The sequence below is a fragment of the Scyliorhinus torazame genome, chromosome 5 (genome assembly GCF_047496885.1).
Source record: "Scyliorhinus torazame isolate Kashiwa2021f chromosome 5, sScyTor2.1, whole genome shotgun sequence".
Lineage (NCBI taxonomy): Eukaryota > Metazoa > Chordata > Chondrichthyes > Carcharhiniformes > Scyliorhinidae > Scyliorhinus > Scyliorhinus torazame.
Genome location: NC_092711.1, coordinates 302,329,229 through 302,617,586, shown reverse-complemented (window position 1 = coordinate 302,617,586; position 288,358 = coordinate 302,329,229). Strand labels below are relative to the sequence as shown.

General features: G+C 47.0%; 5 protein-coding genes and 1 long non-coding RNA gene across 9 annotated transcripts; 3 read left to right on the top strand and 3 right to left on the bottom strand.

Moving 5' to 3' along the window:
- Positions 1-62,336: 62,336 nt before the first annotated feature.
- Positions 62,337-159,567, bottom strand: LOC140421261 (septin-6). 4 transcript variants are annotated; one of them, XM_072505847.1, is made up of 11 exons: positions 159,476-159,567; positions 131,285-131,399; positions 103,001-103,196; positions 98,395-98,581; positions 92,994-93,155; positions 82,708-82,804; positions 77,706-77,874; positions 76,709-76,841; positions 76,274-76,464; positions 70,126-70,168; positions 65,703-67,588 (listed from the first exon to the last, which is right to left on the bottom strand). In XM_072505847.1, exons 1-10 carry the CDS (start codon positions 159,560-159,562, stop codon positions 70,165-70,167), a joined length of 1,341 nt encoding a protein of 446 aa, XP_072361948.1. In that variant the 5' UTR covers positions 159,563-159,567; the 3' UTR covers positions 65,703-67,588; positions 70,126-70,164. The 4 variants fall into 4 exon arrangements, with proteins under 4 accessions (XP_072361947.1, XP_072361948.1, XP_072361946.1 ...); XM_072505846.1 differs by lacking the exons at positions 65,703-67,588; positions 70,126-70,168 and adding an exon at positions 62,337-65,474; XM_072505845.1 differs by lacking the exon at positions 70,126-70,168.
- A 12,400-nt stretch (positions 159,568-171,967) lies between these two features.
- sowahd (sosondowah ankyrin repeat domain family d) lies at positions 171,968-173,983 on the top strand. Its single transcript, XM_072505843.1, has one exon. The coding sequence runs from the start codon at positions 172,198-172,200 to the stop codon at positions 173,182-173,184; it is 987 nt and encodes a 328-aa protein (XP_072361944.1). The 5' UTR covers positions 171,968-172,197; the 3' UTR covers positions 173,185-173,983.
- A 5,025-nt stretch (positions 173,984-179,008) lies between these two features.
- Positions 179,009-179,693, bottom strand: LOC140421259 (small ribosomal subunit protein eS7-like). Its single transcript, XM_072505841.1, is given in 2 exon segments — positions 179,009-179,369; positions 179,371-179,693. Coding segments are annotated over 2 exon segments (570 nt in total). The 5' UTR covers positions 179,631-179,693; the 3' UTR covers positions 179,009-179,059.
- Positions 179,694-227,102: 47,409 nt separating this feature from the next.
- On the bottom strand, positions 227,103-247,586 carry upf3b (UPF3B regulator of nonsense mediated mRNA decay). Its single transcript, XM_072505839.1, has 10 exons — positions 247,376-247,586; positions 245,976-246,082; positions 240,136-240,242; positions 237,778-237,903; positions 234,384-234,497; positions 232,681-232,724; positions 232,359-232,550; positions 232,118-232,272; positions 229,661-229,964; positions 227,103-228,923 (listed from the first exon to the last, which is right to left on the bottom strand). The coding sequence occupies exons 1-10, from the start codon at positions 247,484-247,486 to the stop codon at positions 228,756-228,758; spliced, it is 1,428 nt and encodes a 475-aa protein (XP_072361940.1). The 5' UTR covers positions 247,487-247,586; the 3' UTR covers positions 227,103-228,755.
- Positions 247,587-247,807: 221 nt separating this feature from the next.
- On the top strand, positions 247,808-258,459 carry ndufa1 (NADH:ubiquinone oxidoreductase subunit A1). The gene is made up of 3 exons (XM_072505840.1): positions 247,808-247,968; positions 258,030-258,119; positions 258,302-258,459. Exons 1-3 carry the CDS (start codon positions 247,867-247,869, stop codon positions 258,320-258,322), a joined length of 213 nt encoding a protein of 70 aa, XP_072361941.1. The 5' UTR covers positions 247,808-247,866; the 3' UTR covers positions 258,323-258,459.
- A 19,331-nt stretch (positions 258,460-277,790) lies between these two features.
- LOC140421255 (uncharacterized) lies at positions 277,791-288,118 on the top strand. The gene is made up of 2 exons (XR_011946705.1): positions 277,791-278,147; positions 284,072-288,118. It is a non-coding gene; the product is annotated as an uncharacterized lncRNA (long non-coding RNA).
- The last annotated feature ends 240 nt before the right edge of the window (positions 288,119-288,358 follow it).

Genomic DNA, 288,358 nt, shown 5'->3' with positions numbered 1-288,358 from the left:
TAACTTTCCAAATATTGACTGGAAAAGATATAGTTCGAGTACATTAGATGGGTCGTTTTTTGTACAGTATGTGCAGGAGGGTTTCCTGAAACAATATGTTGACAGGCCAACAAGAGGCGAGGCCACGTTGGATTTGGTTTTGGGTAATGAACCAGGCCAGGTGTTGGATTTGGAGGTAGGAGAGCACTTTGGGGACAGTGACCACAATTCGGTGACGTTTACGTTAATGATGGAAAGGGATAAGTATACACCGCAGGGCAAGAGTTATAGCTGGGGGAAGGGCAATTATGATGCCATTAGACGTGACTTAGGGGGGATAAGGTGGAGAAGTAGGCTGCAAGTGTTGGGCACACTGGATAAGTGGGGCTTGTTCAAGGATCAGCTACTGCGTGTTCTTGATAAGTATGTACTGGTCAGACAGGGAGGAAGGCATCGAGCGAGGGAACCGTGGTTTACCAAGGAAGTGGAATCTCTTGTTAAGAGGAAGAAGGAGGCCTATGTGAAGATGAGGTGTGAAGTTTCGGTTGGGGCGATGGATAGTTACAAGGTAGCGAGGAAGGATCTAAAGAGAGAGCTAAGACGAGCAAGGAGGGGACATGAGAAGTATTTGGCAGGAAGGATCAAGGAAAACCCAAAAGCTTTCTATAGGTATGTCAGGAATAAGCGAATGACGAGGGAAAGAGTAGGACCAGTCAAGGACAGGGATGGGAAATTGTGTGCGGAGTCTGAGGAGATAGGCAAGATACTAAATGAATATTTTTCGTCAGTATTCACTCAGGAAAAAGATAATGTTGTGGAGGAGAATGCTGAGCCCCAGGCTAATAGAATAGATGGCATTGAGGTACGTAGGGAAGAGGTGTTGGCAATTCTGGACAGGCTGAAAATAGATAAGTCCCCGGGACCTGATGGGATTTATCCTAGGATTCTCTGGGAGGCCAGGGAAGAGATTGCTGGACCTTTGGCTTTGATTTTTATGTCATCATTGGCTACAGGAATAGTGCCAGAGGACTGGAGGACAGCAAATGTGGTCCCTTTGTTCAAAAAGGGGAGCAGAGACAACCCCGGCAACTATAGACCGGTGAGCCTCACGTCTGTAGTGGGTAAAGTCTTGGAGGGGATTATAAGAGACAAGATTTATAATCATCTAGATAGGAATAATATGATCAGGGATAGTCAGCATGGTTTTGTGATGGGTAGGTCATGCCTCACAAACCTTATTGAGTTCTTTGAGAAGGTGACTGAACAGGTAGACGAGGGTAGAGCAGTTGATGTGGTGTATATGGATTTCAGCAAAGCGTTTGATAAGGTTCCCCACGGTAGGCTATTGCAAAAAATACGGAGGCTGGGGATTGAGGGTGATTTAGAGATGTGGATCAGAAATTGGCTAGCTGAAAGAAGACAGAGGGTGGTGGTTGATGGGAAATGTTCAGAATGGAGTACAGTCACAAGTGGAGTACCACAAGGATCTGTTCTGGGGCCGTTGCTGTTTGTCATTTTTATCAATGACCTAGAGGAAGGGGTAGAAGGGTGGGTGAGTAAATTTGCAGACGATAATAAAGTCGGTGGTGTTGTCGATAGTGTGGAAGGATGTAGCAGGTTACAGAGGGATATAGATAAGCTGCAGAGCTGGGCTGAGAGGTGGCAAATGGAGTTTAATGTAGAGAAGTGTGAGGTGATTCACTTTGGAAGGAATAACAGGAATGTGGAATATTTGGCTAATGGTAAAGTTCTTGAAAGTGTGGATGAGCAGAGGGATCTAGGTGTCCATGTACATAGATCCCTGAAAGTTGCCACCCAGGTTGATAGGGTTGTGAAGAAGGCCTATGGAGTGTTGGCCTTTATTGGTAGAGGGATTGAGTTCCGGAGTCGGGAGGTCATGTTGCAGCTGTACAGAACTCTGGTACGGCCGCATTTGGAGTATTGCGTACAGTTCTGGTCACCGCATTATAGGAAGGACGTGGAGGCTTTGGAGCGGGTGCAGAGGAGATTTACCAGGATGTTGCCTGGTATGGAGGGAAAATCTTATGAGGAAAGGCTGATGGACTTGAGGTTGTTTTCGTTGGAGAGAAGAAGGTTAAGAGGAGACTTAATAGAGGCATACAAAATGATCAGGGGGTTGGATAGGGTGGACAGTGAGAGCCTTCTCCCGCGGATGGATATGGCTGGCACGAGGGGACATAACTTTAAACTGAGGGGTAATAGATATAGGACAGAGGTCAGAGGTAGGTTCTTTACGCAAAGAGTAGTGAGGCCGTGGAATGCCCTACCTGCTACAGTAGTGAACTCGCCAGCATTGAGGGCATTTAAAAGTTTATTGGATAAACATATGGATGATAATGGCATAGTGTAGGTTAGATAGCTTTTGTTTTGGTGCAACATCGTGGGCCGAAGGGCCTGTACTGCGCTGTATTGTTCTATGTTCTATGTTCTAATTGTTGTTTAACTTTATTGAAAGCCTCCACCTATGGTACATCCCAAGACCATCTTTAGTACTTCTGAGGTAAGGTATGCAAGGGAATATGGAACCGGTCTTGCGCTAAAATATTTAGGCATAGCATCAGGGCAGACATAAATCTTGGCTTTGACTCCTCTTATTTTCCCAAGTCCTTCCTGGAAAACCTCAGGGTGTTTGCTGATGACTTCATACAGTTCTCCCAGTCCATACACACACACAGCCTGAGGATCTCCACCCAGTTCAGCCTAATCCGCTGGAACCAATCTCTCCCCATTAGGTTTGGTCCTTGTCCTCACACAATGATAAGTGGAGTTGGGCTGATTGCTGCCTACAAGTTACTGAGGCCATTGTGGTGTCCTTTATTTGTAATGGTTCTCTTGTGTAGGTGGCTAATCTGGTCTTTGTGACTTCTGAACTAAAGGGCTGGATTTCAGTTTGGAGGTGATCATATTTCTGCTCCCCGATAACGGAGACTGCAGCACCTGTGACCACCTCCAATTTCAATGATGACCGTTTACCAGCAGTCCCGCCATTATTGGGCCAACCTTGGTTGTAATGATGCGGTTCAGTTGCATTGTCCCTGATTCTCGAAGTGGGTATACCTGCATGTTGCGGGCTAGTACAGGCCTTGGCTTCATCCCTGAACAGCACGCGTTTTGCCTATTCCTATAACTTTGTCTTGGCTGTGTCCTTTGGCAATGATTGCAATAGAACATCATCTGGCATCTGCAACCTTCCGGAGCAAGTTTCCTAGCATACTTGGGGCCGACATTTACTGCCAGGTGATGGGAGTTGAGCTTCGATATTGTAAGGGTCTACCTGACACCTTACTTACACAACTGCACTCAGTTGAGAAATGTTCACTGTTAGTCTGTTCACTGCTCCTAACCGGAGGAAATTGCTGTCTGCCACCCACCACCCCACGCCTCCCGCCCCCTTGTAACTCCTGAGCCTCTTTTTTTGCATTTCCCAGTGACAGAGCTATTGCAATGGCTTTTTTAAAATCCAGGTTGAGTTCTGCCAATCATTATTTTGGGGATGTCAAGTTGTTTATTCCACATACCAATCTGTCAGGGGGGTAGATCTGGATAGGTCGGACTTTTTGTCACGCTGAATGTCAGAGCCCCGCGTGTGCCAGTATGATCACTTGCTGTCTTTCACCTCCCTCAATATTATTTGCCCGGAAGTCATAATGCCTGCACTCTGTGTATTTGGCCCAAACTTCTCCGCTTACATCATAGGGTTCAAGTTAACTGAAGAGAGGCATTTTGTTTTCTTACCGGAGAAGCTGCTTGTTCTCAACAATGAAGGCTACTAGTAGAAAAAAAAACTGTTTACTTCTCGTCACCAATGTAATAATCTTGCCAAGGCCAGTCTTCCAACGCCAAACTCTTTTATTTCCATTACGGAAAAGGCTGCAGCTTACAGCGCACAAGTCCAAACCCGGGGACTGACAGAATACTATCCCAGGTTGAAGCAGCAGGTTTAAAACTTCTGCTTCTCGTTTCCCATTGGGTGAGCTCCCACCCGCTCATTAAGGAAATTCATACGACCCAACTTTTACAGATGCACCACAGAAAGCATCCTATCTGGCAGCATGACAGCCTGGTATGGCAACTGCTCGGCCCAAGACTGCAAGAAACTTCAGAGAGTCGAGAACACCGCCCAGTCCGTCACACAAACCCGCCTCCCATACATTGACTCTGTCTACACCTCCCGCTGCCTGGGGAAAGCGGGCAGTATAATCAAAGACCACTCCCACTGGCTTACCCACTCTTCCAACTTCTTCCATCGGGCAGGAGATACAAAAGTCTGAGAACACTCACAAACAGACTCAAAAACAGCTTCTTCCCCACTGTCACCAGACTCCTAAATGACCCTCTTATGGACTGATCTGACTAATACTACACTCCTGTATGCTTTACCCAGTGTCCCTGTCGAGGTATTTACATTATGTACCCTGTGCTGCCCTATTACGTTGTTTTTTTCATGTACTAAATGATCTGTTAGAGCTGCATGCAGAAAAATACTTTTCACTGTATCCCGGTACATGTGACAATAAACAAATCCAATCCAAGAGATGTTCCGAAGGTCATTGTTGAGAGGGACGGTGGTTAGAATTATCAATGTAGGATCGACAGCCGCAGCCATTATATCAAACCATTTTGAAAAAAAGAATTTAAACAAGAGAATATGGAAGAGGGACAGATTTTAAGAATTTTCTTGCTTCATCCCTTGTTGTCATGGCAATTTAGGTAGTGTTTTTTTCTGCACTTTTTCTTTACAAATTATAAATCACATCATCCTGGGTAAAACCTTGTAAAGATGCACTTTCCATCATCAATATTGTTGAACTTGTCAAATGTTCCTGACTCATTATACTTCGCAAATCATTTTTAACTCTTTTCTACACGGAATAAGAACGTTCACCAGAAGCGTTTGCGATAAGTATTGTTAAAAATGTTTTCAGCGCACAAACAACATCAGCTTGAGATACGTTTCTCTCCACCGTGGGACGAGGCAGGGATGTCCTATGTCCCCCCTGCTGTTTGCACTCGCGATTGAGCCGTTGGCCATCGCATTAAGAAGTTCGGGGGTATGGAAAGGAATAGTGCGGGTGGGGGGGGGGGGGGGGAGGGGCCCGGGGGGGATAGAGCATAGGGTGTCCTTGTATGCCGATGACTTGCTGTTATACTTGTCGGAACCGAGTGTGTCAACAGGGGGAATATTGAAGCTGCTTCGAGTGTTTGGGTCTTTCTCGGGGTACAAGCTGAACCTGGAAATGAAATGAAATGAAAATCGCTTATTGTCACAAGTAGGCTTCAAATCAAGTTACTGTGAAAAGCCCCTAGTCACCACATTCCGGCGCCTGTTGGGGGAGGCTGTTACGGGAATCGAACCGTGCTGCTGGCCTGCCTTGGTCTGCTTTCAAAGCCAGCGATTTAGCCCAGTGTGCTAAACTTTTGTGGTATCTTGGCCGGGGGTGGGGGCAGGGGTGGGAGGGCTGCCATTCCGTAGGGCAGGGACTCACTTTAGGTACCTGGGGGTGCAGGTTGCCCGGGAGTGGGGGGTGGGGCTCTGCAGGTACAACATTTCTAGTTTGGTGGGGAGAGTGAAAGGTGGCAAGGTGGGATTGTCTCCCTCTGTCACTGGCGGGTCGGGTACAGGCGGTTAAAATGAACTTGTTGCCGCGATTTCTGTTTATTTTTCAATGCCTGCCGATTTTCCTGCCAAAGGCTTTTTTCAGAGAGATTGAGAGAAGGATTACATCGTTCATATGGGGAGGGAAGGTGGCCAGAGTTAGAAAGGTGCTACTACAGAGGGGAAGGCAGGCAGGGGGTTTGGGTCTTCCGAACCTGATGTATTACTACTGGGCGGCGAATGTGAAGAAGGTGTGGAGCTGGGTCAGAGGGGTTGATTCCCAGTGGGTCAGAATAAAGGAGTGTTTGTGCAGGGGGTCAGGATTGAAAGCACTAGCAACAGCGCCACTCCCGATGGCCCGGGGAAATACTCAGGGAGTCCGGTAATAATAGCTTCATTGAGAATTTGGAGGCAGTTTCGGCAACACTTCGGGTTGGGGGCAGGGTCAAGGGAAATGCCGATTCGGGGGAACCACAGATTTGAGCCAGGGAGGTGGGATGGAAATTTTCAGAAATGGGAGGAGAAGGGGATTAAGACACTGAAAGATTTGTTTCTTCGGGGTCGGTTTGCAGGATTGAAGGAGCTGGAAGCGAAGTACGGGCTGGAGCAGGGGGAAATGTTTAGATACATGCAGGTTCGAGATTTCGCCAGAAAGGAGATACAGAGTTTACGGAGATACAGAGTTTTGTGTCAGCGGTTTACGGAGTTATTTTGGAAGAGGAGAAGGCACCACTGGAAATGATCAAAACTAAGTTGGAGTGAGAGTTGGGCGAGGATATGGAGGAGGGGTTCTGGTGTGAGGTGCTCCGGAGAGTGAATGCCTCCACCTCGTGCGCGAGGTTGGGGCTGATACAGCTGAAGGTGGTATACAGATCACACCTCACGAGGACGAGGATGAGCCGATTCTTTGAAGGAGTGGAAGATGTGAGCGGTGGGGGGGGGGGGGGGGGGGCTAATCATGTTCATAGGTTTTGGTCCTGTCCATAGCTGGAGGATTACTGGAAGGAGGATTTTAGGGTAATTTCTAAAGTGGTGCGTGTGAAACTGGACCCGGGCCCCCGGGAGGCCGTATTCGGGGCGTCGGACCAACCAGGGTTGGAAAGGGGCGCGGAGGCAGGTGTTGTCGCCTTTGCCTCATTGATCGCCCGAAGGCGGATCCTGATAGGTTGGAGAACAACCTCTCCACCCTATGCCCTGGCGTGGCGGGGGGACCTGTTGGAATTCTTGACTCTTGAGAAGGTTAAGTTTGAACTGAGGGGAAGGATGGAGGGGTTCTACAATTCATGGGCATTATTCATCATGCATTTTCAATAACTGGATAACATCGAACATTAGTTGAGGCGTGTGGGTGGGAGGGTTGTGGGGAGGGGGGCAGTGTGTGTTAATGGTGACTATGGGTGATTCCTGATTCCTTTTTGTCATTTGTTTGTGTCAACATGCGGGCTAATGTTTGGGGTTTTGGTGGGAGGATGGGATCGTTGTTATTGATATGGGGATTGACATATTTGTTACTGATTATTGTTTATTGTTGGTGGGTGTAAATTTGGGAGAAAATGTGAAAAAGGAGGAGAATAAGTAAATATTTATATTTTTAAAAATGTTTTCAGAATGGTTTCCACATTTGGAAAGGCTGCCTGTAAATAATCGCCAAACCGTCATGTACAAGACTATACAAGTCAGCTGGTGATCTCGAAGAACAGAGCTCATCATTACCGATGAAATAAATGAATTATTCCACTTCATCTTCAAAAAGTTTTGTGTCCATGTCCCGATGGTAGAAACCACTTATTTCTTACTGCAGTGGCTTTCAGCATTTTCACCCAAACTTCCGTCAAAAAGCACGCAGCATAAATCAACGGTTTTCTTCAGCGCTTGAATTCATCTTTTAATTATGAAGCTGTGATTCTGGATTTCAAACAACGCTCCTCCTGCCCACTCCCCCCTCACAAACTCACAAACTCTCCTGCCCCGTGGACCCCCAACCCCATCACAAACTCTCCTTCCCTCCAAAATGGAACCCAGCCCTCACACGCTCTCCTTCCTTGCAAGTCTGCAACCCTGGCTCACCCCCCTCATCCATTCTCCTCTCCCCAAACCGCACACTTTTCCTCCCCACCCCTATCCCCTCACAGTCTCCCCCCCCCCCCCCCCCCCCCACACTACACTCTCCCATTCTCACAATCTCAGTCAGGTCACTTGCCTGGAGTCTTCAAGGCAGCCTCTTGCCTCACTTGTCATCTCCCCGTGGCTACGGTTTGATGCGGGGCATCGTGTCTCGCTATTTCTGGCCTGCCCTGGGTCGAGTCACAACCCTGCTCGCCTCGCCTGCTTCGCGGCTGAACTCACGTCATGGTGACTTTAGGCGCCTTGCTGTTGCTGATCTGCCCTCAGCTCTGAACCGAGCCGCCTGCTCCCCTCGCTCAACTGCTGACCTCACCCTGTGGTGGCTTTCTTCACTCCTCGCAGGTGCACTCCTGATGTTAACTGTTCGTGACATTCAGACCAGTGTTTTCCCGCTCTCCATTGTCTGCTGATGGGCTCGAGAAATACAAATCAGCCTACCAGCAAATTCAGAGTAATCAGGCTCTGATTGGATGACCAGTGCACTGGCTGGCGAGGCCCTCCTTCCCTCCCCCCTCCCCCTGTTGTTTGGGGCCCACCATCTGCCTAGGCACAATAATAATAATATTAATAATCTTTATTGTCACAAGTAGGCTTACATTAACACTGCAATGAATTAATGTGAAAAGTTCCTAGTCGGCACATTCCGGCGCCTGTTCGGGTACACTGAGGGCGAATTCAGAATGTCTAAATTACCTTATAGGCACGTCCTGCGGGATTTGTGGGAGGAAACTGGAGCACCTGGAGGAAACCCACGCAGACACGGGGAGAACGTGCAGACTCCGCACAGACAGTGACCCAAGCCGGGAATCGAACCTGGGATCCGGGAGCTGTGAAGCAACAATGCTAACCGCTGTGCTACTGCGCATGGTGTGTTTCAGTGTAAATCCGCCTCTGCTTTGCTCACTTTACATGTTCCTTCAAACTTATCTCCTTGGCAAAAATTGTTTATGAGACCTGGACCAGTGCAAGAATATTCACCACCAGGCCCTTTAGCCTTGGGGTCCCCCTCCTCTACAATTAACTTGAATATTGTGCATTAGTATGATACAAGTTCTACATTTACAATTACAGATTTATTTTACATGAAAAAGGAAAATATTACGACACTGATTGTACATTCTCATTGCTCTACACTTTTCACAGGATATGCCCTGGAAGAAATGCACATTGTAATGTGTAATATGGCCAACACAATGCAATAATGATTTGATGCACAATTTACACCAACCAATAATCATTATAATAGAGTGAGCTGGATTAAATTACATTCTTTGATATTGTTTTACTGATTCACAGTTTTGTAATAGTCATGTAGATGTACAAATCTGTAAAACGGTGGCTGAAGTGGAATGAGAAATATATTAAATTTTGGGAAGGCTGCAATGTAAATACATAGAAATCTCTAAGTATATCAGTATGTATGGATGTATATCAGTAGGTCTAGACCTTTCATTCCCACTGCCTATTTATTGCTGAAGTTTCATGAATAGATCATTCATTTTCTTTGCCATCCCCTCTAACATTGCCGCTCTAAGTAGTTGCCTAGTTGCCAGTCGATTGCACCGGCCTCTTCATGTGACTCATGTCCAATTTTGGTTGATAACGCTCCTGTGAAGTACATTCGGATATTTTACCACATTTAAGGTGTTACATAAATGCAAGTTGTTGCTCCAAGAAAGTAATGGTGGCTGGCATTGTTGCTTCACAGCACCAGGGGTCCCAGTTTCGATTCCTGGCGTGGGTCACTGTCTGTTTGGAGTCTGCACATTCTCCCCGTGTCTGCGTCAGTTTCCTCCGGGTGCTCCAGTTTCCTCCCACAAGTCCCGAAAGACGCTGTTAAGTGAATTGTGCATTCTGAATTCTCCCTCTGCGTACCTGAACAGGCGACCAGGGGCTTTTCACAGTAACTTCATTGCAGTGAATGTAAGCCTACTTGTGACAATAAAGATTATTATTATTATTGCCAGTGCAAAAAGCAAAGATTTACTTATTTATTTATTTTTAAAATTTAGAGTACCCCAATTTTTTTTTCCCAATTAAAGGGCAATTTAGCGTCGCCAATCCATCTAACCCGCACATCTTTGGGTTGTGGGGGTGAAACGCACGCAGACCTGGGGAGAATGTGCAAATTCCACACGGATATTGACCCAGGGCCGGGATTCGGAACCCCGGGTCCTCAGGCGGTGTGTGGGAGGGTGAGGGGGAGCATTGAAAGGCACTTGGAGGCCAACGACAACCGGGGAGGTGCAGGTGGGGGTGGTATGGGGAGGCACTGAAGGTGGTGATCAGGGGAGAGCTAATCTCCATCAGGGCTCATAGGGAGAAGATAGAGGGCATGGAAAGGGAGAGGTTAGTGGGGGAGATTTTAAGAGTGGACAGGAGATACGCAGAGGCCCCTGAAGAGGGACTACTTAGGGAAAGGCGACGTCTCCAGACGGAGTTTGACCTGTTGACCACAGGGAAGGCAGAGGCACAGTGGAGGAAAGCACAGGGGGCGACGTATGAGTATGGGGAGAAGGCGAGCCGGATGCTGGCACACCAGCTCCGTAAGAGGATGGCAGCTAGGGAAATAGGTGGAGTCAAGGATGGAAGGGGAGCTACGGTGCAGAGTGCGACGAAAGTAAATGAGGCATTTTAAGGCCTTCTATGAGGAGCTGTACAGATCCCAGCTCCCAGCGGGGGAAGAGGGGATTGCGACGATTCTTGGACCAACTGAGGTTCCCGAGGGTGGAGGAGCAGGAGGTGGCTGGTTTGGGGGCACCAATTGGGTTGGAGGAGCTGATCAAAGGTCTGGAGAGTATGCCGGCAGGGAAGGCCCCGGGACCGGACGGGGTTCCCGGATGAGTTCTATAGGAAGTACGTAGACCTGTTGGCCCCGTTGCTAGTGAGGACTTTTAATGAGGCAAGGGAGGGAGGGACCCTGCCCCCGACAATGTCGGAGGCGACGATCTCTTTGATCCTGAAGCGGGACAAGGACCCCACTGCAATGTGGGTCGTACAGGCAGATCTCGCTCCTCAACGTGGATGCTAAGTTGCTGGCAAAAGTGCTGGCTACGAGGATCGAGGACTGTGTCCCGGGGGTGATTCACAAGGACCAGACGGGATTTGTAAAGGGTAGGCAGCTAAACACCAATGTGCGGCGGCTCTTAAACGTGATAATGATGCCAACGGTGGAGGGAGAGGCGGAGATAGTGGCGGCTATGGACGCGGAGAAGGCCTTTGATTGAGTAGAGTGGGGAGTACCTCTGGGAAGTGCTGCGTAGATTTGTGTTCGGGGGAGGGGTTTATTAGTTGGGTTAAGCTCCTATACAGAGCCCCGGTGGCGAGTGTGGTTACGAATCGGCGGAGGTCAGAGTATTTTCGGCTGTATCGTGGGACGAGGCAGGGGTGCCCCCTGTCCCCCCTGTTGTTTGCATTAGCAATGAACCCTTGGCCATGTCATTAAGGGGAGTCTAGGAAATGGAGGGGGGTGGTCCGAGGGGGAGAGGAGCATCGAGTGTTGCTTTATGCAGACGACCGGTTGCTGTATGTGGCGGATCCAGTGGAGGGGATGGTGAGGTCATGCAGACTCTAAGGGAGTTTGGGGATTTTTCGGGCTATAAGCTTAATGTAGGGAAGAGCGAGCTCTTTGTAATACAGTCAGGAGACCAGGAAAGGGGGATAGACGATCTACCGCTGAGGACGGCGGAAAGGAGCTTTCGGGTCCTGGATGATCCAAATAGCTAGGAGTTGGGGGGCCCTACATAAACTTAATCTGGACGAGGCTGGTGGAGCAGATGGAGGAGGACTTCAAACGATGGGACAAGTCGGTCAAAATGGTGTCTCCCGAGGTTTCTTTTTGTGTTTCAGTGCCTTCCAATTGTAATCACCAAGGCCTTTTTTAAGAGGGTAGGCAGGAGTATGATGGGTTTTGTGTGGGCGAATAAGACCCCGAGGTAAGGAGAGGGTTTCTGAAGCGCAGTAGGGACCGAGGAGGGTTAGCGCTGCCGAATCTGGGTGGCTACTACTGGGCAGCAAATGTGGCGATGATCCGTAAGTGGGTGATGGAGGGAGAGGGGGCGGCATGGAAGAGGTTGGAGATGGCGTCCTGCAAGGAAACGAGCCTGGGGGCCCTGGTGACGGCACCCTGCCGCTCTCGCCGACAAGGTACACCACGAGTCCGGGGGTGGCGGCAACGCTAAAGATCTGGGGCCAGTGGAGACGGCACCGGGGTGCAATGGGAGCCTCGGTGTGGTCCCCGATCAGGGGTAACCACCAGTTTGTCCCAGGGAGGATGGATGGGGGGTTTCAGAGCTGGCATCGGCGGGGATTAGAAGAATGGGGGACCTGTTCATTGATGGGACTTTGCGAGCCTAAGGGCACTGGAGGAGAAGTTTGGGCTACCCCCGGGAAATGCTTTCAGATACATGCAGGTGAGGGCGTTTGTGAGGCGACAGGTGAGGGAATTCCCGTTGCTCCAGCACAGGAGATTAAAGACAGGGTGATTTCGGGTGTATGGGTCGGAGAGGGCAAGGTGTCGGCGATATACCAGGAGATGAAAGAAGAGGGGGAGGCGTTGGCAGAGGAGCTGAAGGTAAATGGGAGGAGGAGCTGGGGAGGAGATTGAGGAGGGGCTATGGGCTGATGCCCTAAGTAGGGTTAATTCCTCTTCTTCGTGTGCCAGGCTTAGCCTGATACAATTTAAGGTGGTTCATAGAGCGCACATGACGGGGGCGAGACTGAGTAAGTTCTTTGGGGTAGAGGACAGATGTGGGAGGTGCTCAGGGAGCCCGGAAAACCATGTCCATATGTTTTGGTCATGCCCGGCACTGGAGGGGTTCTGGAGGGGAGTGGCGGAACAGTATCTAAGGTGGTGAAAGTCCGGGTCAAGCCAAGCTGGGGGCTAGCACTATTTGGAGTAGTGGACGAGCCGGGAGTGCAGGAGGCGAAAGAGGCCGGCATTCTGGCCTTTGCGTCCCTAGTAACCAGCAAAGGATCTTGCTAATGTGGAAGGAGGCGAAGCCCCCCTGTGTGGAGGTCTGGATAAATGCTATGGCAGGGTTTATCAAGTTGGAGAGGATAAAGTTTGCCTGAGAGGGTCTACGCAGGGGTTCTACAGGCGGTGGCAACCGTTTCCTAGACTATCTCGCGGAGCGTTAGGTGAAGGCCGGTCAGCAGCAGCAACCCAGGGGGGAGGGGGGGGGGATGTCTTGCGTGGGGGGGGTGGGGGGGGCGGGAGGAGGGAGGGAGGGGGAAGGGGGGTTCTGTCTGGGGGGTATTTGAGCAAGAAAATACATGAAGGATCTGGAAAACTGACATGTACGGGAGGAATCCAATGTACAAAGCTCTGTAACATATCGTTTTACCATGTTCATGTCTTGCTATGTGCGCTTTCTTTTTGTTACGTGGGGGGGGGGGGGGGGGGCGGGGGGGGGGGGGGGGGGAGGGTTTGTTTGTAAGGGTGAAAAATTGTGTTAAAATTCTGACTAAATATATTTTATAAAAACAAAAAAACATCCCTAACAATAGAGGGGCCAATAGGTCAATGTATTTTTTAATAAAATTGCACCGGGAACCCGTCAAGTCCTGGTGCCTTACCTGACTGCCCCAATTTCATCGCCTGCTTGATTTCATCCAATCAAGCGGAGTATCAAGGTCCTCTCGTAACTCCTCCTGCACCTTGGAAACTCAATTCCCAACTCATGGTCCGACCTGTATGCATTTTGGTAAAGGATCTTAAATACTCATTTACCTTTCCCGATCCGAGACTAACCCCCCATGCCTTGTCCTAATCTGGGCAATCTCCCTCTCAACCTCCTGTTTCCTCAGTTGATATGCCAGAAACTCACTTGCCTCCACCCCGCTAATAGTTCTTGGGACGTCAATCACGGACCCGGCGAATCCCACACCCCATTTCCCATTGGAATTGATTGTGTTCCACATGGCGCCGATGCGAGCCCCTCCACATTTGCTGAATTGATACAGTTTTACAGTCATCAAAGTCCACGAATTCTGCATCAGCGTAAACACTTGTCTCAGAAACGTAGAACCTCGCCCATAATTTCTCCTCTAATCATGACCTTCAATGCTTCCCATCGTGTTGAGGAAGAGTCCTCCCCATTGTCATTAATATATTATCATGGAATCATCAATCATATAATTTACAGTGCAGAAGGAGGCCATTAGGCCCATCGAGTCTACACCGACCCCTGAAAGAGCACCCTATCTCCACCCTATCCCTGTAACCCATAATCCTATATAGTCCTGAGATCCTTGCACAGAACCCAATGTCCGCTAGCAGAGCCACATTTAGCACTGCCCTTTCAATGCCCCTTACCTACCCCAACTCAATGTCCATCTAATGTGGGGCAAGGTCAGAAATGACTACTGCCGAGTACTCAGATTTTTTCACCCTGCTTATGAGCGATCGCCGAATGACAAAATAGTCAATTGTGGAATAAACATTGTGTTCTGAGGAGAAGAACGAGAACTCTTTTTCCCCGGGTGACAGAACCGCCAACGTCTGTCCCCTCCATTTCTTTCATAAAATGCAATTAATGCTTTTGCCATAAGCCTCGGGGGACCAGTAATCTTGGCCTAGGACGATCTACACTTGGGTCTAGCACACAATTCACGTCTCCTCCCATAATAAGCTGATGGGTGTCTTGATCCAGTATCCTTGCCAGCAGCCGTTTCATGAATGTTGCATCATCCCAATTTGGGGCGTAAACATTCACCAACATTACTGGTATCCCTTCTATCACCCCCGTTACTAGAACATACCTCCCTCCCTCATCTGCTAATATCTTCTCCGAATGAAGCCAGACCTTTTTATTAATAAGGATACCCCCCCCCCCCCCCCCCCGCCCCCCCCCCCCCCCCCACCCCGGGTCCTGCTATCAAATTCCAATGGAAAACTTGGCTCACCCAAGACTTCCAAAGCCGTGCCTGACCTTGCATGCCCATGTGTGGAATGTCACATCAGCTCCCAAGTTCTTTAAAATGAGCAAAAATCCATTCTCTATTGACTGGGCCCGCCAGGACTTGCACAATCCAGGTGACCACCCTTGTAAGAGGTCCTTACCCCACCCCCCCAGCCTCGAGTCAGTCATTACCTCCGGGAAATGTCATAGCTTCATCGATGATACCCAGACCCAAGGCCCACCTATGATGGCAACCCATTCCACCTAAATGGTGGAGCAGAAGAAAATAACTGTTCATTGTCAGTTTCCCTCCCTTTCCCTAGTCAACAGATAGCCTATCGTCTCTTCTAAGTCCCTCCCCATCCCGCTGATGCAACCATCCTGGCTTGGAACTATATCGCTGTTCCCTCACTGTTGCTGGGGCAAAATCCTGAACACCCTTCCGAACAGCACTGTAGGTGCATCTACAACCAATGGACTGCAGCGGTTCAACAAGATGGCTCATCACCACCTTTCCAATGGTAATTAGGATGGACCATAAATGCTGGTCTAGCCAGCGATGACTACATCCCAAGAACAAATGAATTCATGTTGCCATGGTCCTAGAGGATGAGAGACTACTCTCCTCTTTAAGAGAGAGAGCTGGCTAGTGTGATTAACCTGAGGGTCACACACACCTCAGGCAAGGGACAAGTTTGAGAAGGTGGGGTCTTCATGAATAACCTCAGCTGGTACAGGGATTGAACCCATGCTGTTGGCATCATTTTCATCACAAACTAGCCGTCCAGCCAACTGAGCTAAATACTCCTTGCCTGTGGCAACATTAGTGGCAATTAGGCATGTCTTATAACAATCATATAACAAAAATCGCAACAGTGACTTGCAGGCTAGTCAACATATTTTTTAAACGGTGGAAAATAAATATTTGGGAAAAATAGAGGATTGTATAAATAACAATACGATTAGTATTTACAGTAACAAATAATCATGTAACATGAAGATGGATTAATAACATAACAATGTATCAAAAGTACAACCAATGGATGAATATAGTCCTTGAGTGGAAATTGATCAATCAGGCTGAAAAAGCCATAGTGATAATAGAATTTGTTTTGCTTGCAGTTTGGATCTGTGTCTTAACTAACTGTATTTAATTCTTAATTGGACTACAAAGAAAATTATTTGAATTTTTATTGTTTCTCCCGAAAATGTACGACAAATAGTCTGGTGAAGATTTTCATCCTGCAAGTTTGATCATTCAGACGAATCCTTCCAAGCTGACTGTACCCTCACGTTGGATGGTGGATGAATGCTTCCCTTGACCTTCTGATACTGAGGCACCAATGCTACCACTGGGCCTTTGGATAAAGAGATAACAATGTTTACACAAAAATAGAAAACAAATGATGGAAGGAAACCACTATCTTCCCTAATGGGTGTAGGGTTTGAGAGACTTATTAACCCTCGCCCCTTCATTTTATTCTGGGATGGTGTTTATTAAAAATTGAAACTTTCCACAGCACAGATAACGTTGATTGGGAGGTTCCTGCCCATTCATTGCCACACCACTAGTTCACCCAAAGTGAATCTCCCACCGCTCTATCAGTATTCTTCCAGATATCGAGAGGCTTTAGAAGAGAGACTAAAACATAATGATATAGCCAACTTAAAACTTAGTCTCTTCTTTCCTGGCAATTTGCTGTCAAATTGAGAATGAAATAGAAAAGCATTATAGTTGGGCACATTATAAAGGCGGATCTTTATAGCTTTATATATAGGTTCATATTTCAATCTCTCCAATAAAATTAATCTTAATATTTAAAAAGACTATTTTTAATGGTTTGCATTTTATAGTTACATTGCAGAGGACATTAAGCAGTAATATAGAAGTTTTTACAAACTGTCTGTATCTTTATATATGTACAAGAAGAGAATATAATAGCTATGTACAAGTCCAAGAGGGAACAAAACAGCGGGTGTAATGGTATTATTGACGAGGCCCTGGATTTTGGGTCGCCCGACCTTGGCCACTCCCTCTGTGCCATTCCTATGCTGTGCGCGTTGCCTCCTGGTATTAGAACATGCCAGCGACGTTTTTGGTGCCACCTGGACGTACTTCTGGTCAGGTTGTACCTGCGTGCTTCACTGACGTTTGTTCCCTCTGGTTCCCTGCATTGTTTGCATTGCGTCCTGGTTGTTAACCCCTCCCTCCCCTCCCCTTCTCCTACCCCGCCCTCATGTGGTGAGTTTTACTTTTTTCCCATTCAAGAATTCTGCTAAGTCGGACAGCCAATCTGCGACCGTGGGTGGTGCTGCTGATCCCCAGCGGAGCAGGAGTCCCCCCCCCCCCTCGCTGCTTGTCAAAGGTACAGCTTCATTTTGTATTATTTATCTCTACTCCATTCCCAATAAGGATGTCAATTTTGCCGATGATTTCCTATTTCGGCTATTCCATCGACTGACGGTAAAACTGTCAGCTAACACAGGAGATGTGACTGCTCCCTGGAATATTCTGTTTTGCTCTCTCCCCCAGACAGAAAGCATGTTCAGCTAATCAGTCCTAAACTGCTGCACCACCAAACAATCACAACCGAAATACTGTTCACATGGTGACAATTCCAGTTTCTGGGAATTTTCTGTCAGATTAATTCCTGTAAGAGTGAAGAGGGGCCAACTCAGAAAACAATATTGCTTGCAACGCAACAGACCCCTGAATAAAATTATAAACGGTCTATCTTATTTTTATATTTAACTGAAAGTAAATCTCATTGCAAATATGTAACACTGGAATCAGCGTGTTGTTAATTTTGTCACTGGCCGGGTGTAGATACTATAAAATGTCTTTACAAGGCTACATTTGCTCCAATGTTGCTCTGTGGTTTATTTTTATCACTGGTCTATTATCTGTTTATTTCTCTGCACGCCTTTCTCTTCTCAAAGTGGTGAGTTCTCGAAGAGGTACGGTTCCACAGCAGTAAGCTGTTTACCATCAACATTCTCATTGCCCGTGAATTTAAATAGCCCGAGGGCTGGCTAGCTCCGGAGTCAGTAAAATTCCCAGCCCGGCCCATCCGCCTCAAGAGAAAGTGCCAGGAAAGACAGGGAGCGGGATTCCCCTTTTCTGAGACAAAGTGTTGACACCAACGGACAATCCGTGGACTTTTACGACAGAAAGATTGGCGGAGCACCTGGACCGATTCCGTTATCATTGAAGGGCTAGCACCGGTGCCACATGGAACACAATCGATTCCAATGAATCACCGGGTCCGTGATTGACACTCAGGAGGCTGACAAGCTGCAGCTGCATAGGGCTAGCACTGTGGCTTCACAGCGCCAGGGTCCCAGGTTCGATACCCCGCTGGGACACTGTCTTTGCGGAGCCTGCGTGGGTTTCCTCCGGGTGCTCCAGTTTCCTCCTGACGTCCAAAGACGTGCAGGTTAGGTGGATTGGCCATGGTAAATTGCCCTTAGTGTCCAAACAGGTTAGGAGGGGTTATTGAGTTACGGGGATAGGGTGGAAGTGAGGGCTTAAGTGGGTGGGTGCAGACTTGATGGGCCGAATGGCCTCCTTCTGCATTGTATGTTCTATGTTCTATGTACACACCACTCCCACACACGCTCATCCCAGCCAACAAGATGGCACTGGTTGCACTGGTGCGTGCCCATACAGCTGATTGGTCGGCTGGGGCCCTGGCGGACACCTATACGACACGTGGCACTAGGTTCAAAGTGGGCTGTTAGCGGTGTGTGCAGCTGCATGGCTGCCTTGCTGGCTGCGGCAATGGTGTTCCTTGCCCACCCAACCAGACCCCATAGCCCACCTCCTGGCCACCCCCCACTACTCCACCCGGCCCTGGCAGACGCCCCCACTGGCCAGTGGCACAACTGTCAGCAAACAATGGCGATGTTGGACACCTTCCGTACGCCCTCTCGCTGCCATTGGAGGTGGAGAATCGGGTGGCCCCGGAGAATGCCAGGTTGGGCCCGCTAATGATATGCAAATGGTGTCTACTGTACGTGCGTTCTGAAATGCATCGATGCCGCTGTCGAGGTGCTGGAGCATTGCGATTGGGCCTCAAATCAGCGAAAATAAAGGTGTTTGTGAAAAGGAGCAGAACTCTAGACTCCTTACTCAACAGCAGCCAGAAGCTAACAATGGCCTCCCTCGCTCTCTATGCTCAGTTATGGTACATCCATAGCCATTCATCCACAATACAGCTTAAGCAGTCCGACCTGACAGCTCTGATGAGGAACAAGATGAGCAGCATAACCAACAGCAACCACTGCCTTCTCTACAGTCACTCGTCATCCACAGGATAGAGGAATCGAAGGAGGTAAATCCTCTGAAGAGTCCATAGACAAATGATCAACTCTCTTGACACGTATGAGCACCAGTGCCTCAAGAGGCTCAGCTTTTTACCGCAGGTCATTGTGACATCTAGAGCCTCCTGGAACAAGGCCTTCTTCACAATGGACCATTTGGGGCTTGTCAGCGCTCTAAAGGTGCATGTCACTGCAGGGCCATCCTCTCGGGTGTTGGGGCTCCCTGTCACTATATGGGGAGAAAGCAGAGAGTGATGATTGTCCTCAGGGTTTGTATGATAGGAGGGAATTTGGGGATGGCGACTGTAATGCCTGGGTGCAAGAGAGCAATCGAATGAGGGTCAGTGTGAGTGGCTGCTCATGTGGGGCTGTGAGGTGTTAGACATTTAGCTGTTGTATAAAGAGTCAAAGGTTCTGCTCCTTTTCCACAAACACCTTTATTTCACTTTAACAGACTCTGCACAGAACTCCATCATCACATCACCTGACACAAAGGCCACATGAAGCCTCTTTACGTATCAGTGTCAATTATTGGATACTTAACATAAATGAGACAACTAATTGGAATGTCTCTTAACCCATTACTTAACAATCTCCCCTTCCTTGGAGAAAAAAATAATTAGGTGAAAACGAAATTTCAAGAAACTCAAAAACACACACGCAATTTCCCCCCTTCTTTTTTTCATTTTTTTTAGAAGAAAAAAGACCAAAAGTCACAGAAACAGGCGCCCTTCATTAACAATATCCAAACGTTTATGTGAACTAGCCCCTCTTTTTGTAAAACAGTCTGACAATTGATAGCTACTGTCGATCCATTTAATTTTTGTTATTTCCCCTCTGTCCAACATCTGCTTCAAACTTGCCATGTCTATCCTTAACCTTTTTTCATTGACACTTTTTGCAGAGTGCACATTTTCCCACAGGGATTTATTGTCAATATGACAGTCAATAGGTATATTACCCAAATCCCCTAATCCCAAAATTTCTGTCAATATCCGAGATATATAAAAGGCCTCTACAAAGCTTAATGTCTCAGCAGCCAAAGTGCTTTTGACCACTCTCCTTATTTTCTTTGTTTCCCACACAAGAGGGCAACATTTACCATTGTTCCCCAAAAGGAAAATTATAAAACCTCCTGCGCTTGAACCCCATCACATAAATTTGCACAGGACGCATCACTATAAACTATGAGTTTCAAGTGCCTAAGGTCACCTAAAACCGGGAACTTCAAAACACACTCCTGCATTTTTAGTTTGGCCAACGCTTTATTTGCTCTTATTATGTCTTCCACTTTGGGATCATTCATTTTTGTACTCAACTCTAAGACATCAAAACTCACGACCGTTCTAGTCTGTCGACCTAACCAATTCAGTTGCCCAATCAAACTTTGCAGTTGCTCTTTTTCCATCTTTGAAACCATTGTGACTTTTTGTGAAACCCAGCCACAACTAATTGCTATTGGACTGATGGTTTCCAAATAAGATTGCTGACGTAAAGTTGCCCCTAACTTAGTCTGTCTGATTTCCAGTCCAATATATTTAAATGCACCGGAAGCCTGACTTCCAACCCTGAATTCTTTCCTCAAACCAGAGATTACAATAGCTTCAAAATCAACCCACAAAAAATCATCGACATGTATCATAAAGATGTCAGAAAGATTTCCTTTATAGTGCCAGTAAAACATTGCAGGATCTGCTTTCAACTGGCAACAGCCTAACTTTGACAAAACTGACCTTACCGAAAAATACCAGACTCTAGACACCATTGTATCCATATACACATTTGTTCAACTTCCAGAGTACCCCTTCTGTGTTAGCTGCTTCTTTAGGAGGACGGAGAAAAATGTCTCTCTGGAGCTGATGTCCCTGCAAAAAGGCAGCTTTTATATCTATAGATTTGCATTCCCATGCCGTTGTGGCTAATAGAGCCAAGAAGATCTTGAAATTAACCTTTACTGCCGTAGGTGAATCTACCCTTAAATCCTGATCTTCTAAGTTTTCTTCAAATCCCCTTGCCACAAGCCTGGCCTTTGTCTTATAAATTCCATCCGGAAGAACCTTTTCCGTGCAAATCCATCTGTGGGTTAGAGCTCTTTGTCCCCTATCCGGTACTTCCGTGTGTATCCCAAATTCACTCTAACTATGCAGGTCTTGTTGTTTGGCATCTTTGATAACTTTTTCATCTAATTTATTAGAAGCCACCAAAATCTCACGTGCATGTGGGCATCTACTCCTATTGGTATTCGTAGTCTTACTCATGTTCCGAGACCTTGATTAACTACGTCCCCTCTCCCACCTGGTTTCTCATTCTGTACTGCTACTGCTTGATCTTTCCCTTCTGCTGTGGGATGTCCTTTCAATAGTTCTTGACCTTTTCCTGCGAACCTGTTCACTATCCGATGTACTATCTGAACTGGCACTGCGTTTCTGTGCCCTCTATGTTTGAACTTTGTGTTCCCAATCCATTGTCTTGACTCTCTCCCATGAATGCTGTACATTCAACCAATGTTTATACTTTCCAGTGGCCTTCCCTGCTCTACTAATAACAGTTGCATCCTTCCATTGACTAGGCCCTTCAGGCAAGTATGTCACTTTTGTACCAACTTTTGGCAGTTGTCCTATCAGAAAAATGGCCGGTTCTAATTCATCAGAATTGTTGTGATCCTCTACAGAAACCCTATCTATCAGTTAACCGGTCCTCATAGTTCTGTAACATGTGCGTACCAGATGACCCTGGTCCCTCGTCATGTCTGTCTGCTCTGTCTAAATTCAAAAATTTGTAATCTGTACCCATTATCCATGATGAATGTACCCTAACAGTTTGACTGCCCTGTTGCAAAATAATTGTTTTGCCATCTATGCCTATGATCTTCTCTGGGTCTTTCCACTCATTAAAATTGTCTCTCTTAGTATACTATGTCTCCTTGCTGAAAAACGGTATTTGATGGCCGTACATTATGCCGTAATACTCTGCGAATTCTTTCAGAGACTTCTGCTTCCAAAAAAGCTTTACTACTGCTATGTAATGCATTTAAATGCTCAGCAAAAGCAGAGCTAATTGTAGTCCTTTCCCAAGCTGGAGGCTGGTCATCCCAAATGGACGGAATTTTAGGATTTCTACCAAACACTAATTGATAAGGACTATAGTCCCCAACATATGTGATGAATTCTTTGCATGTACCGCCCATGCTAAAGCTGAATTTAGCTTGCAATTCGGTCGATCTGCCAAAATTTTCCGGAGCATGTCATCGATTACAGCATGGTTTCTTTCACACATGCCATTACTAAATGGGCTTTCCGCAGCCATATTCATAACTGTGATATTCACGTTTTCACACATATCCCGAAACTCATCATTTGCAAATTCTCCCCCATTGTCCGTGAGGAATTTTGCCGGTGGACCCATTCCTGTCCCTCTCCATTTTTCCACAATTTGATCCAGAATTACTCTCATTTCTTTACTTCGTACAATCGTTGATTGATTAAATCTGGTTGCTAAATCTACAAAATGCAAAATAAATATATCATTGGCTTTATCCCAGATCTTAAGGTCCATGGCCACAATGTTGTTAAAATCCCTGGCTAAAGGTAGGGTTACTATCGGTCGTGCTGGTGTCCTTCTGTACTTCCTACAAACTTCACAGCGATCACTGACCTGTTCTATTCGCTTAATATAGTCCTCCATCCCTTACCCCTGTATCCTTTAATAAATTTTTCAGTCTCCGAGGAGACGGATGCGCAAATTGCCTATGCAGTTTTAATACAACAAGCTTTTTATCAGCTAAAGTCCCATTTTCAACTGCCATTAACACATCCTTGACAACTGTACTTGAAATATTATTTGTCAGTAATGGAATACAATAGTGTCCCGACTGTGTAAATTGTAAGTCTACCATCTTTCCAAAAACTGTTACCATATCCTGTTCCATATCCAGTTTCATGTGTGCTTTCTTCATCGACGGTCTGCTCAGAAGCAAAGCGACTTCAGAGTATTATCATCTCCAAACCTGAAACTTGTGGAACTTTCAAATTCCTTAACCTTGTTACGATTTTCAGCATTCAAGGAGTCCAGGTAACATTTTAACCAATCAATTCCATACACAGTAGATATGCAGCCACTGTCCAATACAGCACAATTGAAGGATTCTGCAACCAACACCCTCATTACTGTCATGATATCCACATCAGCATATCATGGTGCAATGACACACACACTGATGGACAGGCAGTTGGACCAACTAGCACACACATAACATCGCAGCCAATCACCAGTGAGAGCACATGCACTATAAAACAGGGAACACCACAGTTCCCGCTCATTCTACCAGGAGATAGCTCAGAGCACAGAGCTCACAGCGCGCCACTCAGACATAGACCATGTGCGGAGTGCCTCAATAATAGGGCTGGGTCCACAGGTTAGCTGGTGAAGCACGTACCCAAGTCAGCAGTTAGTTGTTACCGTTGTTTAGACAATAAAACAGAGTTGTACCATCTACAGCCGTGTTGGATCATTTGTGCAGCAGAACACCCATCACGACATGATACCAGTAGTGGAAGCTAACCAGCGACTGTGAGACCTACCTGCATCCTTTCAGAAATCCGCCGTCCTGCTCCATGGAAAGCATCAGCCCTCCGCAGCCGTTCCGAATTGCTGGCAATCTCGGCGTAAACTGGAAGCTGTTTAAACAGCGCTTCCAGCTCTTCCTCGAAGCCACAGACAGGGAGAATGCATCGGACACCAGGAAGATCGCCCTCCTCCTCTCCACGGCGGGGCAACACGCCATCCACATCTACAACTCCCTGGCATTCGCGGAAGGCGAGGACAAAACAAAATATAAGACGGTGCTTCTGAAGTTCGATGAACACTTCAGCGTGGAAGTCAATGAGAGCTTTGAGAGGTGCCTATTCCAGCAGCACCTGCAGGGTAAGGATGAGCCTTTCCAATCTTACTTGACACACCTCCGTATCCTCGCGCAGTCCTGCGGCTATGGGGCCACCTCCGACTCCATGATACGGGATCAGATAGTTTTTGAGGTCATCTCGGACACCCTACGCCAGCAGCTCCTTAAACTAAAGCGACTCACCCTAGCGACTGCCACTGAGACCTGTGTCCTCCATGAGAATGCGACCAGCCGGTACTCCCAAATCCAGGCAGCTGAAACGGCACGGGTCCTACGAGGCGGAGCGGGTCCAGTCGATCGAGTTCCTCCTGGCCTGCGGCCCGGACGAGGGCGGCCATTTCGCGCGCTTTCCGAGGCCTCCCGCGCTTGTACGCGCCAAAAGAGGGGACATTGACGCAGAGGGACGTGATGCGCAGGCACGCTCTACGCAGGACCGCACCGCGCATGCGCGGTGGCACAACGAACGCAATGAACGCCATGACGTAACGACGTGTGGCAACTGTGGCTCCGCCCACTTAAAGCGGCAATGTCCGACCAAAGCGTGGCAATGCCTCCGCTGTGGCAGGATGGGCCACCACGCTGCCTGCTGTCGAGCAGCTCAACCTGCCAACGCTCCGCAATTCCGCCAGCCTCGCAGGGACATGTGGGCCATTCAGCCTCCATACACTGAGTCATATCCAGATAGTATGCAGACAAGAGATACCGAAGACAGGGAGCCCTTCCGCGTTGCGGTAATGCACAAGAACCGGATATCCCCAAGTCGGAACCACCAGCCGCTGCCAGTGCGCAGCATTGATTCGGGCGATGAGTGGTGTGCCACCCTAATGGTCAACCGATCCCAGGTCACATTTCGCCGGGACACTGGTGCCTCCGCCAATCTCCTCGCATGGTCAGCCTTCCAGACCTTGAAGGTTAAACCACCGATTCTGCCATCCCACTGTCAGCTGGTTGACTACAATGGAAACGTCATCCCGGCCACGGGGTCCTGCCAGCTCGATGTTACACACAACTCACACAAAGCCACATTATCATTTGAAATCGTAGGATCCTCAAAGGACTCTCTCTTCGGCGCACAGGCGTGCAAGATCCTCCACCTCGTTCAGCGGGTACACACTGTCTCCAGAAGGCACGTCCGATTTCCCAGATGCAGACTTTAGGGCACAGCTCCACTCACTCCTCGTGCACAACCAGGAGGTTTTCGAGGGCATGGGCACACTGCCCTACACATACAAAATACGGTTCAAACCCGACGCCACCCCGGTCATTCAAGCACCTCGTAGAGTCCCGGCACCACTCAAGGACCACCTCAAGCAGCAGCTGCAGGACCTGCAGGACCAAGGGGTGCTATCCCGGGTCACGGAGCCAACGCCATGGGTCAGCTCCATGGTGTGCGTAAAGAAGCCCTCCGGCGAGCTCCGGATCGGTATCGACCCGAAAGATTTGAATCACAACATTATGAGGGAACACTACCCCATACACAAACGAGAAGAAATGACAAGCGAAATGGCTCGGGCAAAAATATTCACCAAGCCTGATGCCTCCAAGGGCTTTTGGCAGATTCAGCTGGATCAGTCCAGCAGGAAGCTGTGCACTTTCAACACTCCATTTGGCAGATACTGCTACAATAGGATGCCGTTTGGCATCATCTCGGCCTCCGAGGTGTTCCATCGCATCATGGAACAGATGATGGAGGGCATCGAAGGGCTTCGCGTCTACGTAGACGACGTTATCATCTGGTCCACCACACCACAGGAGCTCATCAGTCGTCTCCAGCGTGTCTTTGCACGGATACGGGATCAGGGCCTGCGCCTCAACCGAGCCAAGTGCTCTTTTGGCCAGACTGAGCTCACGCTTTTGGGGGACCACATCATCCGGTCGGGTGTGCGGCCGGATGCCGACAAAGTGGCAGCCATCGCAGCCATGCAGCAGCCGTCAGACAAGAAGGCAGTGCTGCGCTTTCTCGGGATGGTCAACTTCCTGGGGAAGTTCATTCCTAACCTTGCTTCGCACACGACAGCTCTTTGCCACCTGGTCAAAAAGACAACGGAGTTTCAGTGGCTGCCCGCACACCAGAGTGAATGGGAGGAGCTCAAGGTCAAGCTCACCACCGCCCCTGTACTGGCGTTTTTCAATACCACACGGGAAACAAAGATCTCAACTGACGCCAGCCAGTCCGGCATTGGGGCGGTACTCCTGCAACGGGACGACACCGCATCATGGGGCCCGGTCGCCTATGCTTCGCGGGCCATGACCCCCACTGAACAGCGCAATGCGCAGATTGAGAAGGAGTGCCTAGGCCTGTTGACTGGCATCAACAAGTTTCACGATTATGTCTATGGTCTTCCGCAGTTCACTGTGGAGAACGACCATCACATCCTGGTCGGCATCATTCAGAAGCACCTCAACGATATGACCCCTCGCCTCCAGCGCATTCTGCTCATGCTCCAGAGGCACGACTTCCAACTTGTCTACACACCGGGGAAGGATCTCATCATCGCAGATGCTCTGTCCAGGGCGGTCAACACATCCCGACTCGGAGGGGTTCATTTGTCAGGTCGACGCACAAGTGGCCTTCACATCGGCCAATCTGCCGGCCACTGATGCACGTCTGGCCCACATTCGCTGTGAGACTGCGGCTGACCCCCTTCTACAGCGTGTGATGCGCCACATGACGGAAGGGTGGCTCAAGGGGCAGTGCCCACAATTTTACAACGTCCGGGACGACTTGGCCGTCATTGATGGTGTCCTCTTGAAGTTGGACCGGATCGTGATCCCACACAGCATGCACCGGCTTGTCCTTGAACAACTGCAAGAAGGCCATCTCGGAGTTGAAAAGTGCAGGCGGAGGTCCCGAGAAGCTGTGTACTGGCCGGGCATCAGCGACGACATCGCCAACATGGTGCTCAACTGCCCCACCTGCCAAAGATTTCAGCTGGCGCAACCCCCTGAGATCCTTCAGCCCCATGAGTTGGTCACGTCCCCCTGGTCGAAGGTGGGCGTGGACCTCTTTCATGCGCTCGGCAGGTGCTACATTATTCTGATTGACTACTTCTCAAATTATCCGGAGGTCATACGCCTGCACGACACGCATCATCAGCTGTCATCCGGGCATGCAAAGAAACCTTTGCTCGCCATGGAATTCCGCTCACCGTCATGTCTGACAACGGGCCTTGCTTTGTGAGCCAAGAATGGTCTTCCTTTACCACTTCATACAACTTCACACACGTGACGTCCAGTCCCTTGCATCCTCAGTCGAATGGCAAGGCGGAAAAGGGCGTCCACATTGTGAAGCGGCTGCTCTGCAAGGCTGCTGATGCCGGATCTAACTTCTGTTTAGCCCTGCTGGCCTATCGCTCGGCCCCACTGTCCACGGGCCTCTCGCCAGCCCAGCTGTTAATGGGTCGCACCCTCAGAACCACTGTGGCGTCCATTCATGTTCCTGACCCCGACCGTGCTCCAGTATTGCGAAGGATGCAACAACAGCGTGCTCAGCAGAAGGTGGCACATGACGCTCGGGCGACTGATCTTCCTGCCCTGGCGCCTGGAGACAACGTCCGCATACACCTACCGGAGGGTGGCTGGTCGGCACTGATCGCCTTGATCCTGAAGCGGGACAAGGATCCCCTGCAATGTGGGTCTTACAGACCGATTTCCTTGCTAAATGTAGATGTCAAGGTGCTGGCGAAGGTCTTAGCCACGAGGATTGAGGATTGCGTGCCGCAGATCATCCATGAAGACCAGACGGGGTTTATGAAGGGGAGACAGTTGAACGCGAATGTGCGGAGGCTTTTGAACATTATCATGATGCCGGCGAGGGAGGAGGAGGCAGAGATAGTGGTGGCGATGGATGCTGAGAAAGCCTTCGATAGGGTAGAGTGGGGGTACATGTGGGAGGTGCTGAAGAGGTTTGGGTTTGGGGAGGGGTTTGTCAGGTGGGTTAGGCTGTTGTATGAGGTCCCGATGGCGAGTGTGGCCACAAATAGGAGGCGGTCCGAGTACTTTCGATTGCACCGAGAGATGAGGCAGGGGTGTCCCCTGTCCCCCCTGCTCTTCGCACTGGCGATTGAACCCCTGGCTATGGCACTGAGAGAGTCGAGGAACTGGAGGGGGTTGGTGCAGGGTGGGGAGGAGCATAGGGTGTTGCTTTATGCGGACGACCTGCTGCTGTATGTGGCGGACCCGGTGGGAGGAATGCCAGAGGTAATGAGGATCCTTGGGGAATTCGGGGACTTTTTGGGGTACAAGCTCAATATGGGGAAGAGCGAGCTGTTCGTAGTTCAGCTAGGGGACCAGGAGGGGGATTGGCGAGCTCCCACTAAAAAGGGCAGAGAGGAGCTTCAGATATTTGGGGGTCCAGGTGGCCAGGAGCTGGGGGGCCCTTCACAGGCTTAACTTTACAAGGCTGGTGGAGCAAATGGAGGAGGAGTTCAAGAGGTGGGACGCGTTGCCGCTGTCCTTGGCGGGTAGGGTGCAGTCAATCAAAATGACGGTGATCCCAAGGTTTTTGTGCCTGTTCCACGCCTCCCCGTGTTTATCCCGAAGGCTTTTTTCAGGCGGGTTAACAGGAGTATAATGGGGTTTGTGTGGGCGCGAGGGACTCCGAGGGTGAGAAGGGTGTTCCTGGAGCAGAGTAGAGATAGGGGGGGGCTGGCGCTGCCCAACCTCTGTGGGTACTACTGGGCCGCCAATGCGACGATGGTATGCAAGTGGGTGATGGATGGGGAGGGGGCTGCATGGAAGAGGCTGGAGAGGGCGTCCTGTGTGGGTACGAGTCTGGGGGCGCTGGCAACGGCGCCGCTGTCAATCCCTCCAAGGTGGTATACCACGAGCCCGGTGGTGGTGGCGGCCCTCAAAATCTGGGGGCAGTGGAGGCGGCATAGGGGGGAAGTTGAGGTCTCGGCGTGGACCCCATTACGGGGGAACCACCAGTTCACCCCAGGAAGAACAGGTGGAGGGTTTTCGGGGTGGCACAGGGCAGGGGTATGAAAGTTGGGAGACCTGTTTGTGGACGGGAAGTTCGCGAGCTTGGGTAAGCTGGAGGAGAAGTACGGGCTCACCCCCGGGGAACACCTTCAGGTACTTATAGGTAAGGGCGTTTGCCAGACGGCAGGAGGTGGAATTCCCGCGGCTACTGCCACACACTGTACAGGACAGGGTGCTCTCGGGGGTTGGGTGGGGGTGGGGAAGATCTCGGCCACATAGCAGGTGATGCAGGAGGAGGAGGAGGCCTCGGTGGTGGAGTTGAAAGGTAAGTGGGAGGAGGAGTTCATAGATCATAGAATGTACACTGCAGAAGGAGGCCATTCGGCCCATCGAGTCTGCACCGGCTCTTGGAAAGAGCACCCTACCCAAGATCAACACCTCCACCCTATCCCCACAACCCAGCAACCCCACCCAACACCAAGGACAATCTTGGACACTAAGGGCAATTTATCATGGCCAATCCACCTAACCTGCACATCTTTGGACTGTGGGAGGAAACCGGAGCACCCAGAGGAAACCCACGCACACACGGGTAGGATGTGCAGACTCCGCACAGACAGTGATCCAAGTCGGAATCGAACCCGGGACCCTGGAGCTGTGAAGCAATTGTGCTATCCACAATGCTACCGTGCTGCCCGTGTTGGGAGAGGAGATCAAGGAGGGGACGTGGGCAGATGCCCTAGGGAGGGTGAACTCTTCCTCATAATGCGCGAGGTTCAGCCTCATACAGTTTAAGGTGCGGCACAGGGCACACATGACCGGGACAAGGATGAGCCGGTTCTTTGGGGGTGAGGACAGGTGTATTAGGTGCTCAGGGAGCCCAGCAAATCACACCCATATGTTCTGGGCATGCCCAGCGCTGGAGGAATTTTGGAAGGGAGTAGCGAGGACGGTGTCGAGGCTGGTAGGATCCAGGGTCAAACCGGGCTGGGGGCTCGCAATATTTGGGGTGGCAGAGGAGCCGGGAGTGCAGGAGGCAAAAGAGGCCGGAATTCTGGCCTTTGCGTCCACGATAGCCCGGCGAAGGACTCTCCTTCAGTGGAAAGATGCGAGGCCCCCAAACGTGGAATCCTGGATCAGCGATATGGCAGGGTTCATTAAATTGGAGATGGTGAAATTCACCTTGAGAGGGTCGGTACAAGGGTTCTTTAGGTGGTGGCAACCGTTCTTAGACTTTCTGGCAGAACGATAGACATTGGTCAATGGCAGCAGCTACAGTACATATTTTTGTTTATGTTATTTACACTGGAGGGTCTGAGGGGGTGTATATACCTGTTGTGTTAAGTCGGGGTGTTAATGTTAATTTATTATTTATGTACAGGGGGGGAGGGGTTTGGGGGTTGCTTTTTTTTAGATTGTGTTTTGTACTTAACCCTGTTGGGTTCTTTTTTCTTTCTCATTTTGTTATTGATATTTTATGAAAACCTTTAATAAAAATTTTTTTTTCTTTTTTTTAAACCTTAAGAGAATCTTAAACAAGGGCCCCCAAGTCCCTTTGTGCTTCTGATTTCCTAAGCATTTCCCCATTTAAAAAATAGTCTATGCCTTCATTCCTCCTTCCAAAGTAAAAATGGGTAAAGCCCAGCTCTGCCTGGGGCCAGTTATAGTTATCCAGTTATAGACAATCAAGTCCCATTGGGTCTGGAGGCGACGGCCCTTCGGTAATTACACCAGTGTGAAGTCAATGGGGACAAAGGGGGGGGGGGGGGGTCATGTTATAAGTTAGAAGGAAATTGGCCAACCTAAGATGTAGTGGTCAGCTGGACTGCTTCATCAGGGCTATTTTGAATGTCTGCACAGCTCTCTCCACTAACCTATTGAGGCAGGGTGATAGGGTAGTGTACTAGTTTGGCGAATGCCATTTGATCGGAGAAAGTGCTGCAACTCTTCTCCAGTGAAATCAGTCCCGTCAGACAGTGTTACTTCAGGAAGGCCCCCGGGAGCTAAAATCCACCTCAGGGGACACTATTGTGGCCCCATCTCTGGTACAGCCAATCACTTTGAGTGGTCGTCAACCAAGATGAGCTTCTGCCAAAGAAAGAGTCCGTGAAGTCCCCATGCACCTTCGCCCATGGGTGGAGATTGGTTGTGGATGGCAACACCTGCTGTCTCTGGCAGGGGTCGCATCAAGGCCCACCATTGAACCCTGGCAGAGGCGATTAGAGGTATTGGCTTGTCTTAACGGAGGGGCCCCAGCAGAGGTTTGCTGTCGGTTATTATTGTCACCCATATACATACCGGTGAAATTTCTTAATGCCGTAGATTACGATCTGTTTATATTTTCACTCGACATTGGAAAGAGTTCAGGACGAGAAGGCCTCTCTGAACCATATTCCATTTTATGGATAGGACCGCCCCTATTCCATATGACGATGCATTGCAAGTCAAGATGATTGGCTTACCCAGGTCAAAGTGAACCAATAGACTCGATGACTGTAAGGCCTGCTTGATGTGTTGGAAGGCTTCTCCTGTGGTTCCTTCCAATGTCAATGCCGGAGTTTCCTTAGGGGCAAATGTAGTGGTGCCAATATCGTTGCTAGGTTAGGGATAAAGCAACCATAATAGTTTGCTGTGGTAGCGTGGCCCCTTAAAGGGGCGAGCCCCTGCGGTCCACATGACTGGCTAAGGGCCTATCTATGGGAGCACACAAACCCTATCCGGGATAAATGAGAAGGCGTGGGACCCTTGGAGCAGGGACATGGGCAGAGTGGACCCTGGAGCCAGAGAGTAAAGATCTGGGGCGGGATTCTGTGCCTGTGGATAGTTTACCGTTACTTGGCACCAATAAATCCTTGTTCCGTTACACTGGAAGACTCCCGAGGATTGTCCCGAGCCACCAAATTGGCAATGAGTGTAAACCAGATCGACATCAAGCTCTTGACAGCCGGTTTAAACTTGTATCGCTGTAGTATGATCGAAGGTCTGGGGTTGAGGACCCGGTTGCGACTATGCCTAGATAGGTCGCACGTTCGGCAGCTCCCACCGGGAACGGACTTTTGGGCTCTTCAGAGGGGCCCCAACGGCAATTGTTCGACGGCTTCCAGTGTGGGAAGGTGACAGCAAGGTCCCCCCAACATTATTTGGATTGGACCAGGAGTGGAGCGGTTAAAAAAGTGATCCTGGTGCAGCGAAAAGTGCAAGGGAGGAAAAGCAAGATGGCGGCGGGTGGAGACCAAGCAGTGTGGGCACAGTGGTCGCAGGAGCAGCAGGAGTTTCTTAAACGCTGCTTTGAGGAGCTGAGGACAGAAATGCTGGCGCCAATGAAGGCGGCGATTGAGAAGCTTGTGGAGACCAAGAAGGCCCAAGGGGCGGCGATCCAGAAGGTGCGGCAAAAAGCCTTGGAGAACAAGATCTTGGGCCTGGCGGTGAAGGTGGAGGCGCACGAGGCGCTGCACAAGAGGTGGGCAGAAAAATTTGAGGACCTGGAGAATAGGTCGAGGAGGAAGAATCTTCGGATTCTGGGTCTCCCTGAAGGAGTGGAGGGACCCGATGCCGGGGCATATATGAGCATGATGCTCAATTCGCTGGTGGGCGCGGGAGCTTTCCCGAGGCCCCTGGAGCTGGATACGGCTCATCGGGTCCTGGCAAGGAGACCCAAAGCCAATGAGCCGCCAAGGGCTGTAGTGGTGAGGTTCCACCGCTTTGTGGACAGAGAGTGTGTCCTGAGATGGGCCAAAAAAGAGCGGAGCAGCAGGTGGGAGAACACGGAGATCCGAATCTACCAGGACTGGAGTGCGGAGGTGGCTAAGAAGAGGGCTGGTTTCAATCGGGCTAAGGCGGTGCTCCATCGGAAGGGGGTGAAGTTCAGGATGCTGCAGCCAGCGCGATTGTGGGTCACGTTCCAAGATCGGCACCACTTTTTCAAAACGCCTGATGAGGCATGGAACTTTATACAGACTGAAAAGTTGGACTCAAATTGAGGGTTTGTCATGGGGGGGATGTTTACTGTGTTTACTGCGTTTGGGGAATGTTCTTTTTGTTTGAGTGCTGGGTGGGGATGGGTGAATGGATTTGATGTGGGGGCTGGGGGAGAGTGTGGGCGTCGGTGCTGGAGGGGCAGGGCCCCACGGAGGAAGTGGGGGGGGGGGTGGAGGCCCGGGGTAAGGCCGCAAAAAGGAGCTGCGCCAGAGGGGCGGGGCCGGCTCAGGAAAGCGCGGGCTTTTTCCCGCGTTAGGGAAGGATGGGGGCGGGGCCGGGGAAGGAAGGACGGTGCTGGAGAGGAGCGCACACTGACTGCCATGGGGTGGGGGGATTCTCACACTGGGGGGTCGATGGAATGGCGGGAGAGGCCGGGGTCAGCAGGAGTCAGCTGACTTACGGGAGTATCATGCGGGGAGCAAAATGGCTAGATGAGGATCTAGCGGGGGGGAGGGGGAGGGGGGAGAGAGGAGGGGGGGAACAGGGTTGCTGCTGCATGGGCCAAAGGGGAGCTGGAAGTAGGAAACGTAGTCGGGGCGGGGGTCCGCCGCCTGGGGGACTGGAGGGTGTGGGAGGCGCGGGCACATTGCTGGCCTAGAAAAGGTGATGGCTAGTCGGCGGGGGGGGGCGAGCGAGTAGCCCCCCGATCCGGCTGATAACCTGGAATGTGAGGGGCCTGAACGGGCCGGTCAAGAGGGCTCGGGTGTTCGCGCACTTAAAGGGACTGAAGGCAGACGTGGTTATGCTCCAGGAGACACATCTGAAGGTGGCAGATCAGGTTAGGCTGAGAAAGGGATGGGTAGGACAGGTATTCCATTCCGGGCTGGATGCGAAGAACAGAGGGGTTGCAATACTGGTGGGGAAGCGGGTGTCGTTCGAGGCACTGAATATTGTAGCGGATAATGGAGGTTGATATGTGATGGTGAGCAGTAGGTTGCAGGGGGTGCGGGTGGTACTGGTGAACGTATATGCCCCGAATTTGGATGATGCCGGATTTATGAAAAGCATGCTGGGTCGGATTCCGGATCTGGAGGTAGGAAGCTTGATAATGGGGGGGTCTTCAACACGGTGCTGGACCCAGCACTGGACCGTTCTAGGTCCAGGACGGGTAAGAGGCCGGCTGTGGCCAAGGTGCTCAGGGGGTTTATGGACCAGATGGGGGGAGTGGATCCATGGAGGTTTGCCAGGCCGCTGGCAAGGGAATTTTCCTTCTTGTCCCACGTCCATAGAGCCTACTCCCGGATAGATTTTTTCATTTTGAGTAGGGCGCTAATCCCAAAAGTGGAGGGAACGGAATATTCAGCCATAGCCATCTCGGACCACGCCCCGCATTGGGTGGAGCTGGAGTTGGGGGAGGAGAGGGACCAGCGCTCGCTGTGGCGCCTCGATGTGGGACTGTTGGCGGATGAGGGGGTGTGCGGGCGGGTGCGGGGGTGTATTGAAAGATATTTGGAGGCCAACGACAACGGGGAGGTGCAGGTGGGGGTAGTCTGGGAGGCGTTGAAGGCGGTGGTCAAGGGAGAGCTAATCTCCATTAGGGCTCACAGGGAGAAGAGGGAGAGGAGGGCGAGGGAGGGGTTGGTGGGGGAGATTTTAAGGGTGGACAGGAGGTATGCAGAGGCCCCCGAGGAGGGACTACTTAGGGAGCGACGGAACCTGCAGACGGAATTTGACCTGTTGACCACGGGGAAAGCAGAGGCACAGTGGAGGAAAGCGCAGGGGGCAACGTATGAGTATGGGGAGAAGGCGAGTCGGATGCTGGCACATCAGCTACGTAAGAGGGAGGCAGCGAGGGAGATTGGTGGAGTTAAGGATAGAGGGGGGAATACAGTGCAGAGTGCGGTGAGAATAAACGAGGTATTTAAGGACTTCTATGGGGATCTGTACAGGTCTGAGCCCCCAGCGGAAGAGGTGGGGATGCAACGATTCCTAGATCAGCTGAGGTTCCCGAGGGTGGAGGAGGAGGAGGTGGCTGGTTTGGGGCGCCAATTGGGCTGGAGGAGCTGGTTAAAGGATTGGGGAGCATGCAGGCGGGGATGGTCCCGGGGGCCGGTTGGGTTCCCGGTTGAATTCTACAGGAAATACGTGGACCTGCTGGGCCCGTTGCTAGTGAGGACTTTTAATCAGGCGAGGGAGGGGGGGACCTTGCCCCAGACAATGTCCAGGGCGCTGATTACTTTGATCTTGAAGCGGGGCAAGGATCCATTGCAATGTGGGTCGTATAGACCGATCTCGCTCCTCAATGTTGACGCGAAGTTGCTGGCGAAGGTGCTGGCTACGAGAATTGAGTACTGTGTCCCGGGGGTGATCCATGAGGACCAGACGGGATTTGTGAAGGGTAGGCAGCTAAATACAAATGTGCGGAGGCTCCTCAATGTGATTATGATGGCCTCGGTGGAGGGGGAAGCGGAGGTAGTGGCAGCTATGGACGCGGAGAAGGCCTTTGATCGGGTGGAGTGGGAGTATCTTTGGGAAGTGTTGCGGAGGTTTGGGTACGGGGTGGGGTTCATCAGTTGGGTCAGGCTGCTATATAGAGCCCCGGTAGCGAGTGTAGCCATGAACCGGCGGAGGTCGGAGTATTTTCGGCTGTACCGGGGACGAGGCAGGGGTGCCCCTTATCCCCCTTGTTGTTTGCACTGGCAATTGAGCCTCTGGCCATGGCACTAAGGGAGTCCAGGAAATGGAGGGGACTGGTCCGAGGGGGGGAGAGGAACACCGGGTGTCGTTGTATGCCGACGCCCTGTTGTTCTATGTGGCGGATCCAGTGGAGGGGATGGCGGAGGTCATGCGGATCCTTAGGGAGTTTGGGGACTTTTTGGGGTATAAACTCAACGTAGGGAAGAGTGAGCTCTTTGTGGTGCATTCAGGGGACCAGGGAAGGGGGATAGAGAGCTACCGCTGAAGAGGGCAGAAAGGAGCTTTCGGTACTTAGGGATCCAAGTGGCTAGGAGTTGGGGGGCCCTGCACAAGCTCAGTTTGACGCGGTTGGTGGAGCAGATGGAGGAGGATTTTAAAAGATGGGATATGCTGCCACTCTCGCTAGCGGGTAGGGTGCAGTCGGTCTAAATGACGGTCCTCCCGAGGTTTCTCTTTGTGTTCCAGTGCCTTCCCATTATGATCCCAAAGGCCTTTTTCAAACGGGTAAGCAGGAGCATCATGGGATTTGTGTGGGCGAATAAGACCCCGAGGGTGAAGAGAGTGTTTCTGCAGCGTAGCAGGGACAGGGGGGGCTGGCGCTGCCGAATTTGTGTGGCTATTGTGGGCAACCAATGTGGCGATGATCCGTAAGTGGGTAATGGAGGGAGAGGGGGTGATGTGGAAGAGGTTGGAGATGGCGTCCTGTGTGGGCACGAGTCTGAGGGCACTGGTGATGGCACCGCTGCCGCTCTCGCCGACGAGGTACACCACGAGTCTGGTGGTGGCGGCGATGCTGAAGATCTGGGGGCAGTGGAGACGACTCAGGGGCGAGGTGGGAGCCTCGGTTTGGTCCCCGATTCGGGAGAATCATCGGTTCGTCCCGGGAAGGATGGATGGTGGGTTTCGGAGCAGACATCGGCCATGGATTAGAAGAATGGGGGACCTGTTCATCGATGGGACGTTTGCGAGCCTAGGGGCGCTGGAGGAGAAGTTTGGGCTACCCTCGGGAAACGCTTTCAGGTACATGCAAGTGAGGGCGTTTGTGAGGCGGCAGGTGAGGGAATTCCCGCTGCTTCCGGCACGTGGGATTCAGGACAGGGTGATTTTAGGTGTGTGGGTTGGAGAAGGCACGGTTTCAGTGATTTACCAGGAGCTGAAGGAAGAGGAGGAGGCCTCGGTGGAGGAGTTAAAGGGCAAGTGGGAGGAGGAGCTTGGGGAGGAGATAGATGAGGGTCTGTGGGCTGATGCCCTGAGTAGGGTTAATTCTTCCTCTTCTTTCGCCAGGCTCAGCCTAATACAGTTCAAAGTTACTCACAGAGCGCATATGACAGGGGCGAGGTTGAGTAGGTTCTTTGGGGTGGAGGAATGTGGGAGGTGCTCGGGGAGCCCAGCAAATCACATCCATATGTTCTGGTCGTGCCCGGCGCTGGATGGGTTTTGGAGGGGTTTCGCGAGGACTATGTCCAAGGTGGTGAACGCCCGGGTCAAGCCGAGCTGGGGATTGACATTATTTGGGGTATCGGACGAGCCAGGAATGCAGGAGGCGAAAGAGGCCGGTATTCTGGCCTTTGCGTCCCTGGTAGCTCGGCGGAGGATTTTGCTACTATGGAAAGATGCGAAGCCCCCCAGCGTGGAGGCCTGGATAAATGACATGGCAGGGTTCATCAAGCTGGAGAGGATAAAGTTTGCCTTGCGAGGGTCTGTGCAGGGGTTCCTCAGGCGGTGACAACCGTTCCTAGACTATCTCGCGGAGCGTTCGGAGGAGGTCAGCAGCAGCAGCAGCCCCAAGGGCGGGGGGGTGGGGGGGGGGGTTCTTTTGGGGTGGCGTTTGGGTGAAGGTGTTTTTTTTCCCCCTATTTGTGTTTTCAAATGTTATATGGGGGGTCATTGTACATGGGGGAAATCCAATGTATAATTTCTGATTGTTGTGTTCTCGTTTCTTTCTTTTTATTGGGGGGGGGGTTTGTTGAAAATTTGTTGAAAAATTTGAATAAACATATGTATTTTTTAAAAAGGTCTGGGGTTGAGATGCTCCCTGACCAGCGCCACCATCTGGTGGAACGACTTTGTGTCGGGAGCCTTCGGGGACATCACCTACCTTATGAGGTTGTAGGTCTGGGGCCCACAAACCGTCAATAGAATAACCTTTGGTTTATCCTCTCCCCCATTATTTTGTATGCTGTAAAGAAGGAGCTGCTCAATATATTGGCTCCAGTTTTTGCCCCCCTCCCAGTCGAATGGGTCTAACTTCCCAATCATGGGCATTTTTCACTCACCGTTTTATGATGCCGTCAACGCTTTTCGATTTCTCTGAACATTTCTAGAGGCTTCTCGCTCCCCCTCGAATTTTGAGCTACTGTGGACTCGTGATCGATCCCATTTACACTCGTCGCCAATATGGTGGCTCGAAGTAATACTAGGGATACTTCCAGTATAACTGAACAGGGGTTTATTGGTACTAGGTAACAGTAAATTATACACAGGCACAGTGTCACCAAACAGCTAAACTAAATGGCTTCAAGTCCCATCCTGCCTGGAACTCCACTCACAGGGCCCCGCGGTTTTTCCTTATTGATCAGGGTTTGCGCACTCACGCACGTTAGGCCTGAGCCAGTGATGTGGATCGTGAGGACCCACCCCTCAAAGGGGTCGTGGTACCACAAAAATATAATATATTGGCATGGATAGAATATTTGATGGCTAACAGAAAGGAAAGAATAGACATAAATGGATCTATTCCAGGTTGGGAAGATATAACAAGTGAGTGGTGTGACACAGGGATCAGTGCTGCGAGTTCAACTGCTTACAATTTCTATAAATGACCAGGATGGAGATGTGGATGGGACGGCTGCTAAATTTGCTGATGATATAAAGAAAAGTAGGAAAGTAAGTCATGAAGAGGGCATAAAGAGGCTACAAAAATATGTGGCCGGGTTAATTCAGTGGGCAAAGATCTGGTAAATTGAGTACAATGCAGACAAATGTAAATTGCAGAACTCCGAGATGCAGAGGGATCTGGGTGTCTTGGTGCATGAATCACAAAAGACTAGTGTAGAGGTACAGCAAGTAATTAGGGAAGCTACAGAATGTTATCATTTATTGTGGGGGGAATTGAACACAAAAGTAGGGAGGTTATGCTTCAGTTGAACAGGGCATCGGTGAGACCACATCTGGAATATTGTGCAGAGTGTTGGTCTCCTTATTTAAAGAAAGATATAAATGTATTGGAAGCAGTTCAGAGAAGGTTAGCCAGACTGATGCCTGGAATGGGCAGGCTGTTTTATGAAATGCTGGACAGGCTGGGCTTGTATCCGCTGGAGTTTAGAAGAGTAAGAGGCAACTTGATTGAAACATGTAAAATCCTGAGGGATCTTGACAGGGTGGTGTGGTGTTCTTTGTGTTGCTAATTTTAGCATGGTTGGCATAATGTTCACAAAGGTTGGCGTAGACTCTTCACAAATAGCTTTTAAATTGAACAAAGCCATAGATTTATTAACACTACTTAATTGGATTTGACACTTACTCCTATATAATACACAGTTGATAATAACATATAATCTACACTCATTTACTACTAATCTCTACAGTATTACATTAACTATGATCTGCTCTCACTCACACTGTCTTTCCTTCAGTCTGGACTTGAGCTTTCTCCTCAACTTCTCACCCACAAGGCTAAGCATCGATGCCCTATATGGTTGTGCAATTAGCTCCCTCTAGTGGTTGATTTAGACATTACATTAACCCTTGCAGCTCCTTACATTTATGATCATGTCATAGGTGGGTGTGGAGAGGATGTTTCCTCTTGTGGGAGAATCTAGAACTAGGGGTAACTGTTTAAAAATAATGGGTCAGTCAAGGATAGAGGGGGGAATACGGTGCGGAGTGCGGTGAGAATAAACAAGGTATTTAGGGACTTCTATGGGGATCTGTACAGGTCTGAGCCCCCAGCGGGGGAGGAGGGAATGCAACGATTCCTGGATCAGCTGAGATTCCCGAGGGTGGAGGAGGAGGAGGTGGCTGGTTTTGGAGCGCCGATTGGGCTGGAGGAGCTGGTTAAAGGATTGGGGAGCATGCAGGCGGGGAAGGCCCCGGGGCCAGATGGGTTCCTGGTTGAATTTTACAGGAAATACATGGACCTGCTAGGCCCGTTGCTAGTGAGGACTTTTAATAAGGCGAGGGAGGGGGGACCTTGCCCCCGACAATGTCCAGGGCGCTGATTACTTTGATCTTGAAGCGGGACAAGGATCCATTGCAATGTGGGTCGTATAGACCGATCTCGCTCCTCAATGTTGACGCTAATTTGCTGGCAGAGGTGATGGCTACGAGAATTGAGGACTGTGGCCCGGGGGTGATTCATGAGGACCAGACAGGATTTGTGAAGGGTAGGCAGCTAAATACAAATGTGCGGAGGCTCCTCAATGTGATTATGATGGCCTCGGTGGAGGGGGAAGCGGAGGTAGTGGCAGCTATGGACGCGGAGAAGGCCTTTGATCGGGTGGAGTGGGAGTATCTTTGGGAAGTGTTGCGGAGGTTTGGGTACGGGGTGGGGTTCATCAGTTGGGTCAGGCTGCTATATAGAGCCCCGGTGGCGAGTGTGGCCATGAACCGGCGGAGGTCGGAGTACTTTCGGCTGTACCGGGGGACGAGGCTGGGGTGCCCCTTATCCCTCTTGTTGTTTGCACTGGCAATTGAGCCGCTGGCCATGGCACTGAGGGAGTCCAGGAAATGGAGTGGACTGGCCCGGGGGGGAGAGGAACACCGGGTGTCGTTATATGCTGATGACCTGTTGTATGTTGCGGGTCCAGTGGAGGGGATGGCGGAGATCATGCGGATCCTCAGGGAGTTTGGGGACTTTTTGGGGTATAAACTCAACGTACGGAAGAGTGAGCTCTTTGTGGTGCATTCAGGGGACCAGGGAAGGGGGATAGAGAGCTACCGCTAAAGAGGGCGGAAAGGAGCTTTCGGTACCTAAGGATCCAAGTAGCTAGGAGTTGGGGGGCCCTGCACAAGCTCAGTTTGACATGGTTGGTGGAGCAGATGGAGGAGGATTTTAAAAGGTGGGAAATGCTGCCACTCTCACTAGCGGGTAGGGTGCAGTCGGTCTAAATGACGGTCCTCCCGAGGTTTCTCTTTGTGTTCCAGTGCCTTCCCATTATGATCCCAAAGGCCTTTTTCAAATGGGTAAGCAGGAGCATCATGGGATTTGTGTGGGCGAATAAGACCCCGAGGGTGAAGAGAGGGTTTCTGCAGCGTAGCAGGGACAGGGGGGGGGGCTGGCGCTGCCGAATTTGCGTGGTTTTTATTGGGCTGTCAATGTGGCGATGATCCGTAAGTGGGTAATGGAGGGAGAGGGGGCGGCGTGGAAGAGGCTAGAGATGGCGTCCTGTGTGGGCATGAGCCTGAGGGCGTTTGTGACGGCCCCACTGCCGCTCTCGCCGATGAGGTACACCACGAGTCCGGTGGTGGCGGCGACGCTGAAGATCTGGGGGCAGTGGAGGCGACACAGGGGCGAGGTGGGAGCCTCGGTTTGGTCCCCGATTCGGGAGAATCATCGGTTCGTCCCGGGAAGGATGGATGGTGGGTTTCGGAGCTGGCATCGGGCAGGGATTAGAAGAATGGGGGACCTGTTCATCGATGGGACGTTTGCGAGCCTGGGGGCGCTGGAGGAGAAGTTTGGGCTACCCCCGGGAAATGATTTCAGGTACATGCAAGTGAGGGCGTTTGTGAGGCGGCAGATGAGGGAATTCCCGCTGCTTCCGGCACGTGGGATTCAGGACAGGGTGATTTCGGGTGGAGGGTTGGAGAAGGCAGGGTTTCGGCGATTTACCAGGAGCTGAAGGAAGAGGAGGAGGCCTCGGTGGAGGAGTTAAAGGGCAAGTGGGAGGAGGAGCTTGTGGAGGAGATAGATGAGGGTCTGTGGGCTGATGCCCTGAGTAGGGTTAATTCTTCCTCCTCCTGCGCCAGGCTCAGCCTAATACAGTTCAAAGTTACTCACAGAGCGCATATGACAGGAGCGAGGTTGAGTAGGTTCTTTGGGGGGGGAGGACAGATGTGGGAGGTGCTCGGGGAGCCCAGCAAATCACATCCATATGTTCTGGTCGTGCCCGGCGCTGGATGGGTTTCGCGAGGACTATGTCCAAGGTGGTGAACGCCCGGGTCAAGCCGAGCTGAGGATTGGCATTATTTGGGGTATTGGACGAGCCGGGAGTGCAGGAGGCGAAAGAGGCCGATATTCTGGCCTTTGCGTCCCTGGTAGCCCGGTGGAGGATTTTGCTACTATGGAAAGATGCAAAACCCCCTCGTGTGGAAGCTTGGATCAATGACATGGCAGGGTTCATCAAGCTAGAGAGGATAAAGTTTGCCTTGCGAGGGTCTGTGCAAGGGTTCCTCAGGCGGTGGCAACCGTTCCTAGACTATCTCGCGGAGGGTTAGGAGGAGGTCAGCAGCAGCAGTCCAAGGGCGGGGCGGGGGGGGGTTTCTTTTGGGGTGGCGTTTGGGTGAAGGTGGGGGGCTTTCCCTATTTGTGTTTTTAAATGTTATATGGGGGGTTATTGTATATGGGGGAAATCCAATGTATAATTTCTGATTGTTGTGTTTTTGTTTCTTTTTTCTTGTTGGGGGGGGGTGGTTTTGTTGGAAATTTGTTGAAAAATTTGAATAAACATATTTTTTACAAATAAATAAATAATGGGTCACCCATTTAAAACGGAGATGAGGCAAAATGATTTCACTCAGTGGGTTGTGAGTCTTTGGAACGCTCTTCCTGAGAAGGTGGCGAAACAGAGTCTGAATATTTTTAAGGCGGATGTGGATAAATTCTTGGTGAGCAAGAGGGTGAAAGGTTATTGGGGGCAGGGAGGATGCTGATTTGCCATGACCTTGAGGGGCAGAATGGCCTACTCCTGCGCCTTCTTTGTATGTTCGTAAATTTAACATGAGCCACACAAATAAATTTGGGGACAGGTAGCTGAAAGCTGTGACAAAGAGATAGGTTTTAAGGTGTGTCACAAAAGAGGAAGGTATGGGAGAGAGGGACCAAATTCCAGAGCTCAGAGTCTGGGCAACTGAAGATACGATCAGCAGCTGTGGATCAATTGAAATCAGGGATGCACAAGAGGTCAGACTTGGGGAAGGTCAGCTATCAGAGAGGGTTGTGGGGCTGGAGGAGATTACAGAGATAGAGAGGCCAGTCAGAAGTATGTTAGAATGGGTAAGTTACTGGAAGTAACAAAAAGGGTTTCAGCAGCAGTTGAGTTGTCACAGGGGTGGAGTCCGGCGATGTTACGGAGGTTAAAAGAGGCGATCTTAGTGATGACCCGGAGATGTGATCATCATCAGAGCAACAACAAGTCAGGTAGAGCCTCAAACAGGTGTCAGGGAGAGGACATGAGTCGGTCGCCAGGGAATAGGCTTTGTCGCGGAAACTGCAAATATTGGCTGCAGTCTTCCAATATTCCATTGAAGGGAATGTCTGCTGTGTGGTTCTCCAGTTCTGGACATGCAGTTGGATAACTTGGGGACACTAACACAGTCAGCAGGATTTCCCCCTCTTTAACGCAGTCAGAAGGATTTCCGTCCCCCCCCTCCAACACAGTCAGCGGGATATCCCCCACCCCCCAATGCAGATTATGCCCCCAGAGGGACAGGGCGTGGATGTGGTGGTGATAATGGACACAGAGAAGGCGTTCAATCGGGTGGAGTGGGAGTATCTGTGGGAGGATGGTTCAGGTTCAGGCAGGGGCTTGTGGACTGGGTCTGGTTGTTGTATAAGGTGTCGGTAGCGGACGTGCGGACAAATTGGCTGAGCTTGGGGTACTTCAGGCTACTTAGGAAGTGGGGGAGGGGTCGGCGTGGAGGTGGATGGAGGGGGTCTCTTGTTCACGGCGCCGCTGCCATTCTCGCCGGGATGGAATGTGGGAAGAGGCCCCGAGGAGGGTGAACGCGTCCTCGTCATGTGCGAGGCTCAGCCTTATCCAGTTCAAGGTAGTTGACAGGGTGCACATGACGGTGGCCAGGATAGGTGTGGGCGGGGAGGCCCGCAAACCATGTTCTGATGTTCGAAACTGAAGGGGTTCTGGCAGGGGTTCACGGATGTAATGTCCAAGGTGCTGAGGGTGAAGGTGGTCCCCAATCCAGAAGTGGCGATATTCAGAATGTTGGAAGACCTGGAGTCTTGTTTGTATTTTACTGTTTGTACAAATGCCTTAATAAAGATTTTTTTTAAAAACACCACCACCAAAAAGCCAGGCAGGGGAAAGTGTCATCACCACTCTGAGCTCCGCTTTCCTCCAATTCTACCCTTCTTAAACAAAGGAACAACATTAGTTATTCTCCAGTCCCCTGGGACCTCACCTTTAGCCAGTGTGGAAACAAAGATTTCTGTCAAGGCCGCAGTAATTTCCTCACTTGCCTCCCTCAGTTTTCTTTTTTTTAATATAAATTTAGAGTACCTAATTCATTTTTTCCAATTAAGGGGCTATTTAGCGTGGCCAATCCACCTATCCTGCACATCTTTGGGTTGTGGAGGCGAAACCCACGCAAACACGGGGAGAATGTGCAAACTCCACACGGACAGTGACCCAGAGCTGGGATTGAACCTGGGACCTCGGCGCCGTGAGACTGCAGTGCTAACCACTGTGCCATCTTGCTGCCCTCCTCCCTCAGTATTCTGGGGTAGATCCCGTCAGGCCCTTGGGTTTTATCTTATGCCCAAGGCAGCACGGTAGCACAGTGGTTAGCACTGTTGCTTCACAGCGTCAGGGACCCGGGTTCAATTCCCGGCTTGGGTCACTGTCTGTGTGGAGTCTGTACGTTCTCCCCGTGTCTGCGTAGGTTTCCTCCGGGTGCTCCGGTTTCCTCCCATAGTCCAAAGATGTGCAGGTTAGGTGGATTGCCCATGCAAAATTGCCCTTAGTGTTCAAAAGTTAGGTGGGGTTACTGGGTTACAGATAAAGGGTGGAGGTATGTGCTTAGGTAGGGTGCTCTTTTTAATTGCCGGTGTAGACTCGATGGGCTGAATGGCCTCCTTCTGCACTGTAAATTCTATGATTCTACCTTAATGTTTTTCAAGACACCCAACACCTCCTCCTTTTTCCCAATATGACCCAGATTATCTACACATCCTTCCCCAGACTCATCATCCACTGAGTCCTTCTCTTTGGTGAATACTGATGCAAAGTAGTCATTCAGTACCAACTCTTCTGGCTCCACATATAGATTTCCTCCCCTGTCCCTGAGTGGGCCAACCCCTTCACTGGCTAACCCTCTTGCTCTTTATATACACGTAAAAAGTCTTGGGATTTTCCTTAATCCTGTTTGTCAATTATTTTTCGTGACCCCTTTCAGCCCTCTGACTCCTTGCTTAGGTTTCTTCCTGCTTTCCTTATATTCCTCACCGGCTTCATCTGTTCCTAGCCTTCTAGCCTTTAGAATGTGTCAATTTTTGTCGATCTATGTATGCTCTTCAGCTGTTATCAACAGACCAGCAGTATCACTAATGTCCTGCTGGTGGCAGTATTGAGCCAGCTCAGTCTCTCCATCAGCAGGAATGTAATGGGGGAACTTTAGTCAGATGCAAAGGCCCTGAAAGTGTGAAATTGAATGGTTGTGCAATATTGAAGTACTTGTTTCAAAGAAATTATACACTTAATGGCCACAGTCTGTCTGAATAGTCCATTTAAAAAACACAGGAAGCAACATGAGGATAAGGTGTCTGAGCTGAATACAGGGCCTCGGCCAGGCGAGTGTAACATTCAGGGTCTCTGCATCCTCTCCACATTACATATACTGCTTATTCCCTAGTGTCAGTTGTGCTGCTGTATGTCTGCATCGAGGCCAGGCCAGTGACCCACTCCACAGAGCCTTGAGCACGTAATCTAGGCTGACATTTCAGCGGTATACTCCAGGGGTGCTGCACTGTTGAAAATGTTGTCTTTCAATTGAGGTGCCCACTCAGATAGGACGCAAAAGATCCCACAGCACTTCTGGACGAAAAACAGGGAATTCTCCCGAGTATCCATTAGTAGATGGTGCAATGACGATAGCACTGGACTAGCAATCCGAAGATCCGGGCTAATGTTTTGAGGACATGGACTCAAATCCCATCAAGGAAGCTGGGTGCAGCTGATTAAACAGAAAATACCGGACAATCTCAGCAGATCTGACAGCATCAGTCAAAGCTTTGACAAAGAGTCATCCAGACTCGAAACATTCGCTCTCTTCTCTCTCCACAGATGCTGTCAGACCTGCTGAGATTGTCCCGTATTTTCGGTTTTTGTTTCGGATTCCAGCATCCGCAGTAATTTGCTTTTATGCAGCTGATTAAATTCAATTACTAAATCTGGATTATAAAGCTACTCTCCAATGTCAACTATCAGCAATTGTCCCATTGGCGATGGTTCTCAGGGGGTCGGCAGAGTGGTGGGGTATTATGAGGGGACAGAGGGAGCATTGGGTGTCACTCTATGCTGATGACCTCTCGCTGTATGTTTCGGATCCGTTGGAGAGTATGGGAAGGATTATGAGCCTGCTGGGGAGGTTTGGACGGTTCTCAGGCTGAATGTAGGGAAAAGCGAGGTATTCCCGGTGAATGAGCTGGGGGGATGCCATTTACAGTAGCGAGGGATAGGTTTAAGTATTTGGGGATTCAGGTAGCGAGGGAATGGACGGGGCTCCACAAGTGGAAGTTAACGAAGCTGGTGGAGGAGGTGAGGGAGGATCTTAAGAGGTGGGATACACTGCACTTAACGCTGGCAGGGAGGTTCCAAGTGGTGAAAATGAATATTCTGCCGAGGTTCTTGTTTATCTTTCAAGCTCTCCCGATCTTTATACCAAAGGCCTTTTTTCAGAAAGTGGACATGATCATCTTGGACTTTGTATGGGCGGGAAAGGTGCTGAGAGTGGGGGGGGGGGACCCTGCTACAGAGACAGAGACAGAGGCAGAGGCAGCATGGGGGAGGGTTGGCGTTGCCGAACTTGCTTCATTATTATTGGGCGGCGAATGTGGACAAGATGCGGCGGTGGTGGGAAGGAGAAGGGGTAGAGTGGGTTAGGATGGAGGAGGAATCTTGTAAGGGGTCTAGTTTGAGGGCTATGGTAATGGCAGCGTTGTCAATGGTGCGTGCAGGTATTCAAGGAGCCTGGTGGTGCAGTCCAGTGAAGATATGGAATCAGCTGAGGAGGCATTTTAGGGAGGAAGGGATGTCGGTGCTAACACCGTTGTGTGAGAATTATGAAATGAAATGAAAATGAAAATCGCTTATTGTCACAAGTAGGCTTCAATGAAGTTACTGTGAAAAGCCCCTAGTCGCCACATTCAGGCGTCTGTTCGGGGAGGCTGGTACGGGAATCGAACCGTGCTGCTGGCCTGCCTTGGTCTGCTTTAAAAGCCAGCGATTTAGCCCTGTGCTAAGCAGCCCCTGGTTTGAGCCGGGGGGGGATGGATAGTGTATACTGGAGATGGAGGGAAGTGGGGCTGGTCAAGGTGAGGGATTTGTATTTGGAGGAAGGGTTCGCCAGTCTGGAGGGGCTAAGGGAGAGGGTAGAGCTGCCGAGGGGTAGTGAGTTCCGGTATCTGCAGGTTAGGGACTTTGCACGAAAGGTCTGGAAGGTGTTCCCTAGATTGCCGGGATACACCCTGCTGGAGCGACTGCTGCTTCCGGATGTGGAAGGGGAGGGAAGAATTGGGGATATATATAAGTGGCTGGGGGAGCAGGGAGGCGAGCGGGTGGTGAAGATCAAGGAGAAATGGGAAGCGGAGTTGGGAATGGAGATCAATTGGGGAGTATGGAGTGAGGCACTGCGAAGGGTAAACGGGACCTCCTCTTGTGCAAGGATGAGCCTGATACAGTTCAAGGTGGTGCACAGGGTGCATATGACTCGGGCGAGAATGAGTGGGTTCTTTCAGGGGGTAGCAGATGAGTGTGAGAGGTGTGGGCGGGGCCAGTGAATCACGTGCAAAGTTTAGCGGTTGCGAAAAATTAGGAAGATTCTGGGCAGGAGTGTTCGTGGTCTTAGCCAGGATAATGGAGGAGGGAGTGGACCCGGACCCTTTGGTGGCGATATTTGGGGTCTCAGAGAAGCCGGAGCTCATGGAGAGGCGGAAGGCCGATGTCTTGGCCTTCGCCTCTCTGATTGCACGGCGGCGAATTTTGCTGGAGTGGCGGTCGGCATCGCCATCAGGCGTGGCGGCTTGGTTGGGTGACCTGTACGACTTCCTGTGATTAGAGAAGATAAAGTAAGAGTTAAGGGGCTCTTCAGGGGGGTTTGAGGAAAGGTGTGGGATGTTTGTGACCTTGTTTGAGGGGCTGTACGTCGCGGAGGAGGGGAGGGTGAAAAAGAGGAAAAATCTGTACAGACTGTATAGGTGATTGTTGGGGAAGATGTTTCCCGAGGTGTTTGCTTGCTGTAAACCTGTTTTGATACATGTTTGTAATAAAATAGATTTTTTTTAAAACTATCATCAATTATTATAAAAGCCCAGTTGGTTCACCCTTTTAGGGTGGGAGTGGGAGATCTGCTGTCTTTACCTGGTCTGACCTACATGTGCCTCCAGCCCGTCAGTAATATTGTTGACTCTGAAATAGCTGAGTGAGCCGTTCAGTTCAAGGACAATTGGGCTTGGACAGCAAATGCTGACCTTGTCAGCGATGTCCACATCCGATGAAAAAATAAATTTAAAAATGTCATGAAGACCTTAATTTCTAATCACTAATTTTCATATATATATACAGTTTTTAAATAAAGAACTAAGATTGCAGCTAATGACTCTTACAATTTCACCAGATGAGCAGATACTGGCTCTTACCACCTACATTGAAAACAGTTTTCAGAAACACTTGGAAGACAGGTGTCTTTTTATAAATCTCCAGTTAAGGGGCAATTTAGCGTGGCAAGTTAACGGAGCAAATTTGCACTTCTGGCTCATATGGGGAGAATTTGAGATGTCAGTCAGCGCGGCCCACAGAATATTTCACTAACTTTGTGACGAGCACAGCTTTGTAAAACTTACCGTTTGATGTATATCGCTCAGCTTCTCAGGGAACAGGCTCCAAAACGAGGGTCAAATGTTCAAAATGAGTTGCACTTTTATTGTAACATAATCAATACCCTGAAAATGCGATTAACCCCGTGCTTATTTTTGCACTATTTGCGCATGAGCTTAATGTGAAGTTCTAGAAATTATTTATTAAAGACATTTCAGTCTCAATGCATTTTATTACTTTTAGGTTTACATTTTTCATTCAGACAGACTAAAACTTTACTGTATAGTGATTTGGTAGTCCAGAGCTGGAGTATTGTTGAAAAAATACATTTAGTCGAAGTTTTTCATACTGCACTCAACAGGACAATTGCAAGAATACCAATGTCAAGGGAAACAACAACATTATACTATATGAGAAGAGAGTACGGATTGGAAAATGGGACTCTGGTAGAGGCATTGCCATGGAGAATGCACCAGTTAATAGTGACTGACAAGTTAACTGCCAAGCATTTTGAAAAAATTTCAACCGGTAACTTGACTTTGGTCAAGGCACTGCCCTGAGGAATGAACCAATGAATAGTTATCACTGATCTTGTTCAGCTGAACATATTCTGTGTGTACATATTCTTTTTTTTAAATATAAATTTAGAGTACCCAATTCATCTTTTTCCAATTAAGGGGCAATTTAGCATGGCCAACCCACCTACTCTGCACATCTTTGGGTTACGGGGGCAAAACCCACGTAAACACGGGGAGAATGTGCAAACATCACATGGACAATGACCCAGGGCCGGGATCGAACCTGGGACCTCGGCGCCGCGAGGCAGCAATGCTAACCACTGCGCCACCGTGCTGCCCCTGGGTGTACATATTCTGTCTGCAAATAAGATCCTATCTATTAACATATGTAGCTTCCATGTGCCACAGTGAGCCCGACTGATAATCTTCGATTGGTTGTCAGTGTAATTTTTAGCACACCGAGGATTATTTAGCAAATGTTGTCCAGTCAGAAGCAGATCTAATATTGGACACTGTCGAGTTTTTAAAGAAGGTTTTTTTTAACCCATCCTTAAAGTTACAAAGCCAATGTGCAGAGTGGACAGGGCAAACCCTTAATCCTTCTCATTGCTTCCTCCAAAAAACAATTCAAATTGAAACCAATTCATGGTCTCCACGTGAGAGACACACAAAATCCAAGCTGACAAGAAAAGGTATTGCACCCCATCTTGGGCTCAATCTGATGCTTGATCTTAGCTCAAAAGCTGGAAGCGATGCTTTTTGAGTTTTACAAGCATGGGCTGCTGGTTGGGCATGGTCTGTACCTTGCCCATTGAAAACAGTGGAAGGGACATATGGTCGGACACGATTGGATCGGACGTTGGTATTCTTGTGATTGTCCTGATGAGTGCAGAATGAAAAGATTTGACAAAAATAATTTTTTGCAATTTGTAAAATCACCCCTCAAAATACAGTAAAGATTTTCACCTCGTCTGAACTTGCATTTTCAACCCATTACCTCCTTCTTGAGATCGTGGCCAAGATTCCTTATTTGTCATTCCACTCTGTTGCTCGCTACTCCATTCCTTTAACCTTCTCCACCATTTAGGGACTCGCTTGCCATCCAGTTTGCAGTTCTGATGAAAGGTCATGATGTGGAGATGCCGGCGTTGGACTGGGGTGAGCACAGTAAGAAGTCTGACAACACCAGCTTAAAGTCCAACAGGTTTGTTTCGAATCACTAGCTTTTGGAACACTGCTGCTTCTCCACCCGAGGAAGGAGCAGTGCTCCAAAAGCTAGTGATTTGAAACAAACCTGTTGGACTTTAACCTGGCGTTGTAAGACTTCTTACTGATAAAAGGTGACCCACAACCAGAATCTTAACCTTGTACAAGTGCTGATGCGGTGTATTTTCAGATTTCCACTATTTACTGTTTTTCCTCTTTCCATTTATAGGGGCTTTTCATAGTAACTTCATTGAAGCCTACTTGTGACAATAAGCGATTAGTATTATCTTGTAGTTAAATACTTAGTGCGAGGAACCCTCAATACGCAAATCTGGCTACATACGGTGTGCCTTCGCTAACTTGCAACAGCACCTTTGCATTTTTGTTTTATTGACAATGATCAAGTGGATAAAGAAGCAACCTCAGTAGGTCATTCAGCATTGCGTTGAACATCTCAAACGTTTTAGCCCAGCCTTCGTGAGGAACAGCATGGTATGACGGTAATTCTTTGTCCCGTGTTCTGTTCATGTCTCACCGCCCGTCACCTCACTTTCAATATTTAATACAGCTTAACTTCACAATGACACTGATGTTTAATTTTTTTTAAACAAATTTAGAGTACCCAATTCGTTTTTCTCCCCCCAATTAAGGGGCAATTTAGCATAGCAAATCCATCTATGATGCACATCTTTAGGTTGTGGGGATAAGACCCACACAGTCATAGGGAGAATGTGCAAACTCAACATGGACATTAACCTGGGGCTGGGATTGAACCGCGATGCCGTGAGGCAGCAGTGCTCACCACTGCGTCACCGTGCCGCACCCCACTGGTGTTTGTAATTAATCCTTTGCATACCAGTGTTTGACGTGCATGCAAAAAATGAGTAGCTGTTTCAGCTTACATGTAAATATTTGCAAATGCAAAATTTAAAATCACCTGACTTGCTGGATGGTGACACAGGTGGTCATTAATATATATTGTAAATTGTGGCCCCAGCACTGATGCCTGTGACTAGTTACATGTTGTCATCCTCAAAATGCCCCTCTTATCCCAACTCTTTGTTATTGTTATTTACAGCACAGGAGGCCATTCAGCCCATCAGGTCTACACCGGCTCCCAAAAGAGCTACCTAGCTAGTCCCATTCCCCAGCCCTCTAAATTCGTCACTTTCAAATGTGTATCCAGCTCTCTTTTGAAACCACCTATGGAACCCGCCTCCACCACTTTCTCCTCATCTCACTCTGAGTTCTCTTGCTGACTATCTTGGAATTGTGACCCCTAGTCACTGACATACCAACTCATGGAAACAGAATATCCTTCTTTACCCTGTCAAAATTGTTCAGAATTTTAAACATCTCAATAAGGTCGCCTGCTTACTAAAGCAGTCGAAACACTGGTCAAGAGGAAGAAGGAAGCTTATGTAGAGACGAGACATGAAGGTTCAGTTAGGGCGCTCGAGAGTTACAAGTTAGCTAGGAAGGATCTAAAGAGAGAGCTAAGAAGAGCCAGAAGGGGCCATGAGAAGTCTTTGGCAGGTAGGATCAAGGATAACCCTAAAGCTTTCTATAGATGTGTCAGAAATAAACAAATGACAAGGGTAAGAGTAGGGCCAGTCAAGGACAGTGGTGGGAAGTTGTGCTTGGAGTCTGAGGAGATAGGAGAGGTGCTAAATGAATATTTTTCGTCAGTATTCACACAGGAAAAAGACAATTTTGTCGAGGAGAATACAGAGATTCAGGCTACTCGACTAGAAGGGCTTGAGCTTCATAAGGAGGAGGTGTGAGCAATTCTGGAAAGTGTGAAAATAGATAAGTCCCCTGGGCCAGATGGGATTTATCCTAGGATTCACTGGGAAGCCAGGGAGGAGATTTCTGAGCCTTTTGCTTTGATCTTTAAGTCATCTTTGTCTACAGGAATAGTGCCAGAAGATTGGAGGATAGCAAATGTTGTCCCCTTGTTCAAGAAGGGGAGTAGAGACAACCCCAGTAACTATAGACCAGTGAGCCTTACTTCTGTTGTGGGCAAAATCTTGGAAAGGTTTATAAGAGATAGGATGTATAATCATCTGGAAAGGAATAATTTGATTAGAGATAGTCAACACGGTTTTGTGAAGGGTAGGTCGTGCCTCACAAACCTTATTGAGTTCTTCGAGAAGGTGACCAAACAGGTGGATGAGGGTAAAGCAGTTGATGTGGTGTATATGGATTTCAGTAAAGCGTTTGATAAGGTTCCCCACGGTAGGCTATTGCAGAAAATGCAGAGGCATGGGATTCAGGGTGATTTAGCAGTTTGGATCAGAAATTGGCTAGCTGGAAGAAGACAAAGGGTGGTGGTTGATGGGAAATGTTCAGACTGGAGTCCAGTTACTAGTGGTGTACCACAAGGATCTGGTTTGGGGCCACTGCTGTTTGTCATTTTTATAAATGACCTGGAGGAGGGTCGTAGAAGGATGGGCGAGTAAATTTGCAGATGACACTAAAGTCGGTGGAGTTGTGGACAGTGCGGAAGGATGTTACAAGTTACAGAGGGACATAGATAAGCTGCAGCGCTGGGCTGAGAGGTGGCAAATGTAGTTTGATGCAGAAAAGTGTGAGGTGATTCATTTTGGAAGGAATAACAGGAAGACAGAGTACTGGGCTAATGGTAAGATTCTTGGCAGTGTGGATGAGCAGAGAGATCTCGGTGTCCATGTACATAGATCCCTGAAAGTTGCCACCCAGGTTGAGAGGGTTGTTAAGAAGGCGTACAGTGTGTTAGCTTTTATTGGTAGAGGAATTGAGTTTCAGAGCCATGAGGTCATGTTTCAGCTGTACAAAACTCTGGTGCGGCTGCATTTGGAGTATTGCGTGCAATTCTGGTCGCCGCATTATAGGAAGGATGTGGAAACATTGGAAAGGGTACAGAGGAGATTTACCAGAATGTTGCCTGGTATGGAGGGAAGATCTTATGAGGAAAGACTGAGGGACTTAAGACTGTTTTCGTTAGAGAGAAGAAGGTTAAGAGGTGACTTAATTGAGGCATACAAGATGATCAGAGGATTGGATAGGGTGGACAGTGAGAGCCTTCTTCCTCGGATGGTGATGTCTAGCACAAGGGGACATAGCTTTAAATTGAGGGGAGATAGATATAGGACAGATGTCAGAGGTAGGTTTTTTTACTCAGAGAGTAGTAAGGGCGTGGAATGCCCTGCCTACAACAGTAGTGGACTCGCCAACACTAAGGGCATTCAAATGGTCATTGGATAGACATATGGATGATAAAGGAATAGTGTAGATGGGCTTTAGAGTGGTTTCACAGGTCGGCGCAACATCGAGGGCCAAAGGGCCTGTACTGCGCTGTAATGTTCTATGTTCTATTAATCTTCTCTGCTCCAAGAAGAACAAGCCCAATTTCTCTAATCTTTCCTTGTATCTAAAATTCCTCATTCCTGGTATCATTCTAGTAAATCTCTGCATTCTCTCCAGGGCTTTAACATCCTTCCTTGAATAAAATGCCCAGAACGGAACACAATACTCCAAATGTGGGCTGACCAATGATTTGTAGAGGTGCAGCATTACTTCCTTGCTTTTATACTCTATGCCTCTATTTATAAATCCAAGGATGCTATAAGCCTTCTTAACAACTGTCCCAACTTTCCTGACCACCTTCAGAGAATTATTTACTTGATCCCCGAGGTCCCAACCTTCCTGACCACATTCAGAGAATTATTTACTTGATCCCCGAGGTTCCTCCGCTTGTCGTCTCCCCATGTTTCTTCCAGCAAAATGCATTACCTCATATTTTGCTGCATGGACGTTCATCTGCCAGGTGCCTGTCCATTTGGCCAACTTGTAAATGTCACTCTCAGATCGCTCAGCGTCATCCTCACAATTCACTATTCTCCCTGGCTTTGCATCATTTACAAATTGAGAGATTTTGCCCTCAACACCCACTTCTAAATCATTTATATGAATCAAAAAAAGCAAGGGTTCCAACACTGAGCCCTGGGGAACACCACTTTCAACTCATCTCCTGTCTGAGAAATGCCCGTCTATACCTAATCTCGGTTTCCTATCTCTTAGCCAACTTCTAATCCATGCTGCCAAGGGCCCATCAATCCCAAACACTTAAAATGTTCTAATTAACCTGCCATGTGGCACCGTATCAAATGCTTTCTGAAAGTTCAAATATACATCCACGGCACTACCCTCATCCACTGCCTGTGACACCTCGTCAAAGAACTCAATTAAATATGTCAGGCATGACCTGCCCTTGACAAAGCCATGTTGACGGTCTACTATTAACTTATTTTTCTCTAAGTGTATATTTATTTCATCCCGTATTATGGCCTCCATCAGTTTTCACACCATTGATGTAAAGCTGACAGGTCATGCCTGACATATCCTGGTATATCCTTTGACCCTTAAAGAACGGCGTCACATTTGCAATCCTCTAGCCCCCGGGATTAATCCTGTGTTCAGAGAGGCCTGGAAAATTTCTGTCAACAGCTACGCAATATGCTCACTTACCTCTGTAGCTAACTTGCTGTTGTCTTTTAATTTGGCTCTGTTTAATTACGTTTGCTCAAGAGTCGCCAGGTATCTTTCGACACCGCCACAAGGTTCAGAACCGAATACTGATCAATGACTCGATACACCAGTTAGTAAGTTCAAAAGCAATGCTCATTTATTTACACACAGTCAAATCTACTCATGCATAAAACTCTACAACCTAAACTATCACTATTACTAAAAGCCTATACTTAGCTTCGGGTGCCCAATGAGTCAGAGGAACAATGGCCGTTGCTCGGTTCTGAGGCTGCTGGGTTGAGCTGTTTACAGAATAGCAACTAGGAGCGTCTTTCTCGTAGCGTGCGTTGACTTGCAACTTACTTGGTCTGGCGTAGCTGCAAGGCAGGTCTCTCCTCGCTGAGAGCCAAGGTCAAGAGAGAGATCCTCTCTTGGGGAGTCCTTTTTATACCCCAAAAGGGCTTTGCGCCCTTTTGGGCAGGCCTTGAACTTGGCCCCAATTAATTGGGCCATTTCCCAATTGTCCTTATCGATTTTCCTCCAATAGAAGGGTGGGTTCCCTGGTTGCTGGGCATGTCCTAGGTGGCCTAGCATGGTTTACCTAAATGTTGCCTTTTGTTCCCGGGGATGGCTCATTAGTATGTAGATGGCTTAGCAGTACCGGTCCCGTCTGGGAGCTAAGGCTCTAATCAACAGGCAGACCTTGCACCTGCTTGCTTTTTCGGTATTGTCCAATTTTCCCTGCAATCTTTGCAAGTGTCCATTTTGTAATCGGGACGTGGCCATCCCAGATGGCTACACCTCTCAGCAATCTAGGATGCATCCCATCTGGGTTTGGCGACTTCTCTACCTGGAGTGCTGCCAGCCTTTTTAGGACATTTTCTTTATCTATCACTATACTGTTCAGTCGTCACTATCCACATTTTCAACTGGGCCATTGTCACCACCTTCTAATTTGGTAAAGACAAAGATGTGGAGATGCCGGCATTGGACTGGGGTGAGCACAGTACGAAGTCTTACAACACCAGGTTAAAGTCCAACAGGTGTGTTTCGATGTTACTAGCTTTCGGAGCGCTGCTCCTTCCTCACAATGGACGTCTCGGCACTCTACACCAGCATCCCCATGACGACGGCATTGCTGCAACAGCCTCAGTACTCAACACCAACAACTGCCAATCTCCAGACTCAATTCTGCAACTCATCCGCTTCATTCTGGATCACAACGTCTTCACCTTCGACAACAAGTTCTTCATCCAGACGCACGGAACAGCCATGGGGACCAAATTCGCACCCCAATACGCCAACACCTTCATGCACAAGTTTGAACAGGACCTACTCACCGCACAGGACCTTCAACCGACGTTATATACCAGATACATCGATGACATTTTTTTCCTTTGGACCCACGGCGAAGAATCACTGAAACGACTACACGATGACATTAATAAGTTCCATCCAACCATCAGACTCACCATGGACTACTCTCCAAAATCAGTTGCATTCTTGGACACACTCGTCTCCATCAAGGACGGTCACCTCAGCACTTCGCTTTACCGCAAACCCACGGATAACCTCACGATGCTCCACTTCTCCAGCTTCCACCCTAAACACATTAAAGAAGCCATCCCCTATGGATAAGCTCTCCGTATACACAGGATCGGCTCAGACGAAGAGGAGCGTAACAGACATCTACAGACGTTGAAAGATGCCCTCGTACGAATGGGATATGGCACTCGACTCATCGATCGACAGTTCCAACGCGCCACAGCAAAAAACCGCACCGACCTACTCAGAAGACAAACATGGGACACAACCGACTGAATACCCTTCGTCGTCCAGTACTTCCCCGGAGCGGAGAAACTACGTCATCTTCTTCACAGCCTTCAACACGTCATTGATGACGATGAACATCTTGCCAAGGTCATCCCCACACCCCCACTACTTGCGTTCAAACAACCGCGCAACCTCAAACAAACCATTGTTTGCAGCAAACTACCCAGTCTTCAGAACAGTGACCACGACACCACACAACGCTGTCATGGCAATCTCTGCAAGACGTGCTAGATCATCAACATGGATACCACTATTACACGTGAGAACACCACCCACCAGGTACGCGGTACATACTCATGCGACTCGGCCAACGTTGTCTACCTTATACGTGCAGGAAAGGATGTCCTGAAGCGTGGTACATTGGCGAGACCATGCAGACGCTGTGACAACGAATGAACGGACATCGCGCAACAATCACCAGGCAGGAATGTTCCCTTCCAGTCGGGGAACACGTCAGCAGTCAAGGGCATTCAGCCTCTGATCTCCGGGTAAGCGTTCTCCAAGGCGGCCTTCAGGACGCGCGACAACGCAGAATCGCCGAGCAGAAACTTATAGCCAAGTTCCGCACACATGAGTGCGGCCTCAACCGGGACCTTGGATTCATGTCGCATTACATTCATCCCCCACCATCTGGCCTGCGAAATCCTACCAACTGTCCTGGCTTGATACAATTCACACCTCTTTAACCTGGGGTTACCCCATCTCTGGATCTGTAAAGATTTAATCACCTGCTAATGGTCACATTCCAAGCATTGTTTGGCATCTTTGAATCTGTCTATATATATGTTTCTGGAACATACCTCTTCATTCACCTGAGGAAGGAGCAGCGCTCCGAAAGCTAGTGACATCGAAACAAACCTGTTGGACTTTAACCTGGTGTTGTAAGACTTTGTACGGTAAAGACAAAAGCAAAGTACTCATTGAGTAACACAGGCATACCCTCTGCTTCAGTGCACATTTTACCCGGTCTGTATTTTATGAGCCCCACTCTATCCTTCACTAATCTTTTACCATTAATATGTTTGAAGAACAGTTTGCTGCTTGTTTTAGCGCAGCCTGCCATCCTTTCCTCATGCTCCCTCTTAGCCTTCTTTATTCCAGCGTTAGCCTCTCTCCTGCATTTGAGATACTCTTCCCGATTTCTATTGCTATTATTATTCCGCTTGCATCATATGCCTTTTTTCTTCCTTATTTTATCAATATCCTTAGTCATCCAGGGTACTCTAGATTTGGATACCCTGTCTTTATTTCTCATGTACATCCCTAGCTTGCCCCCTATTAGTCTCCCCTTTGAAAGCCTCCCATTTTTCATCCACTGTTTTATCTACCAAATTGTGTTTCCAATAACCTGCTCCAGTTCAACTTTTAGACCCCTAAAATGTGCTCTTTTCCAGTCTGGGATCTTAATCCGTGACTGATTTTTATCCTTTTCCATCTTAATATTGAATCTTATTATATTATGATTGCTACTTCCCAACAGTTCTCTTCCTCCGACGTTCTCCATCTGCCTTGCCGTTTTTCCTAGGATGAGATCCAGCACAGCTTTCTCCCTGGTGGGATTTGGAATGTACGGTTCCAGAAAGTTCTCCTCCACACATTGCAGGAATTTCTCCCCTTCCATGCTCCACCCTCTACCCATTTTCCAGTCTACCTTCGGGCAATTGAAATCCCCCAATTATCACAACCCTACTGGACCTGCAGGTTTCCATAATCTGCCTACAAATGTTCCATTCCACTTCCTCCCCACTATTTGGAGTTCTACAGTAAATACCAAACAAGGTCACCGCTCCCTTCCTATTTCTCACCTCCAACCATATAGATTCTAATTCAGGAACTGCATCTCGTTCAAGTTTATGATACTATCTTTGACCAAGACTGCTACACCTCCTCCCTTTTTACCCACCCTGTTCCTACAAAAAACCATATAACCCGGGATGTTAAGTATCCAGTTCTGTTCTGGCTTGAGCCATGTTTCTGTGCTACTGTGTCATATGCAATTTCGTCATCCAGTTCCCCCGTTTTGTTCACTACACTCCGTCTATTTACATACCTACAATTTAACCCAACCCTTATCTCTTGCTTGCTCTTTGGGAGGCGGCCATTTCTTTGCTCACTGTCAACACTCACGCCTTCTCTCACTTCCTTTTCCCTATTCCCCATCTTGTCTTTTGCCCTCGCTGGTACTTTTAAACTAGGCCCATTAGTCAATCCACACCTTTGCCGTACAAATATAAATCTACCAGTTAGCCAATCCTCTATCCATGCCAACATACAACCCCCAACATGTGGGTGGTTATCTTATTAAGTGCGGTACTTATCAAAAGCTTTTTGGAAATCCAAGTATATTATATCCCCTTCAACTATCAACACCACAAGCCTCCAAGATTAAAAAAAAAAAAATTGTTTTGAGTACCCAATTCATTTTTTCCAATTAAGGGGCAATTTAGTGTGGCCAATCCACCTACCCTGCACATCTTTTGGGTTGTGGGGGCGAAACCCACGCAAACACGGGGAGAATGTGCAAACTCCACACAGTGACCCAGAGCTGGGATCGAACCTGGGACCTCGGCATCATGAGGCAGCAGGGCTAACCCACTGCGCCACCGTGCTGCCCCACAAGCCTCCTATCAGTGTTCCGCTAATTCTGGAGTAGAGTACTACTGATTTTAATAATTTCAGCATCAGTTTAGCTGTAAATGCCCTAAAGCTCTGGCATTTCTTTCCCCTCTCTCCCTTTGCACAATGCTTAAAACCACTTCCAACCACCGCTCCCCACTGCCTCCCCCTACCCCCCTGCACCACTCCCCACTGCCTCCCCCAACACCGCTCCCCACTGCCTCCCCTAACACCCCCTGCACCGCTCCCCACTGCCTATCCCTGCCCACCCCCCCCACAGTACTGCCTCCCCCTACCCCCCTCGCACTGATCCCCCAACCCCCCCCCCCCCCCCGCACTGCCTCCCCAACCCCCCTGCATCGCTCCAGACCGACTCCCCCAACACCCCCTGCACCACTCCCCACTGCCTCCCCAACCCCCCCCCCCCCCCCCCCGCTGCACCACTCGAGACCGAATCCCTGCACCCCTCCTGGACCACATGCTGTGGTCATTAAGATTGTCACAATGCATTTGTGCATTTTAAGCGGCATCGTGGAATCAGTTTCTGTTATATGCTGATCAACAAATTTAGAACTTTCAGGCAGTCCATTGCTGCTGATTGACACCGCAGGACTGGCGCACTCAAGGAACCTGTGGAGGTAAACCCACGGTTGAGGATGGGAGTTAATTGTAATCATAGAATCCCTACAGTGCAGAAGGAAGCCATTGGGCCCATTGAGTCTGCACCGACCCTCCAAAGAGCACCCTACCCAGTCCCATGACCCTGACCAATCACTGTAACCTAACCTGAACATTTAGCATAGCCAATCCACCTAACTTGCACATCTTTGGACTGGGAGGAAACCAGAGCACCCGGAGGAAACCCACACTTACACGGGGAGAACTCCACACAATCACCCAAAGACGGAATCAAACCCGGGTCCCTGGCGCTGTGAGGCAGCAGTGCTAACCACTGTGCCCTGGCGTAATTGTAAGATGGTCCGAGCTGGACAAGCAGCACTAAATCTACAGGTGATTGTTTCTAGAAGCTGCACATTGTTAGCTAATTTAACGCCAGCAGTATCTTTGCGCACAATTCACTGTTCCTGATCTATCAGGGTTTAAATTAAGTGGTATATTTGTCCCCTGGAGAGAAATTATTACAGCAGTGATGGGCAACCTGGGCCAGTGAATGAGCTGAGCCGCATGAGTGACCGTCCTTCATCTTAGTGGGCCACAAGATTGAAATCAGGCTTGTTCACCAGCTATGACCCATGAGCAAGATTAAATACTTTTAATACTCTATTTCCTAAGTTATGGAAAATGCTTAATTATTTCTATATTAATAGAACTCTCAACTTCAAAGGGTAAAAAAAATTAATATTTACACTTTGGACGCAGAGGGAGTGCACAGCTCTCAGTCAACGTGAGCAATCAGCACACACCTCACTTCACTGCTTGTTTTATGTGCATATCTTCAGTCATTAACCATAGGAAACAAACGTGGACGGAATCAGCAAAAAGTAACGATTGGGTGTGTGAGCAATGGTCAACAAAATGTGTCGTTGGCTGCACCCAGATGGGCGCATGTGGCCCTGGGTGGCACAGGGTGGCCACCACGGGATTGTAGTTATTGCAGGCAATCTGAACCCTTATAGCTAGGCATGGATTTCTCAGTCGCAACACCTGTAAACATAAGCATGTTAATAGATTCCTGCATTTGCCAGGCAACTGGTTTATAAAACTAAATGACTTTCCATGCCCCCGTTAAGTCCCATTTATTATCTCATTTATGTTGGTTGGATGTTTTAAAATGAATTCAGAGTACAAATTATTTTTTCCCAATTAAGGGGCAATTTTTAGCGCGGCCAATCCACCTAATCCCGACATCTTTGGGTTGTGGGGGTGAAACCCACGCAGACACAGGGAGAACGTGCAAACTCCACACAGACAGTGACCCAGGACCGGGATTCGAACCCGGGTCCTCAGCGCCACAGTCCCAGTGCTAACCACTGTGCCATATGCTGCCCTTTGTTTGGTTGGACTTGACATCAGATAGGAAGTGTCATCTCCACTTCAACACTTCCACAAATGGTTCAAAGATTTGAACTGAATTTTATACCACAGGTAACAATTTAACCAAATATTGCGCATACTTTTTAATTGGATAATAAACAACAAGGGCACATCCTGATTTTGGAAGGACGAGGCATCGGTTTCCAAACAATTTCCATCCACCAATGATTCCACTTGTATCCGGCTACCACCCAGTCAAGGTGTGAAACTTTTCACTGGCAACTGGGATGGACTGAAGGATATGACAAGTTGCTCTACGAAAGCAAGATTCTATTAATTTGCATGGCTTTCAGACTCATTTGAGGTTGAAAGGTTTCCTTTAATTGCTTTACTTGTGAGCAACTCCGAAATTACATGTTCATAAATATGGTCAGTTATGTACTCAAATCTTTTACACGGAATGCTTCCAGGACGATGAACAATTTATCAAGCTCCATTTTTACCCTCATGCCATTGGCAACGTTACATTGTGTTGGGAGTTGCCACAACCGCCCAGGCAGATACATTTGCACCAGGAACGGCAGTTCAGAATTTTTATGCAGGCAAAACGTCAACTGCTGATCGATTTACTGGTGATGATTTATGGGTTTTGTGGGAGAAGGCGGGTTGTGAAGAGATATCTATCTGTACTTGTGATCCCCTTGTCCTGACTGTTTTTCCAAGTTCCTTCTCACCTCGTGTCCTGTGGGTTCCCTTGCCCAGCCTCTCGACCTATGCAGAATCCAAGAACTCGCACAATGCGAGCCGGGACGGCCTTAAGTGTACACCTTTGATGTCAGGAAGTCCCAGTTTGGAAAGAATTGTATATCGAAGAGGATGAAATAATCTGATTCTTGTGGAATTAACATCCAGATGTAGCTTTTTAGGAGGCCGTGCTTAAACTTGAAACTGATCCTACTGACCGTCACATACCTGCTACCCCAACTTACAACGACTACCTTGCTGCAAAAGTATCTCACTGGCTGTGAAGTGCCCTGCGAGGTCATGAAAGATGCTACATCAATTCAAAGCTTCCTCGGTCTCAGTACAGCAGCAAAGCATTTCCGGGGGGGGGAAGAGAGCCACCTTCAGGCTGTGAGACGAGTGATGGGATTCTGCACTGGCCGCATTACTAGCTTCAAGTCAAACCTCTGCACTTAATGCGCTGATTTCGAGAATATTTATTTGTGTCGAGAATCCCATGGCCAGAAACTCTTCGCAACCGGAGAGAAAAAAAAAAGAAGAAATATATTTTCTCCCCAAACTTTTATTGAAAAGTTACAGCAATGGTAGCAAAATCAAAAAAAAAAGTATCATCTTATAATGGGCCAACGAGGAAAGACCTGGAGACAAAACCATACCATGGAGTGTGCATTGCCCATGCAGTTCCTCACTGAAGTGAGGGAAGAAGCCAAGAAATAAATAGTAAATAGCAGCTCAGACAAGTGCATCATTTCCGCAAGAAGGAACAAGAAAGACAAAAGGATTTAAAAAGACAGTAATAGTGTTAACAAGGCAAGATTCAACTTCTGCAGCATTTCCACTTTCAACTACTAACTTTAAATCACAATACAGCCACAAAAAGCACACATCGCAACAATAGCTAGCAAGTTTATTTTTTAAAAAGTGCCACAATATATTCATCATACTTTGTTGTGCCAAAAGTTAAATACTTTAAAGAAAACCTTTTAGCGAAATATTCAAATTCTTTGTCCCCTTATTCAATTTTAACACGTATTTTCTGGAACGTTTAGAGAAATTACAGATGAGATATCACAGAATCCCTACAGTGCAAACGGCAATTCGGCCCATAGAATTGGCAGCCGCCCTTGGAAAGAGCACCCGACTTAAGCCCCCGCTTCCATCCGCCCTACCCCCATAACCCAGCAACCCTACATAACCTTTTGGGCACGAAGGGACAATTTAGCATGGCCAACCCACATAACCTGCACATCTTTGGACTGTGGGAGGAAACCGGAGCACCCGGAGGAAACCCACGCAGACACGGGGAGAAAGTGCAAACTCCACACAGTCACCCGAGGCCAGAATGCAACACGGGTCCCTGGAGCTGAGGCAGCAGTGCTAACCACTGTGCTACCATGCCATGTAACCCATGTAAAACAGGACCCTGAACTTCATAAACTGCTTAGTGTTGCCTGGGAGTGAAGTCTCACATACACAGTCAAATCAGTGTACTCCTGTAAACATGGAGAGTTTCCAGAGGAATAAAAGATCCTCTATTCTCATGCACTCGTTTGCTTTCCCAACTCCTGGACAAATTAACTTGATCCATGTGCATCTTAAGGAGACTCTGCCACGAGAATTCATCACCAAAAATACCACTGCAACCTATGGGCAGCACAGTAACAGTGGTTAGTACTGTTGCTTCACAACGCCAGGGTCCCAGGTTCGATTCCCGGCTTGGGTCACTGTCTGTGCAGAGTTTGCACATTCTCCCCACGTCTGCGTGGGTTTCCTCCGGGCGCTCCGGTTTCCTCCCACAAGTCCCGAAAGACATGCTTGTTAGGTGAATTGGATATTCTGAATTCTCCCTCAGTGTTCCCGAACAGGCGCCGGAATATGGCGACGAGGGGATTTTCACAGTAACATCATTGCATTGTTAATGTAAGCCTACTTGTGACAATAAAGATTATAGACTCAGTATTTGTCGATCAACCATTTACTAACGAATGAAGATGAAATTGGATGGCTTTGGAATTCATAAGTCAAACTGGATTTATTTTATTTATTTTTTAAATTTAAATTTAAAAGAGTACCCAATTCATTTTTTTCCAATTAAGGGGCATTTTAGCATGGCCAATCCACCTAGCGTGTACATTTTTGGGTTGTGGGGGCGAAACCCATGCAAACACGGGGAGAATGTGCAAGCTCCACACGGACAGTGACCCAGAGCCGGGATCGAACCTGGGGCCTCGGCGCCGTGAGGCCGCAGTGCTAACCCACTGTGCCACCGTGCTGCCCTGTCAAACTGGATTTATATATATTTGTTTTGCTATTGATTTCTCTCTCGGTCTCAGATTGAATTCATCAACGTGGCGACCACATCACCGTACAAATGTACTCTTTCCGTAGGGTACACTACAGGAGGTGTTTCATTAGCCCATTCAGTGCTTTGCAAGAGCAATCTAGTTAGTGTCACTGCCCTGCTCTTTCCCCATAGCCCTGGAAAATTTTCCTTTCCAGGGAACTATCCAATTCCCTTTTGCATGCAGCCGGCTCCACAGGGGAGCCGAAATTGCATTTTTGATCACTGCTAAAATTAATTAAGATATGGTACAGATAATGTTGCACATTCATACCACTCTTTACTGAGAAATAAACCACCCAGTGACTTGGATGCCTGTGTTCAACCTTCAGAATTCTGGACAGTGCCCCAGTAAGGCTGGGTAGAAGCTGGAAGACATTCCTGAAAAGTGGTGACTCTTGGTTAGATTATTTCCAATACATCTCATTCAAAACAGCCAAACTCCATGAGCCGCTTCATTCGAGAATCTTGGCAGAAACTCTGCAAAACAGGCACGTCTGATGCTGTCCTCACCACACTTGTACAAGCCTTCTGTTAGGAGTTGCTAAGCTGCTTACTAAGGGGAGGGAGTCCAACTAACTCACCACAGTCCAGGGATTGAAAGAGGGGCCGTTTGGCACCATATCACTCAGCACCACACTACATGGCACACTATTTACAGAGGCTTTAACCAAGCCTCTTTTTATTACATTTGTATTCAATACAAAATTTCAGTATGTTCCTGTTTAAAGTTAGTCCTATTTTCATCACCACTTTGACCCATGCGCAAGATTGTTGCTGGAAGCTTTTGACTAGGCCAATTAGCTGAACATGGATTTGCATCCTCCCCTCCCCTCCCATGAGTGAATGCAAAAAGTCTGGGCAACAATTTTCAAAACTAGAACTGTACTGTTAAATTAAAGAGAGCACGACAAAAGCCCCCCTCATCAAAATTTACAAAAAATATTCAGCTGGACAGTACAAGCCTATTAAATTAATCTGAACATCTGTATTCTTGAGTGGTAAATGGTACATGTGTGAATATACTGGGAATGGAGGACACTTAAAACTGAAAATTCAAAATACTTAAATAAGGGGTAAAAATTTCAGTCTTAATCTGTAAACAAGCAAAATTCAAAAACAGAACTTTTTACAGCCATCAGTCCCATTGATAAGACACAAAATGGGCCTGTGAAGGGTTAAAAAAAAATCCCACACAAGCTGAATGTTGCCCTTTTAAGAGTACAGTGTTAGTTTTCACAGTTAAAGAACAGATCTCGGCCACAGCACAAGAGTCCCTAACTCTTCTACAAGTCGCAGTCGCCTCCTCCAGAGAGCAGCCCGTGCAGGCACATTAAAAGAAGCTAGAGAGAAAAACACAATGAAATAGATCATCAACACAGAAAGATATTTCAGACATATGCAGAGGACAGGATAACAAACAGAAATCCCGAGGGGGGGGGGGGGGATATAATGGCTGGCGAAGCAGGAGGGATAGAGGATGATGGAACTTTGAAAGATGAAAACATGCAGTGTCTCTGACGGAATTTCCTGAGGGTCACATTTTCAAATAAACAAAGACACCGTAGGACTGGAGGTGCAACAGCTTTTAATAGCTTAAGATATTGTAAAACATCCAGAATATTCTGTGAAGTATGTGCAAGAAAAAGCCAGTGTAAAGAAAAAACAAACCCAACTAGGTGGAAGATTACAAAAAAAAACAGTGCAAGACCTGCACAAGTAGACCCAGAACAAAATGCATAACATATTGTACATCGCATTCTTCCATGGAATCTCTAAGCAACATCGAACCACCTTAGATTCCATCGGGCAAGAATGACTAACCTGAGGAAATACAATGTCTCACTATTAAAACACCGTAGCAAGGTTTGAATGGAATGCTCAAAAACGTTCAACTTCGCCACATTTACAAAATAAATACTGTGCAATTTATTCTCAAAAAACACAAAATACCCAAAAGCGATGCACTTAATGCATGTCACAGGGGCGTTATAAAAAAAGCATGCACTTCTTTTTTGGTGTACAATGTTAATCAGTTAAATTCTGTTTTTAAAAAAAGGTCTTACTTTGAGCAGTACAATACAAAACAAGCTTTTGTTGATCACAAAAAGCTGAGCACAAGTCTGGCTTCGTGTTTAAAATGCAAAGGCCACAGCTGGTGTGCCACATCAGAAGCTGCCGCCCTTCTAATGTTAGCCACTGCTTACAAAGAGGGGGGGGATGAAACAAAGGAAAACATGTTCCAAAATGACTCAGGGCCTCTAATTATTCAGTGCAGAGCCAAGGGTTACTGTAAAGAAAGAGTGCACAAATATAGACAAAAATGAATGGCAAACCTGAGGAACCCGTAAGATTCAATTCACATTTATTTGTATTTAAAACCTGTATTGCTCAAACCATAGTTTGCACAACATTCTTCATATTGGAAGTGCAGTAAAAATGGAATTAAAAATAAACTTTCAAACACACACACACACAATGACCTCTTTCCCCCCCACCCCGCCCCCGATCACCCTCGACATCTAAACGTGTGGATCTTTTTTCCCCTTAAAGAATAAGTAGAATTGAACAAAAAAACTACACATCAGTGCCACACGCTGCCTCAAACACAAGAGCAGCAGCTACAAAATTGCTTCACATTATAGAACTGAAACAAAGTGTCAAACTGACAGTCAACAAAATAAAAATCCGGTCTTAAAAATTGGAGAAGAAAAATAACCAACAGAAGTACTACTCAGTACCTTAGCAATAACAGGTATACCCTACAAAACTTTCATTTATTGCACTTTTATATTTGACCCACAAATTTGAGATTTCCAGATTCTCCTTCCGGGATTTTAAACAATGGCAAATCCTTTATTTTGCTCAGTATTGTATCACTTTCCTCTAGATGTAAACATGCATTTTGTACCATGGCTGAAATGAAACTCAAGTCCTATTATGTCAAGTTAAAAAGAAAACAAAGATTTGTTAGATATTATTATTACATGGTTCAACAGCCTAAAAAAAAAATGGAGCAGGAAACACAGGCAGCAACAGGCGATGAGATATAAATGATGACAATTTCATGCAATCGCTTCCTGAGTGTTCTAATACGCCTGACAACCATAGGGTCTTATGTTGGAATTACTGAGTTGTACACAGTCTCTGATGCTCAAGTGGCTGCTTGTGTGGTACCATGCTAGCACTGAAGTGGCAAACTGCGAGTCCTTTGGTCAGTTCCAAACTATTTATTGCTGGGTTCCTTCATTCAGCACAGCCATAGTATCAGGTTTGTACACGTGTTTACATGAAGGTGGGAAAAGGGAGGGTGGGGGTGGTGGGGGGGGGTGGTTAGGAAATGGGAGGAGAGAATAAGATGATGGGAATGGAAGGGAACAAGCATTGGAATGCAACTGGGAGCAAAAGGGAGTTCCTTCCCAACTCGCGGAGGGAAGGATTCTATAGGAAGCCTGAACTGAAAAATGAAAGAAAAGTAGGATTAATTTTTCATGAGTTACTTCAAACTAGATGAATGTTCAGCCAAGTACTATTTACATTGTATATAGTGAATGAGCACAGTTGTACATGTTAAATATGAAAATGAGTCACTTAACAAAACAAAAACAAACATTCAATACACACAGCAGTGGAAATTAGCTTGTAGAAGAACTAAGAAAGCTCTTCAATTAAATGCACACTTAACTTCAGCTATCCTAGGTAGGGCAACAAAATCAATCTTGGGTGAAAAGTGAAGGGAGGGAAAAGAAAATCCGCCTGATGTTGTGGCTTTTCCGATCTCCAGTCCTGACAGAGACCTTCAGCTGATCAGTCAGGAGGAGGTGGCTGACTCCAGAGAGCTGGACACACAATCCATACATTGTTGCTGAGGGAATGCTGCATGGTCAGAAGTGATGTCTTTCAAGCGAGACAATAACTCAAGCCCCCTCCCCCCCCCCCCGCCTTCAAGGACTATCAGGTCATCAGAAAAGATATGCTTCAATTGTATAATTGGTCAGACGCCACTGGGAGACCAAACTTCAGTCTTGGGTGCCTCCCCCTCCGAAAGGGTATAACACGATCCACCCAAATGATACTGGAACTTGCTAAATTATGCAGCCAGGTTGCACAGACATGGCTTTTCCTCAACGAAGATGTGACTGAGGGGTAATCTAATTGGTTTCAAACTGTAGCTACAGAGAGCGTACTCCTCCAATGGGAGAAAATCTATAATAAATGGAAGGAATCTTAACTCGAGTGAGGCCATTCAGGACCAAAATCAGGAAGTGCTTTTCCGCAAAGGTGGGGGGGGGGGGGGGGGGTATTGGAAACATGGAAGTCTTTTACCACTCCTCCCAACTAAAGGTGGTGGTGTGAGGATACTTGCCGTCTTTTCAAGATTGAGATTCATTTATTAATAGGCAAGAATGGATATTGAGTAGTTAACAACTGAATAGTGGAACAGGCCAGAGGGGTTGAATGATCTGCTCCTGTTCGTGACTATTTAAAAAAATGATCGCCCAAAGTTGATATGTAACGGTATACGTGTAGAGGTATACATGTAATGGTATACGTGTACAGGTGTTACGGTATTGACAGGGGACGTGTACTCGAGGAAATGAAAAAACCCAAGCGAGATGCTCAAAATTGACACCCGTTGTAAAACTATGAAACTGCAATTTCCAGGACATCTGGTTTCTTGCTGAAAGGTGCTGGGGGGGTTTCTAGAAACTGTCAATGGGTTAACGGACCTTTTGAGGGAGGCCATTTGGTAACAGCAATCCAACATCAAGCATGCATGCAGACGATCACCATAGAGTGCGTCATACCAGTCAAACAGAAACAGGATTTGACTAACCTTTCTGCACTGAAAGAGATTGGCTATTGTAACTTAGACTGAAGTACCTCCTTAAATGTTTCAAAATGCTATATAATGTTCAAAGTGTCAGCGCTTTGATTAAAATCAAACAATTCCACAACAATGGCTGCCAGATTAACCACTCGGGGGTGGGTGGGGGTGGGGGGGGGGCACACACACCAGGACTCAATTGGTAACGTGCCCTCTGAGCCAGACGGTCATGGTTTCAAGCCTCCAGAACTCTGGCACATTATTGGTAGCGCATCCTTCAGATGACATCAAATCAGAGGACCATCCTGCCCACAGATGAACCCAAAAGATGCATTGGCACTAATCAAAGAGGAGGACAGTCCTTCCTGGTGCCCTGGCAATTGCTTATCCCTCAATCCGTACGACCAAGAACAGATCATCTGCTCAATTATCTCACTGCTACTCGTGGTGCGCAAAACACCCTTTAACCTTTCTCTACATTACAACAATGGACACACTTCAACCTGCTTTGCTGGTTAAGTTCTTTGAGGCATGCTCGTGAAGCACGCTACATTAGTCCTTTCTTCAACGTTAACATGCAACACCTTTTCGAATGCAATCCATGTAGAAAACACGGGGAAATTTAACATGATCCACCAGCAACAATCTTTTTAAAAAAAATTTAGATTACCAAATTATTTTTTCCAATTAAGGGGCAATTTAGCGTGGCCAATCCACCTACCCTGCACATTTTTGGGTTGTGGGGGCGAAACCCACGCAAACATGGGTAGAATGTGCAAACTCCACACGGACAGTGACCCAGAGCCGGGATCGAACCTGGGACCTCAGCGCAGCGAGGCAGCTGTGCTAACCACTAGGCCACCGTGGTGCCCTCAACAGCAACAATCTTGGCTGCATTTCCCAACATCTGGGTTTGGATCACTTCATAAATAGGTCCTCCGGCATAATGTTTTGCTCAAAAGCTTCACCGAACCAAAGGCTTTAGCGTGTGCAGAAAGATGTCTGCAATCACTTGCCCTTGTATTAAAACAAAGAAGTCAGAATCACCTCGGGCAATGATCAGTCTGAACATCGATTATCAAACTACCAAGCTGTAACTGAGTGCACAGTGTGTGAGATAACTGATTCCACTGCTGTGGTTGAGGTTAGTAATCAATCAAGCTTACCAGACAATATGGATCTCATGCAGCATGCAGTGAACAGCGTTAACTGTAAAACAGTACACATGCAAAAGCTAGTATGGATGAATGGGTACAATGATGAAAGTGCATACACAACACTTTTTGTTCTTTTCAGCTCTTGAATTTGCACCAAAACCTATCCTGCTCCAAACAAAATTCTTTTAGGCGAGTCTGGTCATTAATGTACAACCATAGTTGTGATAATTATTGGAAGCAGAGGTTTCAGCCTGGCACTCTGGTGGCTACCTGAGGAGCACCATTATTAAAATGCTGCAGCATTTTTCATCATTATCTGCAAGTCTGCATGCTTTTGCTGCAGGCTCTCATCAGCGAACTCTTTATATATTTAGATCAAGATCTGAAATAAGGAGATCATAGATCATAGAATTTACAGTGCAGAAGGAGGCCATTTGGCCCATCGAGTCCACACCGGCCCTTGGAAAGAGCATCCCACTTAACCCCAGATGCCCCATTCATTCCTGTAGTATTAAAACTGCTGCCTAGTTGCTGATTGAAACAAACATTTTGTGCACATTTCCCCACAATAATTGACCAAGAGGCCTCCAAGATTCCTAATCAACACAGTAAGCATAACCCCACAATGCGGCTTTGTCCCAGGCTCTAACTGAACAGCAGTGTTAAAGCAGAACACAGGGGGACAAGAAAGAACAACAGGTACACGGAGCAGAAGATCTTCCCTTTTTTAAAAAAAAGATTAAATTCGGGGGCAATTCTGACCAATGCAGTTATCCCCCACGGGCCCGTCAAATGGCTCAAGGGGAGTTAGCACCTGCATTCCGTTTTGCCCAAAGTGAATTAAGCACCACACGACTGGTCTGAATTAAATCTGGCTGACAAATAAAAGGACCTGGACACAGGACAGCCATGAGCTTTCCAGAAGGTTCAAATAATGCATGTTGTACAAATGTATAAAGAGCTTGGCCTAATGCAACCATGGGTGATGTGGCTGTACGTGCACTAGAGATTTCACCATCCAAAATGTTTGTGTTTCGTGCAAGCAACCCAGTGACTGACCCATATGACATTCAGCAGCAATTGTACTCATCAGCCTTGCATGAAAGGTGAGAGATGTATTTTTCTCAGTGCATTTTCCACCGGATCCTTCAACACTGTGCGGGTCAGGTATCAAACTTAGCTGGATTAGTACAACAGCCAATAGTGCACCTGTCACTCAGCAATGGAACACTTTTTGGGTGGCATGTGGCGCAGTGGTTAGCACTGGGACTGCGGTGCTGAGGACCCGGGTTCGAATGCCTGCCCTGGGTCACTGTCCGTGTGGAGTTTGCACATTCTCCCCATGTCTGCGTGGGTTTCACCCCCACAACCCAAAAATGTGCAGGTTAGGTGGATTGGCCACACTAAATTGCCACTTAATTGGAAAAAAAATATATAAAATTGGGTACTCTAAATTTTAAAAAAAGTAATGGAACACCTTTGCTTTGGGCCAGTCCTTAATAGTAAATTCTCCTTGGCTACGTGGACACTGCTGGGACTTGTAATGGAGTCGATTCTATGGATACAGCTCAGATTTTCACACTCCCCAATGATACTTCACACAAGGGCATTGAAGGATTACACAGCTAACCCTTTTGTAGCAGATTTCAAAGCCTTGTGTTTTCCTCAGTAACAGGGAAAATGGTACAATTTTGAAAGAGGGTGCAAAAGAGAGACCCGCGGATTCTTGTGTACAAATCTCGGAGTGTGGCAGGACAGGGGAACAATGTAGTTAATGAAGCCTATGATGGGATTGTGGGCTTTAAGAGACAAAAAGGCAGTAAAACTGTATGAACCACAAGAGCAGCCACAGCTGGAGGTAGTGTGTCCTATTTCGGTCAGCACACCAAGAAGAATGCGACGGTTTTGGGGAGGGCACAAAAGTGATTTACCAGATTAATTCCAGTAATGAGGAATTACATTTACATGGGAAGACTGAATATCTGCCAAGATCAGAGAATGATGTGGAGATGCCGGCGTTGGACTGGGGTGAGCACTATAAGAAGTCTTACAACACCAGGTTAAAGTCCAACAGGTTTGTTTCATACACTAGCTTTCGGAGCGCTGCTCCTTCCTCAGGTGAATGAAGAGGTATGTTCCAGAAACATATATAGACAGATTCAAAGATGCCAGACAATGCTTGGAATGCGAGCATTAGCAGGTGATTAAATCTTTACAGATCCAGAGATGGGGTAACCCCAGGTTGAAGAGGTGTGAATTGTGTCAAGCCAGGACAGTTGGTAGGATTTCGCAGGCCAGATGGTGGGGGACGAATGTAATGAGACATGAATCCCAGATCCCGGTTCAGGCCGCACTCATGTGTGCGGAACTTGGCTATAAGTTTCTGCTCGGCGATTCTGCGTTGTCGCGCGTCCTGAAGGCCGCCTTGGAGGATGCTTATCCGGAGATCAGAGGCTGAATGCCCTTGACTGCTGACGTGTTCCCCGACTGGAAGGGAACATTCCTGCCTGGTGATTGTCACGCGAGTGCGGCCTCAACCGGGACCTGGGATTCATGTCGCATTACATTCACCCCCGCCATTTGGCCTGGGCTTGCGAAATCCTACCAACTGTCCTGGCTTGAGACAATTCGCACCTCTTTAACCTGGGGTTACCCCTCTCTCTGGATCTGTAAACACTTAATTAACTGCAAATGCTCGCATTCTAAGCATTGTCTTGCATCTTTGAATTTGTCTATATATAGGTTACTGGAACATACCTCTTCATTCACCTGAGGAAGGAGCAGTGCTCCGAAAGCTAGTGTTTGAAACAAACCTGTTGGACTTTAACCTGGTGTTGTAAGACTTCTTACGAAGATCAGAGAAAGCCAAGAGGAGACGTTTAAAATCATGAAGGGTTTAGAGGGAATAAATAAAGAGAAACCATCATAGACTGGAGAGTAGATAATCAGAAAGCACCGATTTAAGGCGATTGGTAAAATCAGAAGAGACAGGAGGGGAAACCTTGTTGAACTAACAAGCGTTTAAGATTTGGAATGCACTGCCTGATGTGGTGCTGGATACAGATTCAATAGTAAGCTTCAAAAGAAGTTTAGGTAAATAGTAGATAAAATTGCTGGGATAAGAGGAAAGATAAGAATGTGACTAATTGGACTGTGCAGACATAATAGGCAGAATGGCCTCCTCCGCTGCACTATTCTAAGATTCTATGAACAGTATACTTTTAAATTTACAAATTGTGTGTGCCGAAATGAAACTAGCTAACCCATAAATACAAGTCATTTGGAGGGAAGGAATAAAAATGGAGCGTTAAAGGGGAGCAAGGTGCCTTTTCTCCAACTTCATTACTTAAGGAGGGATTTATTTACACTGGAAGCAGTTCAGAGAAGGCTCACCAAGATGATTCCTGGGATGAAGGGGTTTGGCTCAAGAGGGAAGGTTGCGTAGGTTGGTCCTGTATCGTCTGGACTCGAGGAGGATTAGGGGGTGATCGTGTTGAAACGCATCACATTCCAAGGGGGTTCGGTAAGAGTAATCTGGGAGGATGCTTCCTCCCATGGGGGAATCTAGAACTGGACAGCATAGTTTAAAATAAGGGGTCTCCCATCTATGAGGGGGGGGGGGGCGGGGGGGGTAATTTCTTCTCGGAGGATCATCGGCCTTCGCAGTTCCCTTCCACCGAGAGCAGCAGAGGCCGGACCATTGAACATATTCAAGGCCGAGCTAGACAGACTTTTGATCGACAAGGGAGTCAAGTGTCATGGGAGCTGGCGGGAAAGTGGATTTAAGGCCACACTCAGGTCAGTCAGGCCCACATCTGCTCCCAATACCTCTGATCTTGTGAAAATGTGGTCATGGTTGGCAGGGCCAGCAGTTACTGTCCACCCCTTGAGAAGTTTGTGCTTGGATCTGCCTTCCGGAGGTTCCACAGTGGGTGTGGGGTTTGTCATAACAGCTTTAATACAACTGAGGGGACAGACGAGAATCAACCACATTGTGGTCTGGAGTCACATATCGGCCAGACCCAAAGGACATTAGGTTTTACACAATCCAGTAGCTACAATTACTGCGATAGCTTCTTTTTCTTAAATTCCAGATTGATTTAATTTTAATAATAATAATAATCTTTATTATTGTCACAAGTAGGCTTACATTAACACTGCAATGAAGTTACTGTGAAAATCCCCTAGTCACCACATTCCGGCGCCTGTTCGGGTACATGGAGGGAGAGTTCAGAATGTCCAATTCACCCAACAGCACGTCTTTCGGGACTTGTGGGAGGAAACCCACGCAGACACGGAGAGAACGTGCAGACTCCGCACAGGCAGTGACCCAAGCCAGGAATCGAACCTAGGTCCCTGGCGTTGTGACCAGTTCTAACCACTGTGCTACCGTGCCGCCCTGCCACAGTGGGGTATCAATTCATTAGTCCAGGCTCTGGCTTACTAGCCCAGTGACATAACCACTTCACTGAATGCTACAGAACTGTTAAAGTCGGAGCAGAGCATTAAGATAGGCGGGATGACACTAAGTGGAGAGTTAGAAACAAGAGTTTCGGAACTCAGCATGCTGAGGAATGGGATCCGTAGGTGCTTGGAGAGGGTGGGGGTGATGAGAATGTGGGGCAATGGTGGAGTCTGTGTTGTTTTGAGGAAAGTTTGAGTTTATAGAGGACTGATGTGGAGAGGTCAGCTCAAAAGGATATTGGAACTGTCAGACCTGCAGTGATGAAGTAAGATTTTCAAGTTGTACAAGGGGAGGGATGAGAAGAGGCATGCAATGATCTAGGAGGTGGAAGAGAGCAGAGTTAGGAACATGATGGAAGCTAAACTCAGGTCAAGCAGGACACCAAGTACTGAATTAACACACAATGTGTCCTAGAAAAGATCATAGAACTCTGGCTCCCTCCATGGCAAATGTGCTGGTTGATGCAGTGCCAACTCACATAGGAGCTCTTGGCATAGTTCAGCTAATTCAGAGTTTGGATTCCAGTTAAGTGCTCAATTAGCTGAAACTTGCAGCGATGCAATTTGCAGCACTCAAATAACCCAAATGTCTCAGTGCTGGAGGTGGGCAAGATGAAAAGTTTGGATTCTAACCCCGATTGCAGGAGAATGTGCATGTGCACCTGTGGGTCAGGACATGCATGCTTGCCCTTGTAAAAAGTGGCCAACACTTCCTGCCCAGGATCAGCGAGGGGGCCAATTAAGCCACACCTCAGCAGGATTGTAAAAGGTTGGAGAAACTGAGTTTTTTTTTTTGCTGGGGGGGGGGGGGGGGGGGAGAAGAGAAGGAAAGAAAGAGAGAGAGAAAGAGAGTGTGTGTGCGTGTGTGCGTGTGTGCGTGCGTGCGTGCGGTCAGATTTTCATCTTCTATGAACTTGTCTTGCCCTTTTGACTATTTCCTCCAAGAAACAGAAGTGTACATTTAAACCTTCCTCGTTGCAGCAATTTGAATTGTAACCCAGCACTGAACACAATTTTTGCTCAGTGACAATGAGGCGCAACTCAGGAGTCTTCCCGACACTGTGAAGATTCCAAGCAGCAGGAACTAGGGAATGTGGAATGACTGATCACCAGCAGATATTCCTAATTGGTTGGCACTTCAGGAGAACGTGGTTCCCATTTATCAAATGCAGCAAATTGATCTCCCCGCATTCTCCCCACCTAGCAAAAAGCGTTGACCAGAAAGTGGCTCTACAGCTTACTCGCTATCAGCTGAGGCATTGTTCAGGCGCTCATACCAGGCGGCTCTGAAATGCACTCTCCCAAGTTAAAACGGTGTAAAATATTTAGGACGAGCCAATTGTGCGAACTGCATTTGGGCTGGTGAGCCTCACGATGGCAATGCAGCTGCTCTTGCTGCGCACTTGAACAGACGTTTAGCCGTGTATTTTATACACAGAAATGAACTGGGTTATTTCATCCACCACCAGATAAGGACTGTATATGGATAATGAAAAAATGATGCTATGCTTCTTGTTGGATCTAGAACGGAAAGCTCTCAGTTCACAATAGGTTTGACTAGCTACTGAAGATGTTGAAAATAAATTACGGTGATCAGATTCTGGGCATTAAAGCTAATGCGGGCTAAAATGGGAAAATAAGCTTGTTTCTATTTTTTCTTTTTTTTTTTAAAAAAGAAAAAAGTTATGCTTACTTTTTCCGCTCCTTCTCTCGTTTCAGAGTCTGCTGACTTCCTGACTGCTGGGCCTGCGACTGAAGCAATTCAGCTGCCGTCTTTCTTTGCTTAAAGGCATTAATCTCATCATCCAAGCTCTTTTTCTTGTCTTCTAATTTCTTCTTTTCATCCTGATGAAGTTTCTTTAAACGATCAAATTTATCGTGCAGCTAGAGAGAGAGAGACAGAGAGAGAGAGAAAGAAATAGTGAGGGAGAAAAAGAATAAAAACAATGGCTACACCCCAAAGTAATTAACTGACGGCAAACAGGTCAGGGTGTCCCAAGAATGTGGGAGAGACAAAGTACTTTCCAAAGTCACAACAGGCGTAGTCCTATAACGTACAGACAACCACAATGATCTCGACAGTTTCTCGAGGGAAAGAGGGGCTAAAAGAAAACCAAAGGACCTTTACCTCCTTCTCCGCTTCCTTCAGTTCAGACTCCTTCTCCTTCACTCTCATGACAAACATCTGTCTCATCTCTTCCTCTTTCTTCTGGAGCTCTCCAAGAAACTCATTCCTCTTTGCCTCATACGTTTCCTGCAAGCTGCAATGGGAATCCATCACTCAACAGGCACTAAGAATTTGCAGAGCTCAATGAACGCTGCCAAAATGCTATGGTGACAGTCAGCAATGATAACGCATAACCGAGAAGAACATGTCAAACAAGTTCTATTCTGTGGGCACACTTACATAGTTCACGAGTCTCCACCTGCTCAACAGGCTGCAATAGCTCTCTTCCACATCAGCTGAGAATCAAATTTGCCCTCGGATAAAGGTGTTGAATTTACTTTAACATTTAACACAAGCCGGTATGAAACTTTGTTGCTTCCAACAATAAAGGATTAATTGCTGCCCTCCACCATGTCATCACGGACCTTTCCATCCCGACCTGAAGAGCTGTTAAAATTCTAACAGCTCCCGGTTCTGATAAAAGGTCATCCGATTCGAAACGTTAATTTTTTTTCTCTCTCCAGAAGATGCTGCTTGCCCAGTGAGACTTTTCCAGCATTCTGATTTCTAACAGCCACTGCATTTTCGTTTCATTCCGTTGAAGAAACTAAATTCATCAACTTAGAATTTCTTGCCAGCAGCATTGCATTTAGCCTCCGATTTATCCCGCGGAAAATGTAACGCTACCCACAGTCCTCTTGAGGAAGAGGAAAAGAAAGGGGAAATTATTGGCATCTCCAACTCAACTCGAACAGCAGCTCGTGCAGGTTTAGCATGGACAAAAATGCCAAGTTTATGTGCCCGGATTATATGAAGAACAGTCAGCTTTTACAGCATTCCAGGTTACGGTGCTAATTCTAACCTTTACATTCATAGCACGTGGTTTGGGAGACTTTGTGCAACCTTGGTAGTGCACACATTGCAGAAACTCTGATCCCGTGATCCCAGCGTACCGTACCTGAAGGGTTTGTTATCAGGATCTGTGTCCTTGAATCCCATCTCCTCCAGCTTACAACGTCGGTACAACTCATAGTGACGGGTGTGCGTTTGTTCCCGAAGGTCCTCCATATTGACTCGGATTAGCATCTCTCTTAGCTTCACAAAGTCACAGTGGCTTTCATTTTCCACTGCATTCAATTTAGAGTTTCAGGGTTACGGGAAAACAAAACACAAAAAAACATTAAATTGTTAAAAAAAAAAAATCAAAATGTTACATTCCATCTCCCCAGGGAGCAATGCCAAACAGCAACCACATAGGTTAATTGTGTATGTGTGAGTGTGGGGGTGAGGGGAAAGAGGGTCATTAGTGTTTAGAAATACACCCTTGCAACGCTGCTCAATTGTATCCACGTCCAATGACTTGCATTTTTAGCTGAAGGCACAGTGGCAGAATGAGGGTGAACAAATAAAAAGGGGAACTGAAATCAAAGCTCAAGCTAAAACCAGCATTAGCGGAATTAGTGACTGGCATACTGGGGGAGCAGGCTTGCTATCCTGCCTGGATGACACATGCAGGCACATGCCAGGACACGCCAAACTTTTAACAGAAGCCCTAGCTCCTTTATGTAGCATCACTTCTGTATGCTCTCAGAGCAACAGGCTTGCTCTGACCACTATGGAAATGGATGATAAAACAAAACAATGATAAGAGACCATTACCAAACACACGGAACGCATATGCTGTTCAGTTTTCTTCAACGTCTTCATGTTTAGGAGACCCTAAACCAAGTCTTCGGTTTTCACGAGCAACCGTGCTCAAGTTCAGGGCAGAGCCCTGGCCCTACACCCGCCCAATATTCTCACGGTTGTGCTTTCAACAAGGGATACCAGATAAGCAGCTGGAGCCGAAATCCTGGACAATTAGCACTAACACAAGAAGCCAATTGTCGTGCTTTTACTGCCTGACTGAGATCAGCTAAACTCAGCAGACAGTAAAATTAGCTACCAACTAAACACACTGAGTGGAGGTAGCTAAGCAACAGGGAGTGAGGAACCCTCAATGACTCATTTGTGGATCATTGCCCGTGAGAACAGCACCAAATAAAGGAATGTTACAGTCACTTACTCAGAATGTAAAAGCAACCAGTAGAATTGATGCATGAATTGCACTGCATTGGGATAAATAACCAGTAAAATAACAACTTTCATAATGCTCGCAACAGTGATGTGGCTGGATCGATACACTAAACGTTCTGCAAATGGCAAGCCCTTCCCAAGAGTGTCATACAGGCGTCCTGCAAGAATGCCCCAGTCACACATGCAAGGGTCTACCTGCTTATTCCCTTATTTCCTCTTTCAGTTATTTTGCCATTACATTTTTGATTCATGGATGATTTATGGACGTGCGTCTTTAAGACAGCCTGCATCTTTAATTCAAGCAGAAGGAAGTAGTGGACTGTGCCTTTAATTCGAACAGAGGAAATCCAGAAGGCTGGGTTGGGCAGCACGGTCGCACAGTGGACAGCACTGTGGCTTCACAGCTCCAGGGTCCCAGGTTCGATTCCCTGCTGGATCACTGTCTGTGCGGCGTCTGCACGTTCTCCCAGTGTCTGCGTGGGTTTCCTCCGGGTGCTCCGGTTTCCTCCCACAGACCAAAGATGTGCAGATTAGGTGGATTGGCCATGATAAATTGCCCTTAGTGACCAAAAAGGTCAGGAGCGTTATTGGGTTATGGGGATAGGGTGGAAGTGAGGGCTTAAGTGGGTCGGTGCAGACTTGATGGCCCGAATGGCCTCCTTCTGCACTGTATGTTCTATGCTGTGCAGTTTTAGACTGGTGATTGCAGACTAGCCAGTGTCAGTGATGACTCAGTTTAATTGATTTCCCTGGTGGCCAATGAACGAGCCCAAAAGGCTGTGTTCGGCCCGGTAACAGATAGTGATTGGATCTGATCCCACGGAATTTGTTCAAAGTCACAAGGTTCCACTTTTGATTCTGCAGCATGGATGGAGGGATCTAACTAACTCTCTCCAGAAAAGATCTGACTAAACCACTCGAGAAGGCCACTGTGAGGGCTGACTCTCTCTCCAGCAAGTCTGGGTGTCGTTTCCTTGAGACTACAAATGACTGAGATCAAACCACGAGCTGAAGGCCCAGTTTGTTAAGAAATAAAGTGTCTCTAGAAGGCCTGATGCCTGTAAGAACTGAATTATATAACCTGCAGGGACCCTGAATGAACGACTCTGCAAGGAAGATTATTACCAGCTATAAACCGGAGACTTTGATCAGTAAGTGTTCTGTGAGGAAAGCGTGTTAAAGGACCACCCTTTTGAAACAAAGACTCATCTTTTGACCTTCATGCTCATCATTTTTACCCCTTTCTTGTGTGTATAGGTAGAGGGTGGGACAGTTACGGGGGGTAGTAGGTATTAACTTGTCGTTATCCAGTTGCATTTACTGCATATTTCATGATAGTTCTTAGTATAAATAAACAGCAATTGTGTTTCAACTTACAAACCTGGTGACTGTAATTATCTGGCCGCCGAGAGCTGGAGACTTTGGGAATTTTAATACAATTTAATGGTTAATTCATTGGTGTTGCAACTCTGGGCACATGGGGTTGGAATTGACTGCGCACTAGCCCAGGCTGACATAACACATTGTAAAACAGCATCTCGTTGGACCATTATCATAAATACGTAGGAAGGACTTCCGGTGGCACCCTCGAGGAAGCAGATCGCAGGTCGGATCGCTCTCGCCCGCGATGGGCAAACGGACCTTTCTCAACGGACTTTTTCGGGACCTGGTGACCTGAATCGGTGGAGGAGACGATAGGGAAGAGGCTTCCCTCCCGGGGTATGGACAGCTGGACCAGAAGTGGTCGAGTGGAGCGGCAAGGGTCGAAGCGGGGACCCCAGACCGAGCAGCGAAGCATGGTGGACGGCAGGGACCAGGAAGCGGAGGCTCACTGGCCAAGGGAGCAACAGATGGAGTTCTTCAGGAATTGCTTCGCCGAACTGAAGAGGGACACACGCTGGACCCGATGAGAGCGGTAATGGACCGAATGGTCGAGACACAGGCGGTCCAAGAGAAGGCGCTCAGGGAGGTCGAGGTGAAGCTCTCCAGCCAGGCGGACACAGTAATGGAGCTGGAGCATGAGGTGGAGGAGTTGAACGGCCGCCAGAGGAGGATGCAGGAGCAGCTTGAAGAGCTGGGGAACAGAGCCAGAAGGCAGAATTTGAGGATCGTTGGCCTCCCCGAGGGCTGCGAGGGATCGGATGTGAGTGCATACGTGAAGGGTATGTTCGAGGCGCTGATGGGATTGGAGGCCTTCCTTCGACCCCTGGAGATGGATGGGGCGCATAGAGCCCCCGCAAGGAAGCCCAGGACGGGCGACCGACCGAGGGCCTTGGTGGTCCGCTTTCACCGGCTTGCTGACAGGGAATGTGTGCTGCGATGGGCCAAGGCGGAGAGGAGCAGCAGATGGGAGAATTGCGAGGTGCGCATTTACCAGGACTTGGGAATGGAGCTGGCCAAGAGGCGTGCAGGATTCATCAAGGTAAAGGCAGCCCCCTACAAAAAGGTGGTGAGGTTTGGAATGCTGTATCCTGCGAAGCTTTGGGTTACGTTTGAGGAACTCCACTACTACTTTGAGATGCCAGAACAGGTTTGGACTTTCATTAAAGATAAGCTGGACTTGAACTAACGGGCACATCGTTTTTTCAGTGCTGTGCAGTGGCGGCGGTCTGTTAACCTAACTTGCTCTGACTAGGAATGGACTTTTATGAAAAGAAGCTGGACTTGAACTAAAGGACTCTGGGCTCGCAGAGCTGTTGTGTGGCAGTGGTCTGTTAAATTATCCTGTACTGTAATGTTTTATCCAAGATTATTTTCAGCCTGGACAGAGAGCAGGGGCTGGAGGGCGCACTGTTTAGTGTGTTTTTGGGAGATTGCAACGAGGGGGAGGGGGGGGGGGGGGGCCTGCAAAGGGGGCCCTTCTCTTGGTACCTTTTGGCAGGAAATCGGGTTCTCGGAGAGGGGGATGGGCTAGGGGCTGGTTAAGGGACTTGAAAGGGGACGATGAGATACAATCCGGTTAATGGTTCCTTGGTGTGTGTGGGGAGGGCCCGAGCAGGAGACAGTCAGGCGCCAAGGGCAGGGGTCAGCGTAGCTAGCATAGGTCAGGGGGCACCAGGGCTGACCTGGCAGGTCTGGGACCCTGGAGCTGAGAAGTAGAGCAGAGGAGACTTAAGTGGGCAAGGGAGGGTGACCATGGATTCCCCCGGGGGAGAAAGTCGCTTGCAGACTCTCAGGGAACAGCGCAGGAAACCGACAGCAGCACCCGAGGCGGGGGGGGGGGGGGGTTTAGAGCCACGTTAGTTTAGTTGAACACGTGTGGCATGGGCAAACAGAGCTGATTGGGGAAGTGCCTTATTAGCATGTTTATTCTTTCCCACTGTTCTGTTCGTTTTCACTATGTTAAGGCTCTTTGCACAGGGCCTTTTTATTCTCTGTAATGTTACAAATCGGTTTTAAATATAAAATTTCAAAAAATAATTTTTTTTTTTTTTTAATCCATAGGAAGCACAAAAATAAATAAAAAGGAGAAAATGGGCTCAAAAGGCTTTTTCCTCTGAATGGCGGTTCGATTGCACTGCAATGAGCTGGACATTAAGGAAAGACCTTCAACATCTATTACTGGTCGGAAGCAAAAAGAAATGAAGTAATTGATCAATTTTAAGCAAGAGGCTACACAGTGACGCAGTGGTTAGCACTGCTGTCTCCCGGCGCCAAGGACCCGGGTTCAATCCCGGCCCCGGGTCACTGTCCGTGTGGAGTTTGCACATTCTCCCCATGTCTGCGTGGGTCTCACCCCCACAACCCAAAGATGCGCAGGGCAGGTGGATTGGCCATGCTAAATTGCCCCTGAATTGGAGAAGACATTTTTAAAGCAACATCACTGTTAGCAGTTGCCGAAGACCCCTGCCATCATTTTGCCACATGCTACAAAACCAGCTTACCCTGCACTGTGCCCCAGGGGTACTGGCGTGCCTTCATCATTTTGTTCCCAATCTTTATTTCCTCTGTGCTCCCAACAACAGCAAATGGCAAGTGTGCCTGAAATGCATAAATCGATAGAAGTGGCTGTATTAATTGCACTGATTAAAATAATTCACAACACAAATCCTATTGGCTTTAATTTTAAATAATACAGCTAGTCAGTCGTGCCAGAAAGAGCTTTCCGATGAGACCCACGTCTCCCGTTCTTTCGCCACAAGCGTGGCAGGATTTCCCCTTTTATTATATGTTCAATTCCTCTTGGAAGTTATTTTTGAATCTGCTCCAACTGCACCTTTTCGGCAGTCCCTTCCAGATCATGAACTGCAGGGTAAAGAATTTTTCCACCTCACCCGGTGACTGACTTTCTCTCTATCTACTCTATCAAAAGCCTTCATCATTGGGAAATTTAATGGAGGTGTGAGTTTCAGTGGGAATCTCCTCACATAATCTCCTCACATAACTGAAGACCTGTATCCCGGATAGCGCTTTGGTGAATCTCTTTTGGAGGGCGTCGACAACATTCCTATATTGTGTTGCCCGGAATTGGACACGATACTCCAACAAAGGGTTAACCAATTATTTATAAAGGTTCAGTATAACTCCAGACCCACGACCGCCACGTAAGAATCCCACAACAAGAATAAACCACACACCCTCTCTATTTATAAAATCGGGCATCCTCCTCAGTGCATCACCTTCATCTCGAGGACAATTGGGAATGAGCAACAAATACTGGTCTCGCTCACAAATATGCTCACATCACATGGAAACAAAGTGCTTTATTAAAACAAACAGACTTTTCAACTTGTCTAACCTGCTTCAAAGGTTTCTGACCGTTAAGCATGCGGGATCAGAATGGAACAATCACAAAATAGGAACAATGCTGTAGAGTGTGAATCAGAGACACTGCAACGTTCTGGGAAGAACATGTTAAAAACCTAAACCCCTGCAATTACAGTGCAGTTAATTTACACCACCTAAAATGAAAGAGTTACCGAAGGGAGAGAATGGCCCCTATCCTGCAGTCACAGCTTCCAAGTTTGTGCAGCATGATATTCGTACATTACTGATGTAGTGTCAGAAAGAATATATCCGGGGCTTCCGGGTGCGGCGATGACCAGCTAAGTCGCACGTTTCGGCAGCTCCCGGTGGAACGGACTTTTGGGCTCTTAATAAGAGCCCCAACGGCAATTTTAACGGCTAAAAGTACTGTGCGGTAAACCAGAAGGGAATCCCCCCTGGATACGGATGGAAAAAGGAGAGGAAAGTGGCCGGATTGCGGTGGATCCTTTAGAGCAGCGGCAAGGAAGGCAAGCAACAACCAAGATGGCGTCGGAAGGTGGCAGTTTAATATGGGGCCCTGAACAACACGAGTTTTTGAAACGCTGCGTGGAAGAGCTTAAAAAGGAGATGAAGAAGGAGCTGTTGGCCCCGGTATTACAGGCGATTGAAGGGTTAAAAGATGAGCAAAAGACCCAGGAGCGGGAGCTTCGGGTCGTGAAGGCAAAGGCTGCCGAGAAGGAGGACGATATACAGGGCCTGGTGGTGAAGACGGAGATGCACGAGGCACACCATAAACGATGTGTGGAAAGGCTGGAGGTGCTGGAGAATAATGCGAGGAGGAAGAATTTAAGTATTCTTGCTCTTCCTGAAGGTGCAGAAGGGGCGGACGTCGGGGCATATGTGAGCACGATGCTGCACTTGTTAATGGGAGCGGAGGCCCCGACGGGTCCGTTGGAGGTGGAGGGAGCATACCGAGTGATGGCGCGAGGACCGAGAGCAGGAGAAATTCCCAGAGCCATAGTGGTGAGATTCCTCCGTTTTAAGGACAGAGAGATGGTCCTCAGATGGGCAAAGAAAACTCGGAGCAGTAGGTGGGAGAACGCGGTGATCCGCGTATATCAAGACTGGAGTGCGGAGGTGGCGAGAAGGAGGGCGAGCTTTAATCGGGCCAAGGCGGTGCTTCATAAAAAGAAGATTAAATTTGGAATGCTGCAGCCGGCAAGACTGTGGGTCACATATCAAGGGAAGCACCACTACTTTGAAACGGCGGATGAGGCGTGGGCATTTATTGTTGAAGAGAAATTGGAATAAGCGGGTTATTAAAAAAGAACGTTTGAGACAAAATGGTGGGGCGAATATGGGGGGCGAAGAGGGGGGAAAAAGGGGGGAAGAGATGATTTTTATGTTGTTAATCCTGCGACCCGGAAACTTTTCTCTCTTCCACAGGTTGTGGGGGAGGGAGGAAAGGAGGTGGAGGAGCTGGGGGCGTTGGCCATTGGGGGCGGGGCCAAAAGGGAAGCGCGGGCTTTGTTCCCGCGCTATGATAATTATGGCGGGAATAGGGAAGCAGGAAGGAGGGGGCGTCGCAAGGTGCGAGCCGAGGTCACGGGGGGAAGCCGAGGTCGACCAGAGTTTGCTGACTTCTGGGAGCAACGTGGGGGGTGTAACTACGCTAGTGGGGGATCTAGCGGGGGGTGGGGGGGTGGGAGGGGGGATTTACTGGGTTGCTGCTGCTGGGGAGAAGGGGGAGCTGGTATGGGGTGGGGTGGGCGGGGTGGGAGGGCACCGCCTGGGGGGGGGGGGGGGGGGGGGGGGACACAGCTGCGTGGGAACTGGGTGAGGAGCTGGATAAAAGGGGATGGCTAATCGACATGGGGGGGGGGGGGGGGGTAAAGAGCCCCCCAACCCGGCTGATCACGTGGAATGTGAGAGGGCTGAACGGGCCGATAAAGAGGGCACGGGTACTCGCACACCTTAAGAAACTTAAGGCAGATGTGGTTATGTTACAGGAGACGCATTTGAAACTGATAGACCAGGTTAGACTATGCAAAGGATGGGTGGGGCAGGTGTTTCATTCGGGGCTAGATGCGAAAAACAGGAGGGTGGCTATACTAGTGGGGAAGCGGGTAATGTTTGAGGCAAAGACCATAGTGGCGGCAGATACGTGATGGTGAGTGGCAAATTACAGGGGGAGGCGGTGGTCTTGGTGAACGTATATGCCCCGAACTGGGATGATGCCAACTTTATGAGGCGCATGTTAGGACGTATCCCGGACCTAGAGGTGGGGAAGTTGGTAATGGGGGGAGATTTTAATACGGTGCTGGAACCAGGGCTGGACAGATCGAGGTCCAGGACTGGAAGGAGGCCGGCAGCAGCCAAGGTGCTTAAAGACTTTATGGAGCAGATGGGAGGAGTAGACCCATGGAGATTTAGCAGACCTAGGAGCAAGGAGTTTTCGTTTTTCTCCTATGTCCACAAAGTTTATTCGCGCATAGACTTTTTTGTTTTGGGAAGGGCGTTGATCCCGAAGGTGAGGGGGACGGAGTATACGGCGATAGCTATTTCGGATCACGCTCCACACTGGGTGGACTTGGAGATAGGGGAGGAAAAAGAACGGCGTCCACCCTGGAGAATGGACATGGGACTAATGGCGGATGAGGGGGTGTGTCTAAGGGTGAGGGGGTGTACTGAAAAGTACTTGGAACTCAATGATAATGGGGAAGTCCAGGTGGGAGTGGTCTGGGAGGCGCTGAAGGCAGTGGTTAGAGGGGAGCTGCTTTCAATCAGGGCACATAAAGGAAAGCAGGAGAGTAGGGAATGGGAGCGGTTGCTGCAAGAACTTCTGAGGGTGGACAGGCAATATGCGGAGGCACCGGAGGAGGGACTGTACAGGGAAAGGCAAAGGCTACACGTAGAATTTGATTTGCTGACAACGGGTACTGCAGAGGCACAGTGGAGGAAGGCACAGGGTGTACAGTACGAATATGGGGAGAAGGCGAGCAGGTTGCTGGCCCACCAATTGAGGAAAAGGGGAGCAGCGAGGGAAATAGGGGGAGTGAGGGATGAGGAGGGAGAGATGGAGCGGGGAGCGGAGAGAGTGGAGTGTTCAAGGCATTCTATGAAAGATTATATGAAGCTCAGCCCCCGGATGGGAAGGAGAGAATGATGTATTTTCTGAACCAGCTGGAATTTCCTAAGGTGGAGGAGCAGGAGAGGGTGGGACTGGGAGCACAGATCGAAATGAAGGAAGTAGTGAAAGGAATTAGGAGCATGCAGGTGGGGAAGGCCCCGGGACCGGATGGATTCCCAGTTGAATTTTACAGGAAATATGTGGACTTGCTCGCCCCGCTACTGATGAGAACCTTTAATGAGGCGAGGGAAAGGGGACAGCTGCCCCCCGACTATGTCAGAGGCAACGATATCGCTTCTCCTAAAGAAGGAAAAAGACCCGCTGCAATGCGGGTCCTCTAGGCCTATTTCCCTCCTGAACGTAGGCGCTAAGATTCTGGCCAAGGTAATGGCAATGAGGATAGAGGATTGTGTCCCGGGGGTGGTCCATGAGGACCAAACTGGGTTTGTGAAGGGGAGACAGCTAAATACAAATATACGAAGGCTGCTAGGGGTAATGATGATGCCCCCACCAGAGGGGGAAGCGGAGATAGTGGTGGCGATGGATGCCGAGAAAGCATTTGATAGAGTGGAGTGGGATTATTTGTGGGAGGTGTTGAGGAGATTTGGCTTTGGAGATGAGTATATTAGATGGGTACAGCTGCTGTATAGGGCCCCGATGGAGAGCGTGGTCACGAATGGACGGGGGTCTGCGTATTTTTGGCTCCATAGAGGGACGAGGCAGGGATGTCCTGTCCCCATTATTGTTTGCACTGGCGATGGAGCCCCTGGCAATAGCATTGAGGGGCTCCAGGAAGTGGAGGGGAGTACTCAGGGGAGGAGAAGAACACCGGGTATCTCTGTATGCGGACGATTTGTTGTTGTATGTGGCGGACCCAGCGGAGGGGATGCCAGAGATAATGCGGATACTTGGGGAGTTTGGAGAATTTTCAGGATATAAACTGAACATGGGGAAAAGTGAGTTGTTTGTGGTGCATCCAGGGGAGCAGAGCAGAGAAATAGAGGACTTCCGCTGAGGAAGGTAACAAGGGACTTTCGCTACTTGGGGATCCAGATAGCCAAGAATTGGGGGACATTGCATAGGTTAAATTTAACGCGGTTGGTGGAACAGATGGAGGAGGACTTCAAGAGATGGGACATGGTATCCCTGTCACTGGCAGGGAGGGTGCAGGCGGTTAAAATGGTGGTCCTCCCGAGATTCCTCTTTGTGTTTCAGTGCCTCCCGGTGGTGATCACGAAGGCTTTTTTCAAAAGGATTGAGAAGAGTATCATGAGTTGTGTGTGGGCCGGGAAGACCCCGAGAGTGAGGAAGGGATTTTTGCAGCGTAGTAGGGATAGGGGGGGGGCTGGCACTACCGAGCCTAAGTGAGTACTACTGGGCCGCCAATATCTCAATGGTATGTAAGTGGATGGGAGAAGAGGAGGGAGCGGCGTGGAAGAGATTGGAGAGTTACCAGTGGCGTACCGCAGGGATCAGTTCTGGGTCCTCTGCTGTTTGTGATTTTCATTAATGACTTGGATGAGGGAGTTGAAGGGTGGGTCAGTAAATTTGCAGACGATACGAAGATTGGTGGAGTTGTGGATAGTAAGGAGGGCTGTTGTCGGCTGCAAAGAGACATAGATAGGATGCAGAGCTGGGCTGAGAAGTGGCAGATGGAGTTTAACCCTGAAAAGTGTGAGGTTGTCCATTTTGGAAGGACAAATATGAATGCGGAATCTAGGGTTAACGGTAGAGTTCTTGGCAATGTGGAGGAGCAGAGAGATCTTGGGGTCTATGTTCATACATCTTTGAAAGTTGCCACTCAAGTGGATAGAGCTGTGAAGAAGGCCTATGGTGTGCTTGCGTTCATTAACAGAGGGATTGAATTTAAGAGCCGTGAGGTGATGATGCAGCTGTACAAAACTTTGGTAAGGCCACATTTGGAGTACTGTGTACAGTTCTGGTCGCCTCATTTTAGGAAGGATGTGGAAGCTCTGGAAAAGGTGCAAAGAAGATTTACCAGGATGTTGCCTGGAATGGAGAGTAGGTCTTACGAGGAAAGGTTGAGGGTGCTAGGCCTTTTCTCATTAGAGCGGAGAAGGATGAGGGGCGACTTGATAGAGGTTTATAAGATGATCAGAAAAATAGATAGAGTAGACAGTCAGAGACTTTTTCCCCGGGTGGAACACACCATTACAAGGGGACATACATTTAAGGTGAAAGGTGGAAGATATAGGAGGGATATCAGAGGTAGGTTCTTTACCCAGAGAGTAGTGGGGGCATGGAATGCACTGCCTGTGGAAGTAGTTGAGTCGGAAACATTAGGGACCTTCAAGCAGCTATTGGATAGGTACATGGATGACGGTAAAATGATATAGTGTAGATTTATTTGTTCTTAAGGGCAGCACGGTAGCATTGTGGATAGCACAATTGCTTCACAGCTCCATGGTCCCAGGTTCGATTCCGGCTTGGGTCATTGTCTGTGCGGAGTCTGCACGTCCTCCCCGTGTCTGCGTGGGTTTCCTCCGGGTGCTCCGGTTTCCTCCCACAGTCCAAAGATGTGCGGGTTAGGTGAATTGGCCAATGATAAATTGCCCTTAATGTCCAAATTGCCCTTGGTGTTGGGTGGAGGTGTTGAGTTTGGGTATGGTGCTCTTTCCAAGAGCTGGTGCAGACTCAAAGGGCCGAATGGCCTCCTTCTGCACTGTAAATTCAATGATAATCTATGATTAATCTAGGACAAAGGTTCGGCACAACATCGTGGGCCGAAGGGCCTGTTCTGTGCTGTATTTTCTATGTTCTATGTTCTATGAGAGGGCGTCCTGCAGGGGGACTAGCCTACAAGCTATGGTGACGGCACCGTTGCCGTTCTCACCGAAGAAATACACCACAAGCCCGGTGGTGGTGGCTACTCTGAAAATTTGGGGGCAGTGGAGACGGCATAGGGGAAAGACGGGAGCCTCGGTGTGGTCCCCGATAAGAAATAACCATAGGTTTGCTCCGGGGAGAATGGATGGGGGATTTGGAACATGGCAAAGAGCAGGAATAACACAATTGAGAGATCTGTTTGTAGATGGGACGTTTGCAAGTCTGGGAGCGCTGACCGAAAAATATGGGTTGCCCCAGGGGAATGCATTCCGGTATATGCAACTGAGGGCTTTTGCGAGGCAACAGGTGAGGGAATTCCCGCAGCTCCCGACGCAGGAGGTGCAGGACAGAGTGATCTCAAAGACATGGGTGGGGGATGGTAAGGTATCAGACATATATAGGGAAATGAGGGGCGAGGGGGAGATCATGGTAGATGAGCTGAAAGGGAAATGGGAAGAGGAGCTGGGGGAGGAGATTGAGGAGGGGCTGTGGGCTGATGCCCTAAGTAGGGTAAACTCATCGTCCTCGTGTGCCAGGCTAAGCCTGATACAATTTAAGGTGTTACACAGGGCGCATATGACAGGAGCACGGCTCAGTAAATTTTTTGGAGTAGAGGATAGGTGTGCGAGATGCTCGAGAAGCCCAGCGAATCACACCCACATGTTCTGGTCATGTCCGGCACTACAGGGGTTTTGGGTGGGGGTGACAAAGGTGCTTTCGAAGGTGGTGGGGGTCCAGGTCGAACCAAGCTGGGGGTTGGCTATATTCGGGGTTGCAGAAGAGCCGGGAGTGCAGGAGGTGAAAGAGGCTGATGTTTTGGCCTTTGCGTCCCTAGTAGCCCGGCGCAGGATACTGTTGATGTGGAAGGAAGCCAAGCCCCCAGGGGTGGAGACCTGGATAAATGACATGGCAGGGTTTATAAAGCTGGAACGGATTAAGTTCGTCCTAAGTGGATCGGCTCAAGGGTTCACCAGGCGGTGGCAACCGTTCGTCGAATACCTCACAGAAAGATAGAGGGAATGGAAAAGAAGAAGACAGCAGCAGCAACCCAGGGGGGGGACCAGAAGAACTCTCAGGGATGTTAGTGTATAAGTATAATATGTATAGGTTGTTGTTATAGGTAACTGTATACTGGACTGCTGAATTGTATTTTTGGAGAGTATTTATTTGGGACAAGGCCATTTAGTTTTGTTTTTTAATTTTGATGTTGTTTATATATTATTTATTTCTTGTTTAAAAAAACTGGCCATTGTTATTTATATTGTTATATTACTGTGTAAAAGATACACAATGTACTGTTATGGTTGGCCAAAAATTTTGAAGAAAATATATTTTTTTTAAAAAAGAAAGAATATATCCTCCCACACACAGCTGGATGGATTCAGCTCAAACATCACCTTTGCCACTTGAGGGCACGTTTAACTGACTTTGCAGCGACAGCTTGGGGCTGGAGGCGAGGCATTGAGCTTTCACAAGAAATGCTTCTAAATACGATTTAACTACAGCAGGCACAATAGGAGTACAATAAAATGATTGCAGATTCACACTTCTTTATTAGACTTTTTGCAAGCTGAATTTCCCCTCTGAATAATCACAACATGCATCAAGAATTCTTGACTGCAAGGGGTGACACAGTGGTCATCACTGCTGCCGCACAGCGCTGAGGACCCGGGTTCGATCCCGGCCCCGTGTCATTGTCCGTGTGGAGTCTGCACATTCTCCCCGTGTCTGCGTGGGTCTCACCCACAACAATCCCAAAAAGATGTGCAGGGTACGAGGGTTGGCCACGCTAAATTGGAAAAAATAATTGGGTACTCTAAATTTGAAAAAAACAAAAAGAAAAAAGAATGCTTTGCTGCAGACAAATATCTAAAGTTGAGAAAACAGGTATGAAGATTAAGGGGGCGCTGAACAGAACACCAGAAATTCTGATGGGAGGAGAGAGGAGGAGGAGCAGGAGAGGGAGGGGGTGTGGCACGAGAGAGAGCGGGGGGGAGGGGGAGTGGCACGAGAGAGGAGAAAGAGAAAAAGGAGTAACAAGGTGCACAGTAATTGGAATATCTTGAGTTACAAGGCACCACGCCCCCTCAGCAACACACTTGGAGGTGACCTGTGACAGGACTGGCATATGACCAGGGGTTGCAAACCGCACCATCATGCAACACAGAGAGAAAGCAGATTAACTTAGCAGCACAAATTGCAAAACCCCGGGACAAGCATACGACCTAAACACTGCCTCGTCACCATTGCCACAGGAACAATGGCCTGCTCCCAGCTCACTGCGATGCGGAGAGGAAAGCGGACAGCGCCCAGCTCACTGGTATCCGGGGAGGGTAGCGGACAGCGCCGGCTCACTGGGATCCGGGGAGGGTAGCGGACAGCGCCGGCTCACTGGGATCCGGGGAGGGTAGCGGACAGCGCCCGTCTCACTGGGATCCGGGGAGGGTAGCGGACAGCGCCCGGCTCACTGGTATCCGGGGAGGGTAGCGGACAGCGCCCAGCTCACTGGTATCCGGGGAGGGTAGCGGACAGCGCCCAGCTCACTGGGATCCGGGGAGGGTAGCGGACAACGCCCGGCTCACTGGGATCCAGGGAGGATAGCGGACAGCGCCCAGCTCACTGGTATCCGGGGAGGGTAGCGGACAGCGCCCAGCTCACTGGGATCCGGGGAGGGTAGCGGACAGCGCCCAGCTCACTGGGATCCAGGGAGGGTAGCGGACAGCGCCCGGCTCACTGGGATCCGGGGAGGGTAGCGGACAGCGCCCAGCTCACTGGTATCCGGGGAGGGTAGCGGACAGCGCCCAGCTCACTGGTATCCGGGGAGGGTAGCGGACAGCGCCCAGCTCACTGGTATCCAGGGAGGGTAGCGGACAGCGCCCGGCTCACTGGGATCCGGGAAGGGTAGCGGACAGCGCCCGGCTCACTGGGATCCGGGGAGCGTAGCGGACAGCGCCCGGTGCACAGGGGAAGCTGCCAATGCCTGTCTTTGCTCACTTACAATTCCAGCATGATGCTGTATAGGAGACTCTGTTCCCCAGCAACTAGAGAAGCACAATACATCTAGCCTCATTATAATTTCCCACATACCAAGTTTGAACAAATTTAAAGTCAACATCATAGCATGAATCAATAACTTTTATCATTTATGATACAGCATTGGAAATTTGCTTAATTCCAGCCTTAGACAAAAATAAGTTTCTTATACAAGGTATTGGCTGCAAAATCACTTCCTCCCAGTTAGCCTGCCTAACCCTGCAAATAATTTGCCAAACAATGCACAGGGCATTAGTTTGGATACATGCCAGTTGATATGCCCTGGCCAAATCTTCACTTCATTGCTACCTTTCTGTTCTGCCTCATTCTTCCTTTGAACCAGACAGTGTCCCGTAGGTAACTTACAGTCAGAGCACAATACATTAATTTGGCAGACCATAATTTCTGGTACCAGCTTAAGTTGGAAGGAGGAGGAAATTTCAGTAAACTCACATTCATTGTTCCATTGATCTCTGCCACGGTCTCATCGTCTGTTGGGAACTGGTATATCTGTACTCCATTGCTCACTAATTCACTCATTATCTTGATCTTGAATTTCTGGAGCTCATTCTTGGAGATGGAATCTGCTTTGGCAATGATTGGGATGATATTGACCTGACGGATAAAATAGAAAGGATGGGGTTTAAATGGTTTATGCGTGGTGACGACAGTTTTGAGTCCGACATATGCAAGGGCATGAAGCGTTGTGGGCGAAATGGTGAGCTGGAGGTACAAGTGGCCGCGGTTTGGTAGAAACTGCGAGATGAACATTCTTAGTTACAAATTTTCAGGGCAATAGGGGGGGTGGAGCAGCAGTCAGAACAGGATCCCATCTCCGCACTGGAATAACAGAGCCTCCTGGGGGTTGTGCCAGTACAGAATTTACACCAATGGTTATTCGGCAAGTGTGGCAATGAAAGAATTTACGTAGAATTAATTTGCATTTCGGGCCACAGAGCAGTAGTATCAAGCGGGGTGGTTGGGGGGCGAGTGGATTCATTTCAGAAAGATAGGCAAGAACAACAGTGCAAAGTCAGGGAACGCTTAGCGCGTCAGTATGTTTCAACTCCAACAAGGAAAGAATTATTATGGGAGAAGCAGGAAGGTAAATATCTGCTGAGAGAGTAGGGAAGCCATTGTCTGCAGGCAAAGCCCAGAGTTGTGCGTGAACGAGGTTATATCCATTGCGAAAGATTAAGCAGACTGGAGCTCCATGATCCAGAAAATAGACGTTGAGGAGTGGCCTAATTGAGGCCTTTAGAAGTATGAAGGGTTCAACAGGATACATGCAGAGATCATGTACCTGTGGACAGTCCAAAACTCAGGGTTATAAATATAATAACTCCAATATCGCAAATCCAATAGAGAATTAAAGAGAAACCCCTCTACTGAGAGTGGAGAGAATGTGGAGCTCTCCACCAGATGGAATGGTTGAGGTGAATAGACTGGATGCAGTTCAGGGCAAACTGGATTAGTACACATGAAAGAAAGGAACAGAAGGAGACACTGATGGTTTTGGGGAAGAGGAGGTTGGGAGAAGGGAAGAGGAGGTTGGGGGAAGGTTTGAGTGGAGCATCGGTCAGTTGGGCCAAATGGTCCGTTTCTGTACTGTAAATAATAATTGCTTATTGTCACAAGTAGGCTTCAATGAAGTTACTGTGAAAAGCCCCTAGTCGATCGCCGCCTGTTTAGGGAGCCCGGTACGGGAATTGAACCCGCGCTGCTGCCATTGTTCGGCATTACAAGCCAGCTGTTTAGCCCATGGTGCTAAACCTGCCCCTATTTTGTGCATGCCACATCCACCGGGGAATGATGTTCTGAAGAGTTTGTCCTTGGAACTACAGAGGTTGAACATTGACAACCCAACAGTTATTGATTACTGGTAGGTGGATTGAATAAAGTGAGCAGAACAATTAGTCCTGGGGTGAAGCGGTAAGATGTTTGATAGAAGCTTGCATTCCAAATACAGGACAAGCTCTCATTCCTGCAATTTCAACAAAAGGTAAAACCGTCCTGATCATGACAATGACAATTAAAAGGCTCCAAAGAGGGTTTGTTTTTAGGATTGCATGCCCTCTAAACGAAGATATGTCTTTTCCCCCATAACTCCTTCCAGTCTGGTCCCCAGGTCTCTGTGGCTGAGAAAGCGAGGTGGGACAGCCTACTCCCGCGTCAAGGCTAATGACAATCTGTGCCAGCTCCCGGGATGTAGAGTCTGGTGAGCTCGCCCACTTAATTTGTCCATTGCCTAGTTGATAACAATTCCCCATAGCCCGGCAGGTAAGGTACTGCCTGTACGCATGAAGGTAAATTGACCATCAAAAAATCCCAGGTTTAATTCTTTGGGTAGAATTGATTCAAGAGCGTCATAATTGTTTAACGGGCAGTCAGACTGATGTTGCCTGTCAATAGGATCCAAGCTGGTCGGAAAACCAAGACACAGAACTTTTCTTTACGGAGAGTTTACTGACTTTTTCTGTCTCTCAGCTCTCCTCCCACACAACCCAGCCCCTCAGCTAGCCCTTATGTGTGTGGAGTACTTATTTGAACAATGTGCACCGTAACAATATAATTGACATACTATTAACATTGCCTGGCACAGCAGAGTTTTCAACCCAGCACTAGACCAGGCAGTGATTTCACTCAGAGAAGTCAGGAAAAGATAACAAACGTTGGAAACAGACCCCTTCACACTGCAGTAGCGAGGACGGTTCTAAAATTGGGTGTTAGATAGAACCTGACTGGGGAATGCTTAATACCGACACGCGGGTGTGAAAATAATAATTGGGACAGCTGGAGTGATTGTGCAATCCTATGCTTGCAAGGAGCACAGGTCAGAGATATGGCTCCAAGAGCGTACCCCTAAGCTGTCCAAACTACATTCCCGGCTGTTTAGCACAGGGCTAAATCGCTGGCTTTGAAAGCAGACCAAAGCAGGCCAGCAGCACGGTTCGATTCCCGTAACAGCCTCCCCGAACAGGCGCCGGAATGTGGCGACTAGGGGCTTTTCGCAGTAACTTCATTTGAAGCCTACTTGTGACAATAAGCGATTTTCATTTCATTTCATTTCAGTGGTGAGATTACTTGCTGGGAGAATGGAGTCACCCATAGTATTCCATTCCCCTGCACCAATATCCATCGCTGCAAAAAACACAAGCATTTAGCTTTGGAAAGAAGAAGAAAATAGGCTTCCCTGACCCTCACAGCAGCAGCTTTAAACTTTTAACCTCATTCCAATGGATACTGCACACAAGTTTTAGTTGGTTTTCATTTTCTACATTCTAAACATTCTGATTAATAGGCTTAAGGCCAGTCTTTTAAACAACGGAACTCTCGGACTTAGTCTTCTGAAAACTAAAATAACCCCAAGGGCAAAGAAGTGAGAAATCAAGACATAAACCAAATTGTTATTGTTTGGATGTTCTTGAGAAATGTAAATTATGGGCATCAGCACATTGAACAGAGGAACAAACAGGAAGGTATTAGCATCTGACAAAACAACGGGACTAATCAACCACGAGACACAGCAACTTTCTGTCCCCACCCAAATTTTAATTAATTAATTTTCTCTCCTCGGAGCCACTTTAATGATAGATACCGCTCCCCAAATAAACTTTCCTCAAGACCTCTGCCAACACCACTTAATAAGCACCACTCACCACGGTCACAGGAGTAAGTCAGTGAACCCATCTTTCTGCATATAAGAGTAAAGGCCACCTGGGTCCCATAGCTCATAGAAGAGGATTGGTTTGAAAGAACCTGCATTTATATAGCACCTTTTACAATCTCAATGTCTCAAGGAGCTTTACAGCCACTGAAGTACTTTTGAAATGTAGCCACAGTTATAAATAAGGAGTGGTCTCGTGATCCAGTAGTAGTGTCCCCACCCCCGGGCTAGAAGCTCCAAATCAAGCCCCACTTCAGGACATGGAAGGCCACGGAAGGTGTGTTGATAACCTGGCCAAACAGGTGAATTATCGGCCTGTAAATCCTTCCAATACGTCCAGTGGTAGGCAGAGCCAGAGAGTTTCCTGATCAGCCACATTCCAGAAGGCAATGACACACTACTGCGGAACATTGCCAAGCATGGTCATGGACCAATTCAATGAAGTTCATGATCACCCTCTTAGGGCAGGGTACCTATTGGAGGACAAGTTGCAAACTAAGGAAAAAGTCTGGCTAACTTGTATACAGCAAGATCCTACAAATCCTTTTTGGTGGTATTAGATGAGGGATGAATAGTGGCCAGGACACCGGGGAGAACACCAGTGCTCTTCTTCCAAAAAGTGCCGTGTTATATATTTTACAGGCAGACAGGACCTTCACTTAAAACATCCAAAAAGACAATTTTGACAGTGAATCACTCCTATACCGTGTCAACCTCGATTATGTGCTCAATCCCTGGGGTAATGACTGAATCTATAAACTACTGACCAAGAGACACAAAGTGCTGTCACTAAGCCAAGTCTAGACTTCGCTCGCTGACATTCTGGTCTACTGGTAGAGCCAAGGGCCCATTGGGTCCAACATCGCTATCTTGTGTCCCCTGCTGTCTACATGGCTGTTAAATGGCAACAACAGATATTAGGAATTGAAATTATGGGAAATAGTTAAGGAGAGAGTTCTCCAGTACAGTTTAAGATTACAAAGAAAATGTGTCAATACATGGAATTCGAAAAGTCTTTTGATAAAGTGCCACACAACAGGCTTCTTAGCAAAGTTAAAGCTCATGGAATTAAAAAGGACAGTAGCAATATGGATACAAAATTGTCTAGGCGACAAGAAACAATGAGTAGCAGTGAATAGTTATTTTTCAGTCTGAAGGAAGGTTTACAGTGGAGTTCCCCAAGGATCGGTGTTAGGACCACTGCTCTTCCTGATATATATACTAATAACTTAGATGTTGGTGTACAGGGTGCAATTTGAAACTTTGCTGATGACATAAAACATGGAGTATCGTGAACTGTGAGGAGGATAGCGTAGAACTTCAAAGAACAGGGACAGGAAGGTGGAATGGGTGGACAAACGGAATATGAGACTTAATGCAGAGTGTGAAGTGGTTTATTTTAGTAGAAAGAACATTGAGACACAATAATAAAATCAACGGTACTGTTCTAAAGAAGGAATTGGGTGTCTATGTGCATAAATCTTGAAGATAGCAGCAGTGTTTGAGAGAGCAGTTGATAAAGCATAGTGTCCTAAGCTTTATTAATGGGGCACAGAGTACATAAGCGAGGAAGCTTTGTTAAACTTAGATAACAGACTGGTTCAGCCTCAGCATGAGTGTTGCATCGAGTTCTGGGCACTGCATTTTAGGGAGGGTGTGAAGGCATTAGAGTGGGTGGAGAAAAGATTCACAAGAATGGTTTCAAGGCTGGCGAACTCCATTTATGTAGATAAATTGGAGAACTTGGGATTGCTTTCCCTGGAGAAGAGGTTGAGGGGAAATCTAGGGGGGGGTCTGGGTAGGATAGGGAGAAAATATTCCCATTGGTGGAAGGATTGAGAACCAGAGGACACAGATTTATAGGAACTGGCAAAAGACGCGATGGTGACATGAGGAGAAAGGTTTTCATACCGCTCGTGGTTAGGAATCTGGAATGCACTGCTGAAGTGTGGTGAAGGCAGGTTCAATCGAGACAGTCAAGAGGAAATTGGATTATTGTCTGAAAGGGAATGTGTAGGGCTGTGGGGAGAAGGCACGAGGTGAATTGCTCCTCCAGAAAGCCAGCACAGACAAGCTGGGCTGAATGGACCCCTGTGCTGTAACCATGCTGTGACAATGTTCCTATAGGGTTGTAGTACTTTACACTGCAAACAAAATCACGGCTGCCCCTCCCGTCCTACACCCCACCTTGCTGTCCAATTTCTTCATGGTCACCAAATCGAGGGACTTTAAAGAATGGCCGGTGGGGGCGATGAAGTACAAGCAGACGTGGATCCGACTGTCATGGTAGTTGTGTAGCGTGCGTTTTATCTTCAGCTCTTCCTGCAAGTAGGCTTCAAACTGAGCATCGATAAACTCAACGATAGACTTGTAGCTGCAGAACAAGAGGTCACAATTTTTAATTCTGCTTCCAAACAGCAGGAAATTACAAAGCAACTTCTATTTTTGGACAGAACAAAAATAAGGATCATTTCATTCATATAAGCTGACTCACAGAAACAGCTGGGCCAGGCAGAATGACAGCAAACTGTAGTCTACCAGAGAGGAAGTGGGGACTGCAAGAGGGTTAAACGTCATCCCACTGCCATGCTTTAGTCAATGAGGGAGAGTGGGACTGGCACAAGTAACCTGCACTCCATTCCCACTTGAGGCTCCTGAATGACAAGGCCCCCGAGCTGGGCACAACTGAATGAGGGCAGCCCCACGTTTTCCATACTCCAAGCTGCCAATACTACCTAAACTACCAGTGAGGAATTGAGACCATTTTGGAACAAAGAAAAAGTGGTCAATCTGGACTTTCTCATGTCCCCGAGAACATGAATACTCATGATTAGGAGACATTGATTGCATCATTAGTGTGTTTGGCAAATTATTTTATTAAACATTCATTACTCCGCAGTGCGTCCTGATGATCTTTTCAAAATTTAACGCCGTGTTAATTCACATTCTGGTCCAGCTTCCTCGGAGTACTCTGGAGTAATCACCTGGGTTTTCCCTACCTGTTCCATTTTATATTTTATATACCTCGCTGAACTTTCCCCTTCACTGCTGGATGAAGTCAAGAGGAAGTGGAAAGGGGAGCGAAGCTCAACACAGAGTCAACTCCACCTCCTCGTGCGTTAGGCTCAGCCTGGTTCAGTTTAAGGTGGTTCATAGAGCACATCTGACCAGGGCAGAGATGAGTGGGCTCTTCTCGGAAATAGATAATCGGTGCGAGCAATGTTCTAGGGGTCTGCCGCATCATGGGCACATGTTCTGGCCTTGTTGTACGTTAAGTGAGCTTTTGGGTCTCCTTCTTCAGCACCATGTCAGGAATTCTTGGGGTGGAGTTCGAGCCTTGCCCTTTTGGCGACTATCTTTGGGGTGTCAGATTTACCTGAGCAAATGTGGGGGAAGGTTGATGCTCTTGCCTTTGCCTCACTGATAGCCCAAAGACAAACTCTGTTTGGATGGAAGTCTTTGGTCCCGCCCAGTTCCACGCCGTGATTAGGGACCTAATGGAGTTCTTACATTCAGAAAAAGTCAAATTATATCTCGAAAGGGGCGAGAGAGAAGGGTTCTACTCGAGGTGGCAGCCGTTCATTTCTTACTTCAGCAAGCTAGTCTGGTCACCATCAGATGTTTGGGGGGTCGGCGGGTGATTTAGAGGATTTTTTTAAAAAATTCTTTTTGGTTTGGATTTTGGGGGGGGGGGGGGGGGGGGGGGGGGCGGTGGATATATTGTAATTGTTATACGAATATGGTTGTGACAGTGTTACATTGTAGAACCTTTCTTAATATATATATTTTAATAAATCTGAACAATACAATGATAGGACCAAGATGTTGATCGTCCCATTATGCTCTGGCTGCAAGTATTCTAACAAGCCATTAGCTTTAATTACTTCACAACATTGACCAGACACAATGTGATGAGGTTGCCATTACTCTCAAGTCTCCTAAATCTCCTGGCGTAACTCAATTTTTTCCACTAATTACAACCTACAAAAAAAACCCAATGCGCTTGAAAAGCAATTTGTTACATGCTGCAGCTCGCGACATTGCGATATGGTAAAGTACGGCATGGTTTCATTACGCGCCAGCATTCAATTTAATTTGACAAGCCTGTCAAATTGCATAACTGGGCTCAACAATTTTGTAAATTAAAACCGCATCATCCACTTCCACAACAACTCCATTTTTTGCCCCATCGGTAAACATGACCAGTTCATAGTGGGTGTGATTTAACAGTTCCCAAGAGCCGTATCGGACGCGACTCCCCGGATGCTTCTCGATGGCTGAGGCAGCAAGGCTGCAGCCCGTATTTAACAGCACTCAGTGCCAGAAATGATCCCGCACGAGCTTGAAATGGCTGACGCACCAGCTCTCCAACAAGGGGAGCTGCTCATATACATTCCCCCTGAACACACACCAGTCAGCACACAGACATGCCACCATATAGACCTCCTCCACACTTCAGAAATGCTGACCTAACCAGGCTGCAGGACGCTATGGAGGTGAGACGAGCCTCCATGTTACTCCAAGGCAGGGTCGGAGGATCTGCCACAGGGCTGTCAATGCACCTGGGAGGCAGTGGCAGCCACCGTCAGTTCAGGCAGCGTGACCAGGAAGACCTCAGTCCCGTTCAGGAAGATGACCAACAACCTCCACCAGACCGCACGGATAAGTTGACAACATCGCCTGGCATTGGTCCCGTCTGCCACCACCCTTCCCTCTTCTATCCCCCCCCCACCCAACCTTCCCATCCCACCGCCCCCCCAACCAATTGCAGTACCACATACCACCTGCCATAGATACGCCAATGCATCAAACCGTGCAGCGCACAATGCCTCTCTTTGTCCCCGCAGGAGAAGTTGGCCCACAACAGGTGGGAAACGGCCCAGATGTGTGGCAGGATTCCGGACATCAGACTCCTCATCCTCTATTAGAAGCGGGCCCTGGAAATCACGGGGTTGGCCGAGGAGAGAGCAGTCACCGACAGAGAGGTTGGCCTGTGCCTCAGAGGTGAGGATCCACTGCCCTTCCAACCAAAGGACCGGTCAAGTGTATTGTTCATGTCAAACAAAATGGTCCTGCCCCCTCTCTGACAACATGTCCACTCTCGCGCAGGATCTCCATCCGATGGGGCTGGGCCATCTGTGGTCGCCCACCCCTATCGGCCAAGAGGCCACCTCGGATGAGAGCTCAGAGGAGGCCGCCATCGAGGCATCACAGCTATCATCCCCACCCTCCACCAACACAGAGACACATACCTCAGTGGGCGGCAATAGTGCACAGGCTCCTGGGGCACAATCTGGTGAGCATCACACAGATGCTAATTCACATCAGGTACAGGTAGGAACAGCGAAGGGAGTCAGCAGTGAGGTCTGCTGGATCGGGGGGGGTGCACACCATCTGCACCTAGGGTCAATGAGGGTTTCGAATGTTTCCAATTTAACCATCTCACACCCGATACAGGCAAAGCCTCGGTCATATCACGTTATTCCTCACAGCGAGCTGGCCTGCACCCCCACCCACTGTTGCCCTCTGCTCCCCCCCCATCCCCTGCCCCCGGGCATAGTGGTCCTAGATTAGGAGACTCCGATGCAGACCACGTGCAGGTGGTGGGTGTGAGCGTGCTGTCAGCAGGAAGACAGGACGCAGACGATGGTATAGACTAAGGAGCAGCAGAGCTCAACTCACAGCGGGTTATCATTCTCCTGCCTTGAACATTGACCCACTGACACAGGCCCATCACCCTGGGGTGATGTTACACGGACTCTGGGGGGATGGAACAGGGTAGATGTGTGGGGGTGGGAGGCAAAGGAGAGGTGTTGAGCTGACGGACAAAGCCCTGTCTTATGAGAAGCTGCCGCCTGTTCTCCATCCACTGGCTGCTCCCACGAGTCCTCCCCAGGTTCATCCTCCAGCCCCTCCCCTGGCGAGGCTGCATGTCTCTTCTCCTCCTCCAGCACGTCGTCCAGCAGCTGTGCTAGGTTATGGAGGGCTCAGCAGACCCTCTGGGGTGCTACTCCAGCACACTGCCAGAGTGGTCCAAGCATTGAAACCAAATTTTGAGCAGTCACATGCACATCAGGTTTCCACATCGATCTCCAGCCTCCGTACCTGCATCATCAGCCAGGACCTCAGCAGATATCGGTCATCGCCCAAGAGCTAACCTGTCTTCCCGGGGTGGTCCTTGTAGACGCCGGGGATCTCAGAGTATCTCAGGATGTAGCGGTCATGCACACTCTCTGGGAAGCATGCGCACACGTGCATGATCTGGAGGTGGTGGTCTCACCAGAGTTGAACATTCAGGGAGTGGAACTCCCCAGTGTATGCAAGTTGACATGCGTGCCATCAATTCCCCCTGGGCCTGGTGCATCCTAGCGATGGTGGAGAATCTTGCTGCCTGAGCATCTTGTTTTGAATGCATGGAATTCCATCCACCAACTCTCTTTTCTGTTTCACCATTTTCCATTTTATCAATGTCCTTCAGTTGCTTGAATTATTTACCACGCCTCTGATTCTCTTATCTGTAAATCTGGATATCACCCACGAGCCGTCCAAGTTAATCTTGAGTGATTTTTTATACCCACTGGGCTAGGCACCAAGGTAAACATACATTCAACACGTAGCACAAATCTCTGCCAAATTCAGCACTCTCACCGTACTGTAATTGCTATCAGCCTAAGTTAATGTTGGGATCTTACAGTGGGGCTCGAGCCAAACTAACACTTAATGAGTGCAAAGAGATTCAGTTCAGCAAATCGAGGCACAGAAATGACAATAGTGTGTGAAAGTTGTTTCTGACCTTTCTTCCTTGTTAATCTGGTCCCCAAATCCCACACTGTTTACGATGGACAGCTTCAGGCGGACATTACTTTCCTGTAGTTCATAGTTGTTGGACTTTATGTGCACTCCTGGCTGATTGTGAGCTGCTGGATCACCTTCGAACCTGGTGTTGAACAGGGTGTCCATTAAGGTGGACTTTCCAAGACCAGTTTCACCTAAAATCAAGGCAGGTTCAAATTGTGAAATAAGCAAAGTGGCCCACAGCAAGATATCATCAATGACCTTCTACGAATTCTGAGACACCAGCACTCCAAACTACCACCCAACCACACTAAAACTATGGTGTCAAAAAAGGTATAGTCTCTCACCCCCACAACCCAGCACATTCCACATTCCCGACTTGTGTCACAGTCTGTGTGGAGTCTGCACATTCTCCCTGTGTCTGCGTGGGTTTCCTCCGGGTGCTCCCGTTTCGTCCCACAGTCCAAAGGTGTGGTTAGGCGGACTGGCCATGCTAAATTGCCCTTAATGTCCAAAATGGTTAGGTGGGGTTACTGGGTTGCGGGGATAGGGTGAATGTGTGGACTTACGTAGGGTGCTCTTTCCAAGAACCAGTGCAGACTTGATGGGCCGAATGGCCTCCTTTTGCAGTGTAAATTCTAACCCAAAGATGTGCAATCTAGGTGGATTGGCCACGCTAAAATTGCTCTTTAATTGGAAAATAAATTATTGGGCACTCTAGAGTCTATTAGTTGCAACTTTCTCTAACTAGGAGAAGTATGCTGAACAGATGTACAGTTTATGTCAGTTTTCCTTAGAAGAGATCAATCCCCACCAGTAACTGGCAAAGAATTACTAACTCCAGTCAGAACAGAACACAGCATTGTCCACTAGGGTTGGAAAGGGTGTGAACGTGGGTTAAATGCTGCCACACGCTGCCAACACAAACACAACAGAAACTGCGTAAGCAGCACACACAGCGCTAGGCAACAGAATGACAAATATAAATCGGAGGCACTGATGGAAGACCCATTCGTCATGTTGCATTTTCAGAAAGAGACTAGAAAAGCACAGAAGTTACAATGTGGCTGCACCAGTTGGTGCAAGCTAATCACGTCCACCCGCACACTCCCATATCCTGTCAATTCAACTTTTAAAAAAAATACACCGAGTTAACCTAATCTTGAACGTTGACATTATTATTTGCAATTCTGGGTCTGGCAGGAATAAGGCTGCCTGCGAACCCACATTTTAATGATCACAATTAAACTGATTCAACAGTTAATCCGACCCCTCCCCAGTGGTGCTGGAGCAAAATGTTGGAGCGGGGGAGAGGCGAGAGAGGAAAGGAAAGCGAGAGGGAAGGGGAAGAGAAGGGCAGGAAGGGAGAGAGAGAGAGAGAGAGAGAGAGAAAGAGAGGGAGGGAGGAACGGTGACAGTAAGAGGAAGGCAGAGAGAGAGAGAGAGAGAGATGGAAAGAGGGAGGACAGAAAGAGAGAGGAGGAAAGGGGAGAAAAGGAGGGAGGTAGAACCCTATACTTTCCATTTCAATGTCATCTTCATCGTTTGGGATATGGGAAGAGCTTTAAGTCATGAAGCCCACTGGGGGGTGGTTAAGAAGATGCCCTTATCACTTCAAAATTCTCCACATCTATTACGTTTCTACCGCTTTCACCATTATGTCCTCGAATTATGCTCATCAATATCTACTACTTTGCCAAGTTTCACACCATCCTAACACCCGAGTCTAGGTTGTTTATAAAATCTGAAAGGAGTAATGGACTCAAAATCTACCTTTGGGAAACTCCACAGCAAACCACTTCCTGGTCTGAAAAACATCTAGCAACACCACCGTTTGCTTCCAGTCAATCAATTTCATATCCATATGGTCAATTTCTCCTCAATACCATGGGCTTCCAGCTTCTTAATAAGCCTCCTAACTACTACTGTTCTAACCGCCCCAGATGTTCCTGTAATGATAAAAGCCATGTGTGAAGGTTAAATGGAAGTAACAATGTTCCGTTCTGGAGCCTCATGGATTTGAACTCCAAATGGGATGAAAGTACTGAAAAAAACGACTATCTGCCGTAAAGCTTTAAACGAGTCGGTACTTCTCCATTAGTTCCTGATATCACAAAAATGAAGAGATATAATAATTGAAGGAAGTAATGTTTACAATGTAATGGTGCACCTTACTCTGACTAAGAACCTTGCTTATAGAAAATTGCTCCCATTATTACAAAGCTGTCTTTCTCTACATTTACTCAAGGTGCATGACTCAAGAGGCACATGTCATATTATGCATAATGGATGCAATTCAGTAATATTTCTTTCTAAAACAAATGAGAACATATGACTTGGGAGCAGGGGTAAGCCACTCGGCCCCTCAAACTGGCTCTGCTATTCAAGATGATCATGGCAGATCTGATTGTAACCTCAACTCCACATTCCCACCTCCCTTGATAATCTTTCACCCCCCCTTGTGAATCAAGAATCTATCTACCTCTGCCTTAAAAATATTCAAAGTCTCTGCTTCCACTGCCTTTAGAGGAACAGAGTTCCAAAGACTCCCGATCAGTAACTAACTGACAAAAAGTAACTCGATTGGAATTAGCCGATGCCCTGAAGCTTTGCCAGTGAGCAGGCGAAGACAAATGTGCGTGGTCCAAGTTACAGTGACACCGACTGGGTGCATCCGTCACTTACATAGCTGGAAATCTCAAGCAGGAAGGTGTCCTTCAGGAAGCATTGTTTGGTAGTTGACTAATGGGACAGCGTCTCATGTGATCTGAAGTTTTGGAAACAGCTTTAATTTACTCATTTGGAGCCACCACCCAGAGTTTAAAAAAAATTCCTCACATGACCTTTCCTCCGGCAGTGCAGGAGGCCATTCGGCCCATTGATTCTGCACCGACCCTCCGAAAGAGCAACCTGCCTAGGCTCAGTCTCCTGCCCCACCTCTGCAACCCCTCACACTGACCATGGCCAACACACCTAATCGGCACATCCTTGGACATTCAGGGACTAGATGAGGTTTAACTGGTGTCTTATAAAAGTTCAACATGACCACTTTACTCTTGCACCCATAGTAAAGTCTATGGCCCCCACGGGAGGAGGGAGGGATGGGCCGCTTCCTGGACCAATTGAGGTTTCCAAAGGTGGAAGAGGGACTGGTGGCAGGATTGGGGGTCCCGATTGGGCTGGAGGAGCTGATCAAAGGGATAGGAAGCATGCAGGCGGGGAAGGCACCGGGGCCGGACGGTTTCCCGGTCGAATTCTATAAAAAATATATGGACCTGTTGGGCCCGCTGTTAGTTCGGTCCTTTAATGAGGCAAGGGAGGGGGGGGGGGGGCCTGACCCCCGACGATGTCCCGGGCACTGATCTCCTTGATCCTGAAGCGGGACAAGGATCCCCTGCAATGTGGGTCTTACAGACCGATCTCCTTGCTAAATGTAGATGCCAAGGTGCTGGCGAAGGTCTTAGCCACGAGGATTGAGGATTGTGTGCCACAGATCATCAATGAAGACCAGACGGGGTTTGTGAAGGGGACAGTTGAACGCGAATGTGCGGAAGCTTTTGAACATTACCATGATGCCGGCGAGGGAGGGGGAGGCAGAGATAGTGGTGGCGATGGATGCTGAGAAAGCCTTCGATAGGGTAGAGTGGGGGTACCTGTGGGAGGTGCTGAAGAGGTTCAGGTTTGGGGATGGGTTTGTCAGGTGGGTTAGACTGCTGTATGAGGTCCCGATGGTCCCGTGTGACCACAAACAGGAGGAGGTCCGAGTACTTTTGGTTGCACCGAGGGACGAGACAGGGGTGTCCCGTCCCCCCTGCTCTTCGCACTGGCGATTGAACCCCTGGCTATAGCACTGAGGGAGTCAAGGAACTGGAGGGGGTTGGTGCGGGGTGGGGAGGAGCATAGGGTGTCGCTTTATGCAGACGACCTGCTGCTGTATGTGGCAGACCTGGTGGGAGGAATGCCGGAGGTAATGAGGATTCTCAGGGAATTCGGGGACTTTTCGGGGTACAAGCTCAATATGGGGAAGAGCAAGCTGTTCGTAGTTCATCCAGGGGACCAGGAGAGGGGGATTGGCGAGTTCCCACTAAAACAGCGGAGAGGAGCTTCAGGTATTTGGGGGTCCAGGTGGCCAGGAGCTGGGGCCCCTGCATGGGCTTAACTTTACAAGGCTGGTGGAGCAAATGGAGGAGGAGTTCAAGAGGTGGGATGAGTTGCCGCTGTCCTTGGCGGGTAGGGTGCAGTCAATCAAAATGACGGTGCTCCCATGGTTTTTGTTCCTGTTCCAGTGCCTCCCCGTGTTTATCCCGAAGGCTTTTTTCAGGCGAGTTAACAGGTGTATAATGGGGTTTGTGTGGGCGTGAGGGACTCCGAGGGTGAGAAGGGTGTTCCTGGAGCAAAGTAGAGATAGGGTGGGGGGCTGGCGCTGCCCAACCTCTGTGGGTACTACTGGGCCGCCAATGCGACAATGGTGCGCAAGTGGGTGATGGAGGGGGAGGGAGCTGCATGGAAGAGGCTGGAGACGGCGTCCTGTGTGGGTACGAGTCTGGGGGCGCTGGCAACGGCGCCACTGCCGCTCCCTCCAAGGAGGTATACCACAAGCCCGGTGGTGGTGGCTGCCCTCAAAATTTGGGGGCAGTGGACGCGGCATGGGGGGGGGGGGGGGGGGGGGGGGGAGGAGTTGGGGCCTCGGCGTGGACCCCAATACGGGGGAACCACCGGTTTGCCCCAGGAAGAACAGGTGGAGGGTTTTCGGGGTGGCACAGGGCAGGGATACGAAAGTTGGGGGACTTGTTTGTGGACGGGAAGTTCGCGAGCCTGGGTGAGCTGGAGGAGAAGTACGAGCTCTCCCTGGGGAACACCTTCAGGTACTTACTGGTAAGGGCCAGATGGCAGGTGGTGGAATTCCCACGGACACCGCCACACACAGTACAGGACAGGGTGCTCTCCGGGGCTGGGGGGTCTCGGAAACTTACCAGGTGATGCAGGAGGAGGAGGAGGCCTCGGTGGTGGAGGTAAAAGGTAAGTAGGAGGAGGAGTTGGGAGAGGAAATTGAGGAAGGGACGTGGGCAGATGCCCTGGGGAGGGTGAACTCTTCCTCATCGTGCACAAGGCTCAGCCTCATACAGTTTAAGGTGCTGCACAGGGCACACGTGACCGGGACACGGATGAGCTGGTTTTTTTTTGGGGGGGAAAGGACAGGTGTGTTAGGTGCCCAGGGGGCCCAGCAAATCACACCCATATGTTCTGGGCATGCCCGGCGCTGGAGGAATTTTGGAAGGGCATAGCGAGGACGGTGTCGAGGGTGGTAGGATCCCGGGTCAAACCGGGCTGGCTCGCAATATTTGGGGTGGCAGAGGAGCCAGGAGTGCAGGAGGCGAAAGAGGCCGGTATTCTGGCCTTTGCGTCCCTGGTAGCCCGGCGAAGGATTCTCCTTCAGTGGAAAGATGCGAGGCCCCCAAGCATGGAATCCTGGATCAGCGATATGGCAGGGTTCATTAAATTGGAGAGGGTGAAATTCACCTTGAGTGGGTCAGTACAAGGGTTCTTTAGGCGGTGGCAACCATTCTTAGACTTCCTGGCAGAACGATAGCCATTGGTCAATGGCAGCAGCAGCTCGGGGGGGGGTTTACTTTATTATTCTTTTAGTTATTTACACTGGAGGGTTTGAGGGAGTGTATATACCTGTTGTGTTAAGTCGGGGTGTTAATGTTAATTTATTATTCATGTACGGGGCGGGGGGGGGTAAGGGGGGTTACTTTTCTAGATTGTGTTTTGTACTTAACCCTGTTGGGTTCTTTTTTTTCTCATTTTGTTATTGATATTTTATGAAAACCTTTAATAAGAAATGTTTTTTTTTTTTAAATAGTAAAGTCTATGGGTGGGATTCTCCGACCCCCCCCGCCGGGTCAGAGAATCACCGGGGGGTGGCGTGAATCCTGCACCCGCCGGCTGCCAAATTCTCCGGTGCCGGTTGGCGGGGGCGGGAATCGCGCCGCACCGGTGGGCTGCCCCGGCGATTCTCCTGCCATTGGCCGAAGTTCCGCCCGTTTTATGCAGGTCACGCCGGCGTAAATTGGAGTAGGTCCCTTACCGGCGGGACCTGGCGGCGCGGGCGGGCTCCAGGGTCCTCAACACCTTCAGTGACTTATGTACATATACACCAAGGTCCCTCTGTCCCTGCACCTCTTTTAGAGTTTATCCCCTTATTTTATACTGACTCTCCATATTCTTCCTGCCAAAATGAATCACCTCACACTTGTATGCATTGAACTTCATCTGCCACTTGTCTGCCCAATCCCAATCCACCAACATGCCTAATACCCTTCCGAACTTCATTTGTACATTTGTCATTTCTTGAATAGGTACTGTATCCTGCCCTCAACCCCTCTTCCATAAAATTAATTTGTAAAGCTGCAATCTTCAAATTACATCCAAGTATAATTGAAGATGTTAAAAGACTTGCATTTTTATAGTGCTTTTCATGACTACTGGATGCCTCAAATTGCTTTACAGCCAATGAAGTACTTTAGAAGTGAACTCTAGGATGCTTACATCCTTTTTCAATCTTTCAAACTGTAGAAGACACAGACCCAAGTTAATAATAGTGCTAATGTCTAACTGTATGCTTGAATTAGTGTTTATGTCAATGGTTAGTAATATACTTGCTGGCTGTGCTGACAGAGGGACATTCAAAAGTCTGTTACACATGGCTGGAACCCGCAGTTAATATCTCTATTAAGAACAAATTTGTAATAAGATAGCAATTTCTGGCAGACAGAGAACTCAAGTGTCGGAGATGGAAGGACTCCTAAATTTAACTGAAGGCACGATAATGATCTGAAACACCAACACCTCTGCTTGCACTGCTCGCCTGTGCAGCTAAGCTTTGAAGTGGTTGAATTTTTAAAAGCGCTCTTCGTCATTACGTTTTCCTCCTCACCCACCCTCGAGAAAGAAAAGATTCACACGACAGATTCACACGACAGCTTGTGGCCACCGTTTGTATAAAAGTGGCCCTTCAATCACTTGCGATCACTTTTACGTAGGATGGAAAATATTTTTGCTGCTTCCTGACCTTGTTCCAATCGTGAGCTACTCATTTATTATGTTCCCAATATTCACCCATCCCCTACTTTCAAGTACTCGGTTTAATTTTCTCCCCTTCCTGGATATCCCTAGCACCATCACTCTTCCATGTGTGCCATTCACAAGCTCACCAAATCCCACAACTACGGGGCGCTCTCTTCCCTCAATCTCCTTCGTTCCACCAATTCGCACATTTGCTGCATTAGCGCCAATTGCTCGTTCTGATTTTTTGGTGCAGACATGACGGGCCGAATGGTCGCCCTCCGCACTATAACAATTCTGTGACTCTGTGAATTGATTCCATTTTCCTCACCAGAGTTACTGAATTACCTCTTTTCTCAACTGAGGTTTTGTTTAAATACGGGTCAGCTTTTGACTACGACTCTCCCATTTCCTCAGGTTCAACGGAGGGCACGTTCTCAACCATGGCACGTTCTCAACCATGACAGGTTCCCTGCTGTCCCCCCCCATCCACAACTTTCATTCCAGCAGTGGGCTAAACAGCTGGCATAACAATGCCAGCAGCGCGGGTTCAATTCCCGTACCGGCCTCCCCAAACAGCACCGGAATGTGGTGACTAGGGGCTTTTCACAGTAACTTCATTGAAGCCTACCTGTGATAATAAGCAATTATTATCAGAATCTGGATTCAGGAGATTGTATATTATCGATGTGAGCAAGCTAAAGTGTACATCTTCCCTCTTCCTTCGCTTTTCAAAGCAGGCAAATATTCCCGTGATCAGAGTGCATTTTGTCCTCAAATTTACCCATACCCTTCCCCTGTTCAATTGCGGTGTTCTCTTATCTTTCAAATGGGGGGGGGGGGGGGGGGGGGGTTTGGGCAGGGAAATGGGAGTGAGGGAGTGGCACTAACAGGATTGCTCGTTGAAGGAGCTGACGCAGGTTCGATGGGCCAAACGGCTTCCTTTGGTGCTGCACTATTCGATGGATCACTGCGTGCAGGTTCAAGATGCGATTCATTGATATTTTAAAATTACGCTGCTGGATTATGTTGCACTTTCCCCCACTTCAGTGCATGCTACCACACAACTGCCCACAACATTGCGCAGGGCACCCACCACATATCCTGGATAAAGGCATCACAGAAAAGACTGCCATAAAAAGTCACTTATTACAGATCGTTTTAAATTACTAATAGGCAGCAGACAATTTGGCCAATTTAGTTAATGGGGTTGCCGAGGCAGTTCTGCACCGTCAGATGTCCCAACTTTGATAAGACATGAAATGAAAAATGAAATGAAAATCGCTTAGTGTCACAAGTAGGCTCCAAATGAAGTTACTGTGAAAAGCCCCTAGTCGCCACATTCCGGCACCTGTACGGGGATTGAACCTGCGCTGCTGGCCTGCCGTGGTCTGCTTTAAAAGCCAGCTATTTAGCCCTGTGCTGAACCAAGGCCCCATTTTCCTGATCGGATGGATGTAAAAGTTCCCAAGCCATTATTTGAAATTGTGGAGTTTGCCCTGGTGTTCTATCCAATATTTATCCTTCAGTCAACTCGGCTAAAAAAAACGTTATCTGGCCATTTTGGCATTGCAATTTGCAGGAGCTTGCCATGTACAAATTGGCCACTGTGCTTCAGACATTAGAACATGGTTAAAGTACTTTAAGTGGGGGTTAACTGACTTGCTGTGCATTTATAGTGTATTTTATGTTTCAATTCGGAATATGGTGATGCACTGGGGGTTCGGAAGATAGAGCGGGAGCGTAAACTTTGTTTGTCCTTTGGATCGTGCATTTCCTTTTTTGCCCGTCTTCTCCCTTCTGTCTCTCGGTGGGAATTGAAGCCAATTCAAGTGTTGCAGTTCCCAAGCCAACTGGGCCGAAGCCAGGACAGAACCTGGAAGCCTACTAATCTGCACGTTCACTTCCTATACCAGACCAGGCCACTAACTCCTCCCCAAGACATCACGACTCTGGGGAACGGAGGAGGGAAATATATTTCTTTCATCACTTCAAAATGGCAAAAAGGAGTGGAGACAACTATGAGATACAAACTGAGACCTCTGCCCATTTAGGCTAGAATTTATTGTGTGATTGAATCGAAATAGCAACTTCTTTTATGAATTTTGTTGTGCCTGTATGTTGTGACGCAGTCTCTGGAGCACTTATAAAGAGGAAAGACAGATGAATGTTTCCGGTGTCCCTCAAAAATAGGGGTGTAGCACAGCCCGCAACTAACGAAAGATGTGCTTCCCCAAGTGTTGGCTTGTTTTACAAGCTGCTCTGCTTTCCCAGAGATTTTTGTTGTAATTGAAGCCATTACTGGTGTCCTTGAACCCGTCGCTATTGAAGAGCTCATGGATTAAGAACCTCTGGCACATATAAATGAAGCCAGTAGCCACTTATCGTCCAGGAGCCTCTCCAATAATTTCCCAGGCCTCTATTCACAGCTGAGAGCACAGGACCTTTCATCCAACTGGGTTGGACAAAAACTCAAAAACACTTGTGACAAAAAAAGCATTTCAAAGAAGTCTGCTTCTTCTACCCAAGGCTCAAGACTGTGTGTTTGTACTGGGACAGGTTTGTTTCCTCCGATTCTTACTCGATTGCCCGACAATGACACATTTCAGATTGAGAGCCAGATTGAGTGGCAACGATATCCAGTGAATGTGGAGTAGTGATTGAATGGAGGTCAGACAGTGTAGGAGTGTTTGTTACAGGCTCTGTCTATACACACACACACATACACGCACAGGGCACAGAGCTGCACTGGTTTTAAAGTCTAAAGATTTTCAGTCTTTGCTCAGCACAATCCGGAGACACAATGGTGCAGCTCGCCGAACAAAGCCCTGAAAAACGGGCATCAAAATAAAAGCAAAATACTGTGGATGTTGGAAATCGAACATGCTGTAAAATCTCAGCAGGTCTGGCAGCATCGGAGGAGAGAGAAACAGAGCAAGTGTTGTGAGTTGAATATGGTTCTTCTTCTGAAGACTCAAAACATCAACTCTGTTTCTCTCTCCACAATGCAGTCAGGGCTGCTGGGTTTTCCCAGCACTTTCCATTTTTATTCCTGAAAATTGGGGTTACACTATTGGCTAGGAATTGGCACAAAGCAATATATCAAGTTTCTGCAACTGCTCAAATCGCATTCAAGGAAGCAGAGATTCCAGCCCTTACTTGCATGAAAATGACATCACCACTCGCTAGAATTAACTGTCTTTCAAAAAAAAAATCTCCTGTAAATCAGATTTGTTGAAACTTTCATTTGTTTTATCACAGGTGTTTCTACTTCTCGTCCACCAGTGATGTTTCTGTACTGGTGAACCTAATGGACACATTTGCTCACAATACAAATGCTCTTGGTGCATATTCGACTCCAACATATTAATACCTCTCGACATATAAATAACACACGTGTGTTGCCAAATACATTAGGCTTGCCAGTGAAGCGCGCCAGGATTGATTTGTACCAATGAAATCAGGCTCTCTGTGTGTCAAATCTATGTGATTCCAGCATTAACTCATAAACGAGCAGAGGTTCATTTCATTGAGAACAAAAGGATAGAAGAGTGAACATAAGAATGCCCCATAATCTCAGCAGTAGGAAATATTTATGAAAGCAGAAAATGCTTAATAACCAAGATAAATGCACAGACTGAATACTCCCTCTCCCGTAAATATCTCAACCACAATTTCAAAGACAAGCACAAGGGTTATAATTTGCACTCGTTCTCTTAATTTCTTAGAAATTGCAGATAATAGCTCCAAACTAGTTTATTGGTTAAAGTCATCCATTAGTCATGATTCACCTAATCTGTAACAATGAACTCAAGCATTGAACCTCCACAGGCCAGCCGTATTGCTACAGCATTATTAAGTGTATTCTTCTGAAGTTGTATTAGTTTAATTTGAGTTTATTTGGTATTCATAATCAAGCATCCCAATTCCTCAATACTTCAAAATTCTAAAATTATACTCATATCTATGCCTAACCATGCGTTGTTCCATGTACTACACAGAAGCACAAGGCCATCGAAGGTCTCCAAAAGCATATCCTAGGGTTTAGGTTTGGCTTCACTTTCCAACTAATCACAACCTACACGATGAGCCAAATGTGGCAGCGGTATTGGCATAGTGGTCATATAATTGGGGCTAAGTGGGGTTCCTGGGTTACGGGGATAGGGTGGAGGCATGGGCTCTTTCCAAGTAAGGTGCTCTTTCCAAGGTCCGATGCAGACTCGATGGGCCAAATGGCCTCCTTCTGCACTGTAAATTCTATGATTCTATGATTGGGCCAATAATCCAGAGGTCAGGCTAATGCCTCCAGGGAATATGTGGGTTCAAATCCCACCATGGCAGCTGGTGGAATTTGAATTCAAGTTAATAAATCTCGAATATGGGCAGCACGGTGGCGCAGTGGGTTAGCACTTCGGCCTCACAGCGCCGAGGTCCCAGGTTCAATCCCGGCTCTGGGTCACTGTCCGTGTCGAGTTTGCACATTCTCTCAGTGTCTGCGTGGGTTTTGCCCCCACTACCCAAAGATGTGCAGGGTAGGTGGATTGACCACGCTAAATTGCCCCTTAATTGGAAAAAATGAATTGGGTTCTAAATTTTTTTTTTTAATAAATCAAAAAAATCTCGAATATAAAGGCAGTCTCAATAATCGTGACCATGAATCGATCATCGATTGTTGTAAAAACTCATCTGGTTCAATAATGTCCTTTACCTTGATCTGGCCTACATGCTACTCCAGAACCACAGCAGCGTGGTTAGCTCTTAAGTGCCCTGTGAAAAGGCCACTTACTTAAAGATCTGTTAGGGATGGGTAACAGGGCTTTGCCTGCAACATCCATGTCTCAAGAAATAATACATTTTTAAAAAAAAATTTCAAGTGCCCAATTCATTTTTTCCAATTAAGGGGCAATTTAGCGCAGCCGCTCCATCTACCCTGCACATCTTTGGGTTGTGGGCGTGAAACCCACGCAAACACAGGGAGAATGTGTAAACTCCACATGGACAGTGACCCAGAGCCAGGATCGAACCTGGGACCTCGCGCCATGAGGCAGCAGGGCTAACCACTGTGCCACCCAAAGAATACATTTTTAAAAGATTACATGGCATGGTGTGCAGTCAAGACTGGAGTGTTGATGAAAGACGCCAATGTTTTAACCACATTTTGCATCTTAGTCCTGATAGGATCATCAACACTCATCTGTTACCAAATGTTCTGGTCTCAATTGTGACGAGCAATAATTCTGAAACCAATTACCAAGACAGAGACACCAAAATGGAATTTAAGATTTCAAAATATTCCTTTCTCAAGTTGAAATAATGGAAGGTAAGTTGGTAAGACACCATATGTAGAAGAGGTGGGTGACTGAGAAATGAATGGAGTGGGTTACAGCGTGGAGGATGTAGCAGCACTGCAGCAACTTTCCAACCTCAAGGTCTGAAAATAATAACGACACTCGTGTCTGGTCGAAGAGCACATGGCGAGGGGTGAACCTGTAATGCACAAACTTCTCATATCGACACACTTCAATTTCCTCTGTGTCTCAAATCAAGTGCATTTTATTGTAACCAAAAGCTAATCTGTTCCATATGCACGTTATGAGGGCCAATGGATTCAAAGACTAATTGGATTCTATTATGTCGAACCATTTAGAAACACTCAGGTGGCAACATCAGGGTTTGTAAAGCTAATCTATGTGAATTGTTAATTTATAAGGCACGTTTATAGCAGATGTTCCAAAGAGTTGACATTTTATTGCCATTGGGGGCATGGTAGCACAGTTGTTGGCACTGTTACTTCACAGCGCCAGGGTCCCAGGTTCAATTCCCGGCTTGGGTCACTGCCTGTGTGGAGTCTGCACGATCGCCCAGTATCTGCGTGGGTTTCCTCCAGGTGCTCCGGCTTCCTCACACAAGTCCCGAAAAGACATGCTGTCAGGTGAACTGGACATTCTGAATTCTCCCTCTGCGTACCCTAACAGGCGCCAGATTGTGGCGACTAGGGGATTTTCACAGTAACTTCATTGCAGTGTTAATGTAAGCATACTTGTGGCAATAATAAAGATTATTTAATTGGTCTATGTTACCCGTTTCCCATCATACTTATATTTGCAAATGCAAGGGCAGCACGGTGGTGCAGTGGTTAGCATTGCTGCCTCATGGCGCCGAGGCCCCAAGTTCGATCCCCGCTCTGGGTCACTGTCCGTGTGGAGTTTGCACATTCTCCCTGTGTTTGCGTGAGTTTCGCCCCCACAACCCAAAGTTGTGCAGGGTAGGTGTATTGGCCAAACTAAATTGCCCTTAATTGGAAAACAAATGAATTGGGTACTCTAAATTTATAAAAGCAAAAAAGAAAATTTGCAAATGCCATATGACAGAGCAGGAATCCAGGAGTTACATGTAATCAAGGTACATATTTTTAAAAATTCGAAGCCAAAGGTCCCAGTAATGTTTTGGTGGGCGGGGAAATAAAGTTTGAATTCAGAGGGGGGGGGAGATTTGCTCTTGAACTGTGAGGCCACATCAAAGGGCAGCCAAGAGTCAACCTCATTGCTGTTGGTCTGGAGTCACATGTAGAACAGGCCAGGCAAAGGCAACAGATTTCCTTCCTCAAAAGACATTAGTGAACCAAATGTTGTTTGTTTAAAATAATAATCAATGAAAACTTCCTGGCCATCATTACTGGGACTAGCTTTCAATTTCACATTATTATTAATCAAACTTAAATCCCATCAGCTACCATGTCGAGGTTTGAAGCCGTATCCCCCCTTTCATTAGATTGGGTTAAGGTAGGTACGGTAAAGTCGCCATAGTCCCAGATGACCATAGGCTGCTTTCCTCCTCGAGGGGGAGAGCTGACTGGTGGTGATTTAACCTCAGGGTCACCTCAGGTGAGGGGTAAGGTTGAAGAGGCTGGGCCTTTGTGAATAACCTCAGCTGGTACGGGAATTGAACCCACGCTGCTGGCCTCGCTCCGCATCACAAATCTGCCGTCCAGCAAACGGAGCTAAACGGGGCCCCCAAACCAGCCTCCGGATTGTTCATCCAGTGACCAACTGGGGATGAAATACAGATTTTTGCTACAGTGTGAAGAACAAAGTCCTCATCACCATTCCTAATGCCCCAGGTCCACTTAAAAACAAAATCCAAATAGCTTATTTTCCCACGAGTCAAAGACGCCCATGCATTGGACCCGTGACATTTGCTTGGCATGTACAGTACACACATGGACTGATATGACCAATACAATGCAGGCACCTTCTCTAGATTGGATTTCAGATAAAAACAATCATGGGAAATGACAGCAGAGAGAGTTCTCACACTGGAGAGAAAAATCAGTCGCAGGCCAGAAAAGTTTAACTCTCTCCACAGATGCTGTCAGACTCAGCAATTTCAGTTTTTATTTCAGATTTCCAGCATCCACAGCATTTGCCTTTTGTTTTGCTGGGAGTCATGGTGAATGGTTACTTTTCGGATCAAAAGCAGGTGTTTACCCAAGGGGTCGGTAATAGGACCACAGCTCTTTTTCATGTACATTAACGACTTTGACTTGAAATTGCAGGACACAAGTCCAAAATGTGCGGACACGACAAAATATGGAAATACTGTGAATTGTGTGGAGGATACAGATAGATTTCAAAAGGACATAGGGAGAGACTGGTGAAATTGACAGATATGTAGCAATGAAATTTAATGCAGAGAATCGCGATGCGATATATTTTGGTAGGAAAAGCAACAAACCATATAAAACAAAAGGCCACAGTTCTAAAGAGGCTATCGGAACAGAAAGAAACAAGAGTATATGTGCACAAATTGTTGGAAGGTGGCAGGGAGGTTGAGAAAGTGGCTTTAGAGGCAGAGAGAGCAAAAGCAAGGAGATTATGGTGAACCTTTGAAAAAGAAAACACTGGTTCTGCCTCAGCTGGTGCAGTGTCCAGTTCTGACCACCACATTTGAGGAAGTATTTGAAAGCATTAGGAAGGGTGTAGAAAAGATTCACGAGAATGGATGAAAGGGATGAAGAACTTAATTACATTCATGACAGATTGGAGAAACTGGAGTTGTTCTCCTGGGAGAAGGGAACATTGAGAGAAGATTTGATAGGGGTGTTCAAAATCCATGAGAGATCTGCACAGGGCATCCATAGAATCCCTACAGTGCATGAGGCCATTCAGCCCATCGTGCCTGCACCAGCCCTCCGAAAGAGTACTCTACCTAGACCTGCTCCTCCACCTTATCCTCGTATGCCTGCACATTGAACAGGGCCAATCCACCTAACCTACACATCTTTGGACTGTGGGAGGAAACCAGAGTACCCGGAGGAAATGCATCCAGACACAGGGAGAACGGGCAAACTCTCACAGTCACCCAAAGCCAAAGTCGAATTCCCTGGTGCTGTGGGGCAGCAGTATTAACCACTGTGCCACCCGCAGATAGGGAGACGCGATATAATACCAAGGTTTGATTTCACACCAGACCACGCCAGCACCAAGGTGGCCAGGCTTGGGCAGGTGGTAGAAAGGGGAGGTTTCAGGAAGGGTCAAGGTGCACCCAAGATTCAGCCTAAGATAAAATGTTATTTGCAAACCTCCACAAATAAATTATGGAGACAAAGACTATGTTTGCAATAGGATGGATGATCTGGAAGGAAAAGTAACAACGGGTGGCAATTGGTGATCCGCTGAAGATCCCAAGGGCGCAGTGGTGAGTTTTGGATGAGCGTCACAGAGGAAGTTGAATCTCACCGGGGCAAGGGAGATCAGTGAAAAGCGGAGGATGGGACAATCGGAGTTGCTGCTCACGGGGAGGCAATGATCGAACCTAATGATCCTCAGGGGAGGGAATGGTGCAGTGCCATTGGCACTGGACAAGTAATCCAGAGACCCAGGGAAAGATCTGGGGACCCGAGTTGAAAACCTGGAATTAAAGGCCTCTTGGTGACTATTGTCGATTGTTGTAAAAACCCATCTCGTTCACCAATGTCTTTTAGGGAAGGAAATCTGCCATCCTTACCTGGTCTGGCCTACATGTGACTGCAGATCCACCACCAGCAATGTGTTTGACTCTCAAAAGCCCTCTGAAATGGTGGGCAGGGACACCCACATCCCGTAAAGGAATAAATAAAATTACGGCTTTTATTTTGCAAGCTGTTACCAGTAGCATATACACAAGTCTCACCAATTGGTCACAAAGATTATCACTTTAAATGATATCCTGAATGAGGAAATTGCGTACGTTAGATCAAATTACCCACTCCAAATTGTTCCAACTCATGGAAATCCCCAGCTTTGGAATAGGTTCTGTTTTGTGCCTCACACACAGTTCCAATCCTTTTTAAAGAAAAATACCTAGGCAGGCACAACACGACACAAATGTGAAACTGGACACCGGCTCGGAGTGCTTCTCGGTTCCTCAGCAATTTGTGCCTCGGTCACGGTCGTGTGATTAGCCTGCAGCATTTTAAATGTTGCATCCGCATTTACCTTTTATAGTGCTGTAATTAAAGCTTTCGTGAGGTATGATGATGTGTGAGCAAAGGAGCCAGGTCTAGGAGCACACAGTTAGAGATTTTGCAATTTCAAATTTGAATGGTGCGAAGGCAGCATGTTGAACTTGAAGTAAATACAGAGAAAAGAAGTGCCTTTCTACAACCTTTCTCCACCCCAGGACACGTCAAAGCACTTTACAGCCAATGATGTAATTCTGAAGTGTAGTCCACTACTGTAATGTCAGGCAGGCTATTTACATCCAGCAAGGTCCCACACACAGCAATGTGATATGCAGACCAATTCATTGTTCTTTGTGATATTGTTTGAAGGATTAATATGAGCCAAGAACACCCTTGCTTTTCACCCATGGTATAAGAATGAGAGCTTGTTTAACCCAGCTATCCAAATTTCTCAGAAAATGTATAGTTTCTTCGTCCCAACAGCTGCCTCCTAAACAATCCCTTTGTTGCCACTATAGAAACTCAAAAGAACCATTCAACGTACTAAATTGTTCTATACAGCGGCGCTTCTTGGCTTCAGTCCACAACTTAGCTTTCCCTAGTGTGCACCGATATTTCATTGACATTCAATTGTTCAGTTGCCTGAAAGTGCTCCAAACAAACTTCGATCTTCTATGCAATGTTGTACCGTCAGGAAATTCCCTCTCAATCCCCTGAAGAGCTGAAAAGTGGATAGTCAATTGGATAGTCATCGTTCACACCACAGAATCATTTAGTACCCATAGAGTACCCAATTATTTTTTCCAATTAAGGGGCAATTTAGCGTGGCCAATCCACCTACGCTGTGCATCTTTAGGTTGTAGGGGTGAGACCCGCGCAGACACGGGGAGAATGCGCAAACTTCACACGGACAGTGACCTGGGGCCAGGATCATAGAAGAATCATAGAATTCCTACAGTGCAGAAGGAGGCCATTCAGCTCATCAGGTCTGTACCAACCCTCTGAAGGGGCACTCTACCCAAGTCCACGCCCCCACCCTATCCCCAGTAACCCCACCAAAGGGTCAATTTTGCATGGCCAATCCACCTAACCTGCTCATCTTTGGACTGTGGAAGGAAACCAGAGCATCCGGAGGAAATCCAGGCAGACACGGAGAGAACGTGCAAATTTCATGCAGTCACCTAAGGCCAGAATTGAACCTGAGTCCCTAGCACTGTGAAGCAGCAGTGCTAACCACTGTGCCACCGTGAATTCACAGCATTTGGGACCAGGGAGTGAGAGGAGGAACATCTAGCAAAGCTGAGAGAAGAGAAAAGCCATACCATGGAATAATGGTTAAAATAACCAGTGCCGAAAACATAAAGAACAGCTAGTTACGGAAATTAGACAATAAAGAGATGTTTCCAAGAAGTCTGAAGTGAAAGGTACAGAGGAAACAGGAACTAGAACAGGATACCGTTCAGTAAAGTCAAGAGAGCCGAAAAGGAATTGGATCGTTAAGAGGCCAGAAAGATAAAAAGCTAGAAAAATCAGTGGCTGGATCTCAGAGTTCACACAAAAGCAAAGGAAGCCTGAAAGGAGAGTTGTAAAACCTGGAGCTTGAATCCTTATTAAAACAGTGGAGCGGAAGCTTTTTCTGAAAGGATAGTTGGAAACGCTGGGATGGATTCTGGATGGAATCAGCTGATGGAAAGCATTGTTTGAAAGAAGATTTTTTTTTTTTTTTTAAATTTAGAGTGCCCACTTAATTTTTTCTAATTAAGGGGCAATTTAGCGTGGCCAATCCACCTATCCTGCACATCTTTTAGGTTGTGGGGGCGAAACCCACGCAAACACGAGGAGAATGTGCAAACTCCGCATAGACAGCGACCCAAAGCCGGGATCGAACCTGGGACCTCAACGCCATGAGGCAGCAGTGCTGCCCAGAAAGAAGATTTTAAAGAGCGTCTTTCGGAGAGTGGAATTTAGAAACACTTATGTGACAATCATCTGGGGGAATTAGAGGAGAAATCCATAAAAGCCGAGTGTATGACACCTGTTTCAGAGTGGGTTTTATCCTGGAAATCGGTGTACAATTATGAAGCCAAGAGGAAAGTGAAGAACTATTAAAAGCAAATTACTGCTGGAATCTGAAACGAAAGAGAAAATGCTGGAAAATCTCAGCAGGTCTGGCATCTGTAGCTTTGACAGAGTGAAGAACTATTGTCTTGCAATGAAACTTTTCATATTTAATCGATGTTTTTTGTTGGTTGCTAAAAGCGAATTGGCAATCCTGTGACTCTCAACTTTTTCGAAAACAAAGTTACGATCTTTTGAGCCAGGGTTCCATTCTGAGATCCTCCCATTCAGTTAGAACATCAACTGCGATTATAACACTAATTTTTTTTTTTTTTTTTTAAATTTAGCGTACCCAATTAATTTTTTTTCAATTAAGGGCCAATTTAGCATGGGCAATCCATTTAGCTTGCTCATCTTTTGGGTTGTGGGGGCGAAATCCACGCAAACACGAGGAGAATGTGCAAACCCCAATGACAGAGCCGGGATCAAACCTGGGACCTCGGCGCCGTGAGGCAGCAGTGATAACCACTATGCCACCGTGCTGCCCCGGACTGTAACACTTCTAACCTATATCTTATCTCAGCCTTTGATATTTCAATGGAAATGGCCCCAATGTCCAATTACTCCTCACAACTTTAGAGCTCCTCATCTTTGGCGCCAACTTAGTGAATCTATTCTCTCGGCTCTAGTTTTAATGGGGAAGAAGGGGAGATGATGGTGCACTGGCAATGTCATTGAACTAATAGTCCAATGGCCCAGACTCATGCTTTGGGAACATGAATTTAAATTCCTCCAAGGTAGCTGGTGGAATTTAAATCCAATTAACAAATCTGGAATATAAATCTAACTTCAGTAATAATGACCATGAATTTATCATCAATTGGCATAAAACACTTGTGGTTCACCAATATCCTTTAGGGAAAGAAATCCGCCATCCTTACCTGGTCTGGCCTACACGTGATTCCAGACCCACAGCAATATGGTGGACTCTTCACTGCCCCCGAGGTGGCCTAGCAGGCCACTCAGTGCAAAGGCAATTACGGATGGCCGACAAATGCTGGCCTTGCCAGAGAGGCCCACATCCCATGCAAAAATAAAGAAAACGATACGTTCCTTATGGGCGATCTACTCGTTACCTTACATAAAGTTATCAAACCCCTTTGTTCCTGAACTCTGGGCCTTATTTATGAACCCAAAGCACTAACAACTTTATTAAAATGACTACCATTTTCGATGAATTGCGTATTTGTCGCTCTACGTCTTGTACCTTCACCCACGTCGTTCAGCTTTTCATTAAGGCCATATTTCCATTCCTTGTTGCACCCTCCAGAATTCACCCCATTAAACTGTACCTTTCACCTACATACCCATTCTGCAAACCAGTATTATATCCATCTGAAATGTTTCTTTGCGATATGCCTTCCTGCGTACTTCTCTACTTCTAGGTCAGTAAATTTCAATGTTATGTCCAAGTGCAAACCAACCTCGTCTAACTCTTCTTAAATCCAATCAATACTTGTTAACCCCAAACTCAGTTTCTTGTCCCACAATCTACTTTCAATTCTCACTGCTGCAACGCATCCTGTACCATCTGAATTCTATAACAAGACACCTCAAGTATTTACACTACTCTCCTCCTTTCCCTTTATTTATATGCTCAGTTTCTTTTTCAGGAATATAATCAATTGTCAAATACACAATAGTGAGTGCCATTGATTATTACAAGTGTCTTTAAATGTTCTATGGTCTCAAAATATGGATATATATATTTTTTTAAACTGGTCGAGGGATTTTTCTCTCCCTTTTGAACATATGTTGCAGTCAATACTTTTTAAGCCAACACACTTTCCACGTTTAATATGGGTGGAGCCTCAATTCATTAAACTGGGGCAAGGACTGCATGGTGGCAGTGGTTAACACTGCTGCCTCAGAGCGCCAGGGGTCAGGGTTTGACTCCAGCCTCGGGTGACTGGCTACGTGGAGTTTGAACTTTCTCCCAGTGTCTGCGTGGGTTTCCTCTTTGTTCACCTTGTTTACTTACAATCAACTAGAACATCTTCCGCCAATGTATTCCAGCCAGTGCCCCTTCACCCTTATCTGGTCCTGCACACACTTTTCCTTTTAATATATTGATATGCCTTTATTCATTATATATTATGCAAGAATTTTTTAAGAAATGTATTTTGTATCCATCTAATCTCTTTTCACTTCTTCGTCACTACATTTCTATATTTGTGACTTTCTTTATTCCCGTTAGCCCTCGCTTTATCAAATGATATGCCAAGTCTCATTTTACTTTTGGCTGTTCTATTAGCACCAAAATACTTATTTGATGCAGCCCATTTTACCTAGTGGGAATATTTATGTTGTAGTTCCTCAAATTTCCATTTGGGAACTCCTGTTAACATTTGTGCCCAGTTAAGTTGGGCCAAATCCTTTCATTGGCTCAGTCTTTTTCTAGTCCAGTCTCTCTCGGCTATCCTTTTCTATTTTTGCATTGAACCCAGGCTGTGGTCACTATCCCAATTATTTGGCTTCCCTCTCAAGTTATATGGTCCCCTTTCATTTTCCCCCAAAACGAAAACGAGCATGATTCTCATCCTTGCTCGGGAGTAGAAATATAGAAGCGCCATCAAATACAGTCTGCACTTTTTCCCCGTGTCTGCGTGGGTTTCCTCCGAGTGCTCCGGTTTCCTCCCACAGTCCAAAGATGTGCAGGTTAGGCGGATTGGCCTTGCTAAATTGCCCCTTAATGCCCAAAGGTTAGGTGGGGTTACTGGGCTACGGGGATAGGGTGGAGGCATGGGTTTAAGCTTACGTAGGGTGCTCGTTCCAAGGGCGGATGCAGACCCAATGGGCTGAATGGCCTCCTTCTGCCCTGTAAATGCTATGATTCGAAAAAGTCTATTCTCCACTTAGATCACTTAAGATGACAAGAGCACAATATAGCTTCAGCAAGGCAACTTAAGATGTATAATATTTTTGACAGCACACACTCAACATTTCAGTTGCTTTGTTGATGTAATGCTGGGTCGTTGCAGAGTAGTTTGAGTTGATGGAATTTATTGAGGGCAAGTGCGTGGTCATCCATCTTGAATCCGAGATGAAAAAGTCTGAATATTCTCTTCATGGTGAGAGATAGGAGCTGTGGAGAAAAGGATTTGGGGGTCCAGGTATATAAATCACTAAAAGCTAGTGTGCAGCCTCATAAAAGGCTCTTGAAGTGTTGACCTTCATCACAAGTCAGCTAGAACACAATAGTTAACGTGATCACTCTTCTCCCCAACCCCCAGCCTCTTCACCAACCGTCACACGCAGACTCCACCCCCAACCCCTGTGGAAATCTAGCCCTCTTTTCCCCCACCCTCACCCCTCCTGTAGTTTCCCAGCCTACTATCCCTTGCCTAATTAGACTCTGACCGTTACACTCTGCCAACGTTCTAAACTTATGAAAGCTAGGTCTACATCACAGGGGCATTTAATGTCAACTTAGGATGTCACTTACTGAAACGGGTCACGGAGAGTGGGTCGGTTGAGGGGGGTGGGTGATTTCCCAGATCCTGCTCATACTGTTAATCCTCGATCTTGCTCCCAATGATCAATTCCATTATTCAATCAGTTACTGATGCCCGATTAATGAGCCTGTAGCTTTCAACTGACAGTTGCCCTATTTGATCTGAGAATCAAACAATATACAGCATTGGGCGAAGCAGCTCCTTCAGAATTTCAAAGGCATACGCAGCCAGTGGCTTAGATTTCCAGTTCAGTGGCCCCTCCACCAGACAGACAAGGTAAGCAAGGGTAATAAATGCGAATAGTTTTTTTTTTTTAAATTGTCAGTAAATCAACCATTCAGGAAATTAAAACGAATTTAATGGTCACATCTGCTCTACTGCACTGGAACAAAGAGAACTTCTATTCTCTTGTCCTCACTTTTGAAGCTGCAACAGCAAGCTGGCAAATTCAAATGTGGGCAGCAGGATGCTGCTTACCGTTTAATAAGTTACCAAGGGTTCAGATGACGGTGAAAATAACCCAAGCATTTGAACAATTTTTCACGGAAAGATCGCTGGAGCATGATTGCATTTCTCTGGTATCTTACCTCAATAGCTAGAGAAAGTGGCTAGGCAGAGCCATGCAAACCTAGGTCATGCTTTCTCTCCCAATTCCTTCTTAACGCTGCAAACGTGTGAATTTTGTCCCTTATTTAAAAAGACTATTGTCACTTGCAAGTTCAAACCACTACAACAAATACTTCTTTAATAGAAGCATCGAATCCGCATCGTGCAGGAGGCCGCCATTCGGCCCATCGAGTCTGCACTGACCCTCTGAAAGAACACCTTACATAGGCCCACACCCCCACCCTACTCCCATAACCCCACCTAACCTTTTGGACATCAAGGGACAATTTAGCTTGGCCAATCCACCGAACCCACACATCTTTGAGCTGTGGGAGGAAACCGGAGCACCCAGAGGAAACACACGGCGACAAGAGAGAAAGTGCAAACTCCACACAGTCACCTGAGGCTGATATTGAACCTGGGTCCTTGACTCTGTGAGGCAGCAGTGCTAATCACCGTGCCACCCGTAGACCGCACTCAATGCAAAGAATCATAGAATTTACAGTTCAGAAGGGGGCCATTCGGCCCATCGAGTCTGTACTGGCCCTTGGGAAGAGCACCCTACCTATGCCCACACCTCCACACTGTCCCCGTAACCCCATCTAACCTTTGCATCACTTTAAATCCTGATTGTGAAATGCAGGATTATATCTCTTTTAGTGAGCTACAGTATTAATTTAAATTGAGTGCATGATCGAACAATGACATGTTAATAGGCACTTTATGATATCAGTGATATGGTAAACAAAAATCAGTCTTTGGCCCATGTAGATCATAATATAAATTCAAGGTACTTCTGAATTGCATTAGGAACACAGGAACAGGAGTCCATTCAGCCCCTTGAGTTTCATCCACTATCAGTGAGATCATGGCTGAACTGAAACATCACTCCATATAGTCACTTTTGCCCGATAATCTTTAATAAATATCTATAAATCTCAATTATCATTTCCAGAAGATAATTCCAACCTTCCAGTAACCTTTAGGATTTCCTAACAGGTCCTTGAAAGATCTGGAAAAATCCGGATTTCCTTTTCAGACCTTGCCCCTTAGAACCTTTTTTTTTTAAATTTAGAGTACCCAATTATTTTTTTCCAATTAAGGGGCAATTTAGTGTGGCCACAATCCACCTACCATGCACAATTTTGGGTTGTGGGGGCGAAACCCATGCAAACACGGGGAGAATGTGCACAGACAGTGACCCAGAGCCAGGATCGAACCTGGGACCTCGGTGCCGTGAGGCCGCACTGTTAACCCACTGTGCCACCGTGCTGCCTAGTCCCGGATTTCTCAACTTGCAATAATTTTTCCCCCCAATCTACTCCAACCTGTTCCCTTAATATCTTGCAAATTTCAATATCACTTCTAAACCATCTAAACCCCAGGGAACGCAAGCAATTTATTTAATCTCTCCTCATAGTTTAATTCTTTTAGTCCAGATATCATTCTAATAAATGCACAATGCACACCCTCCCATGATGCAGTATTCAGAAATGCTCACAGTACTCTCAATGCAGTCTAACCAGGCTTTGTATAGCTGAAGCATTCCATCAACTCCCTCAACCCCCTACCGATTCTTCTCATTTCCATCCCTCCTCCTTCAGGTACCGCACCGCAGGAGGGCATTGGCCACCATCGAATTGGTTCAGTTTCCTGTTGCCTTCTGCAGTATGGCTGACCAGGAAACTCTCCCACTCTTTACAACCAGGAAACTCTCCCACTCTTTACCGCCTGCCATCCGTCATGTTGGAAGGATTTAAAAGCTGGTAATTAACCTGTTCCGGGCACATTACGAACACGCCTTGTGGCCATCCCGAGGTGAGACTTGAACCTGAAGCTTCTGACCCAGAGACAGAGACACGACCCTGGATCACAAGACCTTTTTTATTATTTTCGGGACTGGTTCGTGAAATTTTAATGATTCATGTACTTGGACTCCTCTTTGGACCTCCACTGTTTCTATTTGTGAAATGAAGTAGAATAATCTGATGCGGTGGTTTGACCTTGCAAATGACAACACATTGAGAAAGTGTCCTGTTCTTAACTCTTTAGGAACAAGGTGGATGATGCCACTTTCACCGACATTAAAATGCATTTGGCACAGTGTCACCTATTCACTTAATCGACCAATATCATAGAATCACAGAATCCCTGCCGTGTGGAAGGAGGCTATTCGGCCCATCGAGTCTACACCGACTCTCTGAAAAGAGCACCCTACTTAGACCCCCCCCCCCCCCACTGCAATATCTCATTGTAACTTTATACTTCCAGCTACACTGTTTACAATATTGTCAATCTTTTTGTCATTAGCAACTTTGGATGTGTGGCTTTCTACCCCACCATCTAAGTTCACAATGAATACATAGAGTACATAGAACATACAGCGCAGAAGGAGGCCATTTGGCCCATCGGGTTGGCACCGACCCACTTAAGCCCTCACTTCCGTCCTATCCCCGTAACCCAATAACACTTCCGTCCTATCCCCGTAACCCAATAACACCTCCTAACCTTTTTTTTTGGTTACTAAGGGCGATTTATCATGGCCAATCTACCTAACCTGCACGTCTTTGGACTGTGGGAGGAAACCGGAGCACCCGGAGGAAACCCACACCCACACGGGGAGGATGTGCAGACTCCACACAGGCCGTGACCCAGCGGGGAATCGAACCTGGGACCCTGGCGCTGTGAAGCCACAGTACTATCCACCTGTGCTACAGTGCTGCCCAAATACAGCAACAACATTAAAAAAAAAAAATTCAAGAGCACCCAATTATTTTTTTCCAATTAAGGGGCAATTTAGCGTGGCCAATCCACTTACCCTGCACATCTTTGGGTTGTGGGGGCAAAACCCGTGCAAACACGGGGAGACTGTGCAAACTCCATACGGACAGTGACCCAGAGCCGGGATCAAACCTGGGACCTCAGTGCAGTGAGGCAGCAGTGCTAACCACTGCACCACCGTGCTGCCCCCCCCCCCCCCGCAACAATTTATAACGAATGAGGAGTGTGTGCTGATTGGCTTGCAAGTGCACTCTGATTGGTGAAGGCATTACACTGGTACATGCTCTATGGCAACGCCTCTACCAATCAATCAGCAACCCCTTCCCAAGCAGTTTAAATTGTTATTGACTTTACATTTGGTATTCTTACAAATTGGCCCTATGAGTGCAAGACAGAAAACTTTGACAATGTGTTTTTTTCAGCAATATACATTGAATTAGTAGAAGCAAATCAATCTTGCACAACATTGTTTTGAAACATTAGCTTTAATGAAAGGATACTGCCAAACAGTAAAGATGCTTGAACTGGCAGATATCCACAAATGCCATCCTACCAAGCCATTAACTGTAAAATCCATCAATTCTTGACAGCATTACTTCGCACTCCCAATAGAAATATCTGCAAGTTTAGTGCTAAAATAGCAAAAGTATCCACAAATTTGGCAGGAAGGTAATACCATGGTAGCAATTCCCAAAACAATTCGATTTGTATTCAGCAAGTGCAGTTGCACCTTGGAATGTTTTGCCTTTCGGATTTCACCAAAATCAAAAGGTGCACAATAAAGGAAGCGAACAATGCATGAAAGCTTTTCAGTCAAGGAAAGTACCATTAGTGATGTTATTCAATGCTTCAGCAAAGAAAGAACTTGCATTTAGAATGTCATGCGAGGAGAGATTACATTCATTGGAGTTTAGAAGAGAGTGAGATGGGGATCTCATAGAAACGTATAAAATTCTAACAGGATTAATCACAGCAGATTCATAAAGAATGTTCCCGATGGTGGGGGAGTCCAGAACTAGGGGTCGTAGTTTGAAAATAAGGGGACCATTTCGGACAGAGGTGGGGAGAAATTTCAGGGAGTGGTGAATCTGTGGAATTTTCTACCACAGAAATAGGTTGAGGGCAAAACATTGTGTGATTTCAAGAAGGAATTAGATATAGCTCTTGGGGCTAAAGGGATCAAGGGATTGCAGGGGGGGGGGGGGGGGGGGGGGGGGGGGGGGAGAGAGATCAGGGGATTGAACTTGGTAACCATGATCATGGTGAATGGCAGAGCAGGCTCGAAGGGCCAAATGGCCTCCTCCTGCTTCTAATTTCTACGTATGTTTATGTAGCATCTTGCACAACATCAGATCTTTCCCAAGAACCTCACAGCAAATTTATTTATTTTGAAATCAAATATGGAGAAGTGCAGCAGCTAGATTAAACACAAGGGGCTGGATTCACCACTGTTGGTATTCTCCATTGCGCAGACAGCCCAGGGATTTCCCGACGGCGTGGAAATCCCATTGGCCGGCAGGCAAGACGGAGAATCCCGCCCAAGGTCTCCAAAACATCAATGGAATAAATCAAAAGATCATCTGTTTCTTGATGATTTTGATCGAAGGATAACACTGGGCAGAAGTAGTCCCTACAGGTTCCTTCAACAGTGCCCTGGGATCCTGTATATCTGCCCGAGGGGAACATTGGAAGCTTGTTGAATATCTCACTCAAAGGTTACAGCCTCATTTCGCCACAAGTTTCAGCCAAAAATTACGTGCTCAAATCTTAAGACTGGTGCTTGATCCCTTCTGACTCAGATGCAACAGCTTACCCAGTAATTCAACTACTCCATGTGTTAATTATCACAGTGTCTAAGTGCATCTGACAAATTGGATCAGCTGTTAAGTTTGCTTCAGCCAGTTAGGGTATTTTTTTTAAATATAGGTTCTTCTCTTCCTCAATTTTCAACATTTTGATATCTAAAAATGAACTACATTCTTTGAAAAACATGAAATTTCCACATATAAAAACAGGATTGTGACTCACGCCCAGTGAACCATGTATACTCCATGTATACTCATCCAACCCAGAGAGAAACAGCAATCAGTAATCAGATTCAACCCACATTGGAAGCCTAACAGAATAATTACTGAAATCCAGCGAGGTTTAATTATTTTCAGAATCTTTGGAATTGTAACAAACTACAGAATCCAAAGGGGAAAATATAGTAATTTAAACTCCCCTACAGGGCAAGGGGCTTAATTAAGGGTATTGCAAAGTTTTAAAAAAACACCAGTTCTCCTGCCATTAGGGCCTGGGTTTCAATCAGTAGATCAAGGGATTTCCCTCCTAATGGCCTTGGAAGGTTAAGTATAATTTAATCTTATTCTATTTCCATTGGATGCCAGGCCAGGTTACACAACTGGTCATGTTCCACTCTTGATAAGGTCATTAGTGAGGCCAATATTAAGAGGTGCACAATGCAAAGATGGAGTGCCATTGGCTGGGAACATCAGATGAGAAATATTCAGCCCCTTGAGCCAGTGCCGGCAACAATTAGGTCCACCCTGATCTTTGTAAGGATGGGAAATGACTTATCAATAGTTGCCGTTATGGCAGTGAAGAAGTCATCCCTAAAGCAGCTGACCAAAGAGTATATACCCTAGAGAATGCTCAGTCCTGGGTGAAAACAAAAGACAAATGCTCGCCTTTTAAGAACTACCGTCTTTCATCCCGAGGAGCATTAGGTTCTTTAAGGCAGAACACCATGGAGTCAATCAGCCAGCCATTAGGAGATGCCATGTCTGAATGCCAGCAGTTAAGTACTCACCCACACACAGGATGTTGAAGCAGAAGCCCTGACAGACAGACTTGTTGACTAACTGGTCTGGCATACTGTCAAAGCCAACGTGCCCAGACAGCGAGAGGTTGCGGGCACCTTCGGACTGAAAAACAGGAAAAACAAATTAGTGAGGTAGTGGTCACAGGGATTGTACCGAGCTGAAAATATTACCCGTTATATTTAAAGGTTTATTGCTAATCATTTACCAATATAAGAACTCCAAAAACAAAAGTGAAGGCACATTATCACAAGGACAAAATTAGCGATGTTAGTTTATTAATCGTGAGACGAATGGCCAGACAGAAGCTACGTTTAACACAAACGGGGGTTACCAGCTCTAACTGAATAACCCCAGAAGCCAGTCAACCAATCAGCATGTCTAAATTACATCACGTCATAGTCCTTGGTACTGCAGCTGATTAATGTATTGTGACATCTCGTCCAGTATCAGGCAGCAATGACTTTGTTTTAAAATCTATTTGGTGACTGTAAAAATGGGTTTGCACCAGGTCACCAGAGGTGGCACAGTGGTTAGTACTGGTGCCTCACAGCACCAGGGACCCGTGTTCAATTCCAGCCTCAGATGACTGTCTGTGTGGAGTTTGTACTTTCTCCCCTGTCTGCGTGAGCTTCCTCTGGGTGCTCCGGTTTCCTCTCACAGTCCAAAGATGTGCAGGTTAGGTGGCTTGCTCATGCTAAATTGCCCCTTAGTGTCCGAAGGTTAGATGGGAGAAATGGGTTACCGGGATAGGGTGGAGGCGTGGGCTTAAGTCGGGTGCTCTTTCCAAGGGCCAGTACAGGCTCAATGGACCGAATGGCCTCCTTCTGCACTGTTAGATATTCTATAACACATATTGACTGGTCATGAGCCTAATAATTTTGTAAAATTGACGACTTAACCATCACACAGCAAATGTATTCAATTCTTTTTTACCCAATTAAGGGGCAATTTAGCGTGGCCAATTCACCTACCCTGAACATCTTTTTGGGCTGTGGGGGTGAGACCCACAAATATGTGCAGACCAATTTAACTACTTTTCCAGAATTTAGCCAACCATGTTCAAAAGTAGCGCTTCCCAGAGTGATGCAAAATAAAATTTGACACGTTACACAGCACCATCCAATAGCAATTATCCTTGGCGTAGTCTAATTGAAAACCCGATGTTTTCGCAAAATGCTGACTAGGGTCCCCTCAGGGTACATTAAAAGAGAGACTATTACAGTTTGAAGATGGGGTGGTTTAAATCGAGTAAATTCTGTTGTTATGGTTACATCAATTACTCAGCTGGCAAGTCAGATAGGAACCTGACCGGTTACAGCATCACACAGTTGGAACCATAACTATTCTTTACATCACAACAGGAACTTAGAATGGGCTTCAAGGATGAGAAACTGAAGTGTTAGCTTCTCGGATAAATAGTGATACGATCAAGGTACACTCATGAAACAGCAGAGTGAAAAGCTGATAGTATGTCAAACAGCTTGGGTTAGGATTCACAGGCATGCAAACATCCATCAGCGCTCACCAGCTGAATGAATATTTGATCCCATTTCCCAGATGTAACAAAACATCACAGATCATTTTGTGAGACAATTTGGTTTTTGCTCTTCATCTCGTCTGCTCCCTCTTCCCCTTCATCTCCAGCCTATACACAAATATATAGGATTCAAGCTTCATAGCCTTGCTTAACTGAGAATAGATTAACTCTGGAAGAGCACAGGAGCCCCTCTTTATTGAAACTGCGAGTGTTCTAAAAAGGTAGCCAAAATCAAAACCAAAGGTTTTATTCTGTGCAGGACCACTGTGCTGCCAATTCTCCATCGCTGTGGGAGAACAGCTCATTCCTCGCAGTGACACCCACCGCAGCACAAGTAAGAGCTCAGGTTCTTCAGTCCACCCAAGACAACACAAATATTTCCCTTTGTAAATGTGTGAATATGTAACCTATTCCCCGGAACAGGAATATCCAACCTACAGCAACACTATTCCTGTATATCTGCCTGATTCCAGCCCCCATCCTCTGGCCTTCGTATTTTAGCGACATGCAAAAAAATGTAATTAATGCTTCATTTGAAACCATCATATTCACTACATAGTCACTATCAGCTGTACCCATGGTGGTTTATATTATCTCATTAAACTGTACTGCAAGGATATCCAATGGCCAGGGATAACAATGTCAAATCATGATTCCCAGAATAAAGGACTTTTCACAGGAACTGTGGAAGGAAACCGGAGCACCCAGAGGAGCGGTCTGTATTCGTTGGAGTTTAGAAGGATGCGGGGGGAATCTCATTGAAACTTGCAGAATACAGAGAGGCCTAGATAGTGTGAACATGGAGAGGATGTTTCCACTAGTAGGAGAAATTAGAATCAGAGAGCACAGCCTCAGACTGAAGGGACGATCTTTCAAAGCAGAGATGAGGAGGAATTTCTTCAGCCAGAGGGTGGTGAATCCGTGGAACTTATCGTCGCAGATGGTTGTGGAGGCGAAGTCACTGAGTGTCTTTTAGACAGAGATTAATAAGGGGATCAGGGGTTATGGGGAGAAGGCAGGAGAATGGGGATGAGAATCATATCCGCCATTGGATTGGATTTGTTTATTGTCACGTGTACAGAGGTACAGTGAAAAGTATTTTTCTGCGAGCAGCTCAACAGATCATTAAGTACATGGGAAGAAAGGGGAAAAGGGAATAAAAGAAAATACATAATAGGGCAACACAAGGTATACAATGTAACTACATAAGCACTGGCATCGGATGCAGCATACAGGGTGTAGTGTTAACGAGGTCAGTCCATAAGAGGGTCATTTAGGAGTCTGGTAACATGATTGAATGGCGGAGCAGACTCGATGGGCCGAATGAAAATGAAATGAAATGAAAATCGCTTATTGTCACAAGTAGGCTTCAAATGAAGTTACTGTGAAAAGCCCCTAGTCGCCACATTCCGGCGCCTGTTCGGGGAGGCTGTTACGGGAATCGAACCATGCTGCGGGCCTGCCTTGGTCTGCTTTAAAAGCCAACGATTTACCCCTGTGCTAAACAGCCCCTAATGGGGCTAATTCATGGCCTAATTCTGCTCCTATATCTTATGGTCTTATGTCAAATCACGTTGTTTTTTTCTTTAAATTTAGAGCACCCAATAATCTTTTTCCAATTAAGGGGCAATTTAGCATGGCCAATCCACCTAACCTGTACATCTTTCGGTTGTGGGGTGAAACCCACGCAGCACGGGGGGAATGTTCAAACTCCACACAAATAGTGACACGGGGCCAGGATAGCACCCGGGTCCTCAGCGCTGTAGGCAGCAGTGCTAACACTGCGCCACCGTGCTGCCCATGTCAAATCACAGTTAACTAGTTGACCACTTCCATTGCAATCAACTACAATTAAATCCATTCGACAAGCATCCAATACCAAAAAAACATGTCCCAGCAAAGTATTTACAGAACCACACTGATTGGCACAGGAAGGATCAAGATATTGGATTGTATTATAAACGTTACCAATAGATGATTGATCAATTTATGTGCAGCAGATCATCAGTGAAGTATCCATCTCCAGCCAAGTTATTGGTGCCCAATCCGCGAGGGCCACCTTCGGAAAGCCTAAGGATGAGATCCTTCGACGACTGCAACATCTGTGCTGATACAAGGTCCTCATGTACAAGGCAGCTGTTCTCCCAACTCTTCTATCTGGCTCAGAAACCTGGGCTATGTACAAATGCTACCTCAAGACCCTGGAGAGGTACTATCAATGCCCCACATCAGCTGGGAGGACAGGCATACTAACATCAGCGTCCTTGAAGGTGCCAAGAGCATCAGCTTCAAGGCCATGATTATCCAAAACAACTCTGCTGGGCTGGCCATGTGCTTCAGGTGCCAGTTTCCTGACTGTCAAAGCAAATCTTATTTGTCCAGCTCAAGAAAGGCTTCCGAACAAGAGGACAAAGGAAACGCTTCAAAGACACCCTGAAGGTTCACCTCAAGAAATGTAACATAGACATCAAGCAGCAACAACCGAGAGACTCTTTCTCAGAAGAAACCTACCTGGAGAGACCTCCCGATTGAAGGGACACAATGTCTTCATGAACACCCGACGGCAAGATGGTGATTCAGGAAAGGAGCCAAAGAAAGAAATGCCAGCAAACTAGAGTACAAGGACCAGTCCCACCTCCTGGAAACATCTATCAAAGGTGCAGTTAAAGATGCAGCTCAAGGATAGAGCTGATCAGCCATGCAGGGACCCTCAGAATTCATGACCAATGACACAGAGTTTGTTTTGTGGACTATCATACTCGTTAGCAAGTGACCGTCGAAGAAGATTGATGTCACTGGCATTGAAGTAGCAGCAGTGTCTATATTTGAGTACGCAATTATTTTTTCCAATTAAGGGGCAATTTAGCGTGACCAATCCACCTACCCTGCACATCTTTGTGTTGTGGGGGTGAAACCCACGCAAACACAGGGAGAATGTGCAAACTCCACAAGGACAGTGACCCAGAGCCGGGATCGAACCTGGGACCTCGGTGCCGTGAGGCAGCAGTGCTAACCACTGTGCTGCACTTACATTACAATTATAACATTACACCATTATATACTATTGGCATTACTATTTAACAAAGTGAACAAATCACATCCTGGCAACTACGGATTTATAAATCTTGGGAAAATGAAACTGATTTCATGCTGCCTGTATGTGTATGTAAATAATGAGCAAGAAGAACCTTATGCATCACAACTCTCCATCTATTTTTAAAATTTGTTCATGGGATGTGGGCGTCGCAGGCTGTGCCAGCATTTATTGCCCATCCCTAAATGCCCTCGAGGGGGCAGTTAAGAGTCCCTCACATTGCTGTGGGTCTGGAGTCACATGTAGGCCAGACCAGGTAAAGACGACAGATTTCCTTCCCGAAAGGACATTAGTGACCCAGATGGGTTTTTAACGAATCGATAATGGTTTCATGGTCAGCATTACTTTTTAATTCAGATCTTTTTTGATTGATTGATTTAGTGTCACATGTACCAAAGTACAGTGGAAAGTATTTTTCTGCGGCCAAGGAACGTACACATAATAGACAAAAACAATAATCGACAGAGTACATTGACAAATGTTACATCGACAAATAGTGATCGGTTCAGTGCGGAACAAGAGGCCAAACAAAGCAAATACACGAGCAAGAGCAGCATAGGGCTTCGTGAATATTGTTTTTACAGGGAACAGATCAGTCCGAGGGAGAGTCGTTGAGGATTCTAGTAGCTGTGGGTTTATTATTGAATTCAAATTTCACCATCTGCAGTGGCGGGATTCGAACCTACGGCCCCAGAGCATTACTCTGGGTCTCTGGTTTACTGGTCCAGTGACAATACCACTACCATCGCCTCCCCTCTGCTAAATAATAGCCAACACGGACATCCGGTTGCGGCTATGCGGAGCCAAGTCACATGTTCGGCAGCCCCATCCAGAAATGGACTTTTGCGCTCTTTTTAGGGCCCCCAGCGGCATTTGTTCGACGGTTCCCAGTGTGGGAAGGTGACAGTAACATTTCCCCAGCACTGTATAGATTGGACCAGGAGTGGAGCGGTGAAAAAAGTAGTTTTGGAGCAGCGAAAAGTGCGAGGGAGGAAAACCAAGATGGCGGCGGGTGGAGAGCAGGCAGCGTGGGCGCAGTGGTCGCAGGAACAGCATGAGTTTCTCCAGCGCTGCTTCACGGTATTGAAGGCAGAGCTGTTGGAGTCGATGAAGGCTTCGATAGACAAGCTGCTCGAGACCCAGAAGGCCCAAGGGGCGGCGATCCGGGAGGTGCGGGAAAAGGCCTCGGATAACGAGGACAAAATCTTGGACCTGGCAGTGAAGGTAGAGGCACATGAGGCGATGGATAAGAAATGGCAGGAGAAGTTTGAGGACATGGAGAATCGGTAGAGGAAGATCCTGCGGATTCTGGGTCTCCCGGAGGGAGTGGAGGGGTCGGATGTTGGAGCATACGTGGTCACGATGTTGAACACGCTGATGGGCACGGGGGCCTCCCCGGGGCCCCTGGAGCTGGAGGAGCCCACCGAGTCCTGGCGAGGAGGCCCAAGCCCAATGAGCTGCCGCAGGCGGTGCTGGTGCGGTTCCACCGCTTCGTGGACAGGGAGTGTGTCCTAAGGTGGGCAAAGCAGGAGCGGAGTAGCAGGTGGGAGAATGCAGAGGGCCGGATATACCAGGACTGGAGCGCGGAGGTGGCCAAGAAGAGGGCCGGGTACAATCGGGCTAAGGCGGCTCTGCATCGGAAGGGGGTGAAATTTGGAATGTTGCAGCCGGCGTGACTGTGGGTCACTTTCAAGGACCGCCACCACTACTTCGAGACACCGGAGGAGGCGTTGTCCTTTATCCAGGCCGAAAAGTTGGACTCGGATTGAGGGTCGGTTGCGAGGGGATGTCGAGGGGGGATTGTTGTGTTTTGGGGGGGATGTTATGTTCTGTTTGGTACTGTTTTCTTTTTGGGTGCTGGGTGGGGTTCGGTGAAATGGTTCGTAGGGGGGTTTGGTGAGAGTCTGGGCGTCGGTGGTTGGAAGAGGGGGCCCCATTGGGGGGGGGGGGGGGGAAGGAAAGGGGAGGCCTGAGGTGGGGGAGCTGGGATCAGGCCGTGAAAGGGAGCTTCGTCTGAGGGGGCGGGGCCGGCTTGGTGGAAAGCGCGGGTTTTTCTCCCGCGCTAGGAAAGGAAGGGGGCGGGGTCAGGGGGAGGGGTGGTGCTGGAGAGGAGTGCCCGCTGATGGACAGGAGGGGGGGGGGGGGGGGGGGGGGGGGAGAGAAGATTCTCACACTGGGGGGGGGGGGGGGGGGGGGTCGATGTGGTGGCGGGAGTGGCCGGGCAGCTTGGGGGGGACCTAGCAGGGGGGGGGGGGGGGGAGACACTGGGTTGCTGCTGCATTGGCCAAAGTGGAGCTGGAGCTGAAGAGAGAGTCGGGGCGGGGGTCTGCCGCTGAGGGGAATCGGAGAATGCGGGAGGCGCGGGCACGTAGCTGGCCTAGAAACGGAGATGGCTAATCGGCAAGGCGGGGGGCAGCCCCCTGATAACTTGGAATGTGAGAGGCCTGAACGGGCCGGTCAAGAGGGCCCATGTGTTCGCGCACCTGAAGGGACTGAAGGCAAATGTGGTCATGCTCCAGGAGACGCATTTGAGGGTGGTAGACCAGGTTAGGCTGAGAAAGGGGTGGGTAGGGCAGGTTTTCCATTCGGGGTTGGACGCAAAGAATCGAGGGGTGGCGATTTTGGTGGGGAAGCGGGTGTCGTTTGAGGCGCTGAGCATCGTGGCAGACAATGGAGGTAGGTACGTGATGGTGAGCGGTAAGCTGCAGTGGGTGCGGGTGGCCTTGGTGAATGTGTATGCCCCGAATTGGGATGGTGCCGGATTTATGCAGCGCATGTTGAGCCGGATTCCGGACCTGGAGGCAGGGAGCTTGATAATGGGGGGGCCCAGCATTGGACCGCTCTAGGTCCAGGACGGGTAAGAGGCCAGCGGCGGCCAAGGTGTTGAGGGGGTTTATGGACCAGATGGGAGGAGTGGACCCATGGAGGTTTGTTAGGCCGAGGGCCAGGGAATTCTCTTTCTTTTCCCACGTCCATAAAGCCTACTCCCGGATTAACTTCTTCGTTTTGAGCAGGGCGCTGATCCCGAGGGTGGAGGACACGGATTATTCGGCCATAGCCATCTCAGACCATGCCCCGCACTGGGTGGAGCTCGAGCTAGGGGAGGAGAGGGACCAGAGCCCGCTGTGGATGAGGTGAGCGGGCGGATCCGGGGGTGCATTGAAAGATACGTAGAGGTTAACGATAATGGGGAGGTGCAGGTAGGGGTGGTCTGGGAGGCGCTGAAGGCAGTGATTAGGGGAGAGCTAATCTCCACTAGGGCCCACAAGGAGGGGAAGGAGAGGAGAGAGAGGGAGAGGTTGGTAGGGGAGATTTTAAGGGTAGATAGGAGATATGCAGAGGTCCCCGAGGAGGGACTACTCAAGGAGCGACGAAGCCTCCAGGCCGAGTTCGACCTGTTGACTACCGCGGAGGTGCAGTGGCCCACTATTAGTGAGGACTTTCAATGAGGCGAGGGAGGGGGGTTCCTACCCCCAACCATGTCCAGGGCACTGATCTCGAAGCAGGACAAGGACCCTTTACAGTGTGGGTCGTATAGGCCAATCTCACTCCTCAACGTGGATGCGAAGCTGTTAGCAAAGGTGTTGGCTACCAGAATTGAGGACTGTGTCCCGGGAGTGATCCACGAGGACCAGACGGGTTTCATGAAGGGAAGGCAGTTAAACACCAATGTGCGGAGGCTCCTAAATGTAATCATGATGCCTGCAGTGGAGGGGGAAGCGGAGATAGAGGCGGCTATGGATGCAGAGAAGGCCTTCGATAGGGTGGAGTGGGGGTACCTGTGGGAAGTGTTGAGGAGGTTTGGGGAGGGGTTCGTTAGTTGGGTTAGGTTACTGTACGAAGCCCCGGTGGAGAGTGTGGCCACAAATCAGAGGAGGTCGGAATACTTTCGGCTGTACCGGGGGACGAGGGAGGGATGCCCCCTGCTATTTACGTTGGCAATTGAGCCTTTGGCGATGGCTTTGAGAGAGTCCAGGAACTGGAGGGGGCACCGGGTATCGCTGTATGCCGATGACCTGTTACTGTATGTGGCGGACCCGGTGGGGGGAATGCCAGAGGTGATGCGGATCCTCAGGGAGTTTGGAGACTTTTCCGGGTGTAAGCTCAACATGGGGAAGAGTGAGCGATTCGTGATACCCAGGGGACCAGGGAATGGTGACCAGGGAATGGGGATAGACGAGCTTCCACTGAAGAGGGCGGAAAGGAGTTTTCGATACCTAGGGATCCAGGTGGCCAGGAGCTGGGGGGCCCTACACAAGCTCAACTTGACGAAGTTGGTGGAGCAGATGGAGGAGGAGTTTAAAAGGTGGAATATGCTGCCACTCTCCCTGGCGGGTAGGGTACAGTCAGTGAAGATGACGGTGCTCCCGAGGTTCCTTTTTATATTCCGGTGCCTCCCCATCCAGATCCCCAAGGCCTTTTTTAAGCGGGTCAGCAGGAGCATCATGGGCTTTGTATGGGCGAAAAAGACCCCAAGGGTGGGAAGGGTGTTTCTGGAACGGAGCAGGGACAGAGGAGGGCTAGCGTTGCCTAATCTGTGTGGGTACTACTGGGCTGCCAATGTGGTGATGATACACAAGTGTGCAATGGAGGGGCAGGGGGCGGCATGGAAGAGGCTGGAGATGGCATCCTGTGTGGGCACAAGACTGAGAGCGCTGGTGACGGCACCGCTGCCGCTCCCGCCGACAAGGTACACCATGAGTCCAGTGTTGGCGGCGGCCCTCAAAATTTGGGGGCAGTGGAGACGCCACAGGTGGGAGGCAGAGGCTTCGGTGTGGTCCCCGATCCGAGAGAACCATCGGTTTGTCTCGGGGAGAATGGATGGGGGGGGTTCCTGAGCTGGCACAGGGCAGGAATTAGAAGGATGGGGGACTTGTTTATAGATGGGACGTATGCGAGCCTTGCGGCATTGGACGAAAAATTTGGGCTCCGCCCTGGAAATGCCTTCAGGTACATGCAGGTAAGGGCGTTTGTAAGACTGCAGGTGAGGGAATTTCCGCTGCTGCCAGCAGGTAGGATCCAGGATAGGGTGCTCTCGGGGGTGTGGGTTGGAGAAGGCAAGGTCTCAGCGATCTACCAGGAGATGCAGGAGGAGGAGGAGGCTTCGGTGGAGGAGCTGAAAGATAAATAGGAGGAGCTGGGGGAGGAGATAGACGAGGGTACGTGGGCGGACGCCCTGGGTAGGGCAAATTCTTCCTCCTCTTGTGCCAGGCTTAGCCTGATACAATTTAAGGTTCTGCACAGGGCGCACATGACTGGGGCAAGGCTGATTTGTTTTTTTGGAGTGGAGGACAGGTGTGTGAGGTGTTCGGGGAGCCCAGCAAATCATGCCCACATGTTCTGGGCGTGCCCAGCGCTGGATGGATTCTGGAGGGGCGTTGCGAGGACGGTGTCTAAGGTGGTAAACACCCGGGTTAAGCCGAGTTGGGGGCTCGCACTATTTGGCCTTTGCGTCCCTGGTAGCCCGGCGGAGGATCTTGCTATTATCGAAAGACACGAAGCCCCCCCAGTGTGGAAGCCTGGATAAATGACATGGCAGGGTTCATCAAGCTGGAGAGGATAAAGTTTGCCTTGAGAGGGTCTGCGCAGGGGTTCTTCAGGCGGTGGCAACCGTTTCTAGACTATCTCGCAGAGCGTTAGAAGGAGGTCGGTCTGCAGCAGCAGCAACCCAGGGAGGGGGGGGGGGGTCTCTTTCGGGGGGGGGGGTATAGGGGTGGGCAGGGAAGAGGGTTTTCCTAGGGGCATTTGAAAAAGGAAGAACATAAACATATGGGAGAGTCAATATGGGTGGGAGGAACCCATTGTACAAGTTCTGTATTATGTTGGATTGATATGTTTATGTTTTGGTCTGTTCCTTCTCTTTTTCTTTTCTGTTACGGGGGGGGGTCTAATTGGCTGAAAATTTTTGTTGGAAAAACTTTGAATAAACATATATTTTTTTAAAAATTTGTGTTTTCTTTGTTTTTCTGTAAGTTTGTTGAAAATATGTAAAAAATTTGAATAAAAATATATATTTTTTTTAAATGACATTAGTGATTTACGAATCGACAATGGTTTCATGGTCAGCATTAGACTTTTTAATTCAGATCTTTTTTGATTGATTGATTTAGTGTCACATGTACCGAAGTACAGTGGAATATATTTTTCTGCGGCCAAGGGAACGTACACATAATAGACAAAAACAATAATCGACAGAGTACATTGACAAATGTTACATCGACAAATAGTGATCGGTTCAGTGCGGAACAAGAGGCCAAACAAAGCAAATACATGAGCAAGAGCAGCATAGGGCTTCGTGAATATTGTTCTTACAGGGAACAGATCAGACCGAGGGAGAGTCGTTGAGGATTCTAGTAGATGTGGGTTTATTATTGAATTCAAATTTCACCATCTGCAGTGGCGGGATTCGAACCTACGGCCCCAGAGCATTACTCTGGGTCTCTGGTTTACTGGTCCAGTGACAATACCACTACCATCGCCTCCCCTCTGCTAAATAATAGCCAGCACAGCTTTGGAAAGATAAAAGTCTTGCCTCACCAAGTTCACAGGGCCGCTTTTTGAGGAAGTGGCATTATTGAACAGTGGAAAACAGCATTTCCCAAAAAAAAAAGTCCCCTGCTAAAATTCCCTCAGCATACCACTGAAACCGAAAGCAGTATTTGTGGGAGGAGAAATGTCCGAGTGAAGGGAGAAATAGTTGGTGAAGTACCATGGGATCAGTTTTGGGTCTTTTTCTTTAAAAATTGTTCCTAAAGCAGTCAATCAAATTTGCAAACTGATTCAGGAGCAGCACGTGCCAACTCACTGTGAAGCAGCAACAAAAAAAAACAAGTAGAGAATACTAAAATGACACCATTCCATCAGGCAAGGGGAAACTGTTCCGTGATCAGACCAGCTCCGGAGTTCTGAAAAGAGGCGGATTGAATGGGATCTATTGTCAGCATCCAAAGCACTAATTCAAGTCAACTACACTGGAATTCATTCAAATTGCAATTGGATGAATTAATGAAAGAGGAAATATTACTTTCCACATTTTTTTTTTAATTAAATATTTTATTGAAAATCTTTGGTCAACCAACACAGTACATTGTGCATCCTTTACACAATATTATAACAACACAAATAACAATGACCTATTTTAAAAACAAAAAATGAATAAATAATAAATAACAAAAATGAAAACTAGCCCTAATTGGCAACTGCCTTGTCACAAGTAACACTCTCCAAAAATATAATTTAACAGTCCAATATATAATTATCTGTAGCAACGACCTATACATACTATACAGTATATATTAACAACCCTGAGAGTCCTTCTGGTTCCTCCTCCCCCCCCCCCGATCCTGGGCTGCTGCTGCTGCCTTCTTTTTCCCATTCCGTCTATCTTTCTGCGAGGTATTCGACGAACGGTTGCCACCGCCTGGTGAACCCTTGAGCCGACCCCCTTAGGACGAACTTAATCCGCTCTAGCTTTATAAACCCCGCCATGTCATTTATCCAGGTCTCCACCCCCGGGGGCTTGGCTTCTTTCCACATTAGCAATATCCTGCGCCGGGCTACTAGGGACGCAAAGGCCAATACATCGGCCTCTCTCGCCTCCTGCACTCCCGGCTCTTGTGCAACCCCAAATATAGCCAACCCCCAGCTTGGTTCGACCCGGACTCCTACTACTTTTGAAAGCAACTTTGTCACCCCCATCCAAAACGCCTGTAGTGCCGGGCATGACCAAAACATATGGGTATGATTCGCTGGGCTTCTCGAGCACCTCACACACCTATCCTCCACCCCAAAAAATTTACTGAGCCGTGCTCCAGTCATATGTGCCCTGTGTAATACCTTAAACTGAATCAGGCTTAGCCTGGCACACAAGGACGACGAGTTTACCCTGCTTAGGGCATCTGCCCACAGCCCCTCCTCGATCTCCTCCCCCAGCTCTTCTTCCCATTTCCCTTTTAGTTCATCTACCATAGTCTCCCCTTCGTCCCTCATTTCCCTATATATATCTGACACCTTACCATCCCCCACCCATGTATTTGAGATCACTCTGTCCTGCACCTCTTGTGTCGGGAGCTGCGGGAATTCCCTCACCTGTTGCCTCGCAAAAGCCCTCAGTTGCATATACCTGAATGCATTCCCTTGGGGCAACCCATATTTCTCGGTCAGCGCTCCCAGACTCGCGAACTTCCCATCCACAAACAGATCTTTCAGTTGCGTTATTCCTGCTCTTTGCCACATTCCATATCCCCCATCCATTCCCCCCGGGGCAAACCTATGATTGTTTCTTATCGGGGACCCCCCCCCCAAGGCTCCAGTCTTTCCCCTATGCCGTCTCCACTGTCCCCAAATCTTCAGTGTAGCCACCACCACCGGGCTTGTGGTGTAGTTCCTCGGTGAGAACGGCAATGGGGCTGTCACCATAGCCTGTAGGCTAGTCCCCCGACAGGACGCCCTCTCTAATCTCTTCCACGCCGCTCCCTCCTCCTCTCCCATCCACTTACTCACCATTGAAATATTAGCGGCCCAATAATACTCACTTAGGCTCGGTAGTGCCAGCCCCCCACCTATCCCTGCTACGCTGTAAGAATCCCTTCCTCACTCTCGGGGTCTTCCCGGCCCACATAAAACCCATGATGCTCTTTTCAATCCTTTTTAAAAAAGCCTTCGTGATCACCACCGGGAGGCACTGAAACACAAAGAGGAATCTCGGGAGGACCACCATCTTAACCGCCTGCACCCTCCCTGCCAGTGACAGGGATAGCATATCCCATCTCTTGAAATCCTCCTCCATCCGTTCCACCAACCGCGTTAAATTTAACCTATGCAATGTGCCCCAATTCTTAGCTATCTGGATCCCCAGGTAACGAAAGTCCCTTGTTACCTTCCTCAACGGTAGGTCCTCTATTTCTCTACTCTGCTCCCCTGGATGCACCCCAAACAACTCACTTTTCCCCATGTCCAATTTATACCCTGAAAAATCCCCAAACTCCCCAAGTATCCGCATTATTTCTGGCATCCCCTCCGCCGGGTCCGCCACGTATAGTAGCAAATCGTCCGCATACAAAGATACCCGGTGTTCTTCTCCTCCCCTAAGTACTCCCCTCCACTTCTTGGAACCCCTCAACGCTATCGCCAGGGACTCAATCGCCAGTGCAAACAATAATGGGGACAGAGGGCATCCCTGCCTTGTCCCTCTATGGAGCCGAAAATATGCAGATCCCCGTCCATTCGTGACCACGCTCGCCACTGGGGCCCTATACAACAGCTGCACCCATCTAACATACCCCTCTCCAAAACCAAATCTCCTCAACACCTCCCACAAATAATCCCACTCCACTCTATCAAATGCTTTCTCGGCATCCATCGCCACTACTATCTCCGTTTCTCCCTCTGGTGGGGCCATCATCATTACCCCTAACAACCTCCGTATATTCGTGTTCAGCTGTCTCCCCTTCACAAAACCAGTTTGGTCCTCGTGGACCACCCCCGGGACACATTCCTCTATTCTCATTGCCATTACCTTGGCCAGGACCTTGGCATCTACATTTAGGAGGGAAATAGGTCTATAGGACCCGCATTGTAGCGGGTCCTTTTCCTTCTTTAAGAGAAGCGATATCGTTGCTTCAGACATAGTCGGGGGCAGTTGTCCCCTTTCCTTTGCCTCATTAAAGGTCCTCGTCAGTACCGGGGCGAGCAAGTCCACATATTTTCTATAGAATTCGACTGGGAATCCATCCGGTCCCGGGGCCTTTCCCGCCAGCATGCTCTTAATTCCTTTCACCACTTCTTCTACCTCGATCTGTGCTCCCAGTCCCACCCTTTCCTGCTCTTCCACCTTGGGAAATTCCAGCCGATCCAAGAAGCCCATCATTCTCTCCCTCCCATCCGGGGGTTGAGCTTCATATAATTTTTTATAAAATGTCTTGAACACTCCATTCACTCTCTCCGCTCCCCGCTCCATCTCTCCTTCCTCATCCCTCATTCCCCCTATTTCCCTCGCTGCTCCCCTTTTCCTCAATTGGTGTGCCAGCAACCTGCTCGCCTTCTCCCCATATTCGTACTGTACACCCTGTGCCTTCCTCCATTGTGCCTCTGCAGTGCCTGTAGTCAGCAAGTCAAATTCTACATGTAGCCTTTGCCTTTCCCTGTACAGTCCCTCCTCCGGTGCTTCCGCATATTGTCTGTTCACCCTCAAAAGTTCTTGCAGCAACCGCTCCCGTTCCTTACTCTCCTGCTTCCCTTTTTGTGCCCTTATTGATATCAGCTCCCCTCTAACCACCGCCTTCAACGCCTCCCAGACCACTCCCACCTGGACCTCCCCATTATCATTGAGTTCCAAGTACTTTTCAATGCACCCCCTCACCCTTAGACACACCCCCTCATCTGCCATTAGTCCCATGTCCATTCTCCAGGGTGGGCACCCTCCTGTTTCCTCCCCTATCTCCAAGTCCACCCAGTGTGGAGCGTGATCCGAAATGGCTATAGCCGTATACTCCGTTCCCCTCACCTTCGGGATCAATGCCCTACCCAGCACAAAAAGGTCTATTCGCGAGTAGACTTTATGGACATAGGAGAAAAACGAGAACTCCTTACTCCTAGGTCTGCTAAATCTCCACGGGTCTACACCTCCCATCTGCTCCATAAAATCTTTAAGTACCTTGGCTGCTGCCGGCCTCCTTCCAGTCCTGGACTTCGACCTATCCAGCCCTGGTTCCAACACCGTATTAAAATCTCCCCCCATTATCAGCTTTCCCATCTCTAGGTCCGGAATGCGTCCTAGCATCCGCCTCATAAAATTGGCATCATCCCAGTTCAGGGCATATACGTTTACCAAAACCACCGTCTCCCCCTGTAGTTTGCCACTCACCATCACGTATCTGCCCCCGTTATCCGCCACTATAGTCTTTGCCTCGAACATTACCCGCTTCCCCACTAATATAGCCACCCCCCTGTTTTTCGCATCTAGCCCCGAATGGAACACCTGCCCCACCCATCCTTTGCGTAGCCTAACCTGGTCTATCAGTTTCAGGTGCGTTTCCTGTAACATAACCACATCTGCCTTAAGTTTCTTAAGGTGTGCGAGTACCCGTGCCCTCTTTATCGGCCCGTTCAGCCCTCTCACGTTCCACGTGATCAGCCGAGTTGGGGGGCTTCCTACCACCCCCCCCCCTTGTCGATTAGCCATCACCTTTTTCCAGCTCCTCACCCGGTTCCCACGCAGCTGTATCTCCCCCAGGCGGTGCCCCCCCGCCCATCCTCTTCCATACTAGCTCCCCCCTCTCCCCAGCAGCAGCAACCCAGTAATTCCCCCCTCCCACCCCCACCCCCCCGCTAGATCCCCCTCTAGCGTAATTACTCCCCCCATGTTGCTCCCAGAAGTCAGCAAACTCTGGCTGACCTCGGCTTCCCCCCGTGACCTCGGCTCGCACCTTGCGACGCCCCCTCCTTCCTGCTTCTCTATTCCCGCCATGATTATCATAGTGCGGGAACCAAGCCCCCGCTTCTCCCTTGGCCCCGCCCCCAATGGCCAACGCCCCATCTCCTCCACCTCCCCTCCTCCCCCCATCACCACCTGTGGGAGAGAGAAAAGTTACCACATCGCAGGATTAGTACATAAAACCCCTCTTTGCCCCCCACATTCGCCCCACCACTTTGTTCGAACGTTCTTTTTAATAACCCGCTCATTCCAGTTTTTCTTCCACAATAAAAGTCCACGCTTCATCCGCCGTCTCAAAGTAGTGGTGCCTCCCTCGATATGTGACCCACAGTCTTGCCGGTTGCAGCATTCCAAATTTTATCTTCTTTTTATGAAGCACCGCCTTGGCCCGATTAAAGCTCGCCCTCCTTCTCGCCACCTCCGCACTCCAGTCTTGATAAACGCGGATCACCGCGTTCTCCCATTTACTGCTCCGAGTTTTCTTTGCCCATCTAAGGACCATTTCTCTATCCTTAAAACGGAGGAATCTCACCACTATGGCTCTGGGAATTTCTCCTGCTCTCGGTCCTCGCGCCATCACTCGGTATGCTCCCTCCACCTCCAACGGACCCACCGGGGCCTCCGCTCCCATTAACGAGTGCAGCATCGTGCTCACATATGCCCCGACGTCCGCTCCCTCCACACCTTCAGGAAGACCAAGAATCCTCAGGTTGTTCCTCCTTGCGTTGTTTTCCAGTGCCTCCAACCTTTCCACACATCGTTTCTGATGTGCCTCCTGCGTCTCCGTCTTCACCACCAGGCCCTGTATGTCGTCCTCATTCTCGGCTGCCTTTGCCTTCACGACCCGAAGCTCCCGCTCCTGGGTCTTTTGTTCCTCCTTTAGCCCTTCGATCGCCTGTAGTATCGGGGCCAACAGCTCTTTCTTCATTTCCTTTTTGATCTCTTCCACACAGCATTTCAAGAACTCTTGTTGTTCAGGGCCCCATGTTAAACTGCCACCTTCCGACGCCATCTTGGTTTTTGCTTGCCTTCCTTGCCGCTGTTCTAAAGGATCCACTGCAATCTGGCCACTTTCTCCTCCTTTTTCCATCCGTATCCAGGGGGGATTCCCTTCTGGTTTACCGCACGGTGTTTTTAGCCGTCAAAATTGCCGTTGGGGCTCCTATCAAGAGCCCAAAAGTCCATTTCACAGGGAGCTGCCGAAACGTGCGACTCAGCTGGTCATCGCCGCACCCGGAAGTCCCACTTTCCACATTTTGAATGGAGGAAATGAACACAATTATCTCTCCATCAATCCTACACGGAAATGTTCTTTAATTTATTTAACACTTTATCCCTCAAACTTCTCTTGCGCGGAGGAAAGAGGTAGGGATGCCCATTGTTCCCGCTGCTGTTTACTCTGGCAATCAAGACACTGGCTATCACTCTCATATCAGCAACGGGGTGGCGAGGCATCCAGAGGGGAGACAAGGAACACAGGGTCTCACTCAATGCAGATAACCTACTCGTCTCAAACCCCCAGCCAACATGGCATGAATAATGGAAGAGTTCGATCGCAGCCTTCTCGGGTTACAAACTCAACCTGAGCAAGAGCAAAATCTTCCCCGTGGACCCGCGCATGGGGGTGGGGCAGGGTTCAGATTCTGATACCCGAAGATCCAGATGGTTCACGACTGGACACGGTTCCGTAAGTGGATCTTATCGGGTCTGATGGAAGAGATGAAGAGAGACCTGAGGAGGTGTGACACACTCCCGCTCTCCCTGGTGGGGGAAAGAGTGTAGACAATCAAAACGAATGCGCTGCCAAGAATTTCTCTTCCTGCTCAGATTCCTCCCGATCTTCATCTTCCAATTCTACCACTGGGCGACTAACGCAGAAAGGGTACGGTGGGTGGATCAAAGAGCCGAAGGCGGAATGGCTGAGAATGGACGAGACCTCCGAGCACTGGCCACGGCCCACTCCCATTTCCCACAGCCAAGTACTCAAGACTGCCGGTGATGGCCACGCTGAGGACATGGAATCAACTCAGGCACCATTTCAATCTGGGCACAATGTCCACTATGGTCCCCATCTGCAACAATGGACACCTTCTATAGACTGTACAGAGGAGTACTGACGGTAGTGAACATGTACACAGAAGGCAGAATAGCGACCCTGGGGGAACTAACAGACAGGCTTCAGCTCCTGAAAAAGAACGAGCTCTGGTACATACAAAGAAGGAACTTCCCCCACAAGGAGACCGGAACATTGTCCTAGCAACCCGGACACACCCTACTAACATCGGACAAACTAGGGGTCAGAAATTGCACCGACATGTATGGGCGACTGCTGGAGGTAAAGGCAGCGCTGAACAAGGCACGGGAAAGATGGGAGGTGCAGCTGGGCATAGAGATGGGGGAGGACTCTGGATCAAAGCACTGCATAGGGCAAACTCAACCTCCCCATGTACAGAGATGAGCCGAACACAGCTAAAGCCAGTACATAGGGTGCACGCATGAACGGATTCTTCCCGGAGGTGGAAGACAAACGTCAATGGTGCCAGGGGGACCACACCCACATATTCTGGTCCTGTCTCAGACTTGTCGTGCCCTGGATTGTCTTTTTTGAGGCCATGCCCAAAGTTGTGGGGGTGAGGGTGGAGCCATGTCCACGAGTGGTGGTCTTCGGGTATCGGGAGCAGCCAGAACTCTTTACGGGGAGAGGGGTAGACATCCTAGCCTTTGCCTCCCTGATCGCCTGCCTGAGACCCCTGATCCGCTGGAGATCAGCAGCGCCACCCAAGGTCGCAGACTGGCTGTCCAACTTAGCAGAATTTCTCAAATTGGAAAAAATAAAATTCACCATCAGAGGATTGGGGGAAAATTTGCGCAACATGTGGAAGCAATTTATCAACCTGTTCAAGGACCTGTTCGTGACCAGCAACCAATAAAGGGAGGCCGGGGGGGGGGGGGGGGGGGGGGGGGGGCCTTGATTGGCCTCAAACACGCCCCGGTATGTTTTAATGCCATGGGGCAACATGTAGATTGTTAAACAGTACGGTTGTAGTAACCAATTACTGGGAGCCGAATGTTAACATGCCTCGCATCTGTATACATGTTTCCTATGTAATCACACCTCTGTTTTTTTTCCCATTTTTCCTTACAATGTTGTTACAAATGAATGCAAAAACTAAATATATATATATATATTTAGGGCAGCACGGTGGCACAGTGGTTAGCACAGCTGCCTCATGGCGCCGATGTCCCAGTTCGATCCCGGCTCTGGGTCACTGTTTGTGTGGAGTTTGCACATTCTCCCCGTGTTTGCGTGGGTTTTGCCCCCACAACCCAGAAGATGTGCAGGATAGGTGGATTGGCCATGCTAAACTGCCCCTTAATTGGGAAAAAATGATCAGGTACTCCAGATTTATAAAAAAATATATATACTTTTTAAAACTTCTCTTGAGCGCTCACATACAAAGAATTAGCCTGTCCTTCTCCCTGGCAGCTGCTTGCAAATGGTATCCTATCGAGGGGAACGACCAGTTAATCTGTTTTTGACGTTGCTGGTGGAGGTGTAACTGATGGAAAGGACACCCAACAGACCTCCTATTCTTCAATTACTAGCATGGGACCTTTAACATTCATCTGAACCATGAAATGAGGCCAACAGAAGAATGGTACATCTGTGAATATAGCAATCCCTCAGCGATGCAGCGCAGTGTCAGTAGAGATTATACGGTTAAGATCCAGAGTGCAGTTTCAGTCCACAATCCCATATTTCTTATGCTTTTATGACTCAAGTGAATTACCAACTGGGCCAAGATGGGACCAAACAGAATGTACATAAAACAACATTGTTAGACAACAAACAGGTTTATGCAGGTATGGTGGATCTAATAATAAATCAGGTGGTGATTCTAGGGGGGGGACAGAATGGCAAAGAGCTCCAGTCACACAAGTTTTTACTCTTATTCAGAAAGTCTATCCCAGTATCTTCAGTTGACACTGATTGGTGAATTTTGACATCCCTCAGTAGCGTCGCTAGATGGAATTAATTGGAGTGTCAGAAATCTTCAATAGGGGCAGCACGGTCACGCAGTGGTTAGCATTGCTGCCTCACGGCACTGAGGTTCCAGGTTCGATCCCGGCTCTGGGTCACTGTACGTGTGGAGTTAGCACATTCTTCCCGCGTTTGCGTGGGTTTTGTCTCCACACCCCAAAGATGTGCAGGATAGATGGATTGGCCACGCTAAATTGCCCCTTAATTGGAAAAAATGAATTGGGTACTCTAAAATTTATTTAAAAAGAAGAATATTTCAATAGTTCACAGAAGACGATGAGATAGTGGGAAATATATCGTCATTGTGAACAAGTCTAAAGAAGTCCACCATCCTGTCCATCCCACCTTTAAAAAAAAATGGAAAGTAACATGATAAATCCGAGGTCTAAATCAACTGAAAAATGCGTTTCAACGGGCAGCAACCTGCCATTACAATAGAGAATCTCACTTCACCAAAGTTTCACCTACAAAACAGATTTGCAAGCAATGCACCACAAGACGTGAAACAAGATGATTTCAAATCAGAAATAAACAAGAGAAGCAGACGAGACGGAAAGACAGTTTGTGTGTGGTTTCCCGTTTCCTCTCCTCACTCACTGCAGTGTCTGTTTTAAGCAGTCGTCCCCATTACAATTTGCTTCAGAGTTTGAAGAACACTCAACTAGAAAAAGAAAATGAATTTCCACACCAAGTCCGTAAGCAGTATCGGAATTTATATAGCACTGAAAATCTGGAAACTTGTAATTTGGTTTCATTTGATATTGTGGTTTGATTCGATATTGCTCCATGACGCTTATCTGGAGTAAGTTTTTAGCTGCTGAGGCGGAACTATAGATCATCGCTCCAGTGTTTTCTGTAGGAAGTGGTCCAACAAGCACATTCTGAGGTATATTCCTGGCCAATTGCAGGGGTAAGTTCTGTAATTTGGCAACTGCTCATAAATTCTGGTCTCCTGCTCAACTCATATAAAGATTAGCATATCAGGAACAAAATAACAAGTTTTTTTTTTGCGGGGGGGGCGGGGGCGGAAACAAGTCCAGTTGTGATTTGTTGAAGTTTTATGTACGATGTTATTATTGAGACGATAAAATACAAGAATGCACAGGTTACATGCATGACACTTTCAAAAATAATAAGCGGTATGCATTCATTGGCTGAGTTTGGATGCTACCCTCGCCTCCCCTTTATGACTACTAATCATCCGAGGAAGTGGTCTACACAAACCATTAATAAGTCGAACTGCTGTTTGGTGAAGAAACTTTGCAGGTTGTTCAGAAATTCTCAGCTTTGATACTTTGAAGATTGAGTCCTGACAAATCTTCTCAAAACATTTGCATTTTATTTGATTTATGAAGCTACCTTTCCAAATTCACGCAGGTTAGCACATAAACATGTTCACTAGACAAGGTATGTTCCCAATTTGGATAGCTACTGCCAGCATCAAGCAATCCCAGGTCAAATGCAGCCAATTGTGACAGCCCAAGCTTATTTCATACAAGGACCCTTACAGCTGCCTGGAGGAGAAAGGCTTGTGTGTCTACCAAATGCAGTTTTCAAAGGACTAACAAAATGACTTTTGTATTCTGCCCAGAACTAACTTGGACGCATAGAAGCCCTACAGTGCAGAAGGAAGCCGTTCGGCCCATTGAGTCAGCACTAATCCTCTGAAAGAAACCCACTCCCCTATCCTTGTATCCCCATCCCCAATTTAGCATGACCAATCCACCTCACCTGCACATCTTTGGACTGTGGGAGGAAAGCCATGTAGACACGTGCAAACTCCACACAGACAGTCACCCGAGGCCGGAATTAAACCCGGGTCCCTGGCGCCATGAGGCAGCAGTGCTAACCACTGTGTTGCCATCGCAACCTTCTCAACGGTACTTCTGTTCTTTGGAAATTTAGTTCTCTACAACAAAACTGTATGGTGTTGAGGCTAAGAATTTTCACAGAGCGATGTTTCAGTCTTTCTTTAGATTAGGATAAACAGAACGGCATGGTGGCGCAGTGGTGCCTTTGGCGCTGAAGATCCAGGTTAGATCCTGGCCCCGGGTCACTGTCCGTGTGGAGTTTGCACATTCTCCCCACGTCTGAGTGGGTTTCACCCCCAAACTCAAAGATGTGCAGGTTAGGTGGATTGGCCACACTAAATTCTCCCTTAATTAGAAAAGAAAATAATTGGGTATTCTAACTTTTTTTTTAAAGATTAGGATAAACATCAGTCAATGAAATCATCCAATTTGATCAGATTTTCCAGAATCAGGCTAAATTGTGGTACTGCAAACTTTTTTTTAAAACGAAAAAAAAAATTCTCAGCCAAGCACTCATTGAGTACTTTGTTCATCAGGAGCCAACAGGAAATAGTTACGCTTGTATGACTCAGTGCTTTTGTGCTAAAATGCTCACATTTGGATCACCTTAGATATTAATGCTGGACAATAATTGTCAGGAAAGGTTGAACATGGTGATGCTCCTTTCTCTAGAAAAGAGAAGGTTGAGGGGTGACCTGACAGAGGTCTTTATTATTATTAAATGGTTTGATAGAGTAAACATAGAGATGGCGTTTACACTTGTGGACCACACCAAAACTAGGGCCCATTAATAATGATGTGGGGCTACAGGGATAGAGCATAGAACAGTACAGGCCCTTCGGACCACGATGTTATGCCAACCAGTTATACTAATCTAAGATCAACCTAATCTACACCGCTTCAATTTATTGCTGTCCATGTGCCTGTCCAAGAGTCGCTTAAATGTCCCTAATGCTGACTCCACCACCTCCGCTCGCAGTGCATTCCATGCACCCATCACTCTCGGTGTAAAGAACCGACCTCTGAAATCCCCCTATAGCTTCCTCCAATCACCTTAAAACAATTTCCCCTCGTGACAGCCATTTCCGCCCTGGGGAAAAGTCTCTGGCTATCCACGCCTCTCATCACCTTGTCCACCTCTTTCAAATCACCTCTCTTCCGTCTTCACTCCAGTGAGAAAAGCCCTAGCTTCCTCAACCTTTCTTCATAAGACATACCCTCCAGTCCAGGCAGCATCCTGGTAAATCTCCTCTGCACCCTCTCCTAAGCATCCACATCCTTCCTATAATGAGGCGACCAGAACTGGACACAATATTCCAAGTGTGGATAGTCAGAGGGATTGACCTAGGATGCTGCTGCAGACTTGGTAGGCCAAATGGCCTCCTTCTGCACTGTGGGGCTTCTATAAAAGGTGGTCACTAATAATTCCAATAGAGAAGGCAGGAAGAACTTTTTTACCCAGAGAGTGATTCGAATGTGGAACATGCTACCAGGAGGGAATAGCTGAGGCCAGTAGCATGACTACTTTTAGGGGGAAGCTGGGTAAGTGCATGGGTGAAATGAAGGACTATGAAGATTTCCAGTTGTAGTGTGGGAGGGGATTCTGGAGGAGCACAGTGCAGTTGGGTCAAATGGTCGGTTTCCATGTAAATTCCATGCAAGGGGAAAACCCAACGCTGGAATGGGTGTCATCTTCCAATGAGACAACATATGAATGGTTGGAAGTGCAAAGTAACAAATCAGGCAGCAGCTACACACAACCAAGATAAATCTTGGAAATGAAATTGTTTTGTCTCCTGAATTTATTCCAAAAGCTCCAAGGAAATCAGACTGGCTGTCGAGGGTGGCGAGAAAGAATTAAAAGTGAGAATAAGAGAGTGATGTAAATGCAGCAGCTAACTGTGATTAAAGGGTTCAGCATAGTCTGGAGAGAGAAAGCTGGAAACTTCAATCAGAGATAGAAAGGGTAATTAAGTGCTGCAGGAGCAATTTTCTTTCAAATGGGAATGGAATCACCTAGTCAGAAAAGCAGGCTCATTCTTGATTACCATTTTCTAATGAACTTTACACTGCAAGAAAGCTTAATACACAAAATTTTATTCAGACCTTGGGATAAAGTGACAGACAATAAAAATACATGCAAGTTCAGTAAACCAGGTGCAAAACAGTGAACACACAAACACAGCATCACAGGAGAACAGCTCTCTCACACTGCATAAAGATTACAAGTATGCCCACTGTCTATAACCATGCCCTATATTGGCTAATGAGTTGAACTGATTGTCATGTTTTGAAGAGGCAGTGGAATGGGATTGTGCAATGACGCTGCACCACCAGGGGGGGAAGATGGCATTGCTACTGCACACGGCAACACAAACAAAGCCAGTGAGTGAAACATTACATATATGCAATTATTGTTAATTGAATCTGGGAAGAGAACTGAAAACAGGATACTTGGCAATAGATGAATAGAATGTTGGCTTACTGCTATACTGTGGAGTTTTTAAAAAAAAAACAATGGCTTAAACATGTTCCTCACTGGTAACACGGAAAATACATTAGAGATTTCAACATATTTCTTAAAAACATTTTTCTATCTAGCTTCATATTCTGAACATGCTTGAGAGTTTATCAAGTTTAGTGATAAGTGCAAGTCATAGGACGGACCGAAAGAAACACTTCAGACAACTGCATTTTCCTCCTCGATGGAAGAAACCATGTATTCACACTCGTACAGCTGTTAAGAATGTGATATCAGATAACAAGGCTCAGCGTTTTGATTTTTCTTCTCCAAACGCTCTTTGCAATTTTCGCTCCCTCACCGAAAAGGTTTTGACTCCTTGTCCGTGGTAATGAGTGCACTCTAATTAACAAAGCAGCAACCACGTGGGCAAGTTAACACAATGGGTGTCAGGCAGTGCACTTTCCATACACATGGAGAATACACAGAACCCAACATCCACATGTACACACTTACAGCAGGAGTCAAGATAGGAATGAGGTAAATTTTTCACTCCAATACTCCAAGGCTACAGGAACCAAACTGCAGGCTGCTACAGTTCAGGATTTCCCCCACTCAGAACAGACTAGGGTAATCAAACTCAGGATTCCCCTCCATGGCTGGACCATTTCAGCATTATCTCCATCCTGCCAAGGACAACAATCAACTGAAAACTAAAGGGTGCTAATGTTGTATTAATTTATTGATGTCACATTGGAAACCCACAGAGGGTAATTTTCCCGCAACATTGTGAAAGATTAAAATATTAAATTAAGAGCAAATAACATTTTAAATAGCAGACTTAAGTGTTCTTTCCAAATGAACCCTCTCTATCAGCTGGTGCGATTACAGACATGTTCTGCCTGCCATATAACGCAAGCTCACACAGCAAAACTTAAAATGCAATGGGTTAGTGGCTATAATGGAAAACTTGGCAGTCCCAATGAAGGAGAAATTACCAATGAAAAAAATAAAATAGTGATCACAGTTAAAAGCAACTATCCAGGCAAGTATCTATCACAAGGCTGCAACACATCCTTGGAATGTCAGGTGACATTCAGAACTGCTCAGAGTTAGAATGGCACAGTGGACTCGGCATCTGTTACCTGAGTTTGTCCGGGCGCTTTGTGGCAATCGCAATTCAATGCCATGTTGGCATGTAGTTGCACTCCATAATGCCTCCCACGAACGGGCCATCGAGGGAAATCCCGTGTTTGTTTACCCTAGTCTGTTCTGAGGGGTGGCCAGGGTCCCAGGTTTGAGTCCAACCTTGGGTGACAGTGTGGAGTTTGCACGTAGTCCATGTGTCTGCGTGGGTTTCCTCTGGGTGCTCTGGTTTCCTCCCTTAGTCCAAAGATGTGGAGGTTAGTTGGGGTGGTGGGGCAGGGAAGTGGGCCTAGGTAGAGTGCTCTTTCAGAGGGTAAGTGCAGACTCGATGGGCCGAATAGCCTCCTTCTGCACTGTAGGGATTCTATGATTCGAAGACTCATACTGACCATCAGCAATTTTCACACACCCCCCTCCCCCCCCCCCCCCCCCCAAATCACCAAGAGCAGCAGAAACACCATGGAAATACTATCATCTCCAAATTACATACTATTGTAACATGGGGATATAAATTGGTGTTCCTGCATTATATAGCTGAGTCAATATCCAAAAATTCCCGACCTATCATGGGAGGGTTATCACAAAGACAGAAACTGCTTAAGGTGGCCCACCATCAACTTCGAAAGGTGCAGCCTTAGCAAAATCACCACAGCTAAGGAGCAAACTAAAACAAAAGAGTGCAACAGTATTACATTTCTCAACATTAACTCTTTCATTTACTTTGATGAACACAGATATGGTCCTGAAGCTTTAATGTTTTAGTGACAACCTCTCTCCTGTCTCTCACAAGTCACACCCCTCCCCCCTCAGCTAATCTAATCACAGCATGTTAAACGTGAAGGGCCAGTCTTCGGGGAGAACTGAAAATCTGAGCCAAATAGCAAAATTGCCCACACAAGAAATCCCAACTCCATTACAGAATAATTGCTTTAGAAAGCAAAGCAATTCGCAAACTCAAATTAATATTTTTGTTGCTATGACACAAATGACTAAGTGTGAAAGCCATCAGAACCCTTTAATACACGACTTGTCATAGCACCTTTAATGTCATAAAATGTCCCCACGGTGCTTTCACATGAGCTTGCACTATAGAATAACATTTGACGCCGAGCCAGATAAGGAGATATGTATTAGGGCAGGTGACCCAAAGCCAGCAGTGTCTCAAAAGATGGAAAGGAAGGTAGGCAAATGGAGAGGTTGAGGGAGGGAATCTCAGGGTTTGGGGGCCAGGCAGGTGTAGGTGCAGTTACCGGTGATAGTGTGGTTAAAACTGGTGATGGTAAAGAGAGCAGGGTTAGAGCACCGTAGAAATGTCAAAGGGGTTATCGGCAACGTTCTCTCCATTTACCTTTTGACTGCACCAGTGACAACTGTATGTGCGCGGCCTGTTTAAATGGTTTTGTGCAGCCGAGTTACTTCAATGGGGCCGACTTTTGCACCGTCTGCATGGGGATTAGACATTGTGGTGGCTGGAGATTACAGAGATTCGGAAGGAGACACCGTGGAAAGGATTTGAAAACAAGGGTGGGAGTTTTAAAAATTGAGGCACGACTTAAACAGAAACCATGCGGGTGTGTGTGTGTATGTGGTGGTGGGGGATCATGGATGGACAGGATTAGGGCAAGTTAGAGCAGGGACAGTTTTGGATGACCTCAGATTCACAGTGATAGAGGCGGATGGCCGGCCAGGAGTGAATTACACATCACAAAATATTATTGGGAGGCCTTCACTATTCTTCCACAACGTGATATGAAATAACAGCCTAAATCAACCTAAATAACAGCTTCCATTGCATATTTACCTCACATAGCCAACATTATTTCGATTAAAATTGTCAAAAAATAGGCTTCAACATATTACAACAACCTATAGATCTCGCAACTCATAAGATGTCTTAAACTATAAACATGATGCCTCAACATCATGTGAACCGCAGACACCCTTCGTGTTATTCCTTGCTCATGGAGCACACCACGTACATGTAACAATCTCAACTGTCTTGTTGAATCTCACTCAAGTGGTTTGCTGCATTTGCAGTATGCAAAACCCGGGTTTTAGTGCGAGTGACGGTGCAATATTGCACTGGGAAGGGCTTGGATTGGGTCCACTTTAATATTTAGGTAAAAGATATCAGTTCTAAAAACCGTTATATGGGTGTGAACTACACAGGACTGGTCATACCTCGGCATGGTTACCTCAGCTGCTCATAACCCGGCTGCTATTTGAACAAGTGAAAGCCAAGACCTCCAAATGCATATATCACAGGTATGAGGGAAAGTGCAGGTGGCACATAGACAAGAAAGCCTGTGGAAACGGTTCCCTCTCCGCCTCCAGCAGGTCTGAGCTACCCAGCCTGAAAATGGCGGGAGGGAGGCAGTGTTCCCCCCCACATTACCTTCTCATTTTTGATTATTTTAATTGCAATTTTTACGATTCGGCTCAGAAGCCAACGCCCAGTATCTTTCTTCCATCCACCCCCACTTTCCTCAGTGAACAATAGCTGAGCTGACCAGCAACCCGGGGGCGAAAGAAAAAAAACACACACACAAAATGCAGCCCGTCTGTGCCAAGGGCTGAAAGAAAGCCCTATCCATTTCAGTGAGTTGGATTTGTGAAGGAGGGCGGGATGAGGAACGTGAAGCTGCTCACTCACCATCTGCCGAGCTACCTCAGCCGCCGCCATTGTCGATCCGCCGCTAACAAGAAGCTGGCGGATCCCAGCCACAGGCACTGAATGCATGTTGGCCGCTACCACTCCGCCCAGAGGGGGAATAGGAGCAGCAACAATCTTTCCCTCCCCACCCCAAACACAGCTGCTGGGAGGTTATTAATTGTGAGCCCGTAGAATAATAGTACACAGCACTTCCATCCCGAAATTCATTTCTAGCTACCATATGTAGACAAAACTTTATCAGCGTGCGAATAGCGTCCCCTCTTTTCGGAATGGTGGGGTCCTGCCTTGGACACATTGTTGCCAGAGTAGCGGAAACGAGAAGTATGTTTTTCTGCGAATATTACTTTGTCAGCTTAAAGGGATTAATGTGTATCGTTCCTTCATTGACAAATGTACAACTCTATTTGAATAGTCATTTAATTGCCATAAATTGGTTATTTCCCAATGCTTTAAACATGTTTTTAAATCTCCCGTTACTGATACTTTATAAAGTCGTGAGTTAATTTAAAACTGAAAAATATCTGCAATGAGATCTATTTGGGGCATGTCACTCGTTTTTTCTTCAAAAATAATATAAATTGCAGCGCAGTGGAACAGTCTGAGTGTGTAGTTGCTGCAGAACAGGTGCGGAAATAACATTTCGGTATTTTAACGCCCGCCACATGGGTGGTGTCACCAATTGTCTTTTCAAAAGTTGTCTTTTCCCCTCCCACTGAGCCCAGTGGGCGGTGATGCAGACGGCAATAACAGCTCCCACATTTAACATCAGAGCTGCTTAACCTTTAGGTGGGAGCCTAACTGGGCTGACGCAAACTGCAGTGTAAAGTTGATGTGTCTCCTCCCACAGTAAACAATGAGTAACCCATTACCCTGGGCAGTGACTCACCCATTCCGCTGGACACACTCAGCCACATGTTCGATTACTTTTTTTGTTTTATTTAAATTTGTCCCAAATTGTGAACGATCTTAATTTCCGTCCGTTTCCAGTTTTAAATAAATATCATGTGTGCCCCAGCCACGCCGTTCTACCTGACCCGGAGAATGGCTACAGACAGTTGGAAACGGTTTAGTATCTGTGATATCTGCCTGTGTCGACTCTCAACAAAAGCATCTCAGCTGGGGCTGAGTTCCTGCCCTTTCCCTGTAACCCAGCATTTTTTTTTCCACTTCAAATGCTGATCCAATTTCCTGTTGAAAGCCGGTCTGTTTGCCGTGATTGAGAGGCGACCTCATAGAGGTCTACAAGATTATGAGTGGCATGGACACAGTGGATAATCAGATGCTCTTTCCTCGGGTAGGAGAGCCAAATACTAGGGGACATAGGTTTAAAGTGCGCGGGAAAAGTTTAGAACAGATGTGCGAGGCAGGTTTTTTTTTTACAGAGGGTGGTAAATATATGGAACTCGCTGTCTGGGGAGGTGGGAGCAAGTATGACAGTGGCATTTAAGGGACATTTAGACAAATATATGAATATTCTTCAGGACTTCCTCAGGAAATTAAGGAAATTTGGCATGTCCACATGAACTCTTACTAACGTTTACAGATGCACTGTAGAAAGCATCCTATCTGGCTGCATCACAGCCTGGTATAGCAACTGCTCGGCCCAAGACCGCAAGAAACTTCAGAGTCGTGAACACAGCCCAGTCCGTCACACGAACCTGCCTCCCATCCACTGACTCCATCTACACCTCCCGCTGCCTGGGGAAAGCGGGCAGCATAATCAAAGACCCTTCCAATCCGGCTTACTCACTCTTCCAACTTCTTCCATCGGGCAGGAGATATAAAAGTCTGAGAACACACATGAACAGACTCAAAAACAGCTTCTTCCCCGCTGTTACCAGACTCCTAAATGACCGTCTTATGGACTGACCTGATTAACACTACACCCCTATATGCTTCACCCAATGCCGGTGTTATGTAGTTACATTGTGTACCTTGTGTTGCCCTCTTTGAGGGAGAGAGCTGACTGGTGGTGATTTAACCTGAGGATCACCACACCTCACAGGGAGGGCGGTCGATGAACAATCTCAGCTGGTACAGGTACAGGAATTGAACTCTCGCTCTGCATCACAAACCAGCTGTCCGACCAACTGAGCTAAACCGGCCAGAGGAGAAATAGGTTCGAATCGAAAGGTCCTTGGGGGACACTAGAGATAACTTGAAAAGATAAGGTAACAGTGCCGCAGCAGGAAGAGAAGCCATTACAAGTTTCCCTGGCTACGGCTGGATAGATAAGAATGGAACCAGGTGAGAGCAGTTTCATCCAACTGGGTGACAATGGAGAGCCTTGGAGAAGATGGGGTGTTAATGTGTTAAAGGCTGCAGGGTGACAAAAACGTGGAAAGGTCACCATTGTCACAGTCACATAGGATGTCATTGTGATTTTGATAAGGGACATTTTGATACTGTGGCAGGGCAAAACACTAATTGAAGGGATTTAAATATGGAGCTCCAGGAAAGAAAGGCATGTATTTGGGAGGCAATCATGTGTCAATGACCTTGGAGAGGAAAGGGAGGTCAGAGATGGGACTGTAGTTTGCAAGGATGGTAGGTGAAGGGGAAGGGTTGTTTTTCTGTGCAGGGAGGCATGACAACAGCAGGTTTGAAGGAGAGGGGCAATACGGATAGAGACACATTCAAAATATCATCTAAAATGGGAGCCAAGAGGAGAAGTTGGGTAATCAGCAGTATAATGGGGAAAGGATTGAGGGAACTGGAGTTGAGCTCAGAAAGGGCATGAGGGAAGAGAGAAGAGAACCTTTAGGAAGATATGAGTTCTGGACTAGTTGAGTGAGGAGCATTAGAGATAGTTTGGCCACATGGGCTAATAGAAGAGAGGCAAGCAGTAGTGGCCTCAATCTTAGGGGGCAATTTTGCATTCCAGGATGGAATAGTGAGCCGTTTCAGCAGATGAGAACAGAATGCGACATTGCTGACTGTGGTCCAGCCACATCTGGCAGTGAATGGACAAGTCACTTGTTCACCTTATCTTTTCAAGTCTGTGTCCCATGGATTCAAGGGAGCAGAAATCAGGGTCACACCAAGGGTAACGGCCAGGAGGAGATTACAATGGTTTCATTGGGTATAAAATTTGGAGGTCAGAGTGCAGTTGAGCAATTCAATGCCTGCAGAATGTTGTGGTGAATGGAGGGTCAGAGTCTAGACAGTTATATAGACTTTATCTGTAACACTTTATGTGGCACTTTTCACAACCACCAAATATCTGAAAGCACTTAACAACCAATGAAGTATTTTTGCGGTTTTGTCACCATTGTAATGTAGGGAATGAGGCAACTAATTTGCACACAGCAAGCTCCCACAAATAGCAATGTGATAATTTTTTGTCATGATAGGTGGATAAATATTGGCCATGACACCAGGGGTAACTCCCTGTCGCTTCGTCATAACATTCCACGTTATCTTTTAGAGCCAGCTGAGAGCGCAAACAGGTATAACATCTCATCCAAAAGATAGCACCTTCGGCAATGCAGCATCCAGGGTGGCACGGTAGTACAGTGGTTAGCAATGTTGCTTCACAGCACCAGGGACCCAGGTTTTATTCCCGGCTTGTGTCACTGACTGTGCGGAGTCTGCACGCTCTTGCCATGTCTCTGTGCGTTTCCTCCGGGTGCTCCGGTTTCCTCCCACAAGTCCCTAAAGACATGCTTGTTAGGTGAATTGGACATTCTGAATTCTCCCTCTGTGTACCCGAACAGGCGCCATAGTGTGGTGCTAGGGGATTTTCACAGTAACTTAATTGCAATGTTAATGTAAGCCTACTTGTGACACTGACACTAATAATGATTATTATTTTCCCAGTACCGCATTGCAGTGTCAGTCTTGACACCTGTGCTCAAATCCTGGAGCGGGATTTGGGCCTAGAACTTTATGACCCAGAGACGAAATTGCTACCAACTAACATTATACACCAATATAAGTCAGCATCATCAGAAGATGAGAGTAAATTTGTGGGGTTGAAAGATGTAAAGGTTGAATTATATTGCCACTATTGTATTGGAATAAAGCAATTTCATGGAGGAAACATTGTAAAAATGGCACTAAGGAATTAGAACCCAACTGAAGCAAACCATTTGTGTCTGAACTCAAAGCAACTTAACTGGGCAACATAACTGGGGTTTATTATTTTTTTTTTAAAATATATTTTATTCAAATTTTTTGGCCAAACATAACAATGCGTAGTGTTTCTTTTACACAACAATAAAGCAATATAAATAACCGTGGCCAGTTTTAAACAAATAAATAAGTAATATATAAACAAAAACAAACAAAAAAACTAAATGGCAACTGCCTTGTCCAAAATAAATACTCTCCAAAAATACAATCCAACAATCCAACATACAATTACATATACCAAATACCTATACATATACAATAACATCCCTGAGAGTCCGTCCGATTTCCCCCCCCCCCCCCCACCCCCACCCCCGGGTTGCTGCTGTTGTCTACTTCTTTTCCATTCCCTCTACCTTTCTGTGAGGTAGTCGACGAACGGTTGCCACCGCCTGGTGAACCCCTGAGCCGAACCCCTTAACACGAACTTAATCTGTTCTAACTTTATAAACCCTGCCATATCGTTTATCCAGGTCTCCACACCCGGGGGTTTGGCTTCCTTCCACATTAACAATATCCTGCGCCGGGCTACAAGGGACGCAAAGGCCAACACGTCAGCCTCTCTCGCCTCCTGCACTCCCGGCTCTTCTGCAACCCCAAATATAGCCAACCCCCAGCTTGGTTCGACCCGGACCCCCACCACCTTCGAAAGCACCTTTGCCACCCCCACCCAGAACCCCTGTAGTGCCGGGCATGACCAAAACATGTGGGTGTGATTCGCTGGGCCTCTCGAGCATCTCGCACACCTATCCTCTACCCCAAAACATTTACTAAGCCGTGCTCCAGTCATATGCGCCCTGTGTAGCACCTTAAATTGTATCAGGCTTAGCCTGGCACACGAGGACGATGAGTTTACCCTACGTAGGGCATCAGCCCACAGCCCCTCCTCAATCTCCTCCCCCAGTTCTTCTTCCCATTTCCCTTTCAGCTCATCTACCATGATCTCCCCCTCGTCCCTCATCTCCCTGTATATGTCCGCCACCTTACCGTCCCCCACCCATGTCTCTGAGATCACTCTATCCTGCACTTCCTGCGTCAGGAGCTGCGGGAATTCCCTCACCTGTTGCCTCACAAAAGCCCTCAATTGCATATACCGAAATGCATTCCCTTGGGGCAACCCATATTTCTCCGTCAGCGCTCCCAGACTCGCAAACATCCCATCTACAAATAGATCTCTTAGTTGTACTACCCCAGCTCTTTGCCATGCTCCAAATCCCCCATCCATTCTCCCTGGAACGAACCTATGATTGTTTCTTATCGGGGACCGCACCGAAGCTCCCGTCCCTCCCCTATGCCGTCTCCACTGCCCCCAAATTTTCAATGTAGCCACCACCACCGGGCTTGTGGTGTATTTCTTTGGTGAGAACGGCAACGGCGCCGTCACCATTGCTTGCAGGCTAGTCCCCCTGCAGGACGCCCTCTCCAATCTCTTCCACGCCGCTCCCTCCCCTTCTCCCATCCACTTACACACCATTGAAACATTGGCGGCCCAGTAGTACTCACTTAGGCTCGGTAGTGCCAGCCCCCCCCCCTGTCCTTACTACGCTGCAAGAATCCCCGCCTCACTCTCGGGGTCTTCCCAGCCCACACAAAACTCATAATGCTCTTCTCAATTCTTTTGAAAAAAGCCTTCGTGATCACCACCGGGAGGCACTGGAACACAAAAAGGAATCTCGGGAGGACCACCATTTTAACCGCCGGCACCCTACCTGCCAATGACAGGGACACCATGTCCCATCTCTTGAAATCCTCCTCCATCAGTTCCACCAACCGTGTTAAATTGAGCCTATGTAATGTACCCCAATTCTTGGCTATCTGGATCCCCAGGTACCGGAAGTTCCTTGTTACCTTCCTCAACGGTAAATCCTCTATCTCTCTGCTCTGCTCCCCCGGATGCACCACAAATAACTCACTTTTCCCCATGTTCAGTTTATACCCTGAAAAATCCCCAAACGCCCCAAGTATCCGCATTATCTCTGGCATCCCCTCCGCCGGGTCCGCCACATATAGCAACAAATCATCCGCATACAGAGATACCCGGTGTTCTTCTCCCCCCCCTAAGTACTCCCCTCCACTTCCTGGAACCCCTCAGTGCTATGGCCAGGGGTTCAATCGCCAATGCAAACAATAACGGGGACAGAGGACATCCCTGCCTCGTCCCTCTATGGAGCCGAAAATAGTCAGACCCCCGTCCATTCGTGACCACGCTCGCCATCGGGGCCCTATACAGCAACTGTACCCACCTGATATACCCGTCCCCAAAGCCAAATCTCCTCAACACCTCCCACAAATAATCCCACACCACTCTATCAAATGCTTTCTCGGCATCCATCGCCACCACTATCTCCGCTTCCCCCTCTGGTGGGGGCATCATCATTACCCCTAGCAGCCTCCGTATATTTGTTTTTAGCTGTCTCCCCTTCACAAACCCAGTTTGGTCCTCATGGACCACCCCCGGGACACAATCCTCTATCCTCATTGCCATTACCTTGGCCAGAATCTTAGCATCCACATTCAGGAGGGAAATGGGCCTGTATGACCCGCAGTGCAGCGGGTCTTTTTCCTTCTTTAGGAGGAGCGATATCGTTGCCTCTGACATAGTCGGGGGCAGCTGCCCCCTTTCCCTCGCCTCATTAAAGGTTCTCATCAGTAGCGGGGCCAGCAAGTCCAAATATTTCTTATAGAATTCAACTGGGAATCCGTCTGGTCCCGGGGCCTTCCCCGCCTGCATGCTCCCAATCCCTTTCACTACTTCCCCCGTCTCAATCTGTGCTCCTATCCCCACTCTCTCCTGCTCCTCCACCTTAGGTAATTCCAGCTGATCCAGAAAGCACATCATTCTCTCCTTCCCGCCCGGGGGCTGCGCTTCATATAATCTTTCATAAAATGCCTTGAACACTCCATTCACTCTCTCCGCTCCCCGCTCCATCTCTCCCTCCTCATCTCTCACCCCCCTATCTCCCTCGCTGCTCCCCTTTTCCTCAGTTGGTGGGCCAACAACCTACTCGCCTTCTCCCCATATTCGTACTGTACACCCTGTGCCTTCCTCCATTGTGCCTCTGCATTACCCGTAGTCAACAAGTCAAATTCTACATGTAGCCTTTGCCTTTCTCTGTACAGTCCCTCCTCCGGTGCCTCCGCGTATTGTCTGTCCACCCTCAGAAGTTCTTTCAACAACCGCTCCCTTTCCCTACCCTCCTGCTTTCCTTTATGTGCTCTAATAGATATCAGCTCCCCTCTAACCACTGCCTTCAGTGCCTCCCAGACCACTCCCACCTGTACCTCCCCATTATCATTAAGTTCCAAGTACCTTTCAATACACCCCCTCACCCTTAAACACACCCCCTCATCTGCCAATAATCCCATGTCCATTCTCCAGGGTGGAAGCTGTTGTTTTTCTTCCCCTATCTCCAAGTCCACCCAGTGTGGAGCATGATCCGAGATGGCTATAGCCGTGTACTCCGTCCCCGTCACCTTTGGGATCAGTGCCCTTCCCAAAACAAAAAAATCTATTTGTGAAAATACTTTGTGTACATAGGAGAAAAACAAAAACTCCTTACTCCTAGGTCTACTAAATCTCCAGGGATCTACTCCTCCCATCTGCTCCATAAAATCCTTAAGCACCCTAGCTGCAGCCGGACTCCTTCCGGTCCTGGACCTCGATCTGTCCAGCCCTGGGTCCAGCACCGTATTAAAGTCTCCACCCATTACCAACTTCCCCACTTCTAGGTCCGGGATTCGTCCTAATATACGCCTCATAAAATTGGCATCATCCCAGTTCGGGGCATACACGTTCACTAATACCACCGCCTCCCCTTGCAGTTTGCCACTCACCATCACGTATCTGCCCCCACTATCCGCCACTATAGTCTTTGCCTCAAACATTACCCGCTTCCCCACTAGTATGGCCACCCCCCTGTTTTTTGCATCTAGCCCCGAATGAAACACCTGCCCCACCCATCGTTTGCGAAGTCTAACCTGGTCTATCAGCTTCAGATGCGTCTCCTGAAGCATAACCACATCTGCCTTAAATTTCTTTAGGTGTGCGAGTACCCGTGCCCTCTTAATCGGCCCGTTCAGCCCTCTCACATTCCACGTGATCAACCGGGTTGGGGGGCTCTTTACCCCCCCCCCCCCTTGATGACTAGCCATTTCCTTTTTCAATCCAGCTCCTCACCCGGTTCCCACGTAGCTGTATCCCCCCCAGGCGGCGCCCCCCCACCCCGACCCCCCCCTTCCATACCAGCCCCCCTTCTCCCCAGCAGCAGCAACCCAGTTAAACCCCCCCGCCCCGCTAGATCCCAAGCTAGCGTAATTGCACCCCCCATGTTGCTCCCAGAAGTCAGCAAACTCTGGCCGACCTCGGCTTCCCCCCGTGACCTCGGCTCACACTGTGCGAGGCCCCCTCCTTCCTGCTTCCCTGTTCCCGCCATGATTACTATAGCACGGGAACAAAGCCCGCGCCTCCCTTTTGGCCCCGCCCCCAATGGCCGGCACCCTCAGCTCCTCATCTTCCCTCACCCCCTCCCCCACGACATGGGGAAGAGAGAGAAGTTACAGGGTTGCAGGTTTAACAACTTGGGAAGTCCTCTCTTCCCCCTTTTCCCCCCTTCATCCCACAAATTCACCCCCCCCACTTTTGTCCCAAACGTTCTTTTTCTGGCCCGCTCACTCCAGCTTCTCCTCAACAATAAATGTCCACGCCTCATCTGCCGTTTCGAAGTAGTGGTGTTTCCCTAGATGTGTGACCCACAGTCTTGCCGGTTGCAGCATTCCGAATTTGACCTTCCTTTTATGCAACACCGCCTTGGCCCGATTAAAGCTTGCCCTCCTTCTCGCCACCTCCGCACTCCAATCTTGATATACGCGGATCACCGCATTCTCCCACCTACTGCTCCGAGTTTTCTTTGCCCATCTGAGGACCATCTCTCTGTCCTTATATCGGAGAAATCTCACCACTATTGCTCGAGGAATTTCTCCAGCCCTCGGTCTTCGTGCCATAACCCGATAGGCTCCCTCCACCTCCAGCGGACCCGTCGGGGCCTCCGATCCCATTAACGAGTGCAGCATCGTGCTCACATATGCCCCAACGCCCGCCCCTTTTGCACCTTCGGGAAGACCAAGAATCCTTAGGTTCTTCCTCTCGCATTATTCTCCAGCACCTCCAGCCTTTCCACACATCTTTTGTGTTGTGCCTCGTGGATCTCCGTTTACACCACCAGGCCCTGTATGTCGTCCTCATTCTCAGCAGCCTTTGCCTTCACGACCCGAAGCCCCTGTTCCTGGGACTTTTTCTCCTCCTTTAGCCCCTCAATCGCTTGTAATATCGGGGCCAACAGCTCCTTCTTCATCTCCTTTTTGAGTTCATCTATGCAACGCCGCAGGAACTCTTGTTGGTCAGGGCCCCATATTAAACTGCCTCCTTCCGACGCCATCTTGCTTTGTGCTTGCCTTCCTGGCCGCTGCTCTAGAGGATCCACCGCAATCCGGCTACTTTCTCTCTTTTTTCCATCCGTGTCCAGGGGGGATTCCCTTCTGGATTACCGCACAGTGTTATTTGCCGTTAAAATTGCCGATGGGGCTCCTATTAAGAGCCCAAAAGTCCGTTCCACTGGGAACTGCCGAAACGTGCGACTCAGCTGGTCATCGCCGCACCCGGAAGTCATAACTGGGGTTTATTGACTGCACATAACACTCCACACATATCAGTCTGAGAATGGTGTGCACCACAGCTTGGGTCCGGGTTCCCTACAAGGCTCCGCTTCTGCCAATTTGCTTTGGCCAGTGTGGAAATGGTTGAGGAGTGCCCAATGTTGGCCTGGCAGGTTGAAGCCGGGCAGGTGATCTATGGAATCTGTGATGAGGAAGTGGTTTTTAATGGTGAAGTGTTGGTTCCATTCCTGCTGCCACAGGGCTTTTTGCTGTTGTTCCTAGACACGGTGGTCTCAGCCATACAGGCAGGCAGATTGGTAAGGTCCTTGTATTGCGGGCAGGTTTAGGTTGATCCCATGGCAAACTGGAGGAACAACATCTTATCTTCCGATTAGACACATTACAGTCCCCTGGACTCAACATTAAATTCCATAACTTTAGGCTATGAACTTTCCCCTCCACCTTGACTCTCCCTTTTCTGTGTTCAGTTCCCCTTGACTTGTCCCAACATAACCCACCCCTCCTCCACAGGGCACTGTCCCTTGTTCAGTTTTGCACCAACAGCACTGACCTCTGTTTTCCTATGAACACATTCTGCTAACCTACCTTTGCCACTATTAACACTGTTTCTATGTTAAAGTTTGAGCATCTGCACCCCACGAAGAGCCAGCAAGTTTGCTGAGGAGGTTGTTTTGCGTTTTGATCTTTGTTGCTGTCATGCTCAATGTTTTTTGTATGTCAGTGTTTGGTCAAGGATAAAACGGGATGTTGTTCGTGATTCAGTCTCTTGCCAATCAAGGAAATGTTGACTTTCCTCTTGATGCTGGCATTGTGGAGATGGAATATACTTGAAACTGTTTTCTTTCTGCTGGGTTGACAGTGTCATGCCTTACAGTAATTGGCCAGCTTTGCAACATTGGTGTTTAGTGTTACCTCTAGTTTAGAAAATGTCTGAGTCTGAGGGTCATAGCTGATATCGTCAGCGATGATGACCTTCCGAGACAGGGTTGGAGGCAGATCGTTTTTAGAGAGATTGGAAAGGGTTGGGGCTAGAACAAATCCCCGGAAAGCCTGTCGAACTCCAGGCGCTTGTTTCGTCACCCATGTGCACCCTGAACTGTTTGTTTCAGAGTAGTAGTTCGATTGTGTCAGTAATGAGACATTCTAAGACCTTGCAGCCTTAAAAACCTTAAATCAATGCCTTAAAGACCTTTAAAATGAATATTCTCCCTGCCAGCTTTCTCCCCGCATTCCTCAAGAATTAGATGAATCTCCCATTGTGCTACAACTCTTGTGTACAGGCCATACATACTCAAAGAGCAACGGTATAATCCCCTCCCCAACTCACCCCCTCCCTGCCTCCCGCCGCACTACCACTGATTTAGAATGATGGGGAATAATTGATGAGTCGAACATTGGTAGATGTTGGAATTTAAATTGTACTTGATAGTTTGGTGCTAGTTCTGGCTATAGGTGTTTCATAAAGAAACGCGTACTCAGGTGAGAACACTTGACATTTGGACCAGTTATACTGAAACTACCAGTCTTACACTGCTATGTGTGGAGTGTGATGGGCAGTCAATAAACCTGTTATGTTGCCTCAGCTTTGAGTTGTCTTCAGTTGGGTTCTAATTCCTTAATGCCACTTTTACAATTGTTAATTCCTAAAATTGCTTTATTCCAATAAAATAGTGGCAATAATAACAATTATAATCTTTTTATTGTCACAAGTATGAAGTTACTGTGAAAAGCCCCTAGTCGTCACATTCCGGCACCTGTTCGGGTAAGCTGGTATGGGAATTGGACCTGCCCTGCTGGCCTTGTTCTGCATTGGAAAAAAAGCTGTCTAGCCCACTGAGCTAAACCAGCCCTTACAATTGAACCTTTACATCCTTCAACCCCACAAATTTTCTCTCCTTCACTGATGATGCGGACTTATATTGGTGTAGGATTGATGTGGTAATGTTAGTTGGTAGCATTCTCGCCCGGGGAAATGCTGCACTGCTGAAGGTGTGTCTTCCGGCATCATGAAGACTGTCCCCTGACTAAATTCAGCGGGAGGGCTCAGAGATCTCCATTTAGTCACTGCCGAAGCTATTGCCTGGCTCGGCGCTGGCTGCACACGCCCAGAAATATAAATTACAATATAAAAGACGCTACAGAATTTGTGTAATGCAATTTTTCTTTTTCATTCTCCCTTTTGTCCTTTCTCTAACTTGTGAACATTGAGGATCTGCATGACAAATAACAAGTAAATTGCTGCAAATGATTGGAATGGGAATGCTGGACATCCCAAGGCACCAGAGAACGTGACATTGTCCAGTTACTTTATTTCATTACTGTACCAGCAAAGCTTCTGAACTTTCAATGTGATTTTCTTCGAAATTGAAGAATCTGATGGTTCCCATGACCTGTTGCTGGTGCAGTGGAGATTTATTTTAAACTTGCTCCCTGATGGGGACAACTGCACGCGTGTGTGTTTGTTCGGGTGGGGGATTTAAAAAAAAAGCATATTTGAGAAATTTCTATTCTGCTTTTTGTAACCGAAGGCGTGGAAGAAAACTCGTGACTGAGTTCCACTTTAATAGTCGACGCAGCAGATTATTTGAAATCTATTTATTAACACCGGGTAACTTCTGAAGGCAAGTTAGCAGATGGGGAAGGGGAGGGGAGGAGCAGTGAAACACTCGTCTGCATTGAGACCAGGTGCAGGTGCTGTGTGTGTGTGAGGTTAGGGGCATTCCGAGTGCCGGACTGGAGTTAGTGGGTTGGGTGTAAACATTATCGATAATGCAGCAAGGAAATTCCACGGGGGCGTGGTACATAAAGGGCACGAGTTAGGACACAGCAGCACTGCTGGTTTCTCTATCAGTTCATCTCCGAGCGTGGACTTTGCTCCCAGGAAGAAGGAGTCCAGGATGTTTGAGAAACTGGGGGAGATGAGCCACAGCCGCTTCCTGGTGGCGGCCGGTCCCGGTGCCCCATACCGGCCGGCGGGAGACCCGCCCCCCGGCCCGGAATACGGCGGGAACCTCGCTCCAGCCAAGGACTGCGGCGCGGTGAGCTACGGCGCCGTGCTGGAGGATGTGAACCGCCTGTCCCACCTCCTGGGCCGCTTCCTGGAGACGGCGGAAAATTCGGAACGGTGCAATTTCGGCGCAAACCCGGCGGAGGGCTGCGGGGCTCCGGGGGGGACATCCCCGGGCAGGAGCAGAGGGGCCGCGGCTCCCACGGGCTCCGGCCGCTCGCTCAGGAAGCGGGAGAGCCGCCGGCGGGAGAGCGGCGCAAGTGCGGCGGAAGCGGCCTCGCCGGGCGGGTCCGAGGAGGCCGCAGCCCCGGGGCTGGCGCTGGAGCCCCGGGAACACCAGTGGATGCTGGCGGCGGCGGCCGGGGACTGGGCCGCGATGGAGGAGCTGCTGCTGCTGGAGCCCGGCCTGCTCAACAAGAGGGACTTTATCAGCGGCCTTACCGCCACCCACTGGCTGGCCAAGCAGGGCAAGGACCAGGCGCTCCTCGAACTGCTCCGCCTGGCGGACAGCCGGCACTGGGCACTCGACCTGAACGCCAGGGCGGGCGGCGGGGGGTACACCGCCCTGCACCTCGCCGCCATGCAGGGCCACCCCATGGTCATCAAGTTGCTGGTGGGAGCCTTCAGCGCCGACGTGGACATCCGCGACTACCGCGGCCGCAAAGCCTGGCAGTACCTGGGCAGCCAGGTACCCAGCCAACTCCGGCAGCTGGCAGGCATGGAAGAAGCACTGCCCCCTAGGCAAACCCCCCCGCCAACCACCCAGCACCAAGTGCACAACCCGGCCAAAAAACCTGACTTCTCCATCATCACCTCACTACACCGATTCTTCAAACCGTCCTCCTGGTACAGGAAGAAAACACAAGCTGGCCTCTAATACAACCCCTTCAACAGCAACAGACTGGAGCCCTGGCTGGTCAGACTCTGGCTGGTCAAACCCTGGCTGGTCAAAACTCTGGCTGGTCAGACCCTGCAGGGTCAAAGACTTGGAGGGTCAGACTCTGCAGGGTCAAACCCTAGGAGGGTCAACTGCAATTGGGTCACATGAATCACCAAGGCGCCTTCTCCTTTTAAAGAAAGACTTTCCCCAAATCTTTTTCCAATCTGTTCCTCTAGATTTTGGGACGTTTTTCATTTCAGTTGTTCGCCTTAAAGGAAATGTCCTCTCTTTCAAACGGCCAATGAATGTATCTTTTGTTTTGACATGTTACATGTGCAATATGTTAATTTATAATCTCTCGGGTGTCTGTTGTGGAGATGTAACTGGAGTTTAGGAATCGCATATCGCTGTGTTGCTCTTTGAACCGAAAGATCATCAGAAAAAGTTCGGTTTGATAACGTGTGTGTATACTGTGCTTGTGTATTATATGCATATGTCGGTGCGTGATAACATCCGAATCAGATGTGATTGAACCGACGATAAGGGCGTAAGATTATTAATTCCTTTTTGACCAACATAATCTGAGCATGCATTATCGCTCTCCTTTTCAAAACTTGGTTCGTTGTTGTACAAGGAGGGTGTGGATTTAAACATATTCTTCCTCCTTTTTTGAGACCGGTTAGTACTGTGGAAATAATGTCTGATCTTTTATGTAATTTGTATTAAAATCAGCAGGTCAATAAAATTAATCAGGTACCGAGGTCTAAAATTAATCCGGTACCGAGGTCAAAAGATATCAGATATTGTGTAGTGTTTTCTTTTTAAGTGAGTCGCAAACTTGAATTTGTCTTCATGGTAATGCTTAAAACTCTAACTTTCTCAGTGTGCAGGTCGTTACTTATTTTCAACATTTGTGAGAAACTGCAGTGTCTTCATTCAAATCAGCTAGGTCGTTACTTATTTTCAACATTTGTGAGAAACTGCAGTGTCTTCATTCAAATCAGCTATGTTTAGACGTCTGCTACAATGGCTATTCCACAGCCTTTTGCCATGAATTTTGATTTCAGACCGTAACCATAGTCTAGTCTCTTTGTACCTTTTTAGAACAGGGCTGGAGTCTTCCAGTGTCTGAGGGGGTGGGGAATGGCTTGAACTTTGGGTGTAATTTTGGTAAGGGAGCACCGGTGCATGTTTCCAAAATCTTCTATTTTAAATGCAGACCTCCCTGCATGTTCAGTTTCCCCCGGTATTCCCACACTCTCGTCTTTCTCCGTGTGTTTCCTGTGCCTTTTCACCAGCCTCGCTAGTTTCAAGCTGTTTTGTTTCGTTATTGCCGATAGACCGTCTTGCGGCAATAATCTTTTCGTTTCTTGCTTTTCTATTGAGCAATTTACAGGCTATTGAACCCATTAACCACCCACATCCCTAATCTGTCCTGTTTCTACCCCTGCCAAGTGGCTTGCTTAACTTGCAGTTTTCAATTCTGATGAAATTGCCTTTGCTTCTTCCACATCTGGAAGGACCTGCTGCATATTCCAGCATTCTTTTAAACTGTTTCTTCAGAACAATGTGTGTGTGTGTGTACACCAATTTCGTTCAGTAAATGTTGTTTTCACAAGTAGTTTAAAGTAGGGGGGAGATGATTTGAATATCTGAAGCAAATTGCTCAAGTGTTTGTTAATTATCATTGCGAATGGACAACATTTTAGAATATTTTAACACATTTTTTCAAGAATTTGTACTTTTGTTGTGATAAAATATAGATTTCTTTGTGTGACTGATTTACCTCAATGAATGTATTTGTTAGCATTCATCGTAATACAACAGGGGTATTTTTACGCAAATTATTGTTACGCAAGGGGCTGGTTTAGCATGGTGGGCTAAATAGCTGGCTTGTAATGTAGAACAAGGCAGCAGCGCCGGTTCAATTCCTGTACTGGCCTCCCTGAACAAGCGCCAGAATGTGGCGACTAGGGGCTTTTCACAGTAACTTAATTGAAGCCTACTTGTGACAAGCGATTATTTTTGGACTATTGAAATGAAAAGCACTTGTCACAAGTAGGTTTCAATGAAGTTACTGTGAAAAGCCCCAAGTCGCCACATTCCAGCACCTGTTCGGGGAGGCTGGTACGGGAATTGAACCGTGCTGCTGGCCTGCCTTGATCTGTTTAAAAGCCAGTTAACCGGCCCCCATGTGTGCTAAACCGGCCCCCAGTATTACAATGCCATGCAGGATGTTACTCAAATACTATTACAATGCCATGCAGGATGTTACTCAAATACTATTACAATGCCATGCAGGATGTTACTTAAATACTATTACAATGCCATGCAGGATGTTACTCAAATACTACTACAATGCCATGCAGGATGTTACTCAAATACTATTACAATGCCATGCAGGATGTTACTCAAATACTATTACAATGCCAGCTGTATTTTCGATCTGGACAAGTAGTTGTAATTGAAGTAATAACTGAATGACTTTAAACGGCTTAAACTGTCCACCGATCTGGATCTGGTTCTTGGGTGTACCAGTTTTACCAGGAGTAGGTTCACGAAGATGTCTTCCTCCTTCCCTGTCCCTCTCTACACCAGGTGCATGTAGATCAGGTGTGTGGGATTGAAGTGCAATCAAAATTGTCATAAAGTTTGTTAAGAAACTAAAAAAGGTGTGCAGCGTAAAGCATGGCCCACAGGGTCGCAAAAAGGCGTACCAGTCAACCAGTGTAAACAACGGTTGCATGGGACTGCTACATGCAACACCCAGGTCCCCAAGATTGGCTTTGAAACTGTGGGCAGCTAACATTATTAAGGATTAACTCTCATACACCAAACCCATTTGGCCCGACTCCTTGAGTCTCATCACACCCCACTTCATCCGGTTTGCAGCTGCCCCGCCCCATACCACAGACATCAGACTAACACAGCCCTGTAAGAACATTTAAACACAGGCAGCAGACTTCAGAATTACCCACATCAGCCGCGACCCATATCCTAGACACATCTGACCCCCCCCCCCCCCCCCCCAGTAACAAGAAAAGAAAAGTTGCATAGCAAGACATGAACATATCAATTCAACATAATACAGAACTTTGTACAATGGGTTCCTCCCGCACATATTGACTTTCCCATATGTTTATGTATTTCCTTTCTCAAGTTCCCCTAGGAAAAAAAACCTTCCCCGCCCACCCTTCTACTCCCCCCCTCCCCCCCCTGGGTTGCTGCTACTGCTGACCGACCTCCATCTAACGCTCCGTGAGATAGTCTAGGAACGGTTGCCACCGCCTGAAGAACCCCTGTGCAGACCCTCTCAAGGCAAATTTTATCCTCTCCAGTTTGATGAACCCTGCCATGTCGTTTATCCAGGCTTCCACACTGGGGGGGGCTTCGCATCTTTCCACATTAGCAAGGTCCTCCGCCAGGCTACCAGGGACGCAAAGGCCAGGATACCGGCCTCTTTCGCCTCCTGCACTCCCGGCTCGTCCGCCACTTCAAATAGTGCTAGCCCCCAACTTGGCTTGACCTGGACTTTGACCACCTCAGACATAGCCCTTGCAGCACCCCTCCAGAACCCATCCAGTGCCGGGCATGACCAGAACATATGGATGTGGTTTGCCGGGATTCCTGAGCACCTCCCACATCTGTCCTCCACCCCAAAGAACCTACTCAGCCTCGCCCCTGTCATATGCGCTCTGTGAATAACCTTAAACTGTATCAGGCTGAGCCTGGCACACGAGGAAGAGGAATTAACCCTACTTAGGGCATCAGCCCACAGACCCTCTTCACTGTGACAACTTTCAAGATCTCCCTGCTGAGTTTCCACTGCCTTCTCTTGTAACTGTTCAAAACCAAATTTCGTGTCTGTGTCACTCTCTCACTCTCTCATATGGACTGATAGCTAGTCAAACAATGTTGTCCCGAATGACAATAGATCTTAAGTGGACCACCCTGGCTGAACAGCGGCATCCTGTTTATTCCCATTAAGTCTGAATTGGATATGGTAACTCAGGCTTTGAGTATATCCCTCGGACTCTGCTGGCAGCAGTCTTTTCCTTCAGTTTGTTTAACCCCTAAATTGCCTGCTACATTTTGGACCTTATTTCTGGACCAAATTTCTAATATCACCCTATCAATACACTAGGGTCCAAATCACCTAAACTAAGCTGATATGAGTTTTAATTGGGGAGGGAGGCCAGCAGGGAGTTTAGAAAATTCATATCATCCTGTTGAGAGTATGAATGTTGACCATGACAACCGGGGTGTTCACCAGTGAGCCACAGACAATAACATATCGACCAATGAGGTTGGTTATAATCTGAGAAGAGGAAAACAGAACTTTCCTGTTAATTAGAATCGCTGTACCCTTGGCCCTGCCATCAAACCCAGAATAGAAAGCCTGCCCCATCCACCCCTTGCACATTCTGGTCTGATCCCAGACACGCAAGTGGGTCTCCTGCAAAAAGACCACATCGGAGTTTGAAGCTCTTGAGGTGAACCAATGTCCTTGACCTCTTCATTGGGCCGTTCAAACTCCTAACGTTTCAGGTCACGAAATGGAATATCGTGACCTGGCTTATCGAATTGGGTCTGGCCTGCGGGATTCAAAGGCTGATACAGGTCGATGGCTAGGAGTCTCTATCGGGTAGCGATCGCTGGAGTCAAACTTACGGTTGCTGGTCGATGGTTCTTACGAAGGTTGCGAGCAGGAGAAGAAGGGAGAGAAGGGTCGATCTGAACTTGGCCCCTATTTTTATAGTTCCCGGGGGCTTCCCGCCTCTCGGGGCGGACCTTGACCCTGGTCCCAAGTGATTGGACTTGTTCCCAATCACTGGGTTCGATATGCTCCAATAATGAGGCGATTCCTTGATCGGGGGGTGGTCGTTCACCTTTCTTTGTCTCGGCCACTGCTGGCGCCGAGAGGTCTGGACCGGCATTCAATTGCTAATATGTTGCAATTGTTCCCGGGGATAGCCAATTAAACTGCAGATGTCTGTGTTGATGTGCTGCTAATGGCCGCAGGTATCGATCTGGGCCGACTTCCACAGAGCCGAATACGCTGTTCTGTCTGCAGCTGTCCGTTTGTGCCCTGTTGGCTGCTTTTCCCATCAGCCTTTTCGGTTAACCATTTTACATCGGGTTTTGGCCGATAAACAAACTCCTGAGTTAGCAGGGAGACTCCCAACTGGAGAAAGGGAGAAATAGATTAAAATGACAAAATACTAAAACCCCATTTCGCTTGCGCATCCCACCAGTTACTAAATGTTGAACAATGACATTGAAAAAAACGAAAGGAAGCCACATACATATTAATATTTATATATTGCAAACTCTACTTAGTCAGTGACCTGGGGGCGGGATTGAATCCGGGCCCTTAGAGCCATGAGGCAGCAGTGTTAACCACTGCACCACCGTGCTGTCCCAATATATTTTTAAAAATAAATTTAGAATACCCAATCAATTTTTTCCAATTAAGGGGCAATTTAGCGTGGCCAATCCACCTACCCTGCACATCTTTGGGTTGTGGGGGTGAAACCCACGCAAACACTGGGAGAATGGGCAAACTCCACAGGGACAGTGACCCAGACTTGAACCTGGGACCTCGGCACCGTGAGGCAGTAGAGCTAACCCACTGCGCCACCGTGCTGCCCTCCGCCCCAATATATTGATACAACGAACAAAACCCCATAAAGTATTGAACCCCAATTCTAATCAAAGACTATAAAAACTTAACCCCGACAAGGAAAAACATGAAATACAAACAATACAACATGCCCATCGACAGAGCCAAAATACAAATTACAACACACCCAATTTGTGCTTTTTTTTAATGACCAATTGTTTTTTTTAAATTTAAGCCATTCTGAACAATTTACAGTTGGAACTCTGGGAATTCATATACAACATCTTTGCCAGTTAGTTTCTTGTAGACAGCAGAAAATGTATCCACTTTGTGTTCTACATTGTTCTGTTGTGCCTTGTCCAAATGAACTTTGATAAGCCTTGTACCGTCCAGTTTCACACGAATTCTCTTGCCCACAATTTCACTCGGGACAACCAAGTCTTCAAGAATAGCATCATGCACAGCAGTCAACGTACGGCTTCTGGGACGCTTCTGCTTGTTCTTGTTTCTACTTTTCCTGGTCGGTTTTGGCAGAATTCTCCTCTGTGCAATGAAGACTGAATTTCTTTTCAAGCTCTCGAACAAGTCGCACCTGGATCTTCTGAAAAGACTTCAGTTGGGTTACTGGCACAAAGATAATGATTGCTTTTCTGCCACTGCCAACTTCAATTTCCTTAGCAGCTGTAATGTTCAGCTCCCGTAACTGAGCCTTCAGGTCGGAGTTCATTTCTAGCTCCAGAAGAGCCTGGGAAATGCCAGATTCGAATTCGTCCGGCTTTTCGCCATTAGGCTTCACGATTTTGGCGCTGCTGCTGAACATGGCCCGTCTCTAAATGAAGAGCGGCCGTGGAAAGAGCCCAATTTGTGCTTTTTAACAAACTGACGGCACTAAAGAGACCTGCTGATGTTTTCAGTGTTCTGTATGTTTAGTCTAATCATTGATTGAAGTGGTTTACATCTCCAAACCCACCCAGTGAGATAACATATTCAGCCTGCCTTCAGGCTGATTGAAGGAGTGCACACACCTAAGGCATGGTGTTCCGATCCAGATCACGAGGGAGTTCTATTTCTGCACAGCCACTGGGCAGAGGGAGTCAAATTTAATTAAAAACAGAAACCAAACTGATTAAGAGTCCATTCGACACCACTGAGACAGCCTGTAGCAAAATCTGAATTCATAACAGTGCTCCTTTTGCATTGGTGTGGAAACAAATGTATCGGAGTGAAACGGGCAGTAAATCATTTATTGTAAACTCCATTATTACCTTCACTCTGCACAACCACTAATTTTGTGTCCAGGAATGCGAACACGTCTGTACTTATAATGATCAGCTGCCAATAAGTATTTTGCAGACATAGTTAGATAATAAATAATTAACTGGTAATGGTCATTATTTTAGGGTTTTTTTCCTCTTTATTTTCTCCCATTTAAAAAAAAAAGTATTTTATTACAAACATGTATCAAAACAGGTTACAGCGAATAAACACCCTGGGAAACATCTTTCCCAACAATCAACTATATAGTCTGTACAGATTTTTCCCCTTTTTCACCCCACGACAAACTGCCCCTCAAATACGGTCACAAATATCCCCCACCTTTCCTCAAACACCCCTGAAGAGCTCCGTAACTCATACTTTATCTTCTCTAATCGCAGGAAAGTCGTGCAGATCACCCAACCAAGCATCTACCCCCGGTGCCGATGCCTCACCCAGCCAAGCCACTACCCCCGGTGGCAATGCCATTTTCTCTCCTGGTATACGCTGAATGTATTGAAACATTGCTGATTCCATCGTTGGCTACATGCCCCAACTGCCTACTTCTCATGTACAGATAGGTTCAATCGAGGCATTCAATAGAGCATTGCATGCGTACTTGTATAGAAACAATGTGCAGGGGAACAGGGAAAAGGCAGTAGAATTGCACTGTCATGATGCTCCTTTGGAGAGCCGGTTCATACACAATGCGGCAAATGGCCTCCTACTGCGCCATAACAATTCTGTGATACTGCTAAGGGCGTTGACAACAAGAGTTAACACTGCTCTGCAAGCAAGTCAAAACTGTTCTGATCTAAATGTGCACATAGATACTCTGGACAGAGATTGCTCAAGGCAGCTAATATTCCGAGTCTGGGTGACTCTTTGTCAAAGCTTCGACAAAGAGTCACCCAGACTCAAAACGTTAACTCCCTTTTCTCTCCACAGATGCTGTCAGACCTGCTGAGATTGTCCAGTATTGTCCTGTTTTTGTTTCACATTCCAGCATCTGCAGTAATTTGCTTTTATCTATAGAGATTGCTCAAGAGTCAGAGCCCTGACTGATTTTTCCCGACTGGTGCCCTGGTTGAGATTCGCCAACTCAGCCATAGGCTGCAGAGTGGGGATTAAACCTGGGCATGTGCTGCTCAATGAATGACTTGCTGACCCATGGAACTAACTGAGTGTTGGTGAAATGAATCCTTGTTTTTCTTGTTCTCAGTGGCCCCCTTCACACAGGAAAGAAAGGGAGGACAATGGTTTGGGAATACCCAATCTTCTGTTTTGCTGAGGAATAATGTCAATTGGACACTAAAGGCCTAATGGCACAGTTTGAAGTAGGACTAGGGTTGCCAACCCTCCAGGATTGGCCTGGAGTATCCACAAATTGAAGATTTATCTCCAGGACACTGCTGTGCGCAACTTTGGAGATCAATCATCGGGATAATTTAAGATATCAACAACAACAGCTTGCTTCTATCATTCTCCTTCATAATTTCTCCTTGTCAGATATAAAATATTGAATATGGGGGGGGGGGGGGAGGCTGTTTGACTGTCAGACAAGCATCAACCAATTGGCTACTGAGTCCTTTTTGCTTTCCTATTGGCATAGGAAGACACTGCATCCCGATGAAGGATTTATTGGCTGACCAATAGCTGGGGTCGTGATGAAGACATTTAATCACAATTGGAAACCTGAAGTAGTCGTGGTGTCCTCTCTTAACCCACATGACCATGAATAAATGTAACTGGGCAGTCACCTGATTGCTGCTTATGGACAAATTGCCTGTCTCATTAAATCTGCACAACAGAAATTGGAAATCAGATGGGCTCTTGCATGATTGTTGCCAGGATAAAATGAGGAAATTAACTGATTGGATTGCTCTGCACAGATTAACAGTGCAGATTACAAGGGGGTTTCGCTGCTGCACAGTTACCGGGCGGCAGGAATCAAATTTCATTCAAAAACAGAAACCAAACTGATTAAGAATCCAGTTGACACCAAGCCAGTAGACACCTGTAGCAAATGCACATTTATAACAGTGCTCCGTTAGCATTGGTATGGACGCAAATGTGTCAATGTGAAACTGGCAGTACAACCACATTGTAAATCAGTTATTGGAAACTCCATTGTGATTTATTACCATCATTTTTCGACAGCAATAAATTATTACTTGGCATGGCCTCGCTGGACCAAATAGCCCCTTTATGAGCACAACGACTCTGTAACAATCACTCCACAATAGTAAAATATTTTAAAGCACATCAATAAAAAAAAGGGAAGACTGGGATGGGAATACAACCATTCAGGGATAGACCGCACCTGGAGTATTGTGCACAGTTTTGGTCACCTTATTTGAAGAAAGATGTAGTGGCATTGGAGGCAGTTCAGAGGAGATTCACTAGGTTGATTCCAGAGATGAGGGGTTGTCTGATAAAGAGAGATTGAGCAGTTTAGGCCTCTACTTTCCAGAGTTTTGAAGAATGAGGGGAGATCAAATTGAGGTATATAGGATGATAAAAGGTAAAGTAGACATGGAGCTATGCTTCCTCTTGTGGGGCATTCTAGGAGAGGTCATAGTCTCAGGATACTAGGTAGCAAATTTAAAACAGAGATGAGGAGAAATTACTTCTCCCAAAGGGTTGTGAATCTGTGGAGTTCACTACCCGAGAGTATGGTGGATGCTGGGACAGTGAGTAAATTTAAGAAGGACTGAGACAGATTTTTAAATTAGTAATCATAGAATCCCTACAGTGCAGAAAGAGGCCATTCAGCCCATCAAGTCCTCACCGGCCCTTGCTCCAAAAGATCTCCCTACCTGGGCCCAAACCCCCGCTCCTATCCCCATAGGGGCCAGTCAAGGACAGTAGTGGGAAGTTGTGCTTGGAGTCCGAGGAGATAGGAGAGGTGCTAAATTAATATTTTTCGTCAGTATTCACACAGGAAAAAGACAATGTTGTCGAGGAGAATACTGAGATTCAGGCTACTAGACTAGAAGGGCTTGAGGTTCATAAGGAGGAGGTGTTAGCAATTCTGGAAAGTGTGAAAATAGATAAGTCACCTGGGCCGGATGGGATTTATCCTAGGATTCTCTGGGAAGCCAGGGAGGAGATTGCTGAGCCTTTTGCTTTGATCTTTAAGTCATCTTTGTCTACAGGAATAGTGCCAGAAGACTGGAGGATAGCAAATGCTGTCCCCTTGTTCAAGAAGGGGAGTAGAGACAACCCCGGTAACTATAGACCAGTGAGCCTTACTTCTGTTGTGGGCAAAATCTTGGAAAGGTTTGTAAGAGATAGGATATATAATCATCTGGAAAGGAATAATTTGATTAGAGATAGTCAACACGTTTTTGTGAAGGGTAAGGCGTGCCTCACAAACCTTATTGAGTTCTTTGAGAAAGTGACCAAACAGGTGGAGGAGGGTAAAGCAGTTGATGTCGTGTATATGGATTTCAGTAAAGCATTTGATAAGGTTCCCCACGGTAGGCTACTGCAGAAAATACAGAGGCATGGGATTCAGGGTGATTTAGCAGTTTGGATCAGAAATTGGCTAGCTGGAAGAAGACAAAGGGTGGTGGTTGATGGGAAATGTTCAGACTGGAGTCCAGTTACTAGTGGTGTACCACAAGGATCTGTTTTGGGGCCACTGCTGTTTGTCATTTTTATAAATGAGCTGGAGGAGGGTGTAGAAGGGTGGGTGAATAAATTTGCAGATGACACTAAAGTCGGTGGAGTTGTGGACCGTGTGGAAGGATGTTACAAGTTACAGAGGGACCTAGATAAGCTGCAGCGCTGGGCTGAGAGGTGGCAAATGTAGTTTAATGCAGAAAAGTGTGAGGTGATTCATTTTGGAAGGAAAACAGGAAGACAGAGTACTGGGCTAATGGTAAGATTCTTGGCAGTGTGAATGAGCAGAGAGATCTCGGTGTCCATGTACATAGATCCATGAAAGTTGCCACCCAGGTTGAGAGGGTTGTTAAGAAGGCGTACGGTGTGTTAGCTTTTATTGGTAGAGGGATTGAGTTTAGGAGCCATGAGGTCATGTTGCAGCTGTACAAAACTCTGGTGTGGCCGCATTTGGAGTATTGCGTGCAATTCTGGTCGCCGCATTACAGGAAGGATGTGGAAGCATTGGAAAGGGTGCAGAGGAGATTTACCAGAATGTTGCCTGGTATGGAGGGAAAATCTTATGAGGAAAGGCTGAGGGACTTGAGGCTGTTTTCATTAGAGAGAAGAAGGTTAAGAGATGACTTAATTGAGGCATACAAGATGATCAGAGGATTGGATAGGGTGGACAGTGAAAGCCTTTTTCCTCGGATGGTGATGTCTAGCATGAGGGGACATAGCTTTAAATTGAGGGGAGATAGATATAGGACAGATGTCAGAGATAGGTTTCTTTACTCAGAGTAGTAAGGGCGTGGAATGCCCTGCCTGCAACAGTAGTGGACTCACCAACACTAAGGACATTCAAATGGTCATTGGATAGACGTATGGACGATAAGGGAATAGTGTAGATGGGCTTTAGAGTGGTTTCACAGGTCGGCGCAACATCGAGGGCCGAAGGGCCTGTACTGCGCTGTAATGTTCTATGTTCTATGTTCTATAACCTCACCTAACCTTTGCGCAATATTAGCATGTCCAATTCGTCTAACCGGAGAACCTGGAGGATACCCACACAGACATGGGGAGAAAGTGTGAAGTCCGCATAGTCACCTGAAGTCAGAATCGAACCTGGGTTCTTGGCGCTATGAGGCAGTAGTGCTAACCACTGTGCCGCCCTAATGGGTTGAAGGGTTACAGAAAACGGGAAGGACGGTGGGAGTTGAGGCCATGATGAGATCAACCATGATCGTGCTGAATGGTGGAGCAGGCTCAAGAGGCTAAATTGCCGGGCTGCAAGGTGGCACAGTGGTTAGCACTGCTGTCTCACGGCGGCGAGGTCCCAGGTACGATCCCGGTCCTGGGTCACTGTCCGAGTGTAGTATTAATGGGATGGTCAAAGCATCTTCCATTGTAAAGACTGATGAAAAATATCTCTTTAACTCCTCTGCCATTTCCTTGTTCCCCATAACTTATCTCCCAGGTTCATTTTACAAAATAAATTTAGAGTACCCAATTTTTTTCCAAATAAGGGGCAATTTAGCATAGCCAATCCACCTATCCTGCACATCTTTGGGTTGTGGGGGCGAAACCCACGCAAACACTGCACTGTAAATTCTATGACAAATTCTATGAAACACGGGGAGAATGTGCAAACTCCACACGAACAAGTAGGCTTACATTAATACTGCAATGAAGTTACTGTGGAAAGCCCCTAGTCGCCACATTCCGGCACCGATTTGGGTACACTGAGGGAGAATTCAGAATGTCCAATTCACCTAACAGCAAGACTTTTGGGACTTGTGGGAAGAAACCGGAACACCCGGAGGAAACCCACGCAGACACGGGGAGAACAAGCAGATTCCACACAGGCAGTGACCCAAGCCGGGAATCTAACCTGGGATCCTGGCGCTGTGAAGCGACAGTGCTAACCACTGTGCTACCGTGGCTGCCCAAAAAGGAGAATGTCAGGAGTGGGATTTGAACTCACCCCCCTCAAAAGGGATCAGAAATCACCAGGCTTAAACAAGGCAAGGAAACACACTCAAGTCTGGCGCCTGAGACCTCTCGGCCATCCTGACAAGTTGAATCTTTGGGGCTATCACTGACTTTTGCCTCCTTTTATGCTTTTTCATTCAACTCAATACTCTCCTTAACGTTCTTGGTTAGCCATGGTTGATTTATCCGTCTCTTAGAATCTTTCTTCCTCAGGCGGCATGGTGGTGTAGTGGTTAGCACTGCTGCCTCATGGCACTGAGGACCTGGGTTCAATCCCGGCCCCCGGTCACTGTCCCTGTGGAATTTGCACATTCTCCCCGTGTCTGCGTGGGTCTCATTCCGACAATCCAAAGATGTGCAGGTTAGGTGGATTGGCCATGCTAAATTGCCCCTTAATTGGAAACATTTTAAATATATATATATATAAAATTGGGTACTCTAAACTTAAAAAAAAGAATCTTTCTTCCTCACTGGGATATATTTTTGCTGAGAGTCATGAATTTACCTCCTTAAGTGTCTGTCCCTGCTTGTTTACTGTCTTTCCTGCTAATCTATCCGCCCAGCCCACTTTAGCTAATCCTATCCTCACTTCATTGCAATTCCCTTTATTTAAGTTAAACACAGTTGTTTCTGAACCCAGTTTCTCACTCTCAAACTAAATCTTAAATTCTTTTTTAAAATTTAGAATACCCAATTATTTTTTTCCAATTAAGGGGCAATTTAGTGTGGCCAATCCACCTACCCTGCACATCTTTGGGTTGTGGAGGTGAAACCCACGCAAACACAGAGAGAATGTGCAAACTCCACACGGACAGTGACCCAGAGCCGGGATCGAACCTGGGACCTTGGCACCGTGAGACAGCACTGCTAACCACTGCGTCACCATGCTGCCCCTAAATCTTAAATTCGATCATGTTATGATCACTACTTCCAAGGGGATCTTTCACGCAGAGGTCATTTATTAGGGGCTGGTTTAGCACAGTGGGCTAAACAGCTGGCTTGTAATGCAGAACAAGGCCAGCAGTGCGTGTTCAATTCCCGTACTGGCCTCCTGAACAGGCGCCGGAATGTGGCGACTAGGGGCTTTTCACAGTAACTTCATTGAAGCCTACTTGTGACAATAAACAATTATTATTAATAAACCTGCTTCATTAAACATTACCAGATCTAAGATAATCTGTTCATTGGTTGGCATCATGACATGTTGCTCTAGGAAACTATCCCTAATGCACCCCATGAATATGTTGTCGTAGCTACCATTTCCAACTTGATTAACCCAATCAACAAGCAGATTAAAGTAACCCATAATTATTGCTCTATTATTTTTACATGTTCCTATTATTTGGGTGAAAAGATTTCCCCCAAACCCCTCTAAAACTGCCCTTTACCTTAAATCTATGCCCCCTGCTATTGGCCCCTCTACTAAGATGAAACATTACTTCCTATCTATCCTATCTATGTCCCTCACAATTATGTACAGTTCAAGCAGGTCCCCTCTCAGCCTTCTCTGCTCTAAGGAAAACAACCTTTCTTCATACCTGATTTGGTCTCTGACCTGCAAATGGGTCTCTTGCAAAAGCATTACATTGGAGTTTAAACTCGTAAGGTGAGCAAATGCCCTCAATCTTTTCACTCGTCTTTTCAAAGCAGCCCACTTGATTGCTCCTCCTTCCATAAACATTCAAACCCTCCACCACTGACGAACAGTGGCAGTCGTGTGTACCATCTACACAATGCACTACAGTAACTCAACAAGGTTTCTTAGACAGCACCTTCCAAACCCACGACCACTACCATCTAGAAGGACAAGAACAGCTGATATCTGAGAACCCCACCACCTGGAGGTTCCCCTCCAAGTCACTCACCGTCCTGACTTGGAAATATATCGCCGTTCCTTCACTGTTGCTGGGACAACTTCCTGGAACTCCCTCCCTAACAGGACAGTGGATGTACCTACGCCTCAAGGACTGCAGTGGTTCAAGAAGGCAACTCACCATCACCTTCTGAAGGACAACTAGGAATGGGCAATAAATGCTGCCCTAGCCAGCGACGCCCACATCCCATAAATGATTTTTAAAAAAAAGAATGAACACAATACACCGTGTAAAACCCCTTAGGATATTGCACCGGAGAATATTAGACATTAAATGAAAACGTACTTCGTAAATATAACCTGCCGTGGCAAGAGCAGTGGGGCACCTCATTTACTGTATTGGGAGAAACTGATCAGTATTGCACTTCATGTAATGTCAAATTTGAACTTTTAATTAATGTACCTATACAAATGTAATGAATTAAGTATATTTTTTGGGGGGGAAAATGAACAGACTGGGTCTCTTTTCTCTTGAGTGATGACCTAATAGATCACTTTATAATTAGGAAAGGTTTTGATAGCGAGGATAGAGAGAGAATGTTTCCCCTTGTGGGGAAGCGTCTAACTAGAGATCATCAATTACAAGATAGTTACTAAGAAATTCAATAGGTATGGTAAACACCACTAGTAACACATTGCAAGTATTACGGTACTGCCCATGCATTACAGGTACCAGGGTAAATTCCAGCCTGCTGGCTCCTCCCAGCAGGCGGCGTATAAAAGTGTCTGCTCTCCTGCGCTGCTCCCATTCTGGTTCCAGCTGCAGGAGGCACAACATTTTGTGCAATAAAGCCTCAATAGTTTCACCATTCCGTCTCGTGGTAATTGACGGTACATCAATAGGGAATTCAGAAGATACTTTTTTAACTCAAAGACTGGGAATGTGGAACTTGATACAACAGGGAATGGTTGAAGCATATATGGATACATTTAAGGGGAAGCTAGATAAAGGTTACATAGATGGGTTTAGTTTATTTTTGTTTATCCTTTCATACAATGTGGGGTTTCTGGGCCAGCATTTGTTGCCCATCCCTAACTGCCCTTGAACCCATTCAGAGTGCAGCTAAGAATCAACCACATTGCTGTGGGTCTGGAGTCACAGGTAGGCCAGACCAGGTAAGGATGGTAGATTTTCTTTCCTAGAGGACATTAGTGAACCAGTTGGCTTTTTACAATGTTATGAACCCTATAATGCTAAATGTGGCAGTTCCCAAAACCCAGAAGGTTAACTTGGAACACCGATGTATATTTCCAATTTGGTATAATGTGAGAAAAAATAAGCAAACCAGGGAGGAATAGTCCAGTCATTCTGTGATCAACTAATAAAGAATATATTTTTAAAATGTTATTTTTTAAATACATTTAGAGCACCCAATTATTTTTTTCCACTTAAGGGGCAATTTAGCATGGCCAATTCATCTACCCTGTAAATCATATTAAGTTGTGGGGGTGAGACCCATGCAGACACAGGGAATAAAGAATATTTATTAACTTAAGAGAAAAGCAAATGACAAGAAAGACTATAATACACCACAAGAGTATACTTAACTGCACCGATGGTAATGGACACAGTATTACATGAAGTTACCCCTTTGTTCCCAAATACCTACATTTCCTGAAATCTGAGACACCCTTGTTCAAAACAACATCCAATATTATTTAACTCTATGAGCTAAATCCAGCAGATAGTTACCACGCACAGGTTATTTGTCCGCGTTTGGAAAACTGTCTTCAATTTTAGCGAAGGCACAATCTTCTCGGTTCGTGCTTTTGATTTAAACTGGCTGCCCTTTCAGCAATAACGTGTTTTCAGGAGAGACTGTTTTCTGCAGCTGGCTGTGGCTATGATGGTAGCTGCTGCCCCTGTGTCCTTTTCTCGAGTTATTGTTGTTATGGGCGAGGCTTTTCAGAACTGTAGCCATGTAAAATGGCTGCGTTCCGATTAATCTGGCCAAAACCCAGTTTAAAACAGCTAACCCGAAAGACTGCTGGGAAAAGCAGCCAAGAAGACACAAGCAGGCAGCTGCAGACAGTTTTGCATATTCGGCTCTGGGAAGGTAGCCCAGATCGATACTCAGGGCTATCAACAGCCCATCAACCCAGGTATTCGCAGTTGCATTCAGGACTGTTTGCAGCCAATCTATTCAGACATCCACAGTTAAATCAGCTATCCCCGGGAACAATTGCAACATATTAGCAATTGAATACCGGGCCAGACCTGTCGGGGCCTGCAGTGGCCGAAACAAAGACAGGTAAGCGACCACCCCCCGATTGAGGAATCGCCTCACCATTGGACACATCGATCCCAGAGATTGGGGACAGAATCCAATCACTTGGGACTCGAGGTCAAGGGCCGCCCCGGGAGGCGGGAAGCCGCTGGGCCCTATAAAAGTGAGGGTCCAAGTTCAGATCTCTCTCTCTCTCTTCGCCTGCTCGAGACCTTCGCAAGACCAGCCACCGGCAACTGTAAGTTTGAATCCAACGATCGTTATCCAGTAGAGACACCTAGCCACCGACCTGTAGCAGCCTTTTGAATCCCGCGGGCCAGATTTGATTGAACAAGCCATTCGTTTCCCTGACCTGGTGGGCTCTTCCTAAAGTTAAGTATTGGCCAGTAGTGATAGGTTTATTATATAAATAGTAGTATTAGGGTATTAATATTGCTTGTTGTATATAATAAATGACCGCTGTTTTAATCCTTATGAAGCGGTGTGCTGTATTATTAATCATAACCTGAATTTGAACCACGTGGCGGTATCATAAAGATACCTGGCGACTCATGAGCAAAGGTGACGTAAACAGAGCAAATAGACTAAGGTTAAAAAGAGCAACAGAACCCCAAAATGTATCATGGAGTTCAACCAACCTCTCCCTTTAATGGATTTGTTGCTTTTCCGAGCACACGGCTTTTTCCCTAGGTGTGGGATTACAATTATGGACACGTGGGTTTTTAAACACAAAACACTGTTTCTTCCATGAACTCAACTTAACATCTTAAATAAACATTGGATATCTTAACACCCCTTACTTCAAAGATAACTCAGAAAATATTGCAACAGTAAATAATTCCTTAAAATGTTCCTTCAAACTTCCAAGAGACTTAACACCTTTAAACAGTATCACATCAGGTTAAAGGACATATATATTTTCTGTAGAATGGCAGAGACTGTCGCAAACTGGCTTTCTACTTTTAAACTGCTCTCAGCAAAACCAGCCAGGCACTTTTTAGCTGCTCTCAACAAAACCAAACTGCAAAACTTGCAGCTCTCTGGAAACACACAGACACTGCTTTTAAACTGAAACTAAAAACCAGCAAAATGGCTGACCCAAAGCCCAGCCCCACCCACTCTCTGACATCACTGTTTTTTTAAAGTACATTGCTTAAACATCCAGTTCTTAAAGGCACTCTCGCATGACATTGTGCTATGGACATATGGATGTTGTGCTACGAGCGGCATGGTGGCACAGTGGTTAGCACTGCTCTCTCACAGCACCAGGGGCCTGGGTTCAATTCTGACCTTGGGTGGCTGTCTGTGTGGAGTTTGCACTTTCCCCCGCGTCTGTTTGGGTTTCGTCCGGGTGCTCCGGTTTCTTCCCATAGTCCAAAGAGGGAAATGGAAACAAATGAAGACGAATGCGGTAAAAGGGACAAACAGAAATCTGATCGGAGAGAAGAAACAGTAGTTCTTCAAAGAGAAATGGTAGTGAATTAAATGCTGAAACAAGCAAAATACTGCAGATACTGAAATCTGAAACAAGAACAGAGGATGTTGGAATTCCTCAGCAGGTCTGCCAGCATCTATCAGCGAGAAACAGAGTTAATGTTTTGAGTCCAGAGACTCTTCATCAGAATTGAAAGGAGGGAGAATGTAGAAACAGCAACAAAAAGTAGCAACTTTAAGAACAAACATTTGGCCTGGTGTGAGAGGGGGAGGGGTTGTATTGCATTGAGACAACAAAAGTATGGAATATTTCAAAAAGAGAAGAAAAGGGGATTTAAGATAAATGGGGAAAGGTAAAAATCTTAAATTGTTGAATCCAACGTTAAGCCCCGGGGGCTGCAACATGCTCAACCGGAAGGTGAGATGCTGCTCCTCCAGCTTGCACTGGGCTGCACTGGAGCATTGCAGCAGGTCAAGGATGCACATGTGGGCGTGAGTACAAGGTGCTGGGTTAAAATGGAAGGCAGCAGGAAGGTTGCTTACGGACTGAGCGAATGTAATAAATCCTGATTTGCTACAGAAGGCTACCTACATCCCAAGTGCAAACAAAAACATGTGTGAAACGAGACTGAGGCAATCTTATTGTCACAATCACATCTGGCTTTCTCTCTTCCTTTTTATCAAATTTAGAACCACTGTAGGACGGAGTTACAATGCTGAAAAATTAGCTTGCTACACTGAAATACCAGCTGCAGCCAAGACTTGTGAGAAAAGTATTGTGCAAGACTTGTAATAAACAAAAAAAACAGGTGTCCAACAGCATGAACTAATGCAGGAACTCGATATCCAAAAATGCCAAAGAAAACAGAACTGCCAAAGCGGTAAAAAGTCTAATGCATACTTGAAAGCTTTATTAGAACAGAAAACACCAGCAGTATCTGGCTTATTATATAGGTAAGTACCATTGAAGGAGTGAGGAAGTGAAACCCATTACAGAATTTGGCAAGGGATGAATTTGGCAAGGGATCAATTTTCACTCAGCTGTAATACATTAGGACTTCTAATGATGATCTCATCTGCTCTTTATTGAGCCCCAATCCTTTTCCTCTGCTTCTAGAACATTGCAATTACTGCATTCTGGATGCGGTGAAGTTTGCTCTTGGCATGTACTACCCTAAAGAATGCGGCTGAAGTGAGATAACTGTTGGGGTGGGGCAGATCAAATGCAGACTGTTGCAAAGTAAATGAATTGGCAGTATCAAACAGCGTTAACAATGGGCCACGTTGTCACCTTTGGGTCTGTCTCTTCTAAATGCTCAAAGAATACTGTAGCATTTCATCCTTTAATCTTCACTCCTTGAAATAGTTATTCATGGCAGGTGTCCAGATACAAGCTAAGGTAGGTCTTGTACAAATGTTTTTAAAAAATTTAAAGTACCCAATTAATTTTTTCCAATTAAGGGGCAATTTAATGTGTTCAAAAAATAGCAACTTTTAAGCACGAACAGTTGGCTTGGTGGGGGAGGGGGTGTTTGCATTGAGACAACACAGGTATAGAATGTTTTAAAAAGAGAAGAAAAGGGGATCTTTGGGTTGTGGGGGTGAAACCCACGCAAACACGGGGAGAATGTGCAAACTCCACACGAGCAGTGACCCAGAGCCGGGATCGAACCTGGGACCTCGGTGCCGTGAGACTGCAGTGCTAACCACTGCACCACCTTGCTGCCCTAGGTCTTGTACAAATGTTATGGGGAGATTGCAAGCAAATTAAATTTTAAAAGCTGATGACATTTAAAGGGGAGAACGCAATGCGGAAAGAATTAGATTGTATAAAACATTCAGCGGGGTTTGGAGGCCATGTAAACAAGAGGAGTGTCACTGGAGCATTTTCAGGGACCCCAAAATTACTTGCTCTCCAGCACCAACAGAATGAATGGGGGATATGTTTAGAAATGTCGGGCGGAATCTTACCAAAGAATGGCAAAGTGGGGGCGGCATGTGGCGCAGTGGATAGCACTGGGACTGCGGCGCTGAGGACCCGGGTTCGAATCCCGGCCCTGGGTCACTGTCTGTGTGGAGTTTGCACATTTTCCCCATGTCTGCGTGGGTTTAACCCCCCACAACCCAAAGATGTGCAGGTTAGGTGTATTGGCCACGCTAAATTGCCCCTTAATTGGAAAAAATAAATAAATAATTGGATACTCTAAATTTATTTTAAAAAATGAATGGTAAAGTGTCAGTTCTGGTGAGAAATACGGTGTGAATCCCACAGATGGCATTGGCAGGAGGTCTCACGGAATATAGAGCCTCTTCATGCTCTAAGCGGCCTCTCGCTGATGCTACCCCAATGCTATACCCCCCCCCCCCCCACCCAGTCTCTACTCAGCCCCTCACATTCCTGCTCCCACCCCGGTCCCACTCCTTGAACATCAAATTCTTGCCTACAATCTCCCCATCTGTCTCTCCGCAGGATAACATTGAGCACAATCGGTGTGAGAGGGCGCAGCCACTCGGAGTGATGAGAGAGCTCCGCATCCTCCACCCATATGAGAAAAGAGCCCTTGAACTGGCTGGGGAGGAGCAAGACCGTGCCTGTGCGCATGGCGAAGTGCGGGCTGCGGGAAATCCCTCAAGTCTCATGTGAGTAATCATCTTGCTTCATTTACTCCCGTGATGTATTAATGCCATCTCTCTCCCCTTGCAGGGCATTCAGACGAGCAGCCCGTGTCATTCTCGCACCCCCTGGATACCACTGACCCGAGCAGCTCAGAAGGAGAATTCTCAGACATCACCATGGTAAAGGCATCACATCTCTCCACGCACCCTCCACCAGCACAGACACTCACACCCTGGTGGGATTATCTAGTAGGCAGGATTCTGGGCCACTCACTGGTGAGCACTTCATGATGATCCACAGCAGGTGGAGGCAGGGTCGTCCCAGGAATCTGACATTTGGAGGGATGCCTGAGCCCAGGGCTCTGCTGAGCCCCTGGCAGAAGGCGTGACCCAGAGTCCGGTCAGTCCCGAGATGCTGGAACTGCAAAGGCAGAGTTGTGAGCATCAGGAAGGATGACAGCATCCATCCTCAGATTGCAAGGCCGACTGGAGATGGTGCTGTCGCTCCAACACAACAAGGCCAACACTGTGAGGGTGGTATCCACAGGGGAGACCATGGTGCAGGAGGTGCTCTCCATGGCGGGGGATGTCCGCTCCATGGTTCAGCTCATGACCTCCATGGCTGAAGGTATGAATTCCATGGTGCAGGGCTTCAACTGCATGGTGTAGGCACTGATGGAAATCCACGAGTGTCTGCGCTAGGCGACGGCGGGGCTTCTGTCACTCCAGCTGCCCCTCTATCCCATGGAGGAGCCCGGGCACCCGAAGAGGAGGATTGACAGAAGCACAGGCAGCGGCCCTCTACCCAGGGGACCCTGGGGGTGTCAAGCCATTCTGACACCCCCTCCCTGTGAGTAACACACATCCAGACCAGCACACCGCAGAGGATAGCACTGCAACACCCGTGCTCTCAGAAAGTAGGCCCAGACCTTCAAGGTTCAGGCCCCAGGAAACGTCCGCCAGGCTCATCCCAGGCAACAGGCCGTGGAAGGCAGCAAACTGCCTCAACCTCAGCTGTGGATCCTGGGGAAACACCTGGATGTAGCGGGAGGGTGGGGAAGAGTAAGAAACTCTAGTTGGTACGGGTGAACATAGGCACTAGTTAAATTCAAGTGTAAATAAACATCACTCTGATCACCGGCAGGCCCTCCACCCAGTCATTTCAGGGACCCAAGCTCCACAAACCCCCGTGCACACTTGGCGCTGTGTCTCTCCCACCTCCCACTGATTACTCAGTGAACCCATACCTTCAGCAGTCCAATTGCCTGCTCAACCCGTGCATGTGTTGAAGCATGAGCTCATTATAGTGGCATGGTGGCACAGTAGTTAGCATTGCTGCCTCACGGCGCCAAGGTCTCCGGTTTGATCCTGGCTCTGGGTCACTGATCATGTGGACTTTACACATTCTCCCCGTGTTTGCGTGGGTTTCGCCTTATCGATCAATTTATCGAAATCACCTTGAAGTCTCTTAACATTCTCCCACCACTCACATTCCCACCAAATTCTGTGTCATCAGCAAACTTGAAAATATTACATTTGGTTTCCAAATCATTGATGTATATATATTGTGAATAGCTGGGGCACAAGCACAGATCCCAGAGTCACTACTTGCCACTTCGAAGAAGATCCATTCCTTCCTACTCTCTGTTACCTGTCTGCGAACCAATTCTCAATCCATGCCAATATTATCTCCAATCCCATGCAATTTAATTTTACACATTGAACGCTTATGTGGGACTTTGTCAAAAGCTTTCTGAAAATCCAAATACACCACATCCACTGGTTCTCCCTTATCTATTCTTGTAGCTGCATTGTCAAAAAACTCCTACAGATTTATCAAACATTTTTTTTTAAATTTAGAGTACCCAATTCATTTTTTCCAATTGAGGGACAATTTAGCGTGGCCAATCCACCTAGCTTGCACATCTTTGGGTTGTGGGGGCGAAACCCACGCAAACACGGGGAGAATGTGCAAACGCCACACAGACAGTGACCCAGAGCCGGGATCGAACCTGGGACCTCGGCGCCGTGAGGCCGCAGTGCTAACCCACTGCGCCAGCGTGCTGCCCTCCAGATTTATCAAACATGATTTCCCTTTCATAAATCACTGTTGACTTTGTCAGATTATGTTAACATTTTCTAAGTATCCTGTTATCTCATCCTTTATAAGTCTCTAGCATTTTCCCTACTACTGATGTGAGGCTAACCAGTCTGTAATTCCCTGTGTTCTCCCTCCCTCCTTTTTTGAACAGCGGGGTTACATTTGCCACTGTCCAATCTGCCAGTACTGTTCCAGAATCTACTGTTCCAGAATTTGGAAGATTACAACAAATGCAACCACTATTTCCATGGCCAACTCCTTTAGTCCCTGGGATGTAGATTATCAAGCCCTGGGGATTTATCAGCTTTCGGTCCCATTAATTTCTCCAGCACTATTTTTTCAATAATACTATTTTCCTTCAATTCTTCCTTCTCAATAGCATTTCTGGGGAGTTATTTTTGTCTTCCTCCGTGAAGACAGAACTAAAGTAGTTGTTTAATTGTTCTGTCATTCCCTGGTTCTCTTTTATAAATTCTCCCATTTTGGACTGCAAGGGACCTACATTTATCTTCACTAAACCTTTTCATTTTATACATTTATAGAAGCTTTTACAGTCCACTTTTATGTTACTTGCAAGTTTACTTTCATACTCTATTTTCCCCCTTTGAATTAATCTCTTGGTTCTCCTTTGCTGAATTCTGAACTTCTCTGAATCCTCAGGCTTGCTACATTTTCTAGCAACTTTATATGACTCCTCTTTGAATTTTATATTTTCCTTAATTTATTTTGTAAGCCATGGTTTGGCCGTTTTTCTTCTTGTTTTTTTTGCACCAGAACGGAATGTGTTATTGTTGGAAAGCATACATTTGTTCCTTAAGTATTAGCCATTGTCTATCCACTGTCATGCCTATTAATGAAGTTCCCCAATCTATCTTAGCCAACCCGTGCCTCAAACCTTTGTACATTCCTTTGTTTAGATTTATGACCTTGGTTTCAGATTGGTACAAAATGTCAAAGACTGAAATGATGCAATCACAAAGTGTTTAAAGAAGTATCCCGTCAAATGGTTTGTTACAAATTCAAATATTGTATCGAAGCCACAACATTTATTTTGCGCTTTTGAAATAGGAAAACATCCCAGAATACTTCCCAGGAGAGATTAAACACAGAGTCACATAATGATATATTAGGGCAGGTGAAGAAAAACTTGATCAAAGAGGTTTTAAGGATCATCTAAAGGAGGAGGGGGAGAGAGTCTCAGACAAGGAATTGCAGAGTTTAGAACCCAGGCAGCTGAAGGCACGGCTGCTCGTGCTAAGTGATTAAAGGTCAGGGAAAGGTGAGAATGCAAAATTGTGGGACTGCAGAGATCTTGCCGGCATATAGAGCCACTGACAGATTCAGCCAGTCACATTCTAAGAAAATCTGCTAAATGTTTTTTAAAAAGTGACAAAAGCAATTCTCATGCTTTTCCATTTGTGCTTTCTGTGTCTCCACTCTTGGCTCAGTGCACTCCCCAATATACCAGCGTACATTTATATTTACACAGCGCCTTTAATGCAGTAAAACATTCCAAAGTACCTCGCAGCAACACATCGCTGAGACAACTGAAGCCACGGCTGCCAGAGATACTGTAAATAATGTTCACACATGGAAATACTCACAATCATTTTATTTATCCTCTCATCCAAGCCTTCTTCTTATGATGGGTTGTGTTAATGCCAGTCACGTCTGAAACCTTGGTTCTTGCATACACTTATGCCAACTGTCTCAATCCAGGGCCTCTGCCCGGTCCAGTGTCTTACCATCTGACCACAGTGAGTGTTCCATGTCAAGCTCACTCTCCAGGGTGGCACGGTGACGCAGTGGATAGCTCTTCTGCCTCACGCTGCTGAGGACCCGGGTTCGATCCCGGCCCATGCGGAGTTTGCACATTCTCCCTGTGTCTGCGAGGGTCTCACCCCCACAACCCAAAAAGATGTGCCGAGTAGGTGAGTTGGCCACTCTAAATTGCCACTTAATTGGGGAAAAAAGAATTGGGTACTCTAAAAAAATTTTTTTAACTCACTCTCCATAATGCATGCCCCTTAATGTAAGGTTATGGTTCTCACAAGAGCCACATTCCCATATGTCGGTGGGCCCAGTCTTGGCTCTGCACCATTGAGGAAGAAGTGTCCCACTATCTTGTCTGCATTCTTGAAAGGGGAAGATATGCTTTTTAATGATGGATGTGATCATGCATGCAGAAGGCTCATGTACCTTCGAACTCTACATTCCCACTGTAACCTTTCGATGATATGAGCCTATTAACAGAGTTTGTGTGATCTGCCCTCAGCCAGACATGTGTCTGACGTTCCCATAGTCAATATGCTGATCTCAATAAAAACAGGCAGCAACTTACCACCTCAAGGTTATGGAGCAATGTCATATTTGTGTGCAGATGCTGAGATGTCCAACCTTAACTGTCTCTCACCCTGCAGTTTTTCCTATAGCAGAGAGACGGGTCTTGTCTCAAATTTGGCAGCAGCGATGTGCATCCCAGCACCTTGACAGCAGGAGGTTACTGATGGAACTTCCAGATGGTGATTGCTGGAGCGCACAACAGCCTTTAGGCATGCTCGGAAATCACACATTGACAATGTGCAGGGGAACAATGGGATAGGAGTGAGTATGTGATGACCCAGAACAGGGCTCCAAATGAGCAAAAATGCATGCCCTTGAGGGCTTTACGTTATCTGATCATGTTGGACTTTGCTAGGGCAAAGGCTGTCCAGGAGTACACACTAGTTGTGTGTGCGAGGAGGCAGCTCAATGTCATGTAGGCAACTGTCTGGCCTCCTCACTATCGGGTGTCCTGTTTCTGTTGTAGCGTTAGGATTAATGAAACTCAGGAAGACAAACCAAAACTGGCGGATGCCAATGTAATTCTCAGGGAATGCCCCACAGCCTACAGATTCGCCTGCAAGTGCAGCCACACCAGCAGAATTTCACCAGCTGCCTTGTCCCAAGTGTTATGTTGCTATTTCACCATTGATGTTACAAATTGTAACGTGGCTGCGTTGGTTCCGATTAATCTCCTTGACGAGTCTTGCCAGATTGAAGGAATGAAGCCACGAGTCCACTGGGAATCATACAAGTGCCCTGGTGTCTTGGAGGATGCAATTGCAATTGGGGTGCTGGGTAGATGTGTGAAGATGAAACCTTCTGGGTATCACTTGCTGGGATGCCTCCACTGGATAGCACTGTCTCTCACGACGGATACATGCCCTTGAGGTGTGCTCATCCTTCAAAGCATCACGCCAACGTGAGCGTTCAGTACCACAATGCACTGAAATTAGAGGTGCAGAAATGATAGTTTTGATGAATGTAGGTGCAAGCAGCGCATGATTGAAATTTCAAATATAGTGCATTATATGTATTTGGTTCAGTAAGGATTAACAGCCTGGTGTGTATAATTGCTGCAGTAGTGTTTTTAAAATTCCTGGTTTGCAAGTTGGCTAGGTGCCAGAGGTGCAATTAAAGCATCGTAAAAGCTTGGGCTGACGGATTATTCCCCCCCAATTAAGAGGGTTCACTGTGGAGTATTTAATTAGAGACATTTGTGTTCAGTTAGTAAGATGATGTAACTAATGGCATTTTAGCAGAGAAGCAGAGATTGTTCAGTTGGTTCCAGGAAGTCAAACCATGAAGACAGTTTCTGAGGACTTCAACCTGAGATCTTGCATTGTTCTGACAGGATTCAGGTCTATCTCTTAAACCATCTCAAAGAACATCTCTGAAGAAGTGTGCCTGGGTCTGCTAACTGTATGGGCAACACGGTAGCACAGTGGGTAGCACTGTGGCATCACAGCTCCAGGGTCCCAGGTTCAATTCCCGGCTTGGGTCACTGTCTGTGTGGAGTCTGCACGTTCTCCCAGTTTCTGTGTGGGTTTCCTCCGGGTGCTCCGGTTTCCTCCCACAAGTCCCGAAAGACATGCTTTTAGGTGGATTGGATATTTTGAATTCTCCCTCAGTGTACCCGAACAGGCGGGGGAATGTGGGGATTTTCACAGTAACTTCATTGCAATGTTAATGTAAGCCTACTTGTGACAATAAAGAAAGAATAGATATTTAAATGTGAATTGAGATGTAAGATGATTCTAGTGAGATGCTTCTGTTATTTGAGTATAAGACAGCAGTTAAGGGTTGTTGTGTCACTATATTATCACCGATTAAGGGGTAATTGTAAGCTATTTGTAGCATTGTGGATAGCACAATTGCTTCACAGCTCCAGGATCCCAGGTTCGATTCCGGCTTGGGTCACTGTCTGTGCGGAGTCTGCGCATCCTCCCAGTGTGTGCGTGGGGGTTTCTTCCGGGTGCTCCGGTTTCCTCCCACAGTCCAAAGATGTGCAGGTTAGGTGGATTGGCCATGATAAATTGCCCTTAGTGTCCAAAATTGCCGTTACTGTTGGGTGGGGTTACTGGGTTATGGGGATAGGGTGGAGGTGTTGACCTTGGGTAGGGTGCTCTTTCCAAGAGCCGATGCAGACTCGATGGGCCGAATGGCCTCCTTCTGCACTGTAAATTCTATGATAATCTATGATTAATCTAGAACAAAGGTTCGGCACAACATCGTGGGCCGAAGGGCCTGTTCTGTGCTGTATTTTTCTATGTTCTATGTTCCATTTTCATGTGTGATGTTAAAGATATTTTAATACTGTGTTACACACATTCTCCCTGTGTCTGTCAGGGTCTCACCCCCACAACGCAAAGATGTGCAAGGCCCCCAGCACACAGAGATGTGTGAGCCCATGAGGATATATGTGGATGGATCTTCCACAGTATTGGATGGGAAGCGCATAACAGGTTGCGGTATATGTGTTGAGGACGCGCAGGGACACGCCCTTGAGGAAATATCGTTAAAACTTCCAGGCCACTTTGGCGCGCAGGCAGCAGAGCTCGCGGCCATCACATATATAGTGGACCACCCAGATTCCTTCCCCAGCCCAGCAGACATATACTCGGACAGCCTCTATGTCTGCAACAGCCTTACGGAATTCCTGCCCCTGTGGAAAGCAAGAGGATTTGTCTTCGCAGACGGGAAACCCCTCCCCTCAGCCCCATTGCTCCGTCACATTTTAGAGAGAGCCCAGAACAGGATTTTTGGGATAGTCAAAGTCCGAAGTCATCATCGTTCCTCCCCCCCTGGAAATGTGAAAGCTGACGCACTGGCTAAAGCAGGTTCCAGGCATGGATACCTTTGGACACCCCCCGAAAGTGCACCAGTGAATGCAGTTCAGGTCTCGCAGACAAAGATCAAGGATCTAGTGGAGGCCCAGAAGCAGGACAGCAATCTCAGGGAGATTGTAAAAGGAAACTATCCAGCACACTATGAGAGGTTTAGAAATGCACTGACCACACATGACGGTGTGGTGTTAAAAGACACCCTTTATGTGGTTCCTGAACAGGACAGGAATCAACTGATTTGTTTGTTCCATGACGGTCATGGACATCAGGGAATCGATCCCACTACAGCCCATCTCAAGCAGTTTTGTTGGTGGCCGAATTTAAAGGATGATGTAAATCACTACATCGAGAATTGTCTTATCTGCGCCCAGAATAATCCGGACAGATATGCCAAAAATGCTCAACTCAGCCACACCCAACCCGTTAATGGCCCCTGGACTAACCTCCAGATTGATTTTATAGGACCATTGCCCCCTTGCAGGAATGGCTATAAATATGTACTCGTGGTGATTGACACATTTAAGAAATGGGTGGAAGCATTCCCAGCTCGCACAAACGCTGCAAAAACCACAGCCAAGATTTTGACCCACCACATCTTTACAAGATGGGGACTCCCCCGCAGCATTGAATCAGACCAAGGTTCCCACTTTATGGGGCATGTCATGCAGAACGTCCTCACGATATTTGACATCACCCAAAAATTCTACATAGCATACCACCCACAGTCGAGTGGTATCGTGGAGCGCATGAATCGGACCCGAAAATCCACCCTCAGGAAAATGGTCCAGCAGAACAACACCACTTGGGACTCAGTCCTCCCTTTTGCGCTGATGTTTTAGCGTAACACAATTTCAACTTCCACAGGTTACATCCCACACACTCTCATGACCGGACACCCCATGGAAGGCATAGAATTGTTAGGTTTAGACTTGACCAGCCCCGAGGTGACGGCCCTCACACGCGAGAAAGCAGTAGAGCAATTAGTTGAAAATGTTAAAACAGCTTAGCTAGCAGCCGCAGTAAAATTGGGCACAAGGAAGAAACAGAGCAAGGCTTGTTTTGACAAGACAGTGCATGCGTCTGAGTACAGTATAGGACAGCAAGTCATGCCCTCCGTATATAACCCCAGCACATTCCTGTCACCAAAATACTCGGGTCCATACTCCATTGCGGACAAAGTAAGCCCTTCCGTATATGAAATAAAGTATCCCAACGGTAAGACTGCGTGGTTCCATATCAACCAGCTGAAGGCATACGGAACACAGTCTAACCACGCACACCACGTCATGCTCGACGCAGCACACCACGCCCTGCCCACAGCCAACGTAACCCTACCATCCCCCAACACGTCCAGCCCAGCCATGGACTCGACCTTGACTCCACCCCCGAAATATACACTCCACCCCGGAACGCCCACCGACTGCAGCAGAGACAGCGACTGTGACTCAGACGATAGCCACAGCACGCCTCCCTACTATCCCCATGCAATAGGACCCACACCCAGCGAATCTGACTGCGATCCGAGTGATCCCTTCATGATCACTTTCCTAAACAAACCCCACCACCGACCACCGAACTACCATGACGACCCCGATTCTGTCCCCACACAACTAGACACCAACTATTGGCACCGAGATAACTCGTTCCGACTCGTCCGCAATGACGAGAGCGACCCCACCTCACACCATGCAGCCCTTTCAGCCCTGATACACTCAAGAGTTTGGCACCCGGGAGAAGATGACGACCTTGAGTCTGACTCCCAAAACGAGAACCCCTTTGCGACCCTGTACGCAACCGATAACTGAGGTGTCCAGATGATGTTTTAAAAGGAACCGCTTGGGAGAAACGGTGTCCTTTCTGATGGAACCTGCCGCATGTTTTATGTTGTTTGTAAGTTTGTTAAATGTTGTTTGTCAGACCGAAAGAATTTTCACGGCCCTACGCCTTTTCGGACGAAACACCTGAGGACTTGCCCACAGAGACTCGCTATTGGCCAGACGCTAGTTCAGCGGAACTAGTTTGTCTGCAGACACTTGTTAAGGTCCCAGATGCCAGTTCAGCGGAACTAGTCTGTCGACAGATACCACACGCCCGTTCGTAACTGCCCTTCTGGTTCGAAGGAAAGAACCACTACGGCAGCCCCACCACGATGACTACATTTCTTGCCCGTTCTTGTCGATTGCTCAGGCAGTGGAGAAACGGCTTGGGACCCACCCTGCCTGGGAACCCCCCCTCAGGTCAACTGCGCTCGGGTAGGAGAGACACGGCATTGGTAGCCGTCCTACCCGGGGACTCCATCCAACTCTTACCCGTCGCGGCCCATACGCACCTCATTTTGGAAATTTTAGTTCAAATAGTTTTGCTTTGTTTCAGGTAACCCTCAGGTTGCCAACCGCATGCTATTTACATCCTGAAACATTTAGATGGTAAATTGCACAGTCTGCGAGACGGCTCGCACTGGTTCAGTATTTGGAAGTGTGTCTTGTCCAAAAATTCGGTTTTTGAAAAAAAAAAATGAGGGAGTCACACATAGTGATCAATTATAAAGGGAGTAATTGGCACTAAGGGACAGACAGACTATCGTACGAGATGTTAAACCAAGATAGTTACAGACACTATGCTTGTTTCCACAGAACTCCAGAAGCTCCAGGACCGGAGAAGAAAAGAAAAAAAAGAGAAGAGCCATGAGGACTTCCTTCACGTGGGTCATCACCATGATAATGGACATTTGGTTGTGAGTGAACGCGAACCCCATGACCTCAAGCCCCCCAGCCGTTAATGTTTCACTTCCCCACAGTACCCAGAGCCCAGTCACCAGCGACACCACACCATCTTGGTGTGCCAGGTTTATAACCTGGTACTCTCTGTCATATGTAATAGAAACCTTACTAGTATTGGCGATACTCTGCTGCATCGTGCAGATTATGCGTCTAAGAAAATGGAGAAGGAGAGCCTACCACGCTCGAACCCCGGTACATAGGATCAGATCCCCTATTTTTGGATACGACCAAACCCCCGCGATCTATAGAACATAGAACATAGAACATAGAAAATACAGCACAGAACAGGCCCTTCGGCCCACGATGTTGTGCCGAACCTTTGTCCTAGATTAATCATAGATTATCATTGAATTTACGGTGCAGAAGGAGGCCATTCGGCCCTTTGAGTCTGCACCGGCTCTTGGAAAGAGCACCATACCCAAACTCAACACCTCCACCCAACACCAAGGGCAATTTGGACATTAAGGGCAATTTATCATTGGCTAATTCACCTAACCCGCACATCTTTGGACTGTGGGAGGAAACCGGAGCACCCGGAGGAAACCCACGCAGACACGGGGAGGACGTGCAGACTCCGCACAGACAATGACCCAAGCCGGAATCGAACCTGGGACCATGGAGCTGTGAAGCAATTGTGCTATCCACAATGCTACCGTGCTGCCCTTAAGAACAAATAAATCTACACTATATCATTTTACCGTAATCCATGTACCTATCCAATAGCTGCTTGAAGGTCCCTAATGTTTCCGACTCAACTACTCCACAGGCAGTGCATTCCATGCCCCCACTACTCTCTGGGTAAAGAACCTACCTCTGATATCCCTCCTATATCTTCCACCTTTCACCTTAAATTTATGTCCCCTTATAATAAAGAGCATTCATTTGCGGTTTTATTGTAAATAAAGAAATGTTCATGAGCAATTGTACGATCCGGAGCTTGACTGCCAAGCCAGGAAAAATGTGTATAAACTGCTATGATTTTGTTGTATGGTTGAGGAAGTTAGAGTGATGAAATGTTTAAGTGAGAGTAGTGTATTAAGAATAGTTAGAGGTTCCCATTTTATTGTTTTGTAATGCATGTCCCCGTTTGACATAGCGCCCCTTAGAATTGTCAGTTAAATTTTTTTTTGCATAGTTATGGTCAGTGTAGAGGCCATGAAAGAAGTGTCCCCCAGGTCAGGGAATGGAAAGCAACATAGTTATGTGATCCTTCACGCTTCGCGTTAGGATCACAAGGAGGGTGTGTAGCCACCTAAAATGGCCAACTCCCGATTTAAAATGGCGAACGGCAAAGGCTGATGGGAAAGTCAGCCAACAAGACAGAAACCAGCAGCTGCAGGTTTACTGTGTATTTACCTCTGCAAAGGCCAGACAACATCGATACCAGCGGCCATCAGCATAACAAAGTAGTAGCCATCTGCATACTGATGAGCAATCCCCCGGAACAATAAGTAACATTTTGGACACACAAAGTAAAGCCAGACTCCTCGGCGCCAGCAGGAGCCAACACAAAGGAGGTGAACGAGCACCTCGAGACCGCCTATCGATCAGGGAACCGCTCCAGTATTGGAGAAAATCGAGCCAAGCGATTGGGACAATGTCCAATCACTTGGGACCAGGTACAGGGTCCGCCCCGAAAGGCGGGAAGCCCCTGGGGACTATAAGAGTTGAGCCCCAAGTTCAAATCGCTCTCTTCATCTCTTCTTCCTGCCCGGGTCACCCAGCAACACGAACCAACATTGACCGTGACCGGTGCAGTGATCGTCGACTGACGTAAGTCTTAATTCAACGCTCGCTACGAGGTAGGCGCTCCTAGCTACCAATCCGTACCAACTTCGAATCTCGCAGACTCAGAACCCGAACGAAAGGCCATTTGTTCCCCTGACCTGGTGGGCCAGTCCGAAGTTAAGTATCGGCCTGTTAGTTATAGAAGTAGCTTAGACATAGAATTTGTGCATGAATAGCGATTACTGTGTATAATAAATGTGCTTTGATTTAAATCTTACTAATCGGTGTATTGGGTTATTGATCATTACTCGGACTTGAACCTCGTGGCTGTATCATAAAGATACCTGGCGACTCGAGAGCAAAGGTAATAAAACAGAGCAATTGAACCAAGGAGAAAATCAGCAACAGTAGCACGCAGCAAGCCAGATGATGTGCAACACCCTCTATCTGCCAGATCTGTTCAGGCATCGGAACTACTTTTTCAGTGTCCCAATGGTGCGTTCCACCAAAGTCCAGGTCACACCCTGGGCCTGGTTATGCTTTCTCTCGGAGGGAGTCTGAAGCATCTGTGGAAATCCAGAAATCTCACCAAATCCCAGTCCTGGCTTACTTGATCTTGGTCAATGTTGACAAAATTGTGGACCTTTACAAAAATGGCATCTGTCACCTCCATTTGGCATTTGTGACAAAGTTCCCCAGTGGAGTCCTGGAAGGAGCCTTAGCCTTAGATGGCAAGTGTGGCCATTACTTTCACTGCCATTTTGCATCCTCCCATTCCACGTCGTGCCAAATCCAGCAGAAAGTGGTAAACATGAGGCATCAGACCCCTTGACATGCGCAGGCATCAGCGACCCTGATTCTCGATCATCTACAGATAACACATGTTATGTTTATACTGACATCAGTGTTCACCAAAGAAAAGGACTTTGTGGAAGATGATTCTTGGGTAGGGTGTGTGGATAGTCTAAATCATGTTGACACCAAAAAGGAGGTAGTGGGTGTTTTAAAATACATTAAGGTAGATAAGTCTCCTGGGCCTGATGGGATTTACCCAGAATACTGAGGGAAGCAAGGGAGGACATTTCTGGGGCCTTTAAGAAAGGTAGCAGGGATAATCCAGGATACTATAGGCTGGTCAGCCTCACATACCAGTAGTAGGTAAATAATTGGAGAGAATTCTCAGGGACAGGATTTATACCCATTTGGAAACAAATGGACTCATTAGTGATAGATAGCATGGTTTTGTGAAGGAGAGGTCGTGCCTCACTAACGTCATCGAGTTTTTTGAGGAGGTGACAAAGATGATTGATGAGGGGCAGCACGGTGGCGCAGTGGCTAGCATTGCTGCCTCACGACGCCGAGGTTCGATTCCGGCTCTGGGTAACTGTCTGTGTAGACTTTGCACATTCTCCCCTTGTTTGCGTGGCTTTCGCCCCCACAAAAATGATGAGCAGAGTAGGTGGATTGGCCATGCTAAAATTGTCCATTAATTGGGCAAAATGAATTGGGTACTCTAAATTTATTTTTTTTAAATAAAAAAGTAAGTTGATTCTTCAGGGGAGGGCGGTGGATGTTGTTTACATGGACTTCAGTAAAGCCTTTGACAAGGTGCCTCATGGCAGACTGTTACAAAAGGCGAAGTCACACGGGATCAGAAGTGAGGTGGTAAGATGGATACAGAACTGGCTCGGTCACAGAAGACAGAGGGTAGCAGTAGAAGAGCGTTTTTCTGAATGGAAGGTTGTGACAAGTGGTGTTCCACAGGGATCGGTGCTGGGGCCTCTGTTGTTTGTAGTATACATAAATAATTTAGAGGAAAATGTAGCTGGTCTGATTAGTAAGTTTGCGGATGACACCAAGGTTGGTGGAGTGGCAGATAGTGTTGAGGATTGCCAGAGGATACAGCAGGACATAGATAGGTTGGAGGCTTGGGCAGAGAAATGGCAAATGGAGTTAATCTGGACGAATGTGAGGTAATGCATTTTGGTAGAAGAAACAAAGGGGAACTATAAAGTAAATGGCAAAACTCCAGGAATATAGAAAGTCAGTGAGATCTGGGGCTACAGGTCCACAGATCTTTGAAAGTGGCAACACAAGTGGACAAGGTAGTCAAGAAAGCATATAGAATGCTTGCCTTCATTGGACAGGGCATAGAGTATAAAAATTGGTAAGGCTGCACTTGGAATATTGCGCATAATTTTGGTTGCCACACTACCAGGAGGATGTGGAGGCTTTGGAGAGGGCGCAGAGGAGGTTTACCTGGATGTTGCCTGGTCTGGAGGGTGCTAGCTATGTGGAGAGGCTGAATAGACACAGACGGTTTTCATTCGAACGACGGAAGTTGAGGGGCGACCTGATAGAGGTCAACAAGATTATGATGGGCATGGATAGAATGGATGGGCAAGCACTCTTTCCCAGGGTCAGTCACTAGAGGGCATAGGTTTAAGGTCCATGGGGCAGATTTTTAATAAACAATATTTTTGTTGTCCTCCTTTTTCACATTTTCTCCCAAATTTACACCCACCAACAATAAACAATAATCAGCAACAAATATGCCAATCCCCATAACAATAACAACAAACCCATCCTCCCAGCAAACCCCAAACATTAGCCCGCATGTTTACACAAACAAATGACAAAAAGGAATCAGGGATTACCCCTACACACCCTTAATACACACAGCCCCCCTCCCCCCAACCCCCCCACACATCCCCCCCAACTAATGTTCGATATTATCCAGTTCTTGAAAGTGCATAATGAATAATGCACATGAACTGTAAAACCCCTCCATCCTTCCCCTCAGTTCAAACTTAACCTTCTCAAGAGTCAAGAATTCCAACAGGTCCCCCCGCCACGCCAGAGCACAGGGTGGGGAGGCTGCTCTCCATCCCAACAGGATTCACCTTCGGGCGATCAACGAGGCGAAGGCTATGATATCTGCCTCCGTCCCCGTTTCCAACCATGGCTGGTCCGACACCCCGAATATGGCCTCCTGGGGACCCGGGTCCAGTTTCACATGCACCACCTTGGAACTTACCCTAAAAACCTCCTTCCAGTAATCCTCTAGCTTTGGACAGGACTAAAACATATGAACGTGATTAGCAGGGCCCCCCCCCCGCAATGTTCACACACATCTTCTACTCCTTCAAAGAATCGGCTCATCCTCGCCCTCGTGAGGTGTGCTCTGTATACCACCTTCAGCTGTATCAGCCCAACCTCGCACACGAGGTGGAGGCATTTACTCTCCGGAGCACCTCACACCAGAACCTCTCCTCCATATCCTCTCCCAACTCTCCCTCCCACTTTGCTTTGATCCCTTCCAGTGGTGCCTTCTCCTCTTCCAAAATAGCTCCGTAAACCACTGTCACAACCCCCTTCTCCAGTTCCCCTGTCGTCAGCACCTCCTCCAGCAATGTGGAGGCCGGTTCCTCCGGGAAGCTCTGTATCTCCTTTCTGGCAAAATCTTGAACCTGCATGTATCTAAACACTTCCCCCCGCTACAGCCCATTCTTCGCTCCCAGCTCCTTCAAGTCCTGCAAACCGACCCCTAAAAAACAAATCTTTTAGCGTCTTAATCCCCTTCTCCTCCCATTTCCGAATATTTCCATCCCACCTCCTTGGTTCAAATCTGTGGTTCCCCCGAATCAGTATTTCCGCTGACCCTGCCCCCAACCCGAAGTGTTGGCGAAACTGCCTCCAAATTCTCAATGAAGCTATTATTACCGGACTCCCTGAGTATTTCCCCGGAGCTATCGGGAGCGGTGCTGTTGCTAGTGCTTTCAGTCCCGACCCTCTGCACAAACTCTCCTCCATTCTGACCCACTGGGAATCAACCCCTCTGACCCAGCTCTGTACCTTCTTCACATTTGCCGCCCAGTAGTAGTACATCAGGTTCGGGAGACCTAAACCCCCTGCCTGCCTTCCCCTCTGTAGCAGCACCTTTCTCACTCTGGCCACCTTCCCTCCCCATATGAACGAGGTAATCCTTCCCTCAATCTCTCTGAAAAAAGCCTTTGGCAGGAAAATCGTTAGGCATTGAAAAATAAACAGAAATCGCGGCAACACGTTCATTTTAACCACCTGTACCCGACCGGCCAGTGACAGAGAGAGACTGTCCCACCTTGCCAGATCAGCTGCGGAGCCCTCCGCACTCCCAGGCAACCTGCACCCCCAGGTACCTAAAGTGAGTCCCTGCCCTACGGAATGGCAGCCCCCCCACCCCTGCCCCCACCCCCCGGCCAAGACACCACAATATACTCACTCTTGTCTAGATTCAGCTTGTACCCCGAGAAAGACCCAAATACTCGCAGTAGCTCCAATATTCCCCCTATCGACACACTCAGTTCCAACACGAATAACAGCAAGTCGTCGGCATAGAAGGACACCCTATGCTCTATCCCCCCCCCCCCCCCCCCCACTATTCCTTTCCATGCTCCCGAACTTCTTAATGCGATGGCCAATGGCAGGGAGGACATAGGACATCCCTGCCTAGTCCCACGGTGGAGAGAAAAGTATCTCGAGCTGATGTTGTTTGTGCGGACACTTGCCCTCGTCTCCTTATATAATAGCTTTACCCAGTTCACAAATCTTGGTCCAATCCCAAACCGCTCCGGAACTGCCATCAAGTACCCCCATTCTACCCGGTCAAACGCCTTCTCAGAGTCCGATGCTACAACCACCTCTGTTTCCTTCCCCTCTGCCGGTGCCATAACGACGTTCAAAACCCTCCTAACGTTTGAAAACAGCTGCCTCCCTCTCACAAACCCCGTCTGATCTTCACCTCTCACCTTCGGGAGGCACTCCTCCAGCCTACCCGCCAGTACCTTCGCCAACACTTTTACGTCCACATTCAGAAGTGATATGGGCCTATACGACCCACACTCCGTCGGATCCTTATCTTTTTTTAGCAACAGGGAAATCAATGCCTGCCCCAATGTTTGCGGCAACACCCCCTTCCCTATCGCCTCTTCAAACATCCCCACCATCAGGGGTGCCAGCTTATCCTTGAAAATTTTATAATATTCCACCGGAAACCCATCCAGCCCTGCCACCTTCCCCGACTGCATGCTCCCAATCGCATCCTTTATCTCCTGCTCCACTATTGCTCCTTCTAATGTAGCCCTGTCCCCTCCCCTAGCCTCGGATACTCCAACCCAACTAGAAATTCCTGCATCTCACGGTCTCCCCCAGGTGGCTCTGACCTGCACAACCTCTCATAAAACTCCTCAAAAACCTTGTTAATCAGATCCGGAGCCAACTTCCCTGCCCGATCCCTCACCTGAAGAATTTCCCTTGCCACTGCTTCCCTCCAGAACTGACCTGCTAACATAAGCCATGTTCATAAACTGCACCCGTTGCTCATATCAGTTGGCGCACCGCCTTCCTGGTAGACAGTCGGTCGAAGCTCGCCTGTAGTTCCTCTTTTCCAGCTTCGCTGAGTCCCCATCTTCTGCATAACTCATATCTACCTCCAACATCTCGTCTATTACCCTCTGCCGCTCCAACCTCTCCTCTTTGTCCACCCTGGCCTTAAACAAAATTACCTGACCCCTCACCACCGCTTTTAGAGCCTCCCAGACAACTGCCTTCGACACCTCATCCGTACAGTTGAAACCTACACATTCTTTAATTACCTTTTCAATTTTCTCACAGAACACTTGGTTCCCCAAAAGTCCCACATCCAGTTTCCATCCCGGCCTCTGCGCTACCCCCTTCTCCAGTACCATATCCACCCAATGTGGAGCATAATCTGACACTGCAATTGCCGAATATTCTGACCCCTTAACCCCAGCAAGTAAAGCCTTCCCCACCACAAATAAGTCGATCCGCGAGTAAAACTTATGGACTGCTGAGAAAAAGGAGTACTCCCGTTCCCTTGGGTGCAGAAACCTCCAAGGGTCCACCCCTCCCATTTCCACCATTAACCCAGCCAGCGCCTCCCCCCCCCCCCCCCCCCCCCCCCCCTGATGGGACCAGCGAGCACGGCCGTGATCTGTCCAACCTTGGCTCCTGCACCAAGTTCCAGTCCCCCCCCCACAATCAGTTTGTGTGTGTCCAAGTCGGGGATGGCCCCAAACACCTTCTTCGCGAATCCCACATTGTCCCAATTGGGACCGTATACACTTAACAGTGCCACTAATCTCCTCTCCAGCGCCCCTGTCACAATCACATGTCTTCCCCCCTGATCTGCCACCACCTTCTCCATCTGGAAGCGTACCCTTTTGCTGACCAGCGCCGCTACCCCTCAAACTCTTCCGTCAAATCCAGAGTGAAACACCTGACTAACCCAGCCCTTTTTAAGTCTCACCTGGTCCTTCACCCTCAAGTGAGTCTCCTGCAGCATTGCCACATCAGCTTTCAAACTTTTAAGATGCGCAAGCACCCTTAACCTCTTGACTGGACCTCCTAACCCTCTCACGTTTCACGTGACTATCCTAACTGGGGGTCCCTCACCCACCCACCATCATCATACCACCGGGCCCTGCCCCATAAGCCTTACCCGCCCCTGTCCATTATTAACATCGAACCCCTTCCCCCCCCCCCCCAAGAACATTTTCCCTTGAAAAAACATCTCCCAGCATCAATCCCTTCCCCCACTCTTGCTCACCTCGTAGGCCCATTGAAACCTACTATACAGGCTCCAATGCCCGCAGCCCTCCTCTCACCTCACCTCCGTTCACTAACCAACTTTAGTTAGCTAGCGTGGGTGGCTCCCCCGCCAAGATATATTGGCCCCTTCCACCCAGTCCCAGAGAAAGAAAAAACAAAAACAACAATCCCACCCATACAATTCACTAAAGTAAGATATAACCATCGCAACACAGATTGCCAATCAGCCCAACCATTAACTTGAACTTTGTAAGAATGCAGAGAATTACAATACACATCAGTAAAAAGAAAGTTGTAGCATTTATACATTTTCCAGCTGTCCAAACAGTCTACAGTCTCTCTTCCAGCTCCGCTCCTCACGTCTATCCCAAGCCTTCTGCCCTCACGAACGCCTCAGCCGCCTCCGCTGTCTCAAAATAAAAGTCTTTGGCATTATACATTACCCTCAGCTTCGCCGGGTACACCATACCAAATCACAACCCCTTTTTGTACAGTGCCACCTTCACTCACCCGAACGCCGCTCGTCTTTTTGCCAACTCCACCGTCAAGTCCTGGTAGATCCGAACTCCAGCACCATCCCACAGCACCTCACGCTTCTGCTTCGCCCAACTTAATACCTTCTCCTTCATGCAGTACTTATGGAAGCAGATAATTACTGCTCTTGGCAGCTCGTTCACTTTGGGCTTCGGCCTGAATGACCGATGAGCTCGGTCTAGCTCGTACTGGGAGGGGTTCTCACCCTCCCCTATCAGCTCCGCCAACTTCTTAGTGAAGTATTCTGCTGGCCTTGTGCCCTCTGTCCCTTCGGGCAAGCCCACAATTCTCAAATGGTGCCGCCTTGAGCGGTTCTCCAAGTCCTCGAGCTTTGCTTGGAGTCCTCTGATGACCTCCACCACCCTCCTCAGCTCGTCCCCCATCGAGATGACCTGGTCGCTGTGTCGTGTCACGGCCTCCTCCACTTCCTTCATCTTCTCGCCCTGCTCTCTCACCTCGGCCGATGTCTTTGCCACAGCTACCCTCACCGGGGCGATTACCTCCTCCACCAATGACTTCAATGCGACTGCCGTCACCTTCTTCAAGGCCTCCATGTGCCTCGCAAACTGTTTTCCCAGCTCCACCACCATCACCTCGGTCATCTTCTCCACCGTAAGTAGAGCGGCCCCGCCTTGCAGTTCGGCTTCCGCCATCTTGTCAGCACTTTTGCTCGTCCTCTCATTCAGCGACGAGCCCGCGTTTCCTCCTTTCTTTGACGCTGCTCTTCGTATCCTTTCGCGGCGGATTGTTTTTCCTTTCTTTTTTTCCCTTTTCACCCTTCTGTCCTTCATCAATCTGTTTTTTTTGTTGAAAAAAACAAACAATTTTTCTTCCTTCACACAAAAAAGGGGAGAAAAAAAAACTTTCACCAAACTTCTTTCTCTTCTTTTTAAAAAAATTTTTTTTTATTGACGTTTTCACCAAATATCAACAACAAAATGTAAAAGAAACCCAATAGAATTAAATACAAAGCAAAACAACCCAGTGCCCCTCCCCCCTATACATAAATAGTATATTAACACCCGCCGAAACACATAGCAAACATAGCAAATATATACACCCCCTCAGGTCCCCCAGTATAGGCAAACAAAAATAAAATAGAACCCCCCCCCCCCCCCCCCCCCCCCCCCCCTCCCGGGTTGCTGCTGCTGCTGACCAATGTCTACCGTTCTGCCAGGAAGTCCAAGAACGATTTCCAGCGCCTGAAGAACCCTTGCACCGATCCCCTTAAGGCAAATTTCACCCTCTCCAATTTAATGAACCTGCCATATCGCTGATCCAGGATTCCACGCTTGGGGGCCTCGCATCATTCCACTGAAGGAGAATCCTTCGCCGGGCTACCAGGGACACAAAGGCCAGAATTCCGGCCCCTTTCGCCTCCTGCACTCCCGGCTCCTCTGCCAACCCAAATATTGCGAGCCCCCAGCCCGGCTTGACCCTGGATCCTACCACCCTCGACGCCGTCCTCGCTACGCCCTTCCAAAATTCCTCCAGCGCTGGGCATGCCCAGAACATGTGGGTGTGGTTTGCTGGGCTCCCTGAGCACCTAACACACCTGTCCTCACCCCCCAAAAAACGGCTCATCCTTGTCCCGGTCATGTGTGCCCTGTGCAGCACCTTAAACTGTTTGAGGCTGAGTCTCGCGCACGAAGAGGAAGAGTTCACCCTCTCTAGGGCATCTGCCCATGTCCCCTCCTCGATCTCCTCCCCCAACTCCTCCTCCCACTTACCTTTCAGCACCTCCATCGAGGCCTCCTCCTCCTCCTGCATCACCTGGTATGTGGCCGAGATCTTCCCCTCTCCAGCCCACGCCCCCGAGAGCACCCTGGCCTGTACCGTGCGTGGCAGCAGCAGCTTGAATTCCACCATTTGCCGCCTGGCAAACGCCCTTACCTGTAGATACCTAAAGGCGTTTCCCGGGATGAGCCTGTACTTCTCCTCCAGCTCACCCAGGCTCGCGAACATCCCATCCACAAACAGGCCCCCCAACCTTCTTATCCCTGCCCTGTGCCACCCCGAAAACCCTTCATCTATTCTCCCTGGGACAAACCGGTGGTTCCCCTGTATTGGGGTCCACACCGAGGCCCCCACTGCCCCCCTGTGCTGCCTCCATTGCCCCCACATTTTGAGGGCAGCCGCCACCACCGGGCTCGTGGTATACCTCCTTGGAGGGAGCGGCAGCAGCGCCGTTGCCAGCGGCTCCAGACTCGTACCCTCACAAGACGCCATCTCCAGCCTCTTCCATGCCGCCCCCTCCCCCTCCATCACTCACTTGCGCACCATCGCTGCATTGGCAGCCCAGTAGTACCCACAGACGTTGGGCAGCGCCAGCCCCACCCCCATCCCTACTCCGCTCCAGGAACACCCTTCTCACCCTCGGAGACCCTCGCGCCCACACAAACCCCGTTATGCTCCTGTTGACCCGCCTAAAGAAGGCCTTCGGGATAAGAATGGGGAGGCACTGGAACAGGAACAAAAACCTTGACTGCACCCTACCCACCAACGCATCCCACCTCTTAAACACCTCCTCCATTTTCTCCACCAACCTCGTGAAATTAAGTCTATGCAGGGCCCCCCAGCTCTTGGCCACCTGGACCCCAAATACCTGAAGCTCCTCTCCGCCCTTTTTAGTGGGAGCTCGCCAATCCCCCTCTCCTGGTCCCCTGGGTGAACCACGAACAACTCGCTCTTCCCCATGTTGAGCTTGTACCCTGAGAAATCCCCGAACTCCCTGAGGATCCTCATTATCTCCGGCATTCCCCCCACCGGGTCCGCCACATATAGCAGCAAGTCGTCCGCATAGAGCGACACCCTATGCTCCTCCCCACCCTGCACCAGCCCTCTCCAGTTCCTCGACTCCCTCAGTGCCATAGCCAGGGGTTCAATTGCCAGCGCGAAGAGCAGGGGGAACAAGGGACACCCCTGCCTCGTCCCTCGATGCAACCGAAAGTACTCAGACCTCCTCTTGTTCGTGGCCACACTCGCCACCGGGACCTCGTACAACAGCCTAACCCACCTGACGAACCCCTCCCCAAACCCGAACCTCTTCAGCACCTCCCACAGGTACCCCCACTGTACCCTATCAAAGGCCTTCTCAGCGTCCATCGCCGCCACTATCTCCACCTCCCCCTCCCTCGCTGGCATCATGATAACGTTCAGGCGCGGACTTCCGGGGGGGGCGATGACCAGCTGAGTCGCACGTTTCGGCAGCTCCCGGTGAAACGGACTTTTGGGCTCTTGATAGGAGCCCCAACGGCAATTTTGATGGCTAAAAACACTGTGCGGTAAACCAGAAGGGAATCCCCCCTGGATACGGATGAAAAAAGGAGGAGAAAGTGGCCGGATTGCAGTGGATCCTTTAGAACAGCGGCAAGGAAGGCAAGCAAAAACCAAGATGGCGTCGGAAGGTGGCAGTTTAACATGGGGCCCTGAACAACAAGAGTTCTTGAAATGCTGTGTGGAAGAGCTCAAAAAGGAAATGAAGAAAGAGCTGTTGGCCCCGATACTACAGGCGATCGAAGGGCTAAAGGAGGAACAAAAGACCCAGGAGCGGGAGCTTCGGGTCGTGAAGGCAAAGGCAGCCGAGAATGAGGACGACATACAGGGCCTGGTGGTGAAGACGGAGACGCATGAGGCACATCAGAAACGATGTGTGGAAAGGTTGGAGGCACTGGAGAACAACGCAAGGAGGAACAACTTGAGGATTCTTGGTCTTCCTGAAGGTGCGGAGGGAGCGGACGTCGGGGCATATGTGAGCACGATGCTGCACTCGTTAATGGGAGCGGAGGCCCCGGCGGGTCCGTTGGAGGTGGAGGGAGCATACCGAGTGATGGCGCGAGGACCGAGAGCAGGAGAAATTCCCAGAGCCATAGTGGTGAGATTCCTCCGTTTTAAGGATAGAGAAATGGTCCTTAGATGGGCAAAGAAAACTCGGAGCAGTAAATGGGAGAACGCGGTGATCCGCGTTTATCAAGACTGGAGTGCGGAGGTGGCGAGAAGGAGGACGAGCTTTAATCGGGCCAAGGCGGTGCTTCATAAAAAGAAGATAAAATTTGGAATGCTGCAACCGGCAAGACTGTGGGACACATATCGAGGGAGGCACCACTACTTTGAGACGGCGGATGAAGCATGGACTTTTATTGTGGAAGAAAAACTGGAATGAGCGGGTTATTAAAAAGAACGTTTGAACAAAGTGGTGGGGCGAATGTGGGGGGCGAAGAGGGGGGTTAAAAAGGGGGGAAAGAGGAGTTTTATGTACTAATCCTGCGATGTGGTAACTTTTCTCTCTTCCACAGGTGGTGATGGGGGGAGGAGGGGAGGTGGAGGAGATGGGGCGTTGGCCATTGGGGGCGGGGCCAAGGGAGAAGCGCGGGCTTGGTTCCCGCGCTATTATAATCATGGCGGGAATAGAGAAGCAGGAAGGAGGGGGCGTCACACGGTGCGAGCCGAGGTCACGGGGGGAAGCCGAGGTCGGCCAGAGTTTGCTGACTTCTGGGAGCAACATGGGGGGAGTAATTACGCTAGCGGGGGATCTAGCAGGGGGGGTGGGAGGGGAGAATTACTGGGTTGCTGCTGCTGGGGAGAGGGGGGAGCTGGTATGGGAGGGGATGGGCGGGGGGGCACCGCCTGGGGGAGATACAGCTGCGTGGGAACCGGGTGAGGAGCTGGAAAAAGGGGATGGCTAATCGACAAGGGGGGGGGGTAGGAAGCCCCCCAACCCGGCTGATCACGTGGAACGTGAGAGGGCTGAACGGGCCGATAAAGAGGGCACGGGTACTCGCACACCTGAAGAAACTTAAGGCAGATGTGGTTATGTTACAGGAAACGCACCTGAAACTGATAGACCAGGTTAGGCTACGCAAAGGATGGGTGGGGCAGGTGTTCCATTCGGGGCTAGATGCGAAAAACAGGGGGGTGGCTACATTAGTGGGGAAGCGGGTAATGTTCGCGGCAAAGACTATAGTAGCGGATAACGGGGGCAGATACGTGATGGTGAGTGGCAAATTACAGGGGGAGACGGTGGTTTTGGTAAATGTATATGTCCCGAACTGGGATGATGCCAATTTTATGAGGCGGATGCTAGGACGCATTCCGGATCTAGAGATGGGAAAGCTGATAATGGGGGGAGATTTTAATACGGTGTTGGAACCAGGGCTGGATAGGTCGAAGTCCAGGACTGGAAGGAGGCCGGCAGCAGCCAAGGTACTTAAAGATTTTATGGAGCAGATGGGAGGTGTAGACCCGTGGAGATTTAGCAGACCTAGGAGTAAGGAGTTCTCGTTTTTCTCCTATGTCCATAAAGTCTACTCGCGAATAGACTTTTTTGTGCTGGGAAGGGCGTTGATCCCGAAGGTGAGGGGAACGGAGTATACGGCTATAGCCATTTTGGATCACGCTCCACACTGGGTAGACTTGGAGATAGGGGAGGAAACAGGAGGGCGCCCACCCTGGAGAATGGACATGGGACTAATGGCAGATGAGGGGGTGTGTCAAAGGGTGAGGGGGTGCATTGAAAAGTACTTGGAACTCAATGATAATGGGGAGGTCCAGGTGGGAGTGGTCTGGGAGGCGCTGAAGGCGGTGGTTAGAGGGGAGCTGATATCAATAAGGGCACATAAAGGGAAGCAGGAGAGTAAGGAACGGGAGCGGTTGCTGCAAGAACTTTTGAGGGTGGACAGACAATATGCGGAAGCACCGGAGGGACTGTACAGGGAAAGGCAAAGGCTACATGTAGAATTTGATTTGCTGACTACGGGCACTGCAGAGGCACAATGGAGGAAGGCACAGGGTGTACAGTACGAATATGGGGAGAAGGCGAGCAGGTTGCTGGCACACCAATTGAGGAAAAGGGGAGCAGCGAGGGAAATAGGGGGAGTGAGGGATGAGGAAGGAGAGATGGAGCGGGGAGCGGAGAGAGTGAATGGAGTGTTCAAGACATTTTATAAAGAATTATATGAAGCTCAACCCCCGGATGGGAGGGAGAGAATGATGGGCTTTTTGGATCGGCTGGAATTTCCCAAGGTGGAAGAGCAGGAAAGGGTGGTACTAGGAGCACAGATCGAGGTAGAAGAAGTGGTGAAAGGAATTAGGAGCATGCAGGCGCGAAAGGCCCCGGGACCGGATGGATTCCCAGTCGAATTCTATAGAAAATATGTGGACTTGCTCGCCCCGGTATTGACGAGGACCTTTAATGAGGCAAAGGAAAGGGGACAACTGCCCCCGACTATGTCTGAAGCAACGATATCGCTTCTCTTAAAGAAGGAAAAGGACCCGCTCCAATGCGGGTCCTATAGACCTATTTCCCTCCTAAATGTAGATGCCAAGATTCTGGCCAAGGTAATGGCAATGAGAATAGAGGAATGTGTCCCGGGGGTGGTCCACGAGGACCAAACTGGGTTTGTGAAGGGGAGACAGCTGAACACGAATATACGGAGGCTGTTAGGGGTAATGATGATGCCCCCACCAGAGGGGGAAACGGAGATAGTAGTGGCGATGGATGCCGAGAAAGCATTTGATAGAGTGGAGTGGGATTATTTGTGGGAGGTGTTGAGGAGATTTGGTTTTGGAGAGGGGTATGTTAGATGGGTGCAGCTGTTGTATAGGGCCCCGATGGCGAGCGTGGTCACGAATGGACGGGGATCTGCATATTTTCGGCTCCATAGAGGGACAAGGCAGGGATGCCCTCTGTCCCCATTATTGTTTGCACTGGCGATTGAGCCCCTGGCGATAGCGTTGAGGGGTTCCAAGAAGTGGAGGGGAGTACTTAGAGGAGGAGAAGAACACCGGGTATCTTTGTATGCGGACGATTTGTTACTATATGTGGCAGACCCGGCAGAGGGGATGCCAGAAATAATGCGGATACTTGGGGAGTTTGGGGATTTTTCAGGGTATAAATTGGACATGGGGAAAAGTGAGTTGTTTGTGGTGCATCCAGGGGAGCAGAGTAGAGAAATAGAGGATCTACCGTTGAGGAAGGTAACAAGGGACTTTCGTTACCTGGGGATCCAGATAGCCAAGAATTGGGGCACATTGCATAGGTTAAATTTAACGCGGTTGGTGGAACAAATGGAGGAGGATTTCAAGAGATAGGATATGGTATCCCTGTCACTGGCAGGGAGGGTGCAGGCGGTTAAGATGGTGGTCCTCCCGAGATTCCTCTTTGTGTTTCAGTGCCTCCCGGTGGTGATCACGAAGGCTTTTTTTAAAAGGATTGAAAAGAGCATCATGGGTTTTGTGTGGGCCGGGAAGACCCCGAGAGTGAGGAAGGGATTCTTACAGCGTAGCAGGGATAGGGGGGTGGCTGGCACTACCGAGCCTAAGTGAGTATTATTGGGCCGCTAATATTTCAATGGTGAGTAAGTGGATGGGAGAGGAGGAGGGAGCGGCGTGGAAGAGATTAGAGAGGGCGTCCTGTAGGGGGACTAGCCTACAGGCTATGGTGACAGCCCCATTGCCGCTCTCACCGAGGAACTACACCACAAGCCCGGTGGTGGTGGCTACACTGAAGATTTGGGGACAGTGGAGACGGCATAGGGGAAAGACTGGAGCCTTGGGGGGGTCCCCGATAAGAAACAACCATAGGTTTGCCCCGGGGGGAATGGATGGGGGATATGGAATGTGGCAAAGAGCAGGAATAACGCAACTGAAAGATCTGTTTGTGGATGGGAAGTTCGCGAGTCTGGGAGCGCTGACCGAGAAATATGGGGTGCCCCAAGGGAATGCATTCAGGTATATGCAACTGAGGGCTTTTGCGAGGCAACAGGTGAGGGAATTCCCGCAGCTCCCGACACAAGAGGTGCAGGACAGAGTGATCTCAAATACATGGGTGGGGGATGGTAAGGTGTCAGATATATATAGGGAAATGAGGGACGAAGGGGAGACTATGGTAGATGAACTAAAAGGGAAATGGGAAGAAGAGCTGGGGGGAGGAGATCGAGGGGCTGTGGGCAGATGCCCTAAGCAGGGTAAACTCGTCGTCCTCGTGTGCTAGGCTAAGCCTGATTCAGTTTAAGGTATTACACAGGGCACATATGACTGGAGCACGGCTCAGCAAATTTTTTTGGGTGGAGGATAGGTGTGCGAGGTGCTCGAGAAGCCCAGCGAATCATACCCATATGTTTTGGTCATGCCCGGCACTACAGGGGTTTTGGATGGGGGTGACAAAGGTGCTTTCAAAAGTAGTGGGGGTCCGGGTCGAACCAAGCTGGGGGTTGGCTATATTTGGGGTTGCACAAGAGCCGGGAGTGCAGGAGGCGAGAGAGGCCGATGTTTTGGCCTTTGCGTCCCTAGTAGCCCGGCTCAGGATATTGCTAATGTGGAAAGAAGCCAAGCCCCCGGGGGTGGAGACCTGGATAAATGACATGGCAGGGTTTATAAAGCTAGAGCGGATTAAGTTCGTTCTAAGGGGGTCGGCTCAAGGGTTCACCAGGCGGTGGCAACCGTTCGTCGAATACCTCGCAGAAAGATAGATGGAATGGAAAAAAGAAGGCAGCAGCAGCAGCCCAGGATCGGGGGAGGGGGGGGGGGAGGGGGGGGGGGGGGGGTAGGAGGAACTAGAAGGACTCTCAGGGTTGTTAATATATACTGTATAATATGTATAGGTCGTTGCTACAGATAATTATATATTGGACTGTTAAATTATATTTTTGGAGAGTGTTACTTGTGACAAGGCAGTTGCCAATTAGGGCTAGTTTTCATTTTTGTTATTTATTATTTATTCATTTTCTGTTTATAAAATAGGTCATGGTTATTTGTGTTGTTATAATATTATGTAAAGGATGCACAATGTACTGTGTTGGTTGACCAAAAAGTTTCAATAAAATATTTTATTAAAAAAAAAAATAACGTTCAGGCGCCTCCGCACATTCGCATTCAACTGCCTCCCCTTCACAAACCCCGTCTGGTCTTCGTGGATGACCTGCGGCACACAATTCTCAATTCTCGTGGCTAAGACCTTCGCCAGCACCTTGGCATCTACATTTAACAATGAAATCGGCCTGTAAGACCCACACTGCAGGATATCCTTGTCCCGCTTCAGGATCAAGGAAATCAGTGCCCGGGACATCATCGGGGGCAACGCACCCCCCCTCCCTTGCCTCATTGAAGGTCCTAACCAGCAACGGGCCCAACAGGTCCACATATTTTTTGTAAAATTCGACCGGGAAACCGTCCGGTCCCGGTGCCTTCCCCGCCTGCATGCTCCCTATCCCTTTGGCCAGCTCCTCCAACCCAACCGGGGCCCCTAATCCCACCATCAGTCCCTCCTCCACCTTCGGGAACTTCAGTTGCTCCAGAAAGCGGCCCATCCCTCCCTCCTCCAGTGGGGGGGGCTCGGACCGATACAGTTCCTCATAAAAGTCCCTGAAGACCCCATTGATGCCAACCCCACTCCGCACCACACTCCCTCCCCTATCCTTAACTCCCCCGATCTCCCTAGCTGCGTCCCGCTTCCGAAGCTGATGCGCCAGCATCCGACTTGCCTTTTCCCCATATTCATAAATCGCCCCGTGCCTTTCTCCATTGCGCCTCCGCCTTCCTGGTGGTCAACAGGTCGAATTCAGCCTGGAGGTTACGCCTCTCCCTCAACAGTCCCTCCTCAGGCACCTCCGCATACCTCCGGTCTACCCTCATCATCTCCCCCACCAGCCTCTCCCTCTCCCTCTGCTCTCTCCTCTCCTTGTGGGCCCTAATGGAGATCAGCTCTCCCCTAACCACCCCCTTCAGCGCCTCCCAGACCACCCCCACTCGGACCTCCCCGTTATCGTTGGCCTCCAGGTACCTCTCTATGCTTCTTCGGACCCGCTCGCTCACCTCCTCGTCCGCCAACAACCCCACCTCCAAGCGCCACAACAGGCACTGGTCCTTCTCCTCCCCCAGCTCTAGGTCTACCCAATGCGGGCCATGATCCGAAATGGCTATCGCCGAGTACTACCCGGTATCCTCTACTTTCGCAATCAGCGCCCTGCTCATAACAAAAAAGTTGATCCGGGAATAGGCCTTATGAACGAGCGAGAAGAATGAAAATTCCCTAGCCCCCGACCTTGCAAATCTCCAAGGGTCTACCCCTCCCATCTGGTCCATAAACCCCCTCAGCACTTTAGCTGCCGCCGGCCTCCTACCCATCCTAGACCTAGAGCGATCCAGTGCCGGATCCAACACCGTGTTAAAGTCCCCCCCCACCATTATCAGGCCCCCCACTTCCAAGTCCGGGATCCGACCCAACATGCGCTGCATAAACCCCACATCGTCCCAGTTCGAGGCGTACACGTTGACCAGCACCACCCTTTCCCCTTGCAGCTTACCACTTACAATTACGTATCTGCCGCCCGTGTCTGTCACAATGCTCGACACCTCGAACCACACCCTCTTTCCCATCAAGATCGCCACCCCCCGATTTTTGGCATCCAGCCCCGAATGAAACACCTGGCCTACCCACCCCTTCCTCAATCTTACCTGGTCTGTCACCTTCAGGTGCGCCTCCTGGAGCATGACCACATCCGCCTTCAGGTGCGCGAACACCCGGGCCCGCTTAACCAGCCAGTTCAGCCCCCTTACATTCCAGGTTATCAGCCGGATCAGGGGGCTACCCGACCCCCTCCCCCGCCGACTAGCCATAACCCCTCATCGGCCAGCCACGCGCCCGTGCCCCACACCCGGCCCGTTCCCCACGGCGGCAGACCCCCGTCCCAACACCCTCCAGCTCCCCCTTGACCATACCAGCAACAACCAGGTTTCCCCCCACCCCACAGCTAGGACCCCTCCTAGCTGCATTGCACCCCCCATTGCACTCCCGCAAGTCAGCTGATTCCTGCTGACCCCGGCCGCTCCCGCCTCTTCTTCGACTCCTCCCATTGTGGGACTTCCCCTCCCCCTCCATTACCCACCAGCAGGCTCTCAGCCTCCCCCTTCCATCCCAAGCATGGGAAAAACCCCGCCCTTCCCTGCCCCCTCCAGCGCGGGAAAAAGCCTGCGCTTTCCACCTGCCCGGCCCCGCCTCCTCTGTCGCAGCTCCTTTTACAGGCCCAGTCCCCTCACCCCCCGACTCGGGCCTCACCCTCCCCCGCAGGGCCCCATCGCCCCTACCGGCCATCCACCCCCTACTCTGTTTACTTGCCCCCCTCCAAGAGCCCACCCGACAGACCCAACCAAAACAGTGCCCAACCCACCCTAACCGAACCAAAACTGAACAAGAACAAAGAACCCCCCCTCAAAATGTAACACAACAGCAGCAATCCCCAACCAACCCCACTCCCGACCCTCAGTTTGTGTCCAGCTTCACGGCCTGAACAAAGGCCCACGCCTCCTCCGGGGACTCAAATAACGGTGCCGGTCCTTGTAGGTGAACCCACAGACGCGCCAGCTGCAGCATGCCAAATTTCACCCCCTTCCTGTGTAGCACCGCCTTCGCCCGGTTGTACCCAGCCCTCTTCTTCGCCACCTTCGCGCTCCAGTCCTGATATACTCGAACCTCCGCATTCTCCCACCTGCTGCTCCTCTCTTTCTTGGCCCACCTGAGTACCCACTTCCGATCAGCAAACCGATGAAACCACACCATCACCGCCCGCGGCGGCTCATGAGCCTTGGGCCTCCTCGCCAGCACCCTATGGGCCCCTTCCAGCTCCAGGGGCCCCTGGAAGGACCCCGCTCCCATCAGCGAGTTTAACATGGTGACCACATAGGCTCCCACATCCGACCCCTCTAGCCCCTCCGGGAGGCCCAGGATCCGCAGATTCTTCCACCTCGACCGATTCTCCATCTCCTCGAACCGCTCCTGCCATTTCTCTTCTCCTTGACATTCCCCCAGAGTTCCCCTGGGACCGGACTTCAGCCTTCTTATTACATTCTAGGTAAGAGCCATCCGATGTGGGACATCCCTGGCCTCGGGCCTGCCACCTCGGCATCCTTTTGGCTCCACCCCTCTGCTCCAAAGGCCGACGATAGTCGGGGGGTGGGGGGGGATCAATAAATCGGGGAAATCCCCGAAGGCGCAGTAAATCGTGGCCACCGGCGGGAGCTCTTCTTGATGCGGCCGCCCTGCTCGCATACGCCACTGAATATCTCCGTGGGGCAAAGTTTAGAGATGTGCAAGGCAGGTTTTTAATACAGAAGGTTGTGAGTGCCTGGAACGTGTTGCCAGCGGAGGTTGGGGAAGCAGATACATTAACACTGTTCAAAAGGCATCTCAGCAAATACATGGATAGGATGGGTATAGAGGGATACGGCACTAGGAAGTGCAGAGGGTTTTGGCCAAGGGTGGTATCATGACCGGTACAAGCTTGGTGGGCCGAAGGGCCTGTTCTTGTGCTGTATAGTTCTTTGTTCTTATACACCCAGGGTATAGTGAGGTACCTACCAATGGTTCCCTTTGGTGAGGCACCTTGTTCGCATTTTTCCCCTTCTATTCTGCCATCAGCAACAATGCATGCAGTGTAATCACCAGACTCCATCTTCCTGATGCTCGCCTCACTGCAGTATCAGAGACGCAAGTCAGCATTTGTTTGTAAAGGTCCACGTTTGGTCAAAGAATCATCTGTGACTCTGGCCTCAAATTTTCTCTGCAAATGCCAGAGTGTCCTGGCCCGTGAAATGATGCCCAGCGTGGGTATGCACGAATTGTAACCCCCAACCCACATGATGGACTGCTGCCAGCTTTGGCCAGGTAACTGGCTGTTCTGCTTTCAGCTGAGGTGCTGGAATTACCATGAACTTCACTCAAGACTGTGCAGTTTGGCCTGACCAGGGGAGCGAATGGTCAATTTGTGCATTACTATAGTTAAGTGGGGTCAGAGGATTCACTTGAGTGTTTCATGGCCACATTGCCAAGAGAGTCCTTTATAGCTTGTCTATGCCCTAGTAGTCATTGCCACTTTGAGGGATCAGTGTTGCTTGAATGGGCACAATTGCTTCACTTGTCCGACTCCCTGCATGTCAATTGACCAGCTGCTAGCCTGTCTCGGCTGTGGCTGTGCCCTCATCTTGGAACTAAGATTTTGTTTAGATCCCGTCCTGCCTCCCCAGTCATGTGTTGTGTGGAACCTCCCCCCCCCCCCTCGTCCCCTGCAGCCCCGTCCACTCCTTTCCCACAGTCGCACCTAGTTCCTTTCATAATGGAGTCCATACCCTTCAGTCTCTTTTGTTCCTGCAATCCTGTCTGGCCCTTCCCCCACTGGATCTATTGCCCGGCAGCACATTTCAAACCAACCCCACCATCACCCCATGTGGACTCTGCGGATACTTGCCTGAAAGACCACCTCTGAAACCAAGGCGAGCGTTGTATTGATGGAAGCTTTGCCAACTCACCTCAGAGTGCCAAGCAAAGTGCAGATTACCAGCTGTTGTGAAACACATTCTTGTAATTGCACAGTGACATGGGGAGTAAGTTTTGTGTAGGGGCTGATTATGTATAGTTCTGGCTGCCACACTATAGGAAGGATATGAGTGCATGTGATTGGAGAGAGTGTAGAAGAGGTTAACAAGAATGGTTCCAGGGATGAGAAACTTCATTTATGACGATCGATCGGAGAGGTTGGCACTGTTCTCCTTGGAGAGAAGGCTGAAAGGGGTTTTGATAAAGGTATTCAAAATTATAAGGGGGCTGAATAAAGTAGGTAGAGAAAACATTTTCCTGCTCAAAATGGATCGATAATGAGAGGGCGCAGATTTAAAGGGATTTGCAAAAGAAGCAACTGTGATGTGAGAAAAACCTTTTCACAGTGTGGTGGAAGCAAGGTTCAATCAAGGCATTCAAGATGTCATTGGCTTATTATTTGAATAGAAGCAATGTGCAAGGGTACAGGGAAACGGTCATGATGCTCATTTGGAGAGCTAGTGCAGACACAATGGACCGAATGGCCTTCTTCTGCAGCCTAACAATTGTGTGATTCTGGTGAGGTGGTGTCATAATAAGCTGCCAATGCTGTTCGCAACATTTGGTGGTGGGAAATGTCACCCACTATGAATGGATGAAGTGCATAATCGCTTCTACATTTTATGTAATTGGAAATCCCGCTTTGGGCCTTTTCACAAGATTTAGCTCTCGTGCCCGCCATGAAAACCCCAGAACGAGGGGGGCGGGGGGGCGGGGGGGGGGGGGGGGGGAGAGAACGAGGAGAAATTGCTTCATAGAGATAGAAGGTCTAGAATGCCTTACCTAAAAGGCTGGTGGGATCTGGAGGGCTTAAGTAATGGCGTGGGGAAAAAGTAATGGCGTGGAACTAAATCTGACCACTCTTGCAAAGAAGCTAGCACAGACATGAAGGCCTGAATAGCCTTTTTGTGCTGTAAAGCTCTATGACCATTTAGAAATATACTGAAATTAATAAAAAGATACTGTTAAAACTGCTATTTTCTGGACAAAACAACAGCACACACCTCATCATTGATATTTATTGATTGCAAGTGTTCAACACTATCGAAAATAACAATTCATGAAAAAAAGCAAATGCTAATAGCAAACATTTCAATTTTCTACTGCAGGAATCGTTTCAACAGTTCTTGGAATGTACCACCAGCTTTGCAACCTTTCTGCCGCTGCACAAAAAGCCAACAGTGTTTGCTGTTCCTATTGCGCTTCCGTTTGATTGTTCCAATTTCTCAGACCCTGAATGTATGCACAATGTCTACCAGGTGTAAAAAAAAAGCATAAGGAACCAGCAACATTGCAAATCAGGGATCAAGAAAAAGGCTATTTACTGCCTGTTTATTTTGCCGCACATGATCCAAAACTAGCTACACTCTTCAGAAGTAAATCTTCAAAATAAAACTGGTTACTGAACAGATTTAATTCCTCCCTTCTAAGAACACCACCCCCCCCTCCCTCCCCTCCCCACGCAGCCCCGTCGCAATGAATCTTAAGTGTTTTTCTATTCTATGCCCACAAAATAAAATCAGACTGCCATTCCAGTACCTTGGTTTAATAAAAAGCGCACACATCTATCCATCCAAAAGCAAGTTTCCATAACACTAAACATCAACAAATTAAGTTCCAGGTTGCCATGTGATCAGCACCCTCTGCTGGAGGAACAGTCAGGTGGCACTGCAGCTGGCTTCCAAAGGAAGAGTGCCTTGAATGAAACAGAGCGGGAGTTATGTTGAAAGCACATTTTCGATGACACATGAAGAGGCAAGTATGAATTTTTTCCAACTATTTTCTAATGTGTTCTTATATGTACTTGACATATGACATATAGCTGGATGATGGGGTACAATTTCAGTTAAAAGAACTGGATTGGCACAGAAACACAAATTGCACAAAGTTAAATTTGTCTAAGCTGTTTCCCACGTAAATCACTTAGACCTCTTTGCTAAACTTTTAAAAGGGTATAAAGAAAAGAATAGAACTGAAGAATTACATAACCTCTACAGACCTTTCAATACAGATTGCGAACGGTACCTTTTTCTACATTTTTAGTTCCAGACAAGTCAAGTCTAACCCTAAAATGTAGCACCATAGCAAATTCGCTGAATTCGACTTTCCCAATTTCCTCCGTGGGCCTTTCCATACATTCCACAAGTGACAAGGTCAATAAGGCCACTAAGAATTTGGTCTCCCATGCTATAATCTGTGATGGTGCACCAAACCTATATATTCACTTACGACCCAGGTAAGTTACTAGCATTTGCTGGTATAATTCTGTTGTAGCTGACAGAATATCTCCTTTGCCTGTGATTTGTCTACTGAAGCAGATGATGAGATGTCATTAATATCATATCAAAGCTGTTGGCGGGAACATTTTCAGAGTCACTAGCACCTGTCTAGTCAGCGCAATGTCTAATTTACATCCCGGTTAACCTCCAACTGCAATAACCTTGCAACCACTTGTGCCCTGTCACAATCGTGATGGCAAAATAAAACCTCCGTTCCTAAAATAGGGAAATTACCAGTTTCAAACATTTTATCTGAGAAGCAACCACACCAGCCTTGTTCTCTGAACTCCTCTCCAGTAAGCACACTTTTGGACTTCCCCACATTTGGTCGGTGTACCATGACTGCTCAACCTTTGAACTACTAGCAGCAGCCGTTTTCATTCTTCACTCTCCTTTTCTGCAATATTCCTGGAAGCCTCAAACTCCTCTGTTTTCTCTTCACTGGTGTCTGGCGATTTTAAGCTGTCCTCGCTAGACTTTGCACCCGTCATTAACCTGCAGCGGCTCCGTGCCCCCGGCTGATACAGCTGCATAGTTGGACGGTCCTAAAAATAACAAGTGAAAAAAAACAAAAACATCCAAATAAATCAAACTTCTGAAAGTTGGATTAAACGTCATCAGATTTCAGTATGATAAAATGCCTTTTCTTTAATCAAGAGCAAAGTGCATAATTTATAACTACATTTCAGAGTAACATTTTTGGATTGCTTAAAACAGGACATCGACATTGGATAAACTCAGGACACCTATTGATGTACCCATAAAAGGTATTTCTTATTTGTTAAATAAAAAGTGGATACTGCACTGCTTGGTTTCAATACGACCACAGATTAGGGTTATAAATAAAAAAAAAAAAAAAAAAAAAAAACTTACCTTTCTATTAGTAGCTATAAAACTAACCTAAACATTTCAACACATTACAATGCAATCAGGCCAGCAAAGATTGTACTCAAGATTCACTTTCATAGAATTATTAAGAGTGGGACACCATGGGCGAGATTCTCCGACCCCCCCGCTGGGTCGGAGAATCGCCGGGGGCTGGTGTGAATCCCGCCCCCGCCGGTTGCCGAATTCTCCGGCACCGGAGATTCGGCGTGGGCGGGAATCGCGCCGCGCCGGTTGGCGGGCCCCCCCTCCCGCGATTCTCCGACCCGGATGGGCTGAAGTCCTGCCGCTAAATGCCTGTCCCGTCGGCGTAGATTAAACCACCTACCTTACTGGCGGGACAAGACATCCTTCCTTTGTACTACTACAAGATTTTCAAAATGAACCATTACGGTACCTTATTCCGGATTCGTTCCTTTTTTGCTGCACTATCTTCTTTCTTCTCCTCTTTTACTTTCTCCAACTTGTCATAGCTTGTTGTAGTCTCAGAGTTCTCCTTCTTCCTGGTCTTTTCATTGGTTTGATCCTTTTCCTTCTTGAGCTCTTCATCTTTTTTTCGGAAAGGTTTGTCAGCCTCGCATCGTTCCCTTGGCTTCCACCGTTCTTCCTCCTGCCGTTTCTGACGCTCTTTCTCCTTCAGCCGTCTCTCACGTTCCCTTTCCTCTTTATCTCTGTAGTCTCTTCCACAATCATCTTCAATCCTGTCGAGCCCAAACAGTGTGAAATTTACTCAGCATTACCACAGAATTAAAAAAATATTAAATTATATTTGCTTTGGGATATGCCGAATGCCACCATGGTTGCATTTACTTACTCATCACTTGTTGCCCTGAGAAGACGGTGCACGTTAATGACGGTTTTAAAATGGAGTGACTTTGATTTGATTTGTCACATGTACCGAAGTACAGTGAAAAGTATTTTTTTGCAGCCAAGGGAACATACACAGTACATACATAGTAGACAAGAAAAGAATAATCGACAGAGTACATTGACAAATGGTACATCGACAAACAGTGATTGGTTACAGTGCGGAACACGGGGCCAAACAAAGCAAATACATGAGCAAGAGCAGCATAGGGCGTTGTGAATAGTGTTCTTACAGGGAACAGATCAGTCAGAGGGAGAGTTGTTGAGGAGTCTAGTAGCTGTGGGGAAGAAGCTGTTCCTATATCTGGATGTACGGGTTTTCAGACTTCTGTACCTTCTGCCTGATGGAGAGGTGTGGAAGAAGGCAAAGCCTGGGTGGGAAGGACCTCTGATAATGCTGTCTGCCTTCCTGAGGCAGCGGGAGGTGTAGACAGAATCAATGTGCGGGTGGCAAGTGTGTGTGATGCATAGGGCTGAGTTCACCACACTTTCCAGAACACATTGAAAGTTAAACAAGTAGCGTGGCACTAGAGACACATGCAGGCCAGATTAGATAGGTGTATGGATTTCCTTCCGAGAAGAAAGTATGTGAGATAGTTGGATTTTTACGACAATCTGAGTTTCCCAATCATCTTTTCCTGGTGCCATGCCAGATTTATTGAATTCACAACTTAACTAGCTACAATTCACTGAATGACAAGGCCAATTGGTACAAAGAATGATAGCTTATTCATCTGGCTTGCTAGGTTATAAGTGGACTGGTGAATTGTATGGGCCAATTCATACCAGTTATTTTCAAACAGTTATAATTTGGATTTCTGATTAACGTGGCTCATTACAACCAAGCCACCAGTTAAGTAAACTTCCTACGCTCTGGTGTCACCTGCGACATAGTGGTGATTATCGCATCTCTAAGCCAGAAGGCTGTGGTTTAAAGTCCCACTTACATCTCACACTTTAGTACAACACATAGTGCAGCACTGACAGGGCTGCCATCTTTAGGATAAGAAATCAAACGAAGCCCTCTGTGCACTCTGGGTGGATGCAAACAATCCCCAAGGCACTATTCTGAAGAGGAGCTGGTGAGTTTTGCACTGGTATCCTGGCGAATATTCATCCCTCAACCAACATCAGTGAATTGCGAGAGCATATATTCATGGAACCTACCAGTGTGCAAATTGACGACCACATTTCCTACGTTTCAATTTAACCTCAAAAGTACCTGATTAGCTGTGAAGCTGGGACTTACTGAGGTCATGAAAGGTGCTACATAAATGTAACTTAATTAATTTGTCACAGTGCAACATCCACTTGAATCATACTTTATTGATCCAGATAAAGGTTAGGGTAGTTACCAGACCTCAAATCTTTTTTTCACTGCCACACTTGAATGTCTCACCATAGATTGTTTCTTCAACATACAAGTTTAAACTGCTCACTGCACTGCTCTGTAATGCAGTACGGTAAGACTCCAGAGTGGAAAGACACAGGTCTGTGTCCACAAATTCCAGCAACAAATACACACAGGAAAGAAGGGGGAAAATATGTTCAAGCCCTGCCACTCACATCAACCCCGAATGAATAGTTCAAAAGATGCTTAAGCGGAGGCTAGGTCATATCCACTCCATTGTGTTTGCCAGGAATTGATGCTCAATACAAAGAAAGAAGAGGTTTACCTAAGCTAGGAATTACCTCAAGGTACACTGGAAGAAATATACCAAGAGAAATCAGACCAAGGTTGACGCTGCAGCAACTCTGAACTTATACAGGGAAGAAACCAGTTCTTGAGCACTAAGCCCATGACAATATGAGCTCAGAATGAACAATTCTTTACAATTTACATCATTGAGTTCCTCCTTGATTGTAGCGTGCATGCAAACCACCAACACCAATTTAGTACCATGGGCAAGTGATCGTGCATACTGAACCAGCATCCAAGTAACAAGACTGGAAAAGGATATAAGCAGTTTAATTTATTCTCACTCACTTTTTTCCTTTATCTTCTTTGATGGTACTCTCCAGGCGTTTACTCTGTCCACTGAACGGTCTGTCCTCCTTAGCTCTTTCTCTCTCCAGTTTCTTTACCTTCTCCCTGGGCTTTTCTAAACTGGAGTCATCCCCTTTATCTGACTTCTTCAGAAGCTACAAACACACAATGATATTTTGTTGCTTGACATTTTGCAAAGATGAAAGTGCTTTTGTTAGAACATTGACATTGTTTCGGGTACCTTTATCTTTGGTTCATCCTTTGATCTGTCCTTATCTTTATCAAATCCTTTCTCCAACATCTTCTTTTGCTTCTCTGCTTCTCTCCTTTTCCGCCGTTCATCCTCTCTCCATTTTCTCCTTTCTTCTTCTCGGAGCCGCCTCTTTTCCAGCTCTCTTCTCCTCCTTTCTTCTCTTTTTTCCTCTCGTATTCTCTGGCAACAGGAAGCGAGGGTGGGGAAAGGAAGAAAATAGAGACACACACAATGACATAATTTGAATAAACACAAAACTGCTTTTCCATATTTTGACTTTAAAAAAAAAAAAAAACCAGAAAGTCATTACCTGTTTATTTTTCACATAGTCCAAAAGGGGTGTGGTTTTTTTAGCTGTTAAATGTAAAAAATAATTATTTCATCCATGCAAAATAAAACTCTATGATTTTGAGTTCTGACAAAATGGCAAAACACTGGGAAAAGATAAATGTATAAAATAAATCAAATGGGGTGTTCAGAAAAAAAAAAATAATTCTACAAAGAGCGGTGTGAATGTGGAACCAGAGGGAGTGGTTGGGATGAATGGTATAGATGTACTTAAGGAGAAATTAGATGGGAGTAAGAATGGAGTTGAGGATTAGGCTGATAAGAGTTGGATGAGGAAGGTTGGAAGCAACAAGTAGAGCATTAACAAGGCAAGGACTGGTTGGATCAAGTGGCTGCATTCTGTACTGTATATTATAGACACTTGCAGCAAATGACCATTGTGTGTGTAATCAGGGCTGAATTTCTTGGGGATCATGCATTCATCACCTAACCCAAGTTGCCTCGAATGACTTTCTAGGATGCTTCAGAGGGCACCAAGAGTCAGCTACTTAGGGTGGACGAGGGGCACACGCCATTCCAGAATGAACAGATGTAACAGATTCATTCCCGTGAAGGGATTTAGTGCATCAATTGGATTAAGCAATAAACACAACCACCCAGCTGTTTCAATGTCATTTTTTCAGGCACCAGCTCACCAATTCATGGTAGGATTTGAATCCTAATATCATATGCGCTGGACTACTTGCCCTGGTTTAGGATTTCATCAGGGCTATGCAAGCAGTGAGAAAGGAATACAGAAGAACAGAAAAGCAAATACAAGTAACAGACAATGGGAAATGTGTTTTAAAATAATTTGGCATGCAAGTTGTTCAAGGCAAGGCCTGATTATGCATCCGTGACAATGACAGAATAATTCTGTCTATTTTAAATGATAACCAAACATCTATTAGGCAGGTTATAATGTGATCCAATGTCTACATATAGTGTGACGAATGGAGGATTTTAGGGATATCGGCTTCTAAATACTGGGGCAATAGAAGGGTTAAAAACCTGGGGTTATAGTGTGTTTGACTGCAGTGGTTATGTTTCTTAAAAAAAAAGAATTTTGTTTTGCAGGGCTTGGGAGCTTTAGGAGCCAGAAGGTGAAATTGATCAGAGGAATGTGGTTTTCACATTCAAACCCTGGTCCTCAAAACTACAAGTGTGCTAACCACTGCACCACCGTGCTTCCCTAGTAGTAATTAAGGAGTAATTATAAGCTGTTCTTTCAGGTGTGAAGTTAAGAGTTTTATATTGTAGTCCTAATAAAATTTTGTTTTAAAAATACCAAATCTCTATTTCTTCATGCAATCACTCCTGTGGCGAATCATTCTTTTTGTAGTCTTCTAAATAAACTAAAATTTAAGGGTTTTGGTCCAGTATCCTGGTCACTGTTGGGGTCTAGTCTGGGATTGTAATAATAGCCTGACAAGGACACATCACAAACCAGGAGGGAAGATCAAGGAAATGAATACTGTCAATTTGTGTAGCCCTGCATTAAGGATAATTGTATTTAGAAAAAATGGTCATTATATGTAGTTAAAGATTAATATTGAAGGGAAAATGATTAGTAAATTAATTCATGGGCTCAAATTCTGCAACTCGTCATTTTTATCTACAAACTGTAACAAGTAAACCGATGTCAGCTTAGAAACTGATCAGGTTTATTTAAAAAGCTCATTTTACCTGCCAACTCTTTCGTTTTGGCTTCAATTTCCTCCAGCAGCGTCTCGGGATTGTTCGAATTTTTCTCATCATCTGCATTGTTATAACTCTCCAAAAACTTCTTATATTCAGGATCTGAAACATTAAAAAAAAAGTGAAAAAACTTCTACCAATCCTAAAACAAACATAACCAAGACTCAAAAAGAAAAATTAATGCAAGGCTCTTACATCCAATTAACCTGCCCCCTTCCCTGGGAGAAAAATCTTTATCCTCTAAATCTGCTTCCGAGAAACTGGTGGCATAAAAACTTTCATTGCATTGACAATAGGGCCGTTACAAACAGTGCGGTTTAGGAACTACAACTGTGGAATAGCAACTTGTATGCCTTCTGTACCCATCTAAAGCAGCAAGACTGAACCTGTATCCCAAGGTAGTGTACAAGAAATTGCTTCAAGATGTTGTATCATTCTACCCTCAGCAGCAGTTTAACTGTCGTTATTATGCTTTTTAAGACAATCCAAAATATCAGTTTCAAAGAAAAACAGCTAAATTCCAATATTTTTGGTTGTTAATCCTTTCTGTTGGACTTTTTGCAGGTTTGTTTACTTGGGACAGATTTGTGCAGCAATCCCTGGCTCCGGATTAGTTGATGTCAGTCTAGTTTAGTGGTCAGAGCATTAGCAATTAGCCCCAGTGCCTCTGGATTAGGCATCACCAGTGCTTGGTGCTTAAGATTGCTGGAAGCACTCACCCTGAAAAAGGATGAGCTCATCTCCGATTCCCATCACCTCCCCAACACAGTTAAATAGTTTCTCAGATCTCGTTAAAAGCCCATGTCTTTCACACAGGAAGGAACTACCTCTGAGCCACATTATATCAAAACAATATTCATAATATTCAAGAATATTTTCCCTGTTCCCTGCCCCAATAAGTGGTACTAAAGCAGTAAAAAATGTATATTACTTCAGTAAACTTCAAAAGTGTCAGAATTGTAATAACATCATAGCACAGTAACAATAGAGGGACCAGAACTTCAACTACTGGCAATTCAGCTTCCTCAAACATACAGAACAAATACAGCCACTCTTTTAATGCAGCTTCCTTTAGTCAAGAAAAGGGCAGCCCATACAACAGATTTCTCTCCAATTACCAAAAATACTGGTCCTGGGGTAGCTACACAACACCCTGCGTTGTGCGAGGAGACTTGTAACCCCCACGTTGCACAAAATGCATTGTCTAATCATCTAGCTAAAGAAAGCAAAAGTCATGGCAACTTAACATTGGCATGTTAAAGCATCACAGACCTTTCAGACTGAAGTAGGAATAGATTATGTGTTATCTGCAGCATAAAGATCAATTAGAATGATGCCATTTTTAAACATCTTAGGAGAGCCAACATGAATTATTGCACAGCTGTTTCCCATCTAAGACACCAGTGTTTCCTTGAATTATAGAATTAAAAATTAGTCAAACAAAATATTTAGTGATAGATTGAAAGAACGGGCATGATTTTGAATACTGTTTATAACTCCGCAAAGTTGCCTAATTTCTTGATGCAGGTCTCCAACCAATGGACTGGACGCAGGAAACAATATACTGGCCTAGGATATTAAATATTATACCAAGTCATAACTATTGCTAAAGAACCTCTCAGGCCTTCATTTATGTAATTTTTGTCCATTATGATACAAACGTAATAGGGCAGCACAGTGGCGCAGTGGGTTAGCCCTGCTGCCTCACAGTGCCGAGGTCCCAGGTTCAATCCCGGCTCTGGGTCACTGTCCGTGTGGAGTTTGCACATTCTCGCCGTGTTTGCATGGGTTTCGCCCCCACAACCCAAAAGATGTGCAGGGTAGGTGGATTGGCCACTCTAAACTGCCCCTTAATTGGAAAAAATGAATTGGGTACTCTTAATTTAAAAAAAAAGAACGATACAAACTTAATTTAGTAAAATAAATTAATTTAAAACTTTTTGATATTTCAGGTTTTTAAAAAAAATGTAGTGTACCCAATTCATTTTTTCCAATTAAGGGATAATTTAGCGTGGCCAATCTACCGACCTTGCACATCTTTGGGTTGTGTGGGGAAAAACCCATTCAAACATGGGGAGAATGTGCAAACTCCACATGGACAGTGACCCAGAGCTGGGATTGAACCCAAGACCTTGGCACCGTGAGGCAGCAATGCTAACCACTGCACCTCCGTGCTGCCCTGATATTTCAGCTTTTAATGTGTATATCCAAGTCTTTATTTCCTTTACAACAAGGATTTTAAAAAATGTTTTAATTTAAAAAAAAAATTTAGAATACCAAATTCTTTTTTTTCCCCAATTAAGGGGCAATTTAGCGTGGCCAATCCTTCTATCCTGCACATCTTTGGGTTTGTGGGGGCGAGACCCACACAGGCACAGGGAGAATGTGCAAACTCCACATGGACAGTGATCCGGGGCCAGGATCGAACCCGGGTCCCAGGTGCCGTGAGGCAGCAGTGCTTACCACTGCGCCACCGTGCTGCCCTTAGTTTACAACAAGGATAATCAATGCATTTTACTTCCTGGTTTCCAGTCTGAGAAATTTCCTGCTTTTGATTGGATGCTTACACTTCCTTTTTTTTTATGCACTTTCTCTTTTTTAAAAAAAAAATTTAGTGTACCCAATTCATTTTTTCCAATTAAGGAGCAATTTAGCATGGCCAATCCACTAGCCTGCACATTTTTTGGTTGTGGGGGCGAAACCCACACAAACACGGGGAGAATGTGCAAACTCCACACGGCCAGTGACCCAGAGCCGGGATTGAACCTGGGACCTCGGCGTCGTGAGGCAACAATGAAAAAAATGAAATGAAAATCGCTCGTCACAAGTAGGCTTCAAATGAAATTACTGTGAAAAGCCCCTTGTCGCCACATTCCGCCACCTGTTCGGGGAGGCTGGTATGGGAATTGAACCGTGCTGCTGGCCTGCCTTGGTCTGCTTTAAAAGCCAGCTCTTTAGCCCAGTGCTAAACCAGCCCCTGTCCAAGCCAATGCTAACCACTATGCCACCAGCAGCGCTGTCCCTGGATGCTTACACTTCTTGATGTTTCTGGACATCATGTGCTCTACCTGACTTGGTGCCAGATTTAAATTAAGGGGAAGGCAAACATATTGCATGAAGATTTCTAAATCTCTGTGGGCTGTTCTGTACTGAAGGGCAGTGACCAGAAGCATGGTTTCACTGCTGACTGAAAAATCCAGACATTCATTACTCATTTACTATGGGGTGACAGAACAATCGTGACAAATAGAATAGAGTAGTTTACATTCTGTTCTATCTGAAGACATTATAAAGTAGAAACAAAATGGAATAGAATTGACATGAAAATTACAGTTTACAACAAGAAGTTTACATTGTAATAAATAGTATAGGTTCTCCATACCATCACTAAAATGTATATGGTCATTGCCATCTTCAACGGCTCCCACTTTTACATCTTTTTTCTTGCTCTTCTTTTTTGGAATTTTCTGAAAAGGGGCAAATTCTACAATAGCAGGGTACTCCTGACCTATTGGTTGGACGAGAGACAAACACAGGGAAAAAAAATAAATGGGCTCTTACAATTAAACCTTCTTTCAACAAAATGTGTTTCCATCATCTTAAATTGATAAACAAATAGGACTAAAATGTTAATGTTTCCTGTTTACATTCATTAGACAGACTATGCAATCATTTTAGTTAGTAAATAAGGATACATCCTGGGCATTATCACTGACCAGGAACTGCACCAGCCATATAAACACTGTGGCTGCAAGATCAGGTCAGAGGCGAGGTATACTCACCTCTTGACTCCCCAAAGCCTGCCCACCATCTACATGGCACAAGTCAGGAGTGTAATGGAATACTCTCCACTTGCCAGGTTGTGTGCAGCTCCAATAATACTCAAGAAGCTCAACACCATCCAGGGCAAAGCAACCCGCTTGATTCACAAACATTTATTCCCTCCACCACCGATATACAGTGGCAGAAGTGTGTGGCATCTACAATATGCACTGCAGGAATGCACTAAGGCTCCTTAGGCAGCACCTTCCAAACCCATGACCGCCACCATTAGAAGGACAAGGTGAGCAAATATAAGAGAACACCCCGTTCCCGTAAAAGCCAATCATCACCCGGACTTGGAAATATATCATCGTTCTTTTACTGTTGCTCGGGCAAAATCCTGGAAATCCCTTCCTGTGGGTGTACCTGCACCACAGTAGTTCAAGCAGACAACTCACCACCACCTTCTCAGGGGCAATTAGGGATGGGCAATAAATGTTGGCCTAGCCAACAAAACACGTCCCATGAATGAGATAGATGAATTTTTAAAAATTAAGGTAGAGTACATTATGCCTGCTTGGTATTCTTTTTACTGAGTGAAGTAATACTAACTAACATGTGCCCCACAGGAATCAAATTCCTTTCAAATGTGCTACAAGTTCAGTTATGGAGCACTAACAGTAAAATATTGTTTATAGTATCAAATAATATTTAAAAGGTTCCTTTTAAAAATTAAATTGACTAGGAGTCTAGCAGGATTGATTTCTATTTGTTGTGCAACTCCATTCTCTGCTGTGTTCAACATCTGCTGACCGAAATAAAGTAAAAGCGACATAATAAAGTTGTGATCAATACAAAAGTTGTATTCAAAACAAATTTTAAAAAAATAATAATAATTTAGAGTATCCAATTATAGGGCAATTTAGCGTGACCAATCCACCTACCCTGCACATCTTATGGGTTGTGGGGGCGAGACCCACGCAGACACTGAGAGAATGTGCAAACTCCACATGGACAATGACTCAGGGCTGGGATCGAACCTGGGACCTCGGCACCGTGAGGCAGCAGTGCTAACCGTTCGGGGCAGCACGGTAGCACAGTGGTTAGCACAGTTCCAGGGTCTCAGGTTTGATTATTGGCTTGGGTCACTGTCTGTGCAGAGTCTGGCTGTGGTTCTCCCAGTGTCTGCGTGGGTTTCCTCCGGGTGCTCTGGTTTCCTCCCACAGTTCAAAGATGTGCAGGCTAGGTGGATTGGCCATGACAAATTGCTCTTAGTGTCCAATAAGGTTAAGTGGGGTTACGGGGATAGGGTCCAACAAGATTAAGTGGGGTTACTTGGTTACGGGGATAGGGTGGAGGTGTGGGCTTAAGTGCGGTGCTTTTCCAAGGCCGGTGCAGACTCGATGGGCCAAATGGCCTCCTTCTGTACTGTAAATTCTATGATAACCAGTGCACCACCCTGCTGGCCATGTGATCAATACAATTTTTTTTAAAATCGCATAACCTTACACAACAGTTGCCCACAACTAAAAAACAGAGCATCATTTTTAAAAATTAATACATGTTCTGACTTTTTACAGCAACCCTGCAAAGGGAAACTTTTCATTCTATTAAGATGCTTTCAAAGCACAGCAAATATGATCACAGCAGTGCTAATCACTCGTAATTATTAGATATACATTTATTATATACTACAGGGGGGGGGGGGAAACGTCAACAACAATTATTCCTTCAAGCAATAAACATTCCTTCCCCATCTGTTTTGTCTAAATAGTAAAAGTTTGTTTAGTACGGAGTTTCTTTCCACATCCCCATTCTTGTTGAAAGATTTACAAAAATGTTAAACACCCAGAACAGACGGATACACGGAATTTCTCACAATATATATTTCAAAATGCATGTTTGAAGCCATTTAGTAGAACCTGATACGAGAAGATGTCAGCATACTCACTGATGTACAGAGTTAAAAATACCATACCTTTGCTGTCAATGAAAACGTAGCCATCAAACTGATCCCTGAAGAGGACAATGTCCTCTTGGTTTTTAAAGTTGATATATGCTCTAGAAAATATGTGCGGGAATAAACTGTGGAAAAATAAGAGATTTTAAGGTAAGATTTAAATTGAAAAAGGAGCAATTAACTGTATTTTGTTGGAATGTCACACATCTTAAATCTGCAGTAATTAATTATGGTTGCATAACATATAGAACAGAAAATTTCCCTCATTATAGCCAGATTAAGTTCCATACATTACAAGAGATAGGAGACCATGCAGCACAGAAGTAATTTCTCCTTCTCGCAGTCCTAAATAAATTGTCCTTATCCTGAGACTGTGCCCCAGGGTTCTAACTTCCCCAGTCAAAGAAAGTACATCTCGGTGTATACCCTATCAAGTCCCTTCAGAATCTCTGACGTTTTCAATGTCTGGTTCTTCGAAACTCTGTAGGCCCCATTGGCTCAGTCTCTCCGCTGTTCAAAAAGGGAGGTACAGAGAAAACAGGGAACTATAGACCAGTAAGCCTAACGTTTTAGGTAGTAGGGAAGTTGATCGTCCATTATCAAGGATTTCAGAGCACGAAGGGGTAGAGTGGGTTAGGATGGAGGAGGAATCTTGTAAGGGTCTAGTTTGAGGGCTATGATGACGGCAGCATTGCCAATGGCTCCGAGTAGGTACTCAGGGAGCCCAGTGGTGCAGTCCACGGTGAAGATATGGAATCAGCTGAGGAGGCATTTTAGGGTGGAAGGGATGTCAGTGCTGATGCCGCTGTGCGAGAATCATGGATTTGAGCTGGGGTGGGTAGGGGATAGTGTATACAAGAGGTGGAGGGAAGTGGGGCTGGTCAAGGTGAGGGATTTGTATTTGGAGGAAGGGTTTGCCAGTCTTGAGGAGCTAAGGGAGAGAGTAGAGCTGCCGAGGGGTAGTGAATTCAGGTATCTACAGGTTAGGGACTTTGCACGAAAGGTCTGGAGGGGGTTCCCTAGATTGCCGGGATACACCCTGCTGGAGCGACTGCTGCTTCCGGATGTGGAAGGGGAGGGAAGAATTGGGAATATACATAAGTGGCTGGGGGAGCAGAGAGGTGAGCGGGTGGTGAAGATCAAGGAGAAATGGGAAGCGGAGTTGGGAATGGAGATCAATTGGGGAGCATGGAGTGAGGCACTGCGAAGGGTAAACGGGACCTCCTTTTGTGCAAGGATGAGCCTGATACAGTTCAAGGTGGTGCACAGGGTGCATATGACTCGGGCGAGAATGAGTGGGTTCTTTCAGGGGGTAGCAGATGAGTGTGAGAGGTGTGGGCGGGGGCCAGCGAATCATGCGCACATGTTTTGGGGTTGTGAAAAATTGGGAAGATTCTGGGCGGGAGTGTTCGTGGTCTTAGCCAGATTAGTGGAGGAGGGAGTGGACCCGGACCCTTTTGGGGGGGGGGGAGGAGGAAGATCTGTACTCGATGATTGTTGGGAAGAATGCTTATTTCTGTAACCTACTTTGATAAGAGTTTGAATAAAATTTATTTAAAAAAAAAAAAAGGATTTCAGAGCACAGCATTTGGAAAGTAGCAGTTTAATCAGACAAGTCAACATGGATTTACAAAAGGGAAATCATGTTTGACAAATCTACTAGAAATTTTTGAAGATGAAACTCGTAGAGTTAACCAGGGAGAAGGGGTGATGTGGTTTATTTAGACTTTCAGAGTGCTCTAGACAAGGTCTCATTTCGCAGATTATGATGTTTTTAAAAAATAAAAGAGTACCCAATTCATTTTTTTTCTAATTACGGGGCAATTTAGTGTAGCCAATCCACTTACCCTGCACATCTTTTTGGTTGTGAGGGCGAAACCGATGCAAACAAAAATATTTTAGTTTATTGGTGCTTTTACACCGTAAGTCAGCCAGTCTCACAGAAACGCTGTCTTTCTCACAAGGGTTTCCAATCTCCCCTTTGTAGAACTCATTTGGGAATTAAAATTAAATTAAATCAGCTCTTGTAAGCATTTGCCGAATTTCAAATGTGTTCCTTACACAATATATTTTCAAACGATCTTCAGAAAATCCAGTGTTTAATTTAGTAAAGTTGAATATGCAAAATAGTTTTTTTTTTGTTACTGCGCTTTAAAGTTTTGGAAATGACACAACAAAGGTAACATTGATGATTATTAGTATTAGAATGTAATTGTCAACCACAGAAGACTGTGTGTAGGAGAAGTCACAGAATATATTTAAGAAGAAAATAGATAGATATCGCGACTCAAACGGTGTCAAAGGGTACGGGGAGAGCACTGGAGTACGGGGTTGAGATAGACGATCAGCAATGATAATACTGAATGGCGGAGTAGTCTCGAAGAGCCTTATCCTGTTCCTATTTTCTATATATTATCTCCAAATGCCATTCTCACTCGGTGGATTCAACCAGGATTCACCTCAGGGTTTCAATCTCATCATCTGAGATTCTATTCTCCTGGGTCATCATGCACACTCAAGCTTCACATTCACCAATCTTCAGCTGCCCCGTTGGATCTTCAGAGTTTCTCTCCAGCCCACTTTACTTCAAGTCTGCTCCTCACATCCCACTCTCTCTTTAATTTGGAACATATTGCTCTGCTCCTTTTTCTCAACTTTGTTCAGTTTCTGCTCTCGTCCTTGCCCCTTACCCGGGACCTGCTTCTGGAACCTGGCCTTGCCCTACTTCCTGGTTTGGAATTTTCTCCCTGTCCTTCTCCCAGTGCCCTGCTCCCTGGAACACCTTCTCTGCAATGGTGTGCCTTTTCAGGTCACCTAACCTGCAGTTGCGCACGGTTTCACTTTTCTTATTCGCTCGTGCGCAGGGCTGGCTGCCGGCTGAAGAATGTAAAACTGGGCAACTGCATGTGTGTGGCCCTATCTCGCTGGCGCCTGTACAAAGGTTCCGAGGCCCATTAAAGTATAATTTAAACCTTTATTTTTTCCCCCAATCGCACTACTCCCTATGTGGATCCTATTCACTAACGTATAATTACCATTTAACTCCGTTCCTTCCTGTCCCATACTGCTTGTTTTTAACCTACATCACTACTCACTGTTAGCTTGACTTTTCTCGAGATTTCCAAATCTTCCTTCATTCGAACCTTCCCTCTCTTTGTTAGTTATAAATTATTGTGGTTCAGAAATTGAACTCTGGCCCAACATAACAGACACAAACTAAAACATAATTTTAAGGGATAAACTCAAAAGGTTGAAAGTTATTGTTGCAATTTCAACAAGAGTTAGAACAAAAAGTGAAAAACATTACAGTTGAAATTTCCCCAACAGGTCAGCCAAGCTGACTCAGGCTTCATCTGGTAAGAATAAGAAATACTTGCAAAATTTCCGCTTGCGGGCATTCTCTTGTAAAGATTAAATCCAGAAATGGTTGCTCACAAATCAGGTTCTTTAAAACAAAAAAAAAATTAGAGTACCCAATTCATTTTTTTCCAATTCAGGGGCAATTTAGCATGGCCAATCCACCTAGCTTGCACATCTTTGGGTTGTGGGGGCGAAACCCACGCAAACACAGGGGGAATGTGCAAACTCCACACGGACAGTGACCCAGAGCAGGGATCGAACCTGGGACCTCGGTGCCATGAGGCAGCAGGGCTAACTCACTGCGCCACCGTGCTGCCCTACAAATCAGGTTTTTTCCGGCCAATTTTTTTTACGGGTCCGAGTGCTATTGCAAACAAACAGTGCAGAAGTGCTGCCCTCTGAGAGACTTACAATTTTCAGTCAGTTCTGAGAAAAGTCCTTGGCCTGAAACATTAACTCTGTTGCTCAGATGCTGTCAGAACTGCTGAGTAATTCCTGCATTTTCTGTTTTTATTTCAGATTTCCAGCATCCACAGTATATTTTGCTTTTGATTTAGTGCCCAAGCTGTGCAAGATGGACTCAGTCGTCCGGAGATAACTTTGAGCATGCTTGATGACAATATCCAGGTCTGGATGACAAGTGGCAAGTTACATTCGCGCCACACAAATGCTAGGCAATGACCACCTCCTACAAAAGGGAATCGGAATCTAACCCATCGCCCCATGAAATTCAATGGCATTACCAGTGCTGAATCTCCCACAATCATCATCCTGGGGGTTACCATTGATCAGAAACTGAACAGGACTAGCCATATTAATACTGTGGCTCGAGTAACTCACCTTCTGACCCCACCAAAGCCTGTCCACCATCTACAAGGCACAAGTCAGGAGTGTAATGGATTGCTCCCCACTTGCCTGAATGAGTGCAGCTCCAACAAGACTCAAGAAGGTCAACACCATCCAGGACAAAGTAACCCGCTTGATTGCTCCCCATTCCACAAACTTTCAATACCTCCACCGACGAACAGTGGCAGCCATGTGTACCATCTACAAGATGCACTGCAGTAACTCACCAAGTGAAGGAAATCAGCTATTTCTGGTAGGTAAAAGGCCATTTTAATGTAAATATTAAAGCCCAGTCTTTAATACCCATTTTAAAATAAGGATTTCAGTATTCATAACCTTAGGTCATGACAAAACACATAACTTAAACAGAGGTACACAGCCACAAACTAATTGAAGATAAAGGCAACATTTCTACTGACAATGTGAACTGACTATTGTTCTAATGAACAGATTTCATATTAAGAAATGAGCTGTACCAGTAATCAGATCAAGGTTGAAATAAGCACCATAGTAATATGAAACCACCATTGTTCAGAATATGGATAAAATGAAAGTCAGCAGAAAACCAGGAAGAACCAGACTCGATTACAGCACAAAATCACATTCCACAGCACACAGAAATATTCAAACATGAAACATTTAAAATTTATGTTGCACATTGAGGATCGATAGTTAACTATCCAATCAAATGAATTTGAAACTCACCCAAACCAATTAGGACGACATCGAGGTATGGACAGATGGCCTCAGACTGATAACATTTTCCTTAAACATGAGAGTTCGGACAGCCATTATCTATCCAGGCTTTCTCTAGACTTTGATCTAACTACTTGCTATCCTTATTTTCGTATTTTCACTTTTCCACTCTAACTCTTGAAGTTCACGCAAGCTGTTTTTCTTTAAGCAAGAAACCATTTCTGTATTATTTTTGAACGTTAAAATTGTTTTATAAATTACTTCTCGAAGTCTTTTGCTGGCAAGGCTTTATTGAGAATAGATTTAAGTTTCTCTCAATTGTAATCAGTAGAGGCAATAAAAGATTCTTACTTCGCATTTGAGAAGTGTAACTCAAATTTCTACCGAGTTTTAAAGTGTATGCGAGACTGCACTTGAACCGCATGGTAGATGTCTACACCAAGGTTCATTAGACAGCACCTTACAAACCCACGACCACCACCATCTAGAAGGACAAGAGAGCAGATACCTGGGAACCCCACCACCCGAGGTTCCCCTCCAAGTTTGGAAATATATCACCGCTCCTTCACTGTCACTGGGGAAAAATCCTGGTCCTGAAAGACCCTGAAAACTCCCTCCCTAACAGCACAGTGGGTGTCCCTCACCTCAAGTATTGCAGCGCTGCAAGAAGACAACTCACTACCACCTGCTAAAGGGCAACTAGGGATGGGCAATAAACACTAACCAGTGACGTCCACATCCCGTAAATCTCTCAGTGGTGTTCCAAGATTTCATCAACTGCCGACCCTATGAATATTGCACCACCTTAGTACTTGACCAATACCACGGGAGGTTGAGGCCATCAACACAAATAAAAAAAAAAAGAGTTCAGGGGAAACAAAGGACAACCCCATCTGATTTTGAAGACAGTTTGATCATTGTGATTTAAAAAAAAGTCTGTTCCAAAAACTACTTACCTTGAATTGGTAGAAAAAAATTCAAAGTAATCATGCTCAGGCAATGGGGCAAGTTGCTCTTCTAACTGTTCTTTTGTTAGACTGGGAGGCAACCGACGGATCACCACCTAATGGGGTAAAGGCAGTTAAAATATATATGAGCTACTTCTTTAAAAAATACATACAATGTTAATGTTAGAAAATTTTGAAATGGCTTTAATTTTAGGGGCAGATTGCTCCGATTAGACATCCAGTGAACTACTTTGTCTGTGTAAATTCAACCTACGTAAACAGAAGCGCAAACAATACGATTATTGCAGTTGTATAACTAATGTGATAAGTGCTCTAAAGAGAGACATGTTGCCGAAGCTTTTTCCTTGCACTCATCAGGACAAACACAAGAATGCCAATTTCTACCACAAGAGAAAAGGGTGTCAATTGCTTGGCAAATTGACTCTGAATGGCCAAGGCATTGCATTGTTATGGAAAAAGCAACAGTGAACTATAGGCTTCCCAAGCTTCTCGGTAATTAAAAAAAGGCCCAAGGCTTGAACATATTCCTCTGATTTGCAGGGACAGGCCCTTGTGTGCCAACCATTCAGCAACCTTTTCTCCTGGAAAATGTGATAGAGTAAATCGGTGCTTGACAGCTGGTGCAGACACGATGGGCTGAAGGGGCTCTTTCCATGCTGTCAAATCTCTATGACTCCGTGACTGTAGTTAGATGATAACTAAGCTGCTATTCAAGAAACACCCGAATAGCATAACCACTTGCGACTAAAGAGGCTATCCTAGCATCAGGATCATTCAAACATTGCAAATATTTCCTTTAAAAATTGCTGTCAGTTCAAACAGCAAACACAGATAGCATCAGTAAAACAGAGAAAGGAAAATCTGACACAGAAGCAAAATACTGCAAATTCTGGAAACATTCGCTGATTAAAGGGTCATCCACACGCTGCCTGACCCACTAAGGGTTTCCAGCATTTTCTGTCATTAGTGAAGGCAAATTTGAAGCAAACTCCAGGATGACTCAGTCACACAAGTGTACATCTTCATTCTGCTCTTTCGGGCCCTTATTACTGTCGCTGACGCAAAAATGTGAATGTCCTATATGAATCACTTGCAACAATGAAAATAAGCATTCGCTGGAATGATGAGCATGGGGGGGGGGGGGGGGGGGGGGACAACAAATAGTGAGAAACCAAGAACTTCCAGAAAATAGTCTAGCCGCCTTGGGAGTTGCACACCCACACTGACAGGTTTAATTTACAAAAGCAGGTGGGCGAACACTGAGGTTTAATTTACAAAAGCAGAAGGTGCGTGATCGACAAGGGTCTTGTTGTGATCAACAGCCGGCCATTTGGGGGAGGCGTCGCTTCCTGAACTTAAGCCAGCCTCAGGCCTGTTGCTCCACAAACCTTGGTCAAGATCTCTTTCTTCTCCTTCTTCTCGGTTCTCTCCGTCCGCTCCTCCAATTTAACCTCCGTCTTCTTCTCCCGGGGTTTGGTATTCTCCTTGTCTTCCTTCATATTGAGTGAGGCGGCCTCCAGCGTGCAGGCCCCGCCACCGTCTCTCTCTCTCCCCCTCACTCCCTCCCAACTTCAGCTCAGCCTGGCCTTTTGCTCCCTGTCACGTCACTCAGACCTGCCTCCCCTCCCTGATTGGCGGATGGGAGGGGGCGGGGCCGGTGCTTGTACGTCACCGCGAGATTTTCCCCGGGGGGGGGGGCGGGGGACCCGCTCCAGCTCGCGAGGTTTTGCAGCGAGAGTGCGTAGTGGGGGGCAGGGGTCACTGGTTGCCAAGGAGTGGGCGGGGCCGGCTCCACGCATGCGTGCTGCGCCCCCGGGGGCGGGGGCGGGAAGGTCAGTCAGTCAATCGGTCGGTGGGAGGGAGTGAGCGGAGACCCAAGATGTGGTACGAGATCCTACCGGGCCTCTGCGTTATGGCCGGCTGCCTGACGGTGCCAGGACTCGCTACCATCTACATTCACCGGTGGACAAGCGGCGGCAAGGTAACCTCGGCCGCAGTTTATGAAGCGCCTTTCCCAGGACTGGCAAGCCGCCAGCATTGGCCTGGAGACCCCGGGCACTGAGGATCAATCCGCAAGACAACTTGTGTGTGGGGAAAGTTAGCAGGATTTAAAAAATAATAATTGCTGTTTGTTTTCAGTTTCTTTAAACATTGAAAATGGGGAGAAAGAAATCTGGCTGACAGTCAGGTCATATCCAGTTGGATAATGGGCCTTTTTGCCTCCGCGCAAGAGGCCCGGGTTCAATTCCGATCGTGGGTGACTGTGTGCACCTTCTCCCCGTGTCTGTGGGGTTGCTCCGGGTGCCCCGATTTCCTCCCACAGTCCAAAGATGTGCAGTATGGGTGAATTGGTCTTGATAAATTGCTCCATAGGAGTGAGGGATTGGGCCTCGGTAAGGTGCTCTTTCAGAGGACCGGTGCAGACCAGCTGGGCTGAATGGCCTTCTGCAATGTAGGGAATGACGGCAGTGCATTCACAATGTTTTGGCTGAATAATGGGGGGGATGAGTCGTGATGAAACCTCCAGAAATACATTTAATCACAGATGCTGACTTGTCTGGGCATTAGTTGAAAAGCAGCCTCTAGAAGGCACAAGGAGTGTGATGGACTATTCCTCATTTGCCTGGATTAGTGCGGCCACAACAAAACTTGGGAAGCTCAACACCGTTGTGAACAAAGCCAACCTGACTGGCACCCTTAAACATTCATTCCCTTCATAATTGGTGCACAGTGGTAGCAATGTGTACCATCTACAGAATGAACATAGAACATTACAGCGCAGTACAGGCCCTTCGGGCCTCAATGTTGCGCCGACCTGTGAATGCACTGCAGCAATTCGCAAAAGTTGCTTTGACAGCACCTACCAAACTACCCCTACTACTACCACCCTATTATTCTTGCAGCTATCTGTAATCTCCTTACATATTTGCTCCTCAATTTCCCGCTGACTATTTGGGGGCCTGTAGTACAGTCCTACCAAGGAGATCTCTCCCTTCTTATTTTTCAGTTCCACCCATATAGACTCAGTGGGCGAACCCTCGGATATATCCCCTCTAAGTACTGCTGTGATGTTCTCCCTAATCAAAAACGCCACTCCCCCTCCTCTCTTACCTCCTGTTCTATCCTTTCTATAGCATCTGTACCCCGGAACATTGAGCTGCCAGTCCTGCCCCTCCCTTAGCCATGTTTCAGTCATAGCTATAATAATATCCCAGTCCCATGTGCCCGTCCATGCCCTGAGTTCATCCGCTTTGCCCGTCAGGCCCCTTGCATTGAAATAAATGCAGTTTAATGTAGACCTTCCTTGCTCTCTGCCCTGCTTTCTCTGGTCATGCTTTACACACTCTCCCTTCCTGCCTTTTGTTTCTGTCCCCACTGACTTCCTACATCGGTTCCCATCCCCCTGGCACATTAGTTTAAACCCTCCCCAACTGCACTAGCAAACACCCCCCCGAGAACATTGGTTCCGGTCCCACCCAGATGCAGACCGTCCGATTTGTACAGGTCCCACCTCCCCCAGAATCTGTCCCAATGTCCCAGGAATTTGAAACCCTCCCTCTTGCACCATCTCTCAAGCCACGTATTCATCCTAGCTATCCTGTCATTCCTACTCTGCCTATCACGTGGCACTGGTAGCAATCCTGAGATTACTACCTTTGAGGTCCTACTTTTTAGTTTAACTCCTAACTCCCTAAATTCAGCTTGTGAGACCTCATCCCGTTTTTTACCTATATCGTTGGTGCCTATATGCACCACGACAGCTGGCTGTTCACCCTCCCCCTCCAGAATGCCCTGCAGCCGCTCCGAGACATCCTTGACCCTTGCACCAGGGAGGCAACATACCAACCTGGATTCTCGTTTGCGTCCGCAGAAACGCCTGTCTATTCCCCTTACAATTGAATCCCCTATCACTATAGCTCTGCCACTCTTTTTCCCGCCCTTCTGTGCATCAGAGCCAGCCACGGTGCCATGAACCTGGCTGCTGCCACCTTCTCCTGGTGAGCCATCTCCCCCAACAGTTTCCAAAACGGTAAATCTGTTTTGGAGGGAGATGACCGCAGGGGATCCCTGCACTGCCTTCCTACTCTTCCTCTGTCTGTTGGTCACCCTTTCCCTATCTGCCTCAGTAATTTTAATCTGCGGTGTGACCAACTCACTGAATGTGCTATCCACAACTTCCTCAGCATCGCGGATGCTCCAAAGTGAGTCCATCCGCAGCTCCAGAGCCGTCAAGCGGTCTAACAGGAGCTGCAGTTGGACACACTTCTTGCAGATGAAGGAGTCAGGGACACCAGAAGGGTCCCTGACTTGCCACATCTCACAAGAGGAGCATGACACGGGTCTGAGCTCTCCTGCCATGACTTAAACCTGAAGTTAAATTTGAACTACACTACACAGCTAAGAGAAAGTCAAAGAGAGAGAAATCACTTACCAGTCACAAGCCAATCACTTACCTGCTGGCTGTGATGTAATTGCTCCAGAGACTCCCTCACAGGTCTGCTTCTCTGCACCTCCTTCAGGTGAGCACCAAATTCCCTTAACTAGTTAATTAATTTAATTTTTTTTTTTGTCACTCCCCTCTTACCCAAACTCGGCCTTACCCAAACTCAGATACACTCTGTTTGCCTTCAGCACTCCGTTTCTATAGGCACTTCAGCCACACCCTTTGTATCCTTCCTGATTTACAGTCAGCCAATAGGCCTGCTCCCAAAACTGATCTCTCTCCCGAACAGCTGACCTGCAAGGTCAGGAAGTGGTTAAGCAGTACTTACCTCACCCACGGCGCGCCCTTTTAAACTGTCCCCTCTGCCTCGCAGCTCCCGCGCTTTTTGAAACTCCCGCGCTGTTTCCAAGGTCCTGGCTCCCTCTCTCTCCCGAACAGCTGACCTGCAAGGTAAGGAAGTGGTTAAGCAGTACTTACCTCACCCACGGCGCGCCCTTTTAAACTGTCCCCTCTGCCTCGCAGCTCCCGCGCTTTTTGAAACTCCCGCGCTGTTTCCAAGGTCCTGGCTCCCTCTCTCTCCCGAACAGCTGACCTGCAAGGTAAGGAAGTGGTTAAGCAGTACTTACCTCACCCACGGCGCGCCCTTTTAAACTGTCCCCTCTGCCTCGCAGCTCCCGCGCTTTTTGAAACTCCCGCGCTGTTTCCAAGGTCCTGGCTCCCTCTCTCTCCCGAACAGCTGACCTGCAAGGTAAGGAAGTGGTTAAGCAGTACTTACCTCACCCACGGCGCGCCCTTTTAAACTGTCCCCTCTGCCTCGCAGCTCCCGCGCTTTTTGAAACTCCCGCGCTGTTTCCAAGGTCCTGGCTCCCTCTCTCTCCCGAACAGCTGACCTGCAAGGTAAGGAAGTGGTTAAGCAGTACTTACCTCACCCACGGCGCGCCCTTTTAAACTGTCCCCTCTCCCTCGCAGCTCCCGCGCTTTTTGAAACTCCCGCGCTGTTTCCAAGGTCCTGGCTCCCTCTCTCTCCCGAACAGCTGACCTGCAAGGTAAGGAAGTGGTTAAGCAGTACTTACCTCACCCACGGCGCGCCCTTTTAAACTGTCCCCTCTGCCTCGCAGCTCCCGCGCTTTTTGAAACTCCCGCGCTGTTTCCAAGGTCCTGGCTCCCTCTCTCTCCCGAACAGCTGACCTGCAAGGTAAGGAAGTGGTTAAGCAGTACTTACCTCACCCACGGCGCGCCCTTTTAAACTGTCCCCTCTGCCTCGCAGCTCCCGCGCTTTTTGAAACTCCCGCGCTGTTTCCAAGGTCCTGGCTCCCTCTCTCTCCCGAACAGCTGACCTGCAAGGTAAGGAAGTGGTTAAGCAATGATCTCGACCACTTAGAGGGACAACGGCAACAGAAGCATGGGGACACCAAGCCACTCACGATCCTGACTTTGAACTGTATTGTGGTCCTTCCACTGTCAATGGAGCAAAACTCCTGGAATCTTCCCACCACTGTAGGTGAACATTCAAAATATGGCTCCCTACCACATTCCCAGGGGCAATTAGGGATGGGCACAAATGCTAGGCTTGGCTGCAATGTTGGCATCCCATGCATTAAGTTTAAAAATTGTCATTTTGATCTCATAGATGCCTATGGGATGAGAAACATAGAAAATAGGAACAGCAGGAGGCCATTTGGCCCTTCGAGACTGCTCCACCATTCGTCATGATCATGGCTGATTGTCCAACTCAATAACCTAATCCTGCTTTCTCCCTATAACCCTTGATACCATTTGCCTCAAGTGCCATATCTAGCCGCCTCTTGAATATAATCAATGTCTTAGCTTCAACTACTTCCTGTGGTAATGAATTCCACAGGCTCACCACTCTTTGGGTGAAGAAATGTCTCCTCGTGTCTGTCCTAAAAGGTCTACCCCAAATCCTCAGTTTGTGACCCCTGGTTTTGGACCCACCATCGTGACCATCCTCCCTGCATCCACTCTATCTAGTCCTGTGAGAATTTTATAAGTCTCTATGAGATCCCCCCTCATTCATCTGAACTCCAGCGAAAACAATCCTAATCAAGTCAATCTCTCCTCCATACGTCAGTCCCGACATCCCCGGAATCAGCCTGGCAAACCTTTGTTGCACACCCTCGAGAGCAAGAACATCCTTCCTTAGAAAAGCATGGCACCACAGTTGCTTCACAGCTCCAGGGTCCCAGGTTTGATTCCCGACTTGGGTTACTGTCTGGTGAGTCTGCACATTCTCGTGTCTGCATGGGTTTCGTTCGGGTGCTCCGATTTCCTCCCACAGTTCAAAGATGTGCAGGTTAGGTGGCTTGGCCATGCTAAATTGCCCTTAGTGTCCAAAATGGTTAGGTGGGGTTACGGGATAGGAGACACGTGGGCTTAGGACAGTGTTTTTGAAACTTTGTTTCCCAGGATCCACTTATGCCAACTGCCTGACCTTCGGAACCCACTTGATCGCTGACACTGATATGATGGGCCGAAGGGCCTCTTTCTGTGATGCAAAACTACATGACTCCATGAAGGTAGAGATGTGTTTAAAGTGAAGAGGGCAGAGGAGAGCCACGAGGTTGATGTCAATGTTTGAATTATTCAAAAAAACAAGATTTACATTTCTACTAGCACCTTCATAACTAAATGAGTATAAAGTGGTTTGCAATCAATGAAGTACAGTCACTGCTGTGATGCCAATTTATGCACAGCAAATCCCACAAACAGAAATGTGAAAAAGCCAGGAAAAATGGAAGAATCCATTGACCTTGCGAGGGATTCTTCGGTCGCCGGGCAAACGCAGTCGGAGAATCCTGCCCCAATCTGTTTCTGTGATGTTGATTGAGGGATAAATGTTAGTGAGGACATCAGGGATAACTCCCTGCTCTTAATCAATGTACTCCCATGGAATCATTTACATCCACATGAGAGGCAGAGCCTCCATGAAACATGGTAACTGGAAAATGGCATTTCTAGCAGGGCAGCATCCCTGCAGTATTACACTCAGCCTAGATGTGGAGGTGAACCCATGCCCGTCCGATGTCACAGTTCACCCTCTCACCCAACTTGGTATGATCTGCAAACTTTGAGATGTTATAGTTTGCTCCCTCCAAATCATTAATATATATTGTGAATAGCTGGGGTCTGAGCACCGATCCCTGTGGCACCCCGCTAGTTACTGCCTGCCAATTTGAAAAGGACCCGTTAATTCGTAGTCTTTGTTTCCCTTCTGCCAACCAGTCTTCTATCAACCTTAATACACTTCCCCCAATTCCATGTGCTTTAATCTTGCACGATAACTTCTTCTGCGAGAATTTGTCAAATGCTTTCTGAAAGTCCAAATATACCACATCGACTAGTCTCCCCCCCCCCCCCCTGTCAATCTTCAAAGAGTTCCAATAGATGTGACAAGCATGATTTCCCCTTCATACATTTCCCACTCTGTCTGATCCGGCCACTGTTTTCTAAATGCTCCGTTATAAAGTCCTTGATAATAGATTTGAGAATTTTCCCCACTACTGACGTTGGGCTTAGTGGTCTATAATCCCTGTTTTCTCTCTACCTCCCTTTTTGAATATTGGGGTGACATGAGCTATCCTCCAATCTGCAGGGATTGCTCCAGAGTCAATAGAATCCTGGATGATGACCACCAACGCATCCACTATTTCTACAACCACTTCCTTAAATACTCAGGCCCTGGGGATTTATCAGCCTTCAATCCCATCAATTTCCCAACACCATTTCTCTACTAATATTGATCTCCTTCAAATCTTCCCCCTCACTAAATCTTGCATTCTCCAAATTTCTGGTATCTGATTTGTGTCCTCTTTTGTGAAGACAACCAAATTATGTATTCAATTGCTCAGCCATTTCTTTGCCCCTGTTATACATTCCCCCGTTTCTGCCTGTGGGGGATCTACATTCGTCTTCACCAATCTCTTTTTTTCATGTATTTATAGAAACTCTTAGTGTCAGTCTTTATGTTCCCTGCAAGCTTACTTTCATACTGTATTTTCCCCTTAATCAATTCCTTGGTCCTTTTGTGCTGAATTCTAAACTGCTCCCAATCTTCAGACCTATTATTTTTCTTGGCCAATCTGTATATTTCTTCCTTGAATTGGATACTAGCTCTAATTTCCTTTGTAAGCCGTGGATTGGCCTTCTTACCCATTTTGCTGTTGTGCCAAACAGGACTAAACAGTTGTTGCAGTTCCTCCATGCGTTCCTTGAATGTTTCCCATTGCCTATTCACTATCATCCCTTTAAGTAACTCTCCCCAATCTATCAAGGCCGACTCACGCTTCATGCCTTCATAGTTTCCTTTATCAAGATTCAGCACCTTAGTCTCCGAATCAACTACTTCACCCTCCACCTTGATAAAAAAAATTCTCTCATGTTATGGTCGCTCATCCCCAAGGGGTCTCGCACAGTTAGATTGGTAATGATTCCCTTCTTATTGTACAGTATCCAGTCTTAAGATGGCCTGCTCTCTAGTTGGTTCCTCCACATATTGGTCAAGAAAACCATCCTGTATACAGTCCAGGAATTCCTCCTCTACGTTACTGTGGCTAATTTGATTTGCCCAATCTATGTGCAGATTAAAATCACCCATGATCACAGATATTCCCTTATCACATGCATCTCTAATTTCCTGTTTAATGCCATTCCCAACATCACTGCAGTTTGGCGGTCTATATATGACACCCACAAGTGATTTTTGCCCCTTGGTATTTCTGAACTCTACCCATACAGACTCCACATTGTCAGAGCTTTCTCACCATTGTGTTAATTTCCTCTTTAACCAGCAATGCTACACCACCACCTTTTCCTTTTTGCCTGTCTTTCCTAAATACTGACTACCCTGGGACATTCAGCTACCATCCCTGGAGCCAAGTCTTCGTAATCCCAATTATATTGTACCCGTTTACATCTATCTGTGCGATTAGTTCATCTACTTCATTGCAAATGCTCCGCGCATTAAGGCTCAAAGCTTGTCTTTTTAATATCGTTTGTCTTGCTCCTAATATTTTTCGCTGTTTGAATTTTGTCCTTGGTTTCTCTGCCTATCACATTTCTTATTCCCCTTTCTACCTTTCATTTGAACATGACTGAAGCTTTGCTATTCTTAAAGGGAATTAAGAGATGGATGTTCTGTCTGCAGAATCTAGAAACGAGAATTGGGCACACCAAACAATAGGTAAATGTAACTTGAGTAACTACATAACAATTATATTCAACTGAAATAGCTTAATTCACTTTTGAAACTTTCGAAAAGGAATTTTCACAGATTTCTAATTGAATAGAGGATTACAAGATGGGCTATTCTTCATTCCGATGTTGTTATGTCATCAGTGTTTTCTCAAAGTTGCAGGGCTGCGCTGCAACCTAGATTTTTCTGTGCACAAGTCTCCCTCTTTAAGTAATCATGCAAAAAGGAAAGGACCCACACACTTAAACAAATTGACTGCCCTCCAAATAAAGCATATTTTTGTTCTAGTCCAACCTTCTAATGGAAAGGCACCTGACGATGTTCTTGTCATGCACCCAACCATGTTAAGTATTAAAACCTGTTTAAAAGCCTCAGTTGGAATTGAAACCACAGAGCTGGGTTAATGAAGTGCTCCATCAATGGTATCTATAGGTCTGCTGGACCTATATGAGAAATCTTACTCGACATTTTGATTGATTTTTCCTAGCCATGTAGACACACATATAATAATAATCTTTATTAGTGTCACAAGTAGGCTTACATTAACACTGCAATGAAGTTACTGTGAAAATCTCCTGGTTGCAACACTACGGCGTCTGTTCGGGTACACTGAGGGAGAATTCAGAATGCCCAGTTCACCTAACAAGCATGTCTTTCGGGACGTGTGGGAGGAAACTAGAGCACCCGGAGGAAACCCACACAGACACTGGGGAAATGTGCAGATTCTGCACAGACATTGATCCAGGCTGTGAATCGATCCCGGATCAATGGCACTGGGAAGCAACAGTGCTAGGCACTGTGAAATGACAGTGGTAACCACTATGCTACCGGGCTGCCCTATTCCCCTTCCTCTCTGGGAATGAACCATACTTCAACATAAATGTATTTAATAATAATCTTTATTGTCACAAGTAGGTTTACATTAACACTGCAATGAAGTTACTGTGAAAAGCCCCTCGTCGTCACACTCCGGCGCCTGTTCGGGTACACTGAGGGAGAATTCAGAATGTCTAAATTACCTAACAGCATGTCTTTTAGGGACTTATGGGAGGAAACTGGAGCACCCGGAGGAAACCCTCGTAGACACAGGGAAAATGTGCAGACTGCACAGACAGTGACCCAAGCCGGGAATCGAACCTGGGACCTTGGCGCTGTGAAGCAACAATGCAAACCACTGTGCTACCATGCTTCCATTTTCATTGAAACAGCTGAGATTGAGAATTCTCCACTTGGCATTCACAAGCTTGAAGTATAATCTTACCAAGCAGGTGCGGCACTGTGGCGCAGAGGTTTAGCACTGCTGCTTCATGGTGCTGAGGACCCGGGTTCGATCCTGGCCCCAGGTCACTTTCCATATGGAGTTTTCACATTCTCCCTGTGACTGCGTGGGTCTCACCCCACAACCCAAAAGATGTGCATGGTAGGTGGATTGGCCACACTAAATTGCCCCTGAATTGGAAAAATCAAAGAAAGGTGCTCTTTAAATAAAAACGTTTTTTTTAAAAACATGTTACGTAAGGTGGCACAGTGGTAGCACTGCTGCCTCACAACGCCAGAGACCCGGGTTCAATTCCGGCCTCGGGTGACTATGGAGTTTGCACGTTCTCCACATGTCTGCATTAGTTTTCTCTGGGTGCTCCCGTTTCCTTCCACAGCCTGAAGATGTACAGAATTGGTGAATTGCCCTGTTCAATTTGGTGTTCAAAGACATGCAGATTAAATGGATTGGTCGTGATCAGTGCGTGGGATTACGGGGATAAGGCGGGAGAGTGGGCCAAGGTAGAATGATCATTCAGAGGGTCAGTGCAAACTAGATGGGCCAAATGCCCTCCTCCTGCACTGTTGGGATTCTATGTGGCTTAATGTCAGATTTCACCTGGTGTTCATGTGAAGGGCCTTGTGATGTTTTACTACATGAAAAGTGGTAAATGTAAATTGTACATAGTTCTCAGCTGGAACAGAGGAATATCTTAAGATTTCCCTCTACAATTGACAATCTAAGTTGCTCTGAATTTATTTGCAGTATTCAACAGCAAAGTAACAATTTTCAGATTTAAATATATCCCTGCCCCTTTTCACCTATTAAATTTCTGGAAGTTAAGAAAGGGATAATGTAAGGACTGTGGCTGAAATTCACTCTTAACAACATCAGTGGAAGATTCCTTTCAAAATCACTGGAGTCGTACAGTTCTCTGCAATAAGATTAAAGGTGTACATTTAGGTTTGTCAGTAGTTTTAAAAAATACAATCGTTGGCACTTATTAAATCTGTCTGCACTGTAAATTCTATGAAATCAAAGATTTACTTTACGCATAAACAATGTAGAATAAAGAGCAACTACTTTTTTTTTAAAATCCCGATAACGTTTTAATGATTCTTTGTTTAGGAAAAACGGACTGCTCGTTTACCTTATCATTGGTCCCTCATGGATCGAGACAGAAGAGTGTCTGGTTGCAAAACCTATTACAAATCAAAGGTAAATGCTTGAGCACAAGAGCTGATGTTGCTTATTCTGACCATCACTTTTATTGCTTAAAATAATTCACATTTCAGTTTTTAAAAAAAAGGTGCCAAGACAAATTATGATTTGAAATAGTCTTTGTTTTATTGGTGTAATTATGGAAACTTATGCCCTATTTAACTCTTCTGTTTTAACAGGGGTTAGAAAACATTGACTGATGGACATTTCACCTTAAACTACGGGACCCATGAACCTGCAAGGGAATGGTCGCTAAAACCTGAACTTTACTCTTTGCTCCATGAAGTAACTTAGAATAAATTAGAATAATAATATGGAAAATAAAAGTGTGAACCAATTATGTAGGTTGCCTCTTATTGAGGATGAGTTCTTGGAGGGAGGGAATGGAATGTACACGAGCACAAAAGGTGGGTGCATTGGAACAGCGAAAGTGCTGATATGGCAGATTGGTATGTTCAGCTATTCACTTTTCACAGACCATGTCAATTTGCATTTGCTTCAGCATGAAAAGATTTGATTGCCATGGACTAAAGTTATTAGGCAAATGTAATAAAGAAGAGAGAACACAAAATAGCGAAGTTTAAGAATTAGAGAAATTTAAGGAAAGCAATTTCAAACCAGACTATTTCAAATACATATGAGAGCATGAGAAAGATGGTGCGTTAAATTGGGAGAAAGAGATTTGCTTAAGTTTGTTTATTATTCCTCAAACTGAATTGCATACCAGAGAATCTTTCATAATTACAGCATACTGTTCAGGGGCATATTATAACACATCCACATTCTATCCTAATATATGCTGATTTGCTGCATCTCGATGCTAATTATCACATCCAGTAATCAGGAAGGAACATGAAAACAGTGTAGTGATGATGCTGATTGCAGCGACCATCTTCACAGCACAACATGCAATTCCTGGAGTGAAAAAAAATTACATAATTAATGCTTGATGTTTTGAAATCCTTATAGGAAGAAATTAACAGTCTTATTCAAAAAGTCAACAGATGGAAGTGGGACCCGCAAGTCTCTTTCTGAGTTACATATTATGAGAAGTCAAGGTGAAGATTCATAGTGTAGGACATCCCCAAAGTTGCCCCTTAATTGGAAAAAATGAATTGGGTACTCTAAATTTAAAAAAAAAATTAAGGGGCAATGTAGCATGGCCAATCCACCTACCCTGCACATCTTTGGGTTGTGGGGGTGAGACTCACACAGACACGGGAAGAATGTGCAAACTCCACACAGACAGTGACCAAGGGCTGGGATTCGAACCTGGGTCCTCAACGCCATAGGCAGCAGTGCTAACCACTGCACCATCATGCTGCCCAGGTTTAAAAATTTTAAAGGCAATAAAAATTATGCAGTTGACCCCAGAATATGATATGGAAAAACAAAAAGAGCATATTTAACTTGAGGGCTCAGAGGTTGCTATAATATTGTCACATCTGTTTTCTGGCCCTACAATGGGGGTCTCGCCAAAATAATGTAAATTACCCAGAGATGGGGTCAGAAACACATTTTTGTGGGGAAAAAAGTCATGGCTCACTGAAAGCAGGCCTCAACCCTTTAAAAGGGAAAATATGGGTGAACAACAAGTGTAATAGTCAGCAATAAATGTACAGAGTTTATGCGGAGTTTCTGTTAACAAGGAACAATTGAATTAAACATCAATATTTGTAGTCATCATAGAATGTTCTGATCAAGTCATATGTTTTAATTTCTAGGTTGGAAATTAATGAAAAGCCACCAAGTCCCAAAGAATCCCAATGGCATAATCCAAATGGAGGTTTTGATGGAGTTGTTTAAAGTGCTTGTTAGGCTTCAACAGGAGTACTGTGTGCAGTTCAGGTCATCAAACTATAGGAAGAATGTAATTGCACCAGAGAGGGCGAAACCCACACAAACACTGGGATAATGTGCAAACTCCACACAGACAGTTACCCAGAGCCGGGATCGAACCTGGGACCTCGGTGCCGTGAGGCTGCAGGGCTAACCCACTGCGCCACCGTGCTGCCCAGGGTGCATGTTTTTAAGGTAAGGGGCAGGAGAGTTAGGTAGGATTTGGGGAAAAGCTTTTTCACCCTGAGGGTGTGGGAATCTGGAACTCACTGCCTGAAAGGGTGGTGGAGGCAGGAACCCTCAGAACATTTAGGCATTTAGATGAGCACTTGAAATGCCACAGCACACAAGGCCATGGGCCAAGTGTGGCATGGTAGCACAGTGGGTAGCACAGTTGCTTCACAGCTCCAGGGTCCCAGATTCGATTCCCGCTTGGGTCACTGTCTGTCTGGAGTCTGCATGTTCTCCCTGTGTTTGCGGGGGTTTCCTCCAGGTGCTCCGGTTTTCTCGCACAAGTCCCAAAAGATGTGCTGTTAGGTGAATTGAATATTCGGTATTCTCCCTCTGTGTAGCCGAACAGGCGCCGGAATGTGGCGACTAGGGGCTTTTCACAGTAACTTCATTGCAGTGTTAAAGTAAGCCTACTTGTGACAATAAAGATTATTATTATTAAAATGTTGGAATTAGGTATTAGAATGGGTTGAAGGGCCTCTCTCTGCTGTAAAACTCTATGGTTCTATGGCATTATATTAAAAACTTACTCCAATTTGCATTGCCGTCCACTCACCTTTGGTTAAAGAAGGTGATTGGACATTAAGCCAGTAGATTTCATGAGATTGAGCCACTGTTGCCCTGTCATGAGAAACAAAATATATCACCACGTGTAAGTTCCCCTCCAAGCGATACACCATCTTTAATGGGAACTGTCTCATTGTTCCTTCACTGTTGCAGGGCCAAAAGTCTGGAACTGCTTCCCTAACAGTACTGTACCTACACCACATGGGCTGCAGCGGCTCAAGAAGGTAGCTCACCACCACTGTCTTGACGGTAGTTAGAGAAGGGCATCAAATGTTGTCCTTGAGCAAATGTAGATAAAAATTGGTCTTTGTGGGGACTCGCTGTCTGCACATTGGTTTCCACGTTCCCATGTTACAACCGTGTTTACAGTTCAAAATGTCCTTCATTGGCTGTAAAGAACTTTGGGATGTGCTGAGGTCATGAAGTGCAGGTCTTGCTTTTTCTGTCCCTGATCGAGGACCCTCATAGCTGCTCTCTTTTAAAATCATGACCCTGGCGTGCTGTATAAAACGTTTCTGTTTTTGTCACCTTTTGGTTTGAGATTATTTTCTTCCCTCGTTCTGTAAATTTTTTCTCTTTAAAATTTTTTTTTCTCTACCAGAAAATGTCCTTAGCTGACACAAGTTGCTGTTTTGTCTACTTGCTACCACTGGGTGGCACCACAAACAGCCATCTCGACCATACCTCCGGAACGCTCTCATTTGGAACCAAAACAAAACCTTTACAGTTTCACACTAGTACTGCACCGAATACAGTTTTACTTTGTTATAAGGACACAAAATAAATGTACATTAACTGGAGGAAGTTCCTGTATTGACAGAGTTCCTTTTGGCCTTTCTGATGACCATGCAGAGATATGTAACTTAGAACTTACACTCTGTGTATGGAAATTAAATTCTGTACTTACGTGAATGTAACAGCATCAGGACAGGCTGACTCAGGAGGGATCCACACAAATGTGGTGCAATTATTTTTGGGGGCCGTGCTTGAGTGGGTAACTGCAGCTCCTGGATTTCCTAAGCACTAAATTTAAATTAAAAAAGGTAAAATACTGAAATAAATACACAAGTGGCAAAATAGAACAAATTTTGAAGGAAACTATTTTGAGCCTTGTGTTTTAGTCTAGACTTTACCTGTAACAGTTTGGTGTTTTCAGATGGGCCTTGCCAGGATCCCAGTGGAGTGGTGCTTCTATCTTTTCGAGCTTCCAATATGAAGCCACGATATTGCGGCCCCAGTATTTGAACTGAATGTAACATTAATATATGTGATTAACATTCTGTCCACCATTCTTTTTGAGCCTTTCAGATTAACCTGATGGCTTTAGTATCTCTGTACTGGACTATTCACAAACTGTATGCAGAGTTAAGTGATAAGACAGTTAGGATTGCCAACTTCAATTAACTGTATTCCAGGAGGTTTAATTACGTAACTTGCCCCCACATTCCAGCCATTAGTCACCAACCCATTCATTCTTGTGACATACTGCTTTCCTAGGACAAAAAGACTCATTACCGAATTGATTGATGCTTGATTGTCACTAAAGTCCTTCAGGGAAGGAAATCTGATGTTCTTACCCAGTCTGGCCTACTTGTGACTCCAGACCCACATGAAGCTGCGGTTGACTCTTAAATGTCCCCCGCCGAAATGGCTCAGCAAACCACTTGGTTCAAGGGCAATTAGGGATGGGCAACAAATACTGGCCCAGCCAGCGACACCCACATCCCAACAATGAATTTTTAATAAACAGACCCCCCCCCCCCCCCCCCCCCCACCCCCCTACATTTTCAATATTTTTGTATCTGGGAAAGAGAAATGTTTAAAAAAAAACTATCTTTTTTAATGCCCCAATGATTTTTCTCCAGGGTTGCCACAGTAGTGTCCTAGAGATGTTCAATTCCTGGAGACTCCAGGCGAATCCTGGAGGTTTGCAACCTTAAAGCCAGCGTAGACTTGTGGAGGCAACTGGCCTCTTTTTGTGCTGTAAATTGTATAACGCTGATTATGTGACGTGACTAATGCATTGAGGTGTGCAAAAACTGTGTTCAAAGTTATTGTATAATGAATTGCCTTCTGATCTAACCAGCCCCAACACTTATATGTTGTTTGGGAACAGCTTATTCCATTGTGTTGAACAAATATAAAGAAATAATGTTAATTATTAGGTTTGTAAGATTGTTAAGTTTTGGGACTGTGTCTTTAATGTAAAATGAAGGGGACCATGCTCTTCTGAAATCTGCCTGGCTGGCTAAACTGCTAGATATTAAAGGGAGCCTGGATTGCTTTATTGGGAGAATGATACAGGTGTGTATGCTTGGAGACAATGGCAAAAACCTGTGTGCTAACAATGGATAGACTGAGTTTCCAAAATCCAGAACAGTAAACGATAGTACTTTAAACTGTCCATTTCATTCCAAGATAAGAAAGAATTGGGCTCTCGTTGGTAGCTAATCAGCATCTCTACCTGTATACAAGACTCATGTGATTCACATTGTCATAATGTTGATTTTGGATATGGGAAGGGTACATAGGAATCCATTGTGTTTTCAGGTTACAGGCATTCCCAAAATATCACTGAATATCCGAGACGGGTTAATCTGCCAGGGTCTGGGTGAGAGATTAACTAGAGGCTGAGAGTTTCTATTGTTCACCACACATAGATGTGGGTAGGAAGTTTGTACTTTACTTGGAAAGACCAAATTTGTGAGGATTTGAAATGAGGCTGGAAGATTTGCGTAGCTTTAGCCAGAGGGAGATGTCTCCAAGAAATTCACATCCTGAAATACATTTCTGGAATTAAAGATTTCCAGGCTGGTAAAGAAAAAGATCTTGGGTAAATCCTCAGAAACCATGAATCATTCTGATGGCAGGAGAATTTAATTTCTACTTAAAGACAGGATATTGTCTATCTGATAGTGAGTATTTCTGATTGTTAAAAGTTTTGTTCTGTTGGTTGAAGCATAAGTTGCCGACAAAAATTGTGTTTAGCCAATAATGCTTTTAGCCTATTTGATACAGTAAATGTCTTGAAACCGTGCTTTCCCAAATGTTTTCCCAGTGTGACCCTATTTTAATGCCTTAAACTTTGTGTGACGCCAGACTGTAAATTTGGGAAGGAGGGTAGTATAAGAGTTTTTTAAGTAAGGCAAGTGGGGGGTGGGAGGCTTCAGTTGTTGACTGGGGCTGGGGATTATTTATTTTTATTTGTTTATGGGATGTGGGCATCACTGCCTGAACCAGCATTTTTGCCCACCCCTAATTGCCCTTGAACTGAGTGGCTTGCTGGGCCGTTTCAGAGGGCATTTAAGTGTCAACCACATTGCTGTGGGTCTGGAGTCACATGTATGCCAGACCAGGTAAGGTTGGCGGATTTCCTTCCCTAAAGGAAAGAAATTCACGTATTCTGACTGATTATTAATATAATGGCATCCTAACTATCAAACTTACAAAAATCAGGATTATAGGCACAATTGGAAAATTACTTTTGTGTAGTAGGATTCTGAATATTGATGCAATAGGACTCTGATTATTAATTGATGATTCTGGTTATTAATGTATTAGCATCATGATTATTGATCAACAAGCAACTGCTTAATGCAATAAGAATTGTGTAGTTAATGTAATTAGAGCCTGATTATTAAGGTATCGGGGCACTGATTATTTATGCAATAAGGTCCTGATTGTAGAAGCAATATGCAATTAATGCAATTTTATCTTGATTATTAATGTAGTCGTGTCCTGAATCTTAAAGTAACAGGACTCTGATGATGGATGTATAGGAACCTGATTATGAATGCCTGAGCATTGATGTAATGGGATCCTCATTATTGATGCAATAGGATTCCAATTATTAATGCAAAAGAATCATGATGCATTATGATCCTGATTATTGTTACAAGATTATCTTGATTTTTGAAGAAATTGGATTTCTACAAAAAGGCAGCAGAGAACCGACCTTTCTACAGGCATTTGTTGCAGTAACTATCAGTCCTCAGAGAAGCCAAGCCCACCAACAAAAATACACAAAGATTTAAAGGGTTTCACGGCTATTAGAAATCATGGTAGCCATTGCTGCTTCAGAGCTCACAACTCCCAAAGCTGGTCTTGAGTCCACTAGGACTTGTTTTGGAAGCTCTCTCTTAAAACATGAAATCCTGTCATGGCACCCATTCAGCTATTAACTCGAAGTTTGAATTTCTTTTCAAAAGTTATCAATCTCGATGGGGATCGTAACAACAGTGAGAAAGTCTCTGCCTGTGCAGTCCAGGGAATAGTGGGCTAATTAAAGGACTCACCGATGATTTTGCTCTTCGGATCAACCTCATTTCACTTTAAATGATTGTAGTGCAAACAGTTAGTCGCTGACATTTAGTTTGAACCAAGATTTTCACACACACAGTTGGCTCTTCAATGGGACCCCCCTCCCCTCACATCACATTTTTCTGTTTGATGTGCCAGGCCGTGCTTTTTTAATTGCTCATTTGATTTATAATAGATGCCATGAGGCATACCAGATTTGTCTTGTTAGAAAAGCCAATAATAAATTATCTTTGCAGCAGCAGCAAGTGAGTAACTCCAACATTACACAAAAGCATACCTTGTATTGGTATTCCGGGTTGGTAGGTGCTTGTTCCAGTTTCGATGGCGTAAGGTGCAGTGTTGGACTGTGGCAAAACTCCCGAGTGCCTGGGCATCATACTTTCGCACACAGATGAAGGTGCACCAGTACTGAAGCCTCGGCTCATACTGAGAACATTCAAAAAGACAATGGAACACACAGTAAGTAAGATCCTGCAAACAATTTTTGCTGTTCTATATCTAACGCTTCCAATGGGAAGACTGCAAATTATTTGCAAGGTATACTGTGAGGTTTGCTGCCTGAGATGTTGTTTTGCTGACTCATTCATGATAATAAAGTCCTTTTCTTTATCTCCATACCAAGCACGCATGAAATTCCTTTCAACGAGGTATAGCTTGTTTCTGAGTTGCATTTCTGAAAATATTTTAATCATTGGTTAAATTTATTTTTAAAAATTCTAATTCACGAAAATACTTCAAAGAAGAAATATTTTCAAATCTCAGTATGAAATATACTGAAGCAATTGTTAAAGAGAAAATCTCAAAGAGGAAGGCTGCATTTATACTGTCAGGTGTGCTTTCATGCAAGGCACTGGTTAAAAATTGGAAATACCTTGTACTCTCATCTCCGGACCAGTAGATTGTAGGTTCAATTCTTTCTTCATTGTGTTTTATAAGAATCCATATTATGGACAGCACCACACTGTTTCTCTTTGTGACAGCAAAGAAATACAACAATATTCTACATTGCGCTATAAACTGTGTCAAATTCCCTGCTTTGGGCTAAATCACTCACCCATTTAAATTTTGCTGGAGTAGTTACGTCATTGTTAATGGTCATCAAAATAATATGAACATCACAGTGATTATTTAGAATTATCAGAAGCGTGGCTCGGGGTACCACCACAGACCAAGATGGATGGGTCCGAAAGGACATAGTTGCTAGACTGGGACTAGAGCAGATGATGAGGGAACCAACAAGAGGGAAAAACATATATTTTTAAAAAAAGAGTACCCAATTTTTTTTCCAATTAAGGATCAATTTAGCGTGACCAATCTACATACCCTGCACATCTTTTGAGTTTGTGGGGGTGCGATCCATGCATTCACGGGGAGAATGTACAAACTCCACATGGACAGTGACCCAGGGCTGGGATCGAACCAGGGTCCTCGACGCCATGAGGCAACAGTGCTAACCACTGCACCACTATGCCTCCCCTAGGGAAAACATACTTGACCTCATCCTCACCAACCTGCCTGCTGCAGATGCATCAGTCGCGACGGTATCGGTAGAAGTCCTTGTGGCGACAAAGCCCCATCTTCACATTGAGGATACCCTCCATCGTATTGTGTAGCACTACCATTGTGCTAATTGCGATAGACTTCGAACAGATTTAGCAAATCAAGACTGATCATCCATAAGGCGCTGTGAGCTATCAGCAGAAGCAGAATTGTACTCCACCACAATCTCTGACCTCATGATCTGGCATATGCCCCACTCTACCATTACTATCAAACCAGGGGATCAACCCTGGTTCAATGAAGAGTGCAGGAAGACATGCCTGGAGCAACATCAGGCATACTGAAAAATGAGGTGTCAACCTGGTGAAGCTACAACATCGGACTACTTGAATGCCAAACAGCATAAGCAGCAAGTAATACAGCTAAATGATTCCACAACAAACGCAGCAGGTCTAAGCCCTGCAGGCCTGCCACATCAAGCCGTGAAAGGTGGTGGACGATTGAACAACTCACCGGCGAAGGAGACTCCACAAATAACCCCATCCTCCATAATGGATGAGCCCAGCACATATGTGCAAAAGACTAGGCTGAATCATTTGCAACAATCTTCAGCCAGTTGTGCTGAGTGGATGACCCATCTCGGTCTCCTCCGGAGGTCCCCAGCATCACAGATGTCGATCTTAAGCCAATACCCCCCATGAGATCAAGAAAAGGCTGAAGGCACTGGATACTGCAAAGGCTATGGGCCCTGACAATATTCCAGCAATAGCACTGAAAACTTGTGCTCCAGAACTTGCTGCAAAACTTGTACGGATACAACACCGGCATCTACCCGGCAATGTGGAAAATTGCCCAGCTGTCTCCTGTACACAAGAAACAGAACAAATCCAACCGAGCCAATTACTGCCCTATCAGTCTACTCCATCATCAGCAAAGTGATGGAAGGAGTCATCAACCATGCTATCAAGTGGCACTTACTCAGCAATAACCTGCCATGGATGCTCAGTTTGGGTGCCGCCAGGGTGAGTCAGCTCTGACCTCATTACAGCCTTGGTTTAAACATGGACAAAAGAGCTCAATATCAGAGGTGAGGTTTGATTGACTGCCTTTGGCATCGAGGTAGCATTTGACCGAGTATGGCATCAAGGAGCCCTAGCTAAACTGGAGTCGATGAGAATCGGGGGGAAATTCTCTGCTGGCTGGAGTCATATCAAGCACAAAGGAAGATGGTTCTGGTGGTTGGAGGTCAATCATCTCCGCTCCAGGATATCACTGCAGGAGGTCCTCCAGGTAGTCTCCTTGGCCCAATCATCTTCAGTGCTTCATCAATTACTTCCCTTCCATCATAAGTCAGAAGTGGGGTCATCCGCAAACATTTGTAACTCCGCAGATAATGAAGCAGTCCATGTCCAAATGCAGCAAGACCTGGACAATATCCAGGCTTGGGCTGACAAGTGGCAAGTTACATTTGCGCCACACAAGTGCCAAGCAATGACCATCCCCTACAAGAGAGGATCTAACCATCAACGGCATTACCATCGCTGAATCCCACAATTAACAACCTGGGGGTTACCATTGATCAGAAACTGAACTGGATATCCATATTAACACTGTGCCTACCAGGGCAGGTCAAAGGCTAGGAATCCTATGGCGAGCAACTCACCTTCTGATCCCCCCCAAAGCCTGTCCACCATCTAAAAGACACAAGTCAGGAGTGAAATGAAATACCCCCCACTTGCCTGGATCAGTCAGTCCCAGCAATACTCAAGAAGTTTGACAACATCCAGAACAAAGCAGTCCACTTGATTGCTCCCCCTTCCACAAACACTCAAACCCTCCACCACCGATGAACAGTGGCAGCCGTGTGTACCATCTACAAGATGCACTGCAGTAACTTGCCAAGGTTCCTTAGACAGTACCTTCCAAACCCAAGACCACTACCATCTAGAAGGACAAGAGCAGCAGATACCTGGGAACCCACCAAGACACTAACCACCCTGACTTGGCAATATTCCTTCGGTCCTTGTCGCTGGGGCAAAATCCTGGAACTCACTCCCTAACAGCTCTGTGGGTGTACTTACACCTTGGACTGCAGCGGTTCAAGGCAACTGATCACTACCTTCTAAAGGGCAACTAGGGATGGGTAATAAATGCTGGCCTAACCAGCGACATCCACATCCCAAAAAGGAATTTAAACTGTTTTTAAAAATGCAGGCCTACTGCCTGGACTGCTCTTCAGCTTTCATTATCTGATTGAGAGGAGTTCTAATGGGAGGGGTGGTCACTGAGGGGGATGTCTCTGATAGGGATGGCTCTGTTAAGGGTCTGAAGGGGGGTCTCTGTTCGGTATCTGATGGGACGTCTCTGTTGGGGGTTTGATGCGGGGTGGGGTAGGCAGGATTTGTGATGTGGGGGACCCTCCAATGGACTTTGGGGGCACCTACATTACATACATACCCCCTTGACCCACCGCAGGGTTGAAAATACTTGCACCAGCAACGCCCATGTGAATCCTGGCTGAGAGGCCTGGAGCATCACGGGGACCAGGAGAATCCACTTCTAGCCCGTTAATCAGATTCAAATGGGTTCAAATGACTCATTTGCATCCTCCTGCGGGGCGTGTAGCCCAGTATTTTAAAGGAATTCTCCACACACTGAGTTTTTTCTATTACAGTGACAAATTCAATGGTGAACTTGTGACCATCCCACATATAATAACTGCAAAGAAAGATCCACGGCAATGATCAGAACAGCTGCTGGTTGTGAATGCATGGTTGGACTTTACCGTTTCTGTGCATATTAAATATAACAGCTCAGTAGGATAGCAAAAGTGAGACCGAGGGCGGCATTTGGTGCAGTGGATAGCACTGGGACTGTGGAGCTGAGGACCCGGGTTTGAATCGCGGCCCTGGGTCACTGTCCGTGTGGAGTTTGCACATTCTCTCCATGTCTGTGTGGGTTTCACCCCCACAACCCAAAGATGTGCAGGTTAGGTGGATTGGCCATGCTAAATTGTCCCTTAATTGGAAAGAAAAATTAATTGGGTACTCTAAATTTTTTTTTTTTAAAGTGAGACCAGAGTTGTATTTAATGGTTTGTGATAGTAATGTATTTAGCATATTGTTTGCAGTGGAAGAGCAGCATGAATGATACTTTTGTCAAAACTGACTTATTACACCATTTTAGCTCCCATTCAGTTGTATTCTGCTGTTGCGTGTGGAGATGGTAATTTTAAAAACTCAATTTCCTGGCATAAATAAGATGAATGCACACTGGTACTAGGATGTAAGGTGAGGGACCGCTCTGTGGTCTGATCTTAGAATCAGTATGCATCACACTTTAATACTTTGATCATAATAACATTTTGCTATCTGTTAAAACATTAGTCCTCTCGTAACATCAGGCTTCATTAATGTTTCTTCTTGAGGTATTAGAACTTAGAGTTCCCTTGATGTCCCAATTAAGCACAGTGAGCAAGTAGAATAGTCGATAAAACGTAGGCTGTAAGCAGAATGCTGCCCATAATTGTTCCCAACCAACAACAACTTGCATTTATTTTTTAAAATTTTTTTTCCTTTTTTATAATTTTTCTGACATAAATTTAGAGTACCCAATTCATTTTTTCCAATTAAGGGGCAATTTAGCGTAGCCAATCCACCTACCCCCTGCACATCTTTTTGGGTTGTGGGGGTGAGACCCACGCAGTCACGGGGAGAACGTGCAAACTCCACACGGACAGTGACCCGGGGCCAGGATTGAACCCAGTCCTCCGCGCCGTGAGGCAGCAGTGCTCGCCACTGCACCACTGTGCTGCCCCTAACAACTTGCATTTTTATAGAACCTATAATGTAGTAAAACATCACAAGGCGCTTCACAGGATCAAACAAAGTTTGACATAACCATAATAAATCTAATTGTCATCCCTTTATTCCCTGGACAATATTTATCCCTCAATTGACATCTAAAAACGGATTTCCTGGTCATGTTGAGTCTAGCTGTGCACAAATTTACTGCCATATTATCTTCATCTATAGCAATGGTGGTACTTCAGGTATGTAATTGGCTGTGGCATGTTCTGAGATCACGAAAGTGCCATATAAATGGAATTTTTCTCTCTCTGACATTCACCGCGAAACTATAAACAATAGAACAATGAATTGCTGTGATGAATTTTCGGAAACAATGCAGAAGACTTTTCCCCGACCCACTTTTTTTCATTGACTATTACCTCAAGCAGAAAACTCAAGCACTCTCAGTGCTTTGATTAAAGTCCTTTTGAATTCTTGAGAGAGGGGATTTTAAGCTGACATGCTTTAAATGACAAAGCCTATTCCTGAAGTACCCTTTCTGGCTGAAATCGTAACCTTTTTCAGTCACGCTCAACTCCACTGTGAACTATTACAGGATTGCAAGCATTGGCTGATCATGTACTGGAAAGACAAAGGGTTCTTTATTAAGGCTTTGCCTATGTTTGATACCTCCCACTGATTGCTATTAATGCAAGTTTTTGTTTCATGTCTAGCCTGGCAGTTGTATCACTCCTTTCCCATTCAGCAGCTAAAGAATGATAAAAGTGAAAATGTTTTTTAAGTGTTCTTAAGGATGGAGGTATTGCATTTTTTGGAGAGTTTATGGCATAGACATGCAGACACCCAACAATAAGCTTACATCAGCTGTAAGCCATATAAATACCAATAGTGTGCTATAGATTGCAGGAGATTTTAAAAACTTTACACCTTTCACAGCGGATTGATTGTGGATCTGAATCCTTTTAAAAATAAACACTAATATATATTTAATTCACACAATAATCTTGTTTCTTTAACAACTTCAAATCACAGACACTGATTGCACACAACCCTCTAGGAGTCTTTGGGTGCACCAGGTTGACCAGCGCAGGAACCACTTGAGGGTAAACCTCAATTCATCACTGCGTAGATCCTTCTCCAGAAGGGCATCTTGATGGACCAACTGACTACACTCCCCCAAACCTCCATTGCTTTTGCCTTTTATCGTGTTTTCCATTTTTTCTTCCCGTGGTTACAGCCATTTGTGTTGCAACTTTACTCTCCAAGTGAAACTTCTCTTTTTTGTGTGATGCCTTCAGCAGTTTCTCTCTCCTGGCTGAATTCCATTATCGGTACAAAAGCAATTCTGGGGGGAAAAAATCTTCAATAAAATCAGAAAATGCTGAAAATACTCAGCAATCTGTCAGCAACAGTGGAGAAGGAGAACGTTTTGAACAGGGAGGGTCCCCCCAAAGAAGCTGGGGGTCGGATGAACTGGAGGCATGGGGTTGATCCCTGGATGGGGATCCTAACCCTAATATAGTGCCTGGACTGCCCCTTCTAGCCTAGGGCAACCTGAAGATCAGTCTGGCATGGTGATCTTAGGCAGCCATCTGTTCAAAATCATCATCCTTGTCTGTGAACTGTTTCAACATTGAAGTGGCCTTTTCACTTTGAACTGCTGAGCAGGTCAGACAGTTCATTGAAGATTCAAGCCCGGAAGTCGCAAGGAGTATCCCTTTCCTTACATTTGCTCCCTCAGCCCCATGCTTTTAACACTGCTACTTTTTGAAGTGTCAGTGCCTTCCTAGAAACTCACCGCACTTGAAATGTTTCGACATCCGCTGAGATCCTTTGAAATGCTTAGCATTCATTCAATTTCACAGTGCAGTACCTTTATTTACAGCTTTGAGTGACAGCTTAACAGGTTAAACACAGCAGGCAGAAAGTTTGTTTATATTTCCCTTCACGCTTGAATGCATCTGAAGTACCCGCGTCCCCCCCATGCTCCCCGTAGATCCCAACTTTAATGTTTATAAACATCCGTGTTTTGATTGACAGCTGCTGGGGACTTCAAAAATGCTTTCGCTTCCTCTTTTCTTTTTTAAAATAAATTTAGTGTAAATCAACCTCGCCTGCACATCTTTGGGTTGTGGGGGTGAAACCCACATAAACATGGGGAGAATGTGCAAACTCCACATGAACAGTGACCCAGATTGAACCAGGGACCTCGGTGCCGTGAGGCTGCAGGGCTAACCCACTGTGCTGCCGATGCTTCCTCTTTTCTAACCACAGAAGGCATTTAGCAAATGTACTGACACAGGATCTGGAGGTCATGCTGTCTTATAACTTACTAATTAACTATTTAGGCTTCACAGAATTCAGGATTTTTTTCCACCAGGTAAATGGAGGAATCAAGACATATGAGCATCTTGTTAAGGATGAAACTTCTAAGCTGTAAATACTTAAAAAAGGAACTCTTCGGTATGTTAAATTGCCGGCACAGCTGTTCAACGAATGACAAGGAAGCATCTCTGAACATGTCTTCCAGCCTACACATGTCTCTATCTCTCCAACTGTCGAACTCATGGTCCATACGATCCAGGGGACAGTCTGGATTGCCCTGGATAGGTGAGAGTTTAGATCTGCCTCCTAGAGCAATCTCCATGCTCTGAGTATTAATAATAACATGATTCTCACATTTTGCAGTACCAGTCTTAATGTCTCCATAAAGTAACAAAGAGGCAGTGGCATAGTGGTATTGTCACTGGATTAGTAAACCAATAAACTGGTTTAAACTAGTAAACCAGAAACCCAGGTTAATGTTCTGCGGACCCAGGTTCGAATCAGTGCAGATGGTGAAATTTAAATTCAATAGAAATCTGGAATTAAACGTCTAATGACCATGAAACCATTGTCGATTTTCATAAAACCCATCTGGTTCACTAATGTCCTTTAGGGAAGGAAATCTGCTGTCCTTACCTGGTCTGGCTGACATGTGACTCCAGACCCACAGCAATTTGGTTGACTCTTAACTGCCCCCTCAAGGGCATTTAGGGATGGGCAATAAATGCTGGCCCAGCCAGCGACAGCCACGCCCCTTAAACGAATAAAAAAGAGACCTGCAGAGGATAAGCTCGTTGGTCAGCCTCAACGTTGAGTCAAATGGAAGTGGAATTACTGGAACTTATCATAGAATCATAGAATTTACAGTGCAGAAGGAGGCCCATCAAGTCTGCACCGGCCTTGGAAACGGCACCATACCCAAGCCCACATATCAACCCTATCCCCGTAACCCAATAACCCCATCCAACCGTTTTGGACACTAAAGGTAATTTAGCAAATCCAATCCACCTAACCTGCACATCTTTGGACTGGGAGGAAACTGGAGCAGCTGGAGGAAACCCATGCACACACGGGGAGAACATGCAGACTCCGCACAGACAGTGACCCAAGCCGGGAATCAAACCTAGTACCCTGGAGCTGTGAAGCAACTGCACTAACCCCTATGCTACCCAGCTTGGCAAACTTTAGGCGAGGCTTCTTATTCCAGATAAACAAACTAATCATTCCATTAATGTCCCTCAAAACTCTAGCTGGCAACACTATTGGCAGGATCTTCAGGGGATATAACAATCTGGGTAATATATTCATTTTAATCAACACAGTCCTGCCCAGCCATGCGATTGGCAGGGATGACCACCAATGAGCAAAGTCTCACCTAATGGTAGAAACCAGTTGGGGCTGGTTTAGCACAGGGCTAAAGAGCTGACTTTTAAAGCAGACCAAGGCAGGCCAGCAGCACGGTCAATTCCCGTACCAGCCTCCCCGAATAGGCGCCGGAATGTGGAGACTAGGGGCTTTTCACAGTAACTTCATTTGAAGCCTACTTGTGACAATAAGCGATTTTCATTTTTCATTTTTTTTCCCCCATCAACTGAGGGAAATTGGCCCCAAACAATTGCCTGAAACAAGGGATAATTGTGACCCCCCAGGTACCTAAACCCCAACGGGCCCATCTAAGGGGGAAGTTTGCCAATGTCTAGGGGAGGGGTCGACCCCTCAGCTCATTCACCGGCATAGCCTCCAACAACAGCCTGAGATTAAGACAATCTTTTCGCAACCTTTGTGTCACGTTTTATTCCAAATGGTGAGCTTCTGACTTCATTTTCATGCCATCTCAAAGACCGACTATTTCTATCTATCTAATAATCGCTTATTATCACAAGTAGGCTTCAATGAAGTTACTGTGAAAAGCCCCTAGTCGCCACATTCTGGCACCTGTTCGGGGAGGCCGGTAGGGGAATTGAACCCGCGCTACTGGCCTTGTTCTGCAGTCCAAGCCAGCTGTTTGGCCCACTGTGCTAAACCAGCCCCTTGTCTTTGTTATCTCTAGGCTCAACTATTCCAATGCATTCCTCAGCCGGAAAGACTCAAAGTGAGAATCATATCTCTAGACCAACGAGCCACCACCTTTTCCAATACACTCCTGTCTCATCTCCCACATTCTACCCTCTGCAACTTGAGGTCATCCAAAATTCTGCTACCCATGTGTCATCTGCAGCAAATCTCATTCCTCTACATTCACTAGCCTCATTGACTTCAGATCAAACAATGTCTCGATTTTTAAATTGTTGTCCTTGGTTTAAAGTCCCTCCATAGCCTCCCCTTCCCCTAATAATCTCCTCCAGACCCACAACACTCCCAAGATATTTGTGCTTCTGATTCTGGCTTCTTGAGCATTCCTTATTTTAATCACTCCACCATTGGTGGCCGTGCCTTAGGTCGCCGAGGCCCCATGCTCTGGAATCCCCTCTGTGCACCTCTCCGCCTTGCTACCTCACTTTCCTCCATTAAGAAATTCCTCTTTGGCCAATTAAGCTTTTGATCTTTTGCGTAATATCTCCTTAGTAGCCGAGTGTCATGCTTTGTTTTATAATGCTCTTAAAGGCATTTTATAACATTTAAGGCATTATATAAATATAGGTACATTTGTAGAAGAATGTTTTTCCTCGTGTTGCCTTTTCTTTTGCAAATTGCCTTAAATTGGTGTCCTCCTTGACCCCCAGTGTCATTGGGATCATTTTCACTCCTGATTTGTCCAAAGCACTCACGATTTTGGACACTTCTATCAAATCTCCTCTCAACCTTCCCTTTTCTAAAAAGAACAATCTTGGCCTCTTCAATCTATTCACTTAACTGAAGTCCCTCATTCCTAGAACCATTCTGAGGTCCTTCATTCGTGGAACCATTCTGATTAATCTTTTCTGCCCTCTTTAGGCCTTCTCGTTCTTATTAAAGTGCAATGCCCAGAATAGGATAGATGAGCCAGGTTTTTAATAAAGGTTCATCAAAACTTCCTTGCATTTATTCCCACCAGGAGAGGGCAAGCTTTATTAACCACTTTCTCAACTTGTCTCGCCACCTTCAATTATTTTTACACACAAACTCCCAGGCTTCTCTGCTCCTGCACCCCATTAGAATGGTACCTTTTATTTCCAATTGCATCTCTTCTTCCATTCTACAGAAATGTGTCACTTTGCACTGCTTTGCATTAAGTTTCATCCAACTTGTGTTGGCCCATTTCACTAAACTCTTCATGTCCTCTTGAACTCTATCACTATCCTCCTCACAGTTCACTTCATTTTCAAGTGTTTTCTGCAAATTGTGACATTGTGCTCCGTGCACCCAGGTCCAAGTCATTAATATAGATCAACAAAAGCGGTGTCCCTGGTCCTGACCCCTAGGTCACACAATTATGGGCGGCAGGGTGGCACAGTTGTTAGCACTGCTGCCTCACAGCTCCAGGGACATGGGTTCAATTGTGGCCTCGGGTAACTGTGTGGAGTTTGCACTTTCACCCCGTGTCTGCGTGGGTTTCCTCCCACAGTCCAAAGATATGCAGGTTAGGTGGATTGGCCACGCTAAATTGCTCCTGGTATCCAAAAGGTTAGGCGGGGTTACAGGGATAGGGTGGAGGCTTGGCTTAAGTAGGGTGCTCTTTCCAATGGCTGGTGCAGACACAAAGGGCTGAATGACCTCCTTCTGCACTGTAAATTCTATGAATATGAATAAACCGTCCTTCAGTCCAAAAAAAACATTTACTGCTATTCTGCATTTCATGTCCTTTCGGCAATTTTATATCCATGTCGCCACTGCCCCTTTTATTCCATGTGCTTCAACATCCGAGAAGCCTATTATGTGGCACTTTATCAAAAAACCTTTTGTAAATCCACCACATCGACTGCGTCATCCTCATCGACCCCTTCTATTATTTCATCAAAAAATTCAATCAAGTTAATTAAGCATACTTTGACCCAAATAAATCTGTGCTGGTTTCCCTTAATTAATCCACATTTTGCCAAGTGAATGTTGATTTTGTTCAGAATGATTGTTTCTAAAAGCTTCCCCGCCAGTGAGATGAGACAGACTTGCCCCTTTTATTGAGCTGCCGTATAACATTTGTAATCGGATTGGAAGATTCTAGACAGTGCCTCTAGCTCACCGCCACCTTGTGAAGGGCAACTGGGGATGAGCAATAAATGCTGAACTGGCTTAGCCAGTGACGCACACACCCGGTAAATAAATGAAACAAAAATTCGATCACTGTTGATTTTCAATTGTTTTGCTGGAAGTTTTGATTTGCATGGTGTAATGTAAGAATTCAGTCATTGGTTGGCATTTGGATGACACTGATTAATTATTTCCCTTGTAACTGGAACCTGAGCATTAACAGTGTGTTCAATTGGAAAGGGCGTGAGTTGCTTCCTGGAAGAACTTTCTGAGATGGAAAATGTAACTGAGGCGATTTGCCTGTTCCAGAGGGCAAGGGGAGAGTTGCAGAGTAGATGCTGTCCAGTCCTTGCTGTAAAAGTTGGAAGAAGTGGACAGAATGGTAAATCTGTCAATGTGCAGGCAACGCCATTGACTACATCTACACCTCTTGCTACCTTGGGAAAGCGGGCAGCATAATCAAAGACCCCTCCCATCCAGCTTACTCACTCTTCCAACTTCTTCCATCGGGCAGGAGATACAAAAGTCTGAGACCACGCACGAACAGGTTCAAAAACAGCTTCTTTCCCGCTGTTACCAGACTCCTAAATGACACTCTTATGGACTGACCTGATTAATACTACACTCCTGTACACTTCACCCTATGCCGGTGTCTATGTATTTACATTGTGTACCTTGTGTTGGCCTATTACGTATTTTCTTTTCATGTACTAAATGATATGTTTGAGATGCACAATTAAAATACTCTTCCCTGTACCTCAGTATACGAACAATAAACAAATCCAATCCAATGTCAGAGCCAGATGGCCTCAGCCCCCTGCTGGGGCTGCAGGAATAAATCTGATCGTCTGCACGATTGTTGCCTGATTGTTGTTTCCAAATGAAAGCAGAGACGCGGAGGAGGAGGATGTGTATTTGCCGAGTTGTGATATTGAACGGGGTGGGGTCCCACATTTCACTGTAAAGCTCCCCTCCTCCCCCAGTGTGGTGGGGCTGACTGTGTTCAATGATCAGTCAGCCTGTGGCGTTAACATTTCTGTGGAGGGGGTGGGGGGGAGAGGAGCCTGTAGAGCTGCTGAGGTCTCGGGCCAGACCATGGGCTGCACCCCGTCCAGGGCCACAGCGGTCTACACTCAGGACAAAGTGTGCAGGGACCCGGACACTTGCTCCACCTTCGTGTCAAGCCTGAAACCATCCTCCACCGGAGAGAGAGCCTCCCAGAAAGAGCAAATCTGCAAAGCGGAGACGAAGACCCCCTTCTTAAACGGTAGGAAGGCCAGTGTGAGAAATCAACTGAACTCTGCGTGTAGTACTGGGAAAGCGGAGTGAGTGCGGGGCTGTGGGGAAAATGGGACCAACACCGGTACGATGGGCCGAATGGTGTTCGGAAAATCCTCTGATTTCACTTAATTAATGATACAATGGGGACTTTTTAATAACAAGAAAACTGTACTGTTTGATGCTATCAGAGTGCCAGGGGGCAGCGTTATTTCCCGCTGTTTACCTGGCCCCAGTTATTGTCACCGTTGAGACAATGTAGTCCTCGCCCACCCCAGCTTCCCTCCCAGAGAGATGTCGGTGCGCAGAGCCGGAAATGTACCCGAAATGATACACTTCAGTGTGATTCCTCCCGTCCCTTCTCATCTGTTAGACCCCTGCCCACAAACACCGCTTCATAAAATCGGTGCAAGATTTAGTCTATCCCCGGTTTATCAAGAATTGCCCAATTGTTGCAATGACTGAATCTCTTGATTTTTTGCTCCAAACGGAAAACTTTCCCCCAGATTAGGAGGACCACCACGTTCTGTAAATCTTCACCTCCTGTTAAATTGCCGGGATTATGTTTCCCTGGCATTAGCCATGGGATGACCTGATGTGTGTTTTGCAATGATGAGGTTCTCCAGTTACCAGATGTACCGTCAAGGTGACCACCTGAAATGGTTTTCATGCATGTTCCCTGGCAACACCTGGGCTGAAGCAAAATACTTTTGCCCGGGCTCTAGCCAAGATGTTCCAGTGCACCTAACAACACTGACATCTACTGACAAAATGGAAATTAGCCCGGCACGTCCTGTCCACAAAGAAACAGGTCAAATGCAATCCGGCCAGTTACACTACCGCAGTCTACTCTCATCCATGAGCAAAGTGATGGCAGATGTTGTTGACCGTGCTATCTAGCCGTCTGGATTACACCAGGATCACTCATCTCCAGACTATATTACAGCAGTGGTCCCAACAGGGACAAAAGAAGATGAGGGGAGTGACTGCCCTTGACATCAAGGCAGCATTTGACCGAATGTGACATCAAGGAGCCCTAGCCAAACTAGAGTCAATGGAAATCAGGAAGAAGGTTGTCCACTAGTTGGAGTCATACTTGGCACAGAGGAAGATGTTTGTGGTTGTTGGAAGTTAATCATCTCCTCCGTCCCAGGACATTGTTGCAGGAGTTCCTCAGGGCAGTGTTCTGGGCCCAAACATCTTCAGCTGCTTTAGCAAAGACCCTCCGTCAATAGGTCAGAATTGGGGATGTTCACTGCTGGTTATACAATGCTCAACACCTCAGCTAATGAAATATGACCTGGACAATATTCAGGCTTGGGCTGATAAGTGACAAGTAACAGATGATCTTGACATTCACTGGCATTGCCATCACTGAATTCCCCACCATTCATAATCTGGGACTTAACATTGTCCAGAAATGTAACTGGAAGAGCCACATAAACTCCACAGTTACAAGAGCAGGTCAGAGGCTGGGATTTCTTTGACGAGTAACTCACTTCCTGACTCCCTTTAGCACAGGGCTAAATGGCTGGCTTTTAAAGCAGACCAATGCAGGCCAGCAGCGCGGGTTCAATTCCCGTACCAGCCTCCCCGAACAGGCGCCGGAATGTGGCGACTAGGGGCTTTTCACAGTAACTTCATTTGAAGCCTACTTGTGACAATAAACGATTTTCATTTCAAAGCCTGTTTCCCATCTACAAGGCACAAGTCAAGAATGTGATGGAATGCTCTCCCCTTGCCTGGATGAGTGCAGTTTCACTGTTCAGCATAAAGCACAATGATATAATATTACATGAAAATTGAGTATGCTGAGAGATAGTTCTATGTGAAACCTCGCGCTAAGTCTTATCTTATACACAGAAGGAGGTTTAATAAAAGTTAAACATTGTCTCTCTCAATCCTAAACAAGGACGACCTAAACTAAGACACACTAAAATGATTACAGATGGTGACAGCAAAAAAAACAACAGAAAAAGCACTAAATGGGCCAGTGACCAAAGAAAACAGTAATCCTAACAACATCAAGGAAAGGAAAGCATGGGCACAGATGTCACAGATTTCAAAGAAAGGTTAGAGTGAAAAAAGCCATGGAGAAAATCCTACCCTTACCAGAATACTTTGAACATGTGGAAGGCCGGATTCAAGCTGAAAAATGCCAGAACTGGTGTCTTAGGTTTACTAAATATGGAGCCACTTTGGGACTAGCAGAGAAGGCAGCAAGCAACAGGTCAGTACCCTTCTCTATGCCATAGGTGGTAGTGCATATGAAGTAATGGTCTGGCAGGACACAATCTTGGATTCACGATGGCTCCAGAGCATGGCGACTCGCTGCGAGCTCTCTCAGCCAGACCCATTTCTTTTATCTCTTATAACCAATCTATTAACTGACCTAGTAAAACTCTTTTCCACTTCGTATATAATTACTAATAACGCCCTTGTATGGCCCTTGTTTTGCAATGTAACCAATCACTATTTGTTGATGTACCATTGTCAATGTACTGTGTTGATTATTCTTTTGTCTACTATATACGAATTGTGTACATGCCCTTGGCCACAAAAAAATACTTTTCACTGTGCTTTGGTACATGTGACATTAAATATCAATCAATCAATAAAGGAATGGCGACAAAGGAAATATTCTAAAAGCTATTGTTACACTTTTCAGCCTTAGAAGGAACACAATCAAAGGGAAAATTTCAATGGATGTACCCACAGACCAGGAGAGAGCATAGCTTCTTTCATTAAAGATTTATATTGAGTAGTTGAGAATTGTGAATATGGTGCCTGGTAGACAAATTAATTTGGGATCGTAGGAATCTTAGAGGAGACTTAATCAGATTTTCTACTGTCGAGGGAAGATTTAATGCTCTCAAAGGCAGTGCAGTTAACAAGGCAGGCAGAAGTGAAAAGGCAAAATTGTGTATTTATTTGAGGTGAGGGGAGATTTTATGGAGAAAAATGACTGACACATTGCAGTTTGTAGGACATAGAAGTAACACTCAAAGTCATTACTGGAGTCGGATGTCAGAGTGAGAGCAGTGTTGCAACTCTTGCAAGAAGGAGGACTAACTCTTAATGACAGATGTGAGTTCTCGCAACTAACAATCACATTTCTGGGGCACATCATTCATGCATCAGTATTGATCCTCAGAAAACCAAGGCAATCAAAGATTCCCCTCTACCCCACAATGTTGCAGAGCTTCAGCACTCCATGGGAATGGTCAATCAAGCGATAAATTCCGACCTAATTTGCTCACGTACATCAACCACTGCAACAATTCTTTAGGCAAGACCAATTTGGGAAGAAAATCAGTACATTTTGTTCGAAAGGATAAAAGAGATGCTTGTTTAATCAGACGTGTTGGTTTACTATTATCCAGAATTGCCAACAATAGTTGCCTAAGATGCATCATCGACAGGACAGTATTCTTTCAAATTCAGAGAGATGAAAAACGCAGATTCTTGACGACTATGTCTTAGCCCAATGCTTACCATTGAGACAGACAACAAACCATTGATTATGTTAAATGTGCACCAAGTATCCAGGGAATTCACTTCAGATTGGTCAGATTTGAAGCTACAACCTGTCCAATGAAAACAACAATCTACAGTGGACACTTTGTCACGCATTCCTGTTGAAAAACCCGAACAAGAGGACATAAATTTTGTTGAAGGCGTGGACTCCTATAATTCATTAGCTACAATTTTCCTACCAGCAACAATACAGAGGCTAAATGAAATTTGAAAGGTACAAAAAAGCACATTAAATATATGCTCAAATTCAGGAATACCGCATAAAAGGATGGCCAGAATATGTGCCAAATAATCTCATCCTGAAGCAATACTTCATTCAACAAAGATGAAGCAATGTCTTACTGATTTATGATGAGAGATTGGTTATGCCTACAGTCCTCACACTCGGGATTCTCCAGAGAATACACCGGGGACATTTAGTCACTACAAGGTGTCATGCCAGTGAAATTCTGTTTCGTGGCCAGGGATCTCAAAACCATTTCAAGAAATTGTTTCAAACTGCATCAGGTTGGCAGGAACAAGAGAACCACTGATCCTCATTTCCATCCAGGATGTGGGAATGTCCCAGAATGGATCTTTTTTGACCTCAAAGGGACGACATTCCCCTTAGGTGTTGACTATCACTCCAGGTGAGTTGAGGGTAAGCATCTGCATGGTCCTACTTCTGAAGCTGTCATTACATGACTAAAATTAATCTTTGCCAATGCATGACATTCCAGACCTAGTCATTTCAGACAATGGCCCACAGTTTTCCAACAGTTCAGGATTTGTGAAATAGGGTTTGTCTACATGACTAGTTCACCCAAATACCCACAAGTCAATGGGAGGCCCAACGAGGAGTAAGGATGGTAAAGGCTTTGTAAACAGAAAATATTTACATCAACTTAGAATGATTGAGCTACTGCTCCATTAAGCTACAGAATGGTTAGGCCCTGTCTGAACTTGGAATGGGAAGGTGACTGCCATCTTACAAACCCATGACCACCTAGAAGGACAAAGGCAGCAGACACATGGGAACACCACCACTTGCAAGTTCCCCTCCAAGCCACACATCAGCTGATGTGGAGCTATATCACGGCTTCTTCATGTTGTTGAGTTAAAACCCAAATAACACGGTAGATGTACCTACGCCACACACATTGCAGTGGTTCAAGAAGATAACTCACTACCACCTTCTCAAGGGCAATTAGGGATTTGCAACAAATGCCAGTCATGCCTTGAATGAATAAAATAAGTCACATGAGGTGGTTGGAGAGGAATTTTCCAGCTTTTTTCTTTCCCTTATTTATTGCCCTGGACTTTGTTATGTGTTGCCTATTCCAGAAGAATGGATGACAGCACTGTTGGGGAAAGGTGAGGAATGGGGTTGGATTGTAGGAAGTACATAGTCATGATGATACAGGTAGGATTGATGGACAACTTGGTGTTTTCCTGTCTGTGAATTATTCATGTTCATACATGTTGCAAAAATACAAATGTGGTGACTTTTAAATTACAATGACCAACCTATTATGATGGGAAAACTTAGAGGTATTTTTGGCTGAACTTGTACTTTTAATAGTAATGCAATTTAAAAATATTTTTTTCACAGAGTCTGAGGGTCATTGGCTAGGTCAGCATTTATTACCCATCCTTAATCGCCCTTGAGCAGGTAATGACGATGAGAGTTCCAAGTCGGGGTCGTGTATGGCTCGGAGAGGAACATGCAGGCCAAGGTGTTCCCATACATCTGCCGCCTTTGTCCTTCAAGGTGATAAAGGTCATGAGTTTGGAAGGTGCTGTCTCAGGAGCCTTGATGAGTTGTTGCAGAGAATCTTGTAGGTGGTACACTCGACTGCCATTGTGCGTTAGTGGTGGGTGGGGAGAGTGAAAATGTAAGGCGGTGGATGAGGTTCCAATCAAGCAGACTGCTTTACCCTGGTTGGTGTTGAGCTTCATGAATGTTGTTGGAGTGGCACTCATCCAGACAAGTGGAGAGTGTTCAATCACATTCCTGATTTGTACCTTATAGATGGTGGACAGGCTTTGGAGAGTCAGGAGGTGAGTTACTTACCACAGAATTCTCAGCACCAGTGCAATGTCAATGACAATTCATGGTGAATTACTCTGGGTGGTAAGTTCACCCATTTTTAAACTTAATGAACATGCTGCAAGATTGGAAACATGAATATGTGAACATCTAATATTGCAAACAAGTGATTTTCAGTACAGCTTTCACTCATTGATTATTGAGCACTGCACGAAACACAGAATTACAGAACTGCAATCACATAATACATATTATCGTCATAAATTATTTTGTTTTCCTAAGTGTTAACATCTTTTATATTTGAAGTGGTTAACCTTGCTTTGAAAAGTGTACTCTTGTTCTTACAGTTCCAAGGAATGACTTCCGTAAGTGTGGTGTGGTACACTTACCCAGCACAGACCCCCCGAGCACCCAGGATGTAACCCAGTCCAGCAGCAAAGAAGGTCTGAGCGACAATAACTCTTCAGATGAAGAGGACAGCACCGGACATTGATCACTGGATGCAGGAAGACCAAAAGAACCAAGCCAGTGACTAATAATTGAAGTTATTCTGACTAAAAGAGTTTAGATATGATTTGAGGGGCAGGTAGGGCAACGCTAAAAACTGGACGGTTGTTGATAAAAATGAATAATGAATGTTAAAAGAACTGACCAGTAACTGTTCATAATCTTGTGAACTTTGTTGTAAAATTTTGTGTCATGGCAAAGCAGAAGGGACGGGACTATGATAACTGAGTTACAAAGCAGCACAGTTATTATCATAGAATCCCTATAGTGCAGAGCAGGCCATTTGGCCCATCGGGTCTGCATCGACCCTCCGAAAGAGCACTCTACCCAGGTCCACTCCACTGCCCTATCCCTGTAACCTGACCTACACATCCCTGGACATTGGGAAAATTTAGCATGACCAATCCAAACCTGCCCCTCTTTGGACTGTGGGAAGAAACCGGAGCACCCGGAGGAAACCCACGAAGATACGGGAAGAACGTGCAACCTCTACACAGATAGTCACTCAAGGCCAGAATTGAACCCGGGTCCCTGGCGTTGTGAGGCAGCAGTGCTAACCACTCTGCCACCGTGCTGCCCTAATTAATACCTTAATTAATGGCAACTGCAGAGGCAGCTATTGTTTCTGAAGAAAAGCCATGCGGACTCGAAACGTTAACTCGGATTCTTTCTCCACAGGTGCTGCCAGACCTGCTGAATTTTTCCAGCATTTTCTGGTTTTGTTTCAGACCCCACAGTATTTTGCTTTTGTTTTGTTGTTGCTGCCTGCGTGCTCGCTAATCCCTAGCTGTGAAAGAAAGGAAAACCATGTTTTTGTAGGTAAAATGAATGTTTTAATCTAAAAGTGGATAATTTTATATTATGTACAAAGTAATCCTATTTTGTATAATTCAAACCACAGCGAGTCAGACTTTGCTGCCAACAGCACCATTCGTTATGTTGCACTTCCCCATCGACTTTCCATGGAGTTTTGGATGCCAGTTAATTAAAAGTACTGGATGAGCAGAAATTAAATATTGGGGAGAATTCCTCCGTGGATTGTTTTCAAATCCCTCCATCCATTGCTCTTCCCTCGTAATATGCCTCAGTGCCAGACATTCTTTTATATTATGAAGAACTTTGGGACATTTTTTTGCATTAAAGCCATTGTTTTTCTTGTATCACTCCCTTTGGAACCTGGGGTGTTACTCTCTGATTTTAATCAATGACTCGGACTCAAAATCTCAATGCAAATGAGTTAAATTTGTATTTAGTACCAAATTGGTGAGGGGGATAGGCAGGGATTGTGGATATTTGATTTAACGTCAACGTCGGTTTATCAGGAAATACAAAATATGCAAATTGGCATATGAAATTAAATATAGACCAGCATTGCATATTGGAATAAAAATAATTACCGCAGACACTATGAATAGTATTGACATTTCTAAGGAAATTGAGAGGGATCTAAGAATTCTAATAATATCAATGGCCAACAAACAGAGAGTACAAATAAAACACCTGTGCAGAGTATTCTGGTTGTACAAAGTGTTCTGTATTGTGCCCACTACAAGGAAGGTAATCAAGCAAATGCATTGTTTTCAAAAGACACAAGAGACTGAGCTATGATCAAGACTGGAGATAGTTCATCTTTTTAATCCTGAAAGGTAGCTTCTAGGATCTTCTAGAGCAGGATTTTTCAAATGGGGGTTGCGACCTGCAAGTGGATTGTGGGCGTGTGTTTGGAGGGTCGCGGATGCGGAGAGGCGCTCAACGGCCGCGACCAGCTTTGAAGAATGCCGGTCACGACCAATCGGATTTTAAGTTGTGAATGCCGGCTGCAACTGGCTTTTAAATGCAAATGCTGGAGCAGGTTACCCACCCGGCAAGTATACTGATGTTATGCATCCTGTACATTCGTGTTTTGGGTGCAAAATCACGGAGAAGTGATTCCTCCATTTTGTAGCTGCCAGTAAGCAAGCAACAGGACTGTGAAGAGCTGAAGATGGGTCATTTTGAAATAAGGAAGCGAGTGCCAGGGACACAATCAGTCCAGGATCTCAGAATTGAAACTGCTGGAGAGAGCTGCACAGGGGAGTCCATGGCAGGACAAAGCAGTGCTGGTGTGAGCTGCACAGGGGAGTCCATGGCAGGACAAAGCAGTGCTGGTGTGAGCTGCACAGGGGAGTCCATGGCAGGACTGTGTACAGAGCTCCAAGGCCTCTAGTGAACTTACCATTAAGAAGAACCTGAAATCGGGAACAAAGCAGAAGAAGATGATTTTTGGAGGTATGGCTTTGTTAATTGTGCCAATGCAAATCAGGACGTAAAGCCCATGTGTGTTATATGCAGGGGAGTGCAGGCAAATTAAAGTTGGATGCCAACTATATCTTACCTTGATGACATCTATTAAATTCTAAATGAACTGAACCTCAAGTTGCAAGGGAAGAATAATGATTGCTTTTGGCAGTGTGAAGAAATCGATGCTTTCCAAAAGTAGTTGAAAGTTTGGCAAGTGCCAGTACAAGGTCAAAACTACGCCATGTTCCCGACACTGGTACGACATATCGAAAAAAGCAATGTTAGTAAAGGAACTGTCAATAGACTGGCAAGCCTTATTCAGTTGCATCTGGCTGCATGATCAACAGATTTTTTTTTGCTGGTTTCCAAAGGAGAAGTTTTAGATTTTGAAAGGAAAGAGATGGATGAAAAATCCTTTTGTGTTTGAGACCCCAGAGTCAATTATTAACTTACAGCTGACTCCAAATGAAGAGACTGAACCTCTGCGCCTCACTTGTGACAGCATATTAAAAACATGACACAGGTGCATGAGGCAGTCAGCATTATGGAGCAGTATCTCGGAGGAGTATCCAGTGCTGAGTAAAATGAGCATTCTGTTGCTATTGCCCTTCACAATAACCTACATGCACAAGGTTAGAATTTCCGTCCTCACAAAGATAAAGATGACACAAAGGAACCAGCTGAACTGTGCACCTGATATGCACATTGCCCTCTCCTCCTGTGAACCCAATTGGAGTGAAATCGTAAGGAGCAAGCAGGCTCACCTATCGCATTGAAGGTGAGTGAAAATGGTGTGTTACAAAGGTGTGTCAGCCGGTGTGGGTCGCGAAGGTCAGCTGGCGTGGGTCATAAAGGTCAGCCGGTGTGGGTCGCGAAGGTCAGCCAGCGTGGGTCGCGAAGGTCAGCCGGCGTGGGTCACAAATATCATTCGGCTGGTGAAAGTGGTCCTGGGAAAATAAAATTGAAAAACACTGCACTAGAGGCTGATAATTAACGATCTGCAAGAGTAAATATATAAAATAATTTCAATTAAAACTTGCAAGAGTCAGGTAAGGGATTGCAGATTTAATGTATGCAGGGTATTAGCCATAGCCCATGAGGAACCACGGGCACCTCTCTATTAGAGTGAAGGAGACAATTAGTTATATAGCTTGAGAGGCACCTCTTCACATCATGCATGGGGCAAGCCAGGAGACAGGTCCCAAGTCTACTTCAGGCAGAATAGGAGTCGAACCTGACCTGTTGGCATTATTCTGAACCATACACCTGTCCTGTAGTCAACTGAGCTAACCGGCCCAGGATCACATTCAAAGACGTAAAAGGCAAATTTAGGGCTGATGACAGGAAGTGCTCCTTCATACAGAGTGATTAAACAAATGTCTTGGATATCTGGGTATGACGGCAGAGATAAACATCCCTGATTTATTTTCTCTATGTTCCTATTTTCCTAATTACTTAAGAATGAGTGGTATGATCGGGGATAATGAAGCATTTCTGGATGGATAATCGGAAGTAACTCAGTTTTCCACATCTATATTTACCTTATGATCTTGTAATAAATACGTTGTCAATCTATGAAATTAAATCGAAGTCTGAAAAATCAAAAATGTCTGTATGTGTGTGTGTCTCTGTCCAAGACTGAATTCATTTGACTTGCCATGGATCAACTGCATGACCTCTTCTGCACTGTATTCTAATCTACAAAACTGCTCACTTCAAAAGCAATTAGAGATGGGCAACACTCCATGAAAGACAAACAATTTAAACCTTAGGAATAGAATAGACCTTAACTACTTACCAGATACTCACCAAACAGCTAGCTTCTTTTCCTGCAGTAGAGTAAGAAT

Coding starts and splice junctions, on each gene's coding strand:
- upf3b (XM_072505839.1), bottom strand. CDS start 247,486: ATGAAGGAAGACAAGGAGAATACCAAACCCCGGGAGAAGAAGACGGAG. Junction 246,083..247,375: donor AGAAAGAGATCTTGACCAAG/GTTTGTGGAGCA, acceptor TTACCCCATTAG/GTGGTGATCCGTCGGTTGCC. Junction 237,904..240,135: donor CGTTTTCATTGACAGCAAAG/GTATGGTATTTT, acceptor TCCAACCAATAG/GTCAGGAGTACCCTGCTATT.
- ndufa1 (XM_072505840.1), top strand. CDS start 247,867: ATGTGGTACGAGATCCTACCGGGCCTCTGCGTTATGGCCGGCTGCCTG. Junction 247,969..258,029: donor GGTGGACAAGCGGCGGCAAG/GTAACCTCGGCC, acceptor TTCTTTGTTTAG/GAAAAACGGACTGCTCGTTT. Junction 258,120..258,301: donor AAACCTATTACAAATCAAAG/GTAAATGCTTGA, acceptor CTGTTTTAACAG/GGGTTAGAAAACATTGACTG.
- LOC140421261 (XM_072505844.1), bottom strand. CDS start 159,562: ATGCATTCAGTGCCTGTGGCTGGGATCCGCCAGCTTCTTGTTAGCGGC. Junction 131,400..159,475: donor CTGAGGTAGCTCGGCAGATG/GTGAGTGAGCAG, acceptor CCTGTTTTTCAG/TCCGAAGGTGCCCGCAACCT. Junction 98,582..103,000: donor CAGATTAACAAGGAAGAAAG/GTCAGAAACAAC, acceptor CTTGTTCTGCAG/CTACAAGTCTATCGTTGAGT.
- sowahd (XM_072505843.1), top strand. CDS start 172,198: ATGTTTGAGAAACTGGGGGAGATGAGCCACAGCCGCTTCCTGGTGGCG.